Source organism: Ceratotherium simum, chromosome 16, assembly GCF_057802395.1.
Source record: "Ceratotherium simum simum isolate JZ-2026a chromosome 16, ASM5780239v1, whole genome shotgun sequence".
Lineage (NCBI taxonomy): Eukaryota > Metazoa > Chordata > Mammalia > Perissodactyla > Rhinocerotidae > Ceratotherium > Ceratotherium simum.
Genome location: NC_141915.1, coordinates 43095647 through 43365577, shown reverse-complemented (window position 1 = coordinate 43365577; position 269931 = coordinate 43095647). Strand labels below are relative to the sequence as shown.

General features: G+C 44.0%; 7 protein-coding genes and 1 long non-coding RNA gene across 19 annotated transcripts; 4 read left to right on the top strand and 4 right to left on the bottom strand.

Moving 5' to 3' along the window:
- Positions 1 to 6161: 6161 nt before the first annotated feature.
- Positions 6162 to 9901, bottom strand: LOC147915043 (uncharacterized). Of its 2 annotated transcripts, XR_015554742.1 has the most exons (3): positions 9776 to 9901; positions 6438 to 6623; positions 6162 to 6312 (listed from the first exon to the last, which is right to left on the bottom strand). It is a non-coding gene; the product is annotated as an uncharacterized LOC147915043 (long non-coding RNA). The 2 variants fall into 2 exon arrangements; XR_015554741.1 differs by having other exon boundaries at positions 6162 to 6623.
- A 69-nt stretch (positions 9902 to 9970) lies between these two features.
- Positions 9971 to 22034, top strand: CCDC43 (coiled-coil domain containing 43). The gene is made up of 5 exons (XM_004432566.3): positions 9971 to 10200; positions 14023 to 14110; positions 16140 to 16275; positions 18308 to 18366; positions 20424 to 22034. Exons 1-5 carry the CDS (start codon positions 9997 to 9999, stop codon positions 20609 to 20611), a joined length of 675 nt encoding a protein of 224 aa, XP_004432623.1. The 5' UTR covers positions 9971 to 9996; the 3' UTR covers positions 20612 to 22034.
- A 1736-nt stretch (positions 22035 to 23770) lies between these two features.
- MEIOC (meiosis specific with coiled-coil domain) lies at positions 23771 to 40262 on the bottom strand. Of its 2 annotated transcripts, none has more exons than XM_014789389.2 (8): positions 40069 to 40262; positions 39328 to 39459; positions 35268 to 35425; positions 32921 to 33025; positions 30121 to 31993; positions 29418 to 29552; positions 25959 to 26139; positions 23771 to 25522 (listed from the first exon to the last, which is right to left on the bottom strand). In XM_014789389.2, exons 1-8 carry the CDS (start codon positions 40072 to 40074, stop codon positions 25293 to 25295), a joined length of 2820 nt encoding a protein of 939 aa, XP_014644875.2. In that variant the 5' UTR covers positions 40075 to 40262; the 3' UTR covers positions 23771 to 25292. The 2 variants fall into 2 exon arrangements, with proteins under 2 accessions (XP_014644875.2, XP_087297402.1); XM_087441276.1 differs by having other exon boundaries at positions 30121 to 30217; positions 40069 to 40260.
- Positions 40263 to 103960: 63698 nt separating this feature from the next.
- Positions 103961 to 105805, bottom strand: FZD2 (frizzled class receptor 2). Its single transcript, XM_004432564.3, has one exon. The coding sequence runs from the start codon at positions 105771 to 105773 to the stop codon at positions 104076 to 104078; it is 1698 nt and encodes a 565-aa protein (XP_004432621.1). The 5' UTR covers positions 105774 to 105805; the 3' UTR covers positions 103961 to 104075.
- A 34698-nt stretch (positions 105806 to 140503) lies between these two features.
- Positions 140504 to 225823, top strand: GPATCH8 (G-patch domain containing 8). Of its 5 annotated transcripts, none has more exons than XM_087441271.1 (9): positions 160927 to 161007; positions 167086 to 167103; positions 169799 to 169871; positions 188087 to 188131; positions 190190 to 190257; positions 190933 to 191019; positions 202826 to 202969; positions 216597 to 216727; positions 219644 to 225822. In XM_087441271.1, the coding sequence occupies exons 5-9, from the start codon at positions 190231 to 190233 to the stop codon at positions 223521 to 223523; spliced, it is 4269 nt and encodes a 1422-aa protein (XP_087297397.1). In that variant the 5' UTR covers positions 160927 to 161007; positions 167086 to 167103; positions 169799 to 169871; positions 188087 to 188131; positions 190190 to 190230; the 3' UTR covers positions 223524 to 225822. The 5 variants fall into 5 exon arrangements, with proteins under 5 accessions (XP_087297394.1, XP_087297397.1, XP_087297395.1 ...); XM_087441273.1 differs by lacking the exons at positions 167086 to 167103; positions 188087 to 188131 and adding exons at positions 205698 to 205734; positions 215385 to 215434 and having other exon boundaries at positions 160933 to 161007; positions 219644 to 225823; XM_087441268.1 differs by lacking the exons at positions 167086 to 167103; positions 188087 to 188131 and adding an exon at positions 140504 to 140616 and having other exon boundaries at positions 160933 to 161007.
- A 99-nt stretch (positions 225824 to 225922) lies between these two features.
- On the top strand, positions 225923 to 244107 carry ITGA2B (integrin subunit alpha 2b). Of its 2 annotated transcripts, XM_087441275.1 has the most exons (30): positions 225923 to 230756; positions 232678 to 232799; positions 232889 to 232986; positions 233093 to 233258; positions 233537 to 233580; positions 233657 to 233702; positions 233782 to 233910; positions 234277 to 234324; positions 234481 to 234524; positions 234684 to 234737; positions 234877 to 234929; positions 235127 to 235338; positions 237512 to 237694; positions 237985 to 238030; positions 238124 to 238228; positions 238312 to 238367; positions 238460 to 238611; positions 238730 to 238855; positions 239261 to 239328; positions 239495 to 239642; positions 240222 to 240314; positions 240598 to 240677; positions 240995 to 241075; positions 241199 to 241292; positions 241394 to 241546; positions 241667 to 241792; positions 242273 to 242386; positions 242619 to 242720; positions 242933 to 243049; positions 243821 to 244107. In XM_087441275.1, exons 1-30 carry the CDS (start codon positions 230569 to 230571, stop codon positions 243875 to 243877), a joined length of 3105 nt encoding a protein of 1034 aa, XP_087297401.1. In that variant the 5' UTR covers positions 225923 to 230568; the 3' UTR covers positions 243878 to 244107. The 2 variants fall into 2 exon arrangements, with proteins under 2 accessions (XP_087297401.1, XP_087297400.1); XM_087441274.1 differs by having other exon boundaries at positions 241394 to 241792.
- A 2992-nt stretch (positions 244108 to 247099) lies between these two features.
- FAM171A2 (family with sequence similarity 171 member A2) lies at positions 247100 to 256981 on the top strand. 4 transcript variants are annotated; one of them, XM_087441264.1, is made up of 9 exons: positions 247165 to 247302; positions 248123 to 248191; positions 250953 to 251180; positions 251411 to 251503; positions 253768 to 253926; positions 254008 to 254187; positions 254285 to 254401; positions 254523 to 254649; positions 255276 to 256981. In XM_087441264.1, exons 3-9 carry the CDS (start codon positions 251036 to 251038, stop codon positions 256741 to 256743), a joined length of 2289 nt encoding a protein of 762 aa, XP_087297390.1. In that variant the 5' UTR covers positions 247165 to 247302; positions 248123 to 248191; positions 250953 to 251035; the 3' UTR covers positions 256744 to 256981. The 4 variants fall into 4 exon arrangements, with proteins under 4 accessions (XP_087297389.1, XP_087297390.1, XP_087297391.1 ...); XM_087441265.1 differs by having other exon boundaries at positions 247186 to 247302; positions 248157 to 248191; XM_087441263.1 differs by lacking the exon at positions 248123 to 248191 and having other exon boundaries at positions 247100 to 247302.
- A 420-nt stretch (positions 256982 to 257401) lies between these two features.
- On the bottom strand, positions 257402 to 264187 carry GRN (granulin precursor). Of its 2 annotated transcripts, XM_087441267.1 has the most exons (14): positions 264100 to 264180; positions 262304 to 262442; positions 261309 to 261453; positions 261059 to 261184; positions 260859 to 260943; positions 260259 to 260371; positions 260048 to 260183; positions 259827 to 259921; positions 259468 to 259591; positions 259080 to 259177; positions 258744 to 258989; positions 258258 to 258491; positions 257948 to 258178; positions 257402 to 257858 (listed from the first exon to the last, which is right to left on the bottom strand). In XM_087441267.1, exons 3-14 carry the CDS (start codon positions 261444 to 261446, stop codon positions 257721 to 257723), a joined length of 1764 nt encoding a protein of 587 aa, XP_087297393.1. In that variant the 5' UTR covers positions 261447 to 261453; positions 262304 to 262442; positions 264100 to 264180; the 3' UTR covers positions 257402 to 257720. The 2 variants fall into 2 exon arrangements, with proteins under 2 accessions (XP_087297393.1, XP_004432618.2); XM_004432561.3 differs by lacking the exon at positions 262304 to 262442 and having other exon boundaries at positions 264100 to 264187.
- Positions 264188 to 269931: the final 5744 nt, after the last annotated feature.

Genomic DNA, 269931 nt, shown 5'->3' with positions numbered 1-269931 from the left:
GATTTTGGCATCATTTGTTATCACATCATAATCTAGCTCAAGGTTCTCAAAGTGTAGCTCAGCCCTTTCAGAAGGTTCCATGAGGTCAAAACTATTTTTACAATAATTCTAAGACATTATTTTCCATTTTGGCTCTCCTTCTCTCACGAATGTTCAGTGGAGTACACAGAAGCAAAAACGAGAATCCAACACTCTTCTATTAAACCGGATATTAAAGAGATTTGCAGAAATGTAAAACAATGACATTCTTCTAATTATTTTTGTTTTGGAAAATATATTTTCATTAAAAATGCATTATTTATGGTAACACATAGCAGGCTTATTTTTAAATGAACAAACTAATATTTTAAAATTTTCTCAGTTTTAATTTCTAATATGGTAAATATGAAATATGATTTTATAAATATATACAAATATATAAGATACATAAGCTGATATTTATAAGTTTAAAAATACCCACATTGTGGTAGCCAGTCTCCAAAACGGCCTGCAATGATCCTTAATTCCTGGTAGTCACGCCTACATCAAATAGGGCTATGTACCAATAGAATAATGAGGAAATGACAATGTGTGACTTCTAAGGCTAGGTCATAAAAGGCATTTCAACATCTGTATTGCCGTTTCTTGGATCGCCTGTCATGGGGGAAGCCAGCAGTCATGACATGAGGACACTCAAGTGTGCCTGTGGAGAGGCTCATGTGGAGATCAACTGAAGCTTCCTGCTAACAGACAGCACCAACTTACCACTCATGTGATGGGACCATCTTGCAAGCAGATCCTTCAGTCCTGCTCAAGCTTTCAGATGACTGCAACCTCACGAGACCCCAAGCCAGAAAATCCCAGCCACGCTGCTCCCAAATTCCAGGCCCACAGAAACCCAGAGAAAATAAGTTTAGTGTTGTTTTAAGTTATTAAATTTTGGGGTGATTTGTACACAGCAATAGATAATATACTACACATAAACAAAGAAGCTGTTTGGGATATTCAGTTTCTAAAAATGTAAAGGGTCCCGAAACCAAAACTTTCAGAATTGCTAACCTAGCCTATCCTGACTGATGTAAATAAAATCAGATCAAATTACCCTCCCTTTCAAAAACTCCCAGTGGCTCTCCCTATTTGCCTCTCTGAGCAAACTCCTCTGTGTCTTGAACAAGCCAAGCTCATCCCTGCCTTTGGGCCTCTGCACTAACAATTTCATTCCTAGATCTTCTCTTTCCTTTTAGGCACCAGATCAAATCTCACTTTTTCAGATAGGACTTGAGACCACACAGGGTCACAGTAGCTCCCCCATTCCTTGCCAGGTCGGCCACTTGGGTTGATTTTCTTCACAGAACTTACCACTATCAGAAAGTATTTTGTTTACTTGTTTATTGTCTGTATTTCCCCCCTAGAATGTAAGCCCACAAGAACAAAGACCTTTTCTGTTTTACTCACTGCTACATCCCCAAAGTAAAGAACACAGTAGGTGCCTAGTGAATATTTGTTGAATGAATTAATGAATCTCTCTGATCTTCAGTTTTTTTCATTTCAAAACGAAGATAATATTATCTACAAGGTAGTGAGGTTTTAAAGATTAAAGATGTGTTTAGCACAAAGTCAGTGACCAGAAAAAGGTAGCTTTTACCATGTGGCAGAAAATATTTTGGGTTAATAATTCAAAATTTTCTTTCTCACCATTTTTCTTGATTCCTTATGGGAAGTGCTTAAAATTAGGAAAAAAAAAAAGTCAACTTGTATCACAGAACAAGGGCTGACTTCCCAATATCTAAAAAACTTGTACAAATAGACACAGAAAAGACAACAACCCAAGTGAAAATGGGTAAGGGAACATTCACAGAAAGGAAATACAAAGAGCGTTCAAATATGCTCAACCTCACTTAAAATAAGAGAAATGCAAATTAAATCTACACCGAAATACCATTCTTCACTTAACAGACTGGCAAAGATCAATTTTGCTAGATAGTGCCAAACCTCCTTACGTACGTTGTATCAGGCTCTTATGTAAGGCACTTTGGCACTATCTAGCAAAATTACAAAAGTACGAGTCTTGCCATCCAGCAACCCCATTTCTAGGAGTTATTTTACAGATATATTCACACATAGGTGATATGATTTATGTAATAAAGGTACCTAGTGCAGCACTGCAGTATCTACCAGCCATATGGTGTTTATCAGAGAAATACCTATGAAATAATGACACAGGGCTGGCCCCGTGGCTTAGCGGTTAAGTGCGCGCGCTCTGCCACCGGCGGCCTGGGTTCGGATCCCGGGCGTGCACCAACGCACGGATTCTCCGGCCATGCTGAGGCCGCGTCCCACATACAGCAACTAGAAGGATGTGCAACTATGACATACAACTATCTACTGGGGCTTTGGGGAAAAAAAAGGAGGAGGATTGGCAATAGATGTTAGCTCAGAGCTGGTCTTCCTCAGCAAAAAGAGGATTAGCATGGATGTTAGCTCAGGGCTGATCTTCCTCACAAAAAAAAAGAAATAATGACACAGAAAACTTGACAGAAAAGGGATGCAGATATATTTAATTATTTTATTTTACAAATACATATGGACTGCTTTCTATGATGTTCAAGGCACTTTAAAAATAGTAATTAGTTTAATCCTCACAATCCTATGAGGTAGGTAGTAACTACGTGCATTTTATACATGGGAACACTGAGGTTATAACTTGCTTGAGGTCACACAGCTCGAAAGTATTAGTGCTGGATTTGAACCCAGGCAGCCTGACTTCAGAGGCCATGCTCTGAACATTGTTCTCTGCTGCCTCTCAATTTAAGGCAAAATAGAAAAAGAAAACTGATACATTGATGTTAAAATTTGCAAAATAGACTTTAAGAGATAAAAAATTATTATGGATACAGGTGTCATTGCTTGATGATAAACAATTCACCAGGAACTATAATAGTCTAGTACTTATATGAATCTAACAACATACCTTCAAAATATTTAAGGCAGAAATACAAGGGAAGACTGAAAAATCTACAAACATAGTGAGACATTTTAGCATACTTTTCCCCCAAAGGTATGATAGATAGAACAAAACTAAAACAAAATTAGTAACACATAAAAGATTAAATGATAAAACTAACAAACTTCAATATACAAATATTAGAAAATAAATATTATTTTCAAGTACCCATGGAACATTATAAAATCAATTTATACTAGGCCACTAAAGTATCAACCAATACCAAAGAATCAACATCATACAGAACATAACCTATGACCACAATATAATGAAGTTAGAATTCAACAACAGGTAATTTATTTTATTTTATTATTTTATTTTATTTTACTTATCTATTTATTTATTTATTTTTTGCTGAGGAAGATCGGCCCTGGGCTAACATCCATACCCATCTTCCTCTACGTTATATGTGGGATGCCTGCCACAGCATGGCTTGATAAGTGGTGTGTAGGTCCACGCCCAAGATCTGAACCTGTGAACCCCAGGCCACTGAAGCAGAGCGCGCGAACTTAATCACTACACCACCGAACTGGCCCCCAGGTAATTTATTTTAAAAGGAGTAAAACAAAATGCATTCCTCTAGGAATTTAAAACCATACTTCTAAATAATTCATGATAGGAGAATAAAACAATGGAAATTGTAATATATTTAGAACTCCAACAATGAAAAACTACATATCAAAAGCTGTGAGATTCCTTTTAAAAAGTTGTAACATTCAGCTATAATACCTAGAAGGAAATGTATGACCTTAAATGTATATGCTATATTAGAAAATAAGACAGATTGAAAATGAATCAGCTAAGTGTTCAACTTGAGAAGTCAGAAAATGAACAACAGGGTACACCCAATGACTGCAGATGGTCATAAATAATAAAGAATAGAAATTAATGAAAAAGAAAAAAAAAGAAAAAGTATACTCCTACAAGTCAGTATAGAAAAGACAAATAAACCAATAGAAAAATCCACAAGAGATATAAACAGGCAATTCAAAGATGAGGAAATTTTAATGGCTAATAAAAATATAAAAATGCTCAAATTCGCTAGTAATTAGGAAAATGCAAATTAAACAATTAGATACCATTTTACACCCTTTTGATGGGCAAAAATTAAAGTATATTAAAACCAAATATTAGGGCCGGCCCCGTGGCTTAGCAGTTAAGTGCATGCACTCTGCTACTGGCAGCCTGGGTTCGGATCCTGGGCGTGCACCGACACCATTGCTTCTCCGGCCATACTGAGGCTGTGTCCCACATACAGCAACTAGAAGGATGTGCAACTATGACATACAACTATCTACTGGGGCTTTGGGGGAAAAAAAAGGAGGAGGATTGGCAATAGATGTTAGCTCAGGGCCGGTCTTCCTCAGCAAAATGAGGAGGATTAGCACAGATGTTAGCTCAGGGCTGATCTTCCTCACACACACACAAAAAAAACCAACCAAATTTTAGTAAAAATGTGAAGAAAAGGGTGGGACTGTAAACTGGGACAAAGCCCTTGGGAGAGGAATTTGGTGATATTCAGTTAGGTGCATGCCCTTCAACCCAGCAATTCTGTTTCTAGGTATATCCTGGTCTCCAGAGAGAGAGGTGTGCATCCCTCAGGCACAAAATAATCAGAAGTGCTGAAAGGAAATATTAGAATTTAAATTTACTTTTTTATCTAAAAGAAAAACAAGTAAGCTTTACTAATCACTAGTAAGCAGATTGACACTAGTGCCCTCCCTGGGCCTCTCTTGCCAGACACCCTGGGTTATGTAGTAAGGCAGGTGAGTTATCTGGGTAAGGAGTTAGGGGGGCTTCATATTTGGAGGTGCTGAGTGTGTTTTCTTTCAGTGTTCCCTGTGGGTTTGTTTTTCAGTGTTCTGTGCAGTCTACATATGACCAGATAAATGGATTTACACATTATGCTATGTGGATTTAATTTTCCTAACCCCCCAAAGTGAACACAGGGTTTAAGATTTCTTTGAAGAAGCAAGGTTAAGATTACAATAATCCTAATGACTCACACACTCCAGGTACACATGCTCAGGCTCAATAAAAATCCAACAAGCGATAACAGGGAGTCAGCTGCCCAAGGAGTGAGAAAATCACTCAAGTTCAAGAGAAACTCTTGCCAGTAATGAATCCTTAAAATTACTGAACCGTATACTCAAAAATGATTAAGACAGGGGGCTGGCCCCATGGCCTAGTGGTTAAGTGCACTGCGCTTTGCTTTGGCGGCCTGGGTTCAGTTCCTGGGCACGGACCTATACCACTTGTCGGCGGCCATGCTGTGGCAGTGACCCACATACAAAAATAGAGGAAGACTGGTACAGATGTTAGCTCAAAACAGGAAGATTCGCAACAGATGTTAGCTCAGGGCGAATCTTCCTCAGGAAAAAAAAAATGGTTAAGATGGTAAGTTTTATGTTAGGTGCATTTTACCACAATTAAAAATAAAAATAACAAATTAAAGTAAGAAGTGGGGAAAGTAATGAAGTATATTCAACCACATTATTTTCACTAAGGATTTCTGTACCACAAATAAGTAAATATTTGTAATATTATTTACTTTACTTTGTAATTGCCCTTTTTATAGTTATCTTCTTGTACGTCTTATGATGGACCTACTAATTTGGTATAGTGGTTCACATATGTAATTCATAAATAAATATATATTCATACATTAGAGGTACATGGTAAAAATATTTTTACTGCTAAGAGTATGTGGCAAAAATATGTTTGAAGCTGACTGGCTTAGAGAAATTGTCCCACAAGTGGATAAGGAGACATATCTAAGAATGTGAATTGAAGCACTATTTGGAAAACTGGGAAATAATTGAAATGTTCATCAATAGAGGAATGGATCAACTGGGGCATAGTCAAGCAGTGGAATACTATACAGTGGTTTAAATGAACGGATAAGAGCTACATGTATCAACATGGGTAAATATTTTAAACAATCTTAAGTGAAAAAAAGTACACTACAGAATGAAAAGTCCAATGTGCAAAACAATGTGATATATTGTTTATGGATACATACATATGGATAGATACATACATACATACATATGTTATAATATGTATTACATATGTAGTGATACGTACTATGTTTCAAAACATTCAAAAAGAAGATAAACACCAAATTCAGGAATAGTGTTTACCTCTGGGGAGGGAGGGAAGAAAATGAGATTGGAGGAAAGGCTTCAAGTAAGCTTTATTTCTTTGGGGAAAAAAAAAAGGGCTGGCCCTGTTGCATAGTGGTTAAGTTCCTGTGGTCCGCTTCGTTGGCCTGGGGTTCGTGGGTTTGGATCTTGGGTGCAGACCTACACATGGCTTGTCAAGCTGTGCTGTGGTGGCGTCCCACATACAAAATAGAGGAAGATTGGCACAGATGTTAGCTCAGGAACAACCTTCCTCAAGCAAAAAGAGGAAGACTGGCAACAGATGTTAGGTCAGGGCCAATCTTCCTCACCAAAAAAAAACACGCAAGGCTGGGCCGGCCCCGTGGCTTGGTGGTTAAGTGTGTGCACTCCGCTGCTGGTGGCCTGGGTTCGGATGGCAGGCGCGCACCGACGCACTGCTTGTCTGGCCATGCTGAGGTCGCGTCCCATGTACAGCAACTAGAAGGATGTGCATCTATGACAACTATCTACTGGGGCTTTGGGGGGAAAAAAAGACGCAAGGTAAATAAATATAACAAAATAGCTCATAATTTTATTTTATTATTTATTTATTTATTTTGTGAGGAAGATCAGCCCTGAGCTAACCTCTGATGCCAATCCTCCTCTTTTTGCTGAGGAAGATTGGCCCTGGGCTAACATCTGTGCCCATCTTTCTCTACTTTATATGGGACGCCGCCACAGCATGGCTTGACAAGCGGTGCATCGCCGCAACGGTGATCCGAACCTGTGAACCCTCGGGCCAAGGAAGCGGAGTGCGAGAGCTTAACCACTATGCCACCTGGCCCGCCTCTAGCTCATAATTTTAAAACAAGATGTTTTAAAACTGGTCTCCCTGAGTTCTCCTCCCTAGTGACACCCATCCTCACATCCCTTGTGTATCTTTCCAGAGATATTTTATGCACATGCTAGAACACATATGTATATGTATTCCCCCTACCCCACCTTCTTTTCAAACACAAATGGTAGCAAACATTGCATATTGTTCTGAGCCTCATTTTTTTCTTAACAATGTATCTTGAATTTTGCTACATGTCAGTACATAAAAAGCTTGCTCCATTTTTACAGCTGCACAATACTTTGTGTGGCTTTTTTGAGCTAGTCTCCTATAGAAAGGATGTAGACTATTTCTATTCTTTTACTACAACAAGCATCACAGCAATGAATATCCTTATAAATAAGTCACTCTGCACAGAGGTATGTATTATAAATTTCTAGAAGTAGAAATGCTGGGTCTTTTCAAACTGCCCTCTAACAAGATTGTACAGATCTACTTCCTGCTCCAACATTTTCCAGTGCTTGTTACCCAATCACAGATTAACAGGGTATTATCAGACTTTTTGATCTGAGAAGCAAACATGGTATCTCAATGCAAGTTTAATCTGCATATTTTTAAAATTATGAATGCAACATATTTTTACAGTGCAAAAAGCCATTTTGATTTTTTTCTGTAAGCTTTCTGTTATTTGTCCAGTTTTATGAATTTCTTTTGAACCATGAGCAATTACTTTTGTAATAAAGTAGCCAATGAGGCTATTTTTTTTTTTTAATGAGGAAGATCAGCCCTGTGCTAACATCTGCCAATCCTCTTTTTTTGCTGAGGAAGATTGGCCCTGGGCTAACATCCGTGCCCACCTTCCTCCACTTTATATGGGACGCCGCCACAGCATGGCTTGCCAAGCAGTGCATCGGTGCGTGCCTGGGATCCAAACCGGAGAACCCCGGGCCGCCCCAGCGAAGCGCATGCACTTAACCGTGCACTTAACCGCTTGCTCCACCGGGCCATCCCTGGAGGCTATGTTTTTAATGCAGGGTCTGGAGACCCTTCACCCAGTTTTGTGAGAAGCTTGTGACGCCTTCAAAAAAAACTTTGCGCATTGTACCAATATCAGTTTCCTGATTCTGATATTGTACTATAGTTATGTAAGATGTTACCACTGGGGGAAACTGGGTGAAAGCGCACTGGTCTCTACGTATTATTTTTGCAACTTCCTGAGTCTGGAATGACTTCAAAGTAACAAGTTTAAAAAAAAATGAACAAAATTCTATGCTACTTTTCTGGTTGTGGGGCCTCTGCACTGACCTCAAACTATGATCCTTAAGCCATGATGGCTCTCAAGTCTGTCAAATGACAAGCCCCACCTGCTAGACAGCCATTGGGTTAGAAGGTACATCTGAGGACCTGAAACAAGGGCAAGTCTTTGGGGGCTGACTCTGGCCTCTGACTCCCTTATGTTACATTCTAACTCAGTAAGCACACAGAAGCCAGGGGGTAATAGTCACAGTATCCTGTATTTCTTCTGAGTTTTATAATGTTCCATGTCCATTCATTTATCCCAGTGATAATGAGAGTAGTGAACTCTCTCAACAGGCCCTTTGCAAGGTACACAAGCCCCTCCTTTTCTTTTTGTTGTCATCCCCTGAATATCTTCTATCCGAACTGGTTGCTCAAGCCATACGCGATTCTCTGGAGGCCCCCTAACAAACCTTTGCACACCATTCCCTGCATCTGGGTCTGCTCCCTTTTTCTTCCAGTCTTTTTGCCTACAGAACTCTTATTTATTCTCCAAAAAAGTGCAAGCATCATCTCCATTAGGAAGCCTTTCCGAGCCCCCATTTCCACAGCTTCCAACCCCACTCCAACAGGCAACGTTAACCTGATCTTCTTGGCACCCTACTGCAACCTCCATTAGACAAAGCTCCATTAAAACATTTATCTCACTATATTGTCATTATTAGTTTAAACATGTCCATTCCCACTGGACTGAAGACCCTTTGAGGGCAGAGACTTTGTGACATTCACCTTTGGATTTTCAGTGCCTAACAGCAATGCCATGCTGTAGGTACTCAATACATATTTAGTGAATGAAGGAGTCAGGCCAGGGACCGGCCAGCCTCCTGTGCAGTTCAGGGAAAGCTAACCCAGGTCTTAGGTAATTCATTTCAGGCCAGAGCCAAGTGTTTTGCAGAGTCAGCTGAAGCTCTCTGGCAGCTGTCCCTGAGCTCTTGCCTCTGGTTAGGCTCCCTGTGGCTGTGTGACTCTCTGTGTCTCATTTCCTTTATCTTTAAACGTGGACTAAAAGCATCTCCTCACAGGGCTGTTGGGAGGATTACAAGAGATAATGCATCAAAAGCCCTTAGCACAGTGCCTGGCCAAGGTTAAAGAAGGTTCCTCAAAGATATTTCTGTGTAAGTGCTGAATGAATGAGTGAGTGAAAGAAATGACTTGAGGTTGCTTGTTCATTTATTGAGCACCTACTATGTGTCCCGTACTGCGTTAAGTACACCACATTGGAGGGGTCTTAACACAGACTGCAGGGAATCAGGGAAGGTTTTCCGGAGCTTGAGTTTTGATAGGGGATGAGCCTGGAAAGGCGAGGGTGGAAGTAGTTGATAGCGACGGTGGGTATTCTGGACAGAGTCCGCAGGTTCCCGCTTGAAAGCTGTGTGGAAGCAGCTGGCTCGGTATCCCACGAGTGCGCGCGGCAGGGCAGCGTGGTGATGAGGCCTCAAGCGCTGGAATCGAAGTTGAGTTCCAGTCCTGTTTAGTTATTAGCCGCGTGACTTTCGCCAAGTTACCGAAGCTCTCTGCGTTCCCCAACTGTAAAAAAAGTCTGTTAAGAATACTCACCTGCCAGGGTTCCTGAGAGACCACGTGACCGTGAGCATGCCCAGCTTCGCTCTACTTAGAAAGTAAAAACGCCCAGGCCGGTCACCGCCAGTCGACAGGGCTCCACGCCCGGCGTGCGGGCGCGTGGGTTCCCTCTCCGAGCATGCGCAGTGGGCCCGCGGTGCGGCCCGTCAGGCACTGCGGTAGGCGCCCTGGGGGGGTGGCAGGATCGTGACCCCAAGATGGCGGCGCCCAGCGCAGGGGCTGAGGCTGCCTCCGGCGAAGGCGATGGCGGGGGCAGCGGCTTTGGATCGTGGCTGGACGGACGGTTGGAGGCACTGGGAGTGGACCGAGCCGTTTACGGTGCCTACATCCTGGGTGTCCTGCAGGAGGAGGAGGAAGAAGAGAAGCTGGACGCTCTGCAGGGTATCCTCTCTGCTTTCCTGGTGAGAAGCCCGGTCACATTCCTTTAGCCTCTTGCTGGCCCCTGTCAGTACTTCGTATCACCTTTTCCCTGATGGGTGTCCCAGAGGATTAGTGGTCTCATCTAGGAGAGGAATACTCTTCTGAGGTCTGGGGCGCAGGGGAAGGGGGTTGCTCTAGGGTTTGGGGAAGCCGGAAGGTTGCAGGTGCATAGAGAGGAATGGCTTTCTCTTATTCCTGGGGACAAGGCCCTCTCGGATGCTTGTGAGTGAACTGGGTGAGCATTCTTCCGAAGGCATTGAAATATCTAAGTGAGAGTTTTATCATAAACGTCTAACGACCGATTTCATTCTCATCCGTTGACAATGTTCAGAGGGGAGGAATAAAGTGCTTTGGGATGTCTGTGCCCTTTAAGAGGCAGTGTCCAGGGCTGTCCTATGACAAAAGGCTGCAGGAGGTACTCTCTCGGTTCCTATTTTGGAGGTAGGAGTCCAAAAAGGGTAAAGTAGCGGTAGAAATCTTTTCATGCCTAGACAGAACTGAAGCAAATATCGGTCTTGGTCTTTTATAGTACTTAGAAATGCAGTAGTCATTGGTGTGTGTGAGGGGGGAGTAGATGGGAGAATAAGAGAGATCAGAGTTGTAAGGAAGAGAGAAACTAGGTACTTAGCCTCTTAGAAGCAGAGTCAAGAATTCAGAAATGTGTTCTTTAAGGTATGTGTAAGTGGTACATCACCAAGATGTCCACTTTTCCAACCTGATCATTTCTGCTGCCATCATCTCCACTGACACTTACTTGGTAGAAGTGCAGTTCATTGATTGTGTACATGGTTGAAATATAACACTAGTGCAGCTGTCCCAGGTCCTCCTGGCAAGGGCCACTTTTAACTTTTAGTCCCAGAGCCTGCTCTGGTGAGATTGACCTCAATGGGAAAAGCTTTAACAGCTTGTGATGCAGTTCATAGTCAGTGGAATACAACACAGTGCAATAAATTCTTTTCTTGGACCCTAACATTGCAAGTTGTAGGGGGAAATAGTAAGAGGCAAGCAATTAAAGTTAGTTTTTTATTTTTAGCTGGGAAGTGTCTCAAGACTCCATGAAAAAGAAGTTGAAATAACTTGAGTGCCCCTTGGTACCAGCTTGTTTACCTGTTCTATTCCTGGTGTCATTATTTGGAGCTGTATGTCTGCTGATAAAGGCAGGCATGAATTTGCCTTAGACTGTTAACAGTCTCTTGGTAGAAGAGACAAAGTTATCTAGGACCAGAGTTGGTTCTTTATATCTGCCTCTTGTTTGCATAAACCGTAGAAGACAAACTCATTTTTAAGAGTGGTTTCCCCCTTCCGTCTGCCGGATTCACACACCATGCTTAAGTTTCTCATAGTTTTCCCAACCCATTCTATGTAGAAAATAACTTTGGGAAGAATTGGCCAGGCCGGGGTCCTGTCCGCGAAACAAATGAGGAGCGACTTTACAGAGCAGCAAGGCCAGTGAATATGGTAAATATCGAACATGTCATTCACAGTGCTGCTTATTGTCTGTCAGTCAGTCAGTTGGGCTGCATATAAAAGCCCCTGACTGTTCTACCAAATCCTTTTCTAGGAAAAACAAAAGGCATAGCCAAATCACTTACCAGATTGGGCTAGGATTGAGTATTTGGTACTAAGAAGTTTGTCAGCAACAATTTGAGGTAATATTCAAGAACAGTGTATATAGTCAGGAGCAAATAACAGTAAACAAAAGCTTTCTATCATTCTTCTCTTTATTCCCTCCAATAGCATTTGCATTGATTGACTGATCAAATTTCTGTTGATGGATTACTCTGCCAGGCACTGCCCTAAGTGCTGGGGGTACCTCAGGGAACAAAACAGACAGAAATCCCTGCCCTCAGGGGTTGCATTCCAGCAGGGAAAAACATAATCAGTAAGTTATATAGTGTGTTAGAAAATGATAAGTGCTAGGAAAAAAGGAACATTGCAAGAGGATCAGGAGTGGAATGGAGAGGTGAGTTGCAATTTTAAGTAGGATCATTACATTAAGTAGGGTATTACATTTTATGGCAGCCATTTATATGCCAGCCTTCTAAATTATAAGTGTCATGAGGCCAGGGACTATTTCTCTCCTATCTCTTAGCACTCATCTTAGTGCCTTGAACGTAGCCAGCACCATCTGGATGAATAAGTGAACAAATGGATGAAGGGAACTACTTTGTTTTGGGTGAGGAGACTGGGAGAATAAACCACCTTTCCTCCAAGAGCACACTTTCTCTTTTGCCTCTGCAGTCCTTTTTTCTTTTCCTCTTCCTTGGCTTTTCCTGCTGGAGGTCCATGAACTACAGGAACTCTGGACCAAAGAAGTTCTATATGTCTGGCATTTGTGCTTAAAGGATGCAGGGTAGAGGATGGAATCCTTTGTTGGATACAAAATAAGGATGTCCACAGTGTCTGTGTTCTGCCTCTCCTCAGTTTTCTTTGAGAAATAGTATAATGTAATGATTGAGAACATGGGTTCCGAGCCAGACTGCTTGGGTTCAAATCCTCTTTAATACACTTATTACTTGTATGACCTCAGGCAAGTTTCTTAACCTCTGTGCTTTGGTTTCCTCATCTGCAAATTGAGAGTAGTAATAATACTTACTTCATGGGATTGTTTTAAGAATTGAGAGTTCTTATGTAAAGTATTCAGAACAGTGCCTGGCACATGGTGAGCACTTAGTAAATGTGACAGCTCGTCCTGAGGGGTAGAACGTGAAGATGACGAAGATAGCCATAATGAAGATGGAGGGAAATAGCCGTATTTGTTGAAATGCCTATTTTTTGCCAAGCAGAGGAGGGACTTTATACACATTCTCATTCATCCTCACTAAAATCCTGGGAAGATGTGAAGCTCAGAAAGTTAAGAAACTTGCTCATAGATCTGGATTTGAATTTAAGTATGTCTGACACCAAAGCCAATATCCTTATTGTTATACCATGCTAAGGAGGAAGATAGTTGGCATGCAGAATATGTGTGTTGGGGCCGGCCCGGTGGCGCAAGCAGTTAAGTGCATGTGCTCCGCTGTGGCGGCCCAGGGTTCGTCCGTTCGGATCCCGGGCGCGCACTGACACACTGCTTGGCAAGCCATGCTGTGGTGGCGTCCCATATAAAGTGGAGGAGGATGGGCACGGATGTTAGCCCAGGGCCAGTCTTCCTCAGCAAACAGAGAGGAGGATTGGCAGATGTTAGCTCAGGGCTGATCTCCTGACCAAAAAAAACAGAAAAAATTAACAAAGTATCTGCAGACTCCTTGAGGCCCCACTCATAACTAGCTATGAGAGAGACCTGACCCAATATCATTATTCAGAATATGTGTGCTTACGTAAAATGGACAGAGGGATGGTTGGATAGGAGACCATCTACTCACTTATCTCCTCTTTATTACAAGTCAGCAAGCTCATGGATATGTTCCAGCAAGAAAGTTGATAACCTTGGAGGACGTACCGAGTTGAGTATATCAGCCAAGAAAGATTTCACAGAGGAGAGTTTGACTCAGGCAGCAGGTTTTTGCTCCAAAGGAATGAGGAGGACTGCCCTGAGTTGGTGGGAATCCCTTCCCCTGATTTCCCCTGGAGCTTGGCAGGATGGAGTGGGTGCTCTTGACCTAGCGGGTGTGGATTCTGGGACTCACACACAAAATTACTTCTGTATCCAAAGCCTCAGAAGAGAAAGATGCTCTCTATTCTGTGGCTCCCACACCCTCCCCTGATTTTTTTTCATCACCAGCAGGGAGAGCCGTACCTCAGCATAGGCCTTGTTCAGGTTGAGTGCTCTCTCAGGAAATTAATTGGTCTGCTTTTCCAACTAGGAAGAAGATTCCCTCCTTAACATCTGCAAGGAGATTGTGGAACGATGGTCGGAAACTCAGAATGTTGTCACCAAGGTGAAAAAAGAAGGTGGAGTTTGAGTTTTTACGTCTAACCTCCAGTGCCTTTCCCAAGAACCTTTACTATATAGCTGTTAGGGAGGGAGTTTTCAGTTTCCTCCATTGGATACTCGTTTTCCTTAAGATAATTTAAACTGGCTGACACCCAGCAGCTTACTTTAACTTTTTTTTATTTTTATTTTTTTGGTGAGGAAGATTAGCCCTGAGCTAACATCTGTGGCCAGTCCTCTTTTTGCTGAGGAAGATTGGCCCTGGGCTAACATCCGTGCCCATCTTCCCCTACTTTATGTGTGGGACGCCTGCCATAGCATAGCTTGATAAGCGGTGCATTGGTCCGTGCCCGGGATCCGAACCCACAAACCCCGGGCCACCAAAGCGGAGCATGCACACGAACGTAACCACTATGCCACTGGACTGGCCCCTTTAACTTTTTAACTGAACGTTGCTTTCCTTTTCCCCTATTAGATTTTTCCACTTCAGCTGACCACAGTTATCTTCACTGTGGTTTTTGCTTTTTTCTTTTTCATCCTCTTTCCACTGCCCCTTGTAGATTTGCATTGCAGATAATTGCAGAGAGAGGGTCAATTATACTTTCCCACCTCCCACCTTTTTTCATGTTCTCCTTTCATAACACTATGATTGGTCTTTTACTTTATTCAACTAAACACTTCACTCTTTAAAATGAAAAGAAATAGGTTAATATGCTCACCATTAGGATCATAAATTAGCTGCAGAAAAATCAAATCATAAAAGCCAAACTTGAATAGAATCTATTCTAAACTATCTACATATTGGTTCTCAGTCTTGGCTGTGCGTTAGAATCACTTGATGTACTTTAAAAAATGCCAGTGCTGAGGCCACACCATGGACCAATTAATTATATAAACATCTTTGGTGTTGGGGCCCAGGCATTGTTTTTTTTTTTGTAAAAGCTTCCCTGGGGCCGGCCCCGTGGCATAGTGGTTAAGTGCGCACGCTCCGCTGCTGGTGGCCCAGGTTCGGATCCCGGGCGCACAGGGGTGCACCGCTTGTCAGGCCATGCTGTGGCAGTGTCCCACATAAAGTGGAGGAAGATGGCACGGATGTTAGCTCAGGGCCAGTCTTCCTCAGCAAAAAGAGGAGGATTGGCATGGATGTTAGCTCAGGGCTGATCTTCCTCACAAAAGGAAAAAAAAAAAAGCTTTCCTAGATGATTCTAATGTGCAGACAGGCATGAGAACCACTACTTGATGCCATTGCCTCCTTTCTATGAGAGTGGAGAACCTAATAGTTGATTTTATTTTAAAATAATCTAAGAATTTCACCTGGCATAATTATCGATATGAAAGGGACCAGCTTAGGGCCAGTCCCGCAGCTTGGCAGTTGAGTGCGTGAGCTCTGCTACTGGCGGCCTGGGTTCGCATCCCGGGCGCACACTGAGGCACTGCTTGTCCAGCCATGCTGAGGCAGCGTCCCACATACAGCAACTAGAAGGATGTGCAGCTATGACATACAACTATCTACTGGGGCTTTGGGGAGAAAAAGGGAAAAAAAGGAGGAGGATTGGCAATAGATGGTAGCTCAGGGCCAGTCTTCCTCAGCAAAAAGAGGAGAATTGGCATGGATGTTAGCTCAGGGCTGATCTTCCTCACAAAAAAAAAAAAAAAAGAGAGACCAGCTTACACTGATGCTAGATTCCTTCTTAGGTTTCTGGGTTGAGAGGGGAGCAAGTTGCATATTTGGAGGCTTAATTTTCTATAGTTCTAATGCAGTGCTTTTCAACCTTTCTTTTAAAGCAGCGGAACTTCAATATGTAAAACAAGTAAAAGCTGGGTTGCTCTGATTGAAGACGGATACAAGACCTAAAGCCTGGCCTGCATGGCCTTTTCTTGCGTTTGTCATTGGCCCCTGAGGCACCTCCTTTGAACCCCAGGGCTCTAAGTCAGCAGATGCCATTGCCTTTACTCCAAGCACTGCCTGGGTGGACTAGTAGTTCGGCGAGCTTGTTTTCTCTCACATACAACCTTGTTGTCCCTCCCTTCCCTTCCACCACCTCCCAGATGAGGTACAGGCCATTGCCACCCTAATTGAGAAGCAGGCACAGATCGTGGTGAAGCCCAGGATTGTGTCAGAAGAGGAGAAGCAGAGAAAAGCTGCCCTCCTGGCCCAATATGCTGATGTGACAGATGAAGAGGAATATCCTTTTTGGAGTCTCGGCACTGTTCCCTGAGCCTCAAGCCAAAAGCGTTTGCTGGTTTGCAGTGAGCTTTGTGAAGTTGCCAATCCCCCTCTGTACTATAGCTTAATTTTCTCCTCTAAAATGGCAGAAGAGAAAAAGTCTATGGCTCTTCATGGGTGTAAGGAATGATGTTGGAATAGTTGATATTGGACTTAAATTTTATAACTCATAATCAGTATGTTCCTGAAAACTTCAGTGTAAAACAAATAATGCTTTAACAATGGACCATTTATATTGTGTTTTCAGAAAACAAGGTATAGCTATAATTATTTATATTTGTATAATATCTTTCTGTGCAGTGCAGTGTCACATGTATAATCCATCTTTATATTCTCTCCCAGTTGATAAGGAAACTGAGGCACTAAGAGGTGAATGGGTGATCAGAGATGTTCATAGAATTAGTGGCAAAACCAGAACTAGAACCTGGATATTTTTGGATGAGGGATTCCCAAATTTGGAGCAGTTTCATTTGAATCTTTTAAAAAAAATATTCCAGGGGCCGGCCCGGTGGCGCAAGCAGTTAAGTGCGTGCACTCCACTGCTGCGGCCCGGGGTTGGCAGGTTCGGATCCTGGGCGTGCACCGACACACCGTTGGTGGAGCCATGCTGTGGTGGCGTCCCATATAAAGTGGAGGAAGATGGGCACAGATGTTAGCCCAGGGCCAGTCTTCCTCAGCAAAAAGAGGGGGATTGGCAGATGTTAGCTCAGGGCTGATCTTCCTCACAAAAAAAAAAAAAAATATTCCAGTGACCGCATAATTAAAAGTGAGCCTGAACCCCAAGCAACACCAGAATAAATCTGGAATTTGAGGGGACTCTGTAAAACGAAAGTGTTGCTGGTAGGGGCAGGTTTGGTTCCCTGTGAATTTGAAATTTGTTTGGGAAGTAGTTAGCTTACTGAGCCTACTTGAATGGAGTAGACATCATACCAGAAATGTCAGCTGTCTAATCACTAGTTTAGAAAAGAGTTTTTAGGCTCTTTGGGGCCAACTTCGCTTCTGGTTTTTCCTCATGATTTTTCTTGCCAGCGTTAGCAGAGCTATGGTTCTGTCAACTTTAAAGTAAAACAGCCAATTATTTTACCAGCAAAATGAGTTTATTCGGGAATACCAAAAGAATTTGAGACATGCCAACTATGCCGAACCACAGGAAAGTCCCGAGAACAAAGGGGAGGAGCTCACTTTTACAGAGAAAAAGGGGGAGTTGGGAGAGGCTGTTCTAAATGAAACTTCATTGGAGGAGATTAAGAGTTCAGGGTGGCGACAGTTCCTCATTGACTGAGCTGTGGTATTTTCTATTGGCTGAGCTTGTTTCTGGGCAAGAAGAAAATCTTCCTCCTGCTTGAGTAGTAAAATAGTAGGCAACTTCCTGTTGGAGATGCAAGGTAGTCTCTTCCTGTTTGGAGTAATTAATGGTGAACAGAAGAGTGTGAGAACTCCCTCTACACACTTTCCTGACTCCAATTTTGGTTGAGGTTTCCCTTATTAATTTTCACAGTTCCAATTACAAAATCGCATTTCTTGGGCTAGAAAAGAATGTTTTAAGCGGTGGTTCTCCTAAGGACTTGTTAAAACACAGATTGCTGAGCCCTACCCCCTAAAAGTTTCTGATTTACTAGGTCCAGGGTGAGGCCCAAGAATGTGCATTTCTAACAAGTTCCCAGAGAGTTCTGGGAGACACACTTTGAGAACCACTGTTTTAGAGGTCATCTCGCCATCCTGTGGCTTCTGGGTAATGTGGCAGTCCACCCAGACCAGCTTAAGTTCCTTTTCAGCCTCCAAGTGATAAGGCTCTTATAGATGCTTTGAACAATCTTCCCCAAGTTGAGACTTCTAAAGATGACTCTCCTGGGTTTACCACCACATCCCTGACAGTGTCCTTCCATTCAGCATGCTTTTCCTACCCATCAGTTTATTGAGTGTCTTCTTATGTTGGATTGGGATGTGCTAACCTTTTGTTTTCTGTCTGATTTTCCTTAACATCACCCACTGAAGCAGATGAGAAGGATGATTCAGGTGCCACCACAGTGAACATTGGTTCTGACAGATGTATCCTTCTGTATGTCCATCCCCATGTGCTTCTACGTAGAATCCTCTTGAGGATCAGTTTTTATTTTGGTGTCATTGCTTGGGTCTCCCTTTACCCCCAGGAACTCGTGTCAGGCTAGCATTATGAGCCCCATTCCTAGGACAGCCCTAAATAGTCAATTTAGCAAGAACTTTCCTCAAACAAAACATGCTAACATGTACTGTGAAGGGGTTAGCTTAGAGGAAGAATTTCTAAGGGAAAATAAAAATCTGTATTCCCTGTGTATAGCACTGGGTTTCCCAGCGCTGTGGAAGAAATTAAAATAATATTGAAGTTTTGGTCTTTGTCCTCAAAGACTTTATAATTTGTTGGAAAGAGAACACAACCACTGAATATTTTAAAGCTGAAAATATGGACAGATTGAAACATATGTGCTGAGGAAAGTCCCTACTGACAGAGTAACTTATGAAAAGCTTCCTAAAGAAGATGGATTTAGAAATCCACCTTAAAGGTGAGAAGTAAGGTGGATTATCAGAGAAGAGGAGGTTATTTCAGGGAGACTTATTTATTTGAAAGCACTAAAGTGGGAAGAAGTTATGTTTTAAGAGTAGAGAGGAGCTTATCTGATAGTAAGATGTTATGTTTTTAAAGTCATAAGAAATGAGAGATAAAATCTTTTCTTTTTTTCTTTTGTGAGGAAGATCAGCCGTGAGCTAACATCCGTGCTAATCCTCCTCTTTTTTGCTGAGGAAGACTGGCTCTGAGCTACATCCATAGCCAATCCTCCTCCTTTTTTTTCCCCCAAAGCCCCCCAGTAGATAGTTGTACGTCACAGTTGCACATCCTTCTAGTTGCTGTATGTGGGATAGGGCCTCAGCATGGCCAGAGAGGCGGTGCGGCGGTGCGCGCCCGGGATCCGAACCCGGGCCGCCAGTAGCGGAGCACACGCACTTAACCGCCAAGCCACGGGGCCGACCCCAAGAGATAAAATCTTTGAGTAGGTATTTTCTAACCTGTTAAACTTACTATTTCATATCTTATAAATTCAGAGTTTATGGTTATTAGAACATGATTTTCACTTAAGCTTTATTGATCTAGGGAAAACAAATTGATAAAGTTTAGTAAGGTTAAATAACTCTTTTCAAGCATTTTAATAGTGCCAGGTATATAAAAATTTTGCTAGTTATATTAATACTTTATTCACTAAAACTAGCCTAGATCCTCCAACAATATTCTGCCATTGAATGATATACTTATTCTAGAATGAAATTTCATTTTCGTAAAGTATTTTAACATTCAGATTTAGATAAGTCTGAATGAGATTTTTATTCTGAGGGTTAGTTTTAAACTTTCATAATGGTAGTTTTAAGATTTACCATTAGACAAAAGATAAACATAAGGACTTTTTTTTTTTTTGTGAGGAAGATCAGCCCTGAGCTAACATCCATGCCAATCCTTTTTGCTGAGGAAGACTGGCCCCGAGCTAACATCCGTGCCCATCTTCCTCCACTTTATGCGGGACGCCGCCACAGCATGGCCTGACAAGCAGTGCATCCGTGCGTGCTGGGATCCGAACCCAGGCCGCCAGCAGCGGAGCACGCACACTTAACCGCCACACCACGGGGCCGGCCCCAGGACTTCTTTTTTTTTTTTGTGAGGAAGATCAGCCCTGAGCTAACATCCATGCTAATCCTCCTCTTTTTGCTGAGGAAGACCCGCTCTGAGCTAACATCTATTGCCAATCCTCCTCCTTTTTTTCTTCCCCAAAGCCCCAGTAGATAGTTGTATGTTATAGTTGCACATCCTTCTAGTTGCTGTATGTGGGACGTGGCCTCAGCATGGCCAGAGAAGCGGTGCGTCGGTGCTCGCCCGGGATCCGAACCCGGGCCGCCAGTAGTGGAGCGCATGTGCTTAACTGCTAAGTCACGGGGCTGGCCCAAGGACGTTTTTTTAAGACTAGGAATAAGTAGAGAGTATTCAAGACTCAGCATGTAGAGAGAGGACAGCAAGAATGAGGAAAGAGAGCAATAGTTGGGACCTGTGTGACCTGTGCCTTAATCCCTTAACTCACCTATAGCTCTGTTCCGAAACACCAATGTGGAAGATGTCCTCAATGCCCGAAAACTAGAGCGAGACTCGCTTCGGGATGAATCCCAAAGGAAGAAGGAACAGGACAAGCTGCAGAGGGAGAGAGAGAAACTAGCCAAGCAGGAACGAAAGGAAAAGGAAAAGAAAAGGACACAAAGAGGGGAGCGAAAGCGATAACCTTGGTCCACTCTATTCTCTCTTCATGAACTTGATCAGAGGGAGAACTGGTTGTGCACATGTATATTTAAGAGAAATGAGAGAACATTGCAAAGTGGTTTCCCAAGACATTTCCCCTTTTGTTTACATGGTCAAAAGGAAAATCACAAACACTTCTAATTACAAAATGTGCCATGTCTCTGTGGTGTGGGTAATCAGATAATTATAGTTGATGTCTGTACCAAAGATCTGGAATGGGGGCAACCTTTATATTTTAATACTGAAGTCCTGAGCTCCTGTTGGCACCTTTAAAAAGTCTTCTCTCACCTTCAATAAGCAGGAATATTCAGAGAGCTGACAGTTAACAGTTTTTATCCTGAAGGAGAATCATGACCACTCCTTCCCTGAGAGGAAATGTGGGAGTGTAAATTGCTTCAGAAGTAGTAGTCACCCCTAAATGTATTGTTTTATGGCTGAAATAGAAAGCTAATGAAGAGTCCTACCTGGATCTAGATTTTTTGTTACATGGCAACAAACTAGGAAAATGAGAAGAAATACGGTATATGTTCTAGATTTGAGAATGTTTTTTAAAAAAAGTTTCAGCCTATGGGAGGAAAAGAGGTATCTTTTTAAGTAGAGATAGTTACATTTTTCCTCATCTCTAGGCTGTGATTTTAAGAAGGATGTGTCAGTATTGAGTGCAAGGATATCACTGTTAGCTAGATTCATTTTTTATAATCATGAATCCTTTTGATTGCTAGTAGAGATTTTAATCCTGATTTGCCCTAAAACATGATAAAGACCTGATAATTACAGGTTTAGAGAAACTGCCCTTTTAAGGAAGAAACACTGGAAATCTCTGCTAACACAAAGATATTTAAGAGTGTACATAGTAGGTGCTCAACAAATTGAATGAGTGAGTGAATGGAAGAACTGCTAGGGAGAGTCAGAGGTGAGCAGGAACTCTCCATTTCTACTTTTGTCACAAGCCACATTCAATTGTAAATAAGGCCTTTCTCTACAAGAAGCATGAAGAGAGCAATTTCTCTGACCAGACGGAAAGTAGATATTTTATACCAGGGGTCGGCAAACTGCTGCCTGCAAGCCAAATTTGGCCCAGTCTGTTTTTGTATGGTGCAAGCTAACAATGGATTTTACATTTTTAAAGGGTTGTAAAAGAAAAAATGTGTGACAGAGACCTTATGTAGCCTGTAAAGCCTGAAAAGTATTTACTGTCTGGCGCTTTGGAGAAAAAGTTTGCCGACCTCTGTTTTATACCATTAACTATGAAATTAACAAAAATTTTTACCTTTACGCAGAAGGTAAAAAGAAGCATGGTTAAGGAAAAGATGTGTTACCTCTATACACTCCTATAACAGTGGTATTGCAAAAACTTTTAAATTAACCATCTTCTTAAAAAATAAACTTTATTTAAATCACTGTCTTCCGATTTATTCTGATTCCTTCCAGCTATCACGGAAATGAATTCTGTGTGGATAGTCAATTAGGAATGTGTTGAATTTTACTTTATGCTTTGTTTTGATCAGCCCTATAATCTCTTCTACTAGTAGAACCTCTTCCTGGAATCCATAAAATCTCTGCCTCAATTTTCCTTTCTCTGAGGTTGGGTATTATGAGATCAGAAAGATTACCTTGTTTTTTGGAGTCAGTAAATTGGCTTTGAAGTCCTTTGAAGTACTGTTGGAGTCTTAGTCCTTCATGTGGCAGTAGCAACAGGCTGTGGCGTATTGAGAGAGCCTATTTTAATTTAGTAACCCTTATTTTGGATTTTTGGTTTATTCTCACCTTGATTTGAGACTCTTAAGAGTCAGGTTATATCCATGGACACCTCAAGAGTACTTGTTTCAATCTAACAATCAATTCTTTCTTCAGAGACTCTATTATGTATGTTACACTTAAGTGTACACTTGAACTACTGTTTAAACAGAAAAAAAAGATCAGCTCATTAGGCTTTGAGTAAGGTTATCCACTTACTCAGGGGCTAATAAATCCTTTATGTCTAAAATGTTCAATATTGCAAAGGGCAAATTTTAAACAACCATATCTTCTATGGTATGATTGACATTTTAGGCCAAATTTTGGATTTCAGTCATAACATTAATTCCCAACCCTCTGAAACATTATAGTAGTAGATTATTCAAGTGGGAAGGACACTGATATAATTCAAGGCAATTTTCAACCACCTTTATATAAATTGCTTTTTCTTTTTTATTTATTTTACTTTTTTTCCCCCCAAAGCCCCAGTAGATAGTTGTATGTCATAGCTGCACATCCTTCCAGTTGCTACATGTGGGACGCGGCCTCAGCATGGCCGGAGAAGCGGTGCATTGGTGCCCACCCGGGATCCGAACCCGGGCTGCCAGCAGTGGAGCGTGTGCACTTAACTGCTAAGCCACGGGGCCGGCCCTAAATTGCTTTCTCTATTTTAAAAAAATTGAGTATGCCACATTCTTTTGTATTAGAAATGATGGAAGCTTCAGTTTTGTCAGTTCCAGCACAAATCTTTTTTTTTTTTTTTTTAAGATTCTATTTATTTATTTTTCCCCCAAAGCCCCGTACATAGTTGTATGTCATAGCTGCACATCCTTTTAGTTGCTGTATGTGGGACGCGGCCTCAGCATGGCCAGAGAAGCGGTGTGTTGGTGCGTGCCCGGGATCCAAACCCGGGCCGCCAGCAGCGGAGCGCGAGCACTTAACCGCTAAGCCACGGGGCCGGCCCAGCACAAATCTTCTGTGATGTTAACTTTATAACGTTTTCATTGAAAGTACAATACACAAGAACTATCCCTTGGAAGGTACACCATAAAAAGAGACAACCAACTAATTTTGAGAATTATCTACAGGGTGACATGATTAACAAAATTTCAAGGAATTTTTGTGTTTGGTTTTGTTACATGACAGTGGACTAATCCACTGTCATGTAAAAGCTTCCTCAGAATTTTTATTCTGGTTTGCCTGGATTAGTATAAAGGCAAAACAACAGTTTCATCTTTGAAGGAGGTAAAGTTAGATTCAACAACATCTGAATGGCATTGGGTTTATCTGCCAACTTACTTATGTGTTAATGAAATTTAAACTTCAGCACCAGTTCTTATTGGTTAAATAGTGACTCTTAACGTTAGAAACCAATATAAAGATGTAAAAAAATGAAACCAAGCATTTTCAACAAAGTAATTTATTTTTTCCTGAGAGACTAAACTCAGTACAATATTTGTTTTCATAACATCCAACATGTCTTATGTCAAACTTAACCACTTTGTATGCAGTGACTGTGGTGGGGTGATCTATTTTATTTAACAACCCTCAATGTAATTCATTTGGGTAGTTTTAAGGCATATCAGTGATCAAAATGTTTCTCCCTACAGTTACTCCTGCATTCTCAATCAGTTTCTTCCTCACATCATCTAAAGAAAATTTATGTGGTGTGATTACACTCTTTTTTTAATACCAGGATTTCTAAAACTAGGAAAAACACCAACATTTAAAACATCAGTGTTTCTAGTCAAGGATAGTTAAATTAAATTTCATCAGTACATTATATTATAGTTTAACTCATGCTAGAAATGTTAAAACCCAAGATCTTCTGAGTCACATAATACCAACATTTCATATTAATGAATAAATTACTCGGGTTCCATACAAAGATATTAAGTGATGAGAAAGAGAAAAAGCCAAGCTTTCAAGAGCTTTTAAAAAAATACAGAAGCAAACTAATGAACACAACTACACAAAATATACACTAACCAATTGCAAACTAAACTAGTTAAAGATTAACCTTAAAAAAATATTTTAGAACTTCGTGATACCCTCATAAAAGGCAGCAAACTAAGGGTATTAAAACAATAGTCATTATTTTAGTTACTGTGCATCAAATCTAAAAGATCCAGATAAAGGAAATGTTTTGATTCAATTTAAATACTTTAAAATTGGAAATATTTAATAATTGATAGTATAATTAAATTTTAAGAATATACACAAATGATTTGAACAGGTTTTATAGTCAGTAACTTGCATGGTTTTTACCCTAGCACTTTTATCACTAATTTAGGAGAATCAGATGCATTTCCCTCCATATACCTCCCTCCTTAGTGCTATACAGGCACTAAGATTTCGAATTTATAAATATGGTAGTATTTTAAATATCAAATTTTTACATGAATATTGGGTTCATCCTTGTTTTCCTGTTTCCTAGGTATTATCCAGTTTTGTAAGGAAAACACTTTTATATCACAATCAAAACTTGTCTTGGTTACTAGACTGTAGCCATAATTGGGTTACAGTCACTTAGATTCATTATTTGGAATTATACTTACTAGGGCAGACCTAAATGAAACTTATCTTCTAGAAGAATTTCACATTTGCATTTACCTGCACTGCAGAATGGGTTTAAGCAATATTTTAGCTGTTAGGAAATATTTAATTTACTTAAACTCTTTATCTTTGACTACTCAGAACTCCTAGAGTAGTCAACTTGACCTTTAAGTTCACTTTAAACTATATCTGATTCATTCCAGACAGAAGATTTTTAAATAGAAGTTAGACTTCATTAAGATATTAACTTTAAATCTGAAAGAAAATTAATGTGCTGAAATTTTCAAGTTTGACAAGTTCATTAAAATTTTCTAGCATGTCTTGATACATTTACTTATCAGCTTTTATTCTTCTTTCTGCTGGCATTTCCTTAATGTTTGTTTGCTTCACCTCTCTGGTTCATTGGATTACTACTATTTATGCTTTCATGGACTTTATCTTCACAGTTTACTGTATCTTGTAAAGCCTTTTCCACATCTGTTTGGCCAGCTGTACTGGCTGTTTTTGGCAAGGTCATCTGCAGTGCACACCACAGGGTAGTGCGTGCTTTCCGGGTAGCCACACACATCTCTTTAATTGCTGCAGCAAGGGCAAAAACATCTATAAAAGAAACATTCAGGGTCAGTTTACATTAGATACCATTTAAGTATCCCTTAATTCTTACAAAGTCCAGTGTTGTGCTACTACTAAGTGGTCAAACAATATTATTTTTATGAAAGAAGAATGGCTATTGACTGAGCTAACCAAAGTACTTGACTTAATATTTAAAAGTGTTGTTATTTTAATTCTCACTTGTATGACAATGACTATGCTTTGGGTAGAACACAGACTTTGACAGAGCTATTCTAATTAAATGGATGAAATTAACAAATAGATCAAAGTACTTTTGAAGTAAATTATATGGGCATCATTTACCAATTTATTCTTTAGATAAGTGTAAATGTTAGAAATACAACCTTTTAACCTCGAATTTGATTTTATTAACATTCAAATGATCTCATTGCCTTATCAAAAGAATATGCATTAATATTTGTACCTCTGTCATCTTGGCATCTAGGAACTCCTTGCCTTTGCCGATTTGAAGCATTAACAATTTCGTCTTTTCTACGTGACTGTACAATGTGAATGGATTCCAAGTGTCTATCAAGAGCGGTAGAGATATTGGCATGAAGGGGAGAGCTTCGAAGACGTTCCATTTTGCCTAGTAAAGTCACAACCTGAGGGAAACATTTTAAATTTTGATAAGGCAGGTAACTACATTGCCCTGTCATTAAGTTAAGTAAAAACAAATCTTTAATGAAGCAGAATAGAGATGAGAGCAATAATATTCATCTAATAAATAACTGAATGCTTACTGTGTCCTGACACCATGCTGGGGGAAACAAAGATGGAAAGTCAGTCTTTTGTAACTTGTATATGTTAATTCTAAAAGCTTTCAAGTCATCAGTTACTGAGAATAAGCAACAATGAAAAAGTCAAACATTCAAACATTTCCATGTCATTAACAGTAAGTGCAAACATAAGATCCGACAGGGGCCAGCCCCGTGGCTTAGCAGTTAAGGGCGCGCGCTCCACTACGGGTGGCCTGGGTTCGGATCCCGGGTGCACACCAACACACAGCTTTGTCCGGCCATGCTGAGGCAGCATCCCACATACAGCAACTAGAAGGATGTGCAACTATGACATACAACTATCTATTGGGGCTTTGGGGAGAAAAAGAAAAAAAGGAGGATTGGCAATAGATGTTAGCTCAAGGCCGGTCTTCCTCACACACACACACACACAAAAAGATCCAACATTGTTTTTGGCAAATAAGAGAACAGCCTGAAAATAGAGCATTCTTAGGAGGTATCGTTGTATAAAGGAAAAAAATTTGAGCTAAAAGAATTCCTAGATTGATGAATCCTAACCTCAGCAAGTCCTTTCTGGGCCTCCAATGTTCTCCTTTTGGATATGAGAAATGTCCATATAGTAATACTGACTAGTGGTAGTCTTAAGGAATCCATAACCCAGAAAATACTGATTTAAATTTATGTTGAAATAATACAAAATAAATCCTATAACTGTCAAAAGTGCTAAGGAAAATTAGGAAGTCTCTCAATCTTCTGGGTAATTAAACTTAAGAAAGGGCAATGGATATATTAGATCAGTAAGGGGAGTATGTTTCATAGTTGTAGATACCATACTTGTTTCAAATTCTAATCTTGGAAAGTGTAAGGAAAGAGAACTTTTTGAATAATAGGATTTGGACATCAAATAAATACAATAATTGCCTTTGGGAGCTAAATGATTTAAAATTCACAGAAGTTGGTGGTCAGTGATTGAAGCATGTAGAAAAATACCTCTCAATTAAGAACCTAAAGGCACCTGAATGAATGCCTCTCACATCATACTCAAGTTTCTTTGGAATAAATCTATGTCAGTTCAGGCCCATGGAGAAAACAAAAGTGTACAGGTATTAAATATTTCCCTCCCAACTGTACAACCAACCTGATTGTTTTTGTGTGTGAGGAAGATCAGCCCTGAGCTAACATCTGCCAACCCTCCTCTTTTTGCTGAGGAAGACTGGCCCTGGGCTAACATCCATGCCCATCTTCCTCTTCTTTACATGGGACACCGCCACAGCATGGCCTGACAAGCGGTGCATCAGTGCGTGCCAGGGATCCGAGCCGGGGCGGCCAGCAGCAGAGCGTGCGCACTTAACTGCTATGCCACGGGGCGGCCCCCGAACCTGATTCTTGAGGGGAAAACAAAACAACAAAAGAAAAAAGAAAACCACATAAAAAAACTCCAGTGAACTACCAATTATATATTTTTAAAATAAGACAATCATTCTGAATAAATGATAAATGTAAAGAAAGAAATTTGCACAGGTGATTTTTAAACTTTCAAAAGCTTTTTTTTTAGAACTCTACACAACCAACACACTAGAAAATAGTACATGTAAAAATATTTTTGTCCTTTGTGTATTATTGATCTAATGTTGCTAAATATAGATAAAACAAAATTATTATGATGACAGCTATGAACATAACCTTTCTAATTAATGTGAAGCATAAGCAAACCTGGGAAAAGTATATTTCTTAATATCCACAGTTGCTATCCTTTGATTTATTGCCTAGAAATACATTACTGAGAAAAAGGAATTTTAACTTGAAACAGTTTTAAGAAAAAATAATAAAAGACTTAAGTTTTTATTAACATAAAATATTGCCATAACCCATGTCAGTATCTGACTATACCACTGATAAATTCCATTGTACAAATTAGATAAAAGAATTTCAAATGACCAAAGCTGAAAGCTAGGTAAAATCAATCTTTTCCCATTGAAGTAGTTCATATCTGTATTTTAAAGAAGCATGGTACAAGTAAGAAACTGATATTCAATAAAATAGATTCTGTTATGTTGATTTTTCTAATTTCTAACATGGCGTTTATTCAACCACAAAAGCAACCTGTTTCACTGTATGCTTTTTCTCAGGAATCTTCATCAAATTTTTATTTGAAAAACAGTGTAACTTTTTAAGAGAAGAAGGTCAAAAAAGAAAAAAATTTACCCTACTCTATTAAAATTGATTAGAAAATTCTGAAATTACAAAGGAGATAAAAGGAACAACCATTTGTTAAATTACAAAATGACGTCAGAATTCTTTACATTTGATTTGAAAAGATTTACTACGTTTCAAAAATAAGGCTATTTTATAAAATTATGCATACCAACATACTTCAGTTTATCGGTATTTAATACATTGCTGTATATACTTAATGTTTGTTATAACTCAAGAGTGCAGGGTTAAGAAAATGAAATATGGTAATTCCCTGTTAATTTACCATCTTGTATAATGCAAGCAACAGCTTCAGCTTGCTCATCAAGCTAGAAAACAAATGTTTGTGACTAAGAAATGGGACTCTCCCTATAAATAATATTGAAAATGGTTTTTGCTTAAAAAAAAATTTTGTCGTGGATTAGCTTCACTGCCAATTTGGGTTTGAAGAGGAACTAGTTAAATTACTAGGGGCCGGTCAGGTGGCTAAAGCCGTTAACTGCGTGCTCTGCTGCCTCGGCCTGGGTTCGCAGGCCCGGATCCCGGGCGTGCAGCAACGCACCACTTGTCAAAGCCGTGCTGTGGTGGCATCCCATATAAAGTGGAGGAAGATGGGCACAGATGTTAGCTCAGGGGCAACCTTCCTCAGCAAAAAAAAAAAAAAAAAAAAGAAAGAGGAGGATTGACATGGATGTTAGCTCAGGGCTGATCTTCCTTACAAAGAAAAAGAAAATAATAAATTACTAAACCTACTTTTTAAATGATCGAGTGAGGCTATTTTCTCTTTCCTAAATATTAATCATAGCTCTTAAGAGCAAACATGGAAAAGAATATATTTCAGAGAGTTACACATAAATGTGATTTAAAAATCCTTCAGAACTCTAATTTGCTGAAATGTTTTAAAATTTTATCCATTTCAAAATCCACTATTGGATGCTTTTACAGCTTACTCTGGCTTGTTCTCGAAGTTCATCCACAATTAAGCGATCAACTCTAGACGGATTGGAAGTCAGCCTTGGAATTGGAGTATTGTTCGTACTAGATACTTTTTTCCCTGGGTAATTCTTGGCAAGGGCCAATTCAGTCTGTAAAAAATTATATAATTTTTAGATGATGAATTTTCTAAATATGATTCAATCGTGAATATTTTTCATAGGCCCAAGAAATAAACTGAAAACTACTCCTTTAAATAAAATTTCTGGTTTGGTATCAAAAGGCAACAAATATAAACCACAGTACCACAGTACTTTTCTGTCATACTTAATGCACAGAAAATACCTGAACACTCCAACATTTTCATACTTAAAAAATTCAAATAAACTTTTAACCCATTAAAGAGAAAAGTCTACTTCATAGGCAAAATAAACATTTTTATTTTGCCTATGAAGTAGATAATAACAATTTTATTATTGTTTTTATATAATAAAACAATAACAATTATTATTGTACATAATTTTTTTTAAACCCCAACCCTTTTTCGTCTTTAAGTCATCTAATTAATTCCTTATAGTCATGGACTTAACAAATACTGCACATTATAGAAGAATTCAGCTTAGAAATAAGGCAAGTACTCAAACTACACTAAGGTAAACAAAATGAAGATAGGCAGAGGGGACATACTAAGTTACTCCTAAATAGATGGCTTAGTGTTACCTTTTTTCTCTCCTTTTCTAATGCTCTCCATTGTTCATAGCACTCTTCTAGACGAATATGAAGTTCACTGGCTGGTCCACTACGGGTTTTAATTGGTCTTTGAAATCCAAAAGTTGGCACGAAACCAGAAAAGGAATTATCACCATACATCATATCATTAAAATAAGGGTATAAATGGCTTAAGTCATCATAAGAAAACAAATCATAGGAATCCGACAGTGGAACAACTGAATGGCCAAATGGGTGGGTGGATCTTAGGGGAAACCCATTTGAACCAAGTTGTTGAAAACTCTGATTATGCCTTAAATCTCCCATCATATAATTATTAGAAAAGCATGATGCCTGTGTGCGATTCACACGGCTATTAATATTGTTGTCTCCACTTCCCTGTCTGTAGCTATTAAAATGACCCTGTGACTCCAACAGATCTTGATATGTATTTTGAGATAAGCCCTCTAAAGGCTTTGGACCATCCTCAGGATCATAATGTCCACTCTGGGGCTTAGCTTGAAAATTATGTTTGTTTACATTTTCAATGATCCCATACTGCTGAGCTGAATAGTTATCACAAAATCCATTTGGCTGCTTTATTTTTTTATCGGTAACCGATTCAAAGAGATTTTCTTCTCCAGTCTTTGTCAGTCCTTCCATGTGATTGACAGATTGAATTCTTTCTGCACCACTGAAACTGAAATCAAAACTAGAAAATGCTAAAGGGTTTTCTTGGCAATACTTCTGAAATAAATTGCTATTTGGGGTTAAATTTGTGGATGATAGTTGTGGGAAATCTGAAGAATGGTTAGGACCTTTTGAAGCTGCACTTAAATGACTATTTAATTTCATCAAGTTACCTTGATTTCGAAAAGGAATAGGAGTGTTATTTTTTGTTTGGACATTCATCCAAGTTGGTCTATTTAAGTTGATACCTCCTGAAGATGTTGCTGAGTTTGATAATAAATTCACTGATTTAAAATACTCAGAATTTGGGGGGTCAGTTTTAGCAAACTGTTGCTTTTCTGTGACATTAGCAAAATCATTATTAGCTGAACAAGCTGTGTGAGGTTTTAGTCCATATTCTGATTTTAAGCCAAAATCAGCAGTGAATGCTGCTTCCTTTGCAAACTGTTTTTCTGTCAGATGTGGTGTAGTTTTTGGAAATGTGAAATTCTGCTGGTCAGGTATTGTCTCCTCCATTTTTTTCTGATTTGCAGGTTTAACCTGAAATAACTTTGTGTAAGTGTCTGCTTCTACAGTTGGTGTTTCAGGTGTGCCATTGGCTAATTTTTTACTATCCTGGACACTAAAATTCAAACACTTGTTAAGCTTAGCCTTATTAGGATGAGCATATTCTGGGTATCTGCAATAATCTGCATTTTCATTGTATCTATTAAATTGGGAAAGAAACATCTCTGCCCTTTTTTGCTGTAATGGTGCTTCAAGACTTTTAGCACATATTTTTTCTCTTCCATAAAGGTAAGTATCAACTCCTGATTCTTTCATGATGTCAGACAGACCAGTCTGTGGTGTAAAACAGTTTTTGATAAATGGATAGTCTTGGAATGTTGTCTTAGCTGTATCACTTGTCTGAATATTGTAACAGTTAGAATGATCACTTCGTGAGGGGTACATCCATTGTTCTTCAAGGTCTAAACCAGTAAATCCATGATAAAGTTCATCTATTTTTTGTTGTGGTGTGAGATTACTATTATGCAGGTATTGCTTTTCCGCTGCTGACACAGATTCACCACTATAAAAAGCTTGCTGAGAGATGGCTGTATCTATTGGCCTTTTGGTTTCTGTTAAGAGGTCATGGTGATCTGCAAATCTGCTTGTGTTCATTGGCCAAACTGACTTTAAATTGGAGGAGCAGGTCCTAGAATAAGCAAATATATTTAATTACAACTTAGGTTTTAAAAGACTATTTCCTCAATGGAGAAGGTAGGAAAGGTTTTCAAAAACATTTATCTTGCCCTACCTCACCATTCTCTAAACCTTTCAAACTTTGCCTTATAAGCTACCATTGCATCCAAATAATTCTCTATCACTTGAAATGTGCTATATGCCATATAAATATGTATTTTACTCTTACTATGTCTTCACATACTTTCCCAAGAGGCATTAACTAAGGCCTGAGGCTCGGGACTGCATGGTCTTACATGAATTGTTTATCTACAATAAGCAGAAAACAAAATAATTTTCTCCTTTAATTAGGTTATTATATAATACAAAAGTGTTATTGACCACAACATTTTTAATAAAAAAAGATGTGTTTTGCTGAAACTATTATTGAAATCAAAATATTTTAATTGGTTACATGTGTGCTACATACTTTGCTATTTATCAAATAGGGCATTTGGGTAATATGGCTTCCATACCCAAATAAAACAATTAGAGCATATTTAAAAAATTTTTACCACATGAATAAAATCCATATGTATTTCTGCACAGCAGTAATGATAGTTTTATTCTTTGGGATATATGTATAAAAGCTCCTTGGAATGTATACCCTTGAAGCCAAACTTTAGCTCATGAACTCAAGGGAAATAGCTCTGAATTATGCAAGAATAATTTTCCAAATGAAAATTCTTAATAGCAAATTAAATCTTAGACTGAAACTTTCAATTGCATGGCAAGTACCTCAGCAAAATCAAGGCTCCTAAAAACAAATATTTGAATTAAGATGTCTAGTGTCAGATGATTCTCTATTAAGTAAAAATAAAAGTTAATAAATAGGGTAATCTAGCATATGTGAATTTAAAAGCTTACTATATACTAAATACTATATATATAATATACTAACCCCTCAGCAAAATATGGCTGTGACTTATCTTGTTCTTCCAAAATGTTAGACACAAGTCCATATAAGTCTGTTTCACTGCCATAGTCATTTCTTTCTGTTTGAATCCTAAAAATAAATGAGTATCACATGTAAATTATTTTACTCATACCAAAATACAATATATTGATTTCTATTTCCAGATTGATTCTACCATTATTTTTCTATAAAATATTTGGATTGAATCTATACCATCATTTCAAATAAAGAACAGGAACTCAAGAATATTTTCCACTTTAACATAGTGTCTATACTACATAAATATTTCTGCTTCATTTCAAGTCCTAAGTCTAGTTCACAATATATGCTTACGTCTTATTTCTCCAAAACACATGCTATTCATTTTGGGCAACCAAGATATAAATGTTTGACCAATGATGCTTGGTACCATGGCTGCTCCTGAAAGCATGTCTGGTCCTATTATTCATCAGTCCATCAATACTTGCTCAGTTTTTCATTTGTGATTAAAACCATATGAACCTGCTGCTCTATTTTTGTGACTCTTTATACTAAATGTTGGATTAAAAAGTGAAATGTGATATGGTCATCCTAGATACCACAGCAATATTTAGTTGTCCCTTAAATGTAACAGATTTGGGGACTATCCCTAAATCCTTACCAAAGAGGTAACTGCAGTTTCACGTACCTGAAATCCTACCTGGTGACTAATGCTGTCTGAATAATACAAAATGTAAAAACCACAAGCAGATGGAAAATTGGTGCCTTTTTACTTCCTATGGATTTCGGGTAATTTGTTCCTAGAAGTAATATGTTGTTTAAAATTGTTTAACAACTTCTTTTTTCATATTTTATTTCTAACATTTCATAGTGTGAGGACATTTTAGAAATAAAAGTACCTTATATTTGCATAATACTCAAATATTTCATTGATCTTCATAACATAGGAAGGGCAGATATTAGTAATCATTCAGCTGTTGAATGATCATTTGAGATATTAAGAAATTCTATTTTGCAAGGGTATATGTTTTGCCAAACTTTACAATACACTTGCTGAACAAATGGTCCGCCTACAAATCTAATGCTTTTTCCACTACGTTTTATTTCATAAAGATTCAATATAAAGTTTTTGTATAATAATGTATTAATATATATTTAGAAAAATATTCAATGTAATATACACTAAACTGTTCATAGTTGTTTTTTTTTTTTTAAAGATTTTATTTATTTATTTTTCCCCCAAAGCCCCAGTACATAGTTGTCTGTCATAGCTGCACATCCTTCTAGTTGCTGTATGTGGGATGCGGCCTCAGCATGGCTGGAAGAGTGGTGCCTCAGTGCGCGCCCGGGATCCGAACCCGGGCCGCCGGCAGCGGAGAGCACGCACTTAACCGCTAAGCCACGGGGCCGGCCCTGTTCATAGTTGTTATTGGGAGGTGAGGAGGCAGGGTTATGGTAGACTTCTACTTTTCTTTATATACTTCTTTAAAGTCTGGATTTTTTCAATGAACATGTATCAAAAAATATTTTTGTTTTTTGTAGAATTATATATTATAGTCTTTCTAATAAAATCACTATTTGAGAGAATTTACCAAAAATTTTAAATGTTTAACAATTTTTTTTAATTAATAAGATTTAAAAAATAATTATTTCCTGGTTAAACTAAAGGTGCATCAGCTTCTATCAACTGCTCCCTTATATATAATTAAAATAAACATAGATGCCACTCCCTTAGGCTTCTCTTCGCAATAGGCTCCCATAACATCCTATACTTCCTCTTTTAAACCTCACTAGCATGCCTGGCAAATCACCATCATCATCATCACCATCATCATCATCATCATCATCATCAATCATCATCATCATTATGGTAAGATCTATAAAGGTAAGGATAATATTTGCCACATTAATTCTAAAATTCCCAGTAGGAGACAATCTGGCATAGAGTAGGCCCATATTATTTATGGAATTGAATAGAAAAATAATTAAAAGTATCTTATGTTTAACAAAATCCTGTTTATTGTGTATTTGTGAAGGAAAAAATTACTGAAAATTTAGAATTGGATGAAAAAATAGATCTAAGAATTGTAACTCATTTATATGTTATCTTTAGAAAGAGGAACTTAAGATTTACCAAGGGATGCTTCTAATGAATAAAAAAAGTAATAAGCTAAAAATTATACACACATAATTGCCCAGTTTAGGGCTTCCTAAACGTTTGGTAAACATAAAATTATAATGCCATAACATTAAAATGCTGATATAGGGAACAAAGAGCTAATACAACTGGGTTCCCATGTAATCAAACTTAAAAACACTTCATTTAGCCTGAGAATCTAATTTATTAATTTACCTGTTCTTTACACTGATCTGAGAATTAGAAGGCTGTTTAATATCATCTCCATAAGTGGACCATGGTGCATAGAAAAGTGAAGAATCTACAGAACTTGAATATTCTGTTGATGAAGAAAGTGGAGCATAGGTCTGCCTTAGGTCAACATTGTCTTCACTCTGAAATTTTAAAGAAATGTTTGTATACCAGATATCAAAACTACATTTATTATAGAATATTAATGAAATAATAAGAAATTAGAGGAAATAACATGCATAAGAGTTGGGAGACTTAAAATCAAATCTAGACTTAGCCACTTAAGCTTACTTTACATTAGGGGTTGGCAAATTTTTTCTGTAAATGACCAGATAATAAATATTTTAGTTTGCTGGCTAAGGTCTCTGTTGAAACTCCTCAACTTTGCTGTTCTAGCACCAAAGCAACTATATGTAAACAAATGGAAGTGGCTGTGTTCCAGTAAAATTTTGTTTACAAAAACTGGCACTCGGCAGATCTGGCCCCTGGTGGGTACTTGTTGCTTATCCCTGGTATAAAACATCTACAATTATTGCAGTTTTAATTTTTTGAACAGATGAGCATTATGTGGACACTAGCAGTGTTATTTTTTTATTTTTTTGCTGAGGAAAACTGGCCCTAGGCTAACATCTATGCCCATCTTCCTCCACTTTATATGGGACGCCGCCACAGGATGGCCTGACAAGCGGTGGGTCGGTGTGTGCCCAGGATCCGAACCCAGGCCACCAGCAGCAGAGCGCGCGCCCTTAACTGCTACGCCATGGGGCCGGCCCCACTAGCAGTGTTATTTTTAATAAATAAAATCATTTACAAAACTCAGCATTAATGCACCCAATCTGTGAAAAAAAAGTTAAATGTACACTTTTATAGAATTTTCAAAGAAATTCCACGTACGTTATTGTATTCAGTCAACCTTGTGATATGGGTATTCTATTTTAAAAACAAGGAAACTGAGGCTAGAAGTTACTGAGCCAATAGGTGACAAAACTAAAACCCAAATTCAAGGCCTTCTTACTCCTACTCTAGGGCCTTTTAAAATAATATCTTTAATTATTCAGCCTGGTTTGTATGTCCAAGAGATACTGTAAAAATAAGATGACATATGAAATATTATCTCTTTTTTTTTGGGGGGGGGAAGATCGGCCCTGAGCTAACATCTGCCAATCCCCCTCTTTTTGCTGAGGAAGACTGGCCCGGGGCTAACATCTGTGCCCATCTTCCTCTACTTTATATGGGACGCTGCCACAGCATGGCCTGACAAGCGGTGCGTCGGTGCGTGCCTGGGATCCGAACTGGCGGACCCCAGGCCGCCACAGCGGAGCGTGCGCACCTAACCGCTTGCGCCACCGGGCGGGCCCTGAAATATTATCTCTTGAGAAAATTTTAAGATATTACTACAATTAGAAGAAAAATACAAACTCATTTTTCTTTTTCTTATGAATGCTTCTATCATGAACTTTGATATAAGGTAAAAAGTTTGAATTTTAAGATTTTATGACTTATTTAAAATCCTGCCTCCTTCCAAAAGAGACTGAGGTACAGTGAAAATAATTTAAAATACTTAAGGGGCCAGCCCCATGGCTTAGCGGTTAAGTGCGCATGCTCTGCTACTGGTAGCCCGGGGTTCGGATCCCAGGGAGCGCACCTACAAACCGCTTCTCCGGCCATGCTGGGGCCGCATCCCACATAACAGCAACTAGAAGGATGTGCAACTATGACATACAACTATCTACTGGGGCTTCGGGGGGAAAAAAAGGAGAAGGACTGGCAATAGATGTTGCCAGAGCTGGTCTTCCTCAGCAAAAAGAGAAGGATTAGCATGGATGTTAGCTCAGGGCTGATCTTCCTCACAAAAAAAACTAAAAGATAAAAAAAAATAAACAATAAAATACTTAAAATAGTAGAACGAATTTAACAAACAACAAGATTAAGTTAGATGTATTTTATTCTAGAAAATGCTTCTTTAAAGAAGTCAAAGTATAGATTCACAATTTTTAACTCTCCAAATAAGGAACTACAAAAACCTGAGATGTAATAACTATCAATATTCAGACATAAACACAGGAGAAATGGTATTTTCTTATAAATACAGAAGAGAGATAATCCTGGGTAAAAATATTTTCTAATCGCTTTTATTTTCTTAATCAAAATTTATAGAAAGAGAGAAGACAAAGTATACCTAAATTTTTATTCTTCATAGACATGATAATTGAAAAACATTTTAAACATACAACACTGAGTTTATACTATATCAATAAAATATGAAAATTAATTCCTTCCAATAACCTTTCTTCAAGAATCTCAAATATTTTGCAACTATTTGTTTAAATTCTGGTTATGATTACTATTTGAAACCTACACATTATAATTCTCGTTTTTATAGCTTATATTGTGATGACCATTCTGAAGTTGGGAGAACTGAGGCACAGAAGGGATTTTGCTAAGAGTGCCACTAAAAACTACCTTTCTAGATGTTAGTAAATTTTACAAAGGCTTTTTTCTTTAGAACCTTTCATAATTTTATTCCTTTAGTTCTGAAGTTTTTATCATAGGCCTACCATAACTCTCTTTTAGGTGTGAAGTATCCAAAGTGACAAACATAAATGTTCATCTTTTTGAAATAATTGCTTAAACAAAAGGAGCATATTCAGATTATGTAATATCAAATTAGGCAAACAGTATTTGAAACTAAATATATTTCGGGAATATTCTTCCAAGTACATTTTACATTTTTTTTTTAGGAAGGAACTTTTTTGTGTGTGTGTGAGGAAGATCAGCCCTGAGCTAACATCCATGCTAATCCTCCTCTTTTTGCTGAGGAAGACCGGCTCTGAGCTAACATCTATTGCCAATCCTCCTCCTTTTTTTTTTTTCCCTCCAAAGCCCCAGTAGATAGTTGTATGTCATAGGTGGACGTCCTTCTAGTTGCTGTATGTGGGAAGCAGCCTCAGCATGGCCGGAGAAGCCGTGGGTCCGTGCACGCCTGGGATCCGAACCCAGGCTGCCAGTAGCAGAGCTCTCGCACTTAACCACTAAGCCATGGGGCGGGCCCTACATTTTACATTTTAAAATAAGTTTTCAGAATTAGAAAAATTAAATCCTTTTAAAAGACTGATTTAAATTTCATATTCTAGGACAAAACAAGAAACTAAAGTAATGTGGTGGATTCAAACAATTATACTTTAAATATCTGGATCCTTTTCAGTTAAAACATTTATGAAAATTAAATATGCAAATGCTTAGGGCTGGCATTTTAACTAGTCTAGATAACTGCAAAATGTATCACTTATATCCTTGATATACTTAATCAACTGAAATTAAATTCAAGTAAATTTTAGTAGCAATGTAAACATTATAGAGAGCAGTGGAATCCTGGTCTTGACAGTGAATAGACCTGGGTTCCACTTGGGTTTTGTCCCTTAGGGCACAAATCAAGTTCTCTGAGCCTCAGTTTCTCATTCTGTACAGTGGGCATAATACTATCCAAGGTTGTAGTGTGGATTAAATAAAATGATTTATTTCAAGATATTGTTATAACTTGAAGTAAACAATATTAACATGGATGTCCTAGTTAAATAATTTCAAATGAAAATGACTTACATTACCCTAAGACTAACTTAATATGGTTAACAAAACTAAATGTTTTACGTGAAGTAAAAGGTAGCATGTAATCTAAGACATTATTAAAGCCAGAGAATAAAGGAGTGAAGAAAAATTTCACCTTTAAATTCTCAAAAATATGTTTGTACCAACTTGCAAAAAATGCTTCAAGGAAAAAATATTTTGTGGTCTTACTAAGCAAATACGGATTTTCTTACATTTCTGGCATCACGTTATGCTGAGGACCCGATGAAAACAAGAATCAATGAAAAATCTTATTCCTTGTTTTCAAAGCAAAGTATGTGTTCTGCAAACTCTGTATTTAACGTGTCGTTACCGGCTTTCTGGTCCTAAACTTGGAGCAATTTAAAACCTCTGTGGATCGGCTGGGGTAAATGAATTCGATTTAAAATAAATTCTCTAAAAGGGCAGTGGGTCGATGGACCTGCGATTTGTAGCAATCGTAGAAGGACGTGGAGCCGGTCAACACCACGCTGTTGAAGACGTCCGTGAGCCGGCTGGCGTCGGTGCCGAGGTTACAGCAGCGGTTCGCACCTCCCCGGAACGCGACCTTGGGCTGCACACCACCGGAGCAGGAGCGGGAGAAAGGCGTCACGCCGGGCAGGGCCGTGCCCGACGCGGCCGCGGCCTGCTCGGCCCCCACGTGCGCGGGACTCCATGCGGCATCCTCCCCGAGGACGCTCGCTGGGGCCCGCGCTTCCCCCCGCCCCCCCCGGCTTCCCTCTCGGCCTCCGGGCCGTGTGCGCGCCCCCCGCCCGCCCTGACAGGCCCGGCCGCCCGCCCCGCCTCAGCGCCGCAGCGGCCCGACGTGGAGGCGGCGGCGGCAGCCCCGGCGTCGCGGCCCCCCAACCCGGGCCGGCCCGTCCTGTCAGCCCGCGCCGCGCCCCCCAACCCGGGCCCGACCTGTCGCCGCGCCCCCCGCCCGTCTCCGCGGCGCGGCCCCGACGCCCCGTCGGGGCTCCTAACCGGCTCCTGGCCCGCTCCCGCCCGGGCCCGGCCTCCTCAGAGAACCGCGTCTGCGGGCGCGCCCGCTCCTCAGCCTCTCCTCACCGTCGCCGTCCTGCAAGCCCCGCCGCCTCCCGGACCCGGACCGTCCCCACGGTTACCTCAATCCCTCCCTCAGGCCTGGGGGGTGAGGGGACCGGCAGGTGTGTCCGCGGCTCACCTCCATGGGGTCCCCCAGCCCCTCCTGGACCAGGTACCGCTCCTGGGGTACGGGGGTGAGGGGGGGCGTCGAGGCCCGGCTCCCTCAGCCCGCACCCCGCCGCTGCCACCGCCGCCGCCCCGGGCGCTGCCTGGAGCCGGTCTGTGGGTGGGGGGCCGGAGCGGGGAGGGAGGGGCGCCGGAGAGGCCGTTACATTGCCTATCCCGGGCTCGCGACCCCGCACGCGACCCGGCACCGGACCGCCCCGCCCCCTTCTGTGAGGCCCGCCCCCCGCTTCGCACCCCCTCATTGGCCTGCTGCCCAGCCAATGGGCAACCGCCTCCAGGGCTTGTTACCCCCCGGAGACAAGGCCAAGAAGGGGAGGTTAGCAGACCTCGCTCTCCCGCAGCTTTTGAGCCTTTCCCGCTCAAAGTAAACGTGTTCGGGATTGGCCCGGACTGGCAAGCACCAGCCCCATGATTGGCTAATAGAGCGGGGCGTGGAAGGAAGAGAAGGAGCTCGGACCTACCAGGTGGGAGAAGTGATCGAGGTGGTCGGAAGATTTGAGAAGTCGCTCAGCAACTGGCACCTTGTGCCAACATTTCATTTTTGCACCTTGGCCCCTCCCCTAACTCCCAGAATCCTTTGGAGCCGCCCGGAGAACAATAGACTTGTACCAGTTTACAGAGGGTGAAGAACGCGTTATGGAGTTGGGTGTTGTTGGGAAACGCCCCCAAGGGAGAGCCGCTCTCTGCTCTAGGCCCCAGGCTACAGTGGGGGTGAAGGCATTTTGGTGTTAATGTAACTCTTGAACAAAGTTCACTCTGGCCTGCACCAGACAAACCATTTACATCGGCAGTCCCATTTGAGGATGTGATAGTCTCAGAGAAATGCAAGTTTTTGTCCCCATACAATGCTAAAAAAAATTTGTGTTGAAATATTGAAGATGATTAAAGTAAACACGTAAGCACCTTTAGGGTGTTTATATTTAAAATCAAAACTTGAGTAGCGCTCAATTAAGTGGAAGATGTTCTTTTAACTCAGGCACAAATGGAAATAGGATAGGGGACAAGTTTTATTGGCCCATATTGTCCTGGTAGTTATTCCGGATCTCTACTCGGCTTTGATTTAAGAAAGCTGTACCAACTACATTTCTTTCCCTACCACACCCTTAAAGTTGCTGCCGTGAATCTCATTCGCCCCTTGCATTGAGAGCATACTGTCTTTTTTTTTCTCTCTCTCTCTCTCTCTCATAGTACCCAGAGGAATTTTGAAAAACTATGAATCCTCTTATGTATCTTCTCTATTGTAAAAAGATATACATAAGATTTACTATTTTAACCATTTTCAAATGTACAATTCAGTGGCATTGAGTGCATTCACAATGTTGTGCAACCATCACCACTATCCATTTCTGGAAATTTTTCATTATGCCAAACAGAAACTCTGTACCCAATAAGCAATAACTCCCCATTTCCCCTCCTCCCAACCCTCGATAACCTCTATTCTACTTTCTGTCACTATGAATTTCCTATTCTGGTACCTCATATAAGCGGAATCATACCATATTTGCCCTGTTGTGACTGTCTTATTTCATTAGCATAACATCAAGATTCATCCATGTTATTGCATGTGTCAGGACTTAATTCCTTTTTATGGCTGAATAGTATTCCACCGTATGTGTATACCACATTTTGTCTATCCATTCATCAGTTGATGGACACTTGGATTGTTTTTACCTTTTCACTATTGTGAATAATGCTGCTATGAACGTTACTGTACAAGTATATGTTTGATTCCTTTTTTTCAATTCTTTTGGATATATACCTAAGAGTAGAATTGCTGGGTCATATGGTAATTCTGTTTAACATGTTGAAGAACACCAAACTGAAGAGCGCCTACACCATTTTATGTTCCCACCAGCAATGCACCGGGGTTCCAATTTCTCCACGTCTTCAGCAACACTTATTTTCCTTTTCTTTTTTTAAATAATTATTCTAGAGGGTGTGATGCATTATCTCATTGTGATTTTGATTTGCGTTTTCTTGTGACTAATGATATTAAGCATCTTTTCATGTGCTTATTGTCCATTTGTATATCTTTGGAGAAATATCTATTCAATGCCTTTGCTCGTTTTTTGAGATCATACCGTCTTGTTTAGAATTGGTATGGTTTGTTTTGGAAATGACGATTATAGGAAAATTTAACACCCCATTGAACTCAAGTGAATACATTAGTAAAGGGAGCATTTTGGTTATGGAGCAGAGCGTGTATTTAGTAGGTAGTTCTTTCTTTCAGCTCTTATATTTCTTTTTTGGAAGATCTCATTCTGAAAGTGTATGTTAAGAGGTGGGTGGGATTAGTTTCAATCTTACCCAAAGATATATACAAACTTCAGATTAAGGTAAGAAAGAGAAATACGCAAATAATTGTTTTATGTTTTCTCTGCCTTCATCTGAATTTAAAGTTTTTGGGGGAAATGGTGACCTTCTTTCTCCATTTATTGAATGTTCCTATCCAGGAGCAACCATGAAAGATTTTTATATAATAAGATTAATCACCTTTTGGTAACCTTGATCCAACTCAGAATGGTGCCCTTAAGTAAACAAACTCATTTTTTTCCTTGCTATTTTGGGGATATTTAAATGAATCTGAATTTATTGTTGAATTTTTAAAAAATATATTTAAGAATATTCCTTGGTAGAACTAGGAACAATTTAAACCTATCCCATCCTGAAAACTTAGTGCAGAATTCAGACTTTCTCCTCCAAAATATATCTAAAAGTTAACTTTTTTTTTTTTTTTTTGCAATTCTCTAAGACCATGTACAATGTGGTACTCTTCAGTTACATCAATGAAGCCCTTTTTATACTTTTACAGATACTTAAACATTTTGTTTTGTAACAAAAATAAATTGTGGGTTTCATTGAAAAAAAAAGTTGGTCTGCCCCCTAGAAATGTTTTGAGTGATAAAATAAATAGGATTTCATTATTCTCCCAAGTGAAACTTTGAGTTTAAATAAAGCACTTATTTTTTTTATTGATGTCATAATAGTTTATAACACTGTGAAATTTCAGTTGTACATTATTATTTCTGTCACCATATATATGTTCCCCTTTACCCTTTATGCCCACCCCCCAACCCCCTACCCCTCTGGTAATCACTAATCTGATCTCTTTGTCCATGTATTTTGTTTATCTTCCACATATGAGTGAAATCATACGGTGTTTGTCTTTCTCTGACTGGCTTATCTCACTTAACATAATACCCTCAAGTTCCATCCATGTTGTTGCAAATGGGACGATTTTGTCTTTTTTTTATGGCTGAGTAGTATTCCATTGTATATATATACCACATCTTCTTTATCCATTCATCAGTCGTTGGGCACTTGGGTTGCTGCCACGTCTTGGCTATAGTGAATAATGCTGCGATGAACATAGAGATGCATAAGCCTCTTTGAATTGTTGATTTCAAGTTCTTTGGATAAATACCCAGTAGTGGTATAGGTGGGTCATATGGTATTTCGATTTTTAGTTTTTTGGGAAATCTCCATTCTGTTTTCCATAGTGGCTGCACCAGTTTGCATTCCCACCAACGGTGTAGGAGGGTTCCTTTTTCTCCACATCCTCGCTAACATTTGTTGTCCTGGTAGTTATAGCCATTCTAGGTGTAAGGTGATATCTCATTGTAGTTTTGATTTGCATTTCCCTGATGATTATAAAGCACTTATTTTTGAAAGTTCAAAGTGTATTGGGGGCACAACCTCGTTACCAAAGAGAAAACTCTGATTTGATCCTCCATAGAAAGCAATCATATAATTCCAAGTCAGTATATAATTAAATCACTGTGGGGTTGTTATATATGCTCACATCCGTATTAAACGAATTGTTTTTCCATTTTCCTAATGGACTAGTGGTTCAACAATTCAAATGGGCTGCAAACCTGCTGCGATTCAAACTATGCAGTGCTTCACAGGCATCTCTGACTAAAGGGACTAAATTCCTTTAATTATACCTTCTGAAATTAACTGGGCTGCCACATATGGTTTCTCAACCTCTAATTGCTTGGAAGTCTTAAAAAATATTCCTTATTAGAGCTATTTGAAACTACTTCTCCTTTTTTGGATACTCAAATTAGTGTTTTTCTGGCTTTCCAGCATTAATTTTATAGCTTCTTCCTTTGTAGGAAGTTAAGTTAGTTTCTGCTTTTCCCCTTCTGGTTGGAAGAGGTTCCAGGTCACTCTCTCTTAATCTGTGCTCCAGGAAACTTGTAGGTCTCTACCTCGCTTGAGATGAGACCCTGAAAGATTCATGCATTTACCTTTGCTAAGTAAATGTTTCTGCTTGGAGTGGGGGAGATACTTGAGTTGATTAATATTTATCAAAGATAATATTAATATTCTTTTCCTGTGGCAAACTCTCCTCCTGTCCCTTCAAGGGTCAGAATTAATGTTCTTTCTGATCTTTTTATATTTTGATCTTTTTCTAAGTATAACATTCATTTCTTGAATGGATTTTAATGGGAGTTTATTTGATATTTAAACTGATGAATTAGACATTGAACTAGGGTTTTCATTGTAAAATGAAAGGTTCTGAATATCTCTGTTTCATTGCCCTCCAAAACTGAGTTTCTATTTCTCAGTGTTTGATTGGAACCAGATGTTAGAAAATGTTCATAGAAGAGTGCCACCAGAAAAAGATATCTTAAAAATATGTCTTTACAAATTTCCTTTAGGCCTTTAAATTTCTCCTGAATTTGAGGGATCCCCAGACTATATAATGAAGGGTCTTCTGACACCAATGGATCAGAAAACAGCTTTAAAAAAAAAAAAATTGGGGGCCAGCTCAGTGGCACAGCAGTTAAGTGCATGCTTCGGCAACCCAGGGTTCGCCGGTTCGGATCCCAGGTGCGCACCGATGCCCTGCTTGTCAAGCCATGCTGTGGCGGCGTCCCATGTAAAGCAGAGGAAGATGGGCATGGATGTTAGCCCAGGGCCAATCTTCCTCAGCAAAAAAAAAAAAAAAAAGAGGAGGATTGGCATCGGATGTTAGCTCAGGGCTGATCTTCCTCACAAAAAATGCCAAAAAAATTAAGATCCAGAGTTTTAATTTAAGTCACAGAATTCAAGAACTTATGAGGGGACCCATTTTTAAAGGTGCCTTAAACCTTTGTGTGTTGTGATGTACCAGTGGAAACAAGCTTCCTTCCAAAGCGTAATCAAATTAAAAGGACATTCATGAAAGATGTGGTTTCCAAATTGGCTGATTATATACCCTTAATGTGGGAAGTAGATTCTGGATTTATAGAATCTTTCTGAAAATCTGTAAGCAACCCAAATTTCTATATATTTTTTTCTGTCTCTCTTTTTCTTTTTTTTTTTTTGGTGAGGAAGATCAGCCCTGAGCTAACATCTGATGCCAAACCTCCTCCTTTTTGCTGAGGAAGACTGGCCCTGGGCTAACATCCGTGCCCATCTTCCTTTGCTTTATATGGGACCCCGCCACAGCATGGCTTGACAAGCAGTGCGTCGGTGCGTGCCTGGGATCAGAACCTGCAAACCCCGGGCCTCCGCAGCGGAATGCGCGCACTTAACCACTGTGCCACCAGGCCAGCCCCTATCTGTCTCATTTTCTATTTGAGCAGTCTAAGATACCATGAGAGAACAAACTTATAGGTCCATCTGAAAGTTGGGTTGTTTTGTAAATCGTGTGTTAAATAATGAGGCTTGGGCATCCTTATCAGGGTTTATCAGAGCCTGGAGATAGTTATTCCATTGCAAAATCTTTTAAACCCTGCTCAGGTTCTGAGCTGGCCCCTAATTAGGCAGGGTTCTCCAGCCTGGGGAAGGACAGGCTTCCCCAGGGCATCTACAAAATTGAAACCTGGGGAAACTACTTGGTTGACTCCTGCTTTGGAGGGTGGTGTAAGGGAGGTTTCCCCAGTTGTTAAGGCTCTACCTCTGTTTCAAGGTCTTTACCTCTGATCTGGAGTACCACTGCTTGTCTGACTTGATGATCTGGTTCTCTCTCTCTCTCTAACAGACTTCATTTTTTAGAGTAGTTTTAGGTTCCCTGCAAAATTGAGTGGAAAGTACAGAGTTACCATATACTCCCTGCCCCCACAGTCGCACAGCCTCCACCAGAATCAGCATCCTGCACCAGAGTGGTACATTTGTTACAATCGATGAGCCTACATTGACACATCATTATCAACCAAAGTCCATAGTTTACGTAAGTCTTCACTCTTGGTGTTGTACATTCTATGGATCTTGGCAAATTTATAATGACATGTATCTACCATTATGGTATCATACAGAATAGTTTCACTACCTTCTGTGCTTTACCTATTCATCCTTCCCTCCCTCCTAACTCCTGGTAACCATTGGTCTTTTGTTTACAAAACTAAGGTATATTTAGTTTTGTAAGAAACTGCCAAGCTGTCTTCCGAAGTGTCTCTATCCTTTTGCATTCCCACCAGCAATGAATGAGAGTTCCTGTGGCTCTACAACCTCGCCAGCGTTGGTTGTCGCCAGCGTTGGTTGTCACCAGCGTTTTGAATTTTGGGCATTCTATTAGATGTATAATGGTATCTCATTGTTTAGTGTTAATTTTTTACCTCTTGCTTTTACATATTCTTGGCTCCTAATTGCCTCTCTACTTTTTCTTACTGCTGCAGCTTCTAGGCAAGTGATTCTCAGAGTGCAGTACCCAGAACAGCATCAATAGCACCTAGGAACTTGTTAGAAATGCAAGTTTTGGGGCCTTGCCCAAACCTACTAAGTAAGAAGCTGTGGGGATGGGGCCCAGCAATCTGTATTTTAACAGCCCTCCAGGTGATTCTGATGCAAGCTAAAGTTGGAAAACATTGTTCTCGATCTGCACTATCCAGCATGCAGTATGGCAGCCTCCAGCCATGCATAGCTATTGAGCTCTTGGAATATGGCTAGAATGAATTGAGATGTGCTATAAGTGTAAAATACACTCTGCATTTTGAAGACTTCGTATGCAAAAAAAGAAAGTCAAATCTTTTTTTTAATTAATTAATTAATTTATTTTTTTCCCCCAAAGCCCCAGTAGATAGTTGTATGTCATAGTTGCACAGCCTTCCAGTTGCTGTATGTGGGATGTGGCCTCAGCATGGAGAAAGTCAAATATATTATTTGGTAATTTTTATATTCATAACATATTGAAATAATGTTTTGGATATATTGGGTTAAATAAAATATACTATTAAAATTAATTTCACCTGTTTCTTTTTAGTTTTTACATGGGGTTACTAGAAAATTTTAAGATACATATGTGGCTCTCATTATAATACTGTTGGACAGCATTATTCTAGACCATGAGTCTGCAAACTATAGCTTACAGGCCAAATCTGGCCTACTGCCTGTTTTTTTATGGCCCATGAGCCAAGAATGGTTTTAAATTTTTAAATGGTTGAAAATAAATTTTACAAAAATGATATTCCATGATATGTGAAAATGATATGAAATTCAAGTTTCATTGTCCATAAATAAAGTTTTATTGGAACACGAGCATACTCATTTATTTATGTATTGTCTGTGGTTGCTTTTGCTCTACCATAGCAGAAGAGTAGCTGTGACAAAGACTCTATGGCCTGCAAGTCTAAAATATTCACCATCTGGCTCTATAAGAAAAAGTTTGCCAATCCCTGTTCTAGACTGTCAGCTTCCACATGCTCCCTGGGAAAGGACCCTGCTATTAAATTGCCCCTATTCTTTGTTCCCAACCTTTGCTTAGCTTTTAGGCCCAACTCCTTGACCTGCTATTGCCCAAATCTCAGTGTTATTTATTTATTTATTTATTTTCCCCCAAAGCCCCAGTAGATAGTTGTATGTCATAGCTGCACATCCTTCTAGTTGCTGTATGTGGGACGCGGCCTCAGCATGGCCGGAGAAGCGGTGCGTCGGTGCGCGCCCGGGATCCGAACCCGGGCCACCAGCAGCGGAGCGCGCGCACTTAACCGCTAAGCCACTGGGCCGGCCCCCTCAGTGTTATTTTGATGTTACAAGATTTGATCTATACATTATTTAGAGGCAGGCCCAAAATGTTGTTGCCTTCCTGGCAAGAACTGCACAAGGAACTTATGGACCCAGCAAAAGGGGACAAAGAGATGTTCAATAGCTTCTTTCTCCAAAAGTAGGGCCTTCTTTCTCAGAGAACAAGAGAACCCAGGATTGACATTTCCATCAGATACAGAGGTGAGCCTATGATTTAGGGCTGGCCTGTTTTCACAACTCAGCAACACCTCTTGAATTAAAACTCTCTCTCTATCCGTGCAGCTTATGCTTGCTCTCAGCCAGGATAGTTGGCTTCTGCGGCACCTTGTCCAGTATAGTTGGCTTCTGCGGCGCCTCGTCCTGCCAAATATATCGTGGAAATCGCTCTGATGATTTGTTTCCACTCCAGTGAAGCAGACGTCTGGATCCCTTTGTGAGCCTCTTGATCCTTATTCCCTACCACCCACACCAATATGCAACCAAAGTCTTGTTGGCTCAATGAATCTTTATGGTCTCATTTTATAGGATCCCCAAAGAAGAGAAGTATGGCTGTGGTGTCCAGAATGTTAATTGATAATAGTTCTTGGCAACAGTGCTCTTCCTGGCTTTCCCTCCTTAACCTGCTCCTTCCACCCATAATAATAACACCATTCCTTAATAGATTGGCACCAGTCTGGAGTTCTCAGTTTTCTCTCTCTCTCTCTCCCTCTCACACATACACCCACACACACTCACACACACATGTGCTTCATTCTTTTCTTCCTTGTTCTACCAATTATATTTAGGACTGTTTAACTTTCTAATATGAGCTAGTTTGTAAGCCAACTCCCTGAACATTGTAATGATGTGAATATTAATGATTAAAAGGGGCTTCACTGAGGTGTTGCTCCCCATTTCAACCACGCTTCATTGTCAAAGTTAAGGAGGGGTCTTGTATCTCTATTCGTTTAAGAATTCTCTCCTCTAGACAATTGTCTCTATATTCTATAGTTGAGTTGAATTTAGGCCCTAGGCTGGGGTTGGGAAAAGGCAGGAACCACCTATCACAGAGGTTAACCCTAAACAAATGTGGCTTTCATATTAATAAGTAGGTCATTTCATCTTAAATATTGGGCACCAAGAGGGAAATCCATTGGGAGGTTATAAGCTGGGGATCAAGTGGCCTAGTGTTTTATTCCAGCTCTTATCCAAACAATCTCCAAATTTCTGGCCTTTGCCTTCTCTGGTTTTCATTTTTCTGACCTGTAAAATAAAGGGTCTGATTAGTCAAATCTTTAAAGTTCCTTCCAACTCTAAATTGTTCTGATTCCACATCCCTATCTATTACCTAGAGATAATAATTTCTATCCTCATCATTCGAAGATTGAGTAATGTTTATGAACCACCAGAAATAGAAACTTGTTGAATTCCTCAGAAGAGAAGTAGATTCATTGAGCTCTCACTTAATCAAAATGAGCAAGAAATGGAGTATTCCAATTTATTCCACATGTGGGTTACCACAAGTTGCTATATACCATATAGGCATAAGCAGATATTTATATAATTAGAACAGAATAAAAAATGCAGCAGTAGAATTATGATAACCATAGCATAAACTTTTTTATTCACCCTTTTATAGTGCCCTCAGAATAGATTCTGAACTCTTATAATCATTGTACAGCACTGGACCTATAGATGAGGTAAGATTGGGCTGAGTTAACAATATATAATTAAAGTTGCTTCTTGAAAGTTTTGTTTATAATTTTTCTTTCTCATAAAACTAGAATATAGAAAAATTCAAGTTACTTGAATGGTAGAATTACATAATTTTAGATCTGGAAGGGCCCTTGAGGATCATTTGACCCAATCTTCAATTGTACAGATGAGAAACCTGAGGCTCAGAGACGTCCAAATCACAGAGCTGGTGGTGCCAGAGCTGACTCTAGAACTCATGTTTCCCACAAGGATTGCCTCCTGGAGAAAGATTGCAGTTTATAAGATCACAGTCACTTTGTTTTTAATTCTCAGTCTGTAGTAGGTTATCATAATCTTCTCATAATTATCTACTCATGTAATCACCACCATAACTGTCGATCATTGAGATAATTTCCCAGGATAGTACTGCTGTCTTTTGGAAATAATCAGGAAAATGTGAGGCAGGAGGGACTACACTCATACTGCTTTTATTTTTATTTTATTTTATTTTATTTTTTTTTGTGAGGAAGATCAGCCCTGAGCTAACACCCATGCTAATCCTCCTCTTTTTCTTTTTGCTGAGGAAGACCGGCTCTGAGCTAACATCTATTGCCAATCTTCCTCCTTTTTTTTCCCCAAAGCCCCAGTAGACAGTTGTATGTCATAGTTGCACGGCCTTCTAGTTGCTGTATGTGGGACGCGGCCTCAGCATGGCTGGAGAAGCGGTGCGTCGGTGTGCGCCCGGGATCCGAACCTGGGCCGCCAGTAGCGGAGCGCACGCACTTAACCGCTAAGCCACGGGACCGGCCCTCATACTGTCTTTAATAGAGAGATAAAATATGTTTTTTGAAACCAACATTTTAAAGCTTATATAGCACCAAATATTTTATTTGCAAAAATTTTATTTTTCACCTAGAAGTTTTGGCATCATGTAGATCAGACTCCCTGACTAGCAGTTAGATATTTACTCATAAATTCTAAACAACTGTCCTGGGTTTGTGCCAATTTCTTTGGTAGGAAGGAGAACATAATATGCAATAATGCTTTTTCTTGCTGTCCTTCATTCTTTCTTTCTCTCTTATGTACCTAGAGTTTTATAACTAGCACACTCAAGGACTCTAGGACAATGAAAAGTAGCTCTTCAACATACAAATGCTGGGGACCTTTGGAATAAGAAACCAATTTTATGTGTGTCACTATAGCCACAAAATTTTAGGAATTGAACAAATTTTGAAAACTATGTTCTATGTCAATCACCTTGTTCTGATCTGCCACAATACTACTTTTTGTGTCATAAGCAACATGGCTGGCTTTAGCCATCGGTTAGATAGTTTTATCTATGCCAGTGGTTCTCACACTTCAGCCTGTGTCAGAATTTCCTTAAAAAACAGATTGGCTCAATTGCCATATTTGAATAGATCTGGCGTGTGGCCCCAGAATTTGCATTTCTAACAAGTCCAGGGGTGATACTGACACCTCTGGCCTCAGGGACTACACTTGAGAACTACTGCTCTGTCTATGCCTTTCAGCCAAGAGGCTGTGTGAATACTGAATGGTGAAGTCAGTAAATGATGCAGGTGATGGTGATGAGTTTGATTGCTGTTATTTTTGCTCCCTGTAAGCCAGACCAAAAATACTTTCACCATCCTATTATCACAGTGAACACTAACTGAACTGAGATCAGGGGTTCCCAAAGCTTTTGACAGGGAAGTTTGAGGTTATCTGGTCCAGCCCCTGTTTTTGTGCAGAAAAGGTATTAATCCCCTCTTACCCCAAGGCTCAGAGAGGTGATGTGTCTTGTCCATGATCACACTGCCGTTAACAGCAGTGCCAGGACCAGAACCTTGGCCTCCAGCCTCCCAGTGCTTTCCATCACAATGAAATTAACATTTTTTGATGGTGACTGCTTCTCTCTTGGTTTCAGAACAACTTTCCCAGCAAATGTCTACCTGATTTCAAACAATGGATATTGTTCATTGGTCATTTGGCTGAGAGGATTAGAACTTTCCATTAATGTCACTGCTTTTCAACCACAATGTGTCCTCATAATGCCAGCCAGCTATTTTTCAAATATGTTCAAGGTGTCAGTAGATGAGGGAGTGTGGACATAGCAGTGCAAATCTGTCTACACTTTTATAAAACAAGTGTATATTTCACTAAATATTATCATCATACTCAAAAGGCAAACTATTATGCTATTTTACCGCTTCTTGTCTAAGTATGAAAAGGTAGAGAATATCCGGATGGAAGTCACTCATCTAGTAGTAGAGGCAATAGATATCTTGATCCCATAGATTTCAATTATGCAGCAAGATTTCTGGCTGGAAATAAATCCCCAGACTTCATAGCCCCCTACCTGTCACAAGAATTTCTTCTACCTTCTGCCTCTTAAAGACAGACAAGCCTGGCTTCTGATAGCCTTTCAATTAAGAGGGATGGATCATGGGCTATTCTCTCCTTACAGCCATCATGGTAACTGTATAACCAGAAATCTAACTAATTCATGATAACTGTGTTGTGAAATAAACTTTTAAGCAGCCCTCTCTGCACTTCTCCACTCCTGAAGAGAGATGGCATAGCTTTGAGGCTGGGGGGAATTGGATGGAATAGGGATGGAAAGTAGACCTAAAGACTTCATATGTGGAGACAGTGTGGTTAAGAGTGGAGTCTCCCGAGCCAGCCCTGGTGGTCTAGTGGTTAAGTTTGGCACTCTCACCGCTTTGGCAGCTGGGGTTCATTTCCCAGTTGTGGAACCACACCACCCGTCTGTCAGTTGCCATGCTATGGCGGAGGCTCACATAGAAGAACTAGAAGGGCTTACAACTAGGATATACAACCATGCATCGGGGGATTTGGGGAGGGGAAAAAAAAAAAAAGAGGAAGATTGGCAACAGATGTTGGCTCAGGGCAATCCTTCCCTGCAAAAAAAAAAGAAAAAAGGAACCTGCAAAGACAAGGCCAGATTCTCAGATGAATCATTTAAAAAAAAAAAAAAAGAGTGAAGTCTTCCACCATTTTTCTTTTTTTTTAGATTTTCTAAAGACCATACTTTTTAATGTGGTATGGACCAATGGTGAGAACCTTACACTAATGTTCACAAGAGCCAGTTGAATGTACTAAGCCATGAGTAAGACTCTGAAACAACAATTTTTCCTACAAGCTATTGCTATTGGGGTTGTGGGTTTTTTTTGCCCATTAAATTTATGTGAATACAATATAAAAACAACTGTTTGATTTAGGAAACCTAGTTATATTTACTAGAAGAAAAGAAAAGAAAAATAATGATCTCTTGAACTGAAAGTCAAAGTCAGTTCTTTGGTATTATGTAGAGTAGACCAAGACACTGGTAACAAAACCAAAACACTGGTATCAAAATTTTCCACTTTTTTTTTTTTTGAAGGAGATCATTCTCTCTTCCCCTCTCTGTGGTTTACTCTCCTTCACTGTCCCTGAAAATATTCCACTTTTTTTTTTCGCTGAGGAAGATTCACGCAGAGCTAACATCTATTGCCAATCTTCCTCTTTTTTTTTCGCTTGAGGAAGATTAGCCCTGAGCTAACACCTGTGCCGATTTTCCTCTCTTTTGTATGTGGGTTGCCACCACAGCATGGCTGACAAGTGGTGTAGGCCTGCACCCAGGAGCTGGACCCACAGACCCGGGCCACCGAAGTGGAGTGCACTGAACCTAACCACTACGAGATGGAGCCGGCCCCCAATATTCCACTTTTTAATAGATTGTGTTGATATTTTATTAACATACCTAACTAATTTTATTTTTGTCAGTTGAGTAAATTCTACCAATTATGGAGCTGTTTTGGTGTTGTACAGATAAAATCCCCAAATAAACAGTAGTTGGATGGGACTTGTCCATGTGTGATGTGGTTTTGTCTGGTCATCTGTGTGATTATTGTGTTGTTCTAATTTAGGAGAAAGGAGGACTCCATCTGATCAGCCCCAGTGGGAAGCTCTGTTCGGTACTAGTTAGAGCTGCTAAATGATCTCCAAAGGGAGTTAAGGGGATTGTGGTAATGTGGTTTGCAGGTCACCACACTGGATATTAAGATCAAACAATGCCTAGAGAGTTCAACTGTTTCTGTTTACCCAGTACTCCCAGCCTCATCCACCCCCCATCTTGATTATTTATTTTTGTTGTTTGAGCTTTCTTTTTAGCTTTAGGAAAATGTCAAACATTGGCGGGGAGGTGTTGCATGGATCATGACTTTGATGTATTCTTTGACCAGTCACTATTAGAAAACATTTTCAAAAAAAAAGAAAACATTTTCAGGAATTTCTCATGCTGGGAGCAGTTACTAAAAAACTCAACTTAAAAAAATACACAGGAGCCGGCCCGGTGGCGCAGCGGTTAAGCACGCGCGCTTGGCTTCAGCGGCCCGATGGTTCACAGGTTTGGACCCCGGGCACGCACTGACGCACCGCTTGTCAAGGCATGCTTTGGTGGAGTCCCATATAAAGTAGAGGAAGATGGGCACGGATGTTAGCCCAGAGCCAACCTTCCTCAGCAAAAAGAGGAGGATTGGCATTGGATACTAGTGCAGGGCTGATCTTCCTCACACACACAAAATATATATATATACATTTTACCTTAATTTTCACTTCTTTCTTAAATATGTTTTTTTTTCAGTTTACAAAGAAAACACTGCCTGTTTCAGAGAGGTTAAACAATATAAAATAGGTTAAAGAAAAAAGAAAAAAAATCCCTAGAAATACCAACATACTATCAAAGCCTTCAATCTCTCTCTTCCATGTATATGTCACACACACACACATACGCGAGCATAATGGAAAGCACATGTCATGCTAATTTTCCTCCCCACATCACAAATAGAAACGCTGGGGCATAATTTAAGATGGTAGTGTTACATATCTCCATGAGATGGTGCTCAAAGATTATTTTTAGTTTCTGTCCTGACAATTGCGAAATTACAATTCACAATTTATGTAGGTGAGTTCATGTGCTATCCTGTTCATGTACATCATGTACATCTTTGTGTGTTTTATTACATTTAGGGTGGTTATAAAAATTTCTCCCCATTTGGGGCTTCTGGTTATTACATTGTTTCTTTGGAAAATGTTATAAAAGAGATGGGAGACACATTGCGATGTGTACCCTATTTTCACCAGACAATATTTTATGGAAATCTTTCTATCTATAGACTTAGAAGGAGATATCTATCTATCTCTGTCTTACATATAAGATATATATATATTCCTTTTTTTTTTTTTTTTAAAGATTTTTTATTTATTCATTTTTTTCCCCCCAAAGCCCCAGTAGATAGGTTCACATCCTTCTAGTTGCTGTACGTGGGACTCGGCCTCGCGTTGGACGGAGAAGTGGTGCCTCGGGGCGCGCCCGGGATCCGAACCCGGGCCGCCAGCATCAAAGCGCGCGCACTCAACCGCTAAGCCACGGAGCCGGCCCTATATATATTCCTTTGAAGTAGCATTCCCTTACACAAATGTTCTCTAATTTATAATTAATTCTCAAATTTGTTTTATTTGATTATAAAAGTAATACATGCTTGCTTTAAAACATTTTAAGACACTACAGAAATGTACAAAGTAAAATGTAAATTCCGCCCCCCCCCTTCTTCCCTACTCCCTTCTAGGAGTATCTACTGTTAATAGTTTGGTATGTATCCTTCCAGACTTTTTTACTTTTTTTTTTTTTGTTTTTTGTGAGGAGATCAGCCCTGTGCTAACATCTGCCAATCCTCCTCTTTTTGCTGAGGAAGACTGGCCCTGGGCTAACATCTGTGTCCATCTTCCTCCACTTTATATGGGACGCTGCCACAGCATGGCTTGCCAAGCAGTGCGTCAGTGCGCGCCCGGGATCCGAACCGGCGAACCCCAGGCCGCCACAGCTGCTTGCGCCACCGGGCTGGTTCCAGACTTTTTTACTTTTGATATAAACAAAAGTAAGCAATATATAGTTTTTAAATATTTTTTACAAAAACGAGGTCATAGTACAGTGTAATATGATTCTACAACTTACTTTTTTTCCAACCAACAATGTATCATGGTGTATATATCAAAGTATTTTTTTTTTAATGACTGCATAGTATTTCATTAGTATGGACCAATCCTCTATTGGTTAATATTTAGGTTTTTTCCCCCAACTTTCACCTATTATTTTTGTTTACTTGTTAACTCTTAAGGATAAAGTCATAATAGTGGGATATCTGAGTTGAAGAGTAAGTTCATTTAATATGTTGATACATGAGATAAAATGCCCTCCAGGAAAGTTACACTATTTTATACCTTTACCAGAAGTGCAGAGAGGACTTATTGTCTGGGTATCATAATTTTTTAAATCAATTTGCTAAGCAATAAATATAATCTCCTTGTTGGTTTTATTTTTATTTCTTTGATTACTAATGAAGTTAAATATATTCTCAAATATCTATTGACTGTTCAGTTTTTCTTTTATAAATTATCCATTCTTTTGTGTGTGTGTGTGTGAGGAAGATCGGCCCTGAGCTAACATCCATGCCAATCCTCCTCCTTTTTTTTTTTCCCTTTTTCTCCCCAAAGCCCCAGTAGATATTTGTATGTTATAGTTGCACATCCTGCTAGTTGCTGTATGTCGGACACGGCCTCAGCATGGCCGGACAAGCAGTGGGTCGGCGTGCGCCCGGATCTGAACCCGGGCCGCCAGTAGCAGAGCACGTGCACCCAACCGCTAAGCCATGGGGCCGGCCCTGAAATTATCCATTCTTGTGATCATTTTCAATAGAAGTGATTGGCTTTCTCTTAACTTGTAAAATTCTTTGTATATTGCAGAAATTAGTTATCTATCATAGAGCTGCAAATATTTTCCCAATTTGTCATTTGTCTTTGAATCTTGTTTATAGTAATTTTTGCCGTATACATACACAAGTTGCTTTCATTTGTGTGTTTTGTGTGTGGTAAAATTTATCAGTCTTTTCCTTTTTGGTTCCAGGGCTTCATGTCAAGCCTCTAAAAATCCCCCATCACCCCAGGATCATACAAAGTGCTACCATATTTTCCTTCTAGAACTCGCGTGGCTCCATTGTCTACATTTAATTCTTTAGTCCATCTGGAATTCATTTTAGTATCAACTGAGGTATGGGTCTAGCTTTACTTTTTTCCCAAATAGGCACTTTTTCCAACAGCATTTATTGAACAATCCGTCTTTTCCCCACTGATTACAACTGTTATTTAGTGTATACTAATTTCCCAAATACGCTTGAGTCTACTTTTGGACTCCATTCTGTTCCCTTGATCTATCATCTATTCCTGTGCCATAACACATTGTCTTAATTTCTATAGCTTAAAAATACTTTCTAATATCTGGTAGGGGTACTTCTTTAAAAATATTAATTTTTATTTCCACAAGTTTTAAATTGAGGTTTTATTTCCACAAGTTTTTAAAATTCATTTAACATGAAGTTGACCATTTTAAAATGAACAATTCAATGGCATTTAGTACATTCACATTGTTGTGCAACCATCACCTCCATCTGGTTCCAAAATATTTTCATCACCCTAAAGGAAGCCCCATACCCACTAATCAGTTTTTCCCCATTCCCCTCTCTCCACAAATTTTTAACACAAAAAAAATTGAACTTTTATTATAAAATCCCAGGTTTCAGGTCCACTGTGCATTAAGGAAGCTTAAAATTCAAGTCCAAGTTCAGAATCATAGAGAAGTCTTTCCTGATTAAGGCCATCCTCCAGAATCCCTCTGCATCCCCCAGGCTTGCTTCTGCATCCCCAGTAGCCCAAGACTCAACTTGGATTCTGTTAATCTGCTGCTAAGTTGCTTTGTGATTTTTCTCAAGCATCTGTGACTTGTGTTATGTCTCCCCAACAACCTTGTAAACCTGCTACTTTTTTCTTTTCTGCAGTCCACCCTCATAGCATCTGGCCTTGACTTTACACCATCACATTCTCATTATATTATTGTTGATTGATTGTTATCAAAACGTCCATATTGGACTCAGCAGGGAGTCAGGAGACTGCCTGGAGCATGATTTACATGGAAATTAAGAGGGAATTTAACATATAGCATTTTGCTTTCAGATAATATGATACTACTAGCTGTCGTTTATCATGTGCCTATTAATTGTCCTGCCATACACATTGTCTCATTTAATCCTTACAACAGTCTTCTAGGGTGGGGGTGTAATGATGATATTTCAGAGGTTAAGTAACTTGCCTAAAGTCCCTGGGCTTAATGTCAGATCCAAACTTTGAACCCAGGTTTGCCTGACTACACAGCACTTTCTACCGTGCTATATTGTCTTCATGTAATCTCTCCATCAAGGGCTACCCATCATGTTATCCCAGTTCATGTTTCTACTTTCATTTTTATAGTCAGGTTTGTTTAGCGGGAACATCTAAGCCGTCCTGCTGAGGTATGTGATTAGAATAGTCAGGAAGCATCAAAGACTCATTGCTTCTCTCACATGTGACCTTACTTCACACCCTGGCCAGGCTGTCAAGAATCAAGTTCATTCCTTGCTTTATTATGTTCTATGTTCTGGATGGAGTTCCACTCACCTTGGCCAGAGCTGGAGCTAGTATATGGAGTTGAAGCCAGGCACAGCCTCCGCTGTGAGGATGGGTGACATTTTCCTCAGGGGGAGAATCCCAGTGGGTGCCTGGGAGCTCCATCTCTTCCCAATCTGCCCACACTTGGTGTCTCCCTATTTCCTATCTTCTAGAAAAGGTGTGAAGCTCAAGGATGTCAGGAGCACTATTTGGAGAAATTAAGTGTAAACCAATCAGAAACACATGGATTGACTTTCCCTCAGAAGAGACTCATATTTTAAAGTGGAAAGGAAAACACATGGGACAAAGACCAGATGGGCATTTAAGTATGGCATGGCAGGGAGGGGTATTTCAGCAAATCCTAATCAGTTGGGCATGCCCAGCCCAACCTCTCCCTCGCAGTGGCAGAAAGACAGGCCACCTCTGGGATGGTGTAGTCCTGGATCTGTGTTCTCAGAGGACAGAAGCCCTGGATGTGGAAGCCCAAGGCACGGGTTCATGATGCAGCGATGCCATTTAGCAGCTCTTGTGACCTTTATGACTGGACAAGACACTTGGTCCTAGTAAATTTCTTCATTTGTTAAAAAAGGGGAGGTTACAATGATAGCATCTTTTCTACCTGCTTGTAAAGTTCTTGTGACATCATGGTTATAGTTTGCTGTAAACTATTAAGCCATTATCATCATTTAACTGCATAATAAAGACTTTGGAGAGGTAATAAGTGATGATAATGACCAAATTAGGTCAAATGGACTGACAATTAGTAAAATGGCTGTAAGACTTTTCCTTCAAGAGGATATTAGATAAGACCTAACATCAATAACTATTTTTATTAGATGACCCTTTGTAAGCCTGGCCTCCTAGGTGACATAGTCATTCAGTCAATAATAACAGGAACCCAGTCCCGGGTGCTATGTATGAGTGTACTTTGCGGGGTGTGGGTGTGTGTGGAGCAGTGGGGGTGGCGATGAGCTAAAAGACCTAAATGCTGGAAGGAAGCTTAGGAATCATTAAGTCCAATTTTCTCATTTTCCAGATAAGAAAAATGAGGCCCAGAGAGACAAGGTAATTTGCCTGAGGCCACACAGCTAATGGCTGAGCTGGGGCTCAATCCCAGCTTTTAGTCTTTATAGCTTTTCACATACTCGGTAACAGTTTTTCAAACTGCAAGTTGCAACCCATTAGTGAGTTGTAAAATCAATTAGTGAGATGTAACCGGCATTAAAAAAAAAAAAAAAAGAACAGAATGAAATAGAAAAGATCTGAGTGCATGGCTGGTGGGAAGGATAGGCAGTGTTTTGAGAAACTTTTATTTCACTTACATATTTATATAAGTATATGTGACCTGGGTCATACTTAAAATGTATTTATTGCTATGGGTTATGGTTTTTAAAAGTCTAAAAACTGCTACTTTAAAGGGACATTGACTCTGCCCTCAGGTTCTTATACTCTAGTAATTCAATAAAAGAATAAATGAAGATGACCTAAGAGAAGAACCCACTGAAAACATTATAAAATAGGCCAGTTTGCACCCGTTTTACTTCTGTTCTCAGAGAAAGGAGAGATAGCTAGATGCCTGATTAGTAAGTTAGGGAAGACTTGGCTCCCACAAATTCTCAGCAGCCCTCTTTAAAACCCCTTAGTTGCTTTGCTTGCGTGGAGCCATTTCTCAGATCTCAAGCTTTGATCACAAGGAGGTTGAATTGGTCATTGAGAACATGTAGTGAGCTCGTGGACCTGGATAACTCCAAATGTCTCTTCCCCATCCTCCTCCCTCCCTCCTCACCCTAGGAGGCTGATTCCATTCCCAAAGGAATGACCAAATGATTCTTGGACTCAGACCAGCATAGGGATAAATACTAGGAACAGGTTCTTCATGGTTATTTGCTTGAAAATATCCCTGGCCAGGCAAATGATATTAGTAAAACCATTGTCAAGTTATAAGGAACCCACACCCTGAGATGGGTCTGGTCCTAAATTGGGAAATCGAGACCCCTTAACTTATAATGCTTTTCACTGCATCCTTGCTGCTCCTATCTGTTTTGGGGACTTCTTGACTCTTGATGTTCAGCTCTCTGCTGGTGACTCGCCTGTTGCTTTCCAGCTTCCCAGCCTGGATTCCTGCTCGCTGGCACTTGATTTCCCAGACTATACCTGGTCTGTCTACTCACACGATGCTACCTGCTTTTACCTTTCTGCCCTAGTGGATTCCTGGATTTGACCTCTTGCTTGCTTAACCCATGGTTCATTCATGCCTGCTCCTTCCATCCTTTACTTTCTTCTCAGGATCTGACTTCTTGTCCTCCCAACTTACTCAGCTGCCCTGCTTGCCTGCCCTTGACTCTGACTCCTCCTACCATGCAGTCTTGTTATCACTCCATTTCTGGGGTGACTCTTCCCTGCCACACCCTCATCTTACATTCCTGATGCCTAAGCTCCAAACTGACAAGTTAAGAGGGTGAGACAACAATTTTCCAGGTTTCCTGCCTTCATTATCACCCCCAAGAGTCATATGGTGTCTTTATTGGGCTGTGGCTGTAGGACATTGCCCATCTCACATGACCTGTGTCCCCTCCACAATAGCAACTCCTCAACAGGAAGAGTTTCAGACCAGTTGTCTTGAGTGCTACAAAGCTCCTCAATCCTCCCAACTCTCCCGGATCCAGTGCTTGTCATGGGGGAAAACGGAACCAGGATGATTATTCTCCGTAGCCATCCACAGTGGCACCAAGAGGAGCAAAGGTATAATAAGCCATTTTGTACATTTGGAACAATTAATTAAACTGCCCCCACCATGACCCTCCCTGCCTTGCAGAATCAGAATGTTTCAACATCAAGATGTCTGTGAGCGGGCACCAATTAGAGGGTTATTGTAAGAAACTGAGATGTAAGGACAAGAACCTGAACTGGAGGGATGACGGTAAACGTGTAGGTGAGAGCAAGAGACAGACACGAGATATTTTAATGAAAAAGAGCAACAGGACTTGGAGACTAAACGGATATGGGGAATGGAGAGAAGGATCAATCAATGCCAAGGCCATTGTTGGAAGTAATCAAGTTAAGATATCCCCAGCTGCCTGGCCCCCAGGCACCTGCAACCAACTAGTCTAAAGCATAACAGTTTTTACCTCCAAGCCAGTTCTTGCTCTGTTTTTCCCTGTTTCATTCAGTGTTTGTCACTCCCTCAGCTACCCACATTTGAAACCTTGAATGATCTTTGACTCCGTCCCCAGGTCTTCCTTAAATCCAGTAAGTCACCAAATCCTACTGATGTTTCCTTCATAATATTCTTAAAATCCACTCCATCCTGTTATTCCTCGTGCTCCTACGCTGGTTTAGGGTCTCAGAGCTTCTAGCCAGGACTCTTGCCTCAGCTGAACCTTCAGTCTCTCCTGCTTCTATCCATGTCACACCCAGCTGCCACATAATCTTTCCAAAACACCACTTTAAACATGCTACCTCACTGCAAAAAATATACCCATGGGGGCCGGCCCCGTGGTGTAGTGGTTAAGTGTGCACACTCCGCTGCTGGCAGCCCACGTTTGGATCCCGGGTGTGCACCGACGCATCGCTTGTCAGGCCATGCTGTGGCAGCGTCCCATATAAAGTGGAGGAAGATGGGCACGGATGTTAGCCCAGGGCCAGTCTTCCTCAGCAAAAAGAGGAGGATTGGCATGGATGTTAGCTCAGGGCTGATCTTCCTCACAAAAAAAAAGAAAGAAAGAAAGAAAAAATACATACCCATGACTTCTGTTGTGTGGGAAATTATCTTGCTGTAATAGTAGCATCCAAATTCATGACCAGGTGAACTATCCCTGAAGTCACAGAACAGAAAGGATCAGAGATCAAGTGAAAATGCTCAAATCACATGGTTTATTTAATCAATTTAAAACACACAGCAAGAAGCAAGGGGAAAGGAACGGGGCTACTTGAGCAACTTAAGGAAGGTGGGATGCAAGCAGGATGGAAGGACCACACTACCTGAATTGGGGGTATGCAACATTCGTATGTTCTGTGTCTCTCTCTGCTGTATCAGCCTTCCCTGCTGACGATATTACAAGGACCAGAGTTGATATTCAAGCAAGGGGACCCACAGATGGAAGATGCACTGGGCCAATGACACACGCTTACTTCTTCAGACAAAGGAAGAAGTGTGTGGGGCCATAGCTGTAAGTTGCTAATTAGCCTGCTGGGTAGCCATGAGTATGTTTGTATACCTTGGGCAGAGTACACAGGGCCAGAATAGGTGTCACCAAAGTGTCTAATCAAACCTCATGAATATCGAGTGCTCACGTACATTTAATATACGCTGAATATTAGTGCCTTTGGTATATTTATGCTTCATGTATCTTATGCACGTTCAGGATATCATAAATATTTTGTACCTTTTGTGCATTTAGTGTCATGACTATTTAGTACCCAGGTGCCTTGTGAATATTAGGCATCTCTTGGTCCTTCCTATTTGTGTTTATCCCACACATGCTTCACTGGCTATTTAACTACTTGCTAACTATGACTTCTGCCTCTGTCTAACAAACATTTTGCTTACTAGCTACCTATACTTTAAACATCTTAAAATGTTTCACTCATGTTTTACAAACTACAAACTTATCTTTTATAACAAGATTGAATATTCTCAAAGTAAATTTACATTACAGCCTTCTCTTTGCCCACATTGCTGTAAACTCCTGATCTACCCCCTGCCGCCCCAAATCTGCTCCTCCTTCAGTCTTTCCCATCTCAGAAATGCCATTTCCTGATCTCGGAGTCAACCTTGAAATCAAACTCTCCTACCCTCCTCAAATCCAATTCATCATCAAGACCTCACACCACTACTCCTAAGATACACTTCCACCCCAGCCCAAGCCATCATCAGCCTTCTGAGATGACTGCAGTTTGCTGCTGCTTCCACTCTTGGCTGCTTCAATCCTGTTCCATGCAGCATCCCAGAATGTTCTTTCTCAGACATCAGTTGGATCATGTCACTCCCGTGCTTAAAACCCTTCATTGGGTTCTCATTGCGCTTAGGATCAAATCCAAAGTTCTTAACGTGGTGTACGTGGGTCTGCGTGGTGTGGCCTGAGCCACTTCTGCAGCCTCACCTCAGCACCCTTTCGCCTTCACAAGGTTCCCTTCACATGATCTTTAGTTTCTGCCGTAGGGCCTTCGTGCTTTCTATTTCTTTTACCTGGAATGCTCCCCTTGCTCAGGACTCTGCCTCCCTCATACACACACTACTCGTTGGTCTTCAGATTTCAGCTTAAATGTGACTTCCTCAGAGAGGACTGTGCTGACTCCCCAGTCTACTTAGGTCCTGCATTATTCTCTCTCTTAGCACCCTCTCTCTTTGTTTCCTCCATAGGGTTTATTTGGCTGTGAGTTTATTTAAAATCTGCCCGTCCTTCCATGCCATAATACCCTATTGGGGCAGGGATCCTGTTTTGTTCGTGGTAGCCCAGTCGGCACTTAGCACAATGCCCAGTACATAGTAAACACTCAAAAAATATTAACTGAATGAACAATGACTGTGAGGAAAACACAAATTTCCTTAGGGCCAGCCCTGGTGGCCTAGTGGTTAAGTTCGGCACGCTCTGCTTCCGCAGCCCGGGGTTCGGTTCCTGGGTGTAGACTTACACCACTCGTCTCAGCGGCCATGATGTGACTGCGGCTCACATACAAAAAGAGGAAGATTGGCAACAGATGTTAGCTCAGGGCGAATCTTCCTCACCAAAAAAACAAAAACAAAAACAAAACAAAACAACAGATTTCCTTAGCCTGATATTTCTAACTTGAGTCCCTTTATGTGGATTTTGTGGTCAGAGTTTGGGGTTTGAATTCTGATTCCTCCACTTACTAAGTGTGACCATTAATTAGTTAGTTATTTAACCTCTTTGATTCTCAACATTTCTCACATATAAAATGGGGATAGAGATAAGCATCTCACAAGTTGCTGTGAGGATCCAGGAGGATTAGGCCTGGGGAAGCCCCTGGCACGGTGACTGACACGGAGCAGGCACGCAGCAAACACTTGTTCCTGCTCACTGCTTTCTCATCCTGCACGTTTCCTCTGTTTTTCTCCACCTGGGCTGCACCTCCTTCTCAACGTGACTAGGTCCCTCAAGGTCTCGCTCACATGTCTTCAGTGGGCCCTCTTCAGCAGCCCAGCCCTTGGTGGGTGCTCACCCCTCAAACTGTTTAGCTGTTCATTTCCAGTTCTTGGAATGTACAATAGTAACTGGTTTTTTTTGTTTTGTTTTTAAATCTTTTATGCATCTGTCCTGTTTCCCCAACTAGACTCCAAGCCCTTTGGCTACAGGGTTCCCATCTCAGGCTTCTCATATCCCTCACAGCACTTGGCTCAGTGCCCTCCATAGAGATGCTCAACTCAAATTCAGCTGGCATTCGTGAGTGCCCACAGGATACCAGGCACTGTAGTTCACATTCATTATTGCCTCGCTTCATTTCTCATGAGAATCCTGCCAGAGAATTATTACTATGCCTCTTGTGAAAACAGAGGCTCGGAAGGTTTAGTAATCTGCCTAGGGGTACCTGGTTAGCAAATAGCAGTCTTTTAACTCTATCTGTTTGGTTGATAGCCTGGCAAATAGTAAATGCTCAATAAATACATGTTAGCGCTCTTTCCACTACACCATATTGCCTTTCTCAGGAAATATTTATTCCTAGTGAGGATGATACTTATCATGTTCTCAGATCTTACTCTCCCCAAGAACTTGGCTGAAAATCCCACGTCCTTGATCCTCTGCCCTGAAGTTCTCCGTTTTCTCAGTTTCCTATTAGTGCCGCATCTCTTTGCTAAATTCTCATAGACTCTGACACGGCATGCCCCTTAGTCTCTCCACAAGCCCTGTTCTTCTCCATATCTTCCTCCCACTAGAGCTTCTCTTCCTCATGGTCCCCCCTTTTTCCATCCTCCATCTAGTCCAACATTAATTCAGGTTGCAGGGATTAAGAAAGACACCCCTACCTGGGAATGCTCTCTAAACTAGGGCGCTTAGGCCCAGGAGGTGCCTAAGTTTCTTTGGAGGTAGAATTATTACTACTCGTTAGTTGGGTGGCTTGGGCAAGTCACATCCCCTCTCTAAGCCTCACTTTCTTCAGATATAAAATGGTAAGACGTGCTAACATTTATCAAGCACCTACATAATGTACATAAGCATCACCTATATTATAAGAAATCAATAATAGCAGATGCTTACATAGCACTTATGCCAGACACTATACCAAATGCTTTACATATATCCTCACAACAACCTTAATCCTCACAACAACCCTATGTAAATGTTATTATTAACCCTATTTCACAGATGAAAAAGCCGAGGTCTCCAAATTAAGTAACTTATCCTAGATTGCCCCAGCCAGTGGGTGGTGGAGCTGAGCTTCAAACTCCAGCAGTTCTGGCTGCAGCGTCCCCGTCTTAACCACTGCCGTATACTATCTCTTATTTCCTGATAAAATGAGGGAGGCTAGTTAAAAATAATCCCTAGCATTTTTATAGCACTTTTCCAATTCTAGAGCACTGTTCACGTTCTGTGCCTTATTTGATCTTCACAATAACCCTAGGAGTAGACATTATTAGCACAATTTACGGGGCAAGAACTGAGACTTATTAAGAGGGTCATGCGTCCAAGGGCACACGGCTAACCAGGACAGAGTCAGGACTCAAACGCAGGACTGTCCATTCATCTGCACCTCAGATGCCACAGGGCGCATCCTGTCCTTTCTAAGTCTCCTCCAGCTCCAACATCGTACACTATTCTTTCCTCTTTGTCTTTCTTTAAAGAGGCCCCAGTTTTCCCTGGAAGAATTCCCAGCCCTGTCACCCCCGCACCCACTTCGTGCAGTGCATGCTCACAAAGAGCAGCAGGGGGTGCTGTAGACCAGCACACAGGGTCGGTGCGGCCCCGGGAGCTCCTGATGGAGAAAACCGCCACAGGCCTCCCTGACTTTCTCTTCTTTTTAATTTGTTTATATTAAATAATGTTTTAGTAAGTACTACCTGTACACAGTATAAAATTTTAAAGGTACATACGAGTATCCAATGTACCTGCTCCCCAGCTACCCAGTTTGCCATCCTGGGAGCAAAGCCAAGATGTTTTCTAGTATTTCCTTCCAGACATAGTCTATGCACATATAAGCAAATATGTATTTTTCTTTCCATACAAATGATAGCATACAGACATGCACACATTGTTTTTTATTGTTCACACAAATGGTACCACACTACAAACTATTCTTCCTCTAGTTTTTTGAGGTAATTTATCTTGCATATGGGTCCATATCATAATTCATAATATTTAATTGAATGGATAAACCATAATAGATTTTACCAGCCCCCTATTATTTTCTATCTTGTACAATTACAAGCAAAGCTGCAAAGAAATACCGTGTACATAGGCCACTTTGCACACGTGCGTAACGGCAGGAAAAATTCCCAGAAGTGAAATTGCTTGCCTACAAATTACACACACTTGTAAGGTTGCTCAATATTGCTAGATCGCCTTGCACAGAAGCTATCCATTTATAGCTGCAGCAGCAGGGCATGCAAGGGTCTGTCTCCTACACCCTCACTAATACAGAATCTTATCAAGCTTTCAAATTTTTGCCTATCGCATAGGTGAAAGATGGTTTCTCACTGCAGTCTTAATTGTATTTCTCTTAAAGTGAGTGCCCGCTGACCTCTGAGGTTCATTCATTCAATCTGTAAACAATTAGCAGGTGCCTCCTGTGTGCCAGGCACCGTGTTGGGGCATCCTCCCCCAGCTGGCCCTGATCCGACTTTCACTGTCTTTTCCGGCCTGCCCTGTACTAGCCTGCCTTATCATATCCCCCAAGAAGCCATTTTCCTTGCTTGGCCGTCCTCACCAGGTCAAGCAGGGGCGACCTCACTTGACCTCTTCTTTAAGAGGTTAAGAGTGAGGAGAATGTGGTTTCTGGCCTTTTCTCTGTTTCTCAAGACTAATTCCTGTAACCCAATTAAGCAAAGCTGAGAGGTGGGGGACATGTGTCTTGAGGTCAGTGTTAGCCCCGAGTCCTCCTTGGGCTTCTGAGAGACACCCAGTCCAACGGGCCAGTCAATGCTTCAGCTCTTTCATCCTAACCCCTCTAGGGTGTTAGGAAGGTGGACAAAGAGCAGGTACCTGGACACTTGTCTGTGTTCAGTGGATGTTGTTTGCCTCAAGACTGGCTGGTTGAAACTTCTTCAGATTAGGCGCTGGCTAAATGCAATATGCTATTTAGATTAAAGTGGGGAAGACAAGACAATAGGATCAATGTTCTCCTCCACGTGGGAAACCTCTGAACTGTTTCTCAAATCCCCCTCTTGTTGCGGTCCCAGAGCACTTGACCCCATTGCAGGGTAACTGCTCCTTTACCTGCCTTCTCCACAAGTCTATCAACCAATCAGAGGCTCACGTTTTCATTCATCTTTGTATCTCTTCTAAGAATAAAGGTGGAGGGGCCGGCCCCACGGCTTAGCGGTTAAGTGAGCATGCTCCGCTATTGGCGTCCCAGGTTCGGACACACCACTTCTCCGGCCATGCTGAGGTGGCATCCCACATACGGCAACTAGAAGGATATGCAACTACGACGTACAACTATCTACTGGGGCTTTGGGGAAAAAAAGGAAGAGGATTGGCAATAGATGTTAGCTCAGAGCCGGTCTTCCTCAGCAAAAAGAGGAGGATTTCCATGGATGTTAGCTCAGGGTTGATCTTCCTCACACACACACACAAAAAAGAATAAAGGTGGAATCAACACATGGGATTTTTTAATGAACATCTTCCTGCCTTCCAGTTCCCAAGAACAGCATCCTCGCGATGGCCACATCATTCTCTAGTAGCTTATAGTGGGACCTCCAGTTCATCCATGCACGGCTGCAGGAGTTTTCTTCCTAAAGCACACCTCTAATCCAGTCACTTGTGGAGGTTCCCTGTGGCCTCCTAAATGAAGTGCAAATTCCTTAGCTTGGAATTTAAGGGCCTCTGTGGTGATATGGCTCCAGTCTACCTTTCCAGCCTTTTTTCCACTACCTCATGCTCCAATCAAACTGAATTACTCAGTGCTTCTCAAGTGCCTGCATTCCACCCCTGCGCCTTTGCCGTGCCTAGAACACCTTCCTCTTTGCTCTCCTTCCATCATTGATGCCCTCTGCTCTCTCTCTTCTTATGCCGGCCTTTGTTTAAACAGTAAGAGTAATCAGTTTTTAAAAAGAAGGAAAAAAATTTTACATATCCTTCTGGGTCCTTCCCAAATGTAATTGCCCCCAGAGACTCTGTTCAGAGCCCCCAGCAGGATGTAATCTCTTCCCCGCTCAGCCCCCCAGTTCAACTTTGTTTATCCCTCTCTCATGACACTCGGCTGCTGTATCTTGCATCCTCATTCCTGCCCAACCTCAGACGGAGTGCTGGAAAGCAGAGCCAGGAGTGACTCATTTTGTATCGCCTACAGTTGATGAATGTTTGTTAATGAGGCTCTGAAGTCGGAGGATCCTCTCCTCACTGCCGCCTGTTTTCTTTCCCACGTTGACTATGAGAAATGAGAAGAGCTTGGGACCCATCAATGTGACCACTGCAGCCATCCCTTCAGACCCTCCTCTAAGAGGGGTCTTCTCTCAACTCACAGCCACCACACTAAAGTTGGGAGATTATGTCAGACCTGAACCCCACCCTATATCCCCCTACACACACCCTCAGAGAATAGTGGGAAACTGTGCCTGAGACTTGGGAGGAAAGTGTGCCATTTGCCCTTTCTCTGAGGGCAGGTACCACTGTTAGGTGTCTAACTGAGCGGAATGAGGAGTGTTTGTTCGCTTTGCGTTCTTGAAAGGAGAAATGGAAAGCCGTCTCTCTCTTTCCCCTGTGGCTCTGGTCTTCCCCACTTGAGCAGATGGACATAGACGCTTCTCTGTTAAAAAGCCTGTCTGCATTATTGGGTGGTGATATGTGCACTGGCAGGGCTGGAGGAAGACGACCCGGTCCTTCTTCAGGGCTTTCTTCTGGTGCCTTCTGCAGAGGAAAGAGTGGTATCTTGGAGTTCAAATACCTGAGTTTTAGTTCTTACTCCACCATTCAACAGCCAGATGACCTTGACCAAGTCCTTTAATCTCTCTCAGCCTAAAAATAGAAATAGCTTCACCTTCTTTACCTTCCACATGGGCTGTTCTGAGCACCAAAAGAGAAAACGTACTTGAGAGTGTTTTGCAAATTATATTTTTAAAGTATTTACATCCTGCTTTGTTGTGCAATGGATTTACAGAGGCTTAAAAGATACAGAAGATGTAAGATAGCATAAATTAAGAGTGAGAGTAAAAGCAGAAGGAAAAAAGAATGAGGACATAATGAGACCGAAATAGGTTGAATGCATACCTTGTTTGCTGTGGGTGGATCTCAAGGTTGTTGGTAAACTGTAAAGTATTACCTGAATCAGTGGAAGGGGTCACTTGGGTAGTGGTGTTTCAGAGTGTCCAGCATGGAGACTGAAGGCTCACAGCAGCGCTGACAAATTCTGGATGGGCTTTGGATCTCTGTGGGCAGGGACTGGTTCCAACCTCGCCCTCTACATAGATGCCACTGCTTTAGTCCAACCCAGATCCACTTGACCCTGGAGGCAGCCAGGTCCCTCTAACCATCTTATCCATCCCCCACCCACCCCACACAGCCAGCATTCCCTCCTTCTGGGGACAGACTCACCTACCTCCCACTCAGACACTCATTTAAAAAACAACAACAACAGGGCCGGCCCTGTGGCTTGGTGGTTAAGTGCGCGCGCTGCGATGCTGGCGGCCCGGGTTCGGATCCCGGGTGCGCATCGAGGCACCACTTCTCTGTCCATCCTGAGGCTGAGTCCCACATACAGCAACTAGAAGGGTGTGCAGCTGTGACATACAACTATCTACTGGGGCTTTGGGGGCAAAAAATAAATAAAAAAAAAAACTTTAAAAAAAATAAAAAATAAAAAAAAATAAAAAACAACAACAAACCAGCTTTACTGATACATATTAATATACACACAATAAAGTTCACTCTGTTCAATGGTTTTTCATATACCAACACGTTTAACCTCTTGTACCGAACACCACGCCAATGCAGCCTTCTTTGCCACACAGACCTCCTCAGTTCTTTTCCTTTGCTCTCCCTCTATCCTAATTCTTAACTTTCTAAGAGTCTGGACTCAAATTCTGGAAAAGCTGTCCCATATTTCCGGCATTTTCCTCCTCCAATCCATCTCTTTGGCTGGGTGCCCCCACTACACTGGTTATACTGAGAGTAATAATTGGAGCTGGGGACGGTGAGGAGTGTACAGAGAAGCCACTAGCGTGACCTCCATATTCTGTAAGGCTGAGGAAAGCCCAGGGAGAATCCAGGCGGCAAGAGGCTGTGGGCACACCAGCCCAGGAGCTGCAGCACTTGACAGATCACATTGTTAGACTATGACTCACTCCTGCCGCCGTCTGGAAAGCCAAACCTCTCAGCTTGGCCTTCAAAGGAGGGCCGCTGCTCGGACTGTGGGTGGACCCTCTGGGCAATCCTCTGAGGGCAGGTTGGGCAAGCAGAATTGGGACCTCTTAATTCCTGAGCTGGACCGTTTCACGCCCCTTGACTCCATATTGAGAATCCTACATTTTAAAAGGTCATGAATTGGCAGCCTGAAGGGGGAAGAAAAGGTGTCCTCTTAGTGCTTTCCAAGAGAGAAGAGGGAGCTATCCGAGCTCCTGACCCTGCCCAGAGATGTGCTCTCTGTTGGTCAGCTCTGGGGACCCATACCCCAGCTCTGGAGTTAGTGAGAATCAAGCAGGCCCCCCTAAGGGACTCTCTCATTATTTCCTTCCCCTGTTCAAGGCTGTTCCTTGACCTTGTGGCACTCACATACCTCTTTCTTCTCGTTCTCCCCTCCTCCTACCCCCTCAGGTTTCTCCCCATCATTCTACCAGTTTCCCCTCCACCACATCAGCCCATCAGATCTTTCACCATATAAAGAAGAGAGAGAGATGGGGCCAGCCTGGTGGCATAGTGGTTGAGTTTGCATGCTCCACTTCAGTGGCCTGGGGTTCATGGGTTCGGATCCCGGGCATGGACCTACACACTGCTCCTCAAGCCATGCTGTGGTGGCATCCCACATACAAAATAGAGGAAGATTGGCACAGATGTGAGCTCAGCAACAATATTCCTCAGACAAAAAGAGGAAGATTGGCAATAGATGTTAGCTCAGGGGCAATCTTCCTCACCAAAAAACAAACAAAGAGAAAGAAAAAAAAAAAAAAGGAGAGAGAAAGAGAAAAATGTTCCTTTTTCATCTTACTCTATTGGCTTAGGATTCCCTCTATTTTGAGTGCTCATTGAAGTCTGGTTCTCAAACAAGATTAACCCACTCCAAAGGCCTCGAAGGGGCTGCTGAATCATTTCCCTCTGCAATTCTAGCACACCACTCAGTCCTGCTCTCCTTGCGTGCTCTCCAGGGCCTGACTGGAGTGTTGAAAGGTGACCCAGAGCTCTCTGTCTGGGGAGACAGAGTTTGGTCTCTGGGAACTCCCAGTCTGGTGGAGGAACTTAGACCAAAACAACTGCAAATCCTACAAAGTGCTGAAGCTTTGGAGAGTGAACGGGATTGTGGCAAGAGTCCTTCAAAAGCCCTTGTGGGAACTCTCACATGTATATGGTCACAATTTCTAACACTCCCCTAAAGAAAGCCAGGAGGAGAGTGGGTCCATTGTCCAGGAAAGTTAATGCTGGGCTGAATTAGGGGAAGCTGCCCCTGGGTTAGGTGTCTTTAAAAACAAGAAAGACTCTCTAATCCAGTGGTCTATCCACTACCCCAAGCCACCTCCATTGTCTTCAGATAACCTGAGGAACACTGGAAGTGGGTGTGGTGGTGAGTGGGCTGTGCAGTCAAGTGAGAAAGCTGCAAGATAGCAAGACTTGCTCCATAAGGGAAGAGGGATAAAGGAGTGGACACAGGTTTCTTGAAATAGTATTTTCTCTTCTGTGGAAATAGCCAAGTGCATCTAGAGGAGACAAGAAGAGCTTCCCATTTTGGGGGGAGATTGTCCACTTACACAGGTTGGGACACCATCCCACAGCCAATAATGACACCTGTGTGGTCATTTTTTCCCAGCTACACAAGCACTTGGACCAACTCACTACTCACAACACCCTGTAATGCGTTTCTCTATTATTACCTCCATTTTCTAAGTGAGGTTCTGAGAAGTGAAATCACTGGCAGCTGGCTCACTGCAGATTTGGGACCTGAGCCCAGGTCTTCTGCTTGTAAGTCTGATGGTTGTTCTACTATGCTGCATTGTCACCCCATGAGGCTGGTGTCTAGGGTCATTACTGATTCCCAGGTCCCCACTGTAGGCCCCTATCCTTGACCCAAGCAACTGCCCTGTTCAGTGTTTTGGGGGAAGTTGGAAAGGCTCATACTTAGAGACCCCTGGCCCCTTTCCCAGGCTCGTCAAGCTGTTCTTAGGCTCCGTTTTACACCCCCTCCTGCCCCTACCCACACCCGCCTAGCCGCAGCTGACTTGGAAGCAGGGAGAAGGAGGCAAGGCCAGAAGGCTTTTGTTTTCCAACGATGGAGAAATGGCTGAAATCCCGGCATCTCCCCCAGAAGACAGAGGCAGCTCTGGATTTCCTGTTGCTCCCAACACGGGCCAGATAATTGGAGACAGATTTTTGGGCTTGGGTTGGGAGGTGAAGCTTGAAGTATAGTCATCGGGCCTCCTGTGAGTCTGTGTGTGTGTGCGCACGCTGCTTTGTTGGGGCTTCTTTGTTAGTACTGAATGTGTGTGTGTAGACCTTGTGTTTGAGACAGTGTGTGTGTGTGTGTTCCTTGTACTCCCTTGTTAGTGTATAGGCTCTGTACACGTATGTGTGAGGAAGTGTGTAAGCACGTGTCTGGGGCTCCGTGAGTGGCTCCCTTGTTTTGCTTTGTTTTTTCCTTTGTGAGAGTCAGTCCAGCCTGGGGAGACCTCACTAGCTCTTTTAGGATCTTATTACTCAAGACTTAGTGATTAAATGTAAAACAATAATTAAGATTTCTTTTTAAAAGGCAGGAAGGCAGATGGCCTTCAGGGAGAGGATATGAGGGACAGAAAGAACCAGAGTACAGTCAGAGAGAAGAGCAAAGGGGGACCTTCTTGCAGCGCAGAGGGGCTCTTTTAGGGGATACAGATAAAGCCCCCCTTCCAATGGAAAAAGGCACTAGACACTTCCAGAGTGGGCAGGGGAGGGAGCTGCTGTTGCCTTCCTGCCTGAATCACCACCCTGGAAGGAGAATCAAGCCCCTTTCTTCTAAGGCCCTCCGGGCACATTCACAAATGCAGGTTCTTTTTGTTACAAATGAGATACAGGCCAGGTGGGAAGTAGCCTAAATTATAACAACACTTACAGCCAGCCATTGTGTACCTGCTCCATGTTGGACCTGGGCTGGGCACTTTACATAGATTTTGTATCAGCATATGTGTGTATGTATGTATGTATGTATGCATATAAAACCACTTATGAGCTGGGTTTTGCCTTTTTGCAGAGGAAACTGAAGCTTATGATGGAGCAAGGACTTGAACTCTCCATGATTTCCTCATGTGGTAATTCAAACATGTACTGAATCCCTATCTTCGTCAGGCCCTATGCCAGATGTCATGGGGGACACAGAGCTGAACAAGACACTGTTCCTGCCCTCACGGAGGCTACTTGCTAGGAAGGGAATAGAGGATGCGCCAAGGATTGAGCTTCTCAAGCTCTATTGGGGCTGACCGTTGTCAGCGCCAGAGCAAGGTGGCTGTTATGCGGCTGAGGACTTTTCAGATGGGGCAAGATTTATTCCCAGAATTAGTTGTTCCTTATAAAGACATTTGAAATGAGGACTGGTAGGGGAGGAAAAAGACATAGTGGAAGTGGAGGGCAGTGAATATGTGCTCTGGGGGCTTGATGGGGTAGAGGAGGGGAGGACACAACCTGACTGCCCACCCATCCGCTTCACAGCCCAGCATTCGCTGGGTGGACACGGTGTCCTTAGGTGGTCCAGCCCCTCTGGCAGGAGGAAGGAGGGAAGCAAGGGAGATGCACACACCCTCCCCTCTCTAGACGGGTCTCTGAGGTCCCAGGGTGGCTGGCTGTGGGGCAGGGAGGGTAGAGGTCCCTACTAGCTCCTGGCAGCCTGAGTCAATTCCCCAGTGCAGCCGCCTCAGCGCGGCTGCCAGCATTCTCCAGCCTAAATCGCTTCCAGTTTGTTTAGTCAAAACCCTTGGCCCCAACATCAAAGCCCCTTTGGAGGTTCTGGGGTTGTTGTTCTTATATAGTGTTTATTTCAGAGATGGTTCTGCTGTCACTGGCTGTGAAGGGTGGGGCAGGAGGGACTGCTGAGGCCCTTGGGTTTCAGAGACATCAGGTTGGCCTGAGGGGAAGGTGACTGGATAGTTTCCATGGCAACTGCCCGCAGGACACTATCTCCTCCACGCCAGCCTCTACCTGGTGCATAGGGGCACAAAAAGTGAGGCTGCCTTCTTCCCCACCCACGGCCTCACAGAGGAGCCTCCATTCCCCTCGAATTTATGCTAGACATTTAAGTCTGGGCTTCTAGGGATCGAGACTATGCCACAGCCCCCTCCCCTCATATCAGCCCTGGAACCCATGGGCTCACTTCAAGCAAACAGCTCTCCACTCTCCAGCTCCCCATCTTCGCCCCTCTGCGCCTGGGCCTGGACCCCAGCTCCTTCTATACCTCCATCCTCCTTCTTCAGAAGAGCCTGTCCCACTTCTCTTCTAGCCTGATTTGCTGAATGTGTACTCAGCCATTTACACTTACATTTGGCTCTGGAATCTGCACCTTTCTTACTTCCTAGTTCCTGCAGGTTTTAGCAGGATCCCTCCTTCCTGTGACTTGTTCCGCAGTGTCCAGCACAGTGTGTGCACACAGAGAAGAAGGGATGCTCTGTCCAGGTGAGGTGGACTGAGGAACTGCTTTCATGGGGGCTGACGGCAAGGATGCAGAGCTGGTGGCCTGGTGGAGGTAGAGCTCCTAGGAGTCTCCCTAGGAAAAAAATCTGTACTGGGTGAAGAGGGAGCCAACTCCAGGCCTTAGCCATTAGCTAAAGCAGGAACAAAGGAAGGAAAGAGAGAAGGAAAGAAAGAGAGAGCAAGAGAGAGCCAGAGAGAGAGAAAGGATATGTAATAGAGCCAGGTTTTGGTAACCAGTGGTTGAATACAAAAGTTTCCAACCATGATCTACAAGGACAGAGTCCTTTGTGGTCGCCTACCTTCTTTCTTAGGGTGTCCCGAGGGGTCTCCAGATCCTCCTTAACCTTTCTACTCTCCCTCTACCACCTCATCTGCCTCTGTTTTTTCTCCTATCATCTTCCTGGGCTATGCTCTTCCTGACTTCTTCACTTCCCATCTGTTCTCTCAATGTTCCCAGACAAAGGGAACTTCTAGTGTACCAAGCACACTATGGCCACCTTTTAGCCTCCCCCATTGGATAATACCTTATGGGTAATACCTTACAGTTGCTTGCTAAAAATGGGAGCCCAGGTGTGAGAGATGGAGGTAAGACTAGGAGTGGATTTAGGTGCCCTGGGACAATGGGAGAGGCTCTGAATCTGACTCTCTTGCACTTTTGCAAACACTTGTGACCCAAGAGCTAGATCTTTACAGAGGGCTCCAGTCTAGGAACTTGGCCAGACACAGGTGAGCTCCCTGATCTGTGGACTCTCTTACAGGGAGCCTAACTGCGTGGTTCCTCCAAGATGCGGTAATTCAGAATGCCTGGACACAGGCTCCTCAGCCTCAGACCAGTGTCTTCAATGCCCTAGGGAGCTGGTCTCCTGATTAGGGGGGGTGCTAAGCCACTCTCTCCCAGGGTGGCCCCTTGGCTCAGTCGTACAGCAGGTGCCTCTCTCTCTACCCCAACCCCTCACTATATGCCCACCCCTGCCTTAGCAGATTGCTCATTAGTTAGTAATGATAATGTGGCTGCAGCTAGTGATTAAAATGATTGGTTGGACTGAGGGATAGCGATCAACATCCCTGGCATAGTTGCTAATCCCTTGAAAATATGTTTTTAATAATCATAGGGGAGGAGGTCAAGGTGGGTGGTCCTGGGAGCTGGGATCCAGTGTCTCCTGATCTCCCAGCTCATAGTTCCTGTGATTTCTCCCAGACAGGCCCTCTGGGGTATGCTGGGGCAGGGGAACCACTTGGGAAGACTGGCCAACTCCGCAGCAGATGGAGGTGGTACCTGGTGCACAGCTGCCTCTGCAAACAGGGCAGGGACATGGTTGTGCCAAGGGCGTGGCTGGTGTGGCTAGATAAAGTGCCCAGGGTCAAGAGGTGTGGGCCATGTGGAAGGATTAATTCTGAACCCTATATTGCTCATTTCTATGCCAAATGCCCAAGGAGGAACCACGGGTTCCAAGAATCCCCTTACCAAAGCAACCCAGTTCCAGGCTTCCTCCCTTTCTCCCAGTTAGAAGAGCCTCAAGTCAGAAGGGCTCCGTTTCCATTCCCTTGGGTTTCTCAGGCCTCCTGTCCCATTCAATCATTTAATTTATGTAATACCTTTAATAATATATAATTATAATTGTTATATGAACAATATAACAGCAGGCACATAATAAATGTAAACTATATATTAATATATTATGTGTAATAACATAATTAGCATGGTTAACATTTTACTGACTGTCTACTTTGTCAGGCCCTTTATATATATTACCTCTTATGTTCATAACACCCTGCCAAGCAGGCCTTATTATCCTGTTTTATATACGAGAAACCTGAGACTCAGAGAGGTTAACTTGCTCAAGGTCATATGGCTAATTGGGGGCAGGGCCAGCATTCACCCAAGGTCTCTGGCTCACTTCAAACCCATTCTTTTCCAAGCCTAACACTGTAGGGAACTTGAAGAATAAAATACACTATCAGTGCCATTAAAACACCAATAATCCGGCTCCCCAGACATGACACACACACACTAAAAGTTAGATGACAGCATAAAATAGCTTTTAGAGGGCTGATACCAGGCAGTGTGGGTGAGGGCCCACGGAGTGGTACTGGCAGTGAATGTCACAGTTTTGAGGAGGGAGAGGCCACCAAGGGCAGCAGGGATCACTGAAGACTATGGAGGGAGGAGAGAGACTTAAAGGATGGTTAGGAGTTGGTGGTGGGAATTTAGCAGCAGTGAGAAGATCAGACTGGTCTTCTCCATCCTGATAACTTCTGTCCCCCCACTCACCATCCGTGTGAGCAGGCCTGCCCTTAACACATGCAGGGCCTCAGGGAAGAGTATGAATAAAAGGCCACACACATTTCTAAATATTTGAAAGTTATAAATCAAGTGAACAAATCTTAAGATATATCCCATCCTCTTACCTTGACAAATCTACTTTCATAATGACTTTGGAGTTTTGCACTGGATCCTGGCAGTGCAGCCCCATCCTCTCGCCTACTCACCTTCTCTTCCCACGAATAGTTCCTCTCTGCTCTGTCAGGTGATGACACTTCCCCAGCCCGTGTGTGCAAGCCCCGTCCACCCCCATAGCCAGCCATCCCTTGACCACCCTTCAGCCCTGAGGGTATGCACACTTGCACTTGGCCTGCCCTCATAGGATGGTTGGGAGAAGAGCTTTGCAGGCCTTGGAAACTGCCTGGGGTCACTTAGATAGGAAATTCTGGGGACCAGTGAGGCCCTCAGCTCAGGTGCAAAGTTTAAGGGATGCCAAAAAACTCAGTAATATTGATAAATAATATATATATGTATTTTTTGCTGAGGAAGATTCATCCTGAGCTAACATCTGTGCTGATCCTCTATTTTGTATGCAGGTTGCCGCTACAGCATGGCCATGGATGAGTAGTGTAGGTCCGTGCCCAGGAACTGAACCCTGACTGCTGAAGTGGAGCATGCGGAACTTAACTACTAGGCCGCAGAGCCGGCCCCAATAAATAATATTTTAATGCAATATTTCAAAAATCAAAACTAATGCAAAAGATCCATAATAAACAAAATATCAAAAATTTTAATAAAGACAGTATCAGTATTACTGATTTTTTTTTTTTTTGGCCTCAGACTCTAATATGGTTCCATACAGTGCTAGGCCAGGAACTCAGAGCATGGTCTGGAAGGGAGAATGGATGGGGCCATGTAGGCTCTGGGTAGGCACATCCCATGGTCTCTGCTCTGTGGAGTGGGGAGCAAGTGGAGGCTCTCAGAACAGGGAACCCTCTTGCCTAGAGCCTAGGGGTGATACATACTAACTGTGAGCTGCATGAAGGTGTCCAGCATCCAGCAGAGGATCTGGCATTTAGTAGGCCCTCAATAAACACTTCTTGAATAACCAAATGAATAGCACTAACTTTTCCAAAATCATCACAGTCATACTCATTACAAGGTTACTGGGACAGTGACTCTCAATGCAGCCCCAGCATCCCTGTTATCACCACATTGGCTGGGTGATGGCTATGACTCGGGAACAGAGGCAGGGAACCTGTCAAGACTTAGGAGAGACTGAGCTAGGATCCTGGACTGGTTTGGGGCAGAAGGAGGCAAGGATGTGGTTGAAGAGAGTGTGAGCTCCAGGAGGAGATACAGGGAGATGGAGGCCAGGGGTCCGGACACTCAACCAGAGCAGAGTGTGGAAGACAGAGGAAGAAGGAGGGGATCCCGTCTTATGGTGGAGGATGAGGGGAGGGAAGAGCTGGCTCCAGGAGGACCAAGGGGCAGGCCAGGGAATGCTGCAGGGAAGGGAACTATGGAGCCTGGCAGGAAGAACACAGGGTCTGGAAGGAGCGACGGGTGTGTGTGTTTTTGCACAGTGAATAGGGGCCTGGAGAAGGGGAGTCAAAGCCTCCAAGTGGGGATCCCAGAAGCTAAGAACAGGTCAGTTCCTCGAGAAAGGTTCTGGGCAGCCCCCTCCCCACCGACTCGGGTTACACACTGGTGTTTTCCTATTTCAGGCCCTAAGCCCTTGCTGATTGCCCAGCCTCCACCCCCTCCTCCCTCCCTCTTGCCCCACCTTCCCCAGGGAGGGACAAACACACTTGATATATGAAGTGTTTCCACCTCGACGCTTGGGAATCCCACAAAGGCTTCAGTGTGTGGCGGCCCCTCCTCCCCTTCCCCCCCCAGCCCCTCCCCTTTTTCCTTCTGTCTGGGAGTCTGGGAATGCCTCCTTTTCCCGGGGGTGTCAGACAGAAGGAGGATAGGTGGTGGATGGGAAGTTTCTTGTTTTTTCCAGCTGCACCCCCCCAGCCAGTGGGCGGGCATGGTGAGTGTCAGGGTGTGGGATGATAATCACTGGGTTCTTTGGCTTCAACATTTGCCTCTTTGCCTACCCTGCCCACCTCACTCCTTGCTGCCAAGGCCCCCTCCCACTGCTCAGCAGAGTGTGGCACGCCCTCCTTTTCTCCACTCAGGAACCCAAAGGAGAAAGTAAACTGAGTTTTCCAATGCTGCCTATGTGCCAGGCATTGTGTTAGGTCATTTTACAAAAATCATCTCAATTCCTTCCCAGAAAGCTTTTGAGGTAGGGATTTTTACAGCTGAAGACACAGTGAGGCAAATGAACTTGGAGGTAGTACGGCACAGCGTTCAAGACCATGGACTTGGGGGGCAGACAGACCTGGGACCAAATCCCAGCTCTCGACCTCATTAGCTCTATGAATGGTGCAAGTTTATTTATTCTCCAAAGCCTCAGTTTCCCCATCCCTAAAGGAAGGGTAGAAGGCTCTTCACAGGCTTGTTAGAAGTTTGAAATAAGATGTTGTGTATGAAATACCTGGCAAGTGGCATGCAGTAGATGCTGAGGTTATTGTCATTGCACAGTCCCATAAGTGGCAGGGGGCAGAGCAGTCCTTCAGCTTTCCTGTCCCCACCAAGGCTCGTTGCAGAGGGCAGGAGCCCTGGGCCCAGTGGAGCGGGCTGGGACCCCGGCTAATGAGGCTAGGCAGAGGAAGTGTGTGTACAGGAGAGAACGCCCTTCCAATTCCCAAGAGCCCTCTATGGAAGTACAGATGGCTCGCGCTTGACTCTAAAAGAGCCTGAAGTCAGGGAGCCCTGAGGACACAGACAGCCCACCTCCCGCTCACAGCTGGGGTGGGGGGGGGAGACCCACTCCAACACAGTGGGTGGTCTCTCTGGCTGGCTCCTCCTCTGACTCAGGGAGAAGCTGCAGCTGGCCCTGGGCCACACCAGCGACTCACACCGCCAGTCACACCACATGTGTCCATCACTCTAACTCTTCTCGCCACCAATGGTACAGCAAAGAGTGGAAATGGGCACATTTGGGTGTTTGGAATAATGTTGTATGTGTGAACCAGGGAGCTTATGTGCTGAGCCTGCAAGCACAGGTACCAGGCACCCACGTGGGGGATACTCTTTGGCTGTATGTGTGTTACATCTTATCTACATGCAAGGGGGTGCATATGTGCATACACATTTGTGGTCACACAACTCCCAGACTCACCCTGGGGTCCCTGGGTGCATGTGTGTGCCGTGTGCCAGGATATATGCATGTGTCCACGTGGGTGACTGCATGTCAGACAAAATCGCTGGAGGTAGGGCTCCGCAGGAAGGGTCAGACGGCAGTCTGAGACACTTCATGTGTCAGGAAAACCAGGCTCCCCTTTCAGGAAGCCTTCCCAAGGAAAATAAACTAGCCCAGCTCCTGGGGCAGAGGGGGAGGCAGCTGGGGATAGGGAAAGGGAGAAGGTGGCTGCACGTGGTGGAGGAGGTCACAAAGCAAGGCAGTCATATGACACTCCTTCGATCCCACCCTATGACCCCATCCTGATCTCTGGAAATTCTCTTCCTTTCACTTTTTCCTAAGAGGGCTTTGTCCTCTTTCTCCTCTTCAGATCCCTTCTTCTCTTCTCCATCTCTCTTCTCTCTCCCCACTTTCTTTTCTCCCTTCTCTTTCATCTGCCTTTCTCCCTCCAATTTTCTCTTTTCCTCCCCACTCCTATGACTCTGGCTGCCTGCCAGTCACCTCTGCTTCTCTTGTACCTCCACTGCAGGAGCCAAAGCCATGGTCTACCTGTGAGAACAAGTGGTCAGAAAATCCTGATAAGCAGTGGTACAGGTGTACCTGTTGATTTTAACTTTTGACTTTTGGGGCCAGATTGGCTGCAAGCCCCTGGCTGTTGCCTCCAGCTATGGTGGAATCTTTTATTTGTCCATTGGCTAACTGATTGCATCATTTAGCATATGTTTATTAAGCACCTGGTTTGTGCCAGGCACGGTGCTTGGCTCTAGAGCTACAATGACGGGCAATAAGTGGGAAACATAAATGCGCTCTGCCTCACGGAAATTTCAGACTGATAGGGAAGTCAGAAATTAATCAAAGCCATACATATAATGTAAAATTAAAACATCGTGGAGGGCTGCAGGTAGAGGAATACATATATGTATTTCAAGACCCTCTATTGAGGAATTAATATGGTCAAGAGGATAGGAAAGATTTGCTAAGGAAGTGATTAGTCTGGGTTTGAGGGAAAAGTAAGAGTTAACCAGGCCAAGGAGTGGAGGGGGTGGGTGTGAAGTGAGACAGATTATTGGATTGTTGTAGGTAGAGGGAACAGCATGTACAAAGGCCCTGAGGCCAGGAGGAGTGAATTCCATTTGTGTAATTGAAATAAAGCCTTTGTAGTGAGGAGAGAGAGGGAGCTTAGAGGAGGCTGGTGCAGTAGCCAGGACCAAGCCATGCATGCTGTCGTAGGGTATGTTACAGATCATTCATCTTGACAAAACGCCAATATGCTTTGTAAGTGTGATATATTTTATAATTTTTAAGTTAAGAAAGTATAGATTCATTTAGATTTTAAATGATTTTATGTTTTTTCACTGAGACAGCATCTACACGTATTTGAAGAACACTAGCACACAGAGATGGGAAACAATGGGAAATTTGCAATCTACGGATGATGTTTGGTCCACTTAGGAATTCCCAGGGCCCCACAGGTTGAAGGTCACTGTGCTGGGGAGGACAGAAGAGGAGGGGGTACAGTATCAGTGTGTTGCCAGGGCCTGGGTCAGAAGGAAGAAACCAGGCTGAGCCCAGCTCCACAGCCTCTCCTCCCGGAAGGTCTGACCCTGGCCCTCTGCCACCCGTCATGTGCTCAGCCCCTAACAGCTGGGGTTGCTTGTGCTTGAGGGGGCAGGCAGGGGCTGGGAGAGGGATGAGACAGCTGAACAAGAAGGGGAGAAAGAAGGAGCAGAGTGCTACTCAAAGCGTGGCCTGTGGACCAGGAGCATCAGCATCACCTGGGAACTTGTTGGAAATTCAGATTCTCAGCCCCCACCCTAGACCTACTGATGCAAAATCTCTGCAGTAAGGTGGCCTTTATAGCATTATGTTTTAACAAGCCCACAGGGTGACTCTTAGGCACTGCTAAAGTTTAAGAAGCAGTGGTGTAGAGAGCAAAAGGTTGGTGGGAAGTGCTCTAGGCTGAATCAATGAAAATAGGAATTGAGTCCGCCATTCATCCATCCAGTCAGCCATCAGCCGTTGTCTATTGCTGGTACTCCATGTGAGCCAAGTGCTCTTCACGTAAGCCTTTCTGAGGGAAAGGCACAGAGAGGAAAATAGCATGGCTTCCTTAGGCCCAACCCCCTCTCTAATCTCTCCCCAGGCTCTGTCTGGCCTCTTGTTCTGGGTGAGTGGAGAGTACCCCCCATCCCAGTCCATGTGTGTGGGGTGGGGGAGGGGAAGTGTCTCAGAAGGGGTGTCAGGAGAGGCTTCCTGGCAGACCCAGCTGTCTTTTCCAATCCATACTGCGCCCCGCCCCCCCAGTTCCCTCACAACAAGCACACCCAGCAGCTGCAGGAACCACCCAGCCTGGCCCAACTCTAGCTCAGTGTCCCCCAGCTCAGGGGAAGAGGAGTTCAACCTGTTCTTCCCTGATGGCCCCTCCCAGACCTCCTCAAGGGACCCAGACCCACCGCAGCCTAAACCCATGACATCCCCTGAACGCTTCTCTCCTTCCCCACAAATCTCCCCTTCTTGAGAGTATTGGGAAAAGCTGCCACAAGCCATGTCCTCACCCCAGTGCCCCTCGCCTGAACCCCAAACCCAGCTGTCAGCTCCTCAGGTCACAGCCCACCCCCACTGAACGCCATCCCACACTGTGGGTGGGATCTCATCCCCATACAGGCCAAGCAGCTGGCTGGACCACCTGCCTCAGGAGAGACCAAATGGAAGGCCGAGAGGAAGGGCAGGGGTGGGGGAGGCTCTGAGGGAGAGGAAGCGGGGGTGAGAGGGCTGGGGCCAGGGAATCTAGGCTGTTAGAGCTGGAAGGGATCTTAGGGATCAACTAGTGCAGTATGGACATTTTACAACCTTCCTCCAGAGGGGGAGAGATAGTGGGGCATCTATGCATAGAAAAGTGCTCTCTCCTAACCGACTGTGGTCCACTTCATCACACGAGGTCTTCCTCCGGGAGCTTCCTTTAGTGAACTCCACGTGTCTTCTCCCCTATGACTCATTCTACTACTCCTGAGTGCCCATAACCGATACTCAGTTCACTAGGTCATCTTGTGTTCACTCCACGTTTATAACCTTTCGTGTCTTAGGAGTGTGTGTGTGTGTGTGTGTGTGTGTGTGTGTCCTACCTCCACCATCAGACTAGTGGTTTCCCAAGGACAGAGGCTATGTCTCTACCACGAGACTGGGTGTTCCTAGAGAACAAATGCTATCTTCTTTCAGTTAGAATAGGACCTCCCTGAGGGCAGGGGCTGTCTCCCCTAGTAGACTGGGGTCCCTAGAAGCAGGAACCAAGCCTCCAGAATTTTGTGGGCCTCCTTTTCACCTCCATGATACTCTTCAACAGAGGCAGCCTTGGTGTTAGTCCCTTAGCCATGTGGCCTGGGACCTAAGAGAAATGAGTCCCTTGGACAAGGAGTACTCAGTTCAGATACTATCTATGCCTGAAATGGCTGATGGCACTTGGAGCCATTGGGGCAATGCTTTGGGACATGACTTGGGAATTCTCAGACAGCTGTTCCCATTCCCATTCCAAGACAGCTTGCCCATCCCAAAATTCCAAATTTTTGGAATCACAGTGATTACTAGCCTTGGTGTTGTGTGGTTCCTGTCCCACAAGCCCTTCCTGGGAAATTCTCTGAAGTTTTGAAGGGAGCTCCTTTTACCTAAGCTGGAAACCCTATGAACTAAGAGAGTCTTGTGAGGAATGAGGATGAGAGGAGACGCCTTTCTTCCTCCCCTTGGCCAAGGACTCTGGGGATGGCTGAGGCAGATAAACCCTCTCCAAAGCTCCTAAGGCCCCTGCCCCTCATTGACCTTCCCTCTCTCATTTGCCCCAGCCCCTCCTCCCCATTTCCCATGACGAATTGGGACTGTAGTTCAGCAAAGGTGTCAAAGCTAACCCTCTCTCTAAGGAATTGGTCATGGCGCCTTCCTCCCTGCTCCCCAAAGAGGATGCTTGGACTTTTGTCACAGCTCTCAACCTGCCAAAGTCCTCATAGAGTTCATTCTGGAACCCTTCTGGTATTATCACCCTAAGCATCCACTAGCCCCAGCCCCCAGCTGGAGATGTGGTAGGGTCTGAACGAGTGCAGTAAGAACAAGGGACCTCAGCTCTGTCCCAGAGGATCCTGCTACAGCATCCTCCCACACTGTGCTGGGCCTTACAGTATACAGGGCACCTTCACAGATATCATCCTAAGAACACATATGTAACAGGCTGGCCAGCAGTGCCTCCTCCTCCACTCTCCATGGCACAGGGTGAGAGCACTTTCCACACTTACACTGTGTTTGTTTGTGTGACTAACCACCCCCCCCAATACTATTAAGGATGAACTCCTAATGGTCAGGGTCCTTATTCACTTTTGTGGCCCTGGTAACCAGCAGAGTGTGTGGCATGTAGTAGCCATTGAGTTTGTGGGATGGTTGGATGGATGGATACACAGACAGACAAAGGAACACCACCTGTACAAGAACTCTATAAGTCACATGAGGACAGACCCTATCCCAATTTGTGGATGAAGCAAGTAAGGCTCAGAGAGGTTCAGAAATGTATCCAAGGCCCCACAGCTAGTTGTTAGGGCTGGAACACCATGCCAGGCCTTTTTTGGTTTCAGTTCACCACCCTGTGTACCATATCCTATAGCAGTGCCAGCTTGGAACCAAACCCAGGTGCCCACACTCCCCACCCCCAGGAGCACTGTGTGTGGCTGAGCAGGTCATACATTGTACTACTCCAGGAGGAGATCCTCACATTGGAATCTTGGTAAATGGTGTCCCCTGGAGTTGCTATAGGATATGACCCATGTGGCTGCCTCCACACTCACTCTTCGGCCCTCTTTTGCACATGTTCAAACACTTGGGGCAACAAAAATTTATCCCCTCGTTCTCTTCTCCTGCTAGCCAGAGTGCCAGCCAGCAGGAGCTCCTGGGGGGCAGGTGAGGATCCCTGAAGAGTACACAGCACCCCCTCCCAGGCCCACTGTGTGCCTTGTCCCCAGGTAGGAGCACTTTTGTCAAACTTCACCATGCCCCCAACAGGCCCCTTCCATGTGCCCACATCCCCGCCTCCACGCTCACCTCCCCACATACGGCCCACACACACATGTGCACGACACGACGTAAGCGAGGTGCCCCAGATCTCCAAGCTCCTGTCTGAGACTCAATCAGGCAGGGGGCTGAGGGCTGGGGGCTGGCCTCCCGTACCAGAGCCCTGTCCCCCTCTACTTGTGTGCAGGGCCCTGGCCCCTCCCGGGCAACAAGGCTGGGATTAATAAGCGGCCCGGCTCCCTCCCCTAATGGGCTCCAGCTGCACAAACATTCCCAGAATTCAGAGCCGGCTCTGTCTGGGGCAGCCCAGGCCTCAGCCCCAGCATTCCTGGCCCCCTCCCCCCCAGCCTGGGACAGCTGCTCCGGAACTCAGGCAACTGGCTGGGGATCGAATCCCAATTCAGCTTTTCCAGAGGTGGGGGGCATTGGAATGGCTGGGGCTGGGAGTGGGGTGGGGGTGGGGTGGGGAGGAGAAGGGAAGGGGTGAACAAACCCTGAAGGGACAGCTCAGTTCCTGCCTCCCTGCCCCTCCTCCTCCTGCTCTGCTGCCCACCCTTCCCCCAGCACTGCTCTCACTCAGCAGTAGGGCCAGCAGCCCAGCTCAGTCTCACCTAATTGTCTCACCAGGCAGTGCCCTTGGCTGGCAGTGCCCAGGAGGAGGTGACAGGACAGAGCTGGGAGGAAAGACAAACATCTCCCCGTGTGTTGTAAGAGATCCAGCTGTGTCTCAGATGGAGTCTGTGGCTTGGCAGGAGCTTCATTCAAACAGATTCTTATCAAGAAGGGGGAGGGGGTGGCAAAGAGAGCAGGAAGAAGAAGGAAAGTAGGGTCCTTACCCTCCCATTATCCACTCAGGGAGGGACATTTAGGGACCCAGTGGCAGGAGTCCTAAGTGGACAAAGATATGCTGTGTTGATGACAGCTCTGAACCTATCTGTCTTCACCTTCCCACCTCTGGATCAAGGGCCAGAACAGGTCATTCAGCTGTCCTTGCCCAGCTGCCACCAGTTAGGCTAGTCTGTGGGACACCAAGGGCTGAGGCCAGGTGAGGAGTCCTGTGGCTAGTGTTCGTGCCACGGTCCATCTGAGTGGGGGGACTGGTGGAGAGCATGGGCAGCCCTGACGGAGGTGTGCTGTGACTCTCCGTGTGTGCATGTGTCTCAGTGCCCAAGCAGGAGTAGCTGTGTTAAGTGACACCGCTTGATGGTGTTTGGAAGCGGACGAGCTTGTGCACATACACACATCAGCCTCTTGGTGTTGAGAAATGCTGCAAGTTCCACACTCATTAGGAAAGGCTGCCTGCTGGCCGCCCCCTCCCCCAGTTGGAAGTGCCCCTACCATGGGGTACGTGCTAGAGAGAAGCTGAGAAGAGAAAGAATGGTAAAAAGAAAAGGGAGGTCAGTGACGGGGGAGCCCTGCAGGAGGTGGGGTAGGCAGCAGAGGGCACCGACTTGGGAGTTTAGAAATGTGGGTCTGGGCCTCAGCTCTGCCATGAACCAGCTGGGGACTCTGGACAAGTCACTTCCCGACCTGGGTCTCGGTTTCCTTATCTTGAATATGAGAAGGTTGAACTAGAGTCTCTTCCGAGTCCCTTCTTAGATTCCACGTGACTGGGGCTGGATTTAGGGGCAAAGGGAAGAGCCCCATCCCCTCAGAGCTGGGGAGAATTGGGCTTTGGGCAGGCCACCAAGAGCAGTCAACAGGGACGGGGTGAAGGGTCCCCCGGTCTCCCTGGAGGGGCAATCCAGAGGAATGGGGGTGGTCCCTGCCCTGGAGAACCCCAGTCTGTGGGGAGGCCAAGTACACTAGACATGGAGGCAGATAACAGCAGATTCTGCCGACTGCCTGAGCTCTTGGTGACAGTCCTGTGTTAGGGGAGAAGACGGTTATTGAGACAGAGAGCACGGGGTCGGTCGCCCTCTCTCCTTCATGTATGCGCAGAAAACACACACACGCCCCCTCCTCAGGCCCCTGCTGAGGAATGCAGACAGACCTCTCAGGTCTTTGTCCCCATCAATCACCTGCCCATGTCACATCACCTGCTCCCTCGTGGGCCCAGCCATTTCTCCACGGAGGCACAGAGGCGATGGCTCTCTGATGGTGTTTGAGCCCTTTCATTCATCATTACTATACATCTCCACTCCTCACTCCACCCCAGCTGTGGGACCAGCGCCGGAGTTGGAGGGAGAGAGTGAGGTGAGAACTTCTCCTCTCATAAATGGAGAAACTGAAGGCCTTTGGTTGGGGACAGGAACTCAGGAATTGGACCCCATTGAGGACTCTCTCCAAGTGAGTCTCATTAGCCATTCATCTAGCATTTAGCGAACAGCTACTCTATATTTAGCCCTGCGTTAGAAACTGAGGAATACAAAGAAACAACATTTCCCCCAGGGGTATGATGTCAGAAAAAAAATTCCTTCCCCAAAACCCAAGGTGGAATTGGAACCAACCCTAGGCTGACCCAAGGAAACAGTAATCAACAAGCAATTGGATTTCAGCACTGTTGATGTGGGCCCTGAGAAACAGTAGACCGGGACGCCTGAACCTCCTAGACAGAAGCTCTGGATTATAAAGCCACAGGCGTTTAACAGGGATACTGGAGATTTTAAAAATGAAAAGAAGAGGGACCGGCCTGGTGGCGCAGTGGTTAAGTGTGTGCGCTCTGCTTCGGAGGCCTGGGGTTCACAGGTTCAGATCCCGGGTGTGCACCTACGCACCGCTTGTCAAGCCATGCTGTGGTAGCGTCCCATATAAAGTAGAGGAAGATGGGCATGGATGTTAGCCCAGGGCCAATCTTTCTCAGCAAAAAGAGGAGCATTGGTAATGGATGTTAGCTCAGGGCTAGTCTTCCTCACACGCACAGAAAAAAGAATGAAAAGAAGAAAAGCAACAGAGCAACAGACCATGGTTATGGAACTCTAAGGTAGAGATGGGCAGGAAACTGAAGTTATATCCTCTCTCCCCCACCCCTCTTTACCTCCTTCAGTTGTCTACTGAATAACAATCTACCCCCAAACTGAGTGGCTTAAACCAAGAGCAATCTTTTATTTGCTCACGATTCTGCAATTTGGGCAGGGTTTGGTATGGACAGCTTGCCTTGGCTCCATGTGGTGTTGGCTGAAGCCTGGGTAGCTCCACTGGTCCTGGAACATCCAAGACGGCTTTACTAACATGTCTGGTCCCTCCGCTAGTGTGGCTGGAAGAGATAGGGGCTGGCTGGCCCTCTCTCTTTCCCTTCATAGTCTCTCATCCTCCAGAGCATCTCTGTCTCCCTCTCTATGTAGCCTCTCTCTCTCCTGCAGGGTGGTTGGACTTGTTTACGTGGTGGCTGGCTTCCAAGAGGGCAAAAGTGGAAGCTGTGCTGGGCGTCTTAGGACGTAGACCTGAACTGTCAGGGCATCAGTTTGTTGCATCCTGTTAGTCAAAGCAAGTCACAAAGCCACCCAGATTCAAGGAGAGAGACAAATAGATGAAAGTACAAGGAAGGCATTGCTGGTGGCCACAGACCGTCCACTGCATTCCCCTTACTCTGCTCCGTTTTGGTTCCCCCTTGGCTCACTGAAGGGCACTATCCTCCTCCCTGGGGTGTCATCCTTAACCCCTGCCCCTCTCATACCCATGTCTAATCAGTGCCCAAGTTCTATTGTTTTTGCTTCCTCAAGGTCTCTCAAATCATTCCCACAGTCACTATGATCCTCTCTTACCTGGAATGCTCGATAGCTTCCTAAAAGGTCTCCTGTTTCCACTCTTGCTTCATTACCATGTTGCTTTCCACTCTGCAGCCAGAGTGATCATTCTAAAAACCACACCTATGGGGAGCTGGTGAGGGGAGGGGACAGGAGAGCCAAGGGGACCTGTGCTCCATTATGTGCCCCTTTGTACCATGTGTGTACCTTTCCAAAAACTAAAATGCCTTTTAAAAATTGACTCAAAATCAAATTTAATCATAGATAAAATCAACCAAATCCTCACTGTGTCACTCTTCTACCGAAAACCCCTCAATGATGGCCCGTGGCTCCTAGGATAAAGTTTGGATTCCTTAATGGAGCTTACAAAGCCCTTCATGATCTGCCCACCTGGCCCTGCAGCCTTGGCTCTTCCCACTTTGCACTCCATGCTCCAGCTGAGCGGAACTTCTTTGAACTTCCTGCAGTTCCTTGAAAGCACCGTTTTCTCTCTTGCCTTGCAGTTTTTGCACAGGTGACTGCTCACAACACTCCAATCATCGTCAGGTCTCAGCTTAGATGATTCCTCAGGAAGTCTTCCGTGGTCCATAAAGTTGGGGTTTGACACCTCTTCTATGAATTCCCATAGTGCCCTGGACTTGACTAGCACTGTGCTCATCACACTCTTGTAATCACCTGGTGCTTCACACCTTGTCACTCCTGCTAGAGCACACACTTCCAAGAGGGAGGGAAGCAAGTCTGCACTGCTCACTGCTGTTCCCCCAGCATCTGTGCAAAGGTACTTACTACATACCGGTGGAGGGAAGAAAGAGAGGAAGGGAGGAAGAAAGAAAAGGAGGAGAGAGAAAGAGAAGGAAGGTAAGTTGGTTTAAAAGCTGGAGCAGCTGAGGATGTGTCCAGGATTCAACCATGTGGATGGATCTCATAGACATTAGATACAAAAGAGAGCATATTATGTGATTCCACTTCTAGAAAGTCTAGAACAGGCAAAATTAATCAATAGTAATAGAAGTTAGACTAGTGGTTACTTCTAGAGCAGTACTCACCGGAAGGTGATAGGTAGAAAATGTCCTATATCTTGATGTAAGTAGTGTTTATATGAGTGTAGACACATGTAAAAATTCATTAATCCGTACTTAAAATTCACTTTATGCATTTTACCTTATGTTATATCTCAATAAGAAAGTAGGGAAGGGAGGGAGGGAGGAAGGTAAAGAGGGAGGAAGGAAGGAATTATGTGGCCAGATATTCAGGTAAATTGCCTAGTTAGTAAAAGTGATAAAGTACTTTTAATCTAGGACTGAGGTATAGAACTGGGATCTGGGCAGAAAAAGTCGTGTGTGTGTGTATGTACACACACGTGTGCATGCAAGTGAGTGAGGAAGCTGGTTTCTATTGAAAAAAGGAAAGTAATGCAAAAAATTTGCCCATCCATTCTTCACATATCTACCTGTCCCCTCCCTAAAGCCTCCACTGTTTTTTCATAACTACAGCATAAAGCCTGGGCTCCTTGACCTGGCATTAAAACATTCCACTATCTACCCCCCTCCCCCACCCACCGGCCCATCTAGACTTATCTCCTTTGCCTTGTGCCCTCTTTCTCCACATCCACCATACTATGCTGCTTCAGCGTACTTCTTACCTTTGTAGGTGTACCAGCCCACTGAGAGGTCAGCTGTCATTGCTCTTTGCTTATGGGACTCCTCACCATCGTGGGATTCGCTGCTCCTCCGTCTTTCTTTTCACAGCACTTTGCTCATAGCCAAATTGCATGTAACTTGACCTCTTGTAGGTCATAACTATTTGTGAATGTTTCTCCTCCTGCGTAGAATGTAAGTCCTCCAGAAAGCAGAGACAAGGTCAATGCTGAAACCTACAGGTCAAGCTCCCAACTCTTGTCTAAACATCAGAACCACATTTCCAACTGCCTACTGGATATCTCCTTCTCAAAGTAAATGTGTTCACAACTGAGTTCATTACCTCTTTGTGTTAGAGACAATTATGCTCACCAATGAATCTGCTCCCCTACACTTTCCAACCCTTTCTAGTTAGGAGAGGCCACAAGACTTGTTCTGGCCAATGAAATGTGAGTGGAAGTGATGTGCATCATTTCTGGGCTGGGGTAGTAAAAAGCCCATACACAATTCTCTAGTATCTTTCTCTTCTCTTGCCATGTAACTGAGGAGGTAACTGAAGAAGCCATGTGTTCCAGACGGTGCAGCTACAAGATGGTGGAGTCTCTGTCAGCTTGGATCCCTGAGTGACTGTATGGAGCAGAGACCCTGCTGAACACATGGGACCTATAGAATGAGTAAGAAAACAAAACAAACCTTTGTTTTGTTAAGCCAATAAATTTTGAGGTTATCTGTTACTGCAGCATAATCTACATGATCCTGACTAATAGATTCTCCACTCCCAAATCTGCCTGTTATCTTTACTCCTTCCATTGGTAAATGGCTTATCATCCACCCAGTCATCCCAGCTAGAAACTACCTCAAGCTCCTTTCTCCTTTACCTTCCTCTTGATTTGACAGACAATGCTTGGTCTAGGTCTCATCACCCCTTCCTTGGATCAGAATCAGGAGCCTACCTGACCTCTCTGACTTAAGCCTCCTCCCTCAGCTTTCCTCCATACTGCCTCCAGAATTCTCTTTTTAAAACACAAATCTGATCACAACACACATTGGCTTAAAAACGTCCACTTGCTCTTCATTTTCTATAAGATAAAAGCCAAAAACCTGAGTCTGGCACCAAGCACCTTGACTGCCTGGTCAACCTGCTGTGCCAGCCTCCCCTGCCACCTAGCACTCTAAGACCCAGCCACATGAGATGACCTGTGAGTCCCCAAACATACTGGGCATTCTTGGCCTCTCAGTCTATGTACAAGCAGTTCTCACTACTGGCATGCCCTTCCTCCCATTGTCTGCTTGGCAAACTCGTACTCATTCTTCAAAACCCAAATTGAAAGTCCTCTCTATGAAACTTTATTCGTATCTCCAGGCAGAATTATTTTTTTCCTCTTTTGTGTTGCCCAGGAAACTTGAACCTTCCTCTATTAGCATTTTTTACTAAAAGGCGAATAATCCATGTACAAATTTGCCTCTCCCACTAGACTGGAGGCTCCTTGGTGGCAGAAATGGTACCATTCATCTATGTATCCCTAGGGGCAAAGCAGGCAAAAGTGTGTTAAAAGAATGAGTGTGGGCCGGCCCTGTGGCTTGGTGGTTAAGTGCGCGCGCTGCGATGCTGGCGGCCCGGGTTCGGATCCCGGGTGCGCATCGAGGCACCACTTCTCCCTTCATCCTGAGGCCGAGTCCCACATACAGCAACTAGAAGGATGTGCGGCTACGACACACAACTATCCACTGGGGCTTTGGGGGGAAAAAATAAAATAAATAAAATCTTTAAAAAAAAAAAAAAAAAAAGAAAAAAAAATAAAAGAATGAGTGAATGAATGGATGAATAGATCAAGGAAAGAATTCTCTTATAACTGTCCCTTACATAAAGTATACATCATTTGTACCCCCAAATTTCCTCAGTATGCAGTGAATTCGTTATCTATTGCTATGTAAAAAATTACCCCAAAACTTAGTATTTTTAAACAACAAATGTTTATTATTTTGCAGTTTCTGTGGATCATGAAGTTGGGCACAGCTTAGGCAGGTGCCTTTGGCCCAACATATCTCATGAGGTCGCAGTTAAGCTGTCAGCTGGGGTTGGGGTCTCATCCAAAGACTTAACTAGGACAGAGTGTGGGGAAGGGAATCTGCTTCCCAGCTCACTCACATGGGTGTTGGCTGGCCTCACTCCCTCACACACAGGGAGGAGATTACACAAGGACATGAACACCAGGAAGCAGGGATCACTGGGGGCCAACTGAGAACTGCCTGCCATATGTGGCCATATAGTTTTTCCATTTTAAATGACTGGAGGAAAGAACGGAAAAGAAGAGAAGGACAGGAGGAATTCCTAATGCAGGACCTTGAGCCAGGTTACTACTTTTGAAAGCAAAAATCTTGATCCCTGAGATGGTATCAAAGGAAATTTTACCTGCCTCTGATGAAATGGATGTGTGTATGTGTATGCATTTATGCACCCAGAAGTCCTGAGAAAGCTAGTCATTTTTGCACATCTACAGTAAATGGCAGAGATTGAAAACAAGAATTTTGTATGGTGACCCTGGGACAGGAGGCAGGTATGGTAGTCCAGAAGGAAGAGGGTGTTGAGAGAGAAGAATGTTCCATTCTGTTTTTCCCCCTAGACTGAGAGTCAGCAAACTTGGGATCTGGTCCTGACTCGGCACAAAGAGACTGTGGGGTCTTGGGGTTATTCATGTAATCCTCCTGGTTCTCCATTTCTTTATCTGTAAAATAAAGGAGTTCAGTCGTGTGATCTTTAAGAGCTTTTTAATCTCTATTATTCTACAGTCTAAGATGGGGGTTAAAAGCATGGCTCTGGTGTCAAACTGCCTGGGTTCAAGTCCAAGTGATCACACTTACAAGCTATTACCTTGAAAAAATTACATAACTGCTTTGGTATCTGCAGCCTCTTCTCGGGAATAAATGAGCTAATATATGTCAAATACTTAGAATAGTGCCAGATACATAGTAAGTACTTAATAAACTTAATTATTATCAGTTCCATTTGTTTCACTTATCTATTGCTGCATAAAAAGTACCCTAAACTCAGTAGCTTAAAACAACTACCATTTTATTATATCTCACAATTTTATGGGTCAGGAATTTGGGGAGGGCTTGGTTGGGTGATTCTTCTGTTCCACAGGCGTCATTGAGGACACTTGATGATATTTAGCTGTTGGCTGGGCTGGGCTGGAGGATTCAAGATGGACTCACCCACATGTCTGGTGTGTTACTGGGGATGGCTGAAAGGTTTGGCTCAGCTAGAACTATGAACCAGAGCACCTACATGTGGCCTATCTAGCATGGTGGCCTCAGGATAGTCTGACTTCTTCCATGACAGCTCAGGCAGCTCGAAGGGTGAGGGTTCCAGTGAACGAGGTTGAAGCTGCATGGGCTTCCATGCCATGTCATATAGCATCAGTTCCACCATATTCAACCGGTCAAAGGAGCCCAGATGCAAGGCAAGGAGACATAGAACCCACCTCTCAATAGGAGGAGTGTCAAAAAATTTGAAGGTATGTACCAAAGCCACCTCACTTTTTGACCCCCCAAGGAAGTTTCCCATATGAATCCCAGAGGGGCATCAGTGGAACAGCCCATCCCTCTTTCTCTGACAAGGAATTGGGATTATATCTCTTGAGACTTCAAGGCAACCAATTCACGCCCCTCCCCAGACATGTGTATGTGTACACTCACACATATACATCCATATACACACATGGTCACACAGTCAGACATGGTACATACGTGTGTGTAGTGAAGCCTGTGCCCATCTCCAGCCACGCCTCAGGTCAGGGAGACCCCAAGTCCTGCCCTGAGAGTTCTTTCTCAGGAAGTTAAAATTCACTGACCATTCCTGCTCCTATTGGTGTGAAAAGGGGGTGTTGGTAGGGATGGGATCCAGCCAGTCATTGATTGGAGAGAGGGCACAGATCCACCCACTAACGTTTGGCTTTAACATGTCCTCTTGGTGGGGGCGGGTATCGTGTGTAAATGTCTCCTAATTCTGACTGGCTCAAGTCAGCAAAGAAATGAGATCTGGTGTTGGGAGCAGGCAGGGGTGGCTCAGACATGTGCTGCAGGGCCAAGCCAGCGTGAGATTTAAATTTTGCTGGGGATCAGCCCAAATCCTCACTTAGATCAGCTCTGCCACTCTCCTCCCCACTCATCCTATGTCCCAGGCACACTCTCCTTCTCACTCTTCCCTGATCGCGCTATGTTCTTCCACGGCTTTGCCCATGCTATTCCCTTTGCAAAGAAAGCCCTTGTCTTTTTCCTGACAACCCCAGTGTCTGCCTTTTGTATCACATGATATTGCAATTATCTGCTTACATGTCCACTTTCTTCAAAAGCAGCGACCACGGTCTATTCATTGCTGTATCCCCAGGGCCTGGCACAGAACAGTTCTCAACAACACTGGCTGAACCAATGATTGAATGAGCAGCTATTGCTCCCAGATTCAGCAACTATTTCTTCTCCATATCTCTGCACTGTCCAACTCCACCCCAACTCCCTGGGCCCCTATGAGAAGGGGCAAGGTCTCAAAGGCTAGGGTGGAAAGTTTGGGCTGGATTCTTGAGGCCCCAGGGAGACTCTGCAGTCTCAGAAAACAGGAAAGGACGAGGTGCTAAGCTGCAGGGGTGTGGCCAGCAAACCCAGAGGCCGTCACACTCCTAGTGGGAAAAGCCAGAGGATCCTGCAAGGTTTTTCCATTGTGGGGGAGGATGTCTTCAAGTCTTCATGCCTCAATTGAAATAGTCCGTAAACGCACCTGGTTCTGCTAGGTTAAGTGTGAGGGTCTGTCGAGAATACTCAGACCTGGGCCTGAGCCAGCACCTTCCTGGAAGATGATTCTGGCTGCTGAGGTGCAGGCAGGTGCAGCTGAGAAAAGAGGTCCCCTAGACCAGTGCTCCTCAGGCTTGACTGTGCAAGCAAACCCCCTGGGAATCTTGCTAAAATGTGGCTTCTGATTCAATAGGTATCAAGTCAGACCCAAGATTCTGCTTTTCTAACAAGCTCCCAGGTGGTGGCACTGCTGAGAGGGAGGGAAAGGCAGGGCAGAAAGCAGAGGGAATCACGCTTTGATAGCAAAGACCTAGAAAACTGGCATTAAGATCCAGACACTCAGGACTCAGGGCTCAGGCCTGAAAAGGAGAGACTGTCATCAGCAACGTCAAAAAAAATATTCAGGAGATGATGTAGGAGACAATAGAGTATAAAGCCAGACTGACAAATACCTGGCATGCTTGCCAATCCTCACATTCTTTGATTCTCTGACCATGACAGACATCACTAGTGGATCCCAGCACTATCTCCCACTATACCAAGAGAGTGCTCTCAGAATCCATCTCAACACAGTACTCCAGGTACCCACTACTAATTAATTACAGTTGGCATGAGAAATGACCCCACTTGCTATTTCTGGTATTGTGGTTGAAAGTCTGACTGCCTTTGCCCTGCTCTGACCAGCTAGATGCCCTTGGAACTGCTGTTTCTACGAAATTCAGTTACTTTAATGTGTTGTAATTTGAGGTAAAGAGAGCACTCATTTCATAGTTCTTTTGAACATTAAATGCTATTATGACTGTATAGTGCTTAGCACAGTGTCTAGCACATAGAAAGTATTCAATAAATGATAGCCACCACGTACAGGGATGAATGGGTTGGCTGCACAATTAGAAGAGACGTGAGTGGTGGGGTGAGAAAGAGGAAGGCAAGGGAAAGAGAGGAGCCAGAGAGCTAATGGTGGGGAAGAATGGGTGGACAAAGGCTGTGCCAGCCTGGGGACGGCTGGGAGATTCCCAGCTCTCTCTGGATGGAACTGGGCTCCCTCCCGGCACTAATGCTCTTGGACTGGAAGGGGCGCATGACACTTGTCATCTTGAGGTATCTGAGTTCAGAACTTCTTGTCAAGGAAAATTATGAAAGACTTTGAGATGGTCAAATGTCTTCAGTTATTTTATAACTCAGACAACTGATAATAACGGAAATTATTTTTGTCCATAAAAATGTAAATTGTGACTAGCGGAGTTGCAATTGATCATTGTCCAGTGGATATTGCCTAGTTTTGCAGTAAGCAAATTTATTTCAGCATTCTTGATGGCCTAGATATGTTCTGTTCTTTGGATTCCCCTTTGAACATCTTACTGGTTCCTTTACTAATTAGTGAGTGAAATGAAAATTTTGATGTGTTCATTGTATATGTGTATGAAAGTAATTATTCTGTCTTGTAGGAAAAATATTTTTTAACATTCTCATCAGCAGTGAAGATTTAGCAGGAAGCTTCCAGGATCCACTGTCCTGGACAAGCTTTCCAACATGCTCCAAACACCAGATTACATCTGTCAAGTTTATAAAGGATTGTCCCCAATTTCATTGCTTGTTTTACACTATCCAAATAGATACATCATGATCTCATATTTGAGCCTGGACACATTCTCAAACACTTGTATAGTGAGCTTGTTTAACAAAACATTTAACAAAGAAACTCACAAGTACCATGCCTAATACTTATTCATTCCTTCATTCAAGAAATAGATGGTAGGTTACCTATGGGCAGGGACTGAATCTGTTCATCTCTAGGGCTTAGCAAGTGCGTGACTCATGGTAAGCACTAAATACACATCTGCTGAGCCAATCCATGAATGAATAAGCTTAACCAGCATTTATTAAGCACTTACTATGTGCCAGGCACTGTTTTAAACATTTTACTTGAATTAGTTTGTTCAATCCTCAAACCAGTCTTGCAAGGTAAGTGTAATTACTATCCGCATTTACAGATAACGCACAGAGAGGTTAACTTGCCCAAGGTCAACAGCTAGCAAGAGGCTGGGGCAGGATTCAAGCTCAGGTAGCCTGGCTCCAGAGCCTGTGATCTTGGGCACCTACCATGTGCCAGGCATATTGTTTGCTCAGGGATAGAGATAAAAGACCAAACACAGACTCTCCCTCAAGGAGGCCACAGTCAAGAAAAGAGACAAATAACTAACAATAATGCGATGTGCTGTGACAGGTGAGAACACAGTGTGGGGACGGGATTGGCCTGGGATACAGCTGTCTGCAGAGGGGCCACCTAACCTCAGGTAAGTTCTGAGGCACTAGTGGTTAACATCCAGGCTAAGGGAAGGGAAGGGCATTCAGGTCACAGTAACAGTATGTGCAAAGTCATGGAGCATGGTTGGTCTGAGAATGAGTTGTGGAGGCTAGCACCTAAGAGTGTAGCAAAGAGCAGTGGGAAATGAGACTGGAGACATAAGAGCCAGATGCAGATCTTGGAAAGCTTTATGTGCTGAGTGAGGAAGGGAGCTGGGACACTCCTCGGAGGCCTGGCAGGATTTTTAGCAAGGGAGTTACAAGCACAATCCCACACTCTGCCCCCTCCCCACCCACAGGACACTAAACCTAGTGCACATAATTCTCTACAAGCTACATCCCACCCCAGAGAGTTCCCAGGGAGGCCTAGACCTGGAGGGAAATGCTAATTGAGTCTGGGACACACCCAGTGCCACTTGGGAGCAGTGGCTGGGAATCCTCTCCCTCCCTCCCTCCCTCCCTCCTGCCCATGATTCCTGCTGTCCTCCAGCCCCACCCCTACCAACACCCCTACCACCACCCCCACCAGTATGGCCACCTCAGGCACACTCCCCCCTGTCACATTCTGGGTGAGGCCTGAGATGAGAATTAGGCACCCTCCCTTCCTAGATCCCTTCCCTGCCCACCCTCCGACTCCAACATCCTAAGCAGTTGCAGAGCCTGGCACACCCCAGGCCCCAGTCAGAGGAAGGAGAATAGGGAGACCGAGCTTCCTGGGAGAGCCGTGGCTCTAGGCTGTACCCTCCCCTCCCACTGGGCTGAGGCTGGTGATTAGCTGGGTTAATTATATCCAAGCCATTTCCGATTGGCACAAGCCCACCCACCCACAGAGCCTGCCCAGAAGGCGTGCAGACCTGGCCCAGGGTCAGGATGCCAGGGTGCCAGCTATCCTGGGAGGGGTCCTGACTCCTGCACTGGCCAAATGGAGGCTGGCTGTCCTCTCTTCTCCAGGACCTCCTCTCCTCCCCTCCCCCCAGGTCTTCTCATCACTTCCTACCCCATCCTCCTTTCTGCTTGTCCCCACACAAATCCGTTTCCCTCCCCCTCCTCCCTCCAGGTTTGGAAGGAAATCACGGGGCTCTGAGTTCCACACGAGGCCCCGACATAAACACTCTGATTGGGGCTAATTATAAGGGCCAGGTTGGGAGGCTTCAGAAAGCTTGGCTTTCAAACAAAGGGCCCAGGGCTCAGCCCCCAGCCCAGGCCGGCTCCTCTCCAGGCTTCATTAGGAATAAGCAGGGGTCCGGGCCATAGGCAGTCCTCAATGTCTATGAGCTTGTTCCACGTCTCAAGTCTCATCTCGTCCTTTCTCAGCTGCTTTCGCCTTGGCCCTTCCAGGCCTCAAATCCTAGGGCCTTACTGGATGGCGTGTCTGCAGTGAAGGGCATGGCAGCTGGGAAGGGGGCAGAACAGGAGGAGGGGGACGGCCAGGGGAAGCCAGCTGTGACAGCCCTAGCCCTAATTAGCCAGCTTCAAAGCCGGCTGGAGAGAGAGCCCGCCTGCGTGTGCGCCCTGCTCACTCAGGCGGGTAAGACATTTCTGTCCTAATCAGAGAGAGAGAGGGAGAAAACCACTGCCCCCCCCCCCCCCGCCCCCGCAGCCTCCAGACTGGAGCTGGCCCTCCGAGTCAGGTAGAAAAACTGGGAGCACAAGAAATTATTCTATTCTGTTAAACCTACCAGTAACAATAGGTCCAAAAGTCCTCAAGAAATGCACATCCTTTGATCCAGTGATTATATTTTTAGGAATTTGATAGTGCTACCATTTATTGAACTTCTACTACGTGCTGGCTCTGAACATGCATCATCTGATCTAACCTTCACAACGACCTTGCCAGACAGGTACTGTCACCTTTTTACAGATGAGGACTGGGGCTCAGAGGTTAGGAGTCTTCCACAAGGACTCATAGCTGGCACTGCCTCATGCCAAAGCCTGTGCTCTCCACACATGGTTTGCCCCTTTCTCCTTTTTTCCTCAACTATAAAAGTATTACACTTTCATTCCAATCAGCCGCATCTTGATAACTTGTTACCTGCAAGAGACAGGACCGAGTGCATAACCTGGTTTGCTGATGTTCCTGGTTTCGTAGGCCGGATGGTTTTTCCTCCTGACCACCCTTTCCGTAGCAGAGGTGATTAGAGACTGGGGGACACTGAGTCTGAGAAGGTAAAGGCTGCCCCTTGGAGAAGTGCAGATACCCAGTGATCAGGACTAGAAAATGTCTAAACCAGGGATTGGATAACTAGGTGGGAGGTGGGGTGGGGGATGGGGTGTGCACAGATAGATGGTTCATGAACCTCCTAAAGTTATATGCAAAATAGTGTGTTCACGAGGGTCTGGTCATTTTTTCCCAGGAGGTCCAAAGCTTTTTCAGGTTCTTGGAGGGGTCAGTGGCCTCCAGAAGTTTAAGGTTCATTTAGAGGTAAGGAGAAGGAAGGGACCCTACTACAGCAGGCAGCGATATTATCAAAGGGATGATGCCTTGGAAGTGGCAGGAGCTTGGGCTCTGCTCCCCCAGACATGTGCCCTATGGAACCCTGGACAGCATCTCCCCAATTCCAGAATCCACCCCAGATCTGGGACCCCAACACCCTCTTGGAGAGCTTTTTGGAATAATCCAGAAGTCGGCAGCTCCAGATCCCACTGATCCTCATTCTTTGGGGATATTCAGAAGAATTTTGTCTTGGAAAACTTTAGTGTCCTTTTCTGGGGCTGGCCCTTAAAGGACAAAGAGTTTGTAACTAATGGAATCGGTCTTCAGGAGGGGAACCTGGGGTGGGGGAAGGAAAAGCCAAAGACTGATCAAGGAGGGGAGAGTCTGGAGGAGAGAGGACCTCAACCTAGAGAACTAGCAGCATTGCTCCTTTGTGGGATGGGGTGATGGTGGGAAAGCAGGTAGAAAGCAGCTGTGGTCTGAGACCTGACCCAGGCCTGGAGGCCTCAGGTGAAGGGCTTTCCTTCTGGGCCCTTGACCCTCCACCAGAGCCCCACTCTTCCAGAGGGAGGCACCAATCCACTTACAAGGGGTAAACCTTTTCCTGCCTATAAGGCGAGCTAGAAATCTGCAAGAGCAGACCTAAAAGCCCATGTATTTAACAGAGTTTTCTAAACAAGGGAGTGGAGACCTCTCTCCAGATGAGGCAGTGAGCTCAAGTCATTTACCCTTGGGTCTCTGCTCCAGGGCACCTTCTCCCCTAAATCCCCTACACCATGAGCTTACATTTCCCTTCCTCCAAGAGTTGTTTCATTAGAGCAATGAGAGCAGCCAGGGAGGGTTTCCCACTACTTTTGGTAAGGTAATTCAGCCCTTGGCTAACCCCTTTGGAGAGAGATAGGGCATTTAGAAGACCTATCCTTTCCAAAAGAGGCAATTATCTCATTATCTATACTCCTCCTCCCACAGTAAAAGCTATTTTTTTCAGTTTTCTCGGGCCCTCTTCCCCTCTGTTGGCAGGAGACTTTGAGAGAGGGAGGTTGAGAAGACCAATCTTTACCAAAAGTCCCTCCCTCCCACCCCTACTCAGGAAAGGTTAAGATACTCATTGCCAGTTCACCATTTCTTCTGTGAGGGTCCAAAGCACAGGGCTGGGATCCTGGGGGTTAGAGGTGGGGGAGGCTCTTCCCCCATCAAGGACCAGCACTCCTCCACCCACTAGGCTCCATCCCAAACACTGGAATATCGCCCCCTCTCCCCATTCACAGGCTTTCGCCATTCTTTCCAAGAGAGACACTCACAATTTGTTCCTAATTTAACTCTTTCCTGCAGCACTGGCGGGGTTCCTCTAATATCTTGCAACAAATGGAGCTACAGGGCTGCTCCCCGCCTGCTTGTGATAGATGAGGGAATCTCATGTTGGGAGTTCATACACATCATCATTTGAAAAAAAGCTAGCTTTAACTTACATTGGCCACTGGCACAAATGATTTGGGGGAAGGTTATATATTTTGGGAAGGGGGCTCTGCTAAAATCCCCAGGCTTCATACAATTCCAAACAAAGCCCTACATATGACTTCAATTACCACCAAACATTTCCAGATCCCCTCCCCCAACATAAACTAACACATGCAAACACTTCGATGTAGGAGTTCTAACTTTCTTTCTCTCTTGCCCCAAAGACTGCCAACAAAGGGTGGTAAGGCACCATTTTCCCCATCACCATTTAGCTAAAAAAGCAATGTCTGGGCCAGGGAACATCTCCTCCACCCCACCCCCAACCAAGTAGGTTGGGGGAGAGGGAAGGAGGAGGTGTGGTTTGGTTAAACTAATAAAATGTTACAACCCTGTTAAATACAATTAAAGGGCTAGACCTCTAGAAGATAATTAAATGCACTTTATTATTATGATTATTAGCTTTTAATTTGCACTATTATCAAGAAACAGGAGATGGTGAAAAATTGAGTTATGTGGCATACTTGTTCCACTCCCACCCTTGGTCTTCAAAATCAATCCTCTGGAATTAAAATTCTAAAATATTCCAAATAGTTGAGGGAATTGATGTGTATTGGAAACTGCAATGCTCATACCAGCGTCAAAGATACTTTAAGAAGTCTTGACTTTTATTTGTGGGGGGGTAGGGGGAAGATAAGAAACATCTGTTATAAACATTCTATCGATCTTGTGATATAGAATGTCTTGTAAACATTCAACCCCACCCCCACAGTCACAAAGAGCCTGCCCAGAGCCTTCTTCCAAAGCAAGGATACCCACCTTTTTTTTTTCTTCCTGGGTAAGTTTGAAAAGAAACCAGTCTTTTGTCAAAGGAAACTAAAAGTCCCACCAGCCCATTCCTCCCCTCCCCTCCAACCCAAACCATTTTTATTGCTTTTTTGAAAAAAATAACCCCCCAACAACAAAAACCCATACATAACACACAAACCACCCCGCAAACTGCTAACCTGAACGGCAGAGAAGATACTCAGTTAGGGGGTGGGGTGGGGGGGACTGCAGGGGAAAGAAGGGGAGAGATTCAAGGGCATCTCCAAACCCCAACATTTGCGAGCTAAGGCTCCCCCTAAAAATGGAGGCAGTCACGATCGGTACTCAAGGTAGCATGTGTGTGGGGGAGTGTTTTTGTTTCAAAACACACTTCACACAGCACTTTCTGCCCACTCCAGGCGCTTGGGGCAGCGAGTTGAGAAGACAAGTCACAGAAAGATCTTCCTGCCTGCAGAGGAGTGGGGGCCATTCCACACACAATCTCCGCCCTCTCCCCATCACCCCACCCGTTGGTTTGGCTTTTTTTTTCCCACGTCTTCGTCTGTTGGGAGGGTTCCAAAGATCGAGTAAAGGAGACAGGACAAGTGAGGAGAGAAAGGGGGAAAATGAAATAAAACAAGAAGAATCCAAGACCTGTTCAAAAATAACCAACAGCTCCCACAGGCCCAGCGGCAGCGAGAAGGCTCACAAATTTGGCTTTAGAAGTTGAATTCAACAAACTCCCAACTCTGCACAGCCAACACCTCTTCTAGCAGGCCCAGCCCTGCCAAATCACCAAAAACTTCGAACCAAAGTAGCGGGTGGTGTTTGAAAGGGCACCGAAGAAAGAGATCCCCCGTAGCCAACCCCCCGCCCATTCCTCAGCCCTGGCACCCCTCGCTGCTCCTTTTTTTTTTTTTCCTTTTAAATAGAAAATATATAATTAAATTTACAAAGACTATTTACAGTTTTAATTACAAACCTGGTGGGGGTGTTGGGCAGAGTTCTCTTTAAAAAGCGACCTAAAAAAGAAATGGTTTCGATTGTTCTTTATTTAAAAAAATAAAATAAGGAGTCTGTAGGAGCCCCCCTGCGCGGAGGAAAGGTCGGTGCGGCCCGGGCCTGGGGACGCGGCGCAGGGGCGCCCCCTCACACGGTGGTCTCGCCGTGCCGGCTGTTGGTGAGACGGGTGTAGAACTTCCTCCAAGAGTGCAGCGTCTTGCCGGACCAAATCCAGAAGCCCGACGTGATGCCCACGATGAGCGTCATGAGGTATTTGATCATGTAGACGGTGAAGTCGGGCGACATGCGCGGCGTGTAGTGCGCCGGGCACGGGATGGCCAGGCTCTTGCAGTGCTGGCTCACCCACGAGCGCTCCCAGTGCTCTCGGAAGGCCTGCTCGTAGAAGTAGCAGGCGATGACGATGGTGGCGGGCACCGTGTAGAGCACCGAGAAGACGCCGATGCGCACCATGAGCCGCTCCAGCTTCTCCGTCTTGGTGCCGTCGTGCTTCATGATGGTACGGATGCGGAAAAGTGACACGAAACCCGCCAGGAGGAAGGACGTGCCTATGAACAGGTACACGAAGAGCGGCGCCAGCACGAAGCCCCGCAGCGGGTCCAGGCTGTTTAGGCCCACGAAGCACACGCCGCTCAGCAGGTCGCCGTCAATCTGGCCCATGGCCAGGATAGTGATGGTCTTGACCGCCGGCACAGCCCACGCTGCCAGGTGAAAGTACTGCGAGTTGGCCTCGATGGCCTCGTGGCCCCACTTCATGCCTGCCGCCAGGAACCAGGTAAGCGACAGGATGACCCACCAGATGGAACTGGCCATGCTGAAGAAGTACAGCATCATGAAGAGAATGGTGCAGCCCTCCTTCTTGGTGCCCTGTACCACCGTGCGGTAGCCGTCCTCGGAGAAGCGCTCGTTGCACACCACGCGCTCCTGGAGCACGAAGCCCGCGATGTAGGCCACCGAAACCATAGTGTAGCAGCCGGACAGAAAGATGATGGGCCGCTCCGGGTAGCGGAAGCGCTGCATGTCCACCAGGTACGTGGTGACGGTGAAAAAGGTGGAGGCGCAGCACAGCACCGACCAGGTGAGGATCCAGAGGCGCGCGAAGCGCGTCTCCTCCTGCGAGAAGAACATGGAGCCGTCGGGCCGCGCCGGCTCGCATGGCGCCGCGCAGTCGCGCTCGCCCAGGAACTTATAGCTGAGATAGGACGGCACCTTGAGGACGCGCGGGCAGTGGAAAGGGTGCTCCAGCGTGGCGTAGCGCGGGGGCGACCCGCCGCCGCCCGGGCCGCCCGGGGTGCCGCCAGCACCCGGCTGCAGGCCCGGCGGCGGCGCGGTGGTGAGTAGCGCGGGAGCGCCGTCCTCGGAATGGTTCTGGCCCACGCAGATCTGCTCCGCGCCGTGGCGCGGGAAGTGCTCGCAGCGCAGGCGCTCGGGCCACTGAAAACCGAACTTGTTCATGAGTGCCTCGCAGCCCTGGCGCGCGCGCTCGCAGATCGAGCGGCACGGCGGGATGGCCTGCTCCAGCACGGTGCACACGGGTGCGTACATGGAACACAGGAAGAAGCGCAGTTCGGGCGAGCACTGCACCTTCACCAACGGGTAGAACTGGTGCACCTCCAGGCCCGCGTCCTCCTGGTTCGTATGACCCAGAAGGTTGGGCATGATGGTCTGGTTGTAGGCGATGTCCGTGCACAGCGGGATGGAGATGGGCTGGCAGAAGCCGTGGTCCGGGATGGAGATGCCCTTCTCTCCGTGGAACTGGGCCGGCCCGGCAGCGGGTAGCAGCAGCAGCGGCAGCAGCAGGCGGGGCAGGGCGCTGCGGGGCCGCATGCTGGCCGCCGCCCCCCACCCGGCTCCCGGGAGCCCCCCGCCCCCAGCCCCGAGACCGCGCGCCTTCCCTGCCGCCGCCTCGCCGCGGCCGCCGCCTCCCGTGCCTCTTTGCAAACTTTGCTCGCGCCGCAGAGTTGGGGAGGCCGGGCGGGGGAGGGGGCGGCGCGCCTGCCCGCTAGCTCGCCGCGGTCGTACTGAGCCGCCGGAGACACCGCGCGCTGCTTGCCCTCTCTCCTCTTCTTCCTCCTCCTCTCGCCTCTCCCTTCTCCCCTCCCTTCTCCGCCCAGCGACTCCTTTGTGCCTTCCTCCAGCCCTCACCTCGGCCTCTCCGATCCCAATTAGTCGGTTTCAAGGGGGCCCCCGCCGGCGGCCCCGCCCTCTCCTCAGCCCCCCAAAAAAGGGATCCTTGAAACCGCCCCGTCGAGCTCTAAGCACTATCCCAAAATGTGCTCTCGGCCAATCAGATTTAAACCCGAGGACCAGCCCCGAGGGCTGGATTGGTCGACCGCAACATAATAAGATCAGAAACCAGATGCCAACAAAACTTTCCCCCCCTCCTTTTGCTTTTTAAAGAGACAAACTGTTATTATATTAAGGGCTGTTTGCCCAGCACGGGATTTCTCCGGAGTCGTGGCGGCGAGATCCGGAGACACACATTCCCCAGAACTGTGGCAGACCCAAGGCCCTCAACCCTGGATCACTTTTCTTTCGGGGGCCAAGGCGCTCTCCGGGGTAGGGCCTCTTTAAACCCTTGCCTCCGCCCCTGTTCCTCGAACCCCACCTAACCCAGTCCAATTTTGCAAGTGAAAAAATCTCAAGTTTAAAAATTAAAAAAGGAAGGGGGAAGACTTTTTAAAAACTAACAGTTTACAAAGACTTTTCTCTCAGTCCTTTCTCATGGAGTTCAGACAAAAGTTTCACTTCACCCTATTTGTAGACCCCAGGAGTTTGCCTCGCCCCTCCCCCTACACACACCCTTTAAATAACCCTCTGAAAAATGAGATCCTGTCTCTTTAAGAGGCTCTTAAAGGGGCCTGGACTCCGGGGCGTAATTGCCCCGTAGCGAGCACAAAGGAGCCTATTATGGTTCTTTGTGTTCGGTGGCACCTCAAAGTGAGAAAACTCAGGAACTCGGAGGCCCAGAGCTGGAGGGTTGGAGCGGGCGTGCGAGGGGGTGAGGTGAAGGAGAATGGCCGAGTGCTGTGGCTTCTCCCTCCCCCTTCTTCCGAGGCAAATCTTAATTATGCAAAGTAAAGTTTAGTTGCCATAACGAGAAGGTCTTAATCGAAGGTTAATGGTGGGGGGTGGGGGATGACGGGCAGTTTTGAGTGAAAAGATGACTCTCTTAGGCCGTTTGGGGGAATTTTCCTCCTCTCTCCCCACCTCTGCCTCCGCCCCGCTAAAAGCTTCCAGATACCGTCTCCAGAGAGAGAGGGGAGTTTTACCCAAATCTTAAGTGATTCCACACCAGAAGGGGGTAGTGTGTTTGGCAAGGGAGGAGGCTGGGGGGTTGTGGTGGATCATCCCCCTCATCTCTCACCTGGTTGGGGGTGGGTGGCGATGGCCAGCAGGGTTCCTGCTAGTTTAGAAGGTTTTCTTTTTTTCCCCATCTAGGATTTTAAATTTGAGAGGGAGGGTCTGGGGAGGAGAGGGGGAATTTGCATGTAAATCTCCTGGGCCTGGTACTGGATGATGGATCAATTATTTCTATTGTCTCTCCTGAGGGAAGGAGGGCACTTAAAAAGACGAAAGAAAATTGAGTTCAGAAAGCCCCTTTGCTTCTCAGTATGAGCCAAATCCTCCCTGCCTGGCGAGCTGTTTCCTACTCCAATCTAGAAGAGCAGAGCGTTGCTTTAAACACAAAAAACAAAACAAACAACAACAAAAAGAAATATAAGAGAAAAAGGAGTAGAGAGAAGGAAAGAAAATTCTAAGTAGATACAACGGATCCAGATTTGACAGGATTTGAATTTTTTTTTCTTGATTGAATGATATACAGATTTGCAGGTTCTTTACAAGTGAAAATGCTCCTTATCGTATCCCTCTCCTTATTGTAAGGAGAAGTTGCCTTTTCACTACATTAGGAAGAAAGTTTTCCTTCAAAATCAGGGGGCTGTGCCTCTGCTCTCCATCCCATTTCCATTCCACCCACTGCACCTTGGTCCCAGGGCGGTCTGGGGATGGGAAAGTTGTGCTCTCTAGCTCACTGGGGCCCAAACTAAGCCCTAAGGGCTACTCCTTCAGATCTCCCCACCTACTCTACCTCCAGGGCATCTTTAGAGCTGGTACCAAGCCTCTGAGCTGAGCAGTGAAGACCAAAATGAGTTAAGACAGGCTCCTACACTCCACTCAGGAAGCTCACAGTCTGATAGGAAATTGAGAGCAAATCTCCAGTGGAAATGCAGCATCTTCAATTTCCTTCTATGACAAATCTGTTTTCCTGCCCTAGGGCTGGGCTTGAGTGACAGTTATCCCTTCCCCAGCCACCCCCAAGGCAGAGGGGGAGCTGGAAAAAGGAAAGAAAAGACTTTCATTCGCTCAGTCAACTTTCAGTCCTTCAACATACTGATTGAGTCTTCTCATGATTTCCATCCACCGCGGTAGGTGCTGTGGGCAGTATACAGAAAAATGACAGCATCCCTGCCCTTCAAGGGTTTGCAGTATGGGCCAGCCCCAGCAGCCTAGTGGTTGGGTTCAGTGCACTCTGCTTGGGCGCCCGGCCCAGTTTCCGCGGGGTCTTATGCTACTTGTCTGTCAGTGGCCGTGCTGTGGCGGTGGCTCACATACAAAAAGAGGGAGATTGGCATTGGATGTGAGCTCAGGGCGAATATTCCTCAGCAAAAAAAAAAAGGAGTTCACAGTATCCCAGAAGAAAAGTGATTCTATGATGATCTTACATTTATCTAGCATTTTTACATGAAATAAAAAATCACATTATTTCATGATTACTGTTGCCCTTCATGTGAGGGACTTGCGTGAGGACAGGACCAAAACCTGCATCTTCAGACTGTGGGCTTGCCCACAGTGCTTTCCATTCCACCAACCTACCTTTTGACTACAGGAGACCTATAACTAAAGGAAGTTAACAGACTCTCAGTTTAAATGCTTCATGATGTCCTTTGATAGGTATAGCACATAGTTCTTTTTTTTTTTTTCGATTACCTTGAGCATTGACCTGAACCTGATCTCTAACTCTACCACTAACTATGTGGCCTTGGAACAGTCACTTCACTTCTTTGAACCTCAGTTTCCCCGTCTGCAAAGTGGGAATAAACCAGAATTTTAAAATATGAGACTACAGATGCAAAATAATTTCAGAGGGCTGGCCTCGTGGCTTAGCGGTTAAGTGCGCGCACTCCGCTACTGGCAGCCCGGGTTCGGATCCCGGGTGCGCAACGACGCACCACTTCTCCAGCCATGCTGAGGCCGTGTCCCACATACAGCAACTAGAAGGCTGTGCAACTATAACATACAACTATCTACTGGGGCTTTGGGTGAAAAAAAGGAGGAGGATTGGCAATAGATGTTAGCTCAGAGCCGGTCTTCCTCAGCAAAAAGAGGAAGATTAGCATGGATGTTAGCTCAGGGCTGATCTTCCTCACAAAAAATAATAATAATAATTTCAGAATGACAAAAATAAATTTCATAATCATCAAGCACCTTTCAAAACAAGAGGTTACATAAATTAAATATTCATTCAGAAAATATCCTTGGATATCCAGGCTAATTCCTACCATTTATTGAGCTCCTATGAAGCACTGCACATACATTATGTGTATGCCTACAAAGTAGGCACTGCACTGTGTTTATGGATGAAGAATCTGACCTTAGGTGAGATTTGGCAATTTTCTCAAGGTTACATAGTAAGTGGCAAAGCTGAGATTTAAACCCAGGACTACTTGGCTCTTAAAGCTGTTCTGTCTCCAACACCACACAGCCCCAATGTTTATAAGAATTGTGTGCTTTATGCACTTAACAAATATACACTGACCACCAGATCCAACCTCTGTTTCTGTGGAGCTCGTATTCTAGTGGGAGAGACCCACGTTCATCACACAGTCACTTAAATGAATGTAAAATTGCCCCAGGATCCAGTGCTATCAAGGGAAAGTCGATGATGCTGTGAGAGCATAATGGGGGAGGGAATCTGACTGAGTAGGGGAGGGCACTGGAGGCCTGTGTGGTTGGAGTGAGGAGTAAAATAGGATGACGTTAAGAGAGGCCAGCAGGTGTCAGACCATATGTGAGGTGCTAGGTGTAGAAATATGAACCCACAATCTCAAGGCAGGGATAGGCATTCCAGACAGAGGAAAGGGCGTGTGCAAGGGTGTGGTGGGGTGAAATAGAGTGAATGGGCAGGGAGCACAAGTATACAAGTATTTTGGCACTCTTAGAGGCCCACGTATACCTGGGAAAGTGAGGACAGAGGAGGTTTTAAATAAGCAGGGAACTTAGATACCGTGCAAACAATTTGGACTCCTGGAGATGGCAATACACTGGAGTGTTCAGGGAAGGGAAGTGGTCACACTTGTTTTAGATAGTGCATTTGGACAAGTGTGAGGAGCATGACTTCGCTGAGTCAGAGATCACAGTTAGGAATAGATTGCAAGAGACCGGGCAAGAGATGCTGAGGGCATGAACTGAGCCTTGGCAGTGTTAATAAAGAGAAGAGAGAATAAGGGAGGAGGCCAACCAAGGTTTCTGAGCTACATGCCCTGATGTCGTTAACCAGGCTAGGACATGCAGGGACAGGGTGGGTAATGCGCACAGTCAAGCCAGGCCAAGCCTACAACAGGTCCAAGGGAAGGTGTCCAGAAAACAGGTGGATATTCTAACCCAGTGCTCAGGAGGGAGCTCTGGACTAGATTTAGATCTGGTACCATTAGCCTAGGGTTGGAGCTATCTACATGGCTAAGATCACCTGGGGAAGGTGGATTTGGTGGGAAGACCAAAGCTTTGGGGATGCCAACATTTAAGGACCATGGGGCTGAGGAGGAGGGAGACTGAAAAGGAGTGGCCGGGCCAGGAGAGTGTCACAAGGCTTGTTTTTCCTGGTCTAGGAGCCTCAAATCAGAATTTTTATTTACCTGGTTTTGGTTGTGAGAATTAAATGAGATAGCATATGGCACTCACTTGACCTGCTGTTAGGCTAAAATTGGTAAATAATAGCTCTTATTTTTATCCAATAAATTATTGAGCACCTACTATATGCAAAGCAGACAAAGTCTTCAGAGACCCAGGCTCCAGCTTCAGGGAGATTATAGTCTAGGGGGCAACAATTTGGCAGCAAACTGGACCACTGTTTCTCCCTGGGAAAAATTTCTGGTTGGTCTTGGGCTCCTGCCGTGGGCTGGAAGCCAGCCTAGGTATCCCCAGTGCACAGTGTGAATGCCACTTCTCCCCCATGTCCCAGGGCACTACTATCAGTCATCTCTGGGCTTACAAATCTGATATCTGGGATAATTGTTGATTGCCCACTGTCTTTAGACACTACACACTCCATTCCATGAGATGCTCTGCTGGAGCAGAAATCTCAACCTGACAGGAGAGCAGAGCAAATAACTGGTGGAGAGGAAAGAAACCTGGTCTGGGGCACAGAATGTCTGGGCTGCAGGCTTGGCTCCACCCCACACCCGCTGAGTGGCCTTAGGCAAGTCATTTTTCCTTCCTTCGCTTCAGCTCCCTCATCTGTATAAGGGGATCATAAAAACATTTACTGATTTTACCTTTGGGACAGATGTAGGGAGCTGAGAGAAGAACATGTTTGGATCATTGAAACTGTCCTTCCTTGATGCCACCTGGACAAGGGGAAATGTGTGTGTGTTACAGATAAGTAAAGTGACAGCCAGTCAGCAATATCCAAGACACCATAGGCATGCTCAGAGAAAGCCCAGGAAACTCTCCCCAGCTAAGGAAACCTGGGGGACTCTGCAAAAATCCTCTTGTCTCTGGTCTTTCGCTTTGCCAAGGGGAAGAGTCTGGGTAATTGCATATGTCCCTGTCTCCTTGCTTCTTTCCTGTCAGAATCTTTTCCTTCTAGAGAAATCATCCTCTCTAGCAGAGTTATGGGTCCCCTCTTTGTTTCCTCAATCCTGGGTCAGTATTCTTTCCTTCCTGAAGCACTGAGGTCCCTCCATCTTAAAGGGGAATTGGTGTATGTATCTGTTTAGGAAGGAGAGGAGTGAGGAGAACATAATTTCAGATTTTATTCTTTGAGTAGCAAAAATAGTCTACTGTCAATGGGGTAGGTCCTAGACAGTCTGTGGAAAACAGGTGTGAGCCTTCAGAGAATTTGGTTGGTTATCCCCTCCCCCCACCCACCAAGTATTCCTCTGCTCTGTGAGAATCTCCCTTTTCCTCCTCTCTCCCTGAGTCTGGCCACCAAGACCTGGAATCTACCTTCAGATGAGATACCAAATTCCCTCTCCCTGAACTCCAGCTTCCACTCAGCTCTCAGGGAACCAGCCCTTAGAATAGAGAATAATTCAGCCTCAGAATAGTCAGGAGGGGGCCGGCCCCATGGCTTAGTGGTTAAGTGTGTGCGCTCTGCTGCTGGCGGCCCGGGTTCGGATCCCGGGCGCGTACTGACTCACTGCTCCGGCCATGCTGAGGCCGCGTCCCACATACAGCAACTAGAAGGATGTGCAGCTATGACATACAACTATCTACTGGGGCTTTGGGGGAAAAAATAAATAAATAAATAAAATTATAAAAAAAAAAAAAAGAATAGTCAGGAGGTCTAGGACTCCTGGAGCCCCACTCTCTGCCCTCTTGTAGGTCCACTTCAGTACACTTTACTCCACCCCCTGCCGAGTTCCAAGGCTGCCCCTGGCTCTGGGGACCGAGGGGGAGGGGGCCTTGGCAGAGTAAGCTCTTATCCCCTTTATCTCTCCAGCACCCTTCCCCAAGGTCTCCGGATGGCAAAACGGGCCATAAAAGGATTAAACTGATATAGCAGATGATCTATTAATTAAGGACTTTAATTAGCCCAGGCCTAGGCTGAACAAGAGCAAGGTGTGGGCTGCTCAGAGCAGACTGGGGAAAACAAAGCTGGAAAGTCAGTGCTGAGTTTGGTTAGTGAGGCTCTTGGGGGTGACTCTGCCTTTTTGGCCCATGAAATAAGCATCCCTGGGAATGAATGAGTCAGATATTTTGTCTTCTGGAATCTTCTAGAACCTAATGCAAAGAAGAGAGGAATGAGAGAGCCTGAATCATAGACTTGTAGATGTGGAGGGGTCCACATCTGGAGTGGTGAATGTGGAGGTGCTCACTGGGGAAGGAGGACCAAGACAGGTCTGCTGCCCGGTTGGTGCTCCCCTCCTGCTCCAGCAGAACACACGCTTGCATTCCTGGCTGCACCCCACTTCCTAACTTGCTTTTTCTTTTCCCTCTTTCTTTCCACTCTCCCTTCTCCCTTTCGCTTCTCCCAGAATTTCTCTCCTTTTCCTCCAGGCTGGGTCACCTCACCCCCTCCCTTTTCTCTTTCCTGTAACTTAAGCTGTTGTTGGGAGTTGGAGGAGCTGGGCTGGTTTGAAAGGAGGCCCCACTGCTTTTCAGGGAGGAATTGAAACCATGGAGCTGGGGGTGAGGGCAGGCAGAGGGGGAGGGGGGACTTGAGAAATCAAAGCGGCTGCAGCTCCATCTGGGAAACCAACTTTGATTTACTAGCAAGGACCTGGCTCTCCACCACCCCCCAGCCCTGCCCACTCCCCCTCCTTCCCTGGACTTTGCTTTGTGGTGATAACTGGGGGGTGCGGGGGCTGACTCCCTCTCCCAGCCTGAAAGCCTGTGCTTGTTCTGGGAGAACCAGCCTGGAGGTGGGGGAGGGAGACCCTGGTTAAGTGGGGGTGCAGATGCTTCTAAAGGGGCCCCAAGTGTCAGGAGCTGGGTGTGGGGGGGACCCCTGGGAAGGAGGAGAGCCCCTTAGCCCAGCAGCCTAGCCTTGCAGGCTGGGCACAAGCCCCTCCCCAGAGACATGGGGCTGGGCTGGGGGCACTGATGGGAGGAGACCAGAGCTCTTCATCTGCCTATGGCCTTTCCCTCAGAACTGGGGGCAAGAGCCAAGAAAAGAAAATGACTGAGAAAGAAAAGGAAAATCTATTGTAATAGATGATTTTGTGTGGAAATTCAGTGTGGGCTGTGGACGACACTGGGTCCCCGTGGGGACTCAAGGCCATTTTGGATGGCAGTACCACCTCTCTCCTCCCTTCCTCTCCAATCCCCTGTTTTACTTTTCTATTCTCTATCAAATCCTTAAACTCCTCAAGGTCTAAGGTGCTCTCTCAGGGAAACCCTGCAATCAAAATAGGGTCCCGAGAGTCCTGAACGCCGGTGCCAGGGTCGGAATAGAGAACAGAGTGAGTCACAACTGAAGGAAATGCTCGTGCATGTTGTTGACTGACCACCTAGTCCTCCTCATGGTGAGGGGGAGGGCTCTTAAATTCCCGGACTCCTGAGTTCCAGGCAGAGCCCCCTTCCCCTGCACCCCCACCTCACTGGTATTTTTCAGGGTTCAAGCATCCAACCTTCAGGACTAACTCTCAGGAAGGAGAGGAAGGGGCTGATCTGGCATGTGCTGCCCACAAATCGAAAATTTGGGGGCTCCTAGCACTATGTGGGGCTGCCACATCACAGCTCCTGGCCCCAGGACAATGTTATTTAAAGCCTAGAGTCCACATGCATCAGAATCATGGGAGAAGGGACACTGAGGCAGGAGTTGCCTATTAGAAATACAGATTCCTGGGGCCAGCCCAGTGACTTAGTGGTTAAGTTCACGTGCTCCACTTCGGTAGCCTGGGGTTCGCAGATTTGAATCCCGGGTGCAGACTGACACACCCCTCATCAAGCCATGCTGTGGCGGGGTCCCACATACAAAATGGAGGAAGATGGGCACAGATGTTAGCTCAAGGCTAATCTTCCTCACCAAAAAAAAAAGAAAAAGAAAAAGAAAGAAATACAGACTCCTGGGCCAGCCCTGGGGCCTAGTGGTTAAGTTTGGCATGCTCCACTTCAGCGGCCTGGGTTCGGTTCTCAGGCACGGGTGTACACCACTCATCAGCAGCCATGCTGTGGCTGCGACCCACATACAAAATAGAGGAAGACTGGTACAGATGTTAGCTCAGGGCAAATCTTCCTCAAGCAAAAAGAGGAAGATTGGCAACAAATCTTAGCTCAGGGTGAATCTTCCTCAGCAAAAAAAAAAAAAAAAAAAGAAATATAGATTCCTGGGCCCTCCCAATGATAGCAATTTATAATCCCCAAGTGATTCTTATGCATACTCTAGAGCTATGTGCTTTCCAGACCACTCAATTAACTTTCAGAGCCGTGGTTAATCTTGGCAGCTGCCCAGTCCTGCTCTGTCCCCTACTCCAAACTCATTCAACCGCCCTTCAAAATCTAATCCCAATGTCCCTTTCCAGCATTAACTTCTACTGCACTTTGTGGTGGACAAGAGGGACTGCATCCATTCCCACCTCCTCCTAGGTACCTTCCTGTACTGCAAAGGTTGCAAAGCCAGAAACCTCATCTCTCAGCCTCCCTTGCTGCTAGGCATTCATTTGAGATTTGGAAGGGGGAAGGGGGAAGGGAGATGAGGCCATGTTCTTGCTGCTCTGGCTCTTTCTGTTGGCAGACAAGCTCCTGGAATGGGGTTTTTCCTGCAGCAGCACCCTGTGTCCTGCACAGACACAGTGTTCAGTGTCTGTGACAGCAGTAGGAGCATGGCACTGAGTCCTATGGGGTGGTGGGGTTGCATCCTTGACCTTAGTTCCAGTGGCAGCCTCCTGATTCTCTGTGGCAGCTCCTACTGGAGGATCATTTCTGTGCCTTCATTATAATTTAACAATATAACAATTTTGCAAGTGCCTAATTCCTTGTTGTCTTAGCCTGCTTGGGCTGCCATAACAAAATACCATAGACTGAGTGGCTTAAACAACAGAAATTTATTGTCTCAGTTCTGGAGGCTAGAAGTCTAAGATCAGGGTGCCAGCATGGTTGGGTTCTGGTGAGGGCTCTCTTCCTGGCTTGCAGGCGGCTGCCTTCTCACTGTGTGCTCACATGACCTTTCCTTGGTATGTGCATTGTAGAAAGAGAACTCGCTCTCTCTTCCTCTTCTTCTAAAGCCACCAGGCCTATTGGATTAGCACTCTACCCTTATGACCTCAGTTAACCCTAATTACTTCCTAAAAGCCCTACTTCAAATACATTGGAGATTAGGGCTTCGACATGTGAATGTGGGGTGTACACAATTCAGTCCATAGCACCTGTATTAAATATCCTTCTGCATAAAGCACACAGAATGGTTTCTGTTTCTTGTACCAAATCCTGACTTTACCCACAAATTAGAGCAGAACACTTGGTACTTTCACACTCTATGTCCTTGTCCCAGTGGAGCTTTTTTTAGAATGCCCTTCTACCATTGTAAATCCTGTAAGGCCCCTTCTCTGTGGTGCTGCCCTGATACAATTCCCACCCTCCTTTCTCCGGGTCTGTGCTTATCTTACAGCATTTAGCATTTGGTATGTGTTATTTATGTATATCTAATTACCCCCCCCACTCTCAACAAGATAGTCTCTGAGGGCAGAGGCTGTATCTTAATTTTTGTGCACATTCTAGTGCCTATAATAGGTGGTGCTCAGTAAACATTTGTTAAGTGAATCAATGCCCTCTATAAGTAGGACAGGGCCTGAAGAACTCCCTAGGTTGGATAGTCTAGAGACTTAAGCATCCTGCCCTGGACACCCAGCCTGACTCCCTTACCCTGACCCCTCTGCCCACCTCTGGAACCCACACTTAGGGAGGGGAGAAGCTAAGCTCTGAGGGGGAGAAATGAGCAACCCCGGTTCCTATGGTCCAGGTTTCCAGCCTTCAGTTTTGACAAGATTATCCAGTTCCATTAAATGTGAAGCCACATTTAATGGCAAATATGTTCTGGTCCCCAATCTGAGAAGGCGTGAAGGGAAAAACAAATTTAACATCATGGGGAGAACCCATGAAGTGGACCCAGGAGACCAAGTGCTCAGGTCCTAGCCTTGGTACTTACTAGTTCACTGACCTTCAGTGAGTCATTTTGCTTCTCTGAGTATCAGTTTCTCCATCTGCAGAATGGGTACAATAAATCTGTCTTGTTCTCTTTGAAGCGAGGATTGAATGAGAAAATGGATTTATAGGGACAATTGCTTTGGGAAAGGAACCTTAGGGTGGTCACGCTGCTCTGTAACCTGGAAGCAGAATGTCAACCAGAGGTCACCCAGAGGCCTGAACAGAGGCACACTAGGCTGACCCACTAATGAGGCAGTGTGCGGGGGCAGAGCACTGGCCTCCACAGGCGGAAGGGGTTTGAATCTCCGCTCTCTACTTCCTTACTACATTCCCCTGGACAGGTGGCTCAAGTGCTCTGAAGCTCAGACTCGTTATCTTAAAAAGATGGGGATATTAATCTCTCTCAAAGGGTTGGGAGGATCAGATGAAGTGGTAAGTGAGCAGTAACTTCACTTAATGGACACTCAATACAAGTCTTTCGTATGTTTTCCCTCCTCTCCCTGGCTCAGGTGGAGGGAGCTGGAGAGGAGGTTTTCCAGGGACATTGGGGCAGGTGTCAGACTTCTAAGACCCTAGGCATTCAGGATGATGGCCCCCACCCCGCCCCCTGGTGGCTGGGTCACTCTGATTAACCCTTGAGGAATACTGTGGCCTGAGAGCTGGCAGTATAGAGGGACAAATATACCAATGCCGGGTTAAAGTCAAAATCTACAGGGGACATCAGTTGGGACAGAGTGACAAGGCCTCTTTGAAGCTGGGGCTGACCCAGTCACTCTTCACACATCGCTGTTTTGACACCCTCCCTAACTCTTCTAAACATCTCTAAGCATCCCAAAAGGAGAGAAACGGACTCATTAGGAAGCAGAGAAAGAGATTAGGACCTCAGCTGAGCCCTCTGAATATCTCCTTTTGTTGGGAAGGGCCTTAATGTTGAGGCAGCTTCTGGCGGGGACCCCAAGGATAGAATTGGGAGAGGCAGGTCCTGCCTTGTGGATGGGGGTCATTGGGAGGAGAAGAAAACACACTTCTCTCCTCTCTCCAGGAAGCTTTCCTTCCCTGCAGCTGGTGCCCCAAGGATCTCCCTGCACCCTGCTCCATCCCAGGCCCTTCCCTTAGAGAGAGCCTGCTGAGCTTGGAATGAGAAAAATCTGAACTACAAACAGACCTCCCAGAGGCACCCCCAACTCTCCTCTAACCACTCCAAGCCAGCAAAAGGCTGGCTTCCAGGAATGGAGACTGACTAAGAGGCAGGGCTGGGGTTTGGGCTATGGAGAAGGGGCCCCGGTGGGGGGACTTTTTCCTAGAGAGGCAGGGGAGGGAAAGATTGAGGGCAGGGTAGGGACTAGGCCATACAAGGACCATATTTTCCAAACCAAAAATCAGAACCAGTAAGAGTTTACTTGCAGAGGCCATGGGATTGAGGGGTTGAAGTCAAGCCTGCCCTAGAATAATCTAAGCTGTGAGGTCCCTACTCCAGGAGTGACAAAGCAGTCACCCAAATATAATCCAGGAGGAGAGAGAGAACCCAGTCAGTCCCCTTTCCCCTCAACCCTCTCTTTCCCTCTCCTTGGCCTTTCTCTCTGCCTATCTGAAACACTTAGTGGTGGTGGGTCAGGGAGGGTCTTATAGCCCCTCCAGGAGCCAGACTCTGGCAGTCCTCAGTCTGGGCTGCATAACTGAGTCTGAGAAGACTGTGAATGAGCCTTAAGGAGTTGGGGGCAGGGGCTGGAATCAGGAAAGATGGAGAGACCAGCCAAAAGGACCAAAGGCACAGAGCCAGAGGGGCCCCCCTCCTGCCTGCCACACTTCCCTAGACCCTGGCCTCCTGCCCACTGTCCCCCTAGCATCCCTGCCCCCACCTGGACCCAGCCTGGGGCTTTGATGTGAGTTAGCCAGGGCTGTCAGTGCCCACGGATGCCCAGGAAGTGTAGTAGAGGGGGCAACCCTGGGGAGGTGACCAGGGAGGAGAGGTCGCTGGAGCTGGAAGCTGCCTTAAGCACGATGACCTCTTTGCGGGGGCTGCTCTCCCCAGCTTGTATAACATAGCTCCTGCCAAGGGTGGTATAGAAAGGCACAGAGCCCACAGCGGCTGGGGAAGGCCGCTGAAAAGGCAGCTTAAGGGCTTCCTGCTGGGTGAGATGGATTAGGGGCCTGTGGGGAGGGAGCCAGGCAGTGAGAAAGGCACTGGCCCAAAGCCAGAGCCCCTTGGCCAAGGGCCCTCTGGGATCAGGAGCCCCTGGGTGTCCAGCAGGCGGGTGTCCGCAGTCTCCACCTGGCCTAGAGGCTGGGAGAATGGGGCCCCAGCCATGGCGACACACTGGGATGAGGAGATACCATGGGGTCCTCAAAATAGAGGGGGGAAGGAAGGGGAGGAGACATTCCTGGATGGACTAGCAAACTTCTGGTAGGAAAAGGGAGGTGGGAAAGAACTGACTTACCCAGCTATTTCACCTGTGTCTCCCTGCTGCCTCCCAGGGGGAAGGTTTCATCTCAGAGGTTCCCAGGGTGGGAAGGGAGTAGACAACCATTCCTACCCTTCAGCCAGCCCTCTGCTTCTCAGGGACCCCAGTGCAGAACAAAATGAAGGGGATTCACATGGTCCTTAAACTTCCATGCAAGCATAGATACAGGGGAAGAGCCCAGGTGGCCACCAGGACAAGCTGTGCAACTGAGAAACCCTGAGTGGTGCCTGGACTGTGACAGCCAGGGCTGGTTTCACTCTGGCCCTGGGCTCCATTGTCTCATCTATGAGATGGGCTCTCTGAGGCCACACTGTGGAGTGGAATGAGCACTGGGGGAAGAGTCAGGGGATCTGACTTTCTCTCTCTGAATTCTGGTTTCCTCATCAGTCAAATGTGGAGAAAAAAATCTGTTACACTTAGCATATTGTCAAGAGCTGACACGTATTCCGGAAATTGTAAAGTACTAGATGAATGTGGGGTACCAAGACATCATTATCTCTGGAGTGTGTATAAAGGATGGATGTTCCCAGGAAGGGGAGGGAACACATTGAGAATCAGGGACTGCCATGTGGGGTGCTTTGCATCTCTTTATATCTTCACAAGGACTTTAAGAACATAGTATTGTTGCCCCCATTTTATAGATGAGAAAACTGAGACTCATAAGGTTGTGTAATTTCTTGTCCAAGTTTATAAAAGCTCATAAAATGGGGCATCCTAATTAGAAGGCAAGACTGTCAGGTCTTTGAAAGGTTATGTGGCCCCAGGGTCTGGAAGCATTATTTCTATGTTCCTATGTTTAGCGGATTTCTCCAGAGGTTTGATTCCTTCTCCTCCCTGGTTGAGTCAGGCAGGAAGCAGGCTTAGATCCTCAAGACCCTATCCACTGCCCATAGTTCAAAAGGTTCAGAGGGTTGGCAAAGTGGATGAGGAAGCCTGAAAGGGGCCCAGCTGACCAGATAAGGTACACGTGGCCACTGGGGCCATTCTCTGGGGAGAAGGGACTCCAGCAATGGTACTTCAAGCTCAGGGCATCCCGGATCAGAGCTGCCCTGTCTCCCAACTCAGCTGGGCCAGCCCCCTTCTTTGTGCTCAGTTTTTTCCCACAGCCCAGCAAGGGGGGTGCTGGGATCCCAGGCCCACCCCCTCCTGCTGGGCAGCACCCCATCAAGCCCCACCATAAAAAGCCTGAGAGGGGAGGAGGAGGGGGGTGTTCTCACTCCGAGGAGGCCTCGGCACCCGTCTCCCTTTCTGGGGAACAAGCAGCTTGCTAATGGCTTGGGCCCCTTCCCCCCTTCCCTAGCCCCTGGCCCCAGCCCTGGCTCCCCCAGACAAAAAGCTGCTTTACATGAGAAGAGCAAGCTGGCCTGGCCCTACCCGGGCACTCAAAGAGGCGGTAGCCCCTGACGGCCGCGAGTTTGCCCCTTCCCCCACACCGAGGCCTCGTTTAGTTGCAATTAGCAATTCTTTGCAACCCACGGGGCTGAGGCGAGCGCCCTCACCTCCCAAACCCGGCCTCCCTTCCCCCTCCCCTCTCCTCCCTCCCCGGAGTCCCCTCCTCACTGCCCCACCCCCAGCTCTCCGCTAGTCCGTCGGCTTCCTAGGAGTTCTCCAAAGAAGGAAGCACACAGAGGGGCGGAACCAAGAGTGCCTTGGGGCGGGGCTGGGAGTGAAGCTGAGGTTACCCAGCGAGGGGACTCCTCCTCAACCCACACTGCCCCTTCCCTCCTCTCTTCCCACTTGCCACCCCGTCTCCAAATCAGGATTAGCTTTTGGATCCGTAGGAGGGGAGACATGGAAGGAAGAGAAGTTTTTAGAAAGAGATCTGAGGACGGGGAGAGAGGGTGAGCTGGTGGTGTAGGGCTCGGGGTGGTGAGGGAGGAGAGGAGGCTCGGTCTCCGATAAAGCCTCCCCTGGCTGGCCTGACCCTTGATAGTGCAATTTGGGCTCTCCCTTCATTCAGGGGGCCTCAGTGTAGGGCTGGGGGCCTAGAGCCCGGATGCAACTCCAGCCAGGCAGTGGTAGGGTTGCGCAGCTTGGAAAATAAAGAGGAGAAAGAATCCCACGGCCCCTTTTAGGCTCACACAAATCCACTCCTTGGTGCCTGGTGCCCGCGGAGGGTGGGGTGGGGCTACGAAAGAGGGAGCGGTTGGGGAGAGGTCTCCAAGCCCTTTACCCGCATGAATAGTTTGCTCCAGGGTCTTCTGCTCGCTTCTCTCCAAGACTCTGGTAGGCTTTTTCTGTCGCCACTAGGGGGAGCCCTAGGCACAGTTGGGGCTCCGGAGCCGGTGGTGAGTGGGAATATCGTGCTAGGTCTGTGCTTGTCCTTCCCTACAGCCACCGGGCCTTCCTTTCCCCGTGGACCAAGACTGAGCATCCCTGGAAGAGAAGATCCCATCCTCTAGGGAAATTATGCCCTCGCTTTAAAGGGTATGTGGGGAGTGGGATGAGATGTCCAACACTAGTTCAGCTGGCGACCATGGAACAAAGCAAGGTGAAGGGACTAAGTTCCCCTGGGCTCATCTCGGCCCCTGCCACCCCCCGCCCACCCAACTCCCCTGCGCAGCTTTGTTGGAGGGGTCAGGGATTCCTGGCTGGTATGATGGTGGGGGGACACCTCCTAGGGATCTTCAGGATTTATGAAAGGAATAGGACAGGGGTGACGGAGAAGCAGAGCAGGAGGTTCATGGTTGAGCTGAGATGAGCTGGGTTGTTTTGGGTGATCCTCTCCCCATTTTAAATGTTGATACTACACTACTCATGCAAATATTCGGGGCATGGTTTAGGCTTGGGAAGTAAGAAAGAAAGATCTGGCCCCTTTTATCAACCTTGAGTGGGCTCTCAAGACTCACAGCCTTGGAGCCCCACATCAGAATCAGGGAGGAAACTGCAGATCAGATGGAGGCCCCAGGTGGTTTGAGGGAAGGAATCACTTAGGACTATTTCCTGTGGAATTTGCACATAGCCCCCCTTTCCCTTAAGAAATCCCCAATCTGTGTTTGAGAAGAAAAAGTGCCCCATAAATGAAGAAGGGATGTGAGTTCCCACCAGAGCTGAGGGGCCCAAAGGGGTAAACAGGCCAAAAGGAAGGAAAGCCAGGTCCTCACCCTAGGGGAGAGAAGTACGATCGGGCTCCTCTGGCCTCCAAAATCTGTCCGCGGGGAGTTTCATGTTAAGGCCTGGATTCCAAGTCCTCAGAAGCGCCTGGAGAGGCTGGGCGTCTGGACACCTGGGATCCTGCCGTCTTCAGCTGCTGAGGTGCTTGGGTCTCTGGACCTGCAAAGGCCGTGAGGCCCTCATGGCCACCCACCTCCCTTGGGAGGAAGGAATTTAATGGGGGTCAAGTGTTTGGAGCTCTAGGCAGGAAGCAGTTGTGAACCAAAGACAGGAAATGCTCTTCAAGAGCTATCCTCCCACAACCAACCTCCTCCTAGGAGCCTGTTCACCGCACTCCCCTCCAGGAGCAGCCGGGAGGGAGGATCTGGGAAGGGGAGGGACAGTAGGGCAGAGGAAGAAGGAGGCAGGGCCTACCTCTCTGCCCCGCCCCCTCTCCCATCCCTGCAGGAACTGGCAATTTCCCCAGTCACTCCCAGCCCTCCCCAACCTTCCGTGTCTAGAGTTCCATCCTGCCAAGAGCCTTGGGCCCCACAGTCAGAGCCCCCACAGTCTGAGGTCTACGGGCCTTGGCCCACTCTCCTTATCCCGGGAGCACTAGATGCCCCAGCCTCCCAGCTTGACCTGGTTCCCTCTGCTTTCCCGCTCTGACCTTTGCTGTCCCCACTGCTCTTCTCTCCAGGGTGGAATCCTACAGACCTTTGAAAGTCTGACTTGGAGCTGCCTCCATGCTGAAAGCCTCCCTTGGCTCCTACGCCACTTTGTTCTCGCTTCTCAGGACACAAACCACATTTTCCCTTGTTGTAGAATTATTTGAGATCCTGTCTGTCTTTCCACCGGGCAGAGAGCTCCTAGAACTCCACCTCACAGAAATAGAAGGTGAGCTATCTATGCAATTAAAAATGTTCTAGTAGCCACATTAAAAAAAAGTGAAAAGAAACAGGTGAAATTAATTTTAATATTTTATTTAAATCCATATATCCAAAATATTATCATTTCCACATGTAATCAATATAAAAATTATTAATGCTATATTATATATATATATTTCAAACTAAGTCTTTGGAATTCAGTGTGTATTTATACTTATAGCACAACTCAATTTGGACTGGTCGTGTGCTCAATGGTTGTGTGGCTAGTGGTTACCATATTGGACAGCACAGTTCTAGAGATCAAGGATGGAGCCCCACATCTATACTAAGAGTCCAGATAGCATCGTGTTTAAGAAGCCCAGTTGTTGGAACCAGACTGCTTGGATTTGAATACTAGCTCAACCACTAGCTGTGTGACCTCAGACATGTCCCTTAACTACTCTGTGCCTTACCGTCTCATCTGTAAAATGGGTCTAACAAGCCTCATAGAGTTGTTGTGGGATTATGCGAAGTGCTTAGAACAATGTCTGGTACACAGTAGGTGCTCAATAAAGGTTGGCTCTCTTCATCTTTGCATGATGCTAACCTTGGCCCCAAACAATCGCTAGCTAAGAGATTGAATGAAAGAAATAGTCCTTTGCCCTACAGCAGATTGAGGCGGAAGTATGCTGGGTGGGGTGAGTAAGTTGTGTCTGGAGAAGTTGGAACAGGACCGAAGAGGAGAAGGCTGTGGGTGGCTGGCAGAAGGCTTCACAGAGAGCCAGACGGAGGTTTACAGCTGTGCTGCCATGGAATTTGGAAACAGTAACAGAGCAGCATAAGGCGGGATGATTGCTGAAATGAAGCTTCTGAGGTTCAAAGAAGGGAGGTTTGGAGCGCTGGATCCTTCAGAAAATGCTTCACAGAGCAGGGTGAGGTTTGGAAAACCAGCCCGCCCGGCCGCGGGTCATAGGAGTTTGCTGAGTGCAGGAGAAAGGGACTAGTTGGGACAACGGGTCTGTTTGCAGCCAGGCCCACCCTGCTTGCAGGTACCTTCCCTCATAGCTGCGGGCCTGGCTGGAGAGGGAAGCATCTGCCTCTGCATTTTGAAGCCACAGCGCCCTCTGCTGGATTTGGGGACCTGGGGCAGCAGTGAGACCGACTGGTGGTGGAGTTTAGGGGAGGGAGTGACAAAATTCTGTACAGGGAAAGTTCTATGCCAGATCCAGCCCTTCCCATTCCCCAGACATTCCTGAGGAGATGACACAATCGGAATCCCTTGAGAAGAATGTAGCAAGCTTACGCCAAATGAGCAACCCCGGAAGTGTAATTGCCTGTTGGATCATCTTTATTTGCTCAGTTGGTGTAGATAAATGTGTACTACATTAATTTCACCTCATAATCCTTTGGAGTTTTAGGACTATGAGTTAGAGGCAAATAATAGTAATAATAATAATAGCAACTGACACTTATATAGCCCTACTATGTGCCAGGTGCTATTCTTTTTTTTTTTTTTCCTGGAGGAAAATCAGCCCTGAGCTAACATCCATGCCAATCCTCCTCTTTTTGCTGAGGAAGACCGGCTCTGAGCTAACATCTATTGCCAGTCCTCTTCCTTTTTTGTTTTTTTCCCACCCAAAGCCCCAGTAGATAGTTGTATGTCATAGCTGCACATCCTTCTAGTTGCTGTATGTGGGACGTGGCCTCAGCATGGCTGGAGAAGCTGTGCGTCGGTGCGCGCCCGGGATCCGAACCCGGTCCGCCAGTAGCGGAGCATGCGCACTTAACTGCTAAGCCACGGGGCCGGCCCCGAGGTACTATTCTTTTATTATTTTACAGATGAGGAAACTGAGGCACAGAGACATTTAAGTCACCTGCCTAATGTGACACAGCTGACAGATGGCAGTGTGTGTGCACTGAACCACCAGGCTACCAACTGCTTCTCGAAATAATCAAGACCATTTACCCCCTACGTGAGATATGGTGAATCTGAGTGCTCCGTGAACCTAGACCTTCCTAGTTCTTTTTTTTTTTTTTTCCTGCTGAGGAAGATTCACCCTGAGCTAACATCTGTTGCCAATCTTCCTCTACTTCGTAGGTGGGTCACTGCCACAGCATGGCCAACAGGTAGTATATGTCCACGCCCAGGATCCAAACCCGCAAACCTGGGCCACTGAAGCAGAATGTGCCGAATTTAACCACTACACCATGGGGCTGGCCCCAGACCTTTCTAATTCTGTTTCTGATTCTCTGACCACTGTTAAATAATTTTTTAAAAATCAGGGCTAACATTTATTGATTTTTTTGTGCACTGAACACATGCCAGGCACTGTGCTAAGCACACTGTTGAGTTATCTCAGTGAAGCCCCATAATGGCCCTATGAGGTGACTACTGTTATAGTCCCCCTTTTACGGATGGGGAGGCATATTCATTTTCTATTGCTGCCTAACAAATTACCACAAACTTAATGGCTTAAAACAACACACATTTGTTATGTCATAGTTTCTATGGGTTAGAAGTCTAGGCATGGCTTAGTGGGGTCTCTGTGCAAGGTTTCACCAGGCTGCAATCAAAGTTCAGCTGGGCTGTGTTCTTATCTGAAGGTCTGACTGGAGAAGAATTTGTTTCCAAATTCGAGCAGGTTGTTGGCAGAATTCATTTCTTTGAGGGTATAGGCTTCTTGCTGGCTGTTGGCTAAGGGCAATTCCTTCCTTTCCACATAGCTTCCCCAATGTATCAGGCAGTGTCCTCCAGAGAAACAGCACCAGTAGGATATGTGTGTGGGTGTTTGTGTGTGTATAAACATATTTATTCCAAAGAATTGGTTACACGGTTGTGGGGGCAGACAAGTCTGAAATCCATAGGGCAAACTAGCAGGCTGGAAACTCTCAGGCAGGAGCTGATGCTACAGTCTTGAGGCAGAATTTCTTCTTTCTTCCTCAGGAAAACCAATTTTGTTCTTAAGGCCTTTCAAGTATTGGATGAGGCCCACTCACATTACCGAGAATACACACATACCTCGTTTTATTGCACATCACTTTATTGCGCTGCACAGATATTGGTGCTTTTTTTTTTTTTGTAAGGAAGATTAGCCCTGAGCTAACATCTGCCACCAATCCTCTTCTTTTTGCTGAGGAAGACTGGCCCTGGGCTAACATCCATGCCCATCTTCCTCTACTTTATATGGGACGCTGCCACAGCATGGCTTGATAAGCAGTATGTAGATCTGCGCCCAGGATCCGAACCTGCAAACTCCAGGCTGCCGAAGTGGAGCATGTGAACTTAACCACTATGCCACTGGGCTAGCCCCAATATTGTGTTTTTTTAGAAGACCCTCTACTAGCAAAAAGATTACAACTCGCTGCAGGCTCAGATAATGGTTAGCATTTTTTAGTAATAAAGTTTTGTTTTGTTTTGTTTTGTTTTTGGTGAGGAAGATTGGCCTTGAGCTAACATCTGTTGCCAATCTTCCTCTTTTTGCTTGAGAAAGATTGTCGCTGAGCCAAGAGCTGTGCCAATTCTCCTCTATTTTTGTATGTGGGATGCCGCCACAGGATGGTTTGATGAGCGGTGTGTAGGTCCGTGCCCGGGATCTGAACCCCTGGACCCCGGGCTGCTGAAGCAGAGCTCGTGAACTTAACCACTACACCACTGGGCCAGTCTCAGCAATAAAGTATTTTTTAATTAAGGTATATACATTGTTTTTTAGACACAATGCTATTGCACATTTAATAGACTACAGTATAGCGTAAACATAACTTTTATATGCACTGGGAAACAAAAAAATTCGTGATTCCCTTTATTGCAATATTCGTTTTACTGCGGTGGTCTGGAACTGAACCTGCAATATCTCCAAGGTATGCCTGTAATCTCCTTTACTTAAAATCAACTGTCTGTAGATATTAACATGTTGACAAAATCCCTCCACAGCAACACCTAGATAAGTGTGTGATTGAATAACTGGGCACTATAGCCTAGCCAAGTTAACACATAACACTCACCGTCATACCTAACATGGCCACTTGCTTTACTAAGCCAGCAAGGAGCATCTCCAGAATGAGCCTGCTAGCAAGAAGGAGTCTTATATAATGAAATGCAATCCTGGGGGTGACATCCCATCCCCTCTGCCATACTCTGCTGATTAGAAACAAGTTGTGGTGGGCACGGATGTTAGCTCAGGGCCAATCTTCCTCAGCAAAAAGAGGAGGATTGGCATCGGATGTTAGCTCAGGGCTGATCTTCCTCACAAAAAAAAAAAAAAAACAAGTTGTGGGTCCTACCCACAATCAAGGGAAGGGGATCACACAACAGTGTGAACACCAGGAGGTGGGACATCTTAGAGTCTGTCCACCACAGAAGCTAAGTCTCAGAGAGGTTAGAGAGAGGCCCAGGGTCGCACAGTGGTAAAGCTCGTGGCAGTTACCAGCTCTGCTGGAAGCCCCCTGCTCTGCTCTTTGCTGCTTCTACTTCCACATGCCAGCTCAGGAGTGTGCTAAGGGTCCCATCTTTTTCTCATACTCTTTCCCCAGAGAACTTGGCCTCTCGTACGTTCATCCGTCACATGCAGGCTGAGGGTGCCAAATCCGGGCCTCCTGGCTCCAGACTGTCTGGTTCTGGTCTGCCTGTATTTTCACTCGGGTGTCAGCATGTCTCAAACAGTGTGGTGAAAAGACCCTGGTCCGGTCTCAGCCTTGGCTCACCGTGAGCTCTCTGAGGACCCTGGCAAGTCCCTGGACCTCTGCCTCTCTATTTCCTGGACTCCTCCCTTCTCACACCCCGACTTCCAGTTGTCTCCATTCACTCTCTGTCACATCTGCCTGCCACCCTCCGTCCTCACTGTCTTTCAGCGAGATCTCTGGAGTAGCTCTGCTTTCCACTCCTGTCTCCTTCCAATCCGTTCTGCACAGAGCTAGAATCATCACATTAATTGCTCCTGAAAACTTTTCAATGACTTTCCACTGCTGCTGGCATCCAGGGTGAGCTCCTTAGTCTGACCTACCAGTCCCTGTGTGGCTGGGCTCTGGTTCACATCTCCAGCCTCCTCTCCTGGGTATGCAGGTCCACTAAAGCAGGGACTAGGCACCACTGTGGCGCCAGCACCTAGCACCATGCCTGGCACCTAGGAGGAACCAACACATACCTGAAAAATGATGGAAATGGACATGTGAAAAGAGTGGGCTGAATCAGGCAACCCTTAAGGTCCTGCCTGTGATTCCTCTAATCTCTGCCTGCTTCATCCAGTAACACTAGTCCGTAACTAGTCATTAACAACAGGGATACATTCTGAGAAATGGGTTGTTAGACAATTTTGTCATTGTGCAAACATCATAGAATGTACTTACATATACCTAGATGGTATAGCCTACTACACACCTAGGCTAGATGGTACTAATCTTATGGGACCGCTGTCATATGTGTGGTCTATCGTTGACTGACACGTCATTATGTGGCATGTGACTGTAGATTCGACTGGACTACCCTACAAATTATATCCTATGTTTATATACAGGGCATATTGTTTTGGCCTGTATCCTAAAAACTACAATGTGCATCAAAGTCTAAAGTTAATCAATCCCTTTGCTTATCTTCCTCCTGGACCATAGAACACTTATCATTTATGTTGTACATTTTAATTATCTTTTTTAACCTCACTGCACATTATTATTGTTTATATAATCAATGCTTGTTTAGATTTATGTACATAGCTTTACTCTTGACTTCTTTTAAAAATTATTTAAATTTTTTTATTGAGATATAATTCACCATTTTAAGTGTACAATTCAGTGGTCTCTAGTGTATTCACAAAGTTGTACAACCATCACCACTATATAATTCCATAACATTTCATCACCCCAAAAAGAAATCCCGTACTCATTAGCAGTCACTCCCCATTTCTTTCTCCCTCGAGCCCTTGGCAACCACTAATTTACCTTCTGTTTCTACGGATTTTCCTATTCTGGACATTTCATATAAACAGAATCACACAATATGTGGCCTTTTGTGCCTGGCTTCTTTCATTTAACATACTGTTTTCAAGGTTCATCCATGTTGTAACATGTATCAGTACTTCATTCCTTTTTATGACTGAATAATATTCCATTGTATGGATACACCAAATTTTGTTTATCCATTCCTCTGTCGATGGATGTTTGGGTTACTTCCGCTTTTTGGATCTTGTGAATAATGCTGCTGTGAGCATTTGCATACAACCCTGCATTCCTTCTTGCATCTCAGACCTTCTGTCTGGGGTTGCTTTCCTTCTGCCTGAATTGCGTCCTTTAGAATTTCCTTCAGTGAGACTCTGCTGCTGGCAAACTTTTTTAGTCTTTACTTGTTTGAAAATTCACTCTCAAACTCTAGGCCAGAAGTTATTTTCTTTCAGCATATTCAAGATATCATTCCTCTGTCTTCTGGCTTCCATTATTGCTGTTGAGATGGCTGCTTTTAAGATTTTCTTTCTATATGTGGCACTCTGAAGTTTCATTGTGATGTACAGTAGTCCCCTCTCATCTGCGGTTTCTTTCCACGGTTTCAGTTACCTGCGGTCAACTGGGTCTGAAAATAACGTTATGTCACAATGCCTACATCCTTCACCTCACTTCATCTCATCACATAGGCATTGTATCATCTGACATCATCACAGGAAGAAGGGTGAGTACAGTACAATAAGATATTTGGGAGAGAGAGAGAGACCACATTCACATAACTTTTATTACAGTATATTGTTATAATTGTTCCATTTTATTATTAGTTGTTTTTAATCTCTTACTCTGCCTAATTTATAAATTAAACTTTGTCATAGGTATGTGTGTATAGGAAAAAAAATAGTATCTATAGGCAACGGTACTATCCATGGTTTCAGGCATCCACTGAGGGTCTTGGAATGTATCCCCCGTGAATAAGGGGGGACGACTCTATCTACATGTGGATACGATTTTATTTATTCTGCTTGGGATTCTTTGGGCTCCCAGAACTTGTGGACTGAGGCCTCATCAGTACTGGAAAATTCTCAGCCATTATCTTTCAAATCTTGCTCTTGCCACATTCTCTTGTCTTTTCCTTCTAGAACTTTGATTAAACTATGTTAGACTTTTTCAATGTATTCTCCATATCTCTTAACCTCTTTTCTCTTTTTGCCCCTCTTTTCTGCATTCTGGGTCATTTCTGAGATCTCCCCTCGGCGGGCAGGAGGCTCGAAGGCGCCTGTATTGCCTCAGCACGACGGTAGGTGGCAGCACACACATTCCCATTGCAGCCGTAGGAGCTGTTGGCGCTCTCCCGGGTCGGGCCGGGACCTAGCGCGGCATGAAGGAATGTGACTGGCCCAAGTTGGACCTTCTTTTAGTCCCTAAGGCCCAAAACAGAATACGGTGAACAACCTCCCCTTCGATCCTCTCCCTGTCCCCTTTTCCCTTGTGCCCCATGATAGGCAGTCCCCACCAAATTCCAGTTTCCAGTCCAGTGTTGTTTCTTGCCTGCTTAATCTTTGCCCTTGCTATCCCACCTTCTGAAATGCTCTCCCTTTCCATCCACTTTCCAATCATTCTTGGCTCAAAAAATTCTTTTGTTATTTTTGAATTGGTTACAGTGATCTTAAACTATATATGACAATAAGAGCTAAAAAAGGTATGAAAAAGCATTAAACCAAGCATGGAGCCCTTCTGAGTATGGAGCCCTGGGGGACAGGCCCTGCCTTTAGCACCTCTGCCTGGAACAGTCTGCCCCAGTTTATAACACCCAGCTCTCAGCTCAAATGTCACCTCGTCCAGAGATGTCACGTGATTGCCTCTGAATTTAAAGTAGCCTCACCCAGTTCCTATCACATCACCCTGTCTCATGTCATCGGATATTATTATCTTCCCAGCACCTGGCCACAGCTGAAATGATCTCATTTGTTTACTTGTGTATTGTCTGTCCCCTCCCCCGCAAAAGACATAAACTGGATGAAGGACCTTTCCTGCCATGTTCACCTCGCTATCTCTAGTACCTAGAGCAGGGCTGCTTCAGACTAGGCACATGATAAATATTTGATGAATAAAGGAATATGCTGAAGAATGCACTCCAGGAAGCTGGTTTAGCATATTGGCCACCTACCACAGGAGAGTCCTGTGGCCAGCAGTGTTTTCTTTTTTCCTTTAAAGATCATTTGGATGCTTTTGGGCATCCGGAATACCATAGGCTCCTTTTCTTCCTCTGCCTTAATTCTATCCCAATTCACACACTTAACTTCCTATCTTTCCTCTTGGTAAGCCGAGATGGACAGACCACATTTGTATCTTATTAGCTATGGGACCATAAACAAATTATTTGACTGTGAGCCTTGCCTCTTCATCTGCCCAGTAAGGATAATTATGCTACCAGCTATTTGGCTTATTTTCAGATTAAATGAAATGACATCTACAAATTGCATGTAAATACTAAACTGTTTAATAAGTGCCAGTATTATTAGTTTAAGAGAAGCAATGATGAGATGGGATTCTGGTTCTAGGTCGTTACTTACTACTTCTGTGACCTTCGCCAAGTGACTGTCTGGCTGAGCCTCCATGTCCTCTCCCACACAGTGGTTGTGATAACAGTGGCAGCTATTTCACAGTATTGTTGGATTATCAGAGAAAGTTCCAGATGAAAGTATGAAGTGTTCTTACCTTTCCCTGAAGGAGCAGTGGGAGAGGGCCATAGGAGGGGCCCAGGGACAGCCCCTCATGTAGCATGCAGCCACTAGGGGCCTGCTCTTTCTCACGTTATACCCCAGAATCCCTGAGAGACACAGCTGGGCCCACAGGGCCCAAACAGCGACAGTTCTTGGTTTCACCATCTGTCTCTCCCCATGATGAGAAAGGGACAAAAGTCTGATTTTACAGATAAGCAAGATACCACCCCCCAGCCATGCAAAAAAAAGGTGGTACTTGACATATTGAATATTTCAAGCTGAAGGAATTTGAGAAATGGCATGTACAAGGACTTTCTGACCTTCTCCTGAAGTAGGTCATAAAATCTTCATGTGAGAGGTCCATATCAGGAGGGAAGGAGCATCCTTATCTCTGAAGATGAAGGGACACAGAGAGGAATCTGAATGAATGGGCCTTGCTAAGTTCTCCCCGGTTTAGTACACTTAGTTCATACTCTTTGTCCTATCATATCTTTCCACAACTTTCCACTCTTCATCAAACCTAGCATAAAACCACTCAGGTTTAACCATTTCTTTGGGTCTTCATTTCCTTATGAAGGCTCCCACGTCACTTAAAACTTATGTTAAATAAATTTATATGCTTCTCTCTTGTTAATCTGTCTTTTGTTATGAGGTCCCAGTCAAAAATTTAAAAGGGTAGAGGGGGGCACGGACAGGACAACTTTCTCCAGGAGGCCCTTTGCTCTGCTGGGAGTTAACCCCTTTGTTGCCAAAGGAGGTCCTGGGAGTTGAGTAGTTGTGGCACTGGGGAAATCCTCAGGGAGTACTTTTGGTAAACAGGCAGTACCAAAGGTTGGAAGCTTTTCAACATTTTAATAACTGGTACAGCTGTACTTATACATACCAGCTTTAAATTATCTCTGATTCTAACACATGCTCTGCTCATGCACTCCCTTGTCCAGAAACCTACAGTGCCTCCCCACGGCCTGAAAGACAGTATGAAAACTCTTTAGTTCTACCGTCATATTAATAATAATGGTAATAATATTAACAATGGCTATCCTTTATCAGGAGATTATGATAGGCAGGGACAGTTGTGAACTTCACATAAGAATAGCTAACATCGGGCCGGCCCCGTGGCTTAGTGGTTAAGTGTGCGCGTGCCCGCGCTCCACTGCTGGCGGCCCGGGTTTGGATCTTCTCCAGCCATGCTGAGGCCGCGTCCCACATACAGCAACTAGAAGGATGTGCAGCTGTGACATGCAACTATCTATTGGGGCTTTGGGGGGCGAAATAAATAAATAAATAAATAAATAAATAAATAAATAAATAAATAAATAAATAAATAAATAAATAAAATTTAAAAAAGAATAGCTAACATCATCCTTCCAATGACCCTCTGAGTTGGGTGATATTCTCCCAGATATACTGAGATGGAAACAAACTTCGGGTGCTAAGGGACTTGACCAGAGTCATACAACCTGGCTCTACTTTTCATAGCTCCAGGAGCCAGGGCAAGTTTCTTATCCCTAAACCTCAGTTTTCCCATTTGTAAAATAGAGATAATCATGTTTCCTGCCTCTCAGAGCAATGAAAATTAATTTGATAATCTATATAAAGTGTTTAGCATAGTGCCCAGTGTAGAGTCAGCTCTCAGTCCTTCAGTTCTGGAACATGTTATTATTTCTTATATTTTATATTCATGTATTATTATTTCTTGTATTGTTATATTCATATATTATTGATAGGGACCATTTGTAGTGACAGAGCTGAGTCTGATATCCAACTTTCAGTTCTTAAGCCCTAGAAGAAATGCTTAGGTCTTAGTTTTTAAACCTTAAAAGAAATCTTGCCCTGTTCATCTTTGTGTCCCCTACAGTGCCTAGACCATGATATTCAATATATGTTTCTTTAATTGAAAATACAGTGACTTAATCACCTCTCTAGGTAGTGGCTAGGGAGCAGGCACTCAGGTCACACGGTCTGGTCTGTTGTAGGGATTAAATGACTTCAAATATGTAAAGGGCTTGAAGCAATGCCTACCATATAGGAAGAGCTCAATAAATATTAGTTAATACTATTGCATTATTATCTGATTATGGATTACCTACGGGTAATGTTTGGGGAATCTCTTCTCATCACCCTTTAGTGATTACAAACTCATTTATTAATGGGGCCAAATTCAGTCAGGAGCTCTTAATAAAGAAAGAAACCATAGAATGTGCTCCAAAGCCAACTGCAGTGATTTGAGGACTGTTTACCATTTGGGATTTTCTATGTTGTCTTACCCCTCCAATAGTGAAAGAATAGAGAATTGGCTGGTGTGGACATTTTTTTAAATCACCATATTGAATTTTTGTTTTTAATTGAAGTAATACATATCCATAGGCTAAAAATTCAAATAATTCTACGTGGCTTTTTATGAAAAATGGCAGTCTCTTTCCAAAGTTCTTCTTTTCCCTAATTCTTGTTGTTTGGAGGTAGCCACTTTCAACTCCTTTAGTTCTTTCTTCCTTATTTGTATCATGCTTTTTTCCAATATTTCCTATTTCTAAATAATATGCTCCTATGAATATTTCTTGATTTTTTTCAAATGTTGACATCATCTATTGAGTTCCTATTATGAAAGAAGATTTAAATCTCTCAAACTGTCCCCTCTTTCCTTCCTACACCCTCACAATATACTTTTATCAAATATTTTTGTTAGATCAATATACAGTTTTTTAATTAAAAAAATTTTTTTTATTAAACAATTTTTATTTATTTATTTATTTATTCCCCCAAAACCCCAGTAGATAGTTGTATGTCATAGTTGCACATCCTTCTAGTTGCTGTATGTGGGACGCGGCCTCAGCATGGCCGGAGAAGCGGTGCGTCGGTGCGCATCCGGGGTCTGAACCCGGGCCCGCAGCAGCAGAGCATGCGCACTTAACCGCTAACCCACGGGACTGGCCCCCCAATTTTTTTTATTGAAGTATAATTGACATACAGTATTATATTAGTTTCAGGTGTACAACATAGTAATTCGATATTTTTATACGTTACAAAAAGATCACCATAAGTCTGGTTACTATCTGTCACCATACAAAGTTATTACAATATTATTTTTTATTTTATTTATTTTTATTTTTTTGTGTGAGGAAGATCAGCCCTGAGCTAACATCCATTCCAATCCTCCTCTTTTTTGCTAAGGAAGACTGGCCTTGAGCTAACATCCGTGCCAATCTTGCTCCATTTTATGTGGGATGCCGCCACAGCATGGCCCGACAAGCAGTGCATCGGTGCGTGCCCGGGATCCAAACCCGGGCCACCAGCAGTGGAGATCACACGTTTAACTGCTACGCCACGGGGCTGGCCCAATTGCAATATTATTGACTATATTCCCCATGCCTACATTACATCCCTTTAATTAAAAATTTTTTTATTGGGCCGGCCCCGTGGCTTAGCGGTTAAGTGCGTGCGCTCCACTGCTGGCTGCCTGGGTTCGGATCCCGGGCGCACACCGAGGCACTGCTTCTCCGGCCATGCTGAGGCCGCGTCCCACATACAGCAACTAGAAGGATGTGCAGCTATGACATACAACTATCTACTGGGGCTTTGGGGGGAAAAAATAAATAAATAAAATCTTTAAAAAAAAAATTTTTATTGAAGTATAATTGACATACAATATTACAATATTCAGTTTTTATATTGTGATTGTAAATATTTTTCACAGTTAGCCATGTTGTATAGTAGGATTACTATGATTATATTTTTTTCCTTACAATTTTCTCCCCTGAAGAAATTCACTTTTTAAAAAATTTGCTTAGTTTTTTATATTCTTTTTTTTTTTTTTTTTTTGCTGAGGAAGATTGGCCCTGGGATACCATTTGTGTCCATCTTCCTCCATTTTTTTGTATGTGGCACGCCGCCACAGCATGGCTTTGATGAGCGGTACATCGGTCCATGCCAGGGATTTGAACCTGCGAACCCCAGGCCACTGAAGCAGTGTGTGTGAAAGTAACCACTGTGCCACCAGGCCAGCCCCAGTTTTTATATTCTTATCACTGACTTTCCCTTCCAAACACTTTAGAGAAGTGTAAATCTCTCCATCACACTCACTAGATATTCCATCAGATTTCTTTTTGTCTTGCCAGCAATCTTCCTGGGGACCTCTGTCCTCCTGTTCTCATCTGGATTGGGTGTTTTTAGGCCTGCTGCACAGTTGTCACCCTAGAATGTCTCCACACCATCACCTGGGGAATTCTCTTTGTTTCTTTCTCAGGTTGGATCTCTGCTTTCTGGATCTCAAGTCTCCCTCTTTCTTGTTTTACTGTAGAACATCGTTTAGTGGCTTCTAGAGAAAGAGTACATGGGAAATAAATTTTTTTGAGTGCTTGCAGGTCAAAAATGTCATTTTTCTCTCTCACAGTTCATTAATGGTTTGGCTGGGTATAGATTTCTAGGTTGGAAACCATCCCCCCTTAGAATTCTCAGGGCATTACTCCTCAGTCTCCTCCTCTCTGGTATTTCAGAGAAGTCCAACATAATTCCAATGTCCAGTCCTTTATATGTGACCTATTTTTCCTCTTTGGAGATCTTTAGCAGCTTCTCTTTGTCCCAAGTGTCCTGAAATTTCACAGTGCTGTACCTGGCAGCAAGTTATTTTTCATCCATTGTGCTGGGCCCTCTCAATTTGGAAATTTAGGCCCTTAGTACTAGAAAATGTTTACTTTTTAAATATTCTCTTCCTTCCATTTTTTTCCTGTTCTGTCTGGAAATCTTACTATTCAGATATTGGATTGATCTTCACACTTTCTTATCTGTTCTTTCCTATCTTCCAGCTTGTCCATTCAACAAATCTTTATTTAGTGCCTACTTTGTGCCATTCATTATTCTAGGTGCTGGGGATATAGAAGGGAACAAAACTGAGAAAAATTCCTGCTCTCATGAGTTTATGAGACCTCCTGGCTATACCTTGACCCTACAGGCCTGTAGGGTCTACAGGTCTAATATGTACAGGTCTACAGGTCTAATATGTAATATATTACATATTAGAAAGTGATAAGTACTATGAAGAAAAATAAAATTAGGGAAAGAGGCTAGGGAGTTCAGGCAGGACTCGAGTTTTATTTTATTATTTTATTTTATTTTATTTATTTATTTTTATTAAGATTTTATTTATTTATTTATTTTTCCCCCAAAGCCCCAGTAGATAGTTGTATGCCATAGTTGCACATCCTTCTAGTTGCTGTTTGTGGGACGCGGTCTCAGCATGGCTGGAGAAGCGGTGCGTCGGTGCACGCTCGGGATCCGAACCCGGGCCGCCAGCAGCGGAGCGTGCGCACTTAACTGCTAAGCCATGGGGCTGGCCCCTGTAATTTTAAATAGGGTGATCAGGGAAGATCTTACAGAGAAACTAACATTTGAATAAAGACCAGAAGATGACGGGGCAAGCCATGTGGATATCTGGGAAAGAATAATAGGCAGAAAGAACAGCACATACATTAGCTCCTAAGTGGGGAGGACTGAGGCAGGAACAGGCCTGTAGGGTCAAGGTATAGCCAGGAGGTCAGTGTGTCCAGAGACGAGGGAAGCAGAGGGTAGACAGGAAAATGAGGTCTGAGAGGTGAGGTGATGGTAGGTGGACTTTATACTGTGAATGATAGTGAAAGCCACTGGAGTGTTGGAGCAGAGGACCGATGTGATCTGATTGACTCTTTAACAGGATTAAAGCCAGGTACCTAAGGGTTACTGTAAATATTCGATAAGAACGTGATTACCCTTCAACTTTGTTCCCAACGCAGACACAGATAAAAAGAAGTTAATCTTGCTAATTTGCTGTTTTCTTGTTTAACAAGAAACTCAAGGCTTGAGTTTACCTTGAGGGGTAACTCAAGGCTCACAAGGATTTATGAGCTTGTTTTGCAGAAGAAGGCCTTTAAAGAAGTTATGATCACCAGATAACCAGCCCCCAGCTGGCATTGACCCCGGAAGTCTGATTGCCAAAAGGATTATCTGGAGTGAAAGAAACACAGACTTCCCCTTTATTTCTCTGAATCTCTTCCTCCAGAGCCCCTTAGCTCTATAAAGACCTCCTGCTTTCTTCTTTCGTTAAGGCAGATTTGAGAGAACCTATCCTCCTGCCTTCTTGTTTTGGCCAATTCAAATAAAACTTTCTTCATCTCCAAGCACCAATGTCTCAGTGATTGGCTTATTGTACATTGGGCACATGAATTTGAGGTTAAGAGGTTTGGTATTAGGATCACCATAGCTCCTGTGAAGAGTGTAGGGCATCAGGGTGGAAGCAGCACACTTAGTAGCCATTGCAATAGTTAAGGAGAAAGCAAAGGTGGCTTGGACCAGGGTATCTTTTTATACTGTTTTCTGGGAGATCTCCACAACTTTATTTTCTAACTCTTCTATTGAATTTTTCATTTCTGCTTAAGAAATTTTAACTTCCAAAAGTTATTTCTTAATCTCTGAATGTTCTTTTTTCTTTTTTGGCATCCTGTGCTCCTTGATGTGGTCCCTTGTTCCCTGATGTGATCTTATATCTCCATGGCTATTGATTATAATTCTTTCCATGGTTTCTTTTGCTACTTTCATTATCTCTGGTTCCTCTGAATTCCTTTTTTTGTTTTGTTTTGTTTTGTTTTGTTTTGGGGTGGGGTTGTTTCTGTCTTTTCTGTTACAGGTTTCCTTCAATGTCTGGTAATCCTTGGCTATCCATTCATACATAACAGCTGAGTGGAAGCTCTGTCTGGATGGGACTTCCTGAATGATGGACTTCTCTGTGGGATATTTAAGCAGGAACATGACATTTATGTTGGGGAGACCACACCCCTCACACCGGTTTTTGGTACATGTAGGTTTTTTTCCACTGAGTCAATTTCCCAGAGAGGGATCCTGTAGTCTCTTGCTGGGAGAAGCCCAATTCTCTGACCAGAAAATGTTGGCTTTTACCAAATCTTCCCATTTTCAGCATGATATTTCCTTCCTTAGCTGTGCGAGATATGTTAAAGTCTCTCTGGTTCAGCCTTTCCAGAGGAGAACCCTCCAGTTTGTTACCTGGGTGAGAAAAGGATTTAGAGTCTGCTCCCTAAACTGCCTTATAACCAGTCCTCTTGTTTTCAGCCCCATCCACCCTTCACCTTCAGTGGTACCTGGTGATTCCAATTCCTGAGCCTTTCTGGTACACCTCAGAGTTAATCAACTTGTTTCCTGGCTTCCCCACTCCAGGATTTCGCTTTCTCCTTTCTACTAATGCCATTTCCATTTATCTACGCTCTTCAGCTTCCAAAATGTTGTTGATGTCTCGTCTGCTATTGTCCCTTCTTCAGGTCTCTCTGTTCATGTGACTTTATGCCCTTCTTATCCTTTTACCCTCATTTTAGTGGGTTTGGGAGAGGGAGAAGAGGTAAACGTGTCATGTGTATACATGTGGTTCCATCTGCCACATTTACCTTCAAGTCTCTTTACAATGTTTAAATTCTGTGTGCCCTGCTTCTCCTTAGATAGGGAGCTCTTTTCACTGCTTAGAACTGTATTCTGCTTGGACTGGGGGTTGGGTGAGGCAGAGGATAACAAAAGAATAGAAGATACACACCCTTCCTCCAAAAAATTACATTCCATTTGACTCTCTCAGGGTAGGGTTAGGGCCATTTTTCCATTGTGTGATTTCTGTCAACTACTCTTTTCAAAAGCAGGTAAGTCCTGCTACCCCCTCCTATGTATTTTATGTATTTTGGCTAAGGGAGCTGGAGGGCTGGGTGGGTCCTCAGGAAGGTCATAGGATGGAAAAATCTGATTCATAACCCACATAAAGTCAGTGCTGGTCAGGGGCAGTACAGATTATCAAATTCAATTTCCTTATTTTATAAAAAGGAAACTGAAGCCCAGAGAGCTTTAGTTGACTTGGATCAACTTTGGTCTCCTGAAAAATACTTCTTTCAAATGATCGCTTGAAAACACCAAGTTCTTAGCAGTCACTAAGCCTTTGGGTCTCATGTTCCCTCTGCCCCAAGGCTGTGGTCCCTTGCTGTTCCTCAGGTCAAAGGTCGTTTCAGAGGTCGTCCCTCTCCTCACTGTACCCACTTTTATTTTTTGTAGCACTTGTTAATATCTAAGATTATGTAATTATTTTATTATCTGATTTTCACCACTGGAATGTAAGCCCTGTGAGAAAAGGGATCTTTCCTGTCTCGTTCACCGTTTAATCCTCAAGGCGAGCCGATATTTGAAACTACGTAGTCTGGCTTCAAAAATCCGCGCTTTCAGCCACTACATTATGCTGCTATTTGGTGAATAAAGCAGAAGATGGGCTCTGCACACACAAGAAATCAACAGAGTCAAAAAACATACCACACTTGGAGAACTGAGCAGGTACAAATCATCCGGACGCAAGCGCACTCTGTCCCCTGTGACCTTTCTCCCCGGAAGCGCTTGCAGCTCTCCGGCGCGAGTGCGCACGCGCGGCCGCCGGGGTCGCTCTGGGGCGCTCTCGAGCAGGGAAGCTAGGGAAGGTTCCGCCTCTGGGGCTGAAAGGCGCCTGCGCCGGCGGGGCTCCGGGCAGGACGCGCATTCTCGCTCCCTCCCTCGCCTGCGCGCGACCGGTGGGCGTGGGAGGAGGCGGGGAACAGGGGAGGGGAGCGAGGGGGCGGGTGTCGCGGGAGGGAAGGAGCGAACCGGGGAGCGTCGTCCTGAAAGGAGTGAAGGCGGCAAAATGGCGGACCGCTTCTCCCGCTTCAACGAGGACCGAGACTTTCAGGTAAACACGGGCGTCGCCGAGGATCCGGGGAAGGCGCTGGCCCGGCCGGAACCTCCTCATCCCCCGCTTCTAGCTCTCCTTCCTTCCCGGCTCTGCTCCGGCTTACGAACCGGCTCGCTCCCCTCCCGCCTCGGATTCCTCCAGGGGCCTCCCAGCTTGAGGGGAGGCCGCATCCAGTCTCGCCCCATATTCTCTTACATTCAGGCCGCCGGGTTTGCGGCTTCGGGACCCAGCCTGGCCGCTGGGTGAGGGCTGTGCTCCCTTGGGGTCCGCCCGGCCTGGGAGGCGAGGGCTGGCGCCCAGGGGAAAGAGGGCTGGGCTGGGAGGGCTTGGGGCGGCTGTTGCGGAGACCAGGGCTTCGGAACCCCCGTATTTTGCCCGCGCGGCTCTTCTTGGAGTCCTCTTTCTTCTTTCCTCACTATAATAAATAAACCCCTTTCATTGTCTCTCTTCCCATTTCCTCGCCTAGAAAAAGCGTGCCTTCCTTATCAGACGCCTTCTTGGTTAGTCAAACATTGCGATTCCCCTGGGCGTAAATGTTGCTGTTGTCATTAGGCCGCTAATTGGTCTTGGAAAACAGTGAGTTATAGGACTGTGATCGATGGAAGCTTAGCTCCAAATCCTGTCTCGAAAGATTTGTAAGAAGCCTCGTGATAGTGGACTTTCCAAGCGTGTGACAACTAGTGCCAAAAGCACAAGAAAAGATTTTTCTTTCTTCAGTTGCAAATGTTGTATGGAAAAACGTCCTTGTGATGGCAAGCATTATAGAGGAAAAAATAAAGGCCAAATTAGAATAATTCGTCTTTCGGCTGTTTAAAATATCTTCCTGTTGAGCATTGTTGCGGCGCAAATCTCGGTAACTGAAAGGGATTTAGTAGCGAGTGGCTATTTCTAGGGTAAAATACATCCTCAGAGTGTCAAAGACACCGCTGCATTACAACCGCATATCCTGGCAACAGCAACTTGGGTCAGGGGATGAACATCAGAACTGAAGTTTTTATCCCGCTGCAAGTCTTCCTCAGATTAACACGGGAATACACTAGGTATGTTTCAAAAGGCAGTTTGAAGAGTTTGAATTCCCTGAGATGATTGATAAACAAACAGGTAAAGCACTTAAACCAACACTGTTAACTGTCTAGTGCATAGAACGCTTATGAGAAGTTTTGCAGCAGTAAGGGATCTGGAGGCTGTTGAAAAGCCTTGTGATCATGCGCCTGCTGTGTAGCTGCAGCACAATCTAAGGGTGTTTAAGGAATAATGCAGGTAGGGAAGTTTGAAGCAGTTCATATTAGCCATTTGATCCCTGGGAAAGGTTATTTTTTTAGTGAGTGCCATAAAACATGAGAGGGCTGCAAGATATGTGGGTTTTATTGGTAATTTTTAGAGAGACATGTTGATAACTAAAACCCTCAAGTGCTTTTCAGAGGAGAGCGTTTCAAGGTGACCTAATAAAACTGAAAATGGATAAGATGGACAATTAAGTTTTGAGGGAAAATGGCTCTCAGCCACAAATTCAGCAGGCTTAAACAAACAGGGTTTGCAGAGCTTTGAAAGAAGATTTAGAAAACTGGATAGCAGAGTATGAATGCTGTCACCTGAAAAAATTGAGAAAGCCTCTACCTCTTCAAGTAAGATAACTTTCTCTTCTGATGCTTTAGTTTAGTTTAGTTTAGCTTAGTCTGATGCTTTAGTTGGGTATATGTAAAACCTGCTTTTGGTTGCTTGACAGTCCTTTGAAGATACTACATATATTTTATTTCCTGCTTTTATGTTGGAATAACCAATTCCTGCTGTATTGGATCAGTCAGGAAAATGTTGGTTTTTTTAAATTCAGAGGTCCTAGCATTATGGGTAAATAGGGTATTGGGAATGAAAACCTTTTAGTTAATTATAAGATGTTAAAACATTTGTAAATTATTGTGCTAACATTTCTAAAAAGCATTCATTTAAAAATACTTAAAATAGTACTTTTTCTGGATGTCTTAATAAAGGGGAAAAATAATAGATTGATTTTCATTAATGATGTCCTTCAACTTAAAGTTAGTGGAGACAAAATGTATTGTAATGGGATGCTCTTGCTTGTAGTATATCTGACATTTTTCAAGGTTAGGTTATTCAAAATTAAACGTGGCCTCTTTAAGGTTTTAAGTGATAGATGAAGTGAAGCCACTGAGTACACTTGAAAACGAATCCAAAGTAAGTTTCCAAACACAGTGCATGGATCCTATTGCTTTAAACAGATCTTCTTATAGCACTGGAAATTTTTCTGGGCATCTTCTCTGGTAAGTTCTAGATGACTATCATTTTCTTTGCCTTTAATTTGGCACAATAATTTAGAATTGTAGAATTTCACTCTTTGCCGGTTTACCATCAAGTGCAAATTTTGGAGAGTTTGAATGTTGTGTCCTGAACTTAGTATGGAGCCAGAGGTGGGCTCACTGTTAGATTTTGTGAACACCTAAAGTTTCAAAGTTATTTTGTATAATAGAGTGAGGAGCTTAACTGTGGTATGCCACTTGAAGCACTTATGAATATAAAGAGTAATCATTATCAGGGAGATACACTTGAAAACATACATTTTATAACGTCATTATAATAATAAACAGGTACTATTCTACAGGCTTTACGTGTATTATCTCATAATCTTCACAATAACCTTATGAGGTAGGTACATTACTCCTATTTTCAAATGAGGCACCTGAGGTGCAGCAAGTTAAATAACTTGGTCAAGTACACACAGCTGGTAAATGGCAGTGCCTGGATTCAGACTTGGCTTTTTGACTCTTGAACCTGTGGCTCATGACCCTTGTCTCTACTGGTGATTATATGGTTTATATAACTATAATTGAGTCATCAGGTGGAGGATAAACTTATAGGTCAGAAAGAATAAATGAGCTTTTTAGAGAGGTGATACTATTACAGTTTTTACTCTGTTCTGTTTTGTCAAGATCTGTTTCTTGTTGGTCTCCCAAGGGCTTCTAGGGAGGCTTCTGGCAGTGATAAATTACACTGTATCATAGAGGGTATATTGTTAACTGTTGTTTTAGTTTAGACATTCTTTTGTGTAGCCTTTTTAAGTGGTATTTTATTTTTGGAAATCTTTGTGATCTAGGCTGATGTATTTATTTTAAAAAATATTTTAAGAGTTTTACCTACTCCTTTAAGAATCTGACCTCAATTTCTGAATGAGACATGACTTCTGCCTACACGTACCAAATTAAGGCATATTTGTTCACAGATTGAAATGTTACACAAACTAATGGAAAATACATAGTATAATTTACGGTAAAGATGTATTCAACACTTTGAATTACAGGTTCACTAAAGAAAGTTTCTTTGGACAGTGATGTATGGCTAGAAGGTGTTAAGATACACTGCTTAGCACTTAGTGTTGCGCAGCTATTAATGGTGATGTAGCTGAATGCTAGTGAGGAAAGGTTCTTCAGTTTGTGTACCTGCAGGGGACTGGTGATTTAAAGTAGCCTCTCATTCCTTCTTGTTCTGAATGTATTCTGCATTAGATTTCTCATGAAAAGGAGCTATGATAATAGATATAATAGATCAGTGAGTAATAAAGTAATGAGAAACAAATATCTTAAAGGTCGTAATAAAAATATAAAAATTACCCAAAAACTTTTTATAATCTACATAAGTAATAATAATGGTAAATAGCAATAAGCAAGTCCTGTATTACTTTCATTTAGTATTTTTGTAGGATTCCTCTTTGTGTTTCATATATGATACCAGGACGCGCCCTTCAGATAATTCTTAGTTGAGATCATTAAGTGAAGAGGTTTATAGTTTTAAAATACTTAGCTCACAGAAAATATACTAATATTTTAAATATACTAAATATTTTAAAATATACTAAATATTAGTATATTTTCTGTGAGGTATTGTGTAAGAGAGTTGGCATTCTAATGCAAGCATGCCAGTGATGACACATGGGCAAGTGTTCTAATCTCTGTCTCCTGAGTCTCTCTCCCATCATCTGGAAGAGATGCCACTAGCTATGAAAATCAATGTCAGCTTTACTTGGGATACTGAAACTTATGCAAAATCATTACTATTCCCTTTCCCATACATGTTATGATAGGTGGAAAGGATTGGAACCAAGGCCATACAAATTTCAAAATAGTGATGATGAATTGGCGTGATTCTTAGCAAGTGCAAAATTATTGGTTAGAATATTCTTAGGGAATCAAGAGTGACAAAAGTAAGGTTAACATAAGAGAAGGCTCCCTGGTGGTGATTTGAAGGGTAAAGGGTATATATTTAAGGCAAAAGGCCCTTAAAAACATAACGAGAAATAACATCACATAGAAAGACATTTATAAAAAAGTTGCATTGGAGGGAGAATGGGATTGGCAACAACTGTGATCATAGGGCTTCATGTGATGGTATGCTTGCTTATTTATTTTCAAAGTAGGCATGGGAGACCAAGAAGAAACAGGTCTAGACAAATATACTATTAGGTTGATTATTATAGGACTGTTCTAGTACTGTCAAAATTATAGAAAAATAGGTGTCCCTGTTGTATTCTTTCCTTTTATTCTATACGTGTCACACAATTTTCATTAAAGTACTGTGGAAGGATTCTTTTATCACATTTTTTCAGGTCTTTATAAGTTATATAATCAGAACTAAAATTCATGACTTAAAAAAATTTTTAAGCACCTGTATAATTAGCAATCCTGACTGTGCTGCTTCATAGCTAAGATACATTTCCATATAATTTCTATCTATTTGGGTACATGATAAAATGAAAAAAGGACAGTCTGTTTTCTTGATGTGGTCAAGATTACCATTTTCTGAAAAGAAGTAGCAGAAGTTCATGAGATCTTGAATTATGGATTTGAAACCCATGTAGAGGTTTTGTCTTTGTTCTTGTGATTTAATAAGTTTCTAATATTTTATTAATGAAAATGGATTTCAGCTTGAAGTAGACACCCAGTTCTTGAATTCTGTTAAAATTCCTTCCCTGAAACAACTTGGTGCTTTTGCTTGTATGTCTGGCATTAATTCTCTTTTCATATTAGCATTGCCATTTAGTATTAAGTGAAAGCTGACTCATGGTAATTACCAAAGGAATTACAAATGACCACCACAAATACTGAAAGAAGTCATTGATTTGATATTGCAGTGAATACCAGACGATGTTGTAATGATTTTCCAGTTATAAAAAGTGAATTGTTCATTTAACCAAATATGCTTAATGCATATTGTATTAATCATTGCAAATATTTAAATATACCCAGGCTGAAAGACAGAATATACTGTATTGTCATGCTTCCACTAAATAATTTCTTTGGTATTTAACAAATATATTTAGTATTTTGTACCTAATTGAGGATTGTATGGAAGAAAAAGTAGCTAAAGTTGCTTTGGCATTGTACGTAGGTTAATAGCACATAATGTTTTAATAAGTGCTATAGATAGTAAGAAATTAAAGTAAGGCCGAAAATAGGAGTTTCCTATTTACCTTAATTCTTCTTTTTAGCAACGATGTTGAGATAAGAGAAATCTTGCATTGTGTGTCACTCAAGCAAGCAGAAAGTATCTTTGTAATGTTACATTTGGTCTCATCTTAGGAGGTTTCAGTTATTTGTTGTCATCCTTGGAACTCTTTGGCAATGACGTTGATTTCAAAGAGGAATTTTGATTTATCTCTGTGTTTTATAGAGTTGAAATACAAAACAGCTCTCCAGGTTTAAAGTTGTAATAGAAAAAAAGTCATTGATCATGTTTTGTGACTGACATTTTAAATAATGATTGTTGAAAAAGTCAGTACTCATATCTTAAGGGTCATGTAACATTTTTCCAGTTGCTAAGGGAAGAGCAGCTTAATTTTTCACTCTTTTTGTAGGTAGTACTGATCAAAAATGAAGAAATTAATTTGACACTCTAGGCCTTGACTATAGAAGAATGTAAAACTGATGCTTGTGGATTATATGCTGTAGTGTCAGTAATGTCTCTTGTTGCTATGAGTAAAGCTAGGAGTAAAAATGTGAGATATCTTAAGAGAAAGGGCAGAAGTGGTTGAAAATTTAATTGATGTGGTACTACTTTAGGGTATCATCTGCACAAGAGATACCAAGGAGTATAATTACTTTGAGGATATTTTCTATTATATAAATTAATTTTTGAGAAGATTGTGAAATAAAACAATATTTGAGTAGTGGTCGTACTAAGAGGTATGTATGAGTGTGTCTGGTGGAGGTTGGTTAAGAAGTGGTATTTTTCAAGGAGCTTTTGTTCTAGATGGAGAGATAACAAAACTGGCAATAATATGTAGTTTATTACTTATAAGACCATCAGTAAATGCAAAACTCTAAGAAAAGGAGAGAACCCTTTAAAGTGGGATGATTAGGTGTGCCTTTGAATGAAGAAATTAGCATTTAAGCTGGATCTTGAAAGATGGGATTGCATCCTTGCAAAGGAAAAGAATGGGAGGCATTCAGTTGGAGAAAATAGCCAGGGCGAAAGTATAGAAGTGAAACAAGCAGAATTGATTTTTTTTTTTTAGGACAATGAATGAATCATTGGGCATAGGGAAGAAGTGAAAGTTAGGGCTATAAAAGTAAGTTTTATTTTGATGCTTTAAGCAGGAATGTACTAGCTATTTAAGGTGGTTAAGCAGGGAGATAGACATCAAAGCAGTTTTTCTTATAGGAAGATTAAGATACAGTTGTGTTAGATGTGCTATACATACAGTTAAAGCTGTGATAACAGGTTTCCATAAACCAGAGTTAATTTGAGTGAGGGCAAGGGAGTAGAGGGTGTATACAAGGGAGTGATTATAATGATGGACTATGTGATTTTAAGCTTGGTAGGGAGATAAGTGAAGACTTTTGAGGTGGAGAGGTGGGGGAGTAGCGTGAAAAGTTGGATGAATGGATTGTAGGTTCTGATGGGGTTTAAGAATTGTTGGAGTGGAGGTACTAGAGGGAATGAGCTGGTAAAATAGAAGGTTGTGGTTGGAGAGCACAATGGTTAAAATAGATTATGGAAGGGTTGAGATTATTGGTAACGACCATGAGAGTGAAATGGCTCACGTAGAGTGGAGGACAAGATCATTATAGGAAAGGAAGTTAAGGAACTGAGGCACCAGGATGTTCTAAAATCATCTCATCTAACTTGGATACTAGAATGGTAATTAGTGTAGTTGTATACTGTCATGGTTTAATAATTGCCCTTATATACATTCTTGTCTAATTCTTCCAGTAACACAGTGGGGTAAATAGAATAGGTAGTAACTCTGCTTTATAGATGAAGAAACTGAGAGGCAGATAAATTATGTATTTTGCCTAGTACAGAGCTGAGTTTTGAACTTTAATCTTCTGATTTCTTTTGCAGTGGTTTTTCTGCTGTGGTATATAGATTGGCCTCTTTTTTTTTTTTTTTTTTAAAGATTTTATTTATTCATTTTTCCCCCCCAAAGCCCCAGCAGATAGTTGTATGTCATAGGTTCACATCCTTCTAGTTGCTGTACGTGGGACTCGGCCTCGCGCTGGACGGAGAAGTGGTGCCTTGGGGCGCGCCCGGGATCCGAACCCAGGCCGCCAGCATCAGAGCGCGCGCACTTAACCGCTAAGCCACAGAGCCGGCCCAGATTGGCCTCTTTCAAGATGAGTGTTGGTATTGTCTACAGTATGCAAAGCATTGTTTCTCTTTAATACATGGCAGCATTTTCTGGTAGAAAATAGTTGGTATGCTTATCATTAAATATTATACTTTTTTTCCAGAAACATCTGAGTATTATAAGCTTAATTGATTGTTTATGACTTCTTGCTGGCCTTTTCACTGCGTATAGAACTACCAGACAATTTCATTCCATTTCCCAAACATTTATTAAGTGCCCTTTTGTTAGCATGGCATCATAAAAGGATAAGAAAAGAAAAAATCAATCCGTTTTGTTCATTTGTTCCAGTAAAAGAGTAGGTGGGAGAGGAGAATGATACTTCAACTGGATACTGTTAAATTAGGGTACTATACACTTTTCCTTGACCGTTACAGCATCAAAAATCGACTGCTGTGATACTAGTGATGATAATATCACCCACTATTTGTTGAGTATGTATTACATGCCAAGCCCTGTGCCAAGGCATTTTGGAGATATTTATCTAATCTAAGTAACCATCTGAACCAGGGGATGGTATCCCTCATTTTACGGATGAGAAAACTAAGGCTCAGAAATTGAGGCCACACAGTTAGTAAACTCAGAGTTGAACCTTGATCTCTCCTAAAATGTGACTTTTCCTGTGGTTCCTGATTGTCTCAAATATGGATCCAAACTCAACTAACTTGGCTTATAAGATTCTTCAGCATCTGGCGCCATTCTAACAGGTGTATCTCTTTTCTATTCCTCTCATTGTCCTGCCGTCCTGCAGTTTCTATTGTCATCTGGAAATGCTAGGCTCTTTCATTATTATTGTTTTTGTCTATGTTCTTACCTGTCTCAAATTCCTACTACTCATTCTCCAAGACTCAATTTGATGTCATCTCTGACATCTTCCCTAGGCAAAGTTAGTTGCTTCATTTTCTGTGCTCCCACAGCATTTTGGTCATATTTCTATAATAGCACTTTTATTAGTAGTAGTACTAGCTAATAGTACAGTGTTTACTGTGTTAGAGACTGTGTTATGCACTAGTATCTCATGTAGTCTCCCAGTAAGGTAGGTTCTATTATTATCTCCATTATACAAATGAAAAACTTACCCAGTTTGCACTGCTAGGAAGTCGAAGAGGTAGCTTTAAGGTAGTTTGGACCAGTCTCAGCCTTTAACCACTGTGCTGTTTTACTTCTCCTACTTTATACTTGCTTCCTTCTTATAATTTATCTTATCTCACTGGACTTAGAAATCCTTAAATGCAGAGTCTTTCTTGTTTTATTCGTTTTTCTAGTATTGAGTCTCTCTGGCACCTAGAATATTCGAATTAATGGTTAAGTAAAGGCAAGTATGTGGGAAGAAGAGATTTAGGAGAGTCTGAGAAGAGTGTCCAGACTTGGGGACTCAGCCTCCTGCTGTGCTGTGGATTATCTAGGTTGAATTATTAGTTTCTGTGACATCCTGTAAAGCCAAGATATTTCAAGTATGGAGGTTGTCAGGCATCTTTTAGCTATGAGTTTCCTTTTGTGTGACACATTGTACATATACTTGTTTTTCTGTGGACTAGTGCAGAATTTTTGTCAAACATCTGAATAGAGATCTGTCATACCAGCCGGTGGTAAAAGAAATAATATGCATTGCTGTGGGTCCCAGAGGAATTCTTAACTTTTGCCTCCCTACCTTTTTGAGTGCCTCAAGAATTGTTTGCTGTATTTTGCATGCATTTCTGAAAAAGGTTGATTTCTCCTATGGGGTTTTAAAAAGTTAGTAATTTTTCAGTGTAGTGCTTTTTTGGAAACCAGTCCTTTCTTGTTCTAGTCAAATTATCCCAAAAATTTGATATGCCAAACAGGTGTACATGTATTGTTAGATGAGTGTGTGATATGCTCATACCTTTGACCCAGTGTAATGTGTTTTCAAGATCTTAGTTATTTGCTAAGATTGCTAACCAATTATCTTTCCTACCGATTTACAATAGAATTAAATTTAATAAGTGAATTTATTCTTCTGGGTTATTGACTGGCCTCAACAGTACTTTGAAATAATAATTCATTACTTTGTACTTCTTTAAACCTCACAACCTATGCAGTAATAGTCTAGTGTAATCAACTGGATTTTACAACTGGGGAAACAGGCCTAGGCCTAGAGAGAGGTTTGGTAATTTGCTCAAGGTTATACAGCTAGCAGATGGTAATGATTTGATTTTTGGTGTCTCTGACTTCAGAGATCTTTGGATTTATAATAATATACTGGAAGTCATTGTAAATCAGACTATATGATTATGCAAACAAATAATGAAGAATTGAGATTTTTGAGGGATTGACGGCAATTGTGTTTCTGTCTGCTTTCTAAATTGAAATAAATTTTAAGTGTACTAATAAAATGGCACCACTAATCCCCCAGAATGTTCATTTATTTATTTATTTTTTGGATACGTTTTTCATCCTGAGACATTTTCTTTCTGAATTGTTTAGGATAATACTAGAGTTACTTTATTTGCAATAAGTAGGGGAGAGGGAGATAGAGATGAAGTCTCTCATTTATTTGATGATAGAGGAGGACTGGTTTTGTTCGTAGATGGAAATGATGCTATCCTGCATGGCTCTGTCTGCTAAACATACCATTTTTTGTCCATGGCAGGTGAAATCAGCATCACTATATGTTTTGAATTTAGAAAGTTCAAATTATAAACAAGTATGTTACTTGAGTTGTGAGGAAGGGCTATGATTAATATATCCACTTAGTGACATTAGACAATCTCTAAGGGAATAATGGTAAATACAGTATGAAAGATAAATTTTGGTTGAGGAGGATTGGAGCAGAGAGAAACAGGAACATTTACAATATGCAGCTTAATAGCCAGAGCCAGGTACTAAAAGATAGGGTTAGCATGAGTGGTACAATATACTCCTAAAGATAAAACTACTTTAAACTTGGCTCATACCTAGTCTAGGTGGGAAAAGTCAGACAGGACTTAAAAACTTTAGTCTGTATAATCCTTGTGTTAATAATTAATTTGAGGGCTGGCCCCGTGGCTTAGCGGTTAAGTGCACGTGCTCTGCTGCTGGCGGCCCGGGTTCGGACCCCGGGCACGCACCGACACACTGCTTCTCCGGCCATGCTGAGGCCGCGTCCCACATAGAACAGCTAGAAGGATGTGCAGCTATGACATACAACTATCTACTGGGGCTTTGGGGGGAAAATAAATAAATAAATAAAATCTTTAAAAAAAATTAATTTGACTATTCATCAGAAACTGGATCCACTGACTAATATTCTTCATTAAATTTTTTTTTTTTAGAAATTGCATTAAATTTTAATAATCGTGGGAAGATGGAAGAGAATATCACTTCTTTAGGGTCTTAAATATTGTGTTCTGCTGTTTGAGATTATGGGCTGTTGGTTGTGATCTTGAAAGAATTGTCCCAATAATTTCCTCTTCTCTAGCTCTGATTTTCCCTATTAATTACCATATAGTTAATCACTGGAAAAGATACAGTTGTGGGATTATGTGATTCCAAAATCAGCAATGGTTAGCAAAGGACAGGATTCCACTTATCTGGATAAATTTAGGACAATCCCTGTCTCTATTTATATTTAAATGATCACCACAGCTAAATTTGTGATAGAGAAGTTTCCACATTTGTCCTGTGCTTGGAAGCAGAATCCTTGACCTGTAAGGAACTAGAGCTACTGTGTATTTTAATGACATGCAGGTCAGCCAGGTTCTATTTATTTGTAATTAGACTTGCCACAAGTTGAAGGTTTTTTTGAGAGAAGAGGCAGTTGAAGGAGAGTCAGCTGGATGTATATATACATGTGTGTGTATTTAAAAATCTTTTAACACTTTTTTTTTTTTTAGAAAAGTGAATTTGCTTCTAGTCTGATTCTTTTTTGTTATTTATTTATTTTTGGTGAGGAAGATTGGCCCTGAGCTAACATCTGTGCCAGTCTTCCTCTATTTTGTATGTGGGTCACCACCACAGCGTGGCCACCTACCAGTGGTGTAGGTCCGTGCCTGGGAACTGAACCCCGGGCCGCCGAAGCAGAGTGCGCTGAACTTAACCACTAGGCCACTGGGGCTGGTGATTTGCACTCTTCAAATTATGCCCATTAAGGATGTTTTTTGTAAAATACTTTTCCAGACATTTTGTTCGACTGAACTTGTAGGTAGAACTTTAATTGTATACCTAGATATGTTACCTAGTCCAGTAGCCTCTTGTCACAGGTGAGGAAACTTTGTGCCAACAGTGTCTTTTTTAGAACATTGTGCCCCCCTTTATTAAAATGTATTATTAAAAACTAGTAGTACAGATGTTAAAGTGGATATTATTAAAAGTTTAGGCTACCTCATTAACAAAGTAAAAAGTGAAAGAAAGCCCTGTTTTCTCCATTTCATTTCTTAGAAGTAATCATTTTTATCAGTTTTACAATTTTGTAGTAAAGTTTTAAGTGGACATACTGTTTGGAAGAAATGCTGTAGAAATATTAACTATGGGTTTACTCAAATTATTAACTTTCTTTTTGTTGTTTACTTTTTAAAAATATATAGACTTTATTTTTTAGAACAGTTTTAGATTCACAGCAAAGGTGAGTTGGAAGTACAGAATACCCATATATCCCTTTCCCCCTTCACACACATAGCCTCCTATCATGTCATCAACATCTTGCAACAGAGTGGTTCATTTGTTACAAGAGATGAACCAGCATTGAGACATCATTATCAACCAAGGTCCTAGTTTACATTAGGGTTCACTCTTGGTGTAGTTCTGTGGGTTTTGACAAATGTAGTATGATATGTATCCACCATTATAGTATCATACAGACAGTTTCACTGCCCTAAAAGTCTGTGCTCTACCTCTTCTTCCCCCCAAGCCCCTGACAACCACTGATTTTTTTTTTTTTTTTTTTTTACTGTTTCCATAGTTGTGCCATTTCCAGAATGTTACATATTTGGAATCATACAATATGTAACCTTTTCAGATTAGCTTCTTTCACTGAGTAATATGTATTCAGGGTTCCTCTGTGTCTTTTTGTGCCTTGATGGCTCATTTCTTTTTAGTGCTGAAGAATATTCCATTGTATGACTGCACCACAGTTAATTGTTCATCTATAAAAGGACATCTTGGTTGCTTCTAAGTTTTAGCAATTACAAATAAAGCTGCTGTAAACATCATGTGCAGAATTTTGTGTAGATACAAGTTTTTAACTCATTTGGGTAAATACCAAGGAATGTAATTGTTGGATCATATGGTACGAATATGCTTAGTTTTGTAAGAAACTGCCAAACTGTCTTCTAAAGTGGATGTACTGGGCCGGCCCCGTGGCTTAGCCGTTAAGTGCGCGCGCTCCACTACTGGCGGCCCGGGTTCAGATCCCGGGCGCGCACCGCTTGTCCGGCCATGCTGAGGCTGTGTCCCACATACAGCAACTAGAAGGATGTGCAGCTATGACATAACAGCTATCTACTGGGGCTTTGGGGGAAAAATAAATAAATAAAATTATAAAGTGGATGTACTATTTTGCTTTCCCACCAGCAATGAATGAGAATTCCTGTTGCTCCCACGTCCTCATTAGCATTTTGTGTTGTCAGTGTTTTGGATTTAGCCTTTCTAATGTGTAGTGGTATTTCATTTTAATTTGTAATTCCTTAATGATATATGATGTTGAGCATCTTTTCATATGCTGATTTGCCACCTGTATATCTTCTTCAGTGTGGTGGCCGTTCAGATCTTTTGCTCCGTTTTTAACCAGGTTGTTTGTTTCTCCTAATGTTTAATTTTAAGAGTTCTTTGTATATTCTGGATAACAGTCCTTTATCCGATGGGCCTTTTGCAAATATTTTCTCCTAGTCTGTGGCTTGTCTTCTTATTCTCTTGATAGTGTCTTTCGGAGAGCAGAAATTTTAAATTTTAATCAAGTCCAACTGGGCCGGCCCTGTGGCTTGGTGGTTAAGTGCGCGCGCTGCAATGCTGGTGGCCCGGGTTCGGATCCCGGGTGCGCATCGAGGCACCACTTCTCCGTCCATCCTGAGGCCGAGTCCCACATACAGCAACTAGAAGGATGTGCAGCTATGATATACAACTATCTACTGGGGCTTTGGGGGGAAAAAATAAAATAAAATAAAATAAAAAAAATAAAGTCCAACTTATCAACTATTTGTTTTATGGATCATGCCTTTGGCATTCTATCTAAAAAGTCATCACCGAACCCAAGGTCACCTAGTTTTTTGTTTATTTTCACTTGGTTTTCATGTCACTGCACTTATTTTGGTGGTAAGTGAAAGTGTTTTATGCTTTACCACCAAGGATTATTGTCATTGTGGTTAACATTTTGCTTTTGTGGGAATTGATAGTATTTATGTTTTTGTATTAACAAATTTTAAATGAGTCAAATAGCCTTTTTCTATACGGTAAATTTGATTCAGTTTAAATCTGCAAATGCATGGAATTTTAGACCAAGAAATGACATAAAAAAGTGTCTAGTTCAAGTTCTTCATTTTATAAATGAGTACACAATGGATGAGAAATATAACATGATTTGTATGAAGTCGTATAGCAAATTAGCAATAAAAACCGGTCTTAGAATAGGTAATAGCCATTTAAAGAACTGAGATGAAAGATGTATTGATAATTTTTCTTGTATGAAAAGTACTTTTTTTGTTGATAGGTGTTTCTTATTCTTTGTGACTTAGTGTTATGATTCCTTACCCTTTAAAAGGGTAAGTTTTAAAACAGTAAAAAATATAAAGAGTTTTTATACTTTTCAAATGTTGCAGCTGATTGGTTTGTTTATTATGGCAAATGAGATACTCATAAAGTTGAGAAGTAATCTCTCTCAATTCACTAAGTTAGTCATGGTTATTTTTGGAATATTTTCAGGCTATTTAAAGTCAACTGCTGTTACTAAAATCAGCAGATACTTAAATTTTTTAAAAACTAAACTTTAGATGTTTTTCTTCAGATATATTTATCAGCTCCTGTCACATTTGCAGAACACTGCTTGCTTATTAGTTCTTGTCCACATAGTCTACACAGTTGTAATCAGTGAATTACCTTTTTAATTTTTTACCCTTCTATTTAACTTAAAATTAACATATTTCCATATAGTTTTAAAACATTTATGATGACTCCCTAATTGTTGCATTAATAAAATAGTATTAAACTTTTCCCCTGTTGGACATTTGTTTCTACTTTTTAAAATATAATTTTATTTATTTATTTTTTTTCCCCCCAAAGCCCCAGTAGATAGTTGTATGTCATAGCTGCACATCCTTCTAGTTGCTGTATGTGGGACACGGCCTCAGCATGGCCGGAGAAGCGGTGTGTCAGTGCGCGCCCGGGATCCGAACCCGGGTCGCCAGCAGCGGAGCACAGGCACTTAACCGCTAAACCACGGGGCCGGCCCATACTTTTTAAAATATATTAGAGAAATTCTACAGTGAATATAATCGGCATTTTAAATTTGTAATAGCTATGGAAAATGTAATATTCTTCTCTCAGTGTTCTCCCTCTTGCCTTTTCCTCCTGTAAAAAAAGAAAGTCACAAAGTAGCATAACAGAAAGAAAGAATATGAACTTTGAAGTTATAGAGGCTTGAGTTTGGAATTTGGGCTTCTTTAACTATTTAAGTCACTTTGAGCAAATTTCTTACACCTTCTGAATTCTATGTCTGAAAATGGAAATAATGATGCTTACCTTGTTGATCATTGAGGGGATTAACTGAGATAATGCCTGTGAAGTACACAGTGCCTGATACCTATTAATAGGTACTCAAAAGATAGCTGTTAGAAATGTAGGGTTTAGCAGGACCACAGGAGTAAATTGTTAGAATTGAGTTCTTCTCTTGAGCTTTCTTTTCTAAACAATCTTAGATTCAGACTATGAATTAGTCAAAAATACCAGCAGCGTACGTTTACTTTTTAGTGTGTAAATTTATTGGTTTCATTGAAAAGATCATTTGGTTAAAAATTTTTAGGTTTCTGAATTCAGATGGTTCAGTGTCTTTCACTATTATTAATTTTTCCCATCTAAACTGATCAGGTTTTTTTTGGTGAGGAAGATTAGCCCTGAGCTAACATCTGTTGCCAATCCTCTTCTTTTTGCTGAGGAAGATTGGCCCTGGGCTAACATCTGTGCCCATCTTCCTCTACTTTATGTATGGGACACCTGCCACAGCATGGCTTGCTAAGCGGTGCATAGGTCCGCGCCCAGGATCTGAACCTGGGAACCCCCGGGCTGCCAAAGCGGAGTGCGTGAACTTAACCACTATGCCACTGGGCTGGCCCCTAGTTTGTTTTATTTTTATTTAATTAAAAAATTATCATCAGTAATATTGACTTTTATTTTGATATGCAATTCTATGGATTTTAACACATGTATAGATTCGTGTAACCATCAGCATAATGTGTTTATAGGACAGGATTTAAACTTCTTTAATGCTTAAAAAATATTTTTTTAAGGGGGGAGATGTAGAAATACTGGCTTTCCCATCCTTTTTCATTTAAAAAAAATTTAAGGGGCCACCCCTGAGGCATAGTGGTTAAGTTCGGTGTGCTCCGCTCCAGCGGCCTGGCTTCGTGGGTTTGGATCCTGGGCATGGACCTATACCACTTGTCAGCCATGCTGTGGCAACGACCCACGCACAAGATAGAGGAAGATTGGCACAGATCTTAGCTCAGGGTGACTCTTCCTCAGCAATAGAGAGAGAGAATAATTAAGATGCAGTGAAATTCATCCATTTAAGTGTAGAGTTCTTCCAGTTGTAACAAAATGTATCATAGTATACCCACCACCACAGTCAGTATATAGCCCCTGGCAACCACTGATCGGTTTTTTCCCCTCTAGTTTTGCCTTTTCCAGAATGCCATATAAATGGATCATACAATAACTTTTTGAGTATGGCTTGTTCCACTTAGCATAATGCATTTGAGATTCATACATCTTCTTGCTTATATGATTAGTTTGTTCCTTTTTCTTGCTGAGTAATAAGTCCATTGTGTGGGTGTGCCATCGTTTTTTTAATCCATTTCCCAGTTGAGGGACATTTGAGTAGTTTGCAAAGATTCACAGACAGGTTTTTGTGTGAACATAGATTTTTCCTTTCACTTAGGTAAATACCTAGGGACAGTATTGATGGGGTTGTTTGATAAGGGTGTGTTTAACTTCATAAGAAACTGCCAAACTGTTTTCTAAAGTGGCTGTACCATTTTACACTCCCACCAGCGGTCTATGAGAGTTCCCAATTTCATAGTGCAGTTTCATCAGCACTTGATATTGTTAGTATTTTTTTTTTAAGCCATTTTAATAAGTGTGTAGTGGTATCACCTTGTAGTTTTGGTTGGTATTCCCCTAATGATTAATGATGTTGAGTGCTTATTTGCCATCTGTCTATCTTCTTTGGTGAAGTGTTTGTTTAAATCTTTTGCCCACTTTTAAAATTGGTTTTCTTGTTATTGTGTTTTGAGAGTTCTTTATGTATTTTTGGATACAAGTCTTTTATCAGATATGAGATTTATAAATATTTTCTTCCAGTCCAGTTTTTCAATTTTTTCTTTTATAGATTGTATTTTGGCATTGTGTCTTAAGAAATCTTTGTCTAGCCTGCGGTCACAAAGTATTTTTCCTATATATTTTCTTCTAGAAACTTTATAATTTTAGGTTTTTATTTAGGTCTGTGATACATTTTGAGTTATTTTTTATTATGGTGTGCAGTATGGATTGAGGCTCTTTTTTCTTTTTTTCATAAGGATACCTAGTTCCAGCACCATTGATTGAAATTACTGTTATTTCTCTATTGAATTCTCTTTGCACCTTTGTTGAAGATCAGTTAATCATAAATGTATGGATCTTTTTCTGGACTCAAACTGTATTATTAATCCTGTTTTGTGTTGTATCTGATAGGTCCAGAGTGATTTGAAAACTTAGCTAGCTGTGTTTAGAAATTTGTTAAGCATCTCATTTGGAACCTGGTGTTTATTGACAGTAGTTTGTCAATACAGAAGGATTTTTCTAAAATGACTTTGTCTACAGATTAAAAGATTTTGCTAATGATTCGTTATCTGTTTAGAAAAACTTGAGTGATTTCTTGTGCAATAAGGATGAACTGGAATGGCTTTTCCTAGATGTCCTTTTTTTTTTTTTTTGTAGAATTGCTTGGTAGTTCTCTAATAAAATCAGTGTTTGTGCTTTTAGTATATCACCTTTGGTAATGATCAGTGTGGGGCAGTTCTCTTTTGATTTCAAACATGGTTGTCCTAAGTTAAATAAAGGTTTAATCACTTTAAAAATAGTACCAGGGGCCGGCCCGGTGGCATAGTGGTTAAGTGCTCTCGCTCCGCTTCAGCGGCCCGGGGTTCTCAGGTTTGGATCCCTGGCATGCACCGATGCACCGCTTGTCAAGCTATGCTGTGGTAGCGTCCCAAATAAAGTAGAGGAAGATGGCCATGGATGTTGGCCCAGGGCCAATCTTCCCCAGCAAAAAGAGGAGGGTTGGCATCGGATGTTAGCTCAGGGCTAATCTTCTCACAAAAAATAAAATAAAAATAGTACCAATTGTTGGTAGGATGAGATTATTCTTTTATTATTATATCATATAGAACCGTAGAGTGAAAGAAAGAGTTATGAGATTTGGCTGGGTATTGGTGTTCTATCATATTGTGAGGTTTGAGTTAATCTAAGTATTTGGATGTTTATTATTTAGGAATTTAGAAGCACTTTGCAGTTAACACATTTTAAGTAACTGTTAAACTTTTAAATGTTACAACAGAAGTTAAAATGCCAAGAGGCAGGTGTTATTTTAAAGAGATCATTGGACAAAATATTGGAGATTAATTTAAGACAGACTTTCAGGATTGATAGCTATTTTTTCATTTTTAGTATTTGTTGATGATTGCTTTTCCTCATTCTTGGAATACCTGCTCTTAAATCCTATTCCATTTTTAATATTTGCTTTTTTTCTTTGGAAAACTCACTCCTGTCCTGTTATTCCTTTCTTCTTTTGAATAATAGGCTACCACACAATTTTATTTTTATTTTTATTGTGGTAAAATACACATAACATAAAATTTACCATTTTTACTTTTTTTTTTTTTTTTTTGAGGAAGATCAGCCCTGAGCTAACATCCATGCCAATCCTCTTTTTGCTGAGGAAGACCGGCTCTGAGCTAACATCTATTGCCAATCCTCCTCCTTTTTTTCCACAAAGCCCCAGTAGATAGTTGTATGTCATAGTTGAACATCCTTCTAGTTGCTGTATGTGGGACGCCACCTCAGCATGGCTGGAGAAGTGGTGCGTCAGTGTGCGCCCGGGATCCGAACCTGGGTCGCCAGTAGCGGAGGGCTAGCACTTAACTGCTAAGCCATGGGGCTGGCCCCCATTTATACTATTTTAAATTGTACAGTTTAGTGGCATTAAGTGCATTAATAATGTTGTGCAACCATTATCACCATCACTATCTAGTTCAGAGCTTGCTCATCACTACCACACAATTTTAGCACCTAATTGTTCTCTACTGTTTAGCCACCGTGTTAAGTTTTAGGGTTTTAAGAGATAAGACTCAGTTCTTGTCCTTAAGGACTTCACAGTCTGGTGAGGGAAACAAGTAACCTAATATTTATAATACAGTGTGGCAAATTATATGTTAGAGCTGTCTATTGTTGTTTCATTTACTCAACTAAAATTTTACCTTGAAAAAGCAAAGTAACTTTTTGTTAGGTTAACATTCAAATTGTCATACCACTCCACACACTGAATTAATTTAGATTAGATTGACGTCTTTAGTCTTTTGATTTAGTTCCATTCAGGACTCACAAATCTTCATGCACTGTTTTGTAACAAGAAGGGAACCTGAAAACTGATATTCTGATTTAAAGCCAAATTAAAGCTCACAATTAGAACTTCCTAGTTGTCTGCACCTATCCTCAATTGAACTGTTTTGACTTACTCTAGTTGCAGTGACAGCTTGCTTGATTATGGTCGAATAGGGCATTATACAGGCATGTTTTATCTCTCTTGGCAGATCGTTTGAGGAATAGCTACATTTGAGATACTGTGTCAAGAGATTGTATTTTTGAATTCCTTGGAGCTTGGGAATTAGCACTTGATTTGAAGTTGAATAAACATTAGCAGTTTTAGTTAAAAGCAGTATTATCAACATTGAACAGTATTATAAAACAAATTTTATTTGCGTTCTTCTATTACTATCACTTACTTTCTTTAGTACAAGACAGTTTATGAAAAGTAAACACAGTATGACCCTTTGTTTTTTAAGATTCTGCAGTCTTCCTAATATAGTCAGTATAAGAAAGAGTTGATATCCCAAATGGTTGATAGTGTTTTAGTTAATCAACTTCAATGCTTGTCATAGGAAATAGAGTTCATGTTATTAGACCTAGACTCCTAATAAATTGTTTTTATAGATCTTGAAAAGTCTGAACTTGGGGTGTTCGACATTTTTCTTCCACAGCAGTTGGCCCATATTAGCTAAGCAGCCATGATCTGGTTTGTATTGCACGGTCTGCCTTTTTTTAATTTCTTCTCTAGGGTTTCTTTCTCCCCGACCTCCCCTTCTTATTTCCCCTTCTTATTGACTTTTGGTTGTCTACTAAAGGAATGAAAAGTTAAAAGTAACCCCTAGTTTGATTAGGTTATTAATAATTTTGGCCTTTATTGCTTTTGAAAAATAACTGTAGTTTTGTTTTTTCAGGGTAATCACTTTGATCAGTATGAAGAAGGACATTTGGAAATTGAACAAGCATCACTTGACAAGCCTATAGAATCGGTAAGATGATCAGTGCTTAATTTTGGATCATAGCTAGCTAGTTAGGTAGTGTTCGTGTGACACTTGATGTGAATGAAGTTAAACTTCTTAATAACTTATAGTACAGTTTAGAGCTGTTTTTTTGCATGCCCAACAGTAATCAAATAGAGTTTGGGATGTAATCTAATATTTAATATGTTGGGAAATCAGTCTTAAAAATCTAGAAGCAATTTAGAATTTTGATGGAAAAATATCATTTTGGCTCATAGTGATGTTCTGTTAAAGATAGCAAGTTAAAGTTTAGTGTTTTTGTAAATTGAATAAAGGAGTAAAATGTATTTTGATCCTTTAAAAGCTTCACCTTTTCTGGGCAGCACAATCATGTGTGAAATGTTCCATTAAGAACAATTAAGGACTAATATGTTTTATTTACCAGACTTTTATGAAACATGGTAAATTTGGTTTCTGTAGCTTAAGAGATGTCTGGTTTTTGTCAAAAGTTGGTTTTTTCCCTCTCTTCACACAGCTTAGTTTTGGATATTGACACAAAGCAGTTGAACAAGGAGATTTATTTTCCTGACTCTTAATTTTTTAAAAAAACTTAGTTTTTGAATATTATTTTCATTTTGAAAGCCCTTTATTTTCAGATTACACAGTCCTTTGTTAAAATGTCTAAACTTGTCAGTATTGTCAGTATTTAATATTTGTGCTTAAATGTACATATTTAATAAGGGTTTCAGTGAGTTATTGGTAAACTTTAGTGAAAAATTATCAAAGAGAGAATCCTTATCTTTGTCGGAGTCAAGACATCCCCCGTCTCCCTGTAAGAAACACTAGCTTCTCCTCCTTCAGGAAAATAGGGCAATTTAGAGAGCACAGATATGTTAACTTTAGCTTTTATTTTCATAACTGTAACATAGTAAAGGATCAACATATATTTATGTTCCTAATTAGGTTGGTGTTGTGTGTGTTTGTGTGTATGTTTAGATGTTTACAGAAATTTACACAACTTGGGGTGTTCGACATTTTTCTTCCACAGCAGTTGGCCCATATTAGCTAAGCAGCCATGATCTGGTTTGTATTGCACGGTCTGCCTTTTTTTAATTTCTTCTCTAGGGTTTCTTTCTCCCCGACCTCCCCTTCTTATTTCTGTTCTTCTGGTCCAGTGAACACTGCATATAGTACTTTCTGTCTTAATGTGCTGGCATGATGCTAGACTTAGGCATGGCAGTAATTGATGACGCATGTGATAATGCTGCAGAGGGAGAATTCACATCTGATGTTGTGCTGAAAGCCCAGTCTTATGTTTTGACTTAAGGATAAAATGCCAAGTCCAGTTTGCTAAGTTAAAAATCACTGAAGTTTTTGCCTTGTTCTGTGTCATCTTGGGAATTATCACAAGGCAGAATTTTACAATGAACTGTGTAGGCTAGATCAGTATCTTGTACTTGAAAACTAATTTCATTTTTCCATTTTAATTTAAATGTTTCTTTGTGCCGAAGTTTAAGAACAGATAGCTGTCAGAAGCAAGGCCCAAGTACCATATTCTACAAGGTGCATGGTTGGTTAATACTCTTATACAAGCTATAATTCTGTGGGTACTCTGACTCAACAGTAGCAGGAAATTTAATTAGACTAAATTTGCAGCCTAATATTCATTATTACTGTACTCAACAAAGATTTTTAAAAAGCACTAAATTAGATGACACTTAACATTTTTTAAACCTTCTTTTAGGGCTATGTTTTAAGGTTTTTGGAGAATTCATTCTTTTGGCATGTGCGACTAATGCCCTTTTCCCTCTCACACTGTCCAAAATTTTTCCTAGCGCATGTCATAGGGAGAACACTTTTAGAAGACAGTCTGACTGAGTAATCCTTATTGAGTAATCTCAATGAGTAGAAGTGGAATTGATACATGCCTTTTTTTTTTCCCCTGCTGAAGAAGATTAGCCCTGAGCTAACGTCTGTGCCAGTCTTCCTCTATTTTTTATATGTGGGTTGCTGCCACAGTGTGGCTGATGAGTGATGTAGGTCCACGCCCGGAATCTGAATCTATGAACCTGGGCCACCAAAGCAGGACGCAGTGAACTTAACCACTATGCTACGGGGCCAACCCTGATACATGCCTTTTAGTAAATAGTTTTATCTTCTCCACTTAAAACAGCAAATGGTATGGTACTCGGACTGGATATTTAGTATTTTTAATAAATGTATTTAGAGATGTATATTAATAAATTATATTTCTAATGAAAGTTTACTCCCGAAACACATAAATATGTGCTTTATTTGTGATGTGGTAGTTTAGGTAATAGGAGGAGGAACTTCATAGCCTAAATTGTGTTATAAAGAAGTGGGACGCAAGTTAGGGATTTTATTTCAGTTACCAAATCATTTGGGGATAAATTTAAAGTTTTTAAAGAAACTCCTAAAATGATTGGCATCAAAGTAGGTAGTGTGGTGCCTCCCCCCCACCCCCAAGTGTGCTATCACCTAAGGAATGCCCACCAAATAAGTATATATTAGTTATATGGCTGGCTGGCTATATTGAGCTGTCTTGTTCTTAGGGGGAAATGGTGTTGCTTCTAACACAGAGAGAGTCTCTGCTGAATTAAAATCTTTCTCTGCAGCAATATCTGTTGAGAGATGCTGACTGTTTTGCTACAGCATGCAACTCAAAAGTGGCTGGAAATAATGCAGCTTTGGGAGTCTACAGATCATTGCAGGAGCTAAAGGTCTAGTCATTTTTTTTTTTTAACAAAGGTAATCTGCAGCAGCTGGTAACCGTGGAAGTCTCTGCACAGGTTTGTGCCAAGAATATGCCTGTGTGAAGGGTTATTGTGAGTATAGGATTAAGGGCTTTTTGTTCTGGAATAAGTTTGTTGCAAACTGGCAGGATGGGAAATGAGATACAGAGATGCAATAATGCATTATTCTTTTAGTAAACTTCATTATTCTTTAGTAAACTAGGAGCCTAGATTTGTTGGTGAGAGGATACAGATATTCAGTTTCGATCAGGAAATGTTGAAAACACATCAAAATCCAGCATTTGTAAAGTATTTCGTAATCTTTGTTATAAAGTTTTATTTCTCCCGCTTTTTTCAACCAACCAACCAAATATATTTCAGTGAAATTTCTGGTCAAGAATAAAGCACCATTCTAAGAAAATTATGAAAGAATTGCCAGACAACTTGATTATCTGAATTAAAGAGAAGGTGGAAAATATTAACATTTTACCCTCATTGCAAAAAACTTTTTTAGAACTTGAATTTTAATTTATTGCTTTGTGAGATTTTTAGGTCCCAGCCATTATAATTATGACCTCCACATGCTTAAAGATAAAATATTTGGAAAACAAAACGTAATCTAAAGCCATAGCCCAGAATAGGATTCCACAATAGTTCCAAGAATTGGTTGGTGTGATTTAGGATATATGGTCTTGTATGACCTTTACCACAGAAAGAATATGAGAAATCAGATGGGAGAGTGATTATAAGTTATACAAAAAGGCACAATGCCTACGTCATAGATTTAAAGTATGTTGTCATTGTTGCAGTTGGAAATAAAACTACCCATTAGTTGGTCTTTGTTCTACCTGACTGATTAAAATCCTGTCTTTATAGTTGTCAGGTTGACTGAACAGGTTTTAAAAATAAGTGAGTTTTCAAACTCCAGTTGCTGATGTTTACTTTGCTCATCTAGGGTTTTAGAGGTATTTGTATAATTGGGTTTTGTCATGTTGCATATCTGTTTAGATCTGTGGACTCCACTAGTTCCAAACTGTAATTCTCTAAGACTGCTGATCTGACAGTTCGCAGTGACCATCCATGGACTGCACTATAGATAACTTGCTTCTTGGAGCTGAATGGTGTAGCATTACTATATGGCTTTTCTCTCTAGTCTTCATTGTGTCATCTGTAGTGAGCTATATAGATTTTTTGTTTTGGGAATTTTTACAACTTGTTGTTTGCATGGGTTCACCCAGTAGCGTTTGGTTTTTGCTTATAGAGTCTTTAATACACAATCAGCAAAGCTTACAATCCACTCAAGAGACTTACCATTTTTGTCACTGTTGAAAATGGGCTCAATGGTATAAATTGAATGTGGCTGTCAACTAAAAGAAAATTCAGCGTGGAATTAATATAGTCACTGACATAATTGTAGTATAGTTTTCTCTTGAAACATGATATTCTGTTTCCTGCTATAAAAACTTGGAATCAGCCCCATACAGTAAAGCAAATTTTTATCTGTGTCTTGGCAGCCTCCCATTGTACAGATTCGTGGTGCTATAACCAAAATGATCATTGTTGCTGTGATGGTGTACAGCTTTATGGAGCAGAGAAAAGTTCCTGGGAAAGTTTTCTACTTGCTTTTTAATTAATACATAAAAATGTTGAGGAATGGCTGAAACAATAATGACCTTTTTTTATTTTTATTTTTGTTGGTATTGTGTTTTCAGCATATTGGTAGTTGTTTCTAATACACATTTCTTGCTTTCAAAGATCTTCCCTTGTAAAAATTATATCCTCCTTTCTCACACATATAATAGAGGGGAACAAAGGATGAAAATGTAGCATTTTAATTATACATTTAAGTTTAGAAATAGAAAAAAAAAGTAAAGGCCAGCTGAAGTAATCTAGGTGAAAAAAGTTTGGGTTTTCAGCTTAGCTTCATCATTTAACCAGAATTAAGAAGAACTTCATGCCTAACCAAAGAAAATGCTGCACTGCTACCATTTTGGAATCTTGGGCACAGAGAGTAACAAGTAGGTTGTGAGAACTCTTTATGAATCATGTGGAAAACCAGCTTGTTGCCTACCTCCCTTGGGCAAAGTTCAGTTGCTTTATTAATGAATTTAAAATTAGTATTTCCCTGCAGTTCTTCCGTGTGCATTTAAATTATAAACAGCCTATCACTATCATACCCCTTTGTTAGTCATAAACCAGACTGTGTTAAAAATTTTCTACTATTTATTTTTGGTTCTAAGAGATTATAGTTAAACCGCAAGTTATATATTTTATTTACTAAAATGAAAAATAAATAAAAACTGATTTTTTTTTAGTCACTATTATAGTGACGGAAATAGTAAATTGTTACTATTTTAGAAGTAAATTTAGTGCTCATTGCCCTTGTTATGTCTAGGTTACCTGTTTGGGCGATAAATTACTTCAGTTTTCTATTATTAATAGCATCCATGGGAATAATTGACAAAATCACAACCCTAAACAAGGAGAGTAGATGAATTATTTTCACAGGCTAGTGGTTGAGTTTGTTATTCTTTCTCAGTGAAAGTTCAGTCAACATTTTGATCATTTCAGAGGTAGACAAGTCTGCTCTCTGTTCTACTTTGTTATAAGGTATTTTGGTGTGCCTTCCTTGCGTTACTCATCATCTTTAAGCCTGTTGGATTTTTGGCTAGTGTTTATAAAATTTTTTTCTTTTTTGGTAGGAAAAGGGACCATACTGAATACTAGCCCTTTCTACAGAGTCACAGAGCTGCCTGTTTTCCTCCAAAAGCAGGTAGTCTGGTATGATAGGAAAGGTCCAGATTTTCTGTATTAGTCATTCACTTAATCTAGGAGGTTGGTGAGGGGAAGAGTTTCTGGGAGATACGTCTGTTGTTTCTGTTGTATTTGTTATAATCACAAGGACATAGAGTGGGATGTTAATTTTAATATAACCCCTGACATTTTCTTCCCTATTCATACTTGGGAAAGTAGATTTAATTAAAGAACAGTTTTCACCTATGGTTTTAGAAGAGCAGTGCCACGGCCATTTTATATTAATAGATCTTTTGGGAAGGTGACAGCCATCTTGAGTGGTTTTGTAAAAGTGGTGCTAATGTGTATAACCCTAAATTTTTCTTTTTTCTCCCTCTCCCTTTAACATTTGCTTTTCCTTTCACTGTTGTCAGTCACAACACGCTGCTCTTGAATCTCTCAGCTGGTCTTGACTCGTGAATTTACTTATGCTTTCACTCTTCTTTAATAAATACATTAATTGCAAGCAGTGAATTGAAAACAAGACAAAAAAAAAAAAAAACGACCATTAGTGATTGGACAGTTTCTTACTTTGTGTTACATTTAACTGTTCTTTTGACAGCCCAGTTTTTAAAGCCAGGTTCGTATGGAAATGCTTTCACTCCACTTGCACTGCTTTTGGAAATAGCATACTGCTTCATCTGTCTGTTTATTTTAGTGCATTCATGATATAACACAGTCAGCATAATGTCTCATCTCCACTTAGCCAAAGATTGAGTTTTCTTAAATAAAAAAAAGGGGGCAACAATTTTTGTCAGCATGGTTTAGTACCCTAAATCTCTGTGCCAAGAATAGTTATAACATTAGCTATTAAAAGGTTAAACAATAATTTAACCAATGACGTAATCTTAGAGTCATTCTGCTGTCCTTGTCCTTTCCATAGTTATTCAGTGTAAAAGTTATGATATGAAATAAGGATTTTATGTACAGGTAAGTTTATTTTCATAGTAATATAATAAAGGTCTCTTTACCTTTTCATTTTCTGCCAACATTACTTGTATTAAGACTTCTGATTTTTTTTTTTTTCAATAAAGCTATTTATAAATAGTTAGCCACTCACTACTGGTTAAGGGGATGCTTTTCCTCACAATTCACTGTGAGGAGAGAAGGGAAGAAGAAGAGGCAACAGTGTTGGATTAAGTTTTTGTGATGTCTAATAATGTGGAAGTCATCACCTGGGATTACCCATAATCATAGCATTTTCTAATTGTTTCAGTTCCTAGCAAAAACTAATTTCTAGTGACCTTTTGTTTACCATAATGATTTTGTGTATATATGTTTAAAACAATAGTATCTTTTGTTTTAGAAACAAGTTTTTCATTATCATTTGCCTCATTTTTATGTTTTTTTTTTCCCCCCTAAGGAAGATTGACCCTGAGCTAACATCTGTGCCAGTCTTCCTCTATTTTGTATGTGGGTTGCCACCACAGCATGGCTGATGAGTGGTGTAGGTCTACGCCTGGGATCCGAACCTGCGAACCCAAAGCACTGTGGGCTGAACTTAATCACTATGCCATGGGGCCAGCCCCACCTCATTTTTGTTTTTAAAAAAGTATCCTGATCTGGGGCCGGCCCGGTGGCGCAAGCGGTTAAGTGCGCACGTTCCGCTGTGGCGGCCCGAGGTTCGCCGGTTCGGATCCCGGGTGCGCACCGACGCACCGCTTGTTAAGCCATGCTGTGGCGGCGTCCCATATAAAATAGAGGAAGATGGGCATGGATGTTAGCCCAGGGCCAGTCTTCCTCAGCGAAAAAGAGGAGGATTGGCATTGGATGTTAGCTCAGGGCTGGTCCTCCTCACAAAAAAAAAAAAAAAAAGTATCCTGATCTTTTTTCCCCCTGATCGATGAAAGAAATAATCAGCTGCTCAGCACAGTTTCCAGTTTGCACGCTGTCATAAACTTGTAGAAGGAAACTGTCTTTTTTTTTTTTTTAACAGAGCATTGGAAAGGCTTAATCTTTCTCTTCTAACTTACTGTCAGAGAAGATAACCATAAAATAATAATTTTTCTTTCCTCTATAACTCCAAAGAGCATTTTATGATTGAATATGGAGCTAGAAATAAAAAGCAGTTTAATATGAGATTTTTCATTTTAATTCAGAGATTTATGGTTTTGTCAACTTTATAAATTGATTTCAGGAAATAGATTATTTTCAAATGGTGATACCAGATTAATACTATAAAATTACATTTTAATGTATATAGAACACTTTGTGTTTATAATTTTTAAATGTTTCCCTTTGGATGAGTAGCATCATTTTATGTAATACAGTTAGTGGTTATTTTAGCTTTGTGTCTGTACTTCACAGTATTTGTAAAAAAGCAAAGCATTGGACAAAGGTCTGCAGAGGTTTCTAAGATCTTGAACCCTTACATAAAAGCTGACATTTAATTGTTGTTTCTGGTGTCTTTTCATACAATTTACATTGAAATACTTTTTCCAGTGTGCTCCTAGGAAGATGAGACATTATGTATATTGGTTTTCTCCCCCCTACATGCACTAATGGTTCTTTACTGTTAACTTATTGCTAGGCCTGTTTCATCCTAACATTTTAGCATTTTTGTTAGATTACATGTTGAAATGCATCACTCAGTCTGTGCTTGAGCTCATTTTATTTTTCTGTTTAATCAATTTAATTTCTTGTTTTACTAACTTCACTGTTTTTTCAGTTTAATATTGGCTGCATGCTAGTTAAATATTTATATTTTATATATATATATATATTAAAAAACCAATCAAGTCTAGCCTGGATTTTGCTCTGATTGTGTTTTCATTTCTAGTGGTGGGGCAGTCTTACACTTACAACTTACTTTGTATCATGAAAGCCTGACACATAAACAAAATAACTAAACACAATGTAGATTTTCTTTAAAAAAAAAAAAAAAATCTTAAAGTGGTGCTGTCTAGGTGGTGGATATGATTGTATAAGTACCTTGATTTTATGCTTTTTAATGTTAGTTTTAAACTTCATAAATGTATTCTTCCCCATTTTCCCCTTCCCTTTTTTCTCCCTTTTAAAGTGTTATGTACAAAAGTTGCCCAGCACACCATCAGAAAGGACCCTTACCCTCTATGTTCTTCCCATATAAAATACTAGCCAGCATTTCTTTTTACATTAATGTCCCTTTTATTGGGCACATTTACCCTATTATTAGCACCTTTTTGCATGTATATATGTAGAATTATCTCTTGCTCATCACCTGTTTAAATGTCACTAGGAAGGGAAGAATATATTATTGGAATATTTTTGGTTTGTCTCTCTGTTCTGTCTGTCAGGATAATATTGGACATCGCTTACTCCAGAAACATGGGTGGAAGCTGGGCCAGGGATTGGGAAAATCTCTTCAGGGTAAGTTTTTCAAATGTACAAAAATTAAAAAAAAAAAGAAAGAAAACAGTGTTTCTGATGCAGATCTTGTGCCTGAATATATTTGTTGTCTTTTTAAAAAAAGTGTTTGGTCTTTTTTCTCCTGCCTTTTCCCCCCTAGAATAGTCTATTTTTCCTATAACTGTATTTTAAGTCACCGTTAAGCTAATAATTTCCAAGAGTAAGCTGCTGTGTCATGAATACCTTCAGGTCAAACATACTCTGTATGGCTCAGCCTGTTTTAAATTTTTTTGGTGGCGGTAATGGGTGGGTGGAGTAAAAGAAATTCGCAGTATCAGAGTGTGCTTTCCTTGTGTCATTTAGTGATGATGTATTGTGGCTTCAGTATTATAAAGAGAACCGTTCAACAACAGAGTTTAATTTTTGTCCTCCTAAATTCTCCCGGAAGCTTGTGATTGCCCTGGCTGTTTTTCTCTGCAATCAGGATCCATGTGGTAGTGGAGAGAAAAATTAACCCACATGAAACATAAAATGGAAGCAGAGGTTTTCTAGGGCTTTCTGAGCTGAGAGGCCATTTCTCAGGTTCAGATCAGGTTCTGGAAAACGTATGGCTTAAAGTTGCCATTGTGCTTATTTTTTCTTTTCACTATACTAATGATTTGGATAAAAACTAGATACTAATATTGCTGCTTCTGAGTTCTTGCTAGTTGGAAACCAACCAATTCCATTCACTTTTTAGCTCCCTCTTATTCAAGGGCTACTGTTTATTCTTTGCAGATATGAACACTACCTCAGAAATGATGGGAATCGTTGCACTTCTACATCTGGTCATGGAGGGTCTCATTGTATAAAGGGATGTTTGGGGAGAGGTGTGCTACTGTTGACCAATTGTTTGAATTTTGGAAGTGGATTTCCACAATTTGAATGGAAAGTCTAATCAATTCAAGTGTGTCTGTGTTAAGGGGCACAAGAGGACAGGACATGAAGCAGGATGTTTCAGTCTTTAAAACTTTTGCTTTTTAATTACATTTCTACAAATTCTATTCAGTGATGACACAAAAGAGATGCTCAATAAATGTATTTCAAATTAATATTTATTACTAAGCATTAACCTGTTCTTTGGGGGAGATAGAAAGATTTGATTACCATTAAACTTGTTTTCCTGGTGGCACAAGAACTCATTGCTAACAATACAAAGAATACTGTACAATTAAGACCAATTTGTATGACATAGACCATAGATTTTGTAACAGTCCAGCAATAGGATAATCAGGACTGAAATAGAAATGACTTCTTCGGGGCCGGCCTGGTGGTGTAGTGGTTAAAATTCGTGCAGTCTGCTTTGGTGGGCTGGCGTTTACAGGTTCAGATCCCGGTTGCGAACCTATACACGGCTCCTCAAGCCATGCTGAGGTGGTGTCCCACGTACAAAATAGAGGAAGATTGGCACAGATGTTAGCTCAGGGTCAATCTTCCTCACCAAAGAGAAAAAAAAAAGAAATTACTTCTTGATAGAATTTGTCCCAGTGGTTTGCAGAGTTATAAGTGTTGGGCTGAAATGAATGGAGGCAATGGCTTAGAAGAATATCTGAAGACTGGATTTGATCTTTCCCTAGTATTTGAAAGATCTCTTCCTATCAGAGATGCCTGGAGCGTTGTTGATTGTTACTTTCTTTGTTCAGGCACACAAGGGAGTAGAATTTGGGATATTTCACAGGGGCTAGCAGATCTTTTTGAATCCCCAGATTTTTCATTGTAAGCATCAGAGACTTTAAAGTACAACTAGAACGTGCAGAGAGAGAGAGAGACAGAGAGTGAGTTTAAGAAAGGAGGAGTAAATGGATACTCACCTATTTTTGAGTGATGGAAAATTATTATTTTAAGACTACTTCATAATTTTGGTTATCTTTAAACTTTGAGCTCCTTGAAAAGAAGAATTAGGTTTTATTCATATTCTACCTCCATCTCCATGGTAATGGGCATATAATAAGCACCCAATAACTCATAAATCCATTATTCATTTAAAATACAAGGGAAATTTGAAGCTCATGTTTTTTAATTGTGGCAAAAAAAACATAAAATTACCATCTGAACCACTTTTAAGTGTACAGTTCAGTAGTGTTAACTAAATTCACATTGTTGTGCAAAGCCCATCTGTTTTGAGTGGCTAGTACAGTGTCTTTACCCTTCAAAAAGAATGGAACTTTATTCTATTGCCAACATTAAGGGCTGAATTTAATTGTCTTGTAAATGGCTCTTTATTTTTTAGTGTCAGATTCAACAGTGTGCAGGCATTGTACTGGTTTCTCTTATGTAGTTCTTTCTGTAATACCGACATGGTTTGACCTAGAATATAGCCACATTTATGGCATATTGAGGTAATTCATGACAAATTCTTTTTCATTGTACCAAACCTTTGCTATAAATAACCACTGAAGAAAGCCCTGTTGCTCTAGCGAAAATGATAATGCCTCCTTAGTATTGCATAGACTTGTCACTGCATGTAATTTCTGTGCTCACAGCTTTGTAAGTTTTTTGTATTTACTAGTTTATTGTCAACTTTCAGTTTTCCTTTTTATTTGATTTTAGGGCTTTAACGTCTTTAACATGTAACCATCCACTAAAACTTAAACCTAATCTTTTCGGGATTTTTGTTAACCTTTAAAAATTATTTCGGCCCATGCAAGGTCTTTACAAAGAGTGCCAGTCCTTGGGGCTACATTGCAGATATCTTGTCACTGGATAGATTAGGGAATAGGGCATGCCGACTCTGGAATGAAATTATCTGTGGCAGGATAGAAAATTGTACTTTGTAAAGTGGGTTTATTTTTATACTTGAATTTCTCTTATTATTCACCTTTGGTTCTGAGTATTTATTAAACTATTTCAGAAATTAAAATAAGAACTTTTATTGTGTGTGGCAGATAAGTGATTATTAGTATTATTATTTCTTTTTGTTTTTTGGTGAGGAAGGTTGGCCCTGAACTAACATCTGTTGCCAGTCTTCCTCTTTTTGCTCGAGGAAGATTACCGCTGAGCTAACATCTGTGCCAATCTTCCTCTATTTTGTATATGGGACGCCACCACAGCATGGCCTGGTGAACACTGTGTGGGTCTGTGCCTGGGGTCCGAACCCGCAAACCCCTGGCCGCTAAAGCAGAGCGTGCGAACTTAACCACTACGCCACTGGGCCAGCCCCGATTATTAGTATTTAAAAAAAACGGAAGACCTATAGAAAAGACAAGTTGACAGGTGTCTGAAGGAAACAACACAAAGAAAGGCCTGTTGATGAGAAATATTATGGATAATTGCTTATGGTGGAGGCAGAGGATATGTTTAATTTGGAATAAAGCAACAGTGAATGATAGTTGTATTTTATGGCAGTTGGATTGGATTCGGTTCTTGAAATTGTTTTATAACCTTCCGGCAGCTTTGAAATGCAATGAAATGTAGCTCAGAATCTTTATTTTGCTATGAAATATGTTTAGTCAGTAGGTGTAGCCCAGAAGTGGGGCCTAAACTTCCTTTGTTATATTGTCTAAGAGCTATTTGATCGTTTGGCTGGTTTTTGGTAACAGACAAAAGTTCAGCCCCTGAGAAAAATGAATGGAGTTTGATGTTATTTCATATCTCATGCTGGCCAGAAGGTTCAATCAGTAATAGAAACCAACAACTATTTACTAAGCTAGTGATACATTCTAGTTATAACGGCTGTAAATAGCATAAGCCATGGGCAAAGTAGATAAGACACCATTCCTGCTCTTTAGGTTTATTTTCCAGTCCCCCAAGTCTTGCTTTTTTAACTACTGTAGACCTTTGAAGATTTCTTGAGGCCAGGGACCATGCTTTATACTTTTATGTATTTGTTCCATGCTTAGAATTAAGTATGTGATCAATCTGAATGTTTAATTGACAGACTGCTTCAAGTTCCTTGAGAGTAGGTATTCTCATTTATTTTTGTATAAAAGTACTTGGTGTCGAGTATGAAGGCAGTGTGAGCAGCATTTAGAAACATAGGATCTAGGTTTGAGTTTGGCTTTGCCAGTTACTTTAAGCAAAAGGACAAGTTACCATCACTGAATTATTATCTCTATCTTCTCACAGAGTAGTTATGAGGATGAAGTAAATTGATGTAAGTGAAGTCACTTTATAAAAACTGTAAAATGCTATATAAATGCTTATTGTTATTAACACCTCTATTATATAGTGTATATTTAGATATTTTAACTGAATTGGAGGTGATCCATTTTTAGATCTTCGTCAGAAACCTAAATGTCATAAAAATCATAAATAGGGCTGGCCAGGTGGTGCAGCAGTTAAGTGTGTGCACTCTGCTTCAGTGGCCTGGGGTTCGCGGGTTCGGATCCTGGGCATCCACTGATGTACCGCTTGTCAAGCCATGCTGTGGCGGCATCCCATATAAAGCAGAGGAAGATGGGCATGGATGTTAGCCCAGGGCCAGTCTTCCTCACACACAAGAAAATCATAAATAAAGAAGCCCCTGTTTTGCTACTTTCTCTTTCTCAGAATGTGCAACAGTAATAGCTAATATGCTTAACATGTGCTGGATATCTGACTCCCGGATCTGTGCTTTTACAGCTGTATGCATTTTAGTGTCCTTAAAACCCCTAATTTGGGGGTTTGTTTCACTAATTCTGAGCTCATTAGTTATTGCCACTTCTGAGTCGAACTTATAACATCTAAAAAGAGCCTCAATCACTAAAAGTGGTGTTGGAACAACTGAATAGCAACCCAGAAAAAAGAAGTTGGATACCTATTCTCATCCCTTATGCCATAATGTATTCCAGGTGAACAAAATATTTAAAATGTAAAAAAGTGAAATAATAAATCATTAGGATGAATAGTAGGATAATTACTATTTTTTTTGTGTGTGTGTGTGTGAGGAAGATCAGCCCTGAGCTGACATCCATGCCAATCCTCCTCTTTTTGCCGAGGAAGTCTGGCCCTGAGCTAACATCCGTGCCCATCTTCCTCCACTTTATGTGGGACGCTGCCACAGCATGGCCTGACAAGCATTGCGTCAGTGTGCGCCCGGGATCCAAACCTGGGCCGCCAGCAGCAGAGCGTGCGAACTTAACTGCTACTCCATGGGGCCGGCCCATACTGTTTTTTAAATAATCTTGGAATGAGGAAAACGTTTCTGAGTTTAACCCCAAACCCAGAAACCATTGGAAAAAGGATAAATTTGACTATATTGCATCATAATTAAAGTAAACAAAAAAACACAAATAACAAACTGGAGGAAATATCTGCAATATCTCATTATAGACAAAGGACAAATTTCCTTCATGTATTTATCAGTATGTAAAAGACTTACAACCTAAATAGAAAAGGAGAAATGATATGAACACTGTTTACAGAAAAGTAATGCAAATGACCTTTAAGCATATGAAAATATTCTTAATCCTTTTCATAATAGAGATATGCATATTAAACTGAGATACCATTTTTCACTTGTTGGATCAGAAAAGGTTAAAAAAAAATTAGTTTGGTCACATTTTAGGAAAATGGGTACTTACATCATAGCCAGTGAGAATATAAATTGGTAAACCACTACAGGGAACAATTTGGATTACTTAAAGATTAAAACACATGTGTCCTTGGATCCAACAATTCTATTTCTAATTATCCTTAACTTATTCTTGAAATGCACAAAATAATGTATGATTGAGGTTATTCATTATATCACTGTGATAACAAAAGATTAGAAACCGTTCACACCATATTTCATTGATTCTAAGACATTTTTTCGAATTTTAATAAAGGTAAAATCAGATGCATCTTATTAATGGCATTATAGGTATAATTTGCAGCTTTTTAATTTCTTTCTTAGTGGCACATAAAATACTGTGTTTTATGGTAAATGGCATTTTAGATTTGAAGAAATAGAATACTAAAATGGTATAAAGGGAAACCATGCAGCTTTGAAAGGATTGAGGTAGTTTAGTATGTACTCAATATGTGTAGAACAATTTCTGTGATACATTAAATAAGAAAGAAAGGTGCAGAACAGTGTGTATTATAGTAAAACTACCATTTGTGTTAAACTATATAGATATATATATATAAAGACAGATAAATAGATATATACCTCCTGCTTAAAATGGGTATTTTGTTCCTGAAAATCAGACGTTCTGTGTGAAAACCCTACTTGGGAACCTGTTACCATTATTTTAAGTGGGTTACATGTCAACCCCAACCCCTAACCAATTTCTAAAACATAGCTGCCTATTTATGAATTTTTAAAAAATTGTTAGGATATAAAATACTTAAACATTTCTTTTTGATTACCAAATAATTAATATTGTTGTTAACAAACAGTTGCTTTCTATATAGTAACATGCCCCATCCCTTTTGTTGATACTTAAGTGGCTTTCTCAAAGTTCCACTAGTTGTATGTGGAATCTACCTCCAGATTTTTCACATATCTTTTTCTTAAAATCGAGTTAGATTTTTGACATTGAAACATAAACATTTTACTATATAAAATCATTGGCTGAAAAATGATGTGTTGAGAGAGATGAACTGAGGCGTTCCACTGTGAAACACTAAAAGGGTACATTCTGTGGGTTATGGCTGTATATTTGTATTTGTATTTGCTTGACTATGCAGAGAAAAATCTTTATAAAGGCAGACTCAGAAGGGAAACTGAGTTGATTTTTATTATATTCTTTTTTAATTTGGTATGATATACTCATATTACTATTAAATATAGAAAATAATTATTTTGAAAAAGACTTAAGGTAGTCAGAATCAAAGCAGAGTAGAGTTGGATATTTATTTGGTTTTATGTAAATGTCCCTTCTCCTACTCTAGTTTCAGTTAGCAAATAAGTGGTGAATATAGTTGGATAAGGCCTGCATTAGCTAAGCCCCAACAGTGTTTATACTACATTTTGTGACTGAAGGAAAACTAGACTTGAATTCAATACAACAGAATAGAAATATGTAGTGTTACAATTTAGACTTTATTGTTAAATTAGAATGTTGATCTTTAAAACTTCACTAACATCCTAGGAAAACTCATTCTTTGGGTGAGGAAAAAATACCTTTCCTTTAATATTATGATAACAGATAAATTTTCTGGATAGGGTCTTTGCAAAAGCTAAGTTGTTATCCTATTACCTTAGTTTTCCTTTGAAATTTGTTTTCCTTTGGGAAAAGGAAATAACACTTCTCTGTAGGTATTATGTGCCAAATAGTGATCTAGAATCTAAATGTTTTGCATGTCCCACTTAGTGGAATTGGTATTAGTATGCTCATTTTGTAAATGAAGAAACAGTTTTGGAAAGATCATTCAGCTGCTGAGTCTACCATTCAAATATAAGACTGACTTTGAAATCAATGTTTCTTGGGCCGGCCCCGTGGCTTAGCGGTTAAGTGCGTGCGCTCCGCTGCTGGCGGCCCAGGTTCGGATCCCGGGCGCGCACCGAGGCACCGCTTCTCTGGCCATGCTGAGGCCATGTCCCACATACAGCAACTAGAAGGATGTGCAGCTATGACATACAACTATCTACTGGGGCTTTGGGGGAAAAAAATAAATAAATAAAAATTATAAAAAAGAAATCAATGTTTCTTCATTTGTACCTTTTCCCTTCTCAGAAGAAGCTGATAACTGAAAATAAGAGTAGGTTGGGGGAGGACAGCAGACATGTAGCTCCCCCAAATCACAAAGGTACGTACGGATTGTCAGAAAGGCTTAGTTATACTTGGAGCTGGTCTAGCTGAAGGAGCTTGTATCTATAATGGCCTCTTTTCCTTGCTACTTAAATGAGCCATGCAGTCTTTATTACAGTTGCCAAAGGCAAGCATAATTTTAGTATTTCATGTATCAAATTTAGCAAGATACAAATTCTCTAGAACCTCTGTCCTTCTTAATGGAATTTAGTTAATATAAACAAAAGAGATGAAGCCCAGATAATAAACAAAATTAGTCAGAATTGGCAGTAGCAAGAGATCCAGATTTTAGGGCTAGACTAGAAAGGGAAAGGGTTTGGGGGAGAGGCGAAGGGGAAATGGTGAATTCACATGCTGTGTAAACTGCTTATTTCTCAGTATTTAGAGATCGTCACATTTGAAGGATACACCAGAAGACATTGAGTATATAAGTTCATGGCAAAATAACCAGAAAAGAAAATGACAAATTTCTCAAATGAAGATTTAGAACAGATAAGTATAGAAGGCTATTTTATCATTCCAGTACCTTGTTTACCAAGAAAAGTGAACCAGTTATAGAAGCAGATTGGACGTTATCAAGATAGATTATTTTAAAAGAGGCACTCGCTGGTAAAGAATTACATGGAATTAGTTGCACATTTATTGAATACTTACTGTATTCAAGAGACCGTAATAAAGAATATGCTTAACATAATAAGATACTGCCCTTACTCTCATAGAGTTTGCCATTTATTTTAGCAGATAAGGGGGAAAGACCTTAAGAGTAAATTCTATAAGGGCTTAGAAGAAGGAATGACCAGGGAAGAATTCCCGGTGAAGTCTTGAGGAGGGAGGAATAGGTATTGCCAAATGTAGGAGATACTAATGTGTACAAGGTGATTACAGTTGGCAAAGAGTAGGCGTGACTGGCTGGAGCAGAGAGTGCCCAGAGGACAGTGGATTTCATACATATTTTTTTAGCAGAAGAACCTCCCAAAATATATATTTTTTTAATGTTGAATCTTAATATATAAAAGGGGGGGAACGCAGTTATTTTGGTTGAAGGAGAGTTCTAGGTCTCCAGGAGCAGTGTGGAAACCATAACTAGAACGCAGTAATGAGAAACTGGTTCGGAGAGGCACAAATCTAGTACTTATTGTTTACTGTTTGCTAAGCACTTAACAAGTATTTCATTTAATTCTTAGAGCAAGTCTGTGAGATAATTACTGTAAATCCCATTTTGCAGGAGAAACTGAGGCTTAGAGAAGTTTAGTAGGTTGCCCAAGAATAAGCAACCTGTAAATGACAATATCAGAATTTAAACCTTTGTCTTTCTGACTCCAAAATCCATGCTCTTAACTGCCACACTGAATGTGAAAGGCTTTAATGCTGCTTCAATTTGGAACTTCATTTTGTAAGTCAAAGGCAGGGGTTTTTTTTTGTTTGTTTGTTTTGTTTTGTGAAGAAGATCAGCCCTGAGCTAACATCCATGCTAATCCTCCTCTTTTTGCTGAGGAAGACCGGCTCTGAGCTAACATCTATTGCCAACCTCCTCCTTTTTTTTCCCCAAAGCCCCAGTAGATAGTTGTATGTCATAGTTGCACACCCTTCTAGTTGCTGTATATGGGATGTGGCCTCAGCATGGCCGGAGAAGCGGTGCGTTAGTGCGCGCCCGGGATCCGAACCAGGGCTGCCAGTAGCAGAGCATGCACGCTTAACCACTAAGCCACGGGGCTGGCCCAAAGGCAGTTTTTGATCAGAGGAGAGGTACAGACTTTTATAGCAAGAAGAGATATTAAGACACTTTAATCTAAAAATTCATTTTACAGGTGAAGAAGTTTAGGTTTAGGGTTCCAAAATGTCCTAGTGATAGTGCTGAAACCCAATCTCAAATTCTCTGATTTGCGGTCTATTGTTCTTTCTATTATACCATCCAGGACATTTGTGGTAGAAGATAAATACTAGTCTGGTCAAAGTATGTCTGAAGATGAATTTGGAAAACCATGTAGGAAGTTGTGTGGGTCTGAGTTGATAAGGGCTTAGAATAGAGCAATGGAAATGGAAAGGAAGGTATAGATATGAAGGATGATAAAACAAACTATGAAGCACGGTGTACAGTCAATTCATGCATGTGTCTGACTAGCAAGCCTTTGTTCACTGGGTTTAGTGTTAATCCTTTATATAATTTTATTTATTTATTTCCGCCCAAAGCCCCAATAGATAGTTGTAGGTCATAGCTGCACATCTTTCTAGTTGCTGTATGTGGGACGCGGCCTCAGCATGGCCGGAGAAGTGGTGTGTGGGTGCGCGGCCAGGATCCGAACCCGGGCTGCCAGCAGCGGAGCGTGCGCAGTTAACTGCTAAGCCACAGGGTTGGTCCAGTGTTAATCCTTTATAATAGCTAGCACTTATTAAGTGTTTACTGAGTGCTTGCACATGTATTATCTAATTTAAATCCTCTTTGAGGTAGATATTCCTATTTTACAGATGAGGAAATTGACATTCTGAGCAATACTTTGCCCAAGATCTTATAGCACATAAGTGGTAGAATCGTGGTGCCAAAACCTATGCTTTTAATCAGTATGCTGTAATACACCTAAACTCTGTGTGGTGTCTCACTTCTGTCTCCTGGAGAGATATGATGGTGGTGAGAAATACATGTACTACAGAATTGAAATATACAATAGTTATTCTGGCCAAAAAAATTGGAGATAGCTTTGAATGTGATGTTTTTTCTTAGGGCGCTTGAAATGGTCATATATATTCTTCATGATTAATATAAATTTTTATAAATTCACTAGAAACTTGAGGCTAGATTGAGTGGTAAGAACCTTGGCTACATTTTTAGGGATGATTCGTAATTGGTGTCTAGGGAAAATGAACGTACTGTAACTTCTGTCTCATAATATCCTCCCTTATTTTTATTATACTTTATTTTTTCTCTTGTGCCATTTTTAAAATTTTTCTACCTTGTACAATTTATGTTTATGTGTTTCTTAACCCTCATTAGACTATAAACTCCTAAATGATAATAATTGCTATGCATTTATGTGTTCTGTGTTGTTTCTTTTTATGTTTTTTATTCTGCATACATTTATTGAATCCTTAGAATGGCCGAGATCTGTACTGTCTTAAGAGTTCAAGGATGAATAAGATATAGTCTGCCCTCTAGATGTTCATTTCTAATAGAGAGACAAATGTAACAAATAAATATAATGCAGTGTAATGATGTCATAATTGTTGAGTACAGTGGGGGTTTAATAGAGAATTGAACAATTTAGCTTAGAATCGCAACTTATTTCTTGAATGATTTAACAAGTGAAAAATCTCAGGTCATGAGAATAAGGAAGCAAGCAACTGGATCGCATCTACCTAACTATACTTGTTGTAGATAACATGGAATCTCTTCATTCTTCCAGAAGAAACACTGGTATTTTAAAGTAGGACCAAATGTGAACATGACAAAAACACAAAGTAAAAAGTGTGTTTTATAAGAAATCTGTTTTATTAAAGAAAAAAGCTAAAAAAGAAAATACTCACTTAAAATGGCTACCAAAATTTGAAATAATGGGATTATACATTTAGAAAAGAGAACAAACAAAATATTATTATCGTTCATGTATAAATGTGGTTTGTTAGTTTTATATTCAGTCTTCTCTCTCTCACTGAGTCTTCCCAAACCTGTGAAATAGATAGCTAGCAAATAAGAGTTACAGAGAAAATCCAGTGGGAGCTCAGAAGGAGGGAATGAAGAACATAGACTTTGGAGGAGGAGTTGTGAGCTCAGGTGCCCACTGGGGCCAGGTGGTAACATACACAGTTGAAGCTCACTGAGTGAGAGACAGTAGGAAGTAGTGTGAGCTGGGCCGTGTCTAGAGAGGAATAACTGCCACTCAGCTAGCTCCTGCTTATTGTTGCAGTGTAGGAGTATACTCTCAGGTGTTGCCAGAGCTTCCGAATTTTTAAAAAGAAACCAGAAATTCAGATATTTTGATGAAATTTCCTAATTGATAAATGTTGGCTTGAAGTTTACAATAATCTGAGATAAACAAAACATATGCAAGGCCTATGCAAGGCCTATATTTGACCCACAAGTTACCACTTTGTGACCTCATTTGAAATTTGACCTGCATTTAAATTCAAGCTCTGCAACTAGTAAGCAGTATTTTAAAAAGATTTGGGGGTTGTTTTGGGAATTAAACATGATGGTATATAAGTTTTATACCTGTATACTATCTCATTTTCCTCTCCAATATGTAGAGTTAGAGATAATGCCACTTAATAGATTGAGAAACTTGTGTTTATAATGGTCACACCTCTAAGGATAGGAGCTATGTTTGTAGCACAAGTTTTCCCACCTCTACTCCAGTGCTTTTTCCATTAGACTCTTGGTTCTCAAAATTTAGTGAGCAGCAGAATCACTTTGGGTGCTTGTTAAAAATGTAGATTCCTGGGGGCCGGCCCAGTGGTGTAGTGATTAAGTTCATGCATTCCGCTTCGGTGGCCCGTGGTTCGCTGATTCAGATCCTGGATGTGGACCTATTCACTGCTCATCAAGCCATGCTGAGGTGGCTTCCCGCATAGAAGAAGTAGAAAGACTTACAATTAGGATATACAACTATGTACTGGGGCTCTGGGGAGAAAAGGAAAAAGAGGAAGATTGGCAACAGATGTTAGCTCAGGGCCACTCTTCCTAAAAAAAAAAAAAAAAAAAGTAGATTCCCAGCCAGCACAACTCAGCAGGTCTGGGGTGGGGTTCAGGAAATTACATTTTAAACAAGCTCCCCAAATAATTTGCTTTGGATCATATGAGTAAAATAGGCTTCTAAGAAAATTACCTTCATTATAGCAAGTAGAGTAGACGGTTCTTTTACTCATCCAAAATGTATTATTAGTGATTTTTGGTCTGAATTAGTATAGTGCTCTTTATTTTTCTTTATAGTCTTAGCCTGATTTACATTGTTTCCTGCCTTATTACTTATAGCCTTCTTGCCCTAGGTTAATTTGCATGATTAAAATGAAACTGGTTTATGTAGAAATTGGTTTCTTAATTTTAAGCAAGAAAGTGGAGTGTCCAAGAAATTTTTTAAATGAGCAATGTGGAATATATAGTGATAGTGATTTCTCTGTAAATATAATAGTCCAATCAGGTGGAAGTAGTAGTTGAAAAGATAATTCACTAGTTAACCAAAATTCACTAGTTAACCAGTATTCAATAGATAGGAACTAAGAGTAGACAAAGGTGCTTTCTTTCAAAGCTATGTGGAATCATTGACTTTAGAACTGGAAAAGAACGTTTCTAGGAATGTACCTGAGAATCTCTGGGCAGTTAGCAGAGACTCCAAAGGAAATAAGGGGGATTTTTGAGTAATTTCAATCTACTTGACTTTCTGATTTTACTCTCACATTCTGCATGGACTTCATCTGTTACAAATTCGACATACCATGGATTAATGTATTGCTATTCAGTACACAGACATAGATGCTATTGTCTTCCTCCAGGTGATGGTAATAGTGAATAGTAAGCCTTTTGACAATGTTTTTTGCTAGGCTAAATTTATTTTCTTAGATGATTTGTACTGTAGGTTTAATTTGGAGGTCTTGCTAAATTATGCTTCATTCTTTTGGCTTAGATTTAATATTTGTGTAACATTAATTTTTTTTTTAATTTTATTTATTTATTTTTCCCCCAAAGCCCCGGTAGACAGCTGTATGTCACAGTTGCACATCCTTCCAGTCGCTGTATGTGGGACGCGGCCTCAGCATGGCCGGAGAAGCGGTGCGTCGGTGCGCACCCGGGATCTGAACCTGGGCCGCCAGCAGCAGAGCGTGCGCACTTAACCGCTAAGCCACAGGGCTGGCCCAACATTGCTTTTCAAACTCAATAGTCACTCCTTTTGTTAATGGAATGATATATGGGGAGGATTTTTGGATAATACTTTGGTTATTGATCTGGATAATAATTTTCTCCATCTGTAAAAAGGGTTGTTTTATTATCACCAAATTGTATGTAAAACAGTAGAATTTATCACAGCTTTTGTTTTAGAGTATCTTTCATTTTAAGATATTTATTTTTGAAAGTGCCAAATTTGGGAATGAAAGGAAAATGAATTGATTTTTTTGTTTTCTGAAGCATTAGGGAGATGACTAGGTTAGAGTTTAACAGCATCCTATATATATAATTTTTTATGGTTTACAAAGCATCTTCTATTTGTTATCTCTTTTGATCCGCACACCAGTGCTGAAAGTGAGGATAATATCTCCATTTTGCGTGGGAGGCTGCTGAGACTTAGGCTCTGATCGTCAAAAGTCACACAAATGTTTAGAAATTCTCTCTTAATAGAGAACTGAGATTTTGTAGCCAACTCTTTTAGGGACTACCTAGAAAAATATAGAAAGAAAATAATTAAAGATGAATTGGGTAGGGGATTAATGTGGAGAGTAAAGAAAGGAGCAGCAGTTTAAATGAAGCTGGAAAGTCTTTCTGGGTTATAGAGTGATCCTGGAATAGTAAAAAATTCTCAGTATAGTTATGGAAAACATAACCAATAAATAGTAAGAGAATACAACTCTAGTAAGGCTATTATTGGATTATTACAGTATCATAGGACTGGCTACTATCTACATAATTCCCCCAAATATTTTCTACTCAAATATTTTCCACTCTTCAAACTTGAGAATTGAAGCGAACCTTAGAGACCATTAAGTCTTATCTAACGCCTTAAACATTTGATGCTTGCTTCCCTTTGGCTGCTAATAAGTGATGATAGATAAAACAAATTGAACAAACCTCTAATGAACAGTAATGCAAAATTCAGGTATATCTTTATAATAGCTTTCATATTTTTTGAGATACGGAGACATGTATAATATAGCCACATGTTCTACTTGATAAAATAATTCCTTGATTACAAGACAGTTAAACCATCGGTATCTTGTGGTGTTAAGCAGAAAGCACCATGATGACTAAATTTTACACTTGAACAAGTGTGAGACCCACTACGGACATGTTCATTATCTTGAGTCATCCAATGCTTTTTAATTAGATGCCACTCTATCCCAGATACTGTCTCAGTTGTTCAGGATACAGACATAAGTAAAACTCAGGGCAGAAAAGTGTTCCCCAACTTTTTTTTCCAACTCTTTTTTTTTTTTCCCCGTCTCCTCCTAAGCCTCATGTTTTAGATGATTTTACCCTGATACTGTATTTATTAAATTAGTTTTCCCATTTAAAAAGTAAATTGATCTTATCTTAGCATAATGGTTAGCATGAGACAGCCCAGCCTTCAGTGAGCTGTTATAATTTTAGCCAAAACAGTCTTATCTGGAGTAAAAGTATGATTTCCTTTAGGTGATTTTTTTTTTTTTTAATTGAAAGTACCTCCTGAATTCCCTTTATTATCTCTCCTAAGGGCTTGAGTATCTCACATTATGCCTAGATGAGATACCCTTTCTAGGCTAAACATTCTGATTCTATAACACTTTTACTGGCCCCTGAGTTCTATTTTGAGTAGGAAGGCTTTTTTTTTTTAACCTTAGAAACCCTATGGAGAATAATTATGTGCTTCATGTTTCTAGAGAGGTAGCATATATCATGTTATAGTTACGAAGAAAAAAATATCTAAATGATGCTGAAAGCAATCGTTTTTATGCTACTGAAGACTATTATTTTTAGGAGAAATTTGCAAAAGTGAAGCTTTGGTTTGGAAATAAATGTACCATTTTTTTACTCAATAAGTGTTTCTGAAAGTTGTATGTAATCACTGTTTTAATAAATGAAATTATATTTAAATGCACTAACATAGCTTGCCACGTAGAGTCCTATTTTGAATAGTTTTGCAAATCAGAGAATAGTCACCATCCTAATTTTGTATTATTCTTGATTTTCACATATGTATTTGAGTCGCTTAAAGTAAGAAATAGATTTAAAGATATTAGGTCAGGTTCGTAGCCTTTATAAGTTTAATGGCCTTTTGGAAGTAGATTTTGTGGCTTTTTGATGGCTCTAACATTTACTTTTGCTTTATTAGAGTCAGTCTTTAGAAACCGTTTTAGACATCTTTAAAAGACAGCTTCAGACATTGTCAAGCTTTTTGAACCATATATGCATTGGCTCCACAGATGTTCTGTTTTTTCCCCCCTCATGCCAGGAGTTTAAATTGGTAAGATCATTTTGCCTAATTATAGGTAATACATGGGATGTAGGACTTTGTTTTGAACACTGCCATATGCCCAATGCCTTCCAACAGTGCCTGGTATATAGTAGCAACTCAATAAGTATTTGTAATATTTGTTGTTGAATGAATCTCAGTAAGGGGAGAGGCAGCAGAGATAAATTGCATGTTCTTACATCTGTTGGCTGTCCAACCAGAGTTTTAATCACTTCAGAAGTTTCTTCATTTCTAATTTATTTCTATGGGGAAGTTGTGTGTCTTCTGTTTCTGAAGTGTGGTTGATTACCAAATTATGGTTGTCCTTGAATGTTTTCTTCTCAATTGTCCTATTCCCGGAGTTTGTGTCTTTAAAAATAGTATTTCTCAAAAAAAAAAAAAAAGTATTTCTCTAAAGTCCAGTTCTTTGGGCCAGTTTTGTGGATTGATATATCCTTAACTGTTTTAAAATCAAAATGGACTCATGAGGGATTGTTCTCAGAAACAGGGCTGTAGGCAATCAGTGGATTTTTGTATTTGGCCTTATTTTCTCTTCAGTTATGATAAGTCATAATACTATCACATTTTATAAGAGATGCATATATGAACATTTTAGCACTTTGGTCATTATAGAAGTAAAACTACCTTTTAAAATATAGAAAGTACAATTCTGGTTGGTTTAATATTAGAAACATCATTTAAAGTTTTTTTTCTCTCATTTTTAAAAATTTTTGTCGAGGTATAATTGACATACAACATATTAGTTTCAGTGGTACAACATAATGTTTCGATATTTGTGTATATATTTAAAGTTTTTCTTTAGAAAATATGAATATCAGTTTTTTTCCATTACATGAGTACATTGGTATTAGCACATTTTAGATTTGGTGTGTTTTCTTTTTCTTTTCATTTGGCCAGATCACAGTCATAGTATCTATAGATCTTTGGCTGAGGAGGACAATTTCTTTTAAGGAGAGTGTTTAGTGTTCTGGTTGAAGTTGCCTCCTTTGAGTGAAATAAACAACCAACTAGTCTTAATTCAATAGATTTTAAGAAATATTTGCCCCCTTGAAAAGAAACCAAGAAATAGGGAACCTGGGTTTCGTTCAATTTATTTTAAAAAGAAGTTGAGTTTTCTAGAGAATATAATATTAGCAAACATTTTGTTGCTACCTATCTTTTGAAAAAACATCACTATAAGTTGTTATTCAGATATTCCACAGTGATGTTCTTAATGACAGGATTTATCATTGATCAAAAATGAATAAATACTGCAACCTCCTCCTGTATATATTGTTCAGTGTCTTTTCCTATTGGGATTTTCCCTTGGTCTGGAGCCTCTTTACTAATGGAAAGAAATTACTACTTGACCTGGGCAGTAATGTCACCTTCAGATCGTTCTTAAAATCAGACTGTTTGTTTTCTGTGAGTTACCTCTGAGTGGACTAACTGTAAATGTGACAGCCCTTTTGATGCCCCTTTCTTTGGAGTTCCTTGTCTCCTTCAAAGCTTGGCTTTGTTGTATGCAGAAAGAAAGATGTTGGTGGGCCTGGGAAGACTTCGTTAAAAGGAAACAAAATTCTAAGAAAATCTACTTCAAGAGTTTTATTCAGAAGGGCTGGCCCCATGGCGTAGTGGTTAAGTGCATGTGCTCCGCTGCTGGCGGCCCGGGTTCGGATCCGGGGCGCACACCAATGCACCGCTTGTCAGGCCATGCTGTGGCGGCGTCCCGTATGAAATGGTGGAAGATGGGCACGGATGTTAGCTCGGGGCCAGTCTTCCTCATCAAAAAGAGGAGGATTGGCATGGATGTTAGCTCAGTGCTAATCTTCCTCACAAAAAAAAAAGAATTTTATTCATTCATAACAAAACTCAAGTGCACATAAGTTTTGCAGGCACTGAAGATCTAAGGTTATTTTCCAGACTGTTTACTTATTATATTTTTTTGGCAAGGTCTTGATGATCCCGTCCCATCCCTCAAATCTTCTTAGGGTTCTTTTAGTGAAGCAAATGACTTGATGACTGTCCATTTGATCTGACTGTCTTGGATGTTATTTCTTTAAGGAAAAGTCCCACCTTGGGCCCTGAATACTGATTTCCTAGAATGAATAGTTAAATGAGAGTTTGGAAGCTAGAGCTAGTTCTGTCACTAAACTAACACCATCTCCCACCCGCTGCATTATTGTAGAGGATTGTTGATGTTCTCAAGTAGCAGTACAAAAATCTCACAGCCTGATCCGACCAGTATGAAAACAACTGCTGTAGCACAAAGTATCCTTCCTCTGTCCCCAACTGAAATTGGGGGAGGGACAAAGCCCAATTGTTACTTTACCCATCCCGTCTGCCTGCTAGAAGGCCTATTTCCTATCCTAATGGTTTCTGCCTAACAAATGGTGTTTCTTTTTTACAGCGTTATGATCCTGGACTTGTTGTGGTGATGGTAAACTTAGCAGTGGTAATTTTTTATTTTCAGACTGAATTACTCCTTTTGTCATCAGTGCACCAATATGTTAGGCTTACTTTCTCTGTTGTAGCCTTCATCCTTCTGCTTGGTCTTTTTCATTTTCCTTTCCTTTCCTTTCCTTATGCAACTTGTCTGATCCTTGTTCATTAAAGGGTAATGTTAAGAAGGGATGTATCTGTTTGTGTTAGAACTGCCAAAAAAAAAAAAATCAGATAAACCATTAAATTTTAATACTGTCAAAAACTTGATTTCCCCACAATGTAATGGGCACTAGCACTTGCTACTGCAATTTATAAATAAATTAAAACAAACTTTGACTGCCTTAGAAGGCAAAAGTACTAATGCAGAGTTTGTAAACAGGGGTTTACAGAGGTAATGAATTTGTACCAAAACTTTCTTGAGTCTCACACAACAAATTCTGACAGACCAAAAAAGATACCAAAACAAAACAAAAGAATTTCTTTGACATTTCTTTTCAATTCTTTCATTGGACCATTCGTTTTTACCAGTAAATCCCTGATTGAGACGTTATGAAAGTGATATTGCACCTAGGAAGTCATTTTTATAACCTGTCTTTAATTTGGTCCTTTTGCTAAAGATTGCAGTCACTGCTTATTTATTATACCATTGGGCATAAGGTAGTAGTGCCTTTCCATTTTGTTTAACTGGCAGTCTTTGATAGTATCTAAAAGAAAGCTGTATTTAGAACTTTTTTCTCTTTTTTTTTCTGGCATGAGATGTTCTGTATTTACTTAAACATTTTTCACTGTGATAATTATTCCTATTTGTCTCCTTATTTATTGTTTAAAAACAATAATGGGATATTGGTGATAAGCAGTTAAACTTCTGAATTTGTTTTTCATTACTTTTTAAAGACAAAAATTAATCCCACAAATATAGAACAACTGGATACAATTGGTTGCCGGTCACTTTGAAAACAGTTTTCTTTTTTTCTCCAGGACCAAACCTAGTCATGATCATGGCATTTATTTATTTTTTTAATTTGGTTTTGGTAATACCTCAGATTTAGCCTGACAAAACTCAACTTTTAGCCCAAAGGTATAATATATATGTGTGTATAACAAAACAAAACAAAACAAAACAAAATTGTTTACACCAGCCTGAGTGAAATGATGAGGGAAGTAAACATTGTGTTTTTTCACTAAAGGTGTACAACGGATAAGGTAAGTCCTCTTTTCAGTGGGCTTACATCACAATACACAGCGCAAGTTGTGATGTAAAACAGCTGTGGTAGTAAAGTGCTTGTCTGCCCCATTTTGCTTTGTTTGGCTGGTTATGAGTGGATTAAATATACATTTTAAAAAATCTCCAGCATAGATCAATTAGTTTAAAGTCAATTTTCTTCGCAACTAGTCCTTTTCACAGCTTACCGATTGCCACAGCCAGTGTTAAATCCACTCTGGAAAATGGGACCTCAGAGCACCAGTTTAAAAATAAAACTATTGTTTGTCCCTAAGGGCAACTAACTGTTGCTTTTTATTTAAATTTTTCACAGCCCCATTTAATTGTAAAGCTTCTTTTGAAAACCAAGTATTAAGCATACTGAGTTGCAATTATAGAGTATTCCTGTATCATGTTTGAAACTGTGCTTATGCCATTTAAACATGTCAGTTGAGATATTTATTACCAATTTTAAAAGTGTGTGTGGGAGGATGTCAGTAGACAGAGTGAAGTGATTCTTGATGGAAAGTTATTTGGGGATCTTTTTTTAAAAAGTCATTTCTAAAGTTTTTGCTTTTCAACTTCCTGGTGCCATTGCTTAGCAGTGCTTTGCATGACTTATTTATTTAATTTTGCCATAGTAATCTGGAATTATTCCCAACTGGAAGTTCAACCAAGGTGGTTAGTGGGCTTAAACTGGGAGAGGTAGGTTTGGTTGTAAGCTGTGAGAATGGCTTGTGTTTGGTTCACTGTAGCTTTCTGGTCTCTGCACTCCAAGGCAAGATCTCTAACCACCCAAACCCGATGTGTAAAGTGAGCTGTTGGCTTAGCTTTGCATCTTACCTTGATTATGTGTTCCTGTTACAGGGAGAACAGATCCCATTCCGATTGTTGTCAAGTATGATGTCATGGGCATGGGTCGCATGGAAATGGAGGTAAATTGATCTCATTAGCTCACTTATTTTATGGAATATTTAAAATTGATATTAATTCCAAATTCAGATGCCAGTGCAAGAATACAATTTATTTGATAGAATATAGTTTTAATTTTTTTTTTTGGAAATTTTAAAGTATATTTTACATTCTCATTTAGTGCTGCTTTTGAGGCAGGTAGGTGGCAGATAATCCCCCTGTTTTAACAGGGGCATAAAGAAGTTGAGTGGTTTGCCCAGGGTTATGCCACAAGGCAAGATTAGACTTGAATCCAGACCCTGGTGCTCATTTCAGTACGCAGTGTTGCTCAAGTTTTAAAATATTTGCTGTGGTAGAAGCTTTGCCCCTGTAGAGCTGTGTACAGCTGTCATCTGTGATACCTTCTTTTCATTGCCTAAAATATTTTCTCCATTTACTCTTAGTTCCTTGGCATTGAACATTAAGGTAAAGTCTGTTATCATCAACAAATGTGTCTGTTGGGAACCAGCAGCATGGAAGGATTAATGAACCATTTTGCATGCTGTTTTCTCTGTTGGGTGACAATAAAGCAAGAGGTAGCTGAGCAAATTACAAAGTGTTTTATTTTCATACAATACTGTAGTTATGGAAATAACTTTTTTTATAGCTAATTGGGGTACTTTAGGAATTAAGACTAATTATATCTATTTTTTGTTAAGCTTGATTATGCCGAAGATGCTACCGAACGGCGCCGTGTCCTAGAAGTGGAAAAAGAAGACACAGAAGAATTGAGACAGAAGTACAAGGTACTTAAATGAAACTATTCTTGCATGTAGGGTGTTCACACCGAAAGAGATACTCAGTTTTAGTGAAAAGGATCTCTGTTGATGAAAGCATTTGTTTTACATTTGGTGGAGATTAGTAGCAGACCTCAGGTTTCTGTTGCCTTCCTGTTTATTGCCTCTGTAAAAACTATAGAGATAATAATACCAACTTTATAAGTCTGTTGGGAAGATTGCATTAGTGTTTGAAAACACGATGCCTGGTACACAGTAGATAGTAGTAGCAGTAAAAATTGTTATTTAAGAGTCCTTTGAGAGCTTGATACCTATTGATAAGCCCTTTCTTTTTTAATGGATGAGGTATTTTAAAAATGACAGGGGCCGGCCCAGTGGCGCAGGCGGTTAAGTGTGCGTGCTCCGCTGCAGCATCCCGGGGTTCGCCGGTTTGGATTCCGGGCGCGCACCGACGCACCACTTGTCAGGCCATGCTGTGGTGGTGTCCCATATAAAGTGGAGGAAGATGGGCACGGATGTTAGCCCAGGGCCAGTCTCCCTCAGCAAAAAGAGGAGGATTGGCAGGTGTTAGCTCAGGGCCGATCTTCCTCACAAAAAAAAAAAGAATGACAAACACTTGAGAACTTCAGTATTTTCCTTTTTAAGGGGCTAGTTATAGAAAACTGGAGCTTAGAACATAAGTTAAGCTTTCAGAAAGACTGACCAAGGAACATGCCTTTCAAGTTATTGTAGTATTCCCAATCTTTACCATAAAATAGGTAAATTTGAAGATAAACAGTCTTAGTTAAGATTATCATATAAAAACTGATTTTGGTCATGCTACTTAAGGTGGAAAGAGAGAAAAGGAGTTATTTTTCCTTTGCAAGGAAGATTAGCCCTGAGCTAACATCTATGCCAGTCTTCCTCTGTTTTGTACATGGGTCGCCACCACAGCATGGCTGACAAGTGGTGTAGATCTGTGCCCAGGATCTGAACCCACAAACCCACACTGCTGAAGTGGAGCGTGCCAAACTTAACCACTATGCCATGGGGCCAACTCCCCAGGGATTTATTTTTAAAAATCTCTTTTACCATAAAAAATATATAAAGGAAAAACTGACAGAACTACAAGGAGAAATGTTAAATCCACCACAATAGTGGGAGGTTTTAATATACTTCTCACAGTAATTGATAGAAGTAAAGGAAAAAAATCAGTAGGAGTATTTGGAAGATTTGAACAACACAATTAACAAATTTCACCTAATGGTTATGTAGAACTATGCACCCAATCACTTTGAAAATAAAAAATTTCAGACATATATGGAACATTTATTTAAACAAAATTTGTTACCATATCCTGTGTCATAAAGTATCAGCAAATTTCAAAGAGCTGAAATCAAGTTGTCAAGCCACAAAGCAATCAATTTGTAAAAAAAGATAATAGAAAAACCCATATGTTTGGAAATTAAGAAACGCGTTTTTACATAACTTATCAGTAAAAGAAGAAATCACAGTGGTAATTGGAAAATATTTTAGACTGAAAGATAAAAATACTACATATCAAAACTTGTAGGATAAGCTAAAGGAATATGATATTTGATAGCAAACACATATCCTTAAATGCTTATGTTAGAAAAAAAGGCAGGAAATAAATGAAGTAAACATTCCTCTCAGGAAGTTAGAAAAAGAATAGCAAAATAAACCCAAAGAATGTAAAAGGAGAGAAATAATGAAGATAAGATAATAAAGATGAGAACAGAAACGAACGAAGCAGAAAACATACAACAAAGCCAAAAGGTAGTTCTTTGATGTACTATGGTGATATTAAGAAAGAAAAGAACATAGAAAACCAATATCAATAATGAAAAAAGAGGACATCATTGCAGGTGCAGCAGGCTCTAAAGATAAAAACATTATGAATAACTTTATCCCATTGAATGCAAGAATTAGGTTTAAGTGGACAAGTTCCTAAAAAACACAACCTGCTAAAATAGACTCAAAAAGAAATAGAAAACTTCAGTAATCCTATAACTATTATATAAATTGAATCTGTAGTAAAAAAATCTGTCCATAAAGCCCAAATAACTTCATTAGTGAGTTCTAACAAAATTCATAAAAGAAATAACTGCAATCTTAACCAACAATTTCTAATCTTCCAGAGAATTGAAAATGAAGAAAAACTCTCAGCTCATTTAATGAGAGGCTAGTATCATCTTGATGCTAAATCCTGACAAGGACAGTATGAGAAGAATAATTATATGACACTGATTTATAACACAGATGCAAATCTTAAAACACTAGCAGATACCAGAACCAATTTAGGGTATATCATGACCAAGTTATCCTAGGAATGCAGGATTGATTTAATGTTAGAAATCAATTTATGGGGCCGGCCCCGTGGCTTAGCAGTTAAGTGCGCGCGCTCAGCTGCTGGTGGGCCCGGGTTCGGATCCCGGGCACGCACCGACGCACCACTTTTCCAGCCATGCTGAGGCCGCGTCCCACATACTAGAAGGATGTGCAGCTATGACATAACAACTATCTACTGGGGCTTAGGGGGAAAATAAATAAATAAATAAATAAAATTATTAAAAAAAAATCAATTTATGTAGTCAGCCACATTAAGAGATTAAGGGAAAAAGTATGTATAATCACCTCAATAGATACAAAAATAAAACCCCATTATATAAAATTCAGCGTTCATTCATCATGAAAAGTCTTATCCAACTTGATAGAGAAAAGACCTTCCTTAACCAGGTAGAATGCCTACAGAAACCATATAGGAGACATCATACTTAATACTGAAAAGTTGAAAGGTCTCCTTTTGAGATTGGGAGACATAACAAGGATGCCTGCTGTCATTATTTCTATTAAATATTGTGCTGGAGGCCCTAAGCAGCACAGTGAGGTAGACAGGCAGAAGCAAACAAATAAATAGATGTAAGAGATGAAAGGAAGAGATAAAACTGTTTTTGTGGGTATGATTATGTACATAGAAATCCAAAGAATTTACAGATAAGTTACATAAATTAATAACAGAGTTTAGCAGGATGCTAGATATAAAATCATAAATTTAAGTTTATATATCAACAACAGAGTTAGAAAATGAAGATTACAAAAATGCCACCATTGTTAATAGCAAAAAAATGTATGAAGCACCTAGGAATAAATCGAATGAGATGTGAAAGACTTATGGCAAAGATTCTAAAAACATTATTGAGAGGCATTAAAGGACAATGAATAAAAAGTGAGATTTTTTAATGATTTGTTCATGAATTAGAAGACTCAGTATTGTAAAATGATCTGTTTTTCCCAAATTTTTCTATATATTCAAATCCATCAAGTCAAAATCCCAACAGGATTTTGTATGAAGTTTGACAAGCTGTTTCCAGAATTTACGTGGAAGTGTAAAGGGCCAAGAATAATCAAAGCAGCCTTAAAGTATAAGATAGAAAGACTGACTCTGCCAGCTATCAAAACTTTATTTATAAAGTTTGGTATGGTGATTAAGACAATGTGATATTGGCACAAGGATAGACTAATGGAACAGAAAAGAGAGCCCAGATACAGACCCTTAAATATTTAGCCACTTGATTAAAGAAAGATGGTATTGCAGATAAGTGGGGGAAAGAATGAACGTTTCAATAAAAGGTTCTGAGACAATTGGTTGTCCGTGTGGGAAATAATGGATTTGGACTCCCTATCTTATACCACGCAATAATCAATGGATTAGGTGGATTAAAGATTTAAATGTAAAAGGACAAAAGCAAAGCTTTTAGAAGATAGTGCAGAGAATTCTCTCTTCTAGGTGTACCTAACTTACCATTTATTTATTTTCCATTTCAGTGGTATTTTCCTCAACATTTTATAACAAAAATTGTCGAGCATACAGAAAAATTGAAGGAACTGTATAGTGAATACCCATATACCTACCACTTATATTCCGCAGTTAACATTTATAAGTACTGTTCTATTACATATCAATGACTTTTTTCAAAAACAGCTTTATTGAGAATCAATGCCTTTTTTTAATTCTTAAACTATCTCTAGTTCTTTTTCCAATTTGCCTTTTTTTGTTTTTTTAATAATGCCCTGCTTTTGCCTTTTGGTTACTAATTCTTCCTTTTTTCTTTATAAACATTCTAAATGTTCTTATTTTATAATTTCTTTCAAATCTTCTGTTATCTGTTATACTTGATATGTGCTTTTATGGTTTGTTGCTTCTCTTGATTTTCTCACAGTGGTTTGTCTCCTTGTGGTTTGCAGTTTTGATTGTCATCTCATCCTCTGTGGAAGTTTTTCATATCCTGGATTTTAGAGCGAGTCCTTATGGGGCAGTTCCATATGTGGCTTTACTAGAGCCGTGGGTGTTTAACTGAAGACCTGAGAACTTCATATGGACTGGTTCTAAAATGTTAATACCCTAAGCTAAGAGTTCCTGCTATAAGTGGAAAGTGCAAATTCTTCAGGTCCACCAATGACTCTGGTCTGAACTTCCAACCTCTTATACATGACGCTTTCCATTTACACCCTGATAGATGGTGAATTTTTTGATGCTTTCAAGGGGCAGCAGGTAATGATATAGTGCAGCTTTTCTAATCCCTATTTCAAGGATGGAGACAACCTTTCATATCTCAGAGCTTTTTGCAGGGAAAGCTTAGTTACCATCACGGTCCTGAGGCTTCATCTTCGGGCACCTAGGGATTGCCCCCTGTTGTTGAGCTCAGCTATATGTTAAATTTTTTGTCTTATTTGTGTAGAATTATAATATAGTGAAATCTCCCTCTTCCTTCCCTTTCTTTTTTCCTTTGTTCTTTTCTTTCTGCACTCTTCAACCTGTTTAGATTGGCTTTAGGACTTTTTACTGAACCTCTTTATTCAAGGCCAAAAACACCTCTATTTGGTAAATCCAGTAGACTTTTTAAAACTCGTATTTTATTCCATATTCTGTTTCTCACCAGCGTTCAATACAATTGACCACTCTTTTCTCTTTAAAACATTTTCTGGGGCCGGCCCAGTAGCACAAGTGATTAAGTGTGCATGCTCCGCTGCGGCAGCCCAAGGTTCGCTGGTTCGGATCCCAGGCATGCACTGATGCACTGCTTGGCGAGCCATGCTGTGGCAGCATCCCATATAAAGTGGAGGAAGATGGGCACGGATGTTAGCCCAGGGCCAGTCTTCCTCACCAAAAAAAAAAAAAAAAAAAAGGGAGGATTGGCAGATGTTAGCACAGGGCTGATCTCCTCACAAAAAAAAAAAAAAAAATTTCTTTTGCTTTTGAAGATTTTATGCTTTCCTAGATTGCTCCGTTCTCTCTCTCTTGCTGCTTCTATATAGATTCCTTTGTTGACTCTTTCTTTTCTGCCTGAACTTTAGATGTTGGAGTTCTTCAGGTTCAGACCTGGGCCCTCTTTTTCTGTCTAAACACTGTCCTTAGGCACGGAATGGTCATGCCACTATATTTCATCATCTTTCACATGGTTGGTTTTTATCCTTTAGATCTTAGCTTAAACCTTACCTCATTAGAAACTTTCCTTAACCACCCAATTTAAATAAATCCTCCACTCTGCCTTATTCTCTTGCAACACTCTCTTTTATAATTATAAATTTTTTTGTTTACTTGTTTATAGTCTGACTACTGTACCAGGAAGAAGGGGTCTTGAGGAGAGAGAGACTGTGTCTGTCTGCCAATATATATACTGCATCCAGCATAATGCTTGGCACATAAGTATTCAATAAATATGAGTTGAGTAAATAAATTATTTGAAATAATAGGAAAAGCCAGATTTATTTGGTATACTGTCAGAAATATAAACATTTAAAAAAATACATTTTTATTGTTTTTCAAGTAAAAGTTACACTGTCGAGTGAATAATTAATAAATGAAATAGCTGAGTAATTCACAGCCTCATAAGATTATACGTTATATTTTGAGGCCGTTTATCCCCGCCTCTTCCTCCCCCAAGAAATTATTTTTCATTTGAACTCTCTGTGGTAGGTAGAGCAAGAATTACTTATCCCCATTTTATTGATCAGAATGTTTACTCAGAAATCTTGTCAACTCTGGACTGTACTATTTGTGAAACCCTTTCTCTTTTTGCTGCCACTCTTTTATTTCACTATATTTGTTCTTCACCTTCACATGACCTTGGAACCTTGACTTTAGTAACTTAGCCTCACCTTAATTTGTACTCCTCTAGCGCCACAGATTGGTTTTTTTTCTCTCAACACTTTGATTCCAGCTTCTTTTCTTCCTAATTCTTTGTCACACCTACTCACCAAAAGCCTATCCCCAGTCAGTACAAGGCTTGCATTCTTCCTTTCTGCATCTTTACTGTAGTGCAGTGTGGGACTGGTGCCAACTCACTGGGCCCTCAGAACTGCCAAGTAATTCTTTCGTATGTCATCTCCCTCTTAGTCCTCTCAGCTATCATTCTCAAACATTGGTTCTCAGGCCCTCATCTTCCCTCAACCACCCTTGTCCTTCCTCCACCTTCCCTTACTCCTAGTAGAAAACTTAAAATTTGGACCATGAGGTGGGAGTGCCTTCGTCTACCTGTAATATGTGCCATCAAACTTGGGTTCATCAACTCCTATCCTTAAATATTTCTCTCTTGTTTTACTCTCTGTCTAATGATAATTCCTGCCTACAACTGAATTCTGGATCCTAGCCTTCTCTGTCTTATCCAGGACCTTACGCCTATTTCCTATATTGGCACCCTCGCTCTTTACTCATTCTTTTCCTATCACCAGTAAACATGCTTACACATGGTGGGGAAAAGAACCACTAGAACTAAAAAAAAAAAAAAAAAACACTCACTCTATTGACTCTCATTCTCCATAGCTACCATCTTCTCTTTTTACTTGTCTTTAGAACCCGAATTCTTAGTCACTACACTCACTTCATCCTTTTCATCACCTTCTATTCTTTTATTTTTTAATTTTCACTTTTATGAGAGTTGTACATAGTTTTAAAGCCAGATAACTCTACCAGGCTTTAACAGAAAGAACAAAAACTCTAGTCCCATTTTGACACCCTTAGTATTTTATTAAATGTTGATAAGATATTTTAAAAATATGTGTAAAATATCAAGAATAACTACAAATACTTGTGTGGCTTCTGCTCAGTTTAAGAAAAAGAGCATTATCAATACCTTTATGATCCCATTCCATTTCTTTCTCCTTCAGAGGTAAGCACTATCCTGAATTTTGTGTTTATCATTCCTTTGCATTTTTTCAGGTAGATTTGTTGTTATTGAGATAAAATTCACATAACATAAAATTCACCATTTTATAGTGTACAGTTCAGTGATTTAGCATATTTGCAATGTTGTGCCGCCATCACCACTGATTCCAGAACATTTACATGACCCCAAAAAGTAACCCTGTACCCTTTAGCAGTCATTCCTCATTCCCTTCCCCTGGCAACCACTTTCTGTATCTATACTTTCTGTCTCTACAGATTTGCCTATTCTGGACGTTTCATATAAATTGAATCATTCAATATGATTGATTCATTTGTACCTGGCCTTTTGTATCTGACTTCTTTACTTACCATAATGAACAAGGTTCATCCATGTTCATAGCATGTATCAGTACTTAATTCCCTTTTATGGCTGAATAATATTACCTTGTATGAATATACTATAATTTATTTAATCATTCATCAATTAATGGACATTTAGGTTGTTTCCACTTGTTGGCTATTGTGAACAGTACTGCTGTGAACATCTTGTAGAAGTTTTTGTGTGAATATATTTTTCAGTTCTCTTGAGTATATACCTAGGAATGGAATTGCTGATCATATGGTAACTCTATGTTTCACTTTTTGAGGAACCGCCAGGCTCTTTTCGAAAGCGGCTGTACCATTTTACATTCCCTCCAGCAATGTATGAGAGTTTCCATTTCTTTACAACATTGCCAACACTTGCTGTTTTCTATCTTTTTTATTATAGCCATCCTAGTTGGTATGAAGTGGTATCTTATTGTGGTTTTGATTTGCATTTCCCTAATGACTAATGATGTTGAGCATCTTTTTTTTTGGGAGGAAGATCAGCCCTGAGCTAACATCCGTGCTAATCCTCTTTTTGTTGAGGAAAACCGGCTCTGAGCTAACATCTATTGCCAATCCTCCTCCTTCCCCCGCCCCCACCAAAGCCCCAGTAGATAGTTGTATGTCATAGTTGCACATCCTTCTAGTTCCTGTATGTGGGACGCAGCCTCAGCATGGCCGGAGAAGCAGTGCGTCGGTGCGCGCCCGGGATTCGAACCCAGGCCGCCAGTAGCGGAGCGCGGCACTTAACCGCTAAGCCACGGGGCCAGCCCTGTTGAGCATCTTTTCATGTGCTTATTGGCCGTTTGAATATGTTCTTTGGAGAAATGTCTGTTCAGATCTTTTGCCCACTTTTTAATTGGGCTGTCTTTTTATTGTTGAGTTATGAGAGTTCTGTATGAATTCTGGACGTGAGACCCTTGTCAAATATGACTTGCAAATATTTTCTCCCATTTTTTGATTTTCTTTTCACCTGATAATGTCGTTTGGTGCACAAAGTTTTAAAATTTGTTGGAGTTCATTTTATCATTGTTTCTTTTGGTGCTTGTGTTTCTGGTGCCGTATTTAAGAATCCATCGCCTGAGCCGGCCCCGTGGCTTAGCGGTTAAGCGCGCGCGCTCTGCTGCTGGCGGCCCAGGTTCGGATCCCGGGCACGTGCCGACACACCGCTTCTCCGGCCGTGCTGAGGCCATGTCCCGCATACAGCAACTAGAAGGATGTGCAGCTATGACTTACAACTATCTACTGGGGCTTTGGGGGAAAAAATAAATAAATAAATAAAATTATTAAAAAAAAAAAAAAAAAGAATCCATCGCCTAATCCAAGGCCATGAAAATTTAGGCCTATATTTTCTTCTAAGAGTTTTATAGTTTTAGCTGTTAGATCTAGGTCTTTGATCTATTTGGAATTAATTTTTGTATGTCATGTTTGATAGGGGTCCAGATTCATTCTTTTGCATGTGGTTACCCAGTTGTCCCAGCACCATTTGTTGAAAAGACTGTTATTTCCCCCATTTTACGGTCTTGGCACCTCATCAAAAATCAGTTGACCATAGATGTATGAGGGTTTTTTCTCTTAGATGTATTCCATTGATCTATATGTCTGTCCTTGTGCCAGTACCACACCATCTTGATTACTGTTGCTTTGTAGTAAGTTTTGCAGTTGGGAAGTGTGAGCTGACAGTGGTTTCATACGTTTACATGTCTTGTAATTACTTATAAATCTGTTTGTACCATCTTTTTACTTGCTATTTTCCTGATTTTTCTGTGTCTTACTGTGTTGTCTTACTTTTATAAAATTTAAGTTTTCTTATTCTTTCCTCCTTTGCTACTTCTATTCTTCTAATAATTACGCTTGGAATTTTAGTACAAATTGTGCTCAATTTAACAAAGTCTAAAGTTAACACTATCACCATCAGTAGAAGAACTCTAGAACACTTAAACACTCTCCCCTTATACTTGGCTATGCCAGCTAGCATTTTGCTTTTGTCCTTTTTCCATTCTGTAAACTAGGTGGTGGTGGTGGTGGTGGTGGTAATCTACATATTTATTTCTTTATTTGCTTACCATATACTTATAGTATTTCAGATCTTTTTTCTGGCATCATTTTCCTTCTTCCCTAAAGTAAATCCTTAAAACAGTGACTTTCAAGTAAGTCCACGGTAAGAAATATGTTTAATATTACAACCCCACATACACAACTGAAACAAAAGTTTTATAAGACAATATTTACCCTTATTATGTGAAATACAGTGTATTTTTTTCCATTTTTTCTTTTTCCTTTTTTATACCTATTAAATCGGCTAAATCAATGCCATGGCTCATAGTGGGTCACAATCTATGATTTCAAAAATGCTGCTTTAGGAAGTTTCTTTTTATTGAATTTGTTGGTAGTAAACGTTGTAAATCTGGAAATGCCTTCATTTCATCGTTTCTGAAAAATATTTTTATTTGGTAGACAAGTGAAAATGTATTTTCTCTCAGCACACTGAAGCACACTGTCTCCTACCTTCTGTTGTTGCTTTTGAATCTGCTCTCAATCTCATTGTGGGTGATCTTTAATTTTTTTCGAGTAGTTTTATGATTTCATTATCTTTGCTCCCTTATAGTTTCACTAAAGTGTGTCTAGGTGCATATTTTTCTTTAGCCTTTGTGGTATACTTTGTGCTTCCTGTATCTGTGGAGTCTTGTCTTTCATCAGTTCAGAAAAATTCTCAGCCATTGTATCTTCAAATATTTTTCTCTCATCTGTGCTCTCTATTCTCTTTTCCTGGGATTCCAGTTATACATGTGTTAATATTCTTACTCTATTCTCCATGGCTCCTAACTTATTTTTCATACTGTTTCTTTATCTATGTGCTACATTCTAAGTAATTTCAATCTCTTTTCCTGTTTACATCTTTTTGAAATTGATATATAATTCACATAACATAAAATTCACCCTTTTAAAAGTGTACATACAGTTCAGTGGTTTTTAGTATAGTCCACAAGGTTGTGCAACCATTGCTGTGATCTAATTCCAGAACATTTTCACCATCCTACTACATCTTTTTTGAACTGTATCTGGTCTGTTTTTTAGCCCATCTCCTAAGTAGTTGATGAATTTTTCTGTTTATTTTTTACTATTAGGTTTTTCAATTGTAAAAGTCTCATTTGGTTCTTTCTGCAGTCTGCCTAGGTGTTTTTTAATATATAGTGTTTTATGTTTGCTCATTTTTGTAATTCCATTTTATATTTTAAACATTTTATAGTTATTTTATATTCTGTAACAGACTATTTCAATATCTGAGATCTTGGGGGCCTAAATCTATTGCTTATTTCCTGTGACTCTCACTTGTGATAGATTAATTTCCTTTTGTGTCTATAGTAATCTTTGATTGTAATTCATATTTTGTTGATATTAATCTAGGAAAATTTTTAGAGTCAGAATTGATCATGCTTTCTGAAAATATTTTTTATTTCCGCTGCTAATTTAAGACTTAGAAACCCTGGGATCTATCCAGCCCACTTCAAGGTTCTTTTGCTTATTAATGAGGCTTCTCAGGTTTAGCTCCCTCACCTTACTCAAACCCCAAGCTCCACTGTCATCCACATGTCCTAAGAAAAGCCCTTGCCCATCACAGCTCTGATTTCAGTTTCAGATCGTAGTTGATTTTTTTGGTTTTGTTTTGTTTTCTCCTATTGTCCTTCTTGGGGATTTACTTTTCTTTCTATGGTTCTTGCAATGCAATAAAAATTATATTTTATATATCTGGTTGGTTGGGGTTTTTTGAGCCAGGGGTAGGACTAGGGGATGACACAGTATCTAGTCTGCCATCCTGCCAAAAGGGATAGTAAAGTTAAACTCTTTTTGAACATTTGTTTATTTGAAGACAACTGTTTGGCCCCGTGGCTTGGTGGTTAAGTGCGCGCGCTCCACTGCTGGCGACCTGGGTTCGGATCCCGGGCTCGCACCGACGCGCTGCTTCTCCGGCCATGCTGAGGCCGCGTCCCACATACAGCAACTAGAAGGATGTGCAGCTGTGACACACAACTATCTACTGGGGCTTTGGGGGGAAAAATAAATAAATAAAATCTTTAAAAAAAAAAAAGAAGACAACTGTTAGTACAACTACACACAAATTACCCCACCAAATTGCCACTTGAGTTACATCAGGCTTTTACTGGTACCACTAAATGTTATGAAAAGCCCTTTTTTCTCTCTTCAGGTGTGACTGCTTCTTTATAACATTCACTTAAAATTCTACCACGTTCATTATTTTTTTGTATTTTGTGTTTCTTGCAGGATTATGTTGATAAAGAGAAGGCAATTGCCAAAGCGTTAGAAGACCTCAGAGCCAACTTTTACTGTGAACTCTGTGATAAGCAATATCAGAAACATCAGGAATTTGACAACCATATCAACTCCTATGATCATGCGCACAAGCAGGTGAGGAGTAGTTACTTGCTAACAAAGAAAAAGGTACTTTATTGTTATAACTATTGAATTTGATGAGTGTACCCAAAAAACTTGGTGTCTATGATTTCTTGTATCTACCAGTCTTTATCTGAGGTCATCTGACTGACTTAATTTTTTTCCAGTGACAGAAGTCATGACATAGACCTCCCCCTTTCAAGATTTTATGTAGAGTGAAGACTTGTGAGCTTCATGACTCTTGCATAAAGTTTTTGGCTTTGAGTGGTTTCTTAATTTGTATTTAATTTGGTAATTCAACTGAGGATCACTGAGGGCTTTGTTTCCCTTTCTCCCCCTTTCTGAACATTTTAAACTTTACCAGTTACCCCAGACTGTGGTCGTTTCATCTTCTGTGTATAAGATCATGCTTTATTGGCTACTATTTTCTATGAGTAAGTCATTTTGTTATTTGGTATACCTTGGAAGGTAGATAAATCTTGAGAAGGAAAATAAAATTAGATGCTGTCTTAGCTTTAACAAAAAACTCTGATGCTGCATGTTGAAGAGCTTGCTGAAAAATGAATTCCACTTTCTTTGCAGTCTTTTTTTCTTTCATCGATTTAGAGAAGAAACTTGTACCTAACTAGTTACTGGCGTAAAGAAGACAGCAACAATTCCCCTGGGGGATTTTAGAAGAAGGAAATGAATCTTTTTAAATCTGTAGAACAGTTCTGGCTTATTAAAGAATTTTGAGCCATTTGATCTTGGGTGACTTTAGCAGAACTCGCTAGGTCTTTTGGGGTACAATAATTGTATTTGTTAAACTTGTAAGATTTATGAGCATTGCTGTATTGTTCTCTTAAGTTGGACCTATTGAACCAGCTTTCTTTTTGCTTCATCTTCCAACCATCCATAAGAATTTCAGTGCACAGGTAAAAGGCAAGCTTTGGCTAAGTTTTACTTTTACCAGCACAGGGATAGTTTGTAAGCTGGTTGTAGTATTATACTTTTTGCAACAGTGTCTTCCACATTTAACCATATCTAACCAATTTAAGATTCTTCCACTGGTAGAGTTGTATTCAGGACAGCTTTTCAACTTTTTATACACCTGTGGACATTGTTCTAATATATTGTCAGCTCTGCTTGATTTGAAGAAGAGAAATGTAGAGAGCATATACATAGACAAGATATATTGGCAGTTACTCCTTCAAAGAATCATCTGTCAAGAAAGACGAATGCAGCAGCAAATATTGCTTATCCAGTACCTTTTCCAACTTTTCAGTTTATAGATAATTCAAATTTGGGGGTTATTTTTCATGGAATTAACAAAAACATATAGCATCTAAATACGTGTCCACCTTTTTGGTCTTTTGAGAATTTCTTCAATTAAGAATTGTCTGTGATAAATTAAGACTCCAGAAGAAATGTTAGGCACCAGAAGGACATTTAGAAAGGTTACACTTTTAGTTGATGAAAAATCTCTTGTGTAAAGTTTCAGTTAGGAAAAAATAAACCAGGAAATGTATAATTCAAACTTGAATAATATATAGACTTGCTTTTTTCAGGGGAATAAAATTCTACCAAAGCAAATCAGATTTACAAATTAAATCTGAGGAAAAGTAGAGAACTAATAAAATGCATGTTGACAACATTAGTGTGATGGATGGTAATGTTTTGGTGATGTTGCTTTCACCTTGAGAGTAGTAGAAATTGTTATAGCTCTGGTTCATTTGAAGTGGACATGTTTATTCTCCTGTGCACCTTGTGTTGACTCAGTTCTCTCACCACATGTCTCTATTGCAGTGGTTCTCCACTTTGCGAGATTTTTGTCGCCCAGGGGACATTTGGCAATGTCTGGAGACATTTTTAATTATCACAACTAGAGAAAGGATGCTACTGGCCTCTAGTGGGTAGAGGCCAAGGGTGCTGCAAAACATCCTACAATGCACAGGAAAACTCTTTGCAACAAAAAATTACCTGGCCAAAAATGTCAGTCAATAATGAGGTTGAGAAACGCTGTTCTGTTAGGACTACTGAAAAACTTTCAAATACATATATATATGTAGTATTGTGATATCATTTGGCCTTTGCTCGGTACCAAAAATCCCTACCATTTTAAGTTCCCAGTATATTGTAAACATTTATAAAGTGCTGATCTAGATGATCCCAAATATTCATTTATTACTCTTTTTTAGATTATCATCAAAGTGAAAATACAAAATTAAGGATTTCTTATAGAGAATGCATGGACTACCTTATCCATTAATATAGGATGTATCTATGATCCCTAGTCTGGGAAAAAATGTTTAGCTGGTGTGGTTAATGAATACTTGTGAACTTATTTCTTCACCTAGATCAAAAGCCCATCTTAGGTATTAAAAAAAGACCAGATGTAGTATTGGTTTGTTATTTTGTTTGTTTTTGGTGGAGTGTTCTTTCTTTGGTTGAAATGTAGGCTTTTTCATCTTTCTTTATACTGTTCTCTTAATGCAAATGGTAGAATCTTGAAACAGGATGCTATAAATATATAAACAAAAAAATGCACAGTACTAAATTTTTTATAGTTTTACTCTTCCCTGCACTTAGAATTTATAAGGAGCCTTTGATTGTCCTTGGTACAACACAGCTAAATAACCCCTAAGAGGAGGTGGGTCCTATTTTTCATTCCTCTCTGATGGACGTGAACTTACCATAGAAATGGACCTACCATTTTCCAAATTTATGCTCTAAAATCATAAAGACACGCTGTCTTGTCTTCCAGGAAGGCACACAGGATTATTATGAATCTGAGATAATAGGTAAGTACATTCAACTGTATATTAGTAATCCCTGGTTTGCATCTTCCATCAAATTTTCACCATTTAAATTTTTCAGAGAAATAATCTTTGATGTTACCAGTAAACTACTAGTATAGGAAGGATCCTGAACATGCCCTTATCTTTATTAATCTCTCAAAAAGGAGCTACATGGTCACCCTCATTTGTGGTGATTTTTTTGGGGGGGGAGTGTTATGTGCCTCTCATTATTCACTAGTTTTTCTCATATTTTCTAAGATATTTGGTGAAGAAAGTTATTAATACACAGATATTAAGACTCAGCTTGATCTTCAAAGATGAAAAAGCTAATTAGGTATTTTAGCTCTTTCAGCAGTCTAACCCTTGTGGTTTTTTTTGTTTGTTGGGTTGGTTTTTGTTTGTTTGTTTTGTGAGGAAGATTAGCCCTGAGCTAACATCCATTGCCAATCCTCCTCTTTTTTTTCCTGAGGAAGATCGGCCCTGGGCTAACATCAGTGCCCATCTTCCTCTACTTTATATGGGACGCCACCACAGCATGGCTTGACAAGCGGTGCATTGGTCCGTGCCTAGGATCCGAACCTGCGAACCTCAGGCCACGGAAGCGGAGTGCATGAACTTAACTGCTGCGCCACCGGGCTGGCCCCTAACCCTTGTTTTTTAAAGTGATAATTTCAGTACATTTTGAGGTCTCCAAGGATAGGCCATTTCATTCCTCAAGAGATAACCCAATCTATGATTCCTCTTTTTATAAGTTAGTTCTTATATGCCTGAGTGCTCAATAAACATTAGTATCCATTTTCTCCTACCTTTGTTGTCTTAGTTATAAGTTAAAGTTGACTTTGAAACTAAACATTTTTCCATCTCTAACTCCTTGCCTCTTTAGTTATTTTGCATATCTTTTTTAAAAAACATGTCTGCTAATAGATATGACAATGGAATCCATTTTCTTTAGCTTTTCAGAGGGCCTAAAATTCAAACTCCAAAGAATATTCTCTTTCCCAGAGGTAAATTCGTAGCAGCACAATAATAGTGCCTTATTTTAACACTAGTTGTTTTTTTGTTTTGTTTTTTGCTTTCTTGGTGCTTTGTTACCTACTCAGGATTCTTCCAGTCTTATTGTTTATTTGTGCCACTAAGGGTCCCTACTCGCCAGCCTCTGGTACATAAACCAGAGATCTCAAGTTGTCCCACAGATGTATTTTGTCTGGCCTTTGTGGTGGTAGTTTTTTTCCCCGTTAATTTCAGTTGGTTCCCAATTTTTAAAAATGGGATTTTATATCATTTAGGCTTTGTCTTACCTTGAAATATCTAAGAACGTTGGACCTACATTTCAACATAACAGTTGGCTAAAGCTGAATAGTTGCTCTCTCTTTATTTATTTTTTTGTGGGGAAGATCGGCCCTGAGCTAACATCTGCCAATCCTCCTCTTTTTTTGCTGAGGAAGACTGGCCCTGGGCTAACATCCGTGCCCATCTTCCTCCACTTTATATGGGAGGCCGCCACAGCATGGCTTGCCAAGCAGTGCATCGGTGCGCGCCTAGGATCCGAACTGGCGAACTCCAGGCCACCGCAGCGGAGCATGCGCACTTAACTGCTTGCGCCACCAGGCTGGCCCCAGTTGCTCTCTCTTTAGAAAGGCATGCATTTGCTCTCCAATTAGCTATGGTTTCCACTTCATTTTTCTCTTTCATCAGTCTCTGTGACTCATTATTACCTACCAAATCCTTCTAAACATTTGAGCCTGTGTATACCTTTCCCTCCTCTCCACACAGACTCCTGCTGGTTCCAGTTGGCACTGGAGAAGTAGCACATTGTAAAACTGCCTTCTTCTTTCTCCTTAGTGCTGGGTCCGTTTCAAAACCGTCTGTGGTAGTCTGATCCAATTATCAAAATCTGGTACTGTAAAGCAGCTTTGAGAAATTCCTTTAACTTGTAGAGAGAATCAGTATCTTGGTCAGAGGAAAGAATGCTTTCAGCCTACCTCTTTTTTTGGTAAAATAGCTTCAGTATGAGAAGCTCAGTACTTCTTTACATTTTTTGAAAAGACTGAAGTCTCATTTAATACTCCGTTTGTTTCAGCTGTAAAAGTAGTGGTTTCCTGAGCTTTAAATAGCTGAACTAAAACAGATTAAGCTTGTAGTAGCCATCAGTGACGTCTCTATTCTAAACTGTACAGAATAGAATCTATTAGTACATGATTTAGTTAATTTTGTCTAAACTGTTACAATTATTTTTTGACAGCATTGCTTATTCTTTTTTTTTTTTTTTTAATTTTTATTTATTTATTTTTCCCCCAAAGCCCCAGTAGATAGTTGTATGTCATAGCTGCACATCCTTCTAGTTGCTGTATGTGGGACACGGCCTCAGCATGGCCGGAGAAGTGGTGCGTCGGTGCGCGCCCGGGATCCGAACCCGGGCCGCCAGTAGCAGAGCGCGTGCACTTAACCGCTAAGCCACGGGGCCAGCCCTGCATTGCTTATTCTTAATTGACTATTTCAGTACCCAGTAATGTATATTACCAAGGAATAGAAATTTTACAGTTTTCCTCATTACTCAAAAATGAAACAGGTTCTGAATTGAAGTATTTTCTGAGAAATTCCTTGGTGTTGGAGGGAATGCTCAATTTTGGACTTCATTCAGGTTTGGAGTGGTCACTTTCCACTTGAAGTTTCACTGTTTTACTGATTGGATTTTTGCCTCTCACGATATTTTAGTGCATTTGATCCTGTGTATGGTTGGCACATACGGCATCAGGACAATAAGCACATCAAAACCAATTGGACCTCTGGCGAGCCACTTCAGATTTGAAGAAATGCAGGCTGGGTTCCTTTTTTGATGCTACTTTGGGGTCAAGGGAACACAAGAAGTAAATAAATTAAAAAGGCAAGGTCAGAGAAGATAATTCTAGGGCTAAAATAAAAAGGGAATGATACTTCTAAGAAGTGAAACCGCTAAAATCAGATACCAATGAAGATATTCCATAGGTACTCCATATTTTGGGTGTTTATGTTTATCCTTAGAAAACCATAAATTGGTTATTGTAAAGATGTGAAATAGGTTAGGAAAATCGTAAAGTACTTATGAATCCCAGAGCTTCATAAATGTTGACTTAAACAGCACAGGTCACTTCTGAAGAGATTATGCTTTAAGAAGCAAAGCAAGTGTGAAGAAAGGAACGCATCTCAGAACTTGAGCATATTGTAATTTTAATAACCTGTAGCAAAGAGATAAAAATTTTAGATTCAGTGGTACTTGGTACCACTGTGGATGCTATTTTCTTTGGGACTGTTTTGTTTAATAAGAGAATTAGCATCATTTGGCCAGTCTTCCAAAAATCGAGCATGTTTTGAGCCTTTTCACCTGTTAAATCTTATGTGCTCACCGCCTCTGCTTTCGTTGGGAATAGACTTCTTACACCCAGCTATTACAATCTAGTTAACCTTGGAAAACTGCATCTGTTTAGGGAAGCTGTCTGCTTTTGTGAGCAGGGATAACCCTAAACACTCTTTGGGAGCCAAGGTTGCTGGTAAACCCTGTATTATCTTATTATGTATTTCTAACCCTGTTCTTCATTTTGGCACGCAATCCCAATATGAATAAAAATGGTTCTACCTTATTTATGTTCTGTAGTTTTCAACTTGTTTTCTACCCCTGTACACTTAGATTCATCACAGTGATGAACTGTGGTGGAGATTCTGGGATGAGGCTGTATGTTCTATTGTAGTCTGAAAAGTTAAAAGCAACCTAAGGCGTAACGATAAGTTTGCAGGTGACAGTGCTGAAAAGAGAGCTCTGAACTGAGATGCTGCTCTTCCGTTTGTTTTGGGCCTAAGCAGCTTTTATGAATTACGCTCGTTCAGATTTTATATACAGGCAAATCTTTGCCTCCGGATATGATCCGGAAGGCTATGTAGATATACTTAAAATTCGTTGTCCACAAAACCACGATGGCCTACCGTTTCACACCCACTAGGATGGCTAAAATAAAAAAGACACAGTAACAAGTGTTGGAGAGGATATGGAGAAATTGAAACTCTCCTGCGTTGCTAATGGGGTTGGAAAATGGTGTGGCCCCTCTGGAAAACAGTTTGACAGTTCCTCAAAATGTTAAATATAGAGTTACCATATGACTTATATATACCCAAGAGAAATGAATATATATATATCCACACAAAAACTTGTGTAAGATTGTTCATAGCAGCATTATTCACAATAGCCAAAAAGTGGAAACAACCCAAATATCCATTAACTGATGAATGGATAAACAAAATGTGGTATATCCATATAATGGAATATTATTTGGCAATAAAAAGGAACAACTTACTGAATGCAACATGTGTGAACCTTGAATATATTATACTGAGTGAAAGAAACCAGTCACAGAAGACCCCCATATTATATGGTTTTATTTATATGAAAAGTCTAGGATAAGCAAATCTATAGAGAACGTAGATTAGATTTCCAGGGACTAAGTGGAAAGGGACAATAGGGAGTGACTGCTAAGGGGTGTGGGGTTTCTTTTGGGGATAATGGAAATGTTATAAAATTAGATAGTGGTGATGGTTGCAAAACTCTGAGAATGTGCTAAACCCACTAAATTTTACACTTTAAATGTGTGAATTTTATGGTATGTGAATTATATCTCAATAAAATTATTATTATTTTTTGTGTGTGTGAGGAAGACCAGCCCTGAGCTAACATCCAATGCCAGTCCTCCTCTTTTTTTTTTTTTTTTTTTTTTGCTGAGGAAGACTGGCCCTGGGCTAACATCTGTGCCCATCTTCCTCTACTTTATATGGGACTCCGCCACGGAATGGCTTAACAAGCAGTGCGTCGGTGCGCCCCCAGGATCCAAACCGGCGAACCCCGGGCCGCCACAGCGGAGTGCACGCACTTAACCACTTGCGCCAACAGGCTGGCCCCCCAATAAAATTAATTTTAAAACCTCATTATCCATCTTAAATTTTAGTGATGGTGACTGTATATACATATATGTACATGTGTGTATGAAAAAAAAATACCTTAAAGCAGGGACACTTGGTACTGTTAGAGAATATACCATACTTTTAAGGGTTTTTGCTGAATTCCTGCACATGACAAAGCCAGTATTACAGAGTGATTTTGTGACAAATTAATTTGATATTCACTAAATGATATTAATAGTTATTGTGTTGCAAAATAATTGGGCATAAATTGTAAGTATTGTCATAAATGACTAATTAGTACTACTCTTACCCAGCAAAAAGAGTACTATTACCTTCTCTTCTCTGATTTTTTCAGTATATGTAATCAGCATTAGTGTTTAGTTTTCGGTTACCAGACATTTGGTTTTCTCTATTACTGAATAAAACTCATTTTCATCACTTACTGATATACATATGCTAAAAGAAAGATTTTACGTCTAATGTCCAGTAACTTGGATTTCCTTAACCATTCAACTATGATCTTCCTTCCCTGAGTATAATGCTGAGACTTTCTGTGTTCTTTCCTGGTCCTTTCCCTCTCTCACCAAATGATGATGTCCTGGATGGTCTCATCTAGAAGCATCAAACACTGAGACTTGAGTTGGGGTAACTTGGCCAAGCAACAACTACAGCATGATTATTCCAGTTTGGGAGGGGAGGGGAGACCCACATTAATGTTATGTCACCTGGATTTTGGGTGTGCAGGATTGTTGACATAGAGGAAAGGAAGTGGTTGAGGTTCAAGAAAAGGTGCATTATGCTTAGCCAGCGAAAGAGATTGAGGTGCAAGCAACCACCCCTTCTTTACTATTTCCCATCTCTGTAACCAACAAATAATACATAAAAGTGTGTGTATGTGTTTCCTTTCCCAAATCATTTTAATTTTTTTTTCCCCCCAAAGCCCCAGTAGATAGTTGTATGTCATAGTTACACAGCCTTCCAGCTGCTGTATGTGGGACGCAGCCTCAGCATGGCCGGAGAAGCGGTGTGTCGGTGCGCACCCGGGACCCGAACCCAGGCCGCCAGCAGCGGAGCGCGCGCACTTAACCGCTAAGCCACAGGGCCGGCCCTCCCAAATCATTTTAAAACTGAAACCAGTTTGATAAATGTTTATTGAGCATCTCTCTTGGACCCCAGACAACGATGTGTGCATTGCAGGGTTAGTTAAGGAAGACCACGCTTCAGTCCCTGTTCTGGGAGAGTGGGGTTCCTGTCTGGTGAGAGAAAGAAACCATGGATAATCTTGTGACCCTAAAGAGACAAAATCAGGTTTTCTCTTTAGAGGTGAGTAAATATTAGAACATAGGATTCTTAGTGGCAATAGGAAATACTCTCTGCCTTAAACTCTGCCGACCTTCTGATGCCTGAAATTCCCTTCATATGGAAACAATGGTTTTGATTAAGTTGAGACAATAGATTTAAAATACTTGAGAAAGATAATAATCAGATTTATTCCTAGTAAAGTATACTCAATCAAATATAAACTTCTCACATCAAATTTTGTTTTGATAGAAGAGAGGAGTAGCACCAAAAGTTACAAAAAATATTTTATTAGACTCAATCATCTTTTGTTAGGGAAAACTATATGCAGAAATATCTTTGTCTCATTCATTCTCAGCTTAAACACAGTTTAGCAGGAATGGTGCCACTCCTTGCTGTTGACATTCCACACTGTTGATAATGTGAGCAAATTGATCACCCACATTAAAAACTTGGTAAGATTTACCAGATTCTCATTTCCCTGGTTTAATTTGTTCAGAGATGGATAGTGGAGCAGGAGTTTGTGTCTGGAGTAGACATTTTTCTGCGAATACTGTGCTGTTTAGCAGTGTTTTAAGAACTGGAATGTGGTTTGCATTTGAAGTGGTCTTTAGCCCAAAAAAGAGCCATAATTATGGGGATGGGTATTTCAAGTGCTGGATTATTTGTTAAGGTTTTCCCTCTACTTGTCTTTTGGGAGATTTAATGGAAACCTCAGCTACCATGTGATTGAGAATCAGGGAGATGTAATCTATGCAGAAATAGAAGTACAATGATGTACACCTGAAACTTTTACAATGTTATAAACCAATGTTACTGCAATAAACAAAAAATTAAAAAAAAAAAAGAATCAGGGAGAAATGTTCATTCCGTTGTGTTCTGTGCCACAGATGTATACTTTCTTGGAAACATTCTGTTGGTTTTTCAGGAAAACAGGATTTTTAAACCCTTTCATTTTGTATGGGATTCGATATTGAATCAAATGTTTTCCAGGTAGAAATATGTGGCTTAAATTTTTATTAATAAGCATTAATAGTTCAATAAAGAAACAAATTTATTAGCAACTTTTCAGACAGCATATTTATAGTTTTCAGAAATAAAGACATAATGGCTTTGGAGTCAGCTTAAATGGTTATATATCCATTCAGATTAGATTGTGTGTCCCAGTTTGGAGTCTGACTTGAATTTTTGTGTATAATGTGAAATTTGCTCAGCCTTTGAAAAGAGTTTTTGGATTGACAACACAGCTATAAATTTTTGGTCTCCTTACATGAGCTCTATTCTCTGACAGGCAGGTATGTTACTCCTCTATTCTCACCTTGAAGAAGTTGTCTAAAGTTGTGCTTCTCTTTAGAATTTAAAAGGAAAGTAAAAGTACAAGTCACAGAAAATTTCATATGGGCATTCAATGGCAAAGGAGCCAGGCTTGGTAGCTTTTTGGAATAAAATAGGAAACTTTGGAAAACCTGACTCTGAAGTAGGGCCTTGTACCTTTATAAAAATTACTTTTTATGTTGGAAATTGAGAAGTTTCTGGTCAGTATGTTTTTTGCCATTTGGCCTAATTGTGTCCAGAAGTAAGGGGCTTAAAATTTGGGTTTTTTGATTCCCTAAAGAAGGGGACTTCTTTAGTATATGAGAATAATAGCTAGGAAAACCATATTCTGTAACTTGAATATGTCCCTAGTAGAGATAAGAGAATATTTCATATCAGACTTTCCTACAAATGGTAAAAAATTTATTTGGGGAAAAATCAAGGATTCAATGTTTAAGCCAAATTATTCACCAGCCATTTACCAGATGCCTTCTGTAGACTTAGTACCACTCCATGTACTGCAGCGTTGATTATAGAGATAAGCCATAGTCCCTGTCCCAAATAAAGGGGAGGGCAGTACTGAACAGTTTTGACATACTAAGTGCTTTACATTTATTTTGACTTTTAACCTCATAAATCTATCACTAGATAACCCTGTTTTTCTAATGTGGGAACTGGAGCTTGAAGAGGTGAAACCATTTGGCTAGTAATTAATGGATTTGAACCCAAGTCTTTCTGACTCTGAAACTTTACACATACTGCCTTTCTAAAAGACAGGAATAAGTATAGTCAGAGCAAAATTATGGTGGTTGCTAGTGGGTGCTATGACAAAGTGCCAACACAGTGCAGAAAGAGGAAAAATCCTATCTTCTTATGAGGGGACAGTAGAGACTTTGTGAGGAGAATTTAGTTTCACCTTGAGTAGAAAGGAGAGACTTGGAGTTGAGAATCCATTTTTATCAGAACACCTTCATCTGAGACCTCAAATATACATTTTGGGTTTGGGAGAGTTGTCAAGCCCTGTTCTGTAAGGTTTGGGTAAGAATTCTGGGGTTCCCAAATCAACTTTTGAGACCCCAGACTTAACTAGATGTTTGTAAAGGTGATGTAGGAGTGTTTGCTACACCCTATATGGTACAGGGATAGCTTTGCCTAGAAGGGGTTGCAGTTTTGATTTGTTTTATTGACATCATCCCATTTTCTTTCCTCCCTACCTCCAATTATATTTGGAATTAAATTAGGAGTTTGAGATGGAGTGCTTCAAGATGATATGGACATAGACCTAGGCTTTAAGTTTCAGGGTTGCACCGAGTAGCTGTGAAATGACTGGAAACCCTGGTCTCTGTCTGACTTATCCTGAAGACTCCAGACTTTGATAAAACGTTCATTCTTTTAGACAATGTCCTGTAGTTTGGGAAGTAATTCCTAAAAGTGGTGAAATATTTGTAAGATTGAAGGAAATGATGGGGCATGGGGAGATTTTCCAGGCTTATGGGGTAGCTAGAAAGAAGACGCAGATATGAGAAAAACATACATCCTATAATTCTTGGCTAGAGAGCCTGGTAAGTGTTTGGGGCAGAAAAAACTAGGTTTGTGGCCTAAAATAATTATATATAGGCTCTTTCTCTCTGCCCCATTCTCGGAAGGAGTAAATTGGAATTCATATTTATTTAAAATGCTTCATCCTCCATCTTGCAGTGGTTTTTATAAAATCTTAATTCTGGGCAGCGAGCCTCAGTAAAACAATTTTGCCAGCTGTTGGTTACTTGAACGTCCCCAAAATAAAGGTAACTGAAAATAAGACTGACTGCTTTTAGACTGCAGTGGTCTTTCCTAAACTTCTGTAACCACTTTTCCTGAAGAAATGCAGATGGTTCCATTTCTCTAGGAGGGCTTATTACTGTGTCACTCTGTGTGTATGTACACATATATGTGTTGTACAGGTGCTTCCCTTCTCCCCAACCCTTTTAGAGTTGATGGCTTTGTCCCTGATTGTTCAGTATAATAGTTTTCAGATTCACTAAGAGCTTGTGTAGTAATGCTTGCTTTGTTTTTTTTCTCTTCCACTCTTGTTTTATTTTTACTTTTTTTCCTTTGTGATGTGACATTTTCAGCTGATGTATTGAAAGCAAATCCTTCTAATTTGGGAGCCCAGATCACAAGAGTGAGTTTTTCTACGAGTGTCTTTAGCTGTATATCTTTTTTTGTGTGTGTCTTTGCACCCTTTTCCCCTCCCAATTCAAAAATATTTAAAACACATTTCATAAATATTAGGTAAGAAAATTCCTCTGTCTGTTGAACATCATGCCTTTCCACAAAGCAATGTCCACTTTATATTGGGTCAAATCCCTTTTCCCAATGCTGTTGTAAAAGCATAGGTTAATGTATGTGTTTTGTTTTGGTTTGTTTTTTATGTTATCTAGTGTATTGAAAATAATTTTAGTTCTTTCTTCATTGCAGATAGATAAGTCTGGACTCTGTCACCAGTGTGTCATAGCAATGTTCTTTTCTGGTTTTTGTCATTTTGTGTTTTAAAGGAAATTACATAGTAACTTCTGAGAATAAACGACCTGTTCTTTTATCAGGATTTAAAGTAATAAATTCTTTGACTTATCTCTATTCTCCCTCCTCCTCTTCTGGATATTCCTATCAGGGCCATGAAAGATGAAAAGCTATACATATTACTTTCTAATTTCAGCAGACTGACCAGATGAAAGTGGTCAGACTGGTGAGCTCTGAACATTCTAGCTTTGGAAGACAGGTTTGTTTGATAGTTACGGGAAAAGTGTTCATGCTGAAAAGAAATAAAGCACCTTTTTATGGTAAAATAAAAGTATGCTTTCTATTTGTTAGTTCTGATTCACATAACCTCCCCATGTAAGCTGTACATTGCTTTTTAAGATCTTACACCTGGGTAATTCTCTGTACTAGCTTAACCCTTTTCTGTTTCTCTGGCTTATGTTATTACAATTTATCTCATGTTCTGTTTGTCTAGTTTTGCATCCTGGAAGAGCAGGTGATTAAATCGTCCCTTTTCTTTCCTCCTAATGTTCTAAAATTTGCTTGTTGCTTCTGAAATCATTTAATTTTGCCCAATAAAGCAAATGGTATGCTGTCCTAATTAGAAATGCAGATACTCCACAAGTGTTTTACCCAAAGTAATCAGCCATTGTGTTTTCAGTTACCGTAAGAGAGTATAACAATGTATTCTGTACTAGAACTATATAACCATTGATTGAGTGTAAATATTCTAAAGGCCTTGCTTTCAGGATCCCCAAGTTATTCTAAGTCACCCACCCTGTCTTTTCTTTCTTTTGTTACCCCAGAGATTGAAAGATCTCAAACAGAGAGAGTTTGCTCGAAATGTCTCTTCAAGATCCCGCAAGGATGAGAAGAAACAGGAAAAAGCCCTTCGGCGGCTCCATGAATTGGCAGAGCAAAGAAAACAAGCCGAATGGTGAGGATATTTTCTCTCAGAGGGTTCTACAGATAATTATAATCCTTAAGATTTAAGATTATAATTTAAGATTTAAATTAAGATTTAAGAATGATAATCCTTAAGTTTTTAATAGATCCTTGTTTCAAATTGAAAGCATATGTATACTTGGAGTATAATATACTGATTAAGAATGTGCACTCTGAGGTATCCTACTATCTGTGTGACCTGAATTATCTAGGCTCTGTGCCTCAGTTTCCTGATCTGTAAGATGGAGATGATAATAACAATTTACTTCTTACAGTTGTTGTGAAGAGTGATTAAATTATTACATCAAAAGTGTTTATAAAAGTGCCTAGCACATAGAAGATGCTCAATAAATCAATAAATTATGCAACTATTATTATTGTACCTATTCTCCAACATTCTTTTTATGTGGAAAAGCACATATATTACAGTATCCTATTTTATAGCTAAAAACTACTGGGGCACAGATTCAAGTATTGTAACTGCCTTTTAAGTACTAAACACTAAAATCTAGGGAATTCTATCCATTTATTTCTCTGCAGGTTCCTGCCTTCATGAGTATTCTTTTTAATGTTCCTTCATGATTCTTGATGATACCCGCCCCTATTGATAGGGGCAGGGATTGACTTAGGTGGAATTTACCCCACCTAGGGCTAAATTTCCAAGCAGCTAGACTTGGGGGACCCAGTCTTTGAGCATCTGAGGATTCATGAGGTCTGTGCCTCAATCAGAAAGACTTTAAGCCCCCATGTTTGTTTTTAGTGGCTGGCCAGGACCAAAGGAAGGAACTGGTTATGGTAGAAAGAGAAACTATGATCGTGGCTTTTAAAAGTTTACAGCCAAATTGGGGCCAATTTTCAAGTTCCTGGACTTACTAGATTTATTTTTGTGTCCGGTTCCTTTTTTACTAATTTACTTCTCTTGTATTTTGGAGGAAGAAGGAAGGGAGAGAACACATACAGTCTAATTTTTGAAACAGAACTAACCTCTAAGCTCTTATGTTGAGATAAACTCCCTATAAACTGGTTCTCATTCCTTCTTTGGCAGCTCTTTATGTAGTAAACACATTCCTCTTGGGCATGTTGCAAGGGTACCACCTTAAAACGTATATGCCAGGCCACTTTCTCGTTCAGGACATATTTTAATACATGTTTTTCTTCAGAGGTAACTTTTAGTTCTCAGTTTTATAAACAGTTTAAAGATGACCAAGTAATCTCTTGGAAGAGTAAAAGAAGGTTTTGATCCATCATCAAGTATTTCATTGTCCTAGGAGCAATGCATGACCCCATAGTAAGTATTATTGAAGTAACATGGCACAAGACTAAGTAAAAGATCAAAATAAATCCCCTTTTTATTCAATTTGAGAGTTTCTTTGTTGTGCGGTAGGTTTCATGACACAGTGTAAGTATCTCTTGCTATCCAAATCTGTTGGAGTCTCATCTTCCACTAGCAAAAGTTCAGATAGCAAAGGATACCACATTATGCAAATATATTTGGTTCCTGAGTTTAGGACAGCTAGTAGCTAGAGTTCAGATAACAAGGGCTTCAGGCAGACAGGTATCTAATTCTCTTCAGTTCTTGAGTTTGTCTTGAGAGATACCTGTATAGTCCACACACTATAAAAATTTGAGACATGACAGGAATTTAAAACACTGGCTTTGAGGGGCCGGCCCCGTGGCTTAGCGGTTAAGTGCGCGCGCTCCACTACTGGCGGCCCAGGTTCAGATCCCGGGCATGCACCGACACACCACTTGTCTGGCCGTGCTGAGGCGGCGTCCCACATACAGCAACTAGAAGGATGTGCAACTATGACATACAACTATCTACTGGGGCTTTGGGGAGAAAAAGGAGGAGGATTGGCAATAGATGTTAGCTCAGGGCGGGTCTTACTCAGCAAAAAGAGGATTGGCATGGATGTTAGCTCAGGGCTGATCTTCCTCACAAAAACAAAACAAAACAAAAAAACACTGGCTTTGAGGTTCCTCAAAAGGTTCCTGTTTTCAAAGCTGAGAAAGTGCTTAGTAGCATCATGATCATTGTACGGAATGCCCAGAAAGTATCACAAAACGAAAGCAAATGCTTGGGCCTGGTGTCCAGAAGATAGGCATAGACTCTTAGTTTCTAAACCAGACATACGAACCACAGACTGCTGTCGAGTAGCACGGTAGAGGAGGCATGTTTAACTCAGAGAATATATACATTTTATTTATTTTTTTTTTTTTTTAGATTTTATTTATTTTATTTTTTTCCCCCCAAAGCCCCAGTGGATAGTTGTATGTCATAGCCGCACATCCTTCTAGTTGCTGTATGTGGGACTCGGCCTCAGGATGGACGGAGAAGTGGTGCCTCGATGCGCACCCGGGATCCGAACCCGGGCCGCCAGCATCGCAGCGCGCGCACTTAACCACCAAGCCACAGGGCCGGCCCGAGAATATATACATTTTAAAAAATGAAATTTGAAAGCACAGAGGAAATTAGGTTCTTTTTTTTAACCTGAATGAAATACAACCTTTGTGAATAGATATTCAGCCTGCGTTTGATAGCATACTGAGTGGGTAGGATGATATAATAAGAAATGAGAATGGATACAGAACTGGTAGACTGTACCAGATGGTAATGGTAGACTATTTGAATTGTGAAATAGGACTTACTTTTTTATATTTTAGACAGCAGTAACTGACTAGCCCTGGGAATGTAGCTTGGTAGATTAATAGTGCGAGACTGCTCATCCTTACTGAGGAAGTTCCCTTCGTTAGCGCAGGGCTCGGGAATGATGACCACTCAGTGTCTTTGAAACCTACCTGCAATGTAATGGTAGAACGTAAGAGATAAGTATTTTATAAGAAGTATAAAATACACCCCTAAACCTGTTTTTTTGTTTGTTTTTCATTTTTCTAAACCATTGTGTAGTGCACCTGGAAGTGGTCCCATGTTCAGACCAACCACAGTGGCTGTAGATGAAGAAGGTGGAGATGATGATAAAGATGAATCAGCTACAAACAGTGGCACAAGTACCACTGCCACTTGTGGCCTGGGATCCGAATTCTCCACAGATAAAGGAGGCCCTTTCACTGCAATACAAATCACTAATACCACTGGCCTGGCACAGGCTCCTGGGTTAGCCTCCCAAGGCGTCAGCTTTGGCATTAAGAATAATCTGGGGACCCCATTGCAAAAATTGGGAGTGTCATTTTCCTTTGCCAAGAAGGCTCCTGTCAAACTAGAATCAATAGCATCAGTTTTCAAGGACCACGCAGAGGAAGGAAACTCTGAAGATGGAGCAAAAGCTGATGAGAAGGGTTCTGACCAAGGACTGCAGAAGGTGGGAGACTCTGATGGTAGCAGTAATCTTGATGGTAAAAAAGAGGATGAAGACCCTCAGGATGGAGGGTCCCTTGCATCAACATTATCTAAGTTAAAAAGAATGAAGCGAGAAGAAGGAGCTGGGGCTACAGAGCCAGAGTATTACCACTACATCCCCCCAGCACACTGCAAAGTAAAACCTAATTTTCCCTTCCTACTCTTTATGAGAGCCAGTGAACAAATGGAAGGTGATAATAGTACACACCCAAAGAGTGCCCTAGAGAGCAAAAAAAGCAGTTCTCCGAAGCCTAAAGGCTACATCAAGGTGGCAGCAAGCCAAGGAGCAGAAAAGACAGTTAGTGAAGTCTCCGAGCAGCAGACAGAAACCAGTGTGGCTGAGCCGTCAGAGCCTGGAAGTAAAGCTGAGACAAAGAAGTCCTCAGGAGGGGATGTAAGTGAGCAGAGTTTAGAGAGTCAGAGTACTTCAGAGATCCAAACGTGTGAGTCTAATCCTTCTCAAGAAACTTCTCAGGCCACCCTAGCAGGGAAAGAAAGCCACGAGGGACCCAAACATCCTACTGGTCCCTTCTTTCCTGTTTTGAGCAAAGATGAAAGCACTGCCCTCCAGTGGCCATCAGAACTATTAATTTTCACCAAGGCAGAACCCTCCATTTCATACAGTTGTAACCCTTTATACTTTGACTTTAAACTTTCAAGGAACAAAGATGCCAGAGCTAAAGGGACAGAAAAACCAAAGGACATAGTTGGTTCCTCAAAGGACCATCTCCAAGGCGTTGATCCAGGCGAGCCAAATAAAAGCAAGGAGGGGGAAGAGAATGTAGAACATTCCTCAGGAGGCAGAATGGATGTACCTGCTTCAGGGTCTGCCTGTAGCAGCCTGAATAAGCAGGAGCCTGGGGGCAGCCATGGGTCAGAGACAGAAGACACAGGGAGAAGCCTTCCTAACAAGAAAGAACGATCTGGAAAATCCCACCGACATAAAAAGAAAAAGAAGCACAAAAAATCCAGCAAACACAAACGGAAACACAAGGCTGACCCAGAAGAGAAAAGCTCTAAGGCAGAGTCTGGGGAGAAGTCTAAGAAACGCAAGAAACGAAAACGAAAGAAGAATAAGTCATCAGCCCCAGCAGATTCTGAACGAGGTCCCAAATCAGAACCCCCTGGGAGTGGTAGCCCTGCACCACCAAGAAGACGGTGGCGAGCTCAAGATGATTCCCAGCGGAGATCTCTCCCAGCTGAAGAAGGGAGCAGTGGCAAGAAGGATGAAGGTGGAAGTGGTGGCAGCTCACAAGATCATGGTGGGAGGAAACACAAAAGCGAACCTCCAGCTTCATCCTGCCAGCGAAGAGCTAGCACCAAACGGAGCAGCAGGTCCAGCCATCGGAGTCGACCCAGTAGTGGAGATGAGGATAGTGATGATGCTTCATCACGCCGGCTGCACCAGAAGTCTCCATCCCAGTATAGTGAGGAGGAGGAGGAGGAAGATTCGGGCAGTGAGCATTCCCGTAGTCGCTCACGGTCTGGCCGGCACCATTCCTCACACCGTTCCTCCCGGCGTTCTTACTCAAGTAGCTCAGATGCTTCTTCAGACCAGAGCTGCTATAGTAGACAACGCAGTTACTCTGATGACAGCTATAGTGACTATAGTGACCGATCGCGAAGGCACTCCAAGCGCTCCCACGACTCTGATGACTCAGACTATGCCAGCTCCAAGCACCGATCCAAACAGCACAAATATTCATCTTCTGATGATGACTATAGCCTCAGCTGCAGCCAGTCCCGAAGCCGGTCTCGGAGTCATACCAGGGAACGCTCAAGATCCCGAGGCCGCAGCCGCAGCAGCAGTTGTAGTCGCAGCCGAAGCAAACGGAGAAGCCGCAGCACCACAGCCCACAGCTGGCAGCGGAGCCGGAGCTATAGCCGGGACCGCAGCCGAAGCACCAGGAGCCCTTCCCAGAGATCAGGCTCCAGGAAGGGATCATGGGGTCACGAGAGCCCTGAGGAAAGGCATTCTGGTCGTCGAGACTTCATACGCTCTAAAATCTACCGCTCCCAGTCTCCCCACTATTTCCGATCAGGCCGGGGAGAAGGTCCTGGAAAGAAAGAAGATGGCAGAGGAGATGATGGTAAAGGGACAGGCCCACCCTCCCAGAACAGCAACATTGGTGCGGGAAGGGGGTCAGAAGGTGACTGCAGCCCTGAAGACAAGAACTCCGTCACTGCCAAACTGCTACTGGAGAAGATTCAGTCAAGGAAAGTGGAGAGGAAACCCAGTGTGAGTGAGGAGGTGCTGGCCACCCCTAATAAAGCTGGGCTCAAGCTCAAGGACCCACCTCAAGGTTACTTTGGGCCTAAGCTCCCCCCTTCTCTTGGCAGTAAGCCTGTCCTTCCACTGATAGGGAAGCTCCCAGCTACCCGAAAGCCCAACACCAAGAAATGTGAAGAGTCTGGCTTAGAAAGGGGGGAAGAGCAAGAACAGTCAGAGACAGAAGAAGGGCCTCCAGGGAATAGTGATGCACCATTTGGACATCAGTTCCCCTCAGAGGAAACAGCTGGCCCCCTGGCAGACCTACCCCCAGAAGAGCCAAAGTCTGAAGAAGCTACTGCTGATCACCCTGTGGCTCCACGAGGCACCCCAGTGCACTCTGACTGCTATCCTGGGGACCCAACCATCTCCCATAACTACCTCCCTGACCCCAGTGATGGGGACACCCTAGAGTCCGTGGATAGTGGCAGTCAGCCAGGCCCTGTGGAATCCAGCTTGCTGCCTATAGCACCAGATCTTGAGCACTTCCCCAGTTATGCACCTCCCAGTGGGGAGCCTAGTATTGAGTCAGCTGATGGGGCTGAGGATGCTTCCCTGGCCCCCCTAGAGAGCCAGCCCATCACCTTCACTCCCGAGGAGATGGAGAAGTACAGCAAGCTCCAGCAGGCCGCACAGCAACACATCCAGCAGCAGCTTCTAGCCAAGCAAGTAAAGGCCTTTCCAGCCTCTGCTGCCCTGGCCCCAGCCACTCCAGCCTTGCAGCCTATCCACATTCAGCAGCCGGCCACAGCCTCTGCCACCTCCATCACAACTGTTCAGCATGCCATCCTGCAACATCACGCTGCAGCAGCTGCTGCTGCCATTGGCATTCACCCCCACCCCCATCCCCAGCCACTTGCCCAAGTACATCATATTCCCCAGCCCCACCTGACCCCCATTTCCTTGTCCCACCTCACTCACTCAATCATCCCTGGCCACCCTGCCACCTTTCTCGCTAGCCATCCCATCCACATCATTCCCGCCTCAGCCATCCATCCTGGGCCCTTCACCTTCCACCCTGTCCCACATGCTGCCCTCTACCCTACCCTACTTGCCCCACGGCCTGCTGCAGCAGCTGCCACTGCCCTCCACCTTCACCCGCTACTTCACCCCATCTTCTCAGGTCAGGACCTGCAGCACCCCCCCAGCCATGGCACATGAGTTGGGGGATGGGAGCCCAGGTAGGGCCAGGGAGGGTGACCCATAAATCTTCCCTTGGGGGTGTTGAGCCATTAATACCAGCAAGTAGAAGCTGGGATGGGCAGTGTCTGACAGCCAAAGAATCGAGTTTTGGCTTGCAGGGGTGGTTTTAGATTTGAGGTTTGCTTTAGGTTTACTATCAGGGATTATTTTTTTTTTCTCCTTCTTCCTCTCTGTTTGTCCCTCCCTCTCCTGTGTTTCTAAGCTAGGGAACACCAGTAAGTGCTACCCACCTCTCTGCGGCAACATCTCCAAACTGTTGAGTTTAGATGCTTCCCTCCTCCCTCTATTTTTTATCCTCTGCTCTTCCCTTCTATAAATTTTAAAACATTTTCCTCCTCTGGCCGGCGGGTTGTCCATCTGGTCCTGCCTTCTCAGTATCTTTGACCATCCGTTGGTGACCTTATGTTATCCTGGGTGAGGTGGAAAGGGAGTCTGACCTGGAACCAGATGTTACTCAGGCTGTATTCGATCCACTTCCCACACAAACAGAGCCACACATTTGGCACTGTTGTCCTCATGCCCCTCATCCCAGAAGAGACATCTGCATATCCCAGAAAAGAAGATTCTACCATGAATAGAAGCTATGCGGAACATAGAGTCACCCATGTGCTTCCCCAGAGAGGAGCTCATGTGTCTGAAGGGTGTATTTTCTTCTGTCATGTTGATGTTTCCTTCTTAATTTATAGGATTTTTTTTTTAATGTAAAAAATTGCACTGAACTCTACAAACGTAAATGCTGCTTTTTGTAGCTCATATAAAAAAGGTCCCATATTTGTAGTATACTGCAATAATATTTTTTACATCCAGCTCTTTAAGTGATCCTTGTTCTGGTGGCTTTGTGTAAATATGTTTGCCCTAGTTGAATTAAGAAACTTTAAAAGTTATAAAATGAAAACAAAAATAAAGTATTTGTTTTCTGCTAGATGCAAAAATGACTAAGCATGTATATTTTATCAAGCTCATGTATTTTTTGAAGTTATGAACTATAAAAATGATAAAAGGAACATTGTTTAACATTTTTTGCTGGGACAAAATGGTTAGTAATTTACAGTAAGTGGTGTCCCCAGCAGTGGGATTTTTTAACTAATGGGCAGCAGTCTGCTGAGGGCATCAGAGGGATACTCAGTTATGACAGTCTCCCTCATGCTTTGCTGTTTTATACAGAGAAACAGGTGGGCCCCACAGAGGAGGAGGGAAAGATTCAAGAGCTTTATTCTCTGGAAGCAGTGAGGTTTATAGTGATTGTCTGGGGGATTCCTGGGTTTCCTGGGTGCCTTGTTCCCGGCGATCCATTTGCCTTCCTAGTACTTAGGCCCCCTCTGACAATTTTTTTTTTTAATATGCCTTTTGGGTTGGCTAGAAATTGAAGGAGAAATAGACCTGGGGGATGATAGTGTTGGGACAGTTTTCTTCCTCCTCTTGTTGGGAGGTGAGCACATTTATAGATCCTGCAAATTTTTTTTGCTTCATAGTTTCCATGCCTTCTGGCCCGTTATAGTTTACACAGTAAAGATTCCTTTTTTCATTTCTCTCATGACACCTACCAGAGGAAGTACCACCTCAATTCCTCTTGCTCCTCTTGCCTTTCACCCAGGCTCAGACCTAATTAACACACTGACCCAAAGGTCTTGATATTGCAGGTCTCATCTGTGGTGTAGTTAGCAGTTCCCTGTTCAGCATTTCCCTACCTATTCCTGTGGCTAGAATTGGTTAGGTGGTCACCTGACAGGAAAAACAAACCCTACTTACCTGGGCCAAGGCTCTGTGTCTGCCTTTCTTCTCAAATTCCCAAAAGAAAAGGTTTTGAGTTGATGAGAAGCAAGTGCTGGGCAAACAGGGCTCTTGACTGAGCGTCCTACCTGTTCAGTGCTCCTCGTCTGGTTCAGAAGCATCACATTTTTGATAACTAGCACTGGAAAAATGAAATTGTCTGTTTGAAGTGAAGGAACTCATTTTTCTTTGCCTTCAGCCCATGTAAATATTTAAATGATACAGTATTAACACTTTTGTGCTGCTTCCCATTAGCTTGTAGATTGAGCCATACTCTGGCTGCCTCTGCCTTCCTGGGGGCAGTTTTCTTTAACTTCCAGGATAGTGATTTTAAAACTTAAAAAAAAGGAACAACAAAATAAACCTATCCTTACTTACAAGCATAACAGATTGTATTTATCACATATGATAGAGATATATATGCTGTAAAATTAGGGAAAGGAACTTTCTAATAAACCAATGATTTGTGGAAACTTAGCAGAGTCTGTCGTGATTGTTGCCCCATCCACAGAAGTGGGGAAGGGGTGGAGTTACGGGTTACAAATAACATCATCTTTGAAGTGATCAAGGAATAGATTCTTATGAACCAGTTGTTTATATTTGGAATTGTGCTTCTCAAAGCTCAGGCTGCCCAAGTAGAGGGGAAAGATTATGGCTGTGGGAGGAAGTAATAGTAGTTAAGTTTCTCTGTCATAGGTAGATGTCTTGGAGGAATGTGCACCTCCTCTCCACTCTCCCATAAGGATTTTCTTCTGTATCTACCTTTTTCCTCATTTTAGAAGATATTCTGTATATAGTAGAATGTATGGTATGTAGGTGCTTACTAAATGGGTTTGGAATTTCTGGCTTTGATTTTTTAGGATTTTGGATGAACTTCAGGGCAATGGGATTATAAGAGTCATCCGCCTGGCCTTTTGCCTTCCAGATGGAGTTCTGTACCAGAACCAGTCTTGCATTCTCCTCAACCCTTTAATACCACTACAGTGCTTGAGAGCTACCTGGTAAAAGGAAATAAGCCCTAATGGTTACTGAGAAGATAAAAGCTATCTGCTGTATCACAAAATCACAAAAGGCAGAAAGTTTAGCATCAAAAGCTAACCATAGATTTGTAGTGATAAATTAATTTCCTCTCTCTTCCTTGGCCTTTCAGGAAGGAATAGTAGATGTCTATTTCTTTCCTACTCTCTCATACAGCTGTTCTCCCTTTGACTAAAGAGAAACTATTCAACTTGAACCTTGGGTTGGATGCTCAGATCTGCCTATTTTCCTAAAATAGGAAAATCCCTGCCCAGAAAGAAAGGATGTCAGGAAATGAAGAGTGATTTCCTGCGCAGGCAGGGTGTCAGTGACCTGGCAGGCAGACTGGCCTGTAGAGAGTATGCTATGTGAAGGTATGTGCAGCGGCCTGATTCCACTAAGGGTTCTGCCTGTTTCAGCCACTCAAGCTTGACACGTGGAAGTACTCCCTCTTCTACACCCTCAATAACTAATTCAGGCCTTGTTAACCATTGCCATTCTTTTTTTTTTTTTTTTTTTAAATGGTGCAGCCACTTTTTTTTTTTTTTATTTTATTTATTTATTTTTTTCCCCCAAAGTCCCAGTAGATAGTTGTATGTCATAGTTGCACAGCCTTCTAGTTGCTGTATGTGGGACACGGCCTCAGCATGGCTGGACAAGCAGTGTGTTGGTGCGCGCCCGGGATCCGAACCCGGGCCGCCAGCAGCGGAGCGCGAGCACCCAACCGCTAAGCCACGGGGCCGGCCCACCATTGCCATTCTTATTTGGCAGAGATACCTTCACTTCTCCCTTATCAACTCATGTCTGAATTATTGCAGAATTTTCCTGGCTGGCCTCCCTGACTAGAATCTAATTCCCTGTCCCATGTAAACTCACTGGCTTTTCAAAATCTGAGTGCAGTTCATTTTGTATTCACTGCTTCCCAGTAAAATTATAAGCTCTGAGAGGACAGGGACTGATTCTTATACTTGCTTTTTTCTTAACCCCTTAGAGTGTTCTACATAGTGCTGAACACATAGTAAACATTTTCATTATATGTTCAAGAAAGATGAGCAAAGTAAAATACCATTAGCTGAGGATTATGCATCAGGATTTAGCAAGGAAACGTCAAAGATGATAGACGATTTTTTCTATATATCCTCTACATTACCTAGCTCAGTGCCAGGCACAAAGAAATTCAATAATTGCTGACTTATTGAAGCCTTAACAGAACTTTGAGTTCGTTGAGGGATTCTAGGACTCAGGCCGATAGGATGGGAAAGTGGGAGCAATGTGTCAGCACTCCTCTGCCTGCTATCTCAGAAGGGAGGTCAACCCAGCTCTGACCCCGAAGGGACACACATGAGAAACAGAATCCTTATCGAATACCAAACCCCTCTCGCTTCTCAAATCTGATCCTCCACCTGTTTCCAATTTTAGTTAATGGTACCACAGTCCTACCAGCCAGCCATGCAGCAAAGTTTTGAATTACTATTGACACCTCACTACCACATCCAGTTACTGCCTGTGAATCTCTGCTCTCTTTTGTTCCTGCTGTCAGTACCATGGTTCAGGCCTCATCACCTTTAGCCAAGAGAACTACAGTTGCTATCCATCTTCCCACTAAGTCTTGCCTCTTCCAGTTCCTTCCATCCACAGGCAGCCAGTGTAATCATCCAAATTGGAGCACAATTGATCAATGTATCTCTTATTCCCTGACAAAAATCTTTATGATTCTCCCATCTCCTACAGATTAAAGTTCAAATTGCTTAATATGACATTCAGGGACCTCCAATGATTTGACCCCAGTCTTCCATTCTACCCTCATGCCCCAGTGCACCCCTTTAAACACCCTATGCTGAGTCAACTACTTGCCCTTCTGTATAATTGGCCTCTATGTTCTTCTGCCACTCTCTGCTTGTTATTTCCTGTGCCTAAAAACCACTTCATTCTCTGACAAAAAGCAACATAGTGTAATGGTTAAGAACGTGAATTCAAGCACAAATGTGCTTGAATCCTAGTTTTGCCACCCATTGGCTGTGTAAACTTGGGCAATTGACCTAAAATTCTCTGTGCCACAGTTTTTGTGTTTATAAAATAAGCATAATAGCACCAATTTCATTGGGTTGTAATAAGGAGCAAATGATATAAATGATTTCAGCTAGGTATAATTGCCCTTTTCAAGGTATGCTTTCCTATCCCTCTGCCACAGTTCTGTGTGTGCATGTCTTAACTCCCTCTGGACTAAGTTCTCTAAGGATCTTTGACAACTATCTTTGTATCCCTTTTCACTCAGGGCCTTGAACAGAATAAATACGTATTAAAAACTTTAGTGAAATGTGAGTTAACATTGGGCTATACAGTATATACCAGTAATACAATACCACTCAGTTGAGGACAGGACAGTAGCAGGGTGAAAGGTTGAGTTAAGTATTCATTCCAACAAATGTCTTACATGCCTACCATGAGCTTGGCACTAGGAATTCAGCAGTGAAGAAGGCCCAGACTGAAATTCAAGGAGCTTCTAACCTAGTAAGGGATAGGATTTTGAGCTGTGCGCTGAGGTGGTGAATTATGAGAGAAAGGAAGGAGCTGAAGGGATTCCAGAATGGCACAGGGTAGCTGGGCAGGATAAGACGATGGTTAAACTTGATCAGAAAATATAGATCAGGGGCCGGCCCTGTGGCGCAAGTGGTTAAGTCCGCACACTCCGCTGCAGCGACCCGGGGTTCGCAGGTTCGGATCCCGGGTGCACACAGACACACTGCTTGTCAAGCCATGCTGTGGCAGCGTCCCATATAAAGTAGAAGAAGATGGTCACGGATGTTAGCCCAGGGCCAAAATTCCTCAGCAAAAAGAGGAGGATTGGCATCGGATGTTAGCTCAGGGCTGATCTTCCTCACAAAAAAATAAAAAAATAAATGAAAAAAATTAAAAATTAAAAAAATATATAGATCAAAAGGAGGATGTGGCTATATTCCTTTACCTCTAGCAGATCTCTTGAATTTCCTTCCTGAGCACCTGCTTTTTTGGGAAGACATGCAGCACTGTTGAGATTTGTCACTCCTCTTCCTCTCATCCATAGAAAATGACCTTGCCTTTCTGCTGACAACTACTCCTCTTTCCACTATGTGACTCCTTGTTTGCATCTTCCATCCTCAGTGCATGTTTCCATTCGGTCTGTCTCTCAGCAATACCTACTATATGTTGGGCTCTTGGCTAGACCTTGGGGCTGCATAAAAGAACCGTGCTTTCAAGGCACTCATGGACACACTCCAGTGAACAGACCATGACTAAACCGTGTGATTGGTGTTGTGCCCATGTGTGTTAACCCCAGGGTGCCAGCCTGAGCAGTCGAGAGAGGCTTCCCCTAGGCAATGACTCCACTAGAATTGTCTTGATGGTTAGACAAGAGCTCTGTCACCCAAGAAAAAGTGAGGGCCTGCCTTGAGAAACTGAACAGCTGGTGCATAATCTCAGAGCCTGTAAGCCAGAATACCCTGGAATAACTCCACTTTATCTCCATCTCCTTTCCTCTCGGGCCAAGGTCCATTCACCACCCCTTTCCCAGCACTGGCTGCACTGCTGTGGCCACATTAAGACTTGTCCCAAGATGGAAGACTGAGGAAGCTGTTGCACCAATATGGCTGACTGCAGCTGCCCAAGGCCCTAGAAGGAGGAAGTGGATAAGTACCTTATCCAGAAGGATACAGCAGCCTCAGGTCTTATCAGGGGGCAGCAGCTTCCTTACTCCTTCCCCCACCTCTGACCAAGTCAAAACGTGCCACAGCAGTGCAGGCAGCTGGGAGGGGCTGGAGGAGGACGAGCTGTAGAACTGTGGGCTAGAGCGGAGCTGTATGCACCAGTTAGTTCATGGTTGCACTATCCCAAGCAGAAAGCAATGGTGCCTTTAGACTAGCACGGTAGCAGCAGAAATGGGGTGAAGATTCAAGAGATGCAGTTGAGAGGCAGAACCAACAGGACTTGGTGATAAAGTTCTCTCAGGAAAAGGGAGGAGTCATGGCTTTCAGCCATAAGCATCCACCCCCAGTATGGCCTCACTCCCTTCCTGGCAATCCTAGAAACCAAATGGGTCCAGGGCCGGTAGCCCTTATGCTCTGCCTACTGCTCAGCAAGTGGGTTCCAGTTTGATAAGAGAAGACTTCCTGTGGTGAAAACTGAAAGGAAGAGGAAGGAGCTAGCCCATTCCTGCCTAGGAGGTTGTGGGAGAAGGAAGATGGCCAGAGCTTTGTGTCCACTTCATGTCCTCTGGCTTCTGGAGTGGATGCAGCTGCTCTTGGGACCCGGTACAGCCCCTCCAGCCTGGGCCTTGAACCTGGACCCACTGCAGGTCACCTTCTACACAGGCCCCAATGGCAGCCACTTTGGGTTTTCACTGGACTTCTACAAGGACAGCCGTGGGAGGTGAGCCTTGGGGGAGGTTTGGGTGTGGGGAGAGAGAAGGATTCCCACACCATCACTGCTTCTGTGGGCCTTGAGTTCCCCACTTATGATAGAAGTTGAGCAAAATGACTTCTAGGGTCTATGAGTTCTTGTTAGGAATACTGAGGAGGGACCGCCTCAGGTGAGGGTGTCAGGGAGGGTCACCAGTGGAGACATGGGCACTGAAACTACAACAAAAACAAGGGAAGACAAAAGTTGATGCCTTATTTTTTTTCCCCAAGTGTCAGTTGTATGTATCAACTCTCATCCCCTTGAAATACAGAAAGGAGCACATGTTTTAAATTGACTTGCAAAACTATAAAATTGTCTACCTACCGCAACCTTGCTTCTCTACTCCACTCCCTCATCCCCATCAAAATTATAGGTATTTGAAAAGCAGCAATAGACCATTAGTGGTTGGGATTGATCAGGCTGCAAAATCGGACTGACAAGATTAGAGTCCTGGCCACTCCTCTTTATAGTAACTACCCTGAGCTATTAATTATTGTGGTGGACATTGTGATGCCCAGCTTCAGGGAGTAGCAATGGCAGATAGACTTCAAGTATCAGCCCCTAGGGGAATTTCCTCTGCTGAAGAGACCCAGCTACCCCAAAGTCAAGTCCCCTTCCTAATGTGGCCTACAATCAATGACTGATCAATGAGAAGTGTGGAGGCAGAAGAGGGCTGTAAGGGTCTGACCCTCTCACCTTAACTTGGGGCAGTTCTGAAGGGTCCTTCTAGCTCCAGAGCTCTCAGGGTGTGGGCCTATGATTGTCATTGGGCCTGAATCTCAACTCAACTCCTTCCTCTGCCGACTCCTGCTTCTTTCCCCACCTTTCCACAGATATTGGTTCATGGACACTACTTAATAACATCCTGCACGCTAAAAAAAAAAATATGTATATATATATACATATATATATATATATATATGTATATATAGCATTTTTTTGAGCACTTTTTATTGTGTTATTTGGCTGGCACCATGCTGACTGTCCGTCATACATTTATTTCATTTACTTGTGATGGCATTGATTGGTTGCTAAGGTCCCCATTTTATATATAGCAGAGCTGTGATTTGAACCTAGATCTACTAGAGTCCTCAGCAATATCAGCATCCCACCCACCACTTTAGAGGTGCCCACTGGCTTCCCTAATTCTTTACCATTAAAACTAGCTCTCAAGGGGCCAGCCGGTGGCTTAGCGGTTAAGTGCGCACGCTCCGCTACTGGCAGCCGGTGTTCGGATCCCAGGCGCACACTGACGCACCGCTTCTCCGGCCATGCTGAGGCCACGTTCCACATACAGCAACTAGAAGGATGTGCAACTATGACATACAACTATCTACTGGGGCTTTGGGGGAAAAAAGGAGGAGGACTGGCAATAGATGTTAGCTCAGAGCCAGTCTTCCTCAGCAAAAAGAGGAGGATTGGCATGGATGTTAGCTCAGGGCTGATCTTCCTCACAAAAAAACCCAAAAAACAAAAAAAACAACTAGCTCTCAGGAAGGAATCTGCTAACAGTCTAACAGTCTCCAGAAAGAAGTTAGTAAACTGCTGGCTTTTGGTGGGGGGTGGGGAGTGTAGATGGTGTATGGCTTAGGAGGTCTTTTTTCAGCAAGGATAACAAACCTCTCGTGTTCAAATCAAACCAAATGGTTATAGTCCCACCTTGACCCTTGATTCGCTGGGTTACTTTGGGAATGTGATTTCCTCTCACTGGGAGTCAGTTTCATTGGCCATAAAATGAAAAAGCTGGCCTAGATGGTCTGTGAAGTCTCACTGAGGAAAGATGATCCAATGCTCCCCAAGGCACACTGCCCTTCCGGTAGTGCTCCCAGCGCAGGCACCGGGCATGGGGTATCCAAAATCCACGCGGCGCTCATCCAGCTTTCTTACGCAGCGTGTCCATCGTGGTGGGCGCCCCGCGGACCCTGGGCCGCAGCCAAGAGGAGACGGGCGGCGTTTTCCTGTGCCCCTGGAAGGCCAAGGGCGGCCAGTGCACCTCGCTGCCCTTCGACCTCAGTGAGTCTCGCGCAAGGAGGGAAAGCGAGGGGCTAGAGGGAGGGTGGACAGCCGAGCTTCAGCGCCCCACCCTTTCTTGTGCCTTCCAGATGATGAGACCCGAAAAGTAAGCTTCCAAACTTTTCAAACCTTCAAGGCTCGGCAAGGACTGGGGGCGTCGGTCGTCAGCTGGAGCGACTACGTTGTGGTGGGCGCCGCGGGACCGGGCACAGGGAGCAGACGGGGCAGGGACACGTGGAGTGGGGGAAACCCGAGACTCGCCCCTTCCTCACTCTCCTGTGGCCCTGCCCCAGGCCTGCGCCCCCTGGCAGCACTGGAACGCCCTAGAAAAGACCGAGGAGGCTGAGAAGACGCCGGTAGGTGGCTGCTTCGTGGCTCAGCTCGAGAATGGCCGCCGTGCGGAGTACTCGCCCTGTCGAGCCAACACCATGAGCAGCCATTACAGTAGAGGATACATGGGTGAGCGTCGCTCTCTGTTTTGGCTCCGCCCACTCGCGGCCACTTAGCCCCGCCCTTAATCTGATCTTCCCAGCGCCCCAAGGTCCTACTTTCCATCCGGTGTCGCCCAATGGCCCAGCTCCTGGCCACGCCCCACCCCGCCCCCGCGCCCATTCAAGTCCGCGCCTCTATGTTACCGCGGCCCCCACCCCTAGACGGCTCCGCCCCCGCCCCAGGCTCCAGGGCACGCTTCTTGATCCGCCCCTTCGCTGACCCCTCCTCCTTGCCTCGTCCCGCAGACAGGCGCTACTGCGAAGCCGGCTTCAGCTCGGTGGTCACTCAGGCGAGTAGAGAGCATACGCGGCGTGGGGGCGGCTGCCAAATAAGGACCCCTCTCACCTCCAGGACTTCCCTTTCAGGCTGGGGAGCTGGTGCTTGGGGCTCCTGGCGGCTATTTTTTCTTAGGTACGTGCCCATCCGTACACCTTCCCTTCTCTCTGCCTGGGGTCTCCAGGCCCCCACACCGCTGTCCCTCGCTCCCTAGGTCTCCTGGCGCGGGTTCCAATTGCCGATATCGTCTCGAGTTACCGCCCGGGCACCCTCTTGTGGCACGTGCCCAACCAGAGCTTCACACTCGACTTCGGCGGACAAGAGTACTTTGACGGCTACCGAGGTAGCCCGGGCACCTCCCTTCTAGTCTTCCCAGCACTCTGTCACCGCCCTCCCCCGCTAGTCAGGTCCTGCCGCTGCGGGAGCGCCCCCATGCCAACCCCTGCTGGCCAGCCCCAGCGCCTCTCCCTCTGCTCCCACAGCTTCCCCCACTTACCGCCCAAGTGCCCTACGCCACACCTCGCCCTTCCCGCTCTGGATTCGCTGCGCGGCCTAGGGCAGGTCTTGGCCTGTCGGGGGCCTCAGTTTTCCTTTCTACAATGTGGAGTTTAGACTGGATGGTCTCTGAGTCTCCTCTTTCTTCGTTGCCTTCCTCAACCCCCTCCCTGCTTCGCCCTCCCGGAAAGACTAATTCTCGCACTGTCTTCAGGGTACTCGGTGGCCGTGGGCGAGTTCGACGGAAATCTCAGCACTACAGGCAAGGAATGCACTTAGTCAAGGGCGAGGGTTGGGGAGCCCAGCCTGGGGAGGGGCACCTCCAAGCCCCGCACCGAAATCAACCCTGGGTGCGGAATGGCGGGCGGAAGGCGGGTAGGTTCAAAGGACCTCATTCACTGGGCCCGGCTCTCCCCAGAGTATGTCTTCGGTGCCCCCACCTGGAGCTGGACCCTGGGAGCGGTGAGTGCCCCCTGCCCTGCCACTTGGCATCCCAAAGTCCCTGACTCCACTCCTCAGGCTAACACCACCCCCCACCCCAAACTTCCTGCCCTTTCTCACCTGGAGCGGGAGGCTGTCGTGGGGGCACGTATGACACGCGCCTGTGCGTTGTCCCCACAGGTGGAAATTTTGGACTCGTCCTTCCGGATGCTGCACCGGCTACATGGAGAGCAGGTGGGGGCCGGGTCCCTGTGGGAGTGGCCAAGGCTGGGGATTGGGACCCTAGAACATTCCACGAAGTGTGGGGGGCAATGTCTAAGAGAGGGTGCCATGTCCTGGGGTGGGAATTATGGTGCGCCACGTCTTCCTGCAGATGGCTTCCTATTTTGGGCACTCGGTGGCCGTCACTGACGTCAACGGGGACGGGTGAGGAGGGGGCGCCCCAGCCCTACCCAGTTGGGTCCTCAATTACCAGAGGTTGACTGCCCTGGGTTTGCTGTCCTAGCCCTCACTCCCACGTGACCACCAAGGGGAATGAGAGAGTGAGGATGGGCAGTTAAGATTTGGCCCTGGCCCACAGCATCCCCTAACCCACCCCACTTAACCGCCTGTCTGGCCTGCAGGAGGCACGACCTGCTGGTGGGCGCACCACTGTACATGGAAAGGCGTGCCGACCGCAAGCTGGCCGAGGTGGGGCGTGTTTACTTGTTCCTGCAGCCTCGAGGCCCCCAAGTGCTGGGTGCCCCTAGCCTCCTGCTAACCGGCACACAGATCTACGGGCGATTTGGCTTTGCCATTGCGCCTCTGGGCGACCTCAACCGGGATGGCTACAATGGTAAGGGAAGACAGGAGCCTCACTTGCTGCAAAGGGGTTATCAGCCACAGTAAAGACTGTGGATTTGACCTGAGGGCAGCAGGAGCGAGCCAGCAAGGGCTTTAAGCAGGAGAGAGTTAAGGGAGACCAATTAGGATTTGTTTGGGTTAGTGCAGACAAGAGATGGTGACCACCTGGGTGTGGATTTTGGCAGTGGAGTTAGAGATGGTGGTGGTTTCACAGATATTTGGTACTTAGATTGTTAGGACTTGATGAGTGACTGGATGTGGGGCTAAGGGAGAGATAGGAGTTGGGTATGTGGCTATGCCTTTCACGCCTGGAATTCAGGTCATGCAGCAGATCTGGGAAAGTGAGATGGGGGGAAGATCAGCAGTCCAGCTCTGGACTTGTTTGAGCTTGAAGGACTTGGGAGCATTAGGCAGAAATGTACAGAGAACAGTTGGGTGTGGCTTCCCCCACTTCCACCAGAGAGGTCTGAGTGGGAGATAGGGGCCTGGAATGGATGGATGAGCTCCTGGGAGCCTGTAAAGTGGGAAGAGGCCCAGGACAGAGCCCTGGGGAGCAAGAGCATTTAGGGGACTCCCAGAGGAAATGAGCCTGGAAAGGAGACAGAGGAGTGTCCAGAGAGGTAGGAGGGAAACCAGGAGATCTGATGGCCCAGAACTCAAAGGAAGAGAGTGCTTCAAGCAGGAGGAAGAGGATTCAGTGGCTCCAGATGCTGCTGAAAGGTACAGTTAGATGGGGCTGGAGAAGTATCCGTGGGCTTAAGCAAGAAGGAGGTCATTGGTGACAGTGACAAGAACTGATTCAGGGTGGGTAGGGACAGAAGCCAGAATGCCATGGGGCAAGGTATGAATGGAGGTGAAGAATTGGAGGCAGCCAGGGTAGTCAGCTCTTTCAACCAGTTTAACCGTGAAAGGAAAAAGAGAAAAGATGATCACTAGGAGATGAGGGTCAAGGGAAGGTTATTTTCATTTGGAAGAATATGGAGTGGGTTGAATATGGAGGAAGATGATCTTGTGGGGAAATGGGGGGGTGGGTGGGATGGAAATGAGCCAGAGGAAGGTCCCTGCGATGCCTGGAGAATATGGAGTTGGGATGCTCAGACCAGTGCCAGGGTAAAGGAGGGACACCTATTCCAGGATCAAAGGGGGAAAAATGTAGGTGTGGATTTATAGCACAACAGTTGAGCTGCTCCTCTTTGAGAAGGAAGTGGGAGGCTGGGAGCTTGACTGAATGGAGAAGGTTTGAAATATATGCTGAGCAGACTGGGAGAGGGAGCTGAGCAGAAACCCCTGCAGGATTGCTGGGCAGCACCAAGGTCCCTAGCGAAGACTGGAAGTCAGGAATTCATGGTGCCGGATCTGGTGGGGTCTGGCCAGGCTTGCCCAGGACTGGCAATGGGGCAAGATGGCTGAGGGCATGGCAACCATGATGGAATGGTCAGAAAATAAGTGAGGAGATGAGGGAGCCAAAGATCAGGAGAGAGTAGAGGCCCAGGGCCAGGGGATACAACTGTGGTCAGGGTGGTCTATTTGGATGAATTTTGTGTAACTTGAAAAATCAAAAAATATTTTTCAAGAAAAAAACTCACAGAAAACATATCATAAACAAAATCAGAAGACAAAAGAAAGGCAGTTGCAATATCTATATCAAAGATCTTAATGCCTATCATATGCAAAGAACTCTTGCAAATGAATAAGATTATTAACAAATACATTTTCAAGAGTGACCTTAAAAGTTGTTAGTGATGTCAAGCCCATGGCGTGGCTCTGGGTTTGTGTGAGGGAAGTGGAATGGGGTGAAGATCCCTAGGGGAAGAGGGAGCCAGTATTTAATAGGTCTTGTTTACTTAATCTTCTGGGACTCAGCTTTCTCATCTAATATGGGAATAGTAATGCCTAATTTTCAAGATTAAAGGAAATCTTGTCAATATATTTTTCTCAATAGATAGTGAGTGCTGTTAGTGTTTTTATAATCCACTTGATGAGTCTCTCTCCTACCTGATTGTAAACTCCTGGAGGGCAGGGCAGCTGCCTCCTTGACTCAGACATCTGCATCCCTCTCCTGGTCCCCTGGGGTCTACCTGGAGAAGGAGCTCAGGGAAGTTTCACACGGCCACCTGGAGAGATTGGATAACAAACAGCCACTCCCTTTCTGTTGCTTCTTCCAGATGTTGCAGTGGCCGCCCCCTTTGGGGGTCCCAGTGGTCGAGGCCAGGTGCTGGTGTTCCTGGGTCAGAGTGAGGGGCTTAGCTCACATCCCTCCCAGGTCCTGGACAGCCCCTTCTCCACAGGCTCTGGCTTTGGCTTCTCCCTTCGAGGTGCCACAGACATCGATGACAATGGATACCCAGGTGTCCCTGGACTGCCTCCAGCTGGATAAGAAGGGCCCTTGGGCATTAGCTGGAGATGCTGGGAGACACAGCCAGGGGCCCATGCCTAACCTGGTGCCCCTCTGAGAGCTCTGACCCATCTGTGGCTGGGATGCAGGCAGCGGGTGGGTGGAGGGGGGAGGTGGGTAGGGGGGCCCAGGTCAAACCTTCAATGGGGGAAGTGGTGTAGGGAACCCCTGGGAAGATGAGATGAGGACCCTATGCCCTCTCTAAATGCCAATTCTGCCACCCCATCCCCCCAATATCTGTAGACCTATTGGTGGGAGCTTACGGGGCCAACAAGGTGGCTGTGTACAGGTGAGCATTGGCTCCAGGGGTGGGTGGGAGAGGGCATCAGAGGAGACCGGCCCAGGAGGGGCCGCAATGGCAAGCCTCCCCCCATCCCACCAGAGCTCAGCCGGTGGTGATGGTCACTGTCCAGCTGCTGGTGCAAGATTCGCTGAATCCTGCTGTGAAGGATTGTGTCCTACCCCAGACAAAGACATCAGTGAGCTGGTAAGGAGATGGAGGGCAGGGGCCAGGCAGGATCTGGGACCAAGAGGGTCCCTAGCCCCTGAACCCCACTCACATCTTTGCAGCTTTAACATCCAGATGTGCGTGGGAGTCACTGGCCATAACATTCCTCAGAAGCTGCGTGAGTGGCACTGTGGGGACAGAAGGGAGGAGGGCCTGGGCTCCCCTGAGGCTGGTCAGGGAGATCCTGACCCTCCCTGCTTGCCCCGCCAGGCCTAAATGCCGAATTGCAGCTGGATCGGCAAAAGCCCCGCCAGGGCCGGCGGGTGCTACTGCTGAGCTCTCAACAGGCAGGCACCACCCTGCACCTGGACCTGGGCGGGAGGACCAGCCCCTTCTGCAACACCACCAAGGCCTTCCTCCGAGTACGCCCAGGCTGCAAATGGGGCGTGGGCTAGGTGCTGCGGGTCCAGGGATGGTTAGTGGGACACGCGTGGTAGGGTGCATGATAGCAAGATGGCTTGACTCTTGCCTCCTCCCTAGAATGAGGCTGACTTCCGGGACAAGCTGAGCCCCATCGTGCTCAGCCTCAATGTGTCCCTGCAGCCTGAGACGGATGGACTAGCCCCTGGTCTCGTGCTTCATGGAGACACCCATGTCCAGGAGCAGGTGAGGGAGGGTGGAGGCAGGCAAGGGAGGTGCAGGACCCCTGCCAGAAAGTCAGGGTTAGGGTTAGTGTCGAAGTCGTAATGTGAACCCCAAAACTTTGATGTCACTTCTAATCTCTGATGTCATTCTAAATCCTTATGAAACCCCCAAAATCTCAATATCCCCTAAATCCTGATATAAACCACAAGTGTTGATGTCACCTCTAAACTCTGATATAAACCCATAAACCTTGATGTCAACACCAAAACCCTGACGTCATCCCAAACCCTGATGCAAACCCCAAAGCCCTGATGTCATCTCCAAACTCCTTTTCATTCTCAGAACTTCTAATTCCCTCAGCCCTGATGTGACCCCAAACTTCACATGCCCTCAATTTACCCTCACTCCCTGATGTACCCCCTCTAGACCCGCATCATCCTGGACTGTGGGGATGACGACCTGTGTGTGCCCCAGCTTCACCTCACTGCCAGTGTGTGAGGAGACCTCCTACTCAAGCCTACCCTGGCCCTGTCTGCCCCGATGACACCTCCTCCCCACCTGGCGTGTCATACACCCCATATGCTATCCTCAGCCCCTCACCTCCTCCCGGACCCTCGGCCTGGACTCGGCCTCCTTGGCTTTACTTCTTTCTCCCCACAGGAAAGGCTCCCCGCTCCTAATTGGAGTCGATAATGTGCTGGAGCTGCAGATGGACGCGGCCAACAAGGGTGAGGGGGCCTACGAGGCTGAGCTGGCCGTGCACCTGCCCCCAGGTGCCCACTACATGCAGGCCCTCAGCAACATCAAGGTGAGGCCCCTGCCCTGGGGGCATTACCAGGCACCTGTGAGGTACAGGAGCCTTGATTCTCGTCTCCCACCCTGGGAGCAAGCCCCCACTTCTCTTACGCTGTACTGTGAAAGCTGTAATTTCTTCCTTTTTTTTTTTTTTAAATTTGGAGGAGGAGTAGTTGTTAATGGCACAAAATTTAAGAACTCTATTATAAAACCCAAACCAAAAATGGCTCAGGAACTAAATGTTAACAGGAACCTCTGTTAACATTTGGTGGGTTTCCTTCCAGTCTTTTTTCTCAACATTGACAGACACTTACATAGGTATATATTGATTTTTTATTTTGTTAATGTAGTTTATAACAATGAGATCACAGTCTATGTAATGTTTTGTGTTTTTTATTTCCAAAAAAATTCATAAAAAATAATAAAGTGCTACAGTAATATAAACAGTAGAACGTGACAGTCCCTTGAACTCCCACCCCAAGAAACCCCCCTCCCCATCCTGGCACACAAGTCTTTTCCAGACTTTCCAAGGAGTTTAAATGTATATGGGATGCTCTGTAACTACCTTTTTTCTTGGAACTGCCTCCCAAAGGGCTTTGAGAGGCTCATCTGTAACCAGAAGAAGGAGAATGAGACCAAGGTGGTGCTGTGTGAGCTGGGCAACCCCATGAAGAGGAATGCCCAGGTGGGGCCACCGAATCCTGGATGCTGAGTTTCCTCCACCAGGGGCTCGTAGACAGCCAGGTTGTAGGGGCTGGGTTTTGAGTCTACTCTGGGCTGGAATCCTGGTCCTCACACTCCCTAGCTGCGTGTTCTTGGATGAGTGACGTTCCCTCTCTGAGTGGGCTTCTGAATAAAATGGAGATAATAATGGTGACCTTGGAGGGTGAGGACTGGAGGCCACATTCAGGACAGGGCTGCCCAGAGTGGGCATTTGGGCAGTGACTTTGGCCCTCCCCGTCTCTCAGATAGGAATCACCATGTGGGTGAGTGTGGAGAAACTGGAAGAGGCTGGGGAACATGTGTCCTTCCAGCTGCAGATCAGGAGGTACTGGACTGGGGAGCACTCCTACCCACCTCTCTTCCCCTTATCTGATCCTGATGCAGAGACCCTCAGATGCCCTCCATACAAAATGGTCTTCTGGGATGCCTGCTCTTCACACTTTCCTGTTCCCCTTCCTCAGAGACTTGTTTCTAAGTCTTGGAGCCCTAGAGGCAGTTCTTTCCCAGGTCTAACTTTAGTATGGCATGCGCGTGTGGAGTTAGCTCTTCCTGAACCCTCTGAAATTCCGGCCCCGCCAGAGAGTCCTGATGTTCACTGGGCTGGTCTCCCTGACCTGATTCTCCTCATACCCTCCCCTGCAGCAAGAACAGCCAGAATCCAAACAGTGAGACTGTGCTGCTGGATGTGCCTGTCCGGGCAGAGGCTCACGTGGAGCTGCGAGGGTGAGAAGCCAGGGACGGATAAGAGAGATGGCAGGCAGAGCCCTAAGGTTCAGGGGGCCCTGGGGGAACCCCCACAGTCAAGTCAGGGGATCAAGTTCACTCTGGGGGCTTGGACCCCTGCAGGAACTCCTTTCCAGCCTCCCTGGTGGTGGCAGCAGAAGACGACGAAAAGACCAGTTCGGACAGCTGGGGCCCCAAAGTAGAGCACACCTATGAGGTAGGGAGGAGCCTCCAGGCCCCAGGCTGGGGTGGGAGAGTGCCAGGAGCTATGGGCTAGTTGCTGAGCCATCTAACACCCTGCCACTACCACCCTGCCAGCTCCACAACAACGGCCCTGGTACTGTACGTGGTCTCCGCCTCAGCCTCCACCTCCCTGGCCAGTCCCAGCCCTCCGACCTGCTCTACATCCTGTATATACAGCCCCACGGGGGACTTCAGTGCTCCCCACAGCCCTCTCCCAACCCCCTCAAGGTGAGAGCCTGGATGGAAGTAAGAGCTGTGGGTGAGCCTCTGGCCCATCGACCAAGGCCCCTCTGGGAGGGTGGGGAAATGGGCAGAGTGTGGGACCAGACTGCTTCTTTACCTCCCCAGCTGGACTGGGGGCTGCCCACCCCCAGCCCCTCCCCAGTTTACCCAGCCCATCACAAGCGGGAGCGCAGAGAGGCGTTCCTGCCAGAGCCGAAGCAGCCCTCAGGGCTTCAGGATCCAGTTCTCGTGGTGAGCAGGCTCTGTGGGCTCCACCAGGCCTCCCTGGGGCCCAGAGGGCAGAGGGGATGGGAGACAGGGAGAGGGGCCTGTGGTGTGATGTGGGCCTCCGGTGGGCCACCTTGGTCCCATGGAGTACTCCAAGTGAATATGAAGGATTGTGTCGGTCTTCTGTCTGGGGTGGGGTGGGGGGCACTTGCCTTTTTCAAGGTGCCCAGTACATTAAAGAAAATTAATAAATGCCCAAGTAGGGTTACAAAAACCCTGAGTATCGAACGCTGTATGATGACCCACCTCTTCCCCATCTCTCCTTGCATCTCTGGGACGGGGTGAGCAATCCCACTTAGAGATAACGTCTGAAGCTTGAATCTGAGGCCCTTCCCGAGAGGGAGGCCCGAGCTCCCTGACCCCCTCGGCCCCTCTGTGTTGGGTCCTTGGGGTGAGGGGGTGATGGGTTCAGAGGGACTGGGGACTAATGACGCATCCCCTCAGAGCTGCGACTCGGCGCCCTGTACTGTGGTGCAGTGTGAGCTGCAGGAGATGGCGCGCCGTCAGCGGGCCACGGTCACCATGCTGGCCTTTCTGTGGCTGCCCAGCCTCCGCCAGGTGGGGCAGGACACGGGTGGGGAGAGCCCAGGGACAGGGCCTTCTGGAGGCGAGGACCCAATATGCTCTGGAGAGAGGTGGGGCTTCAGGAGGCGGGAAGAGAGTGAGGGCAAGGTTGACTTTGGAGAGGACAGGACTAGGCCAGGGGCAGGGCTCCCCCAGGGGGAGTCTGGCTGGGACTCCTGCAACTGATAGACATCATGTAAATGGCTTTCACCCCCACCCCATGCAGAAGCCACTGGATCAGTTTGTGCTACAGTCACATGCTTGGTTCAACGTCTCCTCCCTTCCCTACGCCGTGCCGGCCCTCAGCCTGCCCAGCGGGGAAGCTCAGGTGAGTACAGAATAGTGGCAGAGGAGATGAGTCCTGCAGGACCCATTGGTCTTCTCCTGTGTCTGTGCCCGGCAGAATGGGGGCAGGGCCTCCCTGGGTCAGAGGGGTGGGACAGGTAGGTAGCTTGGCTGGGGGTCACCAGCCCACAAGCTTGCGTCTTTGGGAAAGGCAAATGTCAAGGTGACTGAGGAGATCTGCTGGTTTGCCTTCAGGTGCAGACGCAGGTGCTTCGGGTCTTGGAGGACAGGGTCATTCCGATCTGGTGGGTGCTGGCAGGCGTGCAGGGTGGCCTGCTGTTGCTCACAGTCCTGGTCATGGCCATGTGGAAGGTGAGGCGTGAAGGGTCCCCAGGTGGGCACAGGCTCTGCCCAATCTCACAGGGAGGCAGAGAGAGACAGTGGCCCAAGTCGGTGACCCCGGGCCCATCTGATCTACATCTCCACTGTTAGAATGTCATTCTCCAGAGGATGTCTTCCAGGGCACAGACCCCTGGGAGAGGTGGCACCTGAAATTCTAAGGCCTTCAGCCCCATGCCTCCCTGAGAGGAAGAGTCACAGGGAATGAGTGTTGCCTTCAGGAACTCCCTGGCTGCTAAGGAGGCCAGGGTTCACCTCCTCCTTGCTCTGTCCTTCCCCCAACTGAGATGGGAGACCTGGTCTGAGCCAGACCCTGCTCCCCACTCCTTATGAGGCCCTGGTGGGTCACTTCCTTCTCTGTGCCTGGAGAACAAGTGAGCTGTTCTCAAACTCGCTCAAGTGTCAAAGCCCTGGAAAGCCATGGTGCTCTGAGGGAAAACCACACATTAGACTTATAATAATCCGATACATACCATCATGTGCTTGAGTCATATAGAGACATAATCATCAGTATTTAAGAAAAATTCAGGGAAGAAAAAACAAAACAGTAAAAAAAAAATTGTTACATGCATTATCTCTAAGTGGGGAAAGGCCTCCATTTGTGCATATAGTGCGGTCCGTGATCTGCACTAGTCCAGGAGGAGGACCTCGTGGCTGGCTGTTTTCTAGCATACTTCCTCCACTGCTGCTCTGGGGAGTAAGGATCATCTTTACATCCTGTCCCTGGCCTCTCTGCACCCCCAGGTCGGCTTCTTCAAGCGGAATCGGCCACCCCTGGAAGAAGATGAAGAAGAAGAATGATGGTGCAGCCCACACTCTGTCCCAGCAGGAAGACTAGGCATGGTGCCTGCTCTGCCCCATCTTCTCTGAGGGCCCCCCTAGCTCTGGTCACCCACAGGTTAGCGCTGTTCCATGGAGGCCTCCTGCTGCCCTCCCCCCAAGTCAGAGATGAGCCACCCTCTTTCCTACTGTCTAATAAAGAGGCTGAGCCCCAACCCCCAGCATGCTGCCTCCTCTTGGGGTCAGAGAAGGAGAGGGGATGATGTTTGGAGTGGGGGTCTGGGGCTGGTAGAAGTGTGGGCAGAGAAGGTCTCTGCCAGGACAAAGGTTGGGGAGTGTCAGGGAGTGGGGGTGGGAAAGAGGGACAGGGTGGCAGAGCCTTCAGGTGAGACTAGAAAGGGAGTATGAGGGTGGCTGGGTGGGAGCATTAGAGAAGGCAGGCTGGCTCCCTGGTGGGCGGCTTTAAACAATATTTTTTTCAAGATTTTGGAGGGGTAGACTTCAAGATAACTTGATTTGGGGAGATAATGTGCTCTCCCCACTCATAAAAAAGCCTTTAAAGCTGTGTTCAGAGTGAAGAGTGGCAGTGGGAGGCTGGCTAAGCCCTCAGCCTGAGGAAGGCAGTGTCACACCAGGGAGAGAAGAGCAGGCATTGCTGTCCAGCCACCCTGCTGCTATTCCTTCTGCCCCACCAAGGAGAAGGGTCTTCAGTTAGGAATGAGGGCAATGGGCAGGGAGCTCACAGGAGGGCTAGGAGTGGAAGACAGTTCTCTCCCTGCTGAGACTGGAGTCAGGGGATAGAGGTGGGGGGTCCACCTGGAGTCCTGAGGGATCTGTTGATTCATGTGTTCAGTAAATATCACACACCTACCATGTGCCTGGTACCATTCCAGTGCTGGGATGGAGCAGCATACAGCACAGAGTCCCTGCACTCATGGAACTTACATTCAACCAGGGCTAAAGAGCAAACGTGTGGTCATGGTGGTCAGTGCTGGGAGTAAAAATAAGGGTAAGGGGATAGAGATAGAATTATGTGGGTGTTGGGAGAGGGCTGACATTTTAGGCAGAGTGGTCAGGGAAGTCCTCTCAGATGAGGTGAGCAGAGAGATGAATGAATGAGCCTGGCAGCTGCATGGGACTAAAGTGGACAGAAAGAGCAGCCAGTGAATAGGCCCTGAAGTGGGAGCAGGCTTGATGTGTTCAAGTAAAAGCAAGAAGGCCCATGGGCTGGCGGCGGGCGAGGGGTCCAGATGAGGTCAGCGGTGGGGGCAGGCAGGCAGCCCCTTGTGGCCATGGGTAGGACTTTGGACTTGTTGCTAAGTGTTGGGGGAAGCCACTGATGGACAGACTTACCTCACAAGAGCTGCTGGTATTTGATTTTACCCAAAGGAGTAAAAAGGGAAATTCTGAAAAGCACCGAACAGTTCACATCTACGCATGGCAAGTTCTAGAACAGGTTTCTAGTTAGGTGACTGTGAACATCTAGGAAAAGATTAAGCTGTGATCCTTGAACACCAGCCAAACTCCCTCTCCCCTCTGCCATTGCAAATGAGTGGCCCCAGACAATTTATCTTGATCCAGAAAAGCATTTGGCATTTGTCCTTATAGACGACAGAAATGTGAGCTGGATGATAGAGACTCAGCTTTAAACCTGAACAATTTTGATAAAGCTGAGAAGATCTCTATGGGGGTGTCCCAAAGCTCCATCCTGGCCCTGGGCTGCCTAGTACTGCCATGAGTCTCTTAAATGGAGGCAGGGATGCTCTTCACTCTGCAGATGGCTGCTGGCTGAGAGGGAGCTCCAATACAATGGGTGACTGAAGCAGATTCAAGGCAGCCTTGACAGATTGTAAAGTTGGGTTGAAACCAACAAGATGAAAGTCACCAGGGATGAGTGCTAAATCCTGTGCTGAGGTTCCCCCAAATTGATTACATAAGCATAGGACTGGGAAAGCTGGTTAGATGGAAATTTTTGAAAAAGAAGGGAAGAGAGAGAGGGAGGGAAGGAAGGAAGGAAGGACAGAAGGGAGAAAGGGAGGGAGGGAGGAAGGAAAAGAAAGAAGAAAGGAAGGCAGGAAAGAAAGAAAGAAAAAGAGAGAGAAAAAGAAAGGAAGGAAGGAAGAAGGAAAGAGAGAAGGAAAGAAAAAGAAGCTGATAATTTTGTCTACGAGCTTGTAACAAAGTCCCCTTAGGTCAGAAGACCCAACCAGGGGACCCAACCAGGATAGAGGCACCAGGAGAGAAGCCTGCGTCCCGAGGTCCTTGCCCTAGGTATCCAGTCTCCTCCGGGGCACCACATTGTGAGAAGGAGAAGGTGACACAAACCAGAGAGAACCAGGAGAGAAATAGCAGATTAGATGAGGATTTGGCCACCCAGAAGCTGAGTGATGATGACAACCAGAAACTGGAAGGAAAGAGAGTTTAGCTGAGGCAAGGGCAGGCCAATAGCTGTCTTCAAATGTGGGGTTTAATGGCTGAGGAAGAAGGAAAAGACACAGTTTGTCATTCATGAACCGGAACCAGTGGGACCAACCTGTGATTCTCAGTGAGAAAGAATAGCTGCTTCCACCTCTAGAAGAACTTCCTAAGCCTTATGACTGCCCAGCACTGGATCTTATTACCTGGGCCAACAATAGCACCTGTCAGGCATGTGCTAGACCCTTTATGTCATCTCATTTAATCGTTACAACCACCCCACGGAGGTAGAGATTATTACAATTTTCACTTTAAAAGAAGACTGAGCACCAGAAAGCTAAGTAACTTGCTCACAGCTCAGTAAGCTGTGAGCAGAAGCTAGACAGAAACCGGGACTGACATTCCCAAGGGGGCTGCGCGCTGCCTCTCCGACATCGTGCAGAGAGAACCTGGCAGTTCTTACACTTTTTGGAGACACTCAACCGTACGTACCTCTGTGAGCATGTTGTAAGCAATAGCCATCTTCCCTCCCAGAATTTTGCACCAAATATCAGGGGCTCTGGAACTCCAAGAAGCCCGGTGATTGGACCCTGTTTGCTACACCCCCTCGCAGCTGGGGGTCTGGGAGCGCGAGGTTGGGGGCTGCCAGGTGGGCTGAGGGCTGGCAGTGCTGGCGGGCGGAGCGGGCGGCGAGGGGGCGGTGCCGGGACGCCCGCGGGGTGGGGCGCCGCCTGCAGGGGGCGCTGGCGGCGGCTCCGGGCTGAGACAATCGCGCTGAGCCGCCGCTGCAGCCAGAGCGGGAGCCCGAGCGGCGCGGCGCGGCGCGGCGCAGCGCAGAGCTGGGGCTGAGCCGGGCCAGCCGAGCGGGGCCGGGCGCGAGCCATGGGCCGCTAGGGCCGGGCCGAGCCCCGCGATGCCGCCGTCGAGTGGCCCCAACGTCTTTGCGCGGCTCCTGCCGCTGCTGGGGCTGCTACTCGGCGGTGCCTCCCGGGCTCCCGGCAAGTCGCCGCCGGAGCCCCCCAGCCCGCAGGGTGAGTCTCGGCCTGGAGGGGCAGCGATCGCGGGCCTGCACCCTCCCACCGATCGGGTCCCCGCCCGCCAGCCCCCTCTTCGCGGCGCTCGTGCATTTGGGGGGTATTCTATTCCCTGGATTTGTGGGTGGGGGAGCTGGGCGGCCTGGGATCAGCGCTTACGGGGGAAGAGGACGGACAGAGAGAGAGAAACCGCTGGGGCGGGGGTCTCGAGGAGACACAATGAAGGGGGCAGGGGTCCCCAGGCTCCGCGCCGCCGCCCCCTCCCTCCTTGTTTTTCTCCCTCCTGGTCCGCGAGGCGCTGCTGCCTGAGCCATTGTCTGCCGAAGACACCCGCCCAGGGGCGGGCTGGGGCGGGCGCCCGCTCCGCAACCCCCTGCGGGTTCCTCGCTGCCGACCTGGGCTGGGTGGGGGCGCAGGCGTCGGCTGCCACCCTGGGCCCGGAAGAGTGCTGGGCGCTTGGAGCTGGCTTTTAAGGGAGGAGGGGAGAAGGGGGAGTGGGTGAGGCAGTGGGCGGATTGACTGCTTGAATGGGGTTCTTTGCCTTGGAGCCTGACAGCCTCCAGCCGGCCCCCCAGGTTCAGAACTTGTGGTGCACCAGAGAACACTGCTCAGCCCATGACGAAGGAGGGGCTGCAGTTGGGGGGGCCTGGGAAAAGGGGTGCATTATGATTCCCAGCTCAAGGCGCATGGCAGGGCTGTGGTGGCGGAGCCATGCTGAGCTGGCTAGCGGGCTGTGGGAAGTGCCGGCTGGGAGGGCAGGTGCCTGGGTCCCCGTCCACCAGGTCTCTGGCCACTCCTGTCCCCGGTCCACTCCCAGGTCACCCCCTCCTCATCTCACCTCTCCATCGCAGTGGAGGAGACCCTCCCAGCGCCTAACCGGGCCCAGGTGGGTGTGTGAGGTGGGGGTGGGGTCGGTTCCTGCAGCGGGAGAGGGTGGGAGAGCTGGACCATGACTCCCTACAGACGCCTGGGCTCTCAGGAGCCTCCACCCACTCCAGCCCTGTACCCACCTTCCAGCCTCCTGCCCCACCACCCAGCTACTGCTCTCCCCTCTCCTGCTTCTGGGCCCCATCCCTGCCTGAAACGGCGCTCTCCACTCCTCACCTCCCCACCAAGGAGCTGGCAGGAAAAGCAAGGTGGGGGGGTCTGGATGAGGGAAGTGGGGTCCGGATGAAGGGAGGGGGTCGGATTTCCTCCTGGAATGAGGCAGGGCTGAAGCCAGGAGAGGCAGGTACTGTGTGGAATGTCAGGCTTTGGGGAACGGAGAAGGATCTCCTAGGCTCAGTCTTCCCTGCTCTCTGGGGGAGGAGAGGAGGCTTTGATGGGTAGGAAGGGGCCCTAGTTTCTCAGGAAGCCTCTCCCTCAAGTCCGGCACCCCAGGGGAGGGGGCCCAGGGAATTAGCTGGAATAGAGCCAGGATAGGGGGCTCTCCCAGGCCTCTGGCTGGGAGCCCAGGTTGAGGGGAACGGGGAAGGGAATTAGGCATCTGCTCCCACCCCCCAGCTTGGCACTGATGCCTCCTTTGCCTTACCTGCCCACCCCTGTTTTGTTCTCTGGGCCCCCTCCCCTTTTCTGAGGCTCTGGACCTTGAACCCAAAGCATTCCCTCAAATGACCATATTCCATACTCCTGGGTCCCCTCTTCCCAGCTGCTCCACCCAGCTGCTCCTAGCCTGGAGTAGGGGTGGGGAGTAGCCAGGCCCCTCTAGCTACTCAGAATTCCTACTAGGAGGAGGGGGGAGAGGGGAGGCTGCCAGTTCCTGGGAGAACCAGAAAGCAGGAAAGGGTGGAGTGTGTGCACCCACCCTGCAGAGTTGGGCTCTGGCCTGGGAGGGGAGAGGGAGGTGGACTCAAGCGAACAGCTGGATGGGATGCCAGGGACAGGCGTGGCAATGGCCCTGGGTTTAGAAGCCTGAGATAAGACACCTGTCACTGTTGAGTGTCAGGCTCCACCCATGAGGCCCCCTGACCTCCCCATGCCCTGCTGCCCTTAGCTCCAGGCTCTTTCTTCTGTCCCTGGACTCTCCTGGGTTTGTGTCCAGCACCAAGCCCACTCCCCACCTGCCTCCTGGGCCCCACACTGAGGCCTCTGTACCTTTCCAGGCATGACACCTACTCCCATTATTAGCAGCAAGGTAGGGGTGAGGCATGTTCTTGAAGAGGGGCTGTGCTGAGTGGGAAGGGGTAGAGGGTATTCTGGATCAGAGAGGCTGCCCAGGGAATCCATGAGAACAACTCAAGGCTCAGTCCCTCCCCCGTCACCCCATCTGAGCTAAGGACACCTGCAGGCTCATCCTGGCTGGCTCATCCATGGGCTAGGGGCAGAGGCAGCTGGAAAGCAAAAGACTTGGACTTCCCTTCCCAGCCCCCTCCACACCAGTTTCCCTTGGGCCTGGGTTGGCCCCCCGCCCCCCAGATCTCTTTCCCCTTGCCAGGGCCCCAGCTCCCTGCCCATCTCTTGGGAGGAATGAGGGCGTTGCCATGGCGACTGACTATAGCTGACCAGCTGAGAAGGGACAGGCAGTACATGTGAGGGGGAGGGGTCAGGAGGCACTTCTCTGGGCTTAGGGGTTGGGGTGAGTCCCTAAATCTTAAGGGAAACAGGCTTGTACAAAGGATTCTGGGAAAAGGATGGATGATGGGAAAGACCAGTTCCCTAGTGTCCCCTTCTCAGTTTCTTCCTGAGAAACCGAACTCTGACCCAGTCCTCTACCCTCCCTTCCAAATGGCTGAATCCTGACCTCTCTCCTCTTCACTTGCAGACCCCTGGTTCTCTACTTATTCATCCTTTCTCAGCCCTCCTTTCCCCTCCTCTCCCTGAGACCAGCCCCACTGGTCCAGTGGTTAAGAGTTTGGGTATATGGGGCTGGCCCCGTGGCTTAGCAGTTAAGCGGGCGCGCTCCGCTACTGGCGGCCTGGGTTCGGATCCCCGGCGCGCACCAACGCACCGCTTGTCTGGCCATGCTGAGGTGGCATCCCACATACAGCAACTAGAAGGATGTGCAACTGACATAAAACTATCTACTGGGGCTTGGGGGAGAAAAAGGGAAAAAGAGGAGGAGGATTGGCAATAGATGTTAGCTCAGAGCCGGTCTTCCTCAGCAAAATGAGGAGGATTGGCATGGATGTTAGCTCAGGGCTAATCTTCCTCACAAAAAAAAAAAAAAGAATTTGGGTATAGAGGCAGACTTCCAGGTTTGGATCCCACATCCCCCACTTAACTCTAGTGCAAGTATCTAAACTCTGAGTCTCAGTTTCTTTATCTGTAAAAGGGGCTAAGAGCATATTTTATCGAATCTAATACATCATTGACTATAAGATGCATCATCATTTCATGTACCAGTAAGAAAGGAAAAAAATGCTGCCGATTAAAATTATGACATCATCATAGGCATAGCCTGAGTTCAGAAATGTTAAAACGTGGAAAAGTGCATGTGTTAGACTTGATGAAATATGGTAATAGTACCCTCCACCTCATAGGCTGATGTGAGGTTTAAATGAGGGCTCTATAAATGCTGGCTCTTAAAATACCTCACCTAGCCTTGGCCCCAAAGCTGCTCCCAACCCACAGCCCCCTCCTCTGATCTCAGGGCTCCCCCAGTTCTCTCCTTTCTCCTCCTCACTCTCCTCACCCCGTCTTGCCCACAGAGATCCTGATCAAGGTGCAGGTGTATGTGAGCGGGGAGCTGGTGCCCTTAGCTCGGGCCTCAGTGGATGTGTTTGGGAACCGGATGCTGCTGGCTGCTGGCACCACGGACTCAGAGGGCGTGGCCACACTGCCCCTCAGTTACCGCTTGGGCACCTGGGTGCTGGTCACTGCTGCCCGCCCTGGCTTCCTCACCAACTCCGTGCCCTGGCGTGTTGACAAGCTGCCCTGTGAGTGCAGGGGCAGGTGGGGGGGGGGGCAGCAGCTGACCCCATCAGCCCCTTCCCAAAATAGTCCTTGGGGGCGGAGGGGGCAGGCTTTCCAGCAGCTGCTGCCTGGGCTGGGGTACACAGAGGGGGCTGAGGGAGAATGAAGTCACTGGGATTCAGATGGAGGGAGTGCCCAGCGGGGGTTGGGGGGAGGGGCTTTCTCTGGAGCTGACAGGCCACCCCTCCCACAGTGTACGCGTCAGTCAGCCTCTACCTGCTCCCAGAGCGGCCGGCCACCCTCATCCTCTATGAGGACCTGGTGCACATCCTCCTGGGCTCTCCTGGTAAGGCTCTCCCCCACTTCCCCCGCCACGCCAGCTCCTCTTCATTCCCCCTGACCTGGGCATAGAGAGTTTTGCTCTTGCACATATTAGCTGTATGCCCTTGGCAAGTCACTTAACCTCTGAGCCTTAGTTTATTCGTCTGTAAGATGTGGCTATTGATAGTACCTACATCATCAAATTGAGGTAAGAATTAAATATCATCAAGCATGCAAAAAACAGCACAGAACCTGGTCAATAAATGTTTATTGTTATTGGGGCTTCTCGTGGTTTCTATTCTCCCTCGACTCCTACCATTAGAATTCCCTCTCCCTGCCCCCTTTATCTTCAGTGGCTCTCCATTTGTTGTGCACTTGCTGGGTGCCTGGCTGAGTTAGGAAGCCATGAGAGGGTGACCTCACAGGTACTGAACCTATCGAGAGCAAGGCCTGGAGCAATCTGCAGTGGCCCTTGTCTGCCCACGGGCTTTCAGTCTCATTCAGCTAATACTGCAGCACCTGTGCTGTGCCGGGCGTGGTGTCTGGTGCTGGGGAACAATGGTAAGGAAGAACAGACCCGCTCCCTGCCCTGTGGGGCTCAGACAGGTAGGAAGACACACAAACAGATCATTGCAAACCCTGGAATAATGACAAAGCAGCCGGGCAGTGCAGTAGAGGGCTGCATTCAATACTGAGAAAACCCTAACCTGTGAGTGTAGCAGGGCAAGAGAATCTGGTGAAGGGGCTGTGGGACTGCGTGGGCTTAAAATTGAAGGGGGAGCAAAGGCACCTTCACTGGAGAGGAAGACCTGAGGGAGTCACCGAGATGCAGGGACAGATAGGGACAGTGAGGGTGCAGGGAATGCTCTGGTCTGGCTATGCAGCAGGAGCACCTGGTGCAGACTGCTTGATGAAGCCAGGCAGAGGGGAGACTCCATCTGGCTGGTACTAGGGAGCCACAGTGGGTTTTGGAGTGGGAGAACGCCCTCCCCAGTTTATATTCTCAGCTTGAGCCCCTGTCCCCAAATTACTCATTTGCTCCTCTTCATCTCTCTGATCCTGACCCAGAGGCTTCCAAAATGTCTTTGGAGGTTTCTAAAATGCCAAATGAACCCTTTGTTGCCTCCCAGCTTAAAGCCCTCCCATGGCTCCACTGCTTCAGTACAAAGCCTAGATTCCTTTACAAAGTGAACAGCGCCCTCCGGGACCTGGCCTGCCGCTGCCTCACAGGCCTCTGGGCCTTTCCACTTTCTCTCCTGGCTGAGTCTTCCCCATCCTGCAAAGCTCCACAGGGCCTCCCTGAGCTGGGAGGGCCACGCTCCCCTTGCACCCTGCATCCATTTTAACAGTGAGGCAAGATGGACTGGTGGGTGAGAGCATGTGTCCTGGCACTAGACTGCCTGGGCTTCAGTCGGGCCCCAGGATTGAGACCTTGGGCAAGTTAGTGAACTTCTCCCGCCTCCATTTCTCCATCTATAATATGGGCTTAATAATAAAAGCACTACCCCAGGGGCTGTTGTGCTAATGACACGGGTTAATACAGGTAACCTGCTTATAACAGTGCCCAGCATATCTTACAGCTTAATAAATGTTAGCTATTACTATAGTGTATTGGAATTCTGTTTCACATCCCCTCCACCCCAAGACAAACACACACGTGCGTGCATGCACACAAGTTAAGCTATCTAATGCAGTAGCTACTAGCCACGTGTGGCTATTTAAATAAATTTAAAATTCATTAAATTTTTTAAAGTTAAAAATAAATCCAGTTCCTCGGTTACACTAGCCACATTTCAAGTGCTTCATAACCATGTGTGTCTGGTAGGTACTATAATGGGCAGCACAGATATCCCCCACATCAGAAAGTTCTAAAGGGTACTGTAATGGACAGCACCGCACTAGACTAACTTGAAGGCAGGGAATTGTGAATTATGTCTTATCCATCTTTGTATCCCCAGCACCTAACACAGTGCCTGCCACACAGTAGACAACAATAATTGGTTGAGGACCTGAAGCTCATCTTTTTATAGGTGAATAAGGAAACTGTTTCAGAGAGAGTAAGTAACTTGCTCAAGTTCACACAGCCACAAGTAGGAGATTTCTGGTCCGTGTCCCTTGCAAGTTAACATTCTATGACTGCCCAGTTCTCTCCCCAAGTCACCACCCTCCCTGGCCTTCCCAGGGGGCCTGACCCAATGGCTCCCCTTCTCCTCAGATACTTGCTTTCTGCTCTGGTCCCTGGACAACCTTGTCCCTGGCCAGGCCACTGCAGCCCCTCTCTCCATCCAGGTGCCCGCTCCCAGCCCTGGGTGCAGTTCCAGCGCCGGGCTGCCCGCCTGCCTGTCAGCTCCACCTACAGCCAGCTCTGGGCCTCCCTCACACCTGCCAGCACCCAGCAGGAAATGCGGGCTTTCCCGGCCTTCCTGGGCACCGAAGCCTCCGGCTCAGGTATGCTGGGTGCCAGGCATGGAAGGGATGTCCCCCCTTGCTCAGGATTTAGCCCTCAGCCCTTGTGTCCCCTTCCTCCAGGCAATGGCTCCTGGCTGGAGCTGATGCCCCTGGCTGCTGTGAGCGTGCACCTGCTGACAGGCAATGGGACAGAGGTCCCACTCTCGGGCCCCATTCACCTGTCCCTGCCTGTGCCCTCAGAGCCTCGTGCCCTTGCCGTGGGCACCAGCATTCCAGCCTGGAGGTTCGACCCCAAGAGTGGTGAGTGCCTCAAGGGGTTGCAGGTGCTGGAGCTCGGGGGAAAAAGTGGGACTTAGATGGGGGACGCTGAGTTTGATGAAACCCCTGCCTCTCCCAGGGCTGTGGGTACGCAATGGCACTGGTGTGATCCGGAAGGAAGGCCGGCAGCTCTATTGGACCTTCGTCTCCCCCCAGCTGGGGTATTGGGTGGCTGCAATGGCCTCCCCCACGGCTGGTGAGAGTGGGGGGACAGCAGGGACGGGGGCAGTGATGGAAGGGGAGGCTGGGAGAGTGGACTCCTTCTGAAAGTCAGGAAGGGCATCCACACCTGGACGCTAAGCCCTTGCCTGGCACAGGGCTGGTCACCATCACATCGGGCATCCAGGACATTGGCACCTACCATACCATCTTCCTGCTCACCATCCTGGCAGCCCTGGCCCTGCTGGTGCTCATTCTGCTGTGTCTGCTCATCTACTACTGCCGGTGAGTGGCTTCCAATCCCCCAGCCTTCCTGAAGCCCACCTTCCGCCCCCAATCTCCTCTCAGCCCATGCAGACTGAGGCCTGTTCTATGCCTGGTCTTGTGCTGGGCGCTTGGGCCCCAAAGATGCATAAAACACAGTTCCAATCCTCAAGACACTGACTGGAAAGCACTGCAGGTGCACATGCAAAGACCTGAAAGACCGGTGGCTTAAGACGGTGGGGGGAGAGGAGGCAAGACCTGCAGGCCAGGCCCCTCCAGAGACAGTCGGCAGCTGTTCCTACCAGCCCAGCTCTCACTTCCAGGGGACCTCGGGCCAGACAAGTCCCTAGTTGGCTTAGGTGCTCCTCCCACCTTCTCACTGCACCTTCTTCATGCGAAGGAGTGCAGTTTACCCCGAGGGGGACCCAAATGGGCACAGCTGCTGGCTGGACCTTCCACAGACATGCAAGTTCTTTCCACAAACCTCTCCCAGGACCCATCTGGGCTCCCCAACATCTCTCCTAAGTCCCAGGCACTGTCCTGGCTCCTCCACCTATATCCATCCCTCATCTTGCAAGTGCAGGGTTTAGGGAGCTGCTCTGGCCCCCACCCTCTCCTAACAGTCCCGTCTACTCCCTCCTCTCCAGGAGGCGCTGCCTGAAGCCGAGGCAACAGCACCGCAAGCTACAGCTCTCCGGGCCCTCTGATGGTAACAAACGAGACCAGGCCACTTCGATGTCCCAGCTCCACCTCATCTGTGGGGGGCCCCTGGAGCCTGCCCCATCGGGGGACCCCGAGGCTCCGCCTCCAGGCCCCCTCCACTCGGCCTTTTCCAGCTCCCGGGACTTGGCCGCCTCCCGGGACGACTTCTTCCGCGCCAAGCCACGCTCTGGCAGCCGTCCGGCCGCCGAGCCCGCGGGTGCCCGCGGGGGCGAGGGCGCCGGGCTCAAGGGCGCCCGCTCCGTCGAGGGTCCCGGCGGGCTGGAGCCAGGCCTCGAGGAGTACCGGCGGGGGCCCTCGGGGGCCGCGGCCTTCCTGCACGAGCCGCCCTCCCCGCCGCCGCCCTTCGAGCACTACCTGGGCCACAAGGGGGCGGCCGAGAGCAAGACCCCCGACTTCCTGCTGTCGCAGTCGGTGGACCAGCTGGCGCGGCCGCCGTCACTTAGCCAGGCCGGGCAGCTCATCTTCTGCGGCTCCATCGACCACCTCAAGGACAGTGTCTATCGCAACGTCATGCCCACCCTGGTGATCCCCGCGCACTACGTGCGCCTCGGCGGCGAGGCGGGCGCCGCGGGGACGGGCGACGAGCCTGCCCCGCCCGAGGGCACGGCTCCCGGCCCGGCGCGCCCTTTTCCCCAGCCCGACCCCCAGCGCCCGCTGATGCCGGGCCACTCGGGCGCGGGAGGCGAGGGCAGCGGGGGTGGCGGCGGCGAGGGCTGGGGAGGCGGGCGCTCGGCGCCGGTCAGCGGCTCAGTCACCATTCCGGTGCTGTTCAACGAGTCCACCATGGCGCAGCTCAACGGGGAGCTGCAGGCGCTGACCGAGAAGAAGCTGCTCGAACTGGGCGTGAAGCCTCACCCGCGCGCCTGGTTCGTGTCCCTCGACGGGCGCTCCAACTCGCAGGTGCGCCACTCCTACATCGACCTGCAGGCGGGGGGCGGCGGCCGCAGCACCGACGCCAGCCTGGACTCGGGCGTCGACGTGCACGAGGCGCGGCCCGCGCGCCGGCGGCCCCTGCGGGAGGAGCGGGAGCGCGCCCCGCCCGCCGGCCCGCCGCCGCCCCCCCCGCCCGCGCCCCCGCGCCTGGCGCTCAGCGAGGACACGGAGCCGAGCAGCAGCGAGAGCCGCACGGGCCTCTGCTCCCCCGAGGACAACTCGCTGACACCGCTGCTGGACGAAGTGGCGGCGCCCGAGGGCCGGGCGGCCACGGTGCCCCGGGGCCGGGGCCGCAGCCGCGGGGACAGTTCCCGCAGCAGCGCCAGCGAATTGCGGCGCGACTCGCTCACCAGCCCGGAGGACGAGCTAGGGGCGGAGGTGGGCGACGAGGCAGGCGACAAGAAAAGCCCGTGGCAGCGGCGGGAGGAGCGGCCGCTTATGGTGTTCAACGTCAAGTAGTGCCCCCGCCCCGCCTGGCGCGGCCTCCAGGCCGGCTTCCACCCTGGCCCGCCCCCAGGGTGCGCGCCCCGGGGAGCTGCGGGGCTGCCCGCTCTTAACCCCCGCCAGGCGTGGAAAGGTGCCCGGGGGCCTGCGGAGCTGTCCAGGGGTATGTGCTTGGTAATGTCGTGGGAGGGACCCCATGTCTACCTCCAAGAGGGAGATGGGAGGGGGCCAGACCCGTTGGGAGGAGCTGGGGAGGAGGACTGGGGGGGTGCGGGGATGGGGGGGGCGGGAGATGCAGTGCCTGTATACACGTGGCTGTACATAGAAAGGTCTATTGTGGGAAGGCAGGAGGGGTGATCGGGCCTCAGCTGCTAGTGTGAGGGCTGGGAAGGGAGGGGGCATTCTCTGTGGACCCCTGGGAGGGGAGCGGGTGCTGCTTGCTGACTAGCCCACCTCCGGGCTACGATGTCACAGGGCTGGTGGCTGGGGTGGCTCTGGGGACTAGGGGACAATGTGATGGGATCTCTGTGGGCAACAGCAGATATAAAACTGGTGAGATTAGCTCCGTGCGTGTCTTTCTATGGGGTAGGGGGAGTGTGGGCACTGGATGGGGGCCCTTGCTCCGAGGTCCCCTGGGGAGGGCAGGGAGGGTGGCCAAATTAGACACTGTTAAGAAAGTGTACAAACTTTATTGCAGCACATACACACACACACACACACACACACCCCTGTGGATAGGGAAGAGCACCTGGCCACAGGGTCCACAGAAACTGGGGGAGGGTATGGCAGCTTGTAATGTGGCTTTCGCCACAGCCCCCCTTCTGATAGGGAAGGCCTTAGACTGAGGCCCCACCTCCCACAGTGAAGATGGGACTCAGAATGGAGGAGTCTGGGAGAATTTGGTGGGAGAGGGGTGCTGGGGAGGCCTGAGCAGTGGGCACCCTCTGAGCAGGGTCCCGAGGGCTGCAGTATCTTCAGTCCTCAGTCTCTCCTCACAGTAGCTGTCTCGGGGCTGGGTCCCTCAGAGGAGTGTCCCAGCGCAGGGTTGCCCTGCGCAAACACTTGGTGCCCTTGGCCGCACAGCGGAAGCCAGGAGGACAGCAGTGACGGTGATCTGCACAACATATGCCCTGGATGGTCAGAGAGAAGTGTGAGAGTTCGACAGAGCAGGACCTGGCCCATGCCCATACCCAGCCCCAGGGTGGGGGGTGGCACTGACCTGGCGATAGGGACAGCAGGCCCAGCCCCCTCGACTAGCTCGGCAGCAGGTCTGGTTATCATGGCAGAAGTGCGCCTCCCCACATTTCACGTTCCCTACACCCATGTGAGAGCCAAGGGGCAGGCGGGCGGCCGGGTGGGCAGAGTCCACCTCCTTCTCACAGGACCGGGCCTTCACGTTGCAGGTGTACCCAGCTGGGCAGCAGTGCTGGCGGTCCTCACAGCACATGGCCTGGGGGGGACAGAGCAGCATTATACTCTCGTCTTCCTCTACCCCCGGGGACTCAGCTCCCCTATCCAGGGGCACTCACATGGGGCAACTGGCAGCAGGCCCAGTGCCCACTCAGGCTTGGGCAGCAGGTCTGCCCCACCGGACAGCCGGTGAACTGGTCACAGCCCGTGTCTCTGGGGTGGGACAGGGAAGCTCGGCGGGCAGGCATCTTCTCCAGTCCGGTCACCATCTTGTTCCCCCTCTGACACTGCCCCCCAGCCACACATGTGTAGCCCTGGGGGCAGCAGTGCTGGTGGTCCGAGCAGCAGACAGCCTTTGGGGGTGGCAGAAAAGGATGCTCTAGGATGCTGCTATGTGGGATGGAGCACTGAGCCCCTACCCGCCCTGCTGTCCCCCACCGCAGCCCACCTCTCCTGCTCACAGCTCCTCCAGCTGGGGATGAATCTGACAGAGCTGGTGTGCTACCCGTAGGCTAGGCAGAGACCAGAAGAGCAAGGTAACAGGAGTCTGGCCACCTGCCCAGGCAAAGACACTGCCCCCCAATGCTATTCTACTACCCATGCACCTCTGGGACAGGACAGCAGCCCCACTCCCCAGACGTGAGTCGACAGCAGGTATAGAAGGAAGGACAGCTGGTGACATTATCACAAGGGACATCAGTCTCCATGGCTTGGGGGTCCAGCAAGCTGAGGTGGGTTGGGGCCTGCTCCATCCAGGGCACCTGGCGGGCCCCCTGTTCACAGGTACCCTTCTCTGTGTCACACCTAAACCCGGCTGGGCAGCAGTGTATGTGGTCCTCACAGCACACAGCCTAGGGTAGATAGAGAGGGGACAGTGGGCACAGGGGCCCAGTTGGCTGCCACCCTCTCTTCAGCCCAGCCGACCCACCACTCCTGGGTACCTGGGCAAAAGGGCAGCAGCCCCAGGCCCCCGATTGTAGGCGGCAGCAGGTGTAACCATCTGGGCAGCTCACCTCCATGTCACACTTCACCTCCCGCACTGTGAAGGAGGCAGGGAGGACAGGTCAGCAGTGGCACTGGGGACCCTCCGGGGTGCCCACCTTTTGCCAGCTCCACAGCTAGAACCACATGTTGAGGATGGAAGGCACTGCTTAGGCCAACCCCAGGCAGTGATCCTAAGGCTAGGCCCAGTGTGGAGGAAAGGGGGCTGTAGCTGCCTGGCCCCTCCATGTGGCCAGTCCCTCACCCCCGTCTGTTCCCAGAACAGCCTGGTGGAGAGCTCCTCCTCACGGTGCAGGTGGAATGGGGTCTGTGGCCTGCCTCTGGTACCTGTGTGTGCCGGCAGCTTGGTGAGGAGGTCCGTAGCGTTCTCCTTGGAGAGGCACTTATTCTGGATTAGGTCACACACAGTGTCCTGGGGGCAGCAGTGCAGGTGGTCGGAGCAGCAGATGGCCTGGGTGGGGGCGGGGGTGGGTCTTTATGACTTCCAGTCTCAGTGGAGCTCAGGGAGCAGCCAGGCTGACAGCTGGTACTGCCCCAGTCCCCCACTAGGGGGTGGCATGAGTCCTGAGCAGCCAGGCACTTGCAACAACTAGTCAGACAGCACCCCCCCGGAGTCCCTGCAAGGTAGGTATCCAGGCCAGGTGGCTGTGGGCACACAGCCCAACTGGCTACAGCCCCTCACTCACATTGGGCATTGGGCAGCAGCCATAATTCCCACCGGGCAGCTCGCAGCAGGTAGAACCATCAGGGCACCGGGACCGTGCGTCAGGGCACATGACCACTGGAAGGGGAGAGAGGTATGAGGGGCAGCCGGGGTGGGGGGACACGGGACTTCTCCCCAGCTATGAGCCAGATGAGGCCCCCACTCACTCTTAACCCCCAACCTGATGCTCTCCCACCTCCTCACCTGCCCTATTAGTCCTTTGTGCTGGGATCTTCTTTGCCAGGGGATGGGTGCCCGTGGCCGTGAGGCAGCGGGCATGAGCCAGGTCACAGGAGGTGCCATGCGGGCAGCAATGCACCTTGTCTTCACAGCAAGAAGCCTGATGAGAGATGGTCCTGACTCCGTCTCTGCCCCCACTGCCCTCTCCCCTCCCCCTATCTTCCCACACCTGTACCTGGGGCATGGGGCAGCATCCCCAGGAGCCATCAAGCATAGTGCAGCACGTGGAGGAGTTGGGGCATTCGAACTGGCTACCGGGGCACTGGACGGCACCCAAGGAGTTGGTATCTGTGGACAGGATGACCCAAGATTCTGCCAACCCATTCAGTGAAGGTCATTCTTCCTCATCACTCAAGGAGCTGCTGGCACCAGGGCCTGCAGGCCCAGCTACAGGGTGATTGGGGGGCTGGCTCTAGGGCTCAGTGTTCTCCCAGGCACTCCTAACCCACTCTCCCCACCAGCCAGTCCTTGCCGCAGCAATACAGCACAGGGCAGGGGCATCCATTGACTGGGTTGGCATTGAACTAGCTGGGCAGCTTGGCCTCTCCCCACCCCCGCAATGCCTGGCCCCAGGCTTGGAGTCTCACATTCTCTCCTGCCCGCTCCTGGCCCCAGTGCTGCCCCTCTGTCCAGAGCAAGGGCAGCTTAGTAGAGATGCCACATGAATGAGGACATGAGGCCAGGAATCAGGGTCACCCAGCTGGCTGGGCTCCTGGGTGCTCCAGGCTCTACATGCTGCCTGTCTGCCTGCCCTGCACCTCCACCCCTGCCGCACCTGATCTTCGGAAGCAGGACCGCCCGTCAGCACTGCAGTGGAAGCCGCGTGGGCAGCAGTGGCGGCCATCCCCACATGACATGGCCTGTGGGACACAAAGATGCCTGCATCAGCTAGGCCCTTTTACTCGGCAGTGGGAGAGCACAGGAAAAGTGTAAATGCAAATCTGGGCCCCTCCACTGAGCTAATGGAACCCTCACCTCTGGGAACGGGCAGCAGCTGGAGGTCCCCAAGATGGTGAGGAGGCAGGAGTAGCCAGGAGAGCAATGGGCATCTATCTGGCAGGGTCTGCCCAGGCGCCTGCTCAGTGCTGTGGGCCATTTGTCCTGGGAAGTGAGAGGAGAGGATAAACTGAAGGACCCAAGCCTGTCCCCCTCCTCTGGCCAATCCAAGATGCCCCTTTGGGAAATCCCATGATACAAGCTCTGGCGTGGGCTGAAGGGCACTCACCAGAACAGGATTGCAACAGCTGTAGCTGGCTCCTCCTGGGTCCAGGCAGCAGGCCACAGGGCAGAGCTGACCATCTGGGCACTGTGTTCCAGCCACCAGCCCTGCCACTAAGGCCACCCAGCTCACCAGCGTCCACATAGTCTGCCTGCAAAGTAACAAGAGGCCTTTGGCAACCAGCTTAAGCCTATGCCACCCTTGACTCTGGGGCCAGTCACTCCCCAGCCCCAGGCCCAGGGCTACTTGAGCCTCCCCAGCAACTCCTTGTCCAGGCAGCAAGAAAGTGTGGGGCCTGAGACTCAGCTTCCTACATATGTCCTGTGTGTGTGTCACACATGCACCAGCGCATGTACACCCATGAGCATGAATGCTGACGAGTACACGTGTGAATCTCTGTCCCCACCATGTGGCTTAACACCTGAGTCTCTGTGGGTGAGTGTGTAGAGATGTGGGCACGTGATAGGAAGATTTATGAGTTTTGTGGGTCTGATCTGTGGGGATGTGGGCCACCTGTGGGGGGTGGGGAAGGCATCAGTAGCCATAGGAGGACAGGGCTAGGGTGCAAGGAGGGAGTCCCCCACCCCGGAAGAAAAGCCAGGATTCCACTTCCGCAGCCAGCCCCTCCAGATGCCTCCTCAATCAATACTGTGCTCACACCTGCACCCTGCTAAGGCCTGCTGGCGGGGGAGGGGAGGTCACATGATGACATGGGAAACCATAGGGTTGAGAAAGTTGTGAAAAGGGAAGTGCAGTGGCCAGTGGAGTCTCAGCTGCCTTCCCCAGAGGCCAGCCACAGCCCGCCCACTGACTGTCCCCTCCCCACCCAGGGAAGGGGACACAGAGGCTGGGTCAGCCTTTGAGACACCTGTGTTCTAAGGACCCCCAACACCACCAGGCCCTTTCAGACTCCCCAAAGATACCACCCTCTTACCCCTGCCTCTCCCCCTACCCTGGAGCCGAAACTCAGCCACAGGTAGAGACAGACCACATGTGCCCACCTGACTGCAGATCCCAGTCAGAAGGAACCGAGCCTCAGTCTCTCCGGGGGGGGAGCAGCCTCTCACTTCCTACAACTCTTGCCCCAAGTGCCACCACCCTGCTGGTTGAATAGGGCAGGTCCAGGGGATGTCACACTGCCTAGAGGGGCAAAACCAAATATGTTTATTGAACCCCTTGGGAGCCAGTTACAACACTCTATTTTCTTTATTCTTTGCAACAACCATCCAAAGTAGTAATTATTACCTTTACTTTTCAAAGGAGGAAACTGAGGCTCAGAGATGTTAAGTAACATGCTCATGTCACATATCAAGTCATGGAGATGACAAGCTTTGATGGTTCCAGAGCATATTGGACCTGGGTTCACCTCACAAGTGGCATGATGGACAGTGCCCGGGAATGGACCCCAAACCCCAGGAGGGAAGAGGCCTGGGGTCCAAGCAGAGGAAGGCGACAGAGGCATTTCCTGGGCAGGTGGACCAGGCAGGACAGACATGGGGAGTGCAGGGGCTGCCTGGATACTGCACTTGGGTCCTCGTCCTAGAATTGCCACCACTGACTGAGAGCGCCTCAAAAGTTGCTCCCTGTCTCCGGGCCTCAGTTCCCCCCCGAGTCTGTGTGTGGACACAGCACACAGTGTGTGGCAGGGAATCGCACTGGCCCAGGCCCTCACATCCCCTCTCCCTCACCTGGCTTTCCTCAGGGTCCCCTCCCCAGCTCAAAGACCATCACCAGGAAGCCATCTCGCGGCCAGGTAAGGATGAAGAAGAACAGTCCTGGGCCACAGCCCCATTCACCCTCTCCTCTATGCCCACAGCTCACAGGCAAGGCATACACAGCCGGCCCACCCACTTCTTGGGAGTCCAACCTCGACCCTCCACAGGCTGTCCCACTGCCCTGGCTTAGGCAAGAAGCGATGCGTGTCTGCACAGACCTCGGACTATTCGGCACCCTAGTGATTTATGTATGTATATTTTCCTTCCTGGGTATCCTGAGGTTAGGGAGTATAGTGTATGCATCTACTGAATACGCATGCCCGCACATGCACACACAGGACCAGGGATGGAGGAGGAGAGGCCTAATTCCTCTCAGTAGGGTTCTGAGTGGAGGCCTCTCTCACCCCCACCCCACCTTGCCCCAGTAGAGAGCGACGACAGGAGCCTCTTCAAGCCCCCATCTCCGTCATCTTCCACTAGGTGGCACCCCCCAACTCCGATTGCCAGGAGGAGAGAGATTCCCATAAAGTGAGCCAACCCAACTGCGAGTGAGCAGGGAAAAGTGGCAGGGAGAGGCGGAAGTCAGCTTGTCCCACCCCCCACGAGAGGAAGTAAGGGAGAGCCAGACACAACCCAGGGGTTCAGTCACCACTCCCAAGTCCCTGCTACCTTTGAGGAGGCCAGGGTCTCAAGTCCCACTCCCAGCCCTCTGAGCTCCGGGACCAGGGGTGGGCGTCTCTCTCGCTCCCAGCTGCCGCGAGGACTACCCACCACCACCAGCACCTGCCCACGGGGGAGGAACCGGCTCAAGAATGGAGTGGTCCCTGCTTTGAGGAAGCGGCTGCAGCTTCCGGGGATGCTGGAGGGGAGAGAGCTCCCTTCTAGTGGGGGTCACTGCAATTACTGCTTACTACCACCCCCCATAAAACTCCCTCCAGTGCATCGCAAATCCCCCAAACTCTCTAAGCGACTCTTCCCTTATCTCCTGGCTGAAACTCCGGAGGAACCTTAAGCTTCCGTGTCTCCCTGGGCGGGCCCCTGGGAAGGAGCAAGCGAGAGGTGGGTGCCGCCGCCCGCCTTACCTGCGTCAGGGTCGGCGCTCCCTGGATAGCAGCAGCCCGGGAGCTCACGGACTTGGGCCTCGCAGCGCAATGGCCCTCCCACCTCAGTTGCCATTGGCCAGCCGGCCCGGGGTGTCGCGCTACCATTGGCTACGCGCCGGCTTAGAGGCGGGGCTAGGCTGGAAGGCGGTGCTTCTTTCCTACTCAATTCGCTCTCCTCCCTCCCTTCGTTTCTCTCTCGTCACTCCCTGTTTCCAGGGATCATGTGATTGGAAAAGCATGTGATGCCCTGGCCTGCTCCGCCGGGATGGGGGTGCCCGCCTCCCCGCCTTCTGTGGGCGCCTGGTAGAGTTTGCCCGAGATGGAGTAGCGTCTGTCTGGGGACATTGACAGCCAAGGGAGCTGCCCCTTAGAGAGTGCGTTCAAGGGCGTTTACAGGATGTCCACTTCTGGATTTGGGACATTTGCGCATCCTGTTTGTATTCTCTTCAACAAACTCAGATTAAATGCTGGCCGGCCAGGCCCCAAAGAGGATGGAAGGAGAGTTGTGAGGGCAAGGATGAACAGCCCTCAGGCACTTTCCTCGAGGTGCTCGCAGCAGGGTGTGGGTGGGTGGAGAATGGAAGGCTCAGATTAAATCTAATTTAAGGTACAAGGGCGTGTGCCAAGTGCTATGGATGTGTATGGGAAGAGGTAGTAGGTTGGCTCTAGGCGGGGAAGAAGAGATTTAGTTCCACCTTGGAGGCACCTTATTGAGCTGAGTCTGGGAGGACTTTAACTGGCAGGTGGGGAGAGGTTGGAGAAGTGGCTGGACAGGGGGTGATGGGAGGAGCGTTAGGAAACCAGATGGGAAGGGCAGCCTTGGGCAGGGATTGAATGCCAAGTTCAGTGTAGTGGACTTGAGGAGCTGCTGTGTGTCTGGCTCAAGGCTGGGCTGGGGTGGGTGCATAGTGGAAGTGGCTTCCTAGTTTCAGTCGGCCCTGCCTTCCAGGAATTGACAGGTCGGGTGAGGAGAGAAAATGTACCACACAGAACAGATTAGCCAGCAACAGGAGGCAGACTGCTCAGTGCCAGAGGGCCTGGCCCAGGCCGAGATGAGTGATAGGAGATGCACGGGGAGAGAGGAGAGGCCCAGAGAAAGCCTGGTGCCTGGGAAGGAAGGGGAGTGTTGGTTATGCAGAGTAGATGGAGAGCGCTGAGGGTGAGGCTGGGGTAGGGAACAAATAGCCACGCTCAGGGGTGATGGGAGTCTGGGTAGGGAAGCAGTGGCAGGGCTGAGGAATTGAGTGGAAGCAGTGCTCAGCCTGGGGCCAGAGAAGGTCCAGAGAGTGGATAAGGCTCCTCCTGAGAGTCAGGACTATTCTGCAGGCTAGTGACATTTGTGCATGTTTTCTTTCCTCTGTATCCCGAGGCAAGAAGGTACAGCTTATGCTTCTATTGACGAAGCTCATACACACACACACTTTTCATGAAATGTTAGGCAGATCAATAAATGTACCTATTAATCAGAACTACACAGAACAAGAAAAAAATACATACAGAAAAAGAAAAAAACTAGAGTGACTGAAACAAGTATCACAAAATCCTTAAAGAGGTGATTTGCCCACCAGGGACATTTGGCAGTGTGTGGAGACATTCCGGGTTGTCACTACTGGGGGGAGGTGCATCTAGTGGGCAGAGGCCAGGGATGCTGCTAAACTTCCTATAGTGCACAGGACAGCCCCCACAACAAAGATTATTCTGCCCAAAATGTCAGTAGTGCTGAGGTTGAGAAACCCTCTCTAAAGGATCAGAAACTTTCTCCATGAAAGAACTCAAAGTTTTCCTCCCACAGAGCCTCTTTTCTCTTATTTCATGTATTTTAAATAAATGTTGTCATCTGATTTCCCAGTAAAAGTAGATTATAGAAAGATCAGGGGATGTATGGGTGGAAGTTTCTAGAAGCAATCACTTTGAGTTTAGCAAGGATTGAAAGCATTTAATAGGAAAAATTGTAAAAAGCAGACTGAAGAACTTAGAAACCCAACATCCCGGGGACACTGAGTATAGGGGGAAACAGTTCTGGAAGACTCAATGGGCCTTACCAGCATTACTCTTAAAGGACAGTAGTTAATAGTCAAAGTATGAACCTGAGCATTCAGAAGAACTTGAATCATATGCAGTTACTCTGATCACTATGGCAAGGAAATGTGGAATATAGTTACTAAACAGCTTCTCACACTAGATGCAGGGAACCTCCACTTCAGTGGAGAGGGTACAGTTCCCATGAGGACTGCAGAACATCTCCCACATTCCTCAAGAAATGTTCCAGTGTCCTTAAACCCTCCAATTCAGGAATCTCTCTCCCTCTGCTTTTTGCTTTTAAGGAGGGAGTATCATTTTGTGAATAGGAAAGACTGAAAAGAAGCAAACTTCCAGAGTCACAAAGAGATTTGACATCAAAGTGTCTATCCTCATTTGCCCCGTTCCCTAAGCCCTCCCAGCCCCCTTGGCCAGGCCTTGTGATTTTTAATTTTGATATAATCAATTGACTGTAAATGTGAGGGTTTATTTCTGGACTCTCAGTTCTATTCCATTGATCTATTTGTCTGCCCTTATGCCAGTACCACACTGTCTTGATTACTATAGCTGCTTGGCAAGTTTTGAAATTGACAGAAATGGGAGTCCTCCAACTTCTTTTTCAAGATCATTTTGGCTATTCTGTGCCTCTCGAATTTCTATGCAAATTTTAGGATGAGTTTCTGCAAAGACAGCTGAGGTTTTGATAGGGAATGCACTGAATCTGTAGATCAATTTGGGGTGTATTGCCATCTTAACAATATTAAGTCTTCCTATCCATGAACATGGGATGTCTTTTAATTTATTTATCAGTTTCTTTTTGACAGTTGCCAAGTGTTCCATGCTATAGATGTTATGTAGTTTACTTAACCAGTCTCATTTTTTTTCTTCTCCCCAGTGCCCCAGTACATGGTTGTATATCCTAGTTATAAGTCCTTCTAGTTCTTCTTTGTGAGCCGCTGCCACAGCCTGGCAACTAACAGACGGGTGGTGTGGTTTCGAGACTGGGAAATGAACCCGGGCCTCCAAGGCAGAGAGCGCAGAACTTTAACCACTACACCATTGGGGCTGGCCATAACCAGTCTCATTTAATGGACTTTTATGTGTTTCCAATTTTTTGCAGTTACAAACAATTATACAATGAATATTTGTGAACATGTCTTTGAGTGTACATGTGGGAGTTAAATTTGTAAAAGTAACATTGCTGGGTAAAGGGTATGCACATTTGAAATGTTAATGCCCCTCATCTAGCTCAACCCCCTTTCTATGCAATGAGGAAACTGGTGCTCAGTGAGGACCTCCTCTCCAGTCTTGAAAATTTTTCCAGTTTACATTCCCAGTCACACTATTTGGGAAACTTATTTCCCATATACTCACCAACATTGGATACGCCAGTTAAAAAATTTTTTTTGCTTATCTAATGACAGAAGATATTTCCTGGTTGTTTTATCTGCATTCCCTTGATCTCTAGGGAAGTTGAGCATTTTTGCCTATGCTTATTCTGCATATGTATTTCTTCTGTGAATTGCCTGTTCCTATCTGTATTAGTCAGGGTTCTCCAGAGAAACAGAACCAATTGATGTGTATATAGAAAGAGATTTATTGAAAAGAATTGAGTCACGTGACAATGGAAGCCAGCAAGTTCAAAATCTGCAATGTGAGCCAGCAGGCCGGAGGCGCAGGAGAGTCTGATTGTGCAGAAGAAGTCTAAAAGCAGTCGCTGGAGAATTTCCTCTTGCTTGGAGAGGCCAGTCTTTTTGTTCTATTCAGGCCTTCAACTGATTGAATGAGGCCCACCCACATTATGGAGGGCAATTTGCTTTAGCCAAAATTCACTGATTTAAATGTTAATCTCATCAAAAAACACCCTCCAAGTTGACACATAAATCTAACCATCATATTATCCTTTGTTCACTTTTCTACAGTGTTTTTCTTTTTCTTGTTGGACTATGAGATCTCTTTATATATTCTGGATATTACATATGGTGCAGATATTTCTTTCCAATCTGTCATTTGTCTTTTATCTTTATTTATGGTATCTTTTGCGGTCAGAAGCTGTGTTGTTATGTTATCGGAAATCTAGCAATCAATTTTTTCCTTTGTGGCTTCTGCATTTTTTTTCCCTCCTTGCTTAAGAAGTTATAAATATGTTTTTCCTTGTTCATTTCTATTCCTGCTGCAGCCCCAGCTGAACTGGACCTCAGATACCAGGCTTGTGCTGGATTGAGGCACCATAATTGACAGGAGGTCCCACTCAGGAGCCTGGCACGGAGAGACCCCTGGATATGTCCCTCTGGCTAAGAGGTTCCTCCAGTCAGCCCCAGGGCTGCTTTCAGAGGTGATGGTCTGGATAAAGGGGTTGGGCAGCTCCCTTCTCTATCCTGTCTTCCACTTTTCTCAGCCTCTCCTTGTTTCTTCCAATCACCCCTCAGGGTTTTCTTCATTCAGAGTTACTGTTCTGTCCACATAGAAGAGTCACAGCTACCCCAGGACAGAGGCTATCTCCCCCCAGGATCTTGCATTGCCAGGTAAAACACAGGATGCCTGGTTAAATTTGAATTTCAGGGGCTGGCCCGGTGGCGTAGCAGTTAAGTTTGTGTGCTCCACTGCGGCGGCCCGGGATTTGTGGGTTCGGGTCTGAGGAGCGCACTGACGCACCACTTGTCAAGCTATGCTGCGGTGGCCTCCCATATAGAGTAGAGGAAGATGGGCACGGGTGTGAGCCCAGGGCCAGTCTTCCTCAGCAAAAAGAGGAAGATTGGCATCGGATGTTAGCTCAGGGCTGATCTTCCTCACACACACACACACACACACACAATTCAGATTACAAACGAATTTTTTTAGTGTAAGTATGTCCCATGCAATATTGGAAACATACTTATACTTAAAAATTATTCATTGTGTATCTGAAATTCAAATTTAACTGGGAATCTTGTATTTTTATTTGCTGAATCTGGCTGCCGTGAAGTCTGAGGTTGGAGTGAGGGCACAGAAGCAGCCTCTCCCTCACACACACCTCTTCCTTCCCCTTCCTGCCTGAGTCACCTTGGAGTGAGCAATTGTTGCCCCAGTTCCTGAGGCACGACCCGCATCATTGGGCACCTGACCCTGTGCCTGTGAGGCTCTGCTGGGCCCTCCAGGCCCTCTGGGTGGGTGTGGGGGAGGGGAGTCAGGACTGTGCCCAGTGCCCAGGCCAGAGGCTATGGCAGGATATTTGGCAACAGAAGTACTGAACCAAGTCAGGAGACCTGGGTTCCTGTGGCAGCCGAGGCCATGAACTTGCCCAGTGCCAGTGGGCAGGTTACTTCCCTTGCTGTTGTTTTTTAATCAATTTCTATTTTTTTGGTGAGGAAGGTTGGCCCTGAGCTGACATCCATTGTCAATGTTCCTCTTTTTGCCGAGGAAGATTAGCCCTGAGCTAACATCTGTGCCCATCTTCCTCTATTTTGTATATGGGACACCGCCACAGCATGGTTTGATTGGTGGTGCCTAGGTCCACGCCTGGGATCCAAACCTACAAATCCCGGACCGCTGAAGCAGATCATGCGAAGTTAACCACTAGGCCACCAGGACTGGTCCCCTTGCTGTTGTTTCTTAATCAATTTCTATTTTTAACAAAGTGTAACATGCAAATAAATTTTAGTCAAATTATAACACAAAGTAGCACTCTTGTCCTCTCTCTTTTCCTAACCAAGACCTGCACTTTCAAACTCTTTCACAGTTTCTTCTGTGAGTTTCCTTGCATTTCTAGTTAGTGTGCATATGCGAGTTCTCAATTCGCCTTTGGCCTCTGTG

Bases quoted from the DNA above. Each gene is read 5' to 3' on its own strand.
- CCDC43 (XM_004432566.3), top strand. From the start codon at position 9,997: ATGGCGGCGCCCAGCGCAGGGGCTGAGGCTGCCTCCGGCGAAGGCGAT. The intron at 14,111-16,139 runs GTGGAGTTTGAG...ACCACCTCCCAG, and splicing joins CACCAAGGTGAAAAAAGAAG to ATGAGGTACAGGCCATTGCC. The intron at 16,276-18,307 runs ATATCCTTTTTG...AACATCACCCAC, and splicing joins GATGTGACAGATGAAGAGGA to TGAAGCAGATGAGAAGGATG.
- MEIOC (XM_014789389.2), bottom strand. The intron at 29,553-30,120 runs GTAACACTAAGC...AATTTTTTACAG, and splicing joins TAGAAAAGGAGAGAAAAAAG to ACTGAATTGGCCCTTGCCAA. The intron at 25,523-25,958 runs GTACAAATATTA...TTTCTTTTATAG, and splicing joins TAGATGCCAAGATGACAGAG to ATGTTTTTGCCCTTGCTGCA.
- FZD2 (XM_004432564.3), bottom strand. From the start codon at position 105,773: ATGCGGCCCCGCAGCGCCCTGCCCCGCCTGCTGCTGCCGCTGCTGCTG.
- GPATCH8 (XM_087441268.1), top strand. From the start codon at position 140,572: ATGGCGGACCGCTTCTCCCGCTTCAACGAGGACCGAGACTTTCAG. The intron at 202,970-216,596 runs GTGAGGAGTAGT...TTGTTACCCCAG, and splicing joins ATGATCATGCGCACAAGCAG to AGATTGAAAGATCTCAAACA. The intron at 216,728-219,643 runs GTGAGGATATTT...ACCATTGTGTAG, and splicing joins CAAAGAAAACAAGCCGAATG to TGCACCTGGAAGTGGTCCCA.
- ITGA2B (XM_087441274.1), top strand. From the start codon at position 230,569: ATGGCCAGAGCTTTGTGTCCACTTCATGTCCTCTGGCTTCTGGAGTGG. The intron at 234,325-234,480 runs GCAAGGAATGCA...GGCTCTCCCCAG, and splicing joins CGGAAATCTCAGCACTACAG to AGTATGTCTTCGGTGCCCCC. The intron at 239,329-239,494 runs GTGAGGAGACCT...TTCTCCCCACAG, and splicing joins CTTCACCTCACTGCCAGTGT to GAAAGGCTCCCCGCTCCTAA.
- FAM171A2 (XM_087441266.1), top strand. From the start codon at position 247,833: ATGGGGTTCTTTGCCTTGGAGCCTGACAGCCTCCAGCCGGCCCCCCAG. The intron at 248,205-250,954 runs GTGGGGGTGGGG...TTGCCCACAGAG, and splicing joins GGCCCAGGTGGGTGTGTGAG to ATCCTGATCAAGGTGCAGGT. The intron at 253,927-254,007 runs GTATGCTGGGTG...CCCTTCCTCCAG, and splicing joins CACCGAAGCCTCCGGCTCAG to GCAATGGCTCCTGGCTGGAG.
- GRN (XM_004432561.3), bottom strand. From the start codon at position 261,446: ATGTGGACGCTGGTGAGCTGGGTGGCCTTAGTGGCAGGGCTGGTGGCT. The intron at 260,372-260,858 runs GTGCGGCAGGGG...TCCTGTCCACAG, and splicing joins GTCCTGCTTCCGAAGATCAG to ATACCAACTCCTTGGGTGCC. The intron at 260,184-260,258 runs GTACAGGTGTGG...ATCTCTCATCAG, and splicing joins GATGCTGCCCCATGCCCCAG to GCTTCTTGCTGTGAAGACAA.